Here is a 285,576-nt window from a genome sequence, read left to right as displayed (position 1 = left end):
ATCTAAACAAATACAGAAAAATACTCAGTCTAATCTTCATAGAGCCTTCAGCAAGCACCTTTATCACATAGACATAATTTCAGCTGTCACATTCCACCCCTTGCTTGCTGAAGCACTATGATGGCTACAATTGAGATGCTAAAGCCACATGCGCTACATCAGGAAACGGGGAGGGATCTATAAATTTAACTTGCATAGCATGAACAGATTTACAACAACAACGATTAAAACACCATTTAGCTGTTGCCACTAGGGCAATGCAGAATACTGTGCAGGCTGGGAGCGTCCGAGGCCCTCGGGGGCGCACGGCGGGCTGTGGCCAGCAGCCCGGACACACCGGGTCAGGGAATGCAGGCGGCGCGCTAGAATTAGGCACGGAAGCTTAGCGGTTGATTAAAGTTATTTTACTTACACCAAAGATGGTCGCGGTGCAGGCAGGAAAACTTGCTTGAGTTGCGGTTACAGACAGAAAAGAAGAGAGGCGGACTAGAGTTCCTTCCATGCGAACCTTCTAGCCCAATCCGGTTGAAGGCTCTAAACCACAAGCCGTCATGTCAACTGAAGAAAATAACTCGAAGCAGAGAGCTCTGAATACACTCACATGAAGTCTGCTAGGCTCCGTGGAACTTGCGCGCAGGGAAGGGGTTCGTTGAGGATCGTTCGGTGACGGGGAGAGGCTAGAGGCTGATCAGACCCCATAGCCTTCTTAAGGTACACGCACTGGGTCCGATAGGCTCCGCAGCGCTTAGAGTGCTTCACAAGACGTGAAGCCCTCCTCTTTCTCTTTTTCTCTCTCCAGATGGTTGTGGAGTCCTCCAACTTGGGCGGAAACCACTCAAGCCTCTTATACGCTAGCAAGCCAATCGCTAGCCGCCACATAGGAATAATTTAGAACTGGCCAATAGTGGGACACAAATTTGCATGCGGGTGGTGGGAACTCCTTTGCACCGTGCATTTCCCTCTTTGCAGATCAGAAATGCACCCTGCAAAGAAAGCTCCGAGTGGCGGGAAATAATTTAGCAGTGCTGAAGCACACACAAACTAAAATCACAACCCTTGGGTTGTGACATCCCCCCTTGCTGAAGGCATAGCTAAATTAGACCACGTGCTCGTCACTCGTGTTATTAAGAGCTCTCACCACGGGTTGCTGAACTAAACAAGTAAACACAAAATTCGCTAACATAAGAAGTTCGTCCACTAGGGATTGAATCAAATAATAACCTGTACAAATACATATACACATAATCAGATTCATAACAAAAAACTGCACGATCAGGACTTCAGTGGGCGTCATGGCGAAGTCGCGCGTCAAGCCCTCACTCCCTCGATGATGTTATCCTTCTTGGGGCTTCTCTTTGCCACGCACTCTGAGTTCCGGATCTGTAAACAAAACTCTCAAAAAATAAGTTAACCTAATTCAAAGTATTTACAAAGTTCCATGGAACTATACTATTATTTCTAAAGCATATAATACAAATGTTTGCTACTTCAAACTACCCTCTCTTGCACATTCAACTAGATGAAATCGTCGAGGAGCCATTGTCTAGTTCTTCTAGGTAATGGAAACCTAACTCATAGGCCAGTTGCCATTGGCCTGCGTCCCCTAAAATCCGAAGTTGCCGCTTATTGAGTTCCGAACGCTGTAGGAGAAATCCAAACATGTATCGCTCCTCTGGTGTTCTCTGTGGCAATGATGGAAGATCGATTCATGATGTTTTGCGCCTTGAATTTCGGTCGGTGTCGACGTTCCAATCACTAGACAATTTTGGCTCCATCAGGATATGCAGTCGTGACAACTGATGAAGGAGGTTACTCACGGGTTGGTTCACCATTGAGTTGAGCAGAATCCGGAGGACGACGATGTTCTTTCGCTCATAAACCTCAAGACAATTATCTATGCTGTGAACAGTTACTGGAACGGTTCCAGGATCTCGTAGATGACGATGAGGCCATGGTCTTATTTGCTGGAGTGATGTCAGTCCCAGCGCACATGTTCTGGGGTTCCAGGCACAATACGAGACTCCGATGATCGCTAGCATGAGTTGCTCTGCGCCGGTATGTTCTGGCCGTCCGTCATGCCATGCGTGGGCTTTTTGACCGATCAGTCCTGCAACAAGCGCTGGAAGTGGAATAGGCCAGTGAACGTTGAATGCCACCATGTCGATGTCAGTGACATGTCCTCTACTCCACGAAGCTTGTCTGACCAAGAAGCTTGCTTCTTCCTGGTTCAGCAGGTCGGATCCAAGTTCCACAACCAAACGTCCCAACCACACAGCTAGAGTCTCTTCAGTTTGGATTCTTGATTCTCTGCACAAATCCTGTAGTTCAGTTCTGCTGCGAGCAAAGTAGGCAGTAGCAACTCGGTTAGTTGTTGTTACAGGCTGGACTACTGCTGCGGGAGTCACTGCTGCTGTTATTACTTCAGGCAGGAGGGGCGGATGCACTCCTCCGCTCGATTCTCCCTTCCATCGGCAAGAAGGCGTGGTCGCTGAAAGCGACGCTAAATTGGTGGGCGTGGTCGCCGGAAGTGACGCTGCATCGGTGGACAGAGTCGCTGACCGAACTCTCGCGGGTTCCTCCGAAGCTCCACCCTTCTCTTCCGGTTCTTCCACGCAGTCTCCCTCTTGCTCGGCGCCATCTTGTCATGGCGTTTCAGGATTCTTTTTCGCAGCCACTTCTTTGACCGCTTGAACGCCACACGCAGCTGGGCTTTCAAACTTAAATTCTTTTGCATTAAATCAGTTATCGTACGGAAAGTTGCAGTCAGTACTCCCCCCCTTGTCGTATTGTGGGGCCACCCTCTCATCCGCAGCACGTTCCTCCGTCTCCAGATCTTCGTGGAGCTCGGATGGAAGCTCGCAACCCTTAATCTAGACACCAGCATGAAGGGGGAGAACCGGTCAATTGGGACCGGTTCTTCACTCTCCCGAGCATATCTTAGGCAACGGGCACACTCCTTGGTGAGGTCGGGTTCACTGCGCCCGCCGGGTTGACTCTGGCGAAGGACACAGTGTCGAGGGGCCTGAACAGGACCGGCTCATCACTCATTATACACCCGAATGCTGCGGGGTGCAAATACACTTCCCTCTCTTTCTGGGCTCCGTCTTCGGAAGCTCCCTCTTCTCCCTTCAGTGAAAGACGTCCGCTGATAAATCTCTCACCCGTTCCGCCCGCCTGGTGGTAAGCGATATGTGCCTCCAGCTCCATAAAGCTTTCTACTTGGCGTTTTCCACTGTGCCAAGGGCAGTTCTTAACTAATTCTAGCTGCAGCGTGCCTTCTCCTGATCCCATCCTCATCGCCATGTGCGGGCCAGGAGCGGTCCGAGGCCCTCGGGGTGCACGGCGGACTGTGGCCAGCAGCCCAGACATGCCGGGTCGGGGAATGCAGGCAGCGCGCTAGAATTAGGCACGGAAGCTTAGCGATTGATTAAAGATCATTTTACTTACACCAAAGATGGTCGCGTGCAGGCAGGAAAACTTGCTTGAGTTGCGGTTACAGACAGAAAAGAAGAGAGGCGGACTAGAGTTCCTTCCATGCGAACCTTCTAGCCCAATCCAGTTGAAGGCTCTAAACCGCGAGCCTGTCGTGTCAACCGAAGAAAATAACTCGAAGCAGAGAGCTCTGAATACACTCACACAAAGTTTGCTAGGCTCCGTGGAACTTGCGCGCAGGGAAGGGGTTCGTCAAGGGATCGTTCGGCAACGGGGAGAGGCTAGAGGCTGATCAGACCCCCATAGCCTTCTTAAGGTACACACACTGGGTCCGATAGGCTCCGCAGCGCTTAGAGTGCTTCACAAAACGTGAAGCCCTCCTCTTTCTCTTTTTCTCCCTCCAGATGGTTGTGGAGTCCTCCAACTTGGGCGGAAACCACTCAAGCCTCTTACACGGCTAGCAAGCCAATCGCTAGCTGCCATGTGGGAACAATTTAGAACTGGCCAATAGTGGACACAAATTTGCATGCGGGTGGCGGGAACTCCTTTGCACCGTACATTTCCCTCTTTGCAGATCAGAAATGCACCCTGCAAAGAAAGCTCCGAGTGCTGGGAAACAATTTAGCAGTGCCGAAGCACACCCAAACAAAAATCACACCCCTTGGGTTGTGACAAATACTATGTTGCTTAAGACGGTTAGCCAAGTAGTTGAGGTGGCACCAGGTGACACACAAATACTACAAATTACATCAAACCATTTATAAGGCTCAGGCACATTGATAGTCAGACTGATGATTGCCCACCCTCTCAAGCGTGGAAAGCCAACTGAGTGCCTTGCCGAGCCTTTGCCTCAAGGCTTTTTAGCTTATTTTTTACTTTATTTCAGTTTTTTAACCATGGCATGTCTACATCAGTGTCAAAGTCCTTTCTTAAGTCCAGAAAGACTACATCCACTGCAACACCCTGTATCCAAGGCTTTTGTGACCCTGGTCGTAGAAGGCCACCAGGTTGGTCTGACAGGACCTGCCTCTAATGAACCCATGTTGGTTGCCCCTAAGCATAATGTCCCCTGCTGGTCCCTCACAGATGTGCTCCTGGATAATTTTGTCAGAGAGCTTCCCCAGGACCAAGGTAAGACTAATAGACTTAGAGTTTCCTGGGTCCTCCTTCCTCCTTTTTCCTTTTCCTTCCTTCACCCCAGCAAGATAAGCATCCAAGTGCTAGGTCCTTATATCAGGACACTTACTATGGCAGCAGAGCACCTTGCAAATGCAAATTTAAAAAGGAGATTTCCGCTCAAATTTCACTGATTTCCACTAACCCCATCCTTTACCTGCACCGTGCCCCAGCAAGTAGGAGAGTCTGGTTGCTCACATGTGAGTGATAGACACAAATTAGGTGAAATGACTTGACAAGGGACACTAGGAAGTGTGGCAGAGCTGGGAACTGACCCTGGGTCCCCTCTTTCCCTCACCAGCACTTAATCCCCAAGGGTAATCAAATGCTCCATGTGTACGAGACACAGGCATGTTGACATTGCAGGATGAAGGTGTGACTGTGATGTATAACATCCCTGTGTGAGCCTGGATAGATCACTGGAGCAGTGAAGATGCAGCCAGGAGGCTTTATCAGGTGCTAGCTACCAGAGTACCTACACAGGAGCGCTTTGACTTGGTATCGTGGTTATAAAGTCCATGCCACTGTGTCTCCACAGCTATTGATGCCCCGTGCTTGCTGGGTTCACCCCGCTGGGGCATGCCAGCAATGCAACCGACCCACCATCCTTGTGCATAGATCTGCCCCTTTGTCCACTGCCCTTCAGTGCAGAACTGGGCAGAAGCAGCATTTGGAGGTCATTGTCATCAGCAATCCCTCAATTTGAGGTTGATTTCTACCATGGCTGACTGATGGGTCTGGAGGTGACTGAAGAGTCCAGTCCTTGAGCCACAGATCTGTCCACAGAAGTTGCAGGTCTTTCTAGAGGGAAGAGTAGGTTTCAGGATGGGGAGCCTTTCCTTTTCCTTCCTCTACTCTCTTTTCTCTGCTTTGAGGGCAAGACACATTATCTCAAAATGGGCTGTTGCTTGGTTGAGGTTGTGGCACCATTGGAGTTGGTTGACAGCAAGCTCTTCCCAACTCTTGATGTCGGCATCCCTTTTCTCGAGAGGTGTCTTCAGTGTGTCCTTGTAGCATTTCCTCTGGCCTCCGTGAGACCTTTTGCTCTTACTAAATTGGGAGTAGAGCTCTTGTTTTGGGAGGCAAGAGACAGGCAAACAATATCTGGTCCAGCAAAGTTGGTGCTTGAAGATCACCAACTCAATGCTGGTAACATTGGCTTCAACAATGACACTTGCATTTGTGCAGAGATCTCCCCACTGGAAGTGGAGGATTTTTGGGCGGCATCATTGATGATACCTCTCCAGACTCTTTAGATGACAATGGTTGATCACCCACGTTTCACATCCGTAGTGGAGAGTGGAGATGATGACTGTGTTGTAGATGTGGATCTTGGTCTTTCCAGAGACTGCAGTAGATAAAGACATGCTGAAGCAATTTCTCAAAGAAGGTGCTTGCTTCCTGGTGTTCAGAGGAAGTGTTTCCTGGGACACAAGAGCTTGAGCACCCTGTGCCGTATCTTCTTGGTCCTGGCACCATACACTATGGGGTTGAGCATGGGCGGCACAAGGAGGTAGAAGTTGGCTAGCAGGATGTGAATGTGAGGAGACACATGCCGCCCAAAGCGGTGCGTCATGGATGATGCCACAATGGGTGTGTAGAAAGCCAAGATGGCACAGAGGTGGGAGACGCAGGTGCTGAAAGTCTTGAGGCGGGCATCAATGGAGGCAAGCCGGAGGACGGCTCGCAGGATCATGAAGTAGGACAGGAGGATGACAAGCGAGTCCATGACCAGCACTAAGAAGCCAATGGCCAAGCCATAGAGGTTGCTGATGGTGATGTCTTCACACACCAGCATCACCACAGCCATGTGTTCGCAGTAGGAGTGGGCAATGACATTGGTCCGGTAGCACGCGTACCGTGTGGTGAGCAGGGGCAGAGGGAAGATGTACAGTACTCCGCGGGTCACGGCTGCAAGCCCAATAGCCATGATGATCGCATTGGTTAGGATGGTTTTGTGTCTCAAGGGCTTGCAGATGGCCACATACCGGTCGAAGGCCATGGCCACGAAGATCCCAGACTCTATGGTGGAAAAGGAGTGAATGACGAACATCTGGAGGAGGCAGGCACTGAAGCTGATTTCCCAGGTGTTAAACCAGAAGATGCTCAGCAGCTTGGGGATGGTGGAGGTGGAGAGGACCAGGTCAATGATGGCCAACATGGAGAGGAAAACGTACATGGGCTCATGCAGGCTCTGTTCTGTCTTGATGATGAAGAGGATGGTGCAGTTCCCCAGGAGGGCAATGACATACATGGAGCAGAAGGGGACCGAGATCCACATGTGCAAGGATTCAAGCCCGGGGATGCCAACAAGGAGGAATGTTGCAGGGTTGAAGCAGGAACCATTGAAGGGTGACATCATGTATGCTCATCATTGGAAGGTGTTTCAGGAGGTGTTTCCTGCCCTGCAATGAGAGGCAATGTCTGCTGGTTATCAGTGACTGCATTGCTCTCCGAAGAGCCTCAATGTCGGGTAGAAACTTCAATTGGTGAGGTTTTATTCACCAAGGCGCCCCCGGGGGTTACAAGAAATAATGGGCACAAGCTAGCAGAGAGCAGATTTAGACTGGACATTAGGAAGAACTTCTTCCCAGTTCGAGTGGCCAAGGTCTGGAACGGGCTCCCAAGGGAGGTGGTGCTCTCCCCCTACCCTGGGGGTCTTCAAGAGGAGGTTAGATGAGTATCTAGCTGGGGTCATCTAGACCCAGCACTCTTTCCTGCTTATGCAGGGGGTCGGACTCGATGATCTATTGAGGTCCCTTCCGACCCTAACATCTATGAATCTATGAACTTATCGGAGTCCCCTCTGATGCCTGATACACAGCAAGCTTCTCTTTCCACAAAGTTCAGCGAAGTCAGGCATCCCTGAACAGCACTGTCCAAAGGGTACCAGGAAGGACCCTGGAATACAGTACTTGGGCTCCTCGAGGTCCACAGGCCCACTGATCTAGGCAACAGCTAACTAATCCTTTTCACAGAGCTGTATCTTCCTTCTGAATGGTTTCCAGATATTCCAGCCAATTTAAAGCTTCTGAACGGTTCTGATAACGTACAACTACTCACATTCCTTTTACTTCAACTGTCCTCAGACTGACCAATTGGAGTACAAGCTTTGCATTCCTTTGATTAGGTACTTCTAACTAGGCCACAAGGCCTTACTACTTCAAGGCTTTGCTAAATTTACTAGGCCTTACTTTATACAAGGCCTCACTACATCTTAAACTTGAATTAGACTTTTAGCGACAACATATAGCTTAATATCTAAACAAATACAGAAAAATACTCAGTCTAATCTTCATAGAGCCTTCAGCAAGCACCTTTATCACATAGACATAATTTCAGCTGTCACATTCCACCCCTTGCTTGCTGAAGCACTATGATGGCTACAATTGAGATGCTAAAGCCACATGCGCTACATCAGGAAACGGGGAGGGATCTATAAATTTAACTTGCATAGCATGAACAGATTTACAACAACAACGATTAAAACACCATTTAGCTGTTGCCACTAGGGCAATGCAGAATACTGTGCAGGCTGGGAGCGGTCCGAGGCCCTCGGGGGCGCACGGCGGGCTGTGGCCAGCAGCCCGGACACACCGGGTCAGGGAATGCAGGCGGCGCGCTAGAATTAGGCACGGAAGCTTAGCGGTTGATTAAAGATTATTTTACTTACACCAAAGATGGTCGCGGTGCAGGCAGGAAAACTTGCTTGAGTTGCGGTTACAGACAGAAAAGAAGAGAGGCGGACTAGAGTTCCTTCCATGCGAACCTTCTAGCCCAATCCGGTTGAAGGCTCTAAACCACAAGCCCGTCATGTCAACTGAAGAAAATAACTCGAAGCAGAGAGCTCTGAATACACTCACATGAAGTCTGCTAGGCTCCGTGGAACTTGCGCGCAGGGAAGGGGTTCGTTGAGGGATCGTTCGGTGACGGGGAGAGGCTAGAGGCTGATCAGACCCCCATAGCCTTCTTAAGGTACACGCACTGGGTCCGATAGGCTCCGCAGCGCTTAGAGTGCTTCACAAGACGTGAAGCCCTCCTCTTTCTCTTTTTCTCTCTCCAGATGGTTGTGGAGTCCTCCAACTTGGGCGGAAACCACTCAAGCCTCTTATACGGCTAGCAAGCCAATCGCTAGCCGCCACATAGGAATAATTTAGAACTGGCCAATAGTGGGACACAAATTTGCATGCGGGTGGTGGGAACTCCTTTGCACCGTGCATTTCCCTCTTTGCAGATCAGAAATGCACCCTGCAAAGAAAGCTCCGAGTGGCGGGAAATAATTTAGCAGTGCTGAAGCACACACAAACTAAAATCACACCCTTGGGTTGTGACATCCCCCCTTGCTGAAGGCATAGCTAAATTAGACCACGTGCTCGTCACTCGTGTTATTAAGAGCTCTCACCACGGGTTGCTGAACTAAACAAGTAAACACAAAATTCGCTAACATAAGAAGTTCGTCCACTAGGGATTGAATCAAATAATAACCTGTACAAATACATATACACATAATCAGATTCATAACAAAAAACTGCACGATCAGGACTTCAGTGGGCGTCATGGCGAAGTCGCGCGTCAAGCCCTCACTCCTCGATGATGTTATCCTTCTTGGGGCTTCTCTTTGCCACGCACTCTGAGTTCCGGATCTGTAAACAAAACTCTCAAAAAATAAGTTAACCTAATTCAAAGTATTTACAAAGTTCCATGGAACTATACTATTATTTCTAAAGCATATAATACAAATGTTTGCTACTTCAAACTACCCTCTCTTGCACATTCAACTAGATGAAATCGTCGAGGAGCCATTGTCTAGTTCTTCTAGGTAATGGAAACCTAACTCATAGGCCAGTTGCCATTGGCCTGCGTCCCCTAAAATCCGAAGTTGCCGCTTATTGAGTTCCGAACGCTGTAGGAGAAATCCAAACATGTATCGCTCCTCTGGTGTTCTCTGTGGCAATGATGGAAGATCGGATTCATGATGTTTTGCGCCTTGAATTTCGGTCGGGTGTCGACGTTCCCAATCACTAGACAATTTTGGCTCCATCAGGATATGCAGTCGTGACAACTGATGAAGGAGGTTACTCACGGGTTGGTTCACCATTGAGTTGAGCAGAATCCGGAGGACGACGATGTTCTTTCGCTCATAAACCTCAAGACAATTATCTATGCTGTGAACAGTTACTGGAACGGTTCCAGGATCTCGTAGATGACGATGAGGCCATGGTCTTATTTGCTGGAGTGATGTCAGTCCCAGCGCACATGTTCTGGGGTTCCAGGCACAATACGAGACTCCGATGATCGCTAGCATGAGTTGCTCTGCGCCGGTATGTTCTGGCCGTCCGTCATGCCATGCGTGGGCTTTTTGACCGATCAGTCCTGCAACAAGCGCTGGAAGTGGAATAGGCCAGTGAACGTTGAATGCCACCATGTCGATGTCAGTGACATGTCCTCTACTCCACGAAGCTTGTCTGACCAAGAAGCTTGCTTCTTCCTGGTTCAGCAGGTCGGATCCAAGTTCCACAACCAAACGTCCCAACCACACAGCTAGAGTCTCTTCAGGTTGGATTCTTGATTCTCTGCACAAATCCTGTAGTTCAGTTCTGCTGCGAGCATAGTAGGCAGTAGCAACTCGGTTAGTTGTTGTTACAGGCTGGACTACTGCTGCGGGAGTCACTGCTGCTGTTATTACTTCAGGCAGGAGGGGCGGATGCACTCCTCCGCTCGATTCTCCCTTCCATCGGCAAGAAGGCGTGGTCGCTGAAAGCGACGCTAAATTGGTGGGCGTGGTCGCCGGAAGTGACGCTGCATCGGTGGACAGAGTCGCTGACCGAACTCTCGCGGGTTCCTCCGAAGCTCCACCCTTCTCTTCCGGTTCTTCCACGCAGTCTCCCTCTTGCTCGGCGCCATCTTGTCATGGCGTTTCAGGATTCTTTTTCGCAGCCACTTCTTTGACCGCTTGAACGGCCACACGCAGCTGGGCTTTCAAACTTAAATTCTTTTGCATTAAATCAGTTATCGTACGGAAAGTTGCAGTCAGTACTCCCCCCTTGTCGTATTGTGGGGCCACCCTCTCATCCGCAGCACGTTCCTCCGTCTCCAGATCTTCGTGGAGCTCGGATGGAAGCTCGCAACCCCTTAATCTAGACACCAGCATGAAGGGGGAGAACCGGTCAATTGGGACCGGTTCTTCACTCTCCCGAGCATATCTTAGGCAACGGGCACACTCCTTGGTGAGGGTCGGGTTCACTGCGCCCGCCGGGTTGACTCTGGCGAAGGACACAGTGTCGAGGGGCCTGAACAGGACCGGCTCATCACTCATTATACACCCGAATGCTGCGGGGTGCAAATACACTTCCCTCTCTTTCTGGGCTCCGTCTTCGGAAGCTCCCTCTTCTCCCTTCAGTGAAAGACGTCCGCTGATAAATCTCTCACCCGTTCCGCCCGCCTGGTGGTAAGCGATATGTGCCTCCAGCTCCATAAAGCTTTCTACTTGGCGTTTTCCACTGTGCCAAGGGCAGTTCTTAACTAATTCTAGCTGCAGCGTGCCTTCTCCTGATCCCATCCTCATCGCCATGTGCGGGCCAGGAGCGGTCCGAGGCCCTCGGGGGTGCACGGCGGACTGTGGCCAGCAGCCCAGACATGCCGGGTCGGGGAATGCAGGCAGCGCGCTAGAATTAGGCACGGAAGCTTAGCGATTGATTAAAGATCATTTTACTTACACCAAAGATGGTCGCGGTGCAGGCAGGAAAACTTGCTTGAGTTGCGGTTACAGACAGAAAAGAAGAGAGGCGGACTAGAGTTCCTTCCATGCGAACCTTCTAGCCCAATCCAGTTGAAGGCTCTAAACCGCGAGCCTGTCGTGTCAACCGAAGAAAATAACTCGAAGCAGAGAGCTCTGAATACACTCACACAAAGTTTGCTAGGCTCCGTGGAACTTGCGCGCAGGGAAGGGGTTCGTCAAGGGATCGTTCGGCAACGGGGAGAGGCTAGAGGCTGATCAGACCCCCATAGCCTTCTTAAGGTACACACACTGGGTCCGATAGGCTCCGCAGCGCTTAGAGTGCTTCACAAAACGTGAAGCCCTCCTCTTTCTCTTTTTCTCCCTCCAGATGGTTGTGGAGTCCTCCAACTTGGGCGGAAACCACTCAAGCCTCTTACACGGCTAGCAAGCCAATCGCTAGCTGCCATGTGGGAACAATTTAGAACTGGCCAATAGTGGGACACAAATTTGCATGCGGGTGGCGGGAACTCCTTTGCACCGTACATTTCCCTCTTTGCAGATCAGAAATGCACCCTGCAAAGAAAGCTCCGAGTGCTGGGAAACAATTTAGCAGTGCCGAAGCACACCCAAACAAAAATCACACCCTTGGGTTGTGACAAATACTATGTTGCTTAAGACGGTTAGCCAAGTAGTTGAGGTGGCACCAGGTGACACACAAATACTACAAATTACATCAAACCATTTATAAGGCTCAGGCACATTGATAGTCAGACTGATGATTTGCCCACCCTCTCAAGCGTGGAAAGCCAACTGAGTGCCTTGCCGAGCCTTTGCCTCAAGGCTTTTTAGCTTATTTTTTACTTTATTTCAGTTTTTTAACCATGGCATGTCTACATCAGTGTCAAAGTCCTTTCTTAAGTCCAGAAAGACTACATCCACTGCAACACCTGTATCCAAGGCTTTTGTGACCTGGTCGTAGAAGGCCACCAGGTTGGTCTGACAGGACCTGCCTCTAATGAACCCATGTTGGTTGCCCCTAAGCATAATGTCCCCTGCTGGTCCCTCACAGATGTGCTCCTGGATAATTTTGTCAGAGAGCTTCCCCAGGACCAAGGTAAGACTAATAGACTTAGAGTTTCCTGGGTCCTCCTTCCTCCTTTTTCCTTTTCCTTCCTTCACCCCAGCAAGATAAGCATCCAAGTGCTAGGTCCTTATATCAGGACACTTACTATGGCAGCAGAGCACCTTGCAAATGCAAATTTAAAAAGGAGATTTCCGCTCAAATTTCACTGATTTCCACTAACCCCATCCTTTACCTGCACCGTGCCCCAGCAAGTAGGAGAGTCTGGTTGCTCACATGTGAGTGATAGACACAAATTAGGTGAAATGACTTGACCAAGGGACACTAGGGAAGTGTGGCAGAGCTGGGAACTGACCCTGGGTCCCCTCTTTCCCTCACCAGCACTTAATCCCCAAGGGTAATCAAATGCTCCATGTGTACGAGACACAGGCATGTTGACATTGCAGGATGAAGGTGTGACTGTGATGTATAACATCCCTGTGTGAGCCTGGATAGATCACTGGAGCAGTGAAGATGCAGCCAGGAAGGCTTTATCAGGTGCTAGCTACCAGAGTACCTACACAGGAGCGCTTTGGACTTGGTATCGTGGTTATAAAGTCCATGCCACTGTGTCTCCACAGCTATTGTGCCCCGTGCTTGCTGGGTTCACCCCGCTGGGGCATGCCAGCAATGCAACCGACCCACCATCCTTGTGCATAGATCTGCCCCTTTGTCCACTGCCCTTCAGTGCAGAACTGGGCAGAAGCAGCATTTGGAGGTCATTGTCATCAGCAATCCCTCAATTTGAGGTTGATTTCTACCATGGCTGACTGATGGGTCTGGAGGTGACTGAAGAGTCCAGTCCTTGAGCCACAGATCTGTCCACAGAAGTTGCAGGTCTTTCTAGAGGGAAGAGTAGGTTTCAGGATGGGGAGCCTTTCCTTTTCCTTCCTCTACTCTCTTTTCTCTGCTTTGAGGGCAAGACACATTATCTCAAAATGGGCTGTTGCTTGGTTGAGGTTGTGGCACCATTGGAGTTGGTTGACAGCAAGCTCTTCCCAACTCTTGATGTCGGCATCCCTTTTCTCGAGAGGTGTCTTCAGTGTGTCCTTGTAGCATTTCCTCTGGCCTCCGTGAGACCTTTTGCTCTTACTAAATTGGGAGTAGAGCTCTTGTTTTGGGAGGCAAGAGACAGGCAAACAATATCTGGTCCAGCAAAGTTGGTGCTTGAAGATCACCAACTCAATGCTGGTAACATTGGCTTCAACAATGACACTTGCATTTGTGCAGAGATCTCCCCACTGGAAGTGGAGGATTTTTGGGCGGCATCATTGATGATACCTCTCCAGACTCTTTAGATGACAATGGTTGATCACCCACGTTTCACATCCGTAGTGGAGAGTGGAGATGATGACTGTGTTGTAGATGTGGATCTTGGTCTTTCCAGAGACTGCAGTAGATAAAGACATGCTGAAGCAATTTCTCAAAGAAGGTGCTTGCTTCCTGGTGTTCAGAGGAAGTGTTTCCTGGGACACAAGAGCTTGAGCACCCTGTGCCGTATCTTCTTGGTCCTGGCACCATACACTATGGGGTTGAGCATGGGCGGCACAAGGAGGTAGAAGTTGGCTAGCAGGATGTGAATGTGAGGAGACACATGCCGCCCAAAGCGGTGCGTCATGGATGATGCCACAATGGGTGTGTAGAAAGCCAAGATGGCACAGAGGTGGGAGACGCAGGTGCTGAAAGTCTTGAGGCGGGCATCAATGGAGGCAAGCCGGAGGACGGCTCGCAGGATCATGAAGTAGGACAGGAGGATGACAAGCGAGTCCATGACCAGCACTAAGAAGCCAATGGCCAAGCCATAGAGGTTGCTGATGGTGATGTCTTCACACACCAGCATCACCACAGCCATGTGTTCGCAGTAGGAGTGGGCAATGACATTGGTCCAGTAGCACGCGTACCGTGTGGTGAGCAGGGGCAGAGGGAAGATGTACAGTACTCCGCGGGTCACGGCTGCAAGCCCAATAGCCATGATGATCGCATTGGTTAGGATAGTTTTGTGTCTCAAGGGCTTGCAGATGGCCACATACCGGTCGAAGGCCATGGCCACGAAGATCCCAGACTCTATGGTGGAAAAGGAGTGAATGACGAACATCTGGAGGAGGCAGGCACTGAAGCTGATTTCCCAGGTGTTAAACCAGAAGATGCTCAGCAGCTTGGGGATGGTGGAGGTGGAGAGGACCAGGTCAATGATGGCCAACATGGAGAGGAAAACGTACATGGGCTCATGCAGGCTCTGTTCTGTCTTGATGATGAAGAGGATGGTGCAGTTCCCCAGGAGGGCAATGACATACATGGAGCAGAAGGGGACCGAGATCCACATGTGCAAGGATTCAAGCCCGGGGATGCCAACAAGGAGGAATGTTGCAGGGTTGAAGCAGGAACCATTGAAGGGTGACATCATGTATGCTCATCATTGGAAGGTGTTTCAGGAGGTGTTTCCTGCCCTGCAATGAGAGGCAATGGCTGCTGGTTATCAGTGACTGCATTGCTCTCCGAAGAGCCTCAATGTCGGGTAGAAACTTCAATTGGTGAGGTTTTATTCACCAAGGCGCCCCCGGGGGTTACAAGAAATAATGGGCACAAGCTAGCAGAGAGCAGATTTAGACTGGACATTAGGAAGAACTTCTTCCCAGTTCGAGTGGCCAAGGTCTGGAACGGGCTCCCAAGGGAGGTGGTGCTCTCCCCCTACCCTGGGGGTCTTCAAGAGGAGGTTAGATGAGTATCTAGCTGGGGTCATCTAGACCCAGCACTCTTTCCTGCTTATGCAGGGGGTCGGACTCGATGATCTATTGAGGTCCCTTCCGACCCTAACATCTATGAATCTATGAACTTATCGGAGTCCCCTCTGATGCCTGATACACAGCAAGCTTCTCTTTCCACAAAGTTCAGCGAAGTCAGGCATCCCTGAACAGCACTGTCCAAAGGGTACCAGGAAGGACCCTGGAATACAGTACTTGGGCTCCTCGAGGTCCACAGGCCCACTGATCTAGGCAACAGCTAACTAATCCTTTTCACAGAGCTGTATCTTCCTTCTGAATGGTTTCCAGATATTCCAGCCAATTTAAAGCTTCTGAACGGTTCTGATAACGTACAACTACTCACATTCCTTTTACTTCAACTGTCCTCAGACTGACCAATTGGAGTACAAGCTTTGCATTCCTTTGATTAGGTACTTCTAACTAGGCCACAAGGCCTTACTACTTCAAGGCTTTGCTAAATTTACTAGGCCTTACTTTATACAAGGCCTCACTACATCTTAAACTTGAATTAGACTTTTAGCGACAACATATAGCTTAATATCTAAACAAATACAGAAAAATACTCAGTCTAATCTTCATAGAGCCTTCAGCAAGCACCTTTATCACATAGACATAATTTCAGCTGTCACATTCCACCCCTTGCTTGCTGAAGCACTATGATGGCTACAATTGAGATGCTAAAGCCACATGCGCTACATCAGGAAACGGGGAGGGATCTATAAATTTAACTTGCATAGCATGAACAGATTTACAACAACAACGATTAAAACACCATTTAGCTGTTGCCACTAGGGCAATGCAGAATACTGTGCAGGCTGGGAGCGGTCCGAGGCCCTCGGGGGCGCACGGCGGGCTGTGGCCAGCAGCCCGGACACACCGGGTCAGGGAATGCAGGCGGCGCGCTAGAATTAGGCACGGAAGCTTAGCGGTTGATTAAAGATTATTTTACTTACACCAAAGATGGTCGCGGTGCAGGCAGGAAAACTTGCTTGAGTTGCGGTTACAGACAGAAAAGAAGAGAGGCGGACTAGAGTTCCTTCCATGCGAACCTTCTAGCCCAATCCGGTTGAAGGCTCTAAACCACAAGCCCGTCATGTCAACTGAAGAAAATAACTCGAAGCAGAGAGCTCTGAATACACTCACATGAAGTCTGCTAGGCTCCGTGGAACTTGCGCGCAGGGAAGGGGTTCGTTGAGGGATCGTTCGGTGACGGGGAGAGGCTAGAGGCTGATCAGACCCCCATAGCCTTCTTAAGGTACACGCACTGGGTCCGATAGGCTCCGCAGCGCTTAGAGTGCTTCACAAGACGTGAAGCCCTCCTCTTTCTCTTTTTCTCTCTCCAGATGGTTGTGGAGTCCTCCAACTTGGGCGGAAACCACTCAAGCCTCTTATACGGCTAGCAAGCCAATCGCTAGCCGCCACATAGGAATAATTTAGAACTGGCCAATAGTGGGACACAAATTTGCATGCGGGTGGTGGGAACTCCTTTGCACCGTGCATTTCCCTCTTTGCAGATCAGAAATGCACCCTGCAAAGAAAGCTCCGAGTGGCGGGAAATAATTTAGCAGTGCTGAAGCACACACAAACTAAAATCACACCCTTGGGTTGTGACATCCCCCCTTGCTGAAGGCATAGCTAAATTAGACCACGTGCTCGTCACTCGTGTTATTAAGAGCTCTCACCACGGGTTGCTGAACTAAACAAGTAAACACAAAATTCGCTAACATAAGAAGTTCGTCCACTAGGGATTGAATCAAATAATAACCTGTACAAATACATATACACATAATCAGATTCATAACAAAAAACTGCACGATCAGGACTTCAGTGGGCGTCATGGCGAAGTCGCGCGTCAAGCCCTCACTCCTCGATGATGTTATCCTTCTTGGGGCTTCTCTTTGCCACGCACTCTGAGTTCCGGATCTGTAAACAAAACTCTCAAAAAATAAGTTAACCTAATTCAAAGTATTTACAAAGTTCCATGGAACTATACTATTATTTCTAAAGCATATAATACAAATGTTTGCTACTTCAAACTACCCTCTCTTGCACATTCAACTAGATGAAATCGTCGAGGAGCCATTGTCTAGTTCTTCTAGGTAATGGAAACCTAACTCATAGGCCAGTTGCCATTGGCCTGCGTCCCCTAAAATCCGAAGTTGCCGCTTATTGAGTTCCGAACGCTGTAGGAGAAATCCAAACATGTATCGCTCCTCTGGTGTTCTCTGTGGCAATGATGGAAGATCGGATTCATGATGTTTTGCGCCTTGAATTTCGGTCGGGTGTCGACGTTCCCAATCACTAGACAATTTTGGCTCCATCAGGATATGCAGTCGTGACAACTGATGAAGGAGGTTACTCACGGGTTGGTTCACCATTGAGTTGAGCAGAATCCGGAGGACGACGATGTTCTTTCGCTCATAAACCTCAAGACAATTATCTATGCTGTGAACAGTTACTGGAACGGTTCCAGGATCTCGTAGATGACGATGAGGCCATGGTCTTATTTGCTGGAGTGATGTCAGTCCCAGCGCACATGTTCTGGGGTTCCAGGCACAATACGAGACTCCGATGATCGCTAGCATGAGTTGCTCTGCGCCGGTATGTTCTGGCCGTCCGTCATGCCATGCGTGGGCTTTTTGACCGATCAGTCCTGCAACAAGCGCTGGAAGTGGAATAGGCCAGTGAACGTTGAATGCCACCATGTCGATGTCAGTGACATGTCCTCTACTCCACGAAGCTTGTCTGACCAAGAAGCTTGCTTCTTCCTGGTTCAGCAGGTCGGATCCAAGTTCCACAACCAAACGTCCCAACCACACAGCTAGAGTCTCTTCAGGTTGGATTCTTGATTCTCTGCACAAATCCTGTAGTTCAGTTCTGCTGCGAGCATAGTAGGCAGTAGCAACTCGGTTAGTTGTTGTTACAGGCTGGACTACTGCTGCGGGAGTCACTGCTGCTGTTATTACTTCAGGCAGGAGGGGCGGATGCACTCCTCCGCTCGATTCTCCCTTCCATCGGCAAGAAGGCGTGGTCGCTGAAAGCGACGCTAAATTGGTGGGCGTGGTCGCCGGAAGTGACGCTGCATCGGTGGACAGAGTCGCTGACCGAACTCTCGCGGGTTCCTCCGAAGCTCCACCCTTCTCTTCCGGTTCTTCCACGCAGTCTCCCTCTTGCTCGGCGCCATCTTGTCATGGCGTTTCAGGATTCTTTTTCGCAGCCACTTCTTTGACCGCTTGAACGGCCACACGCAGCTGGGCTTTCAAACTTAAATTCTTTTGCATTAAATCAGTTATCGTACGGAAAGTTGCAGTCAGTACTCCCCCCTTGTCGTATTGTGGGGCCACCCTCTCATCCGCAGCACGTTCCTCCGTCTCCAGATCTTCGTGGAGCTCGGATGGAAGCTCGCAACCCCTTAATCTAGACACCAGCATGAAGGGGGAGAACCGGTCAATTGGGACCGGTTCTTCACTCTCCCGAGCATATCTTAGGCAACGGGCACACTCCTTGGTGAGGGTCGGGTTCACTGCGCCCGCCGGGTTGACTCTGGCGAAGGACACAGTGTCGAGGGGCCTGAACAGGACCGGCTCATCACTCATTATACACCCGAATGCTGCGGGGTGCAAATACACTTCCCTCTCTTTCTGGGCTCCGTCTTCGGAAGCTCCCTCTTCTCCCTTCAGTGAAAGACGTCCGCTGATAAATCTCTCACCCGTTCCGCCCGCCTGGTGGTAAGCGATATGTGCCTCCAGCTCCATAAAGCTTTCTACTTGGCGTTTTCCACTGTGCCAAGGGCAGTTCTTAACTAATTCTAGCTGCAGCGTGCCTTCTCCTGATCCCATCCTCATCGCCATGTGCGGGCCAGGAGCGGTCCGAGGCCCTCGGGGGTGCACGGCGGACTGTGGCCAGCAGCCCAGACATGCCGGGTCGGGGAATGCAGGCAGCGCGCTAGAATTAGGCACGGAAGCTTAGCGATTGATTAAAGATCATTTTACTTACACCAAAGATGGTCGCGGTGCAGGCAGGAAAACTTGCTTGAGTTGCGGTTACAGACAGAAAAGAAGAGAGGCGGACTAGAGTTCCTTCCATGCGAACCTTCTAGCCCAATCCAGTTGAAGGCTCTAAACCGCGAGCCTGTCGTGTCAACCGAAGAAAATAACTCGAAGCAGAGAGCTCTGAATACACTCACACAAAGTTTGCTAGGCTCCGTGGAACTTGCGCGCAGGGAAGGGGTTCGTCAAGGGATCGTTCGGCAACGGGGAGAGGCTAGAGGCTGATCAGACCCCCATAGCCTTCTTAAGGTACACACACTGGGTCCGATAGGCTCCGCAGCGCTTAGAGTTCTTCACAAAACGTGAAGCCCTCCTCTTTCTCTTTTTCTCCCTCCAGATGGTTGTGGAGTCCTCCAACTTGGGCGGAAACCACTCAAGCCTCTTACACGGCTAGCAAGCCAATCGCTAGCTGCCATGTGGGAACAATTTAGAACTGGCCAATAGTGGGACACAAATTTGCATGCGGGTGGCGGGAACTCCTTTGCACCGTACATTTCCCTCTTTGCAGATCAGAAATGCACCCTGCAAAGAAAGCTCCGAGTGCTGGGAAACAATTTAGCAGTGCCGAAGCACACCCAAACAAAAATCACACCCTTGGGTTGTGACAAATACTATGTTGCTTAAGACGGTTAGCCAAGTAGTTGAGGTGGCACCAGGTGACACACAAATACTACAAATTACATCAAACCATTTATAAGGCTCAGGCACATTGATAGTCAGACTGATGATTTGCCCACCCTCTCAAGCGTGGAAAGCCAACTGAGTGCCTTGCCGAGCCTTTGCCTCAAGGCTTTTTAGCTTATTTTTTACTTTATTTCAGTTTTTTAACCATGGCATGTCTACATCAGTGTCAAAGTCCTTTCTTAAGTCCAGAAAGACTACATCCACTGCAACACCTGTATCCAAGGCTTTTGTGACCTGGTCGTAGAAGGCCACCAGGTTGGTCTGACAGGACCTGCCTCTAATGAACCCATGTTGGTTGCCCCTAAGCATAATGTCCCCTGCTGGTCCCTCACAGATGTGCTCCTGGATAATTTTGTCAGAGAGCTTCCCCAGGACCAAGGTAAGACTAATAGACTTAGAGTTTCCTGGGTCCTCCTTCCTCCTTTTTCCTTTTCCTTCCTTCACCCCAGCAAGATAAGCATCCAAGTGCTAGGTCCTTATATCAGGACACTTACTATGGCAGCAGAGCACCTTGCAAATGCAAATTTAAAAAGGAGATTTCCGCTCAAATTTCACTGATTTCCACTAACCCCATCCTTTACCTGCACCGTGCCCCAGCAAGTAGGAGAGTCTGGTTGCTCACATGTGAGTGATAGACACAAATTAGGTGAAATGACTTGACCAAGGGACACTAGGGAAGTGTGGCAGAGCTGGGAACTGACCCTGGGTCCCCTCTTTCCCTCACCAGCACTTAATCCCCAAGGGTAATCAAATGCTCCATGTGTACGAGACACAGGCATGTTGACATTGCAGGATGAAGGTGTGACTGTGATGTATAACATCCCTGTGTGAGCCTGGATAGATCACTGGAGCAGTGAAGATGCAGCCAGGAAGGCTTTATCAGGTGCTAGCTACCAGAGTACCTACACAGGAGCGCTTTGGACTTGGTATCGTGGTTATAAAGTCCATGCCACTGTGTCTCCACAGCTATTGTGCCCCGTGCTTGCTGGGTTCACCCCGCTGGGGCATGCCAGCAATGCAACCGACCCACCATCCTTGTGCATAGATCTGCCCCTTTGTCCACTGCCCTTCAGTGCAGAACTGGGCAGAAGCAGCATTTGGAGGTCATTGTCATCAGCAATCCCTCAATTTGAGGTTGATTTCTACCATGGCTGACTGATGGGTCTGGAGGTGACTGAAGAGTCCAGTCCTTGAGCCACAGATCTGTCCACAGAAGTTGCAGGTCTTTCTAGAGGGAAGAGTAGGTTTCAGGATGGGGAGCCTTTCCTTTTCCTTCCTCTACTCTCTTTTCTCTGCTTTGAGGGCAAGACACATTATCTCAAAATGGGCTGTTGCTTGGTTGAGGTTGTGGCACCATTGGAGTTGGTTGACAGCAAGCTCTTCCCAACTCTTGATGTCGGCATCCCTTTTCTCGAGAGGTGTCTTCAGTGTGTCCTTGTAGCATTTCCTCTGGCCTCCGTGAGACCTTTTGCTCTTACTAAATTGGGAGTAGAGCTCTTGTTTTGGGAGGCAAGAGACAGGCAAACAATATCTGGTCCAGCAAAGTTGGTGCTTGAAGATCACCAACTCAATGCTGGTAACATTGGCTTCAACAATGACACTTGCATTTGTGCAGAGATCTCCCCACTGGAAGTGGAGGATTTTTGGGCGGCATCATTGATGATACCTCTCCAGACTCTTTAGATGACAATGGTTGATCACCCACGTTTCACATCCGTAGTGGAGAGTGGAGATGATGACTGTGTTGTAGATGTGGATCTTGGTCTTTCCAGAGACTGCAGTAGATAAAGACATGCTGAAGCAATTTCTCAAAGAAGGTGCTTGCTTCCTGGTGTTCAGAGGAAGTGTTTCCTGGGACACAAGAGCTTGAGCACCCTGTGCCGTATCTTCTTGGTCCTGGCACCATACACTATGGGGTTGAGCATGGGCGGCACAAGGAGGTAGAAGTTGGCTAGCAGGATGTGAATGTGAGGAGACACATGCCGCCCAAAGCGGTGCGTCATGGATGATGCCACAATGGGTGTGTAGAAAGCCAAGATGGCACAGAGGTGGGAGACGCAGGTGCTGAAAGTCTTGAGGCGGGCATCAATGGAGGCAAGCCGGAGGACGGCTCGCAGGATCATGAAGTAGGACAGGAGGATGACAAGCGAGTCCATGACCAGCACTAAGAAGCCAATGGCCAAGCCATAGAGGTTGCTGATGGTGATGTCTTCACACACCAGCATCACCACAGCCATGTGTTCGCAGTAGGAGTGGGCAATGACATTGGTCCAGTAGCACGCGTACCGTGTGGTGAGCAGGGGCAGAGGGAAGATGTACAGTACTCCGCGGGTCACGGCTGCAAGCCCAATAGCCATGATGATCGCATTGGTTAGGATAGTTTTGTGTCTCAAGGGCTTGCAGATGGCCACATACCGGTCGAAGGCCATGGCCACGAAGATCCCAGACTCTATGGTGGAAAAGGAGTGAATGACGAACATCTGGAGGAGGCAGGCACTGAAGCTGATTTCCCAGGTGTTAAACCAGAAGATGCTCAGCAGCTTGGGGATGGTGGAGGTGGAGAGGACCAGGTCAATGATGGCCAACATGGAGAGGAAAACGTACATGGGCTCATGCAGGCTCTGTTCTGTCTTGATGATGAAGAGGATGGTGCAGTTCCCCAGGAGGGCAATGACATACATGGAGCAGAAGGGGACCGAGATCCACATGTGCAAGGATTCAAGCCCGGGGATGCCAACAAGGAGGAATGTTGCAGGGTTGAAGCAGGAACCATTGAAGGGTGACATCATGTATGCTCATCATTGGAAGGTGTTTCAGGAGGTGTTTCCTGCCCTGCAATGAGAGGCAATGGCTGCTGGTTATCAGTGACTGCATTGCTCTCCGAAGAGCCTCAATGTCGGGTAGAAACTTCAATTGGTGAGGTTTTATTCACCAAGGCGCCCCCGGGGGTTACAAGAAATAATGGGCACAAGCTAGCAGAGAGCAGATTTAGACTGGACATTAGGAAGAACTTCTTCCCAGTTCGAGTGGCCAAGGTCTGGAACGGGCTCCCAAGGGAGGTGGTGCTCTCCCCCTACCCTGGGGGTCTTCAAGAGGAGGTTAGATGAGTATCTAGCTGGGGTCATCTAGACCCAGCACTCTTTCCTGCTTATGCAGGGGGTCGGACTCGATGATCTATTGAGGTCCCTTCCGACCCTAACATCTATGAATCTATGAACTTATCGGAGTCCCCTCTGATGCCTGATACACAGCAAGCTTCTCTTTCCACAAAGTTCAGCGAAGTCAGGCATCCCTGAACAGCACTGTCCAAAGGGTACCAGGAAGGACCCTGGAATACAGTACTTGGGCTCCTCGAGGTCCACAGGCCCACTGATCTAGGCAACAGCTAACTAATCCTTTTCACAGAGCTGTATCTTCCTTCTGAATGGTTTCCAGATATTCCAGCCAATTTAAAGCTTCTGAACGGTTCTGATAACGTACAACTACTCACATTCCTTTTACTTCAACTGTCCTCAGACTGACCAATTGGAGTACAAGCTTTGCATTCCTTTGATTAGGTACTTCTAACTAGGCCACAAGGCCTTACTACTTCAAGGCTTTGCTAAATTTACTAGGCCTTACTTTATACAAGGCCTCACTACATCTTAAACTTGAATTAGACTTTTAGCGACAACATATAGCTTAATATCTAAACAAATACAGAAAAATACTCAGTCTAATCTTCATAGAGCCTTCAGCAAGCACCTTTATCACATAGACATAATTTCAGCTGTCACATTCCACCCCTTGCTTGCTGAAGCACTATGATGGCTACAATTGAGATGCTAAAGCCACATGCGCTACATCAGGAAACGGGGAGGGATCTATAAATTTAACTTGCATAGCATGAACAGATTTACAACAACAACGATTAAAACACCATTTAGCTGTTGCCACTAGGGCAATGCAGAATACTGTGCAGGCTGGGAGCGGTCCGAGGCCCTCGGGGGCGCACGGCGGGCTGTGGCCAGCAGCCCGGACACACCGGGTCAGGGAATGCAGGCGGCGCGCTAGAATTAGGCACGGAAGCTTAGCGGTTGATTAAAGATTATTTTACTTACACCAAAGATGGTCGCGGTGCAGGCAGGAAAACTTGCTTGAGTTGCGGTTACAGACAGAAAAGAAGAGAGGCGGACTAGAGTTCCTTCCATGCGAACCTTCTAGCCCAATCCGGTTGAAGGCTCTAAACCACAAGCCCGTCATGTCAACTGAAGAAAATAACTCGAAGCAGAGAGCTCTGAATACACTCACATGAAGTCTGCTAGGCTCCGTGGAACTTGCGCGCAGGGAAGGGGTTCGTTGAGGGATCGTTCGGTGACGGGGAGAGGCTAGAGGCTGATCAGACCCCCATAGCCTTCTTAAGGTACACGCACTGGGTCCGATAGGCTCCGCAGCGCTTAGAGTGCTTCACAAGACGTGAAGCCCTCCTCTTTCTCTTTTTCTCTCTCCAGATGGTTGTGGAGTCCTCCAACTTGGGCGGAAACCACTCAAGCCTCTTATACGGCTAGCAAGCCAATCGCTAGCCGCCACATAGGAATAATTTAGAACTGGCCAATAGTGGGACACAAATTTGCATGCGGGTGGTGGGAACTCCTTTGCACCGTGCATTTCCCTCTTTGCAGATCAGAAATGCACCCTGCAAAGAAAGCTCCGAGTGGCGGGAAATAATTTAGCAGTGCTGAAGCACACACAAACTAAAATCACACCCTTGGGTTGTGACATCCCCCCTTGCTGAAGGCATAGCTAAATTAGACCACGTGCTCGTCACTCGTGTTTTTAAGAGCTCTCACCACGGGTTGCTGAACTAAACAAGTAAACACAAAATTCGCTAACATAAGAAGTTCGTCCACTAGGGATTGAATCAAATAATAACCTGTACAAATACATATACACATAATCAGATTCATAACAAAAAACTGCACGATCAGGACTTCAGTGGGCGTCATGGCGAAGTCGCGCGTCAAGCCCTCACTCCTCGATGATGTTATCCTTCTTGGGGCTTCTCTTTGCCACGCACTCTGAGTTCCGGATCTGTAAACAAAACTCTCAAAAAATAAGTTAACCTAATTCAAAGTATTTACAAAGTTCCATGGAACTATACTATTATTTCTAAAGCATATAATACAAATGTTTGCTACTTCAAACTACCCTCTCTTGCACATTCAACTAGATGAAATCGTCGAGGAGCCATTGTCTAGTTCTTCTAGGTAATGGAAACCTAACTCATAGGCCAGTTGCCATTGGCCTGCGTCCCCTAAAATCCGAAGTTGCCGCTTATTGAGTTCCGAACGCTGTAGGAGAAATCCAAACATGTATCGCTCCTCTGGTGTTCTCTGTGGCAATGATGGAAGATCGGATTCATGATGTTTTGCGCCTTGAATTTCGGTCGGGTGTCGACGTTCCCAATCACTAGACAATTTTGGCTCCATCAGGATATGCAGTCGTGACAACTGATGAAGGAGGTTACTCACGGGTTGGTTCACCATTGAGTTGAGCAGAATCCGGAGGACGACGATGTTCTTTCGCTCATAAACCTCAAGACAATTATCTATGCTGTGAACAGTTACTGGAACGGTTCCAGGATCTCGTAGATGACGATGAGGCCATGGTCTTATTTGCTGGAGTGATGTCAGTCCCAGCGCACATGTTCTGGGGTTCCAGGCACAATACGAGACTCCGATGATCGCTAGCATGAGTTGCTCTGCGCCGGTATGTTCTGGCCGTCCGTCATGCCATGCGTGGGCTTTTTGACCGATCAGTCCTGCAACAAGCGCTGGAAGTGGAATAGGCCAGTGAACGTTGAATGCCACCATGTCGATGTCAGTGACATGTCCTCTACTCCACGAAGCTTGTCTGACCAAGAAGCTTGCTTCTTCCTGGTTCAGCAGGTCGGATCCAAGTTCCACAACCAAAACGTCCCAACCACACAGCTAGGGTTTCTTCAGGTTGGATTCTTGATTCTCTGCGCAAATCCTGTAGTTCAGTTCTGGTGCGAGCATAGTAGGCAGTAGCAACTCGGTTAATTGTTGTTACAGGCTGGACTACTGCTGCGGGAGTCACTGCTGCTGTTATTACTTCAGGCAGGAGGGGCGGATGCACTCCTCCGCTCGATTCTCCCTTCCATCGGCAAGAAGGCGTGGTCGCTGAAAGCGACGCTAAATTGGTGGGCGTGGTCGCCGGAAGTGACGCTGCATCGGTGGACAGAGTCGCTGACCGAACTCTCGCGGGTTCCTCCGAAGCTCCACCCTTCTCTTCCGGTTCTTCCACGCAGTCTCCCTCTTGCTCGGCGCCATCTTGTCATGGCGTTTCAGGATTCTTTTTCGCAGCCACTTCTTTGACCGCTTGAACGGCCACACGCAGCTGGGCTTTCAAACTTAAATTCTTTTGCATTAAATCAGTTATCGTACGGAAAGTTGCAGTCAGTACTCCCCCCTTGTCGTATTGTGGGGCCACCCTCTCATCCGCAGCACGTTCCTCCGTCTCCAGATCTTCGTGGAGCTCGGATGGAAGCTCGCAACCATTAATCTAGACACCAGCATGAAGGGGGAGAACCGGTCAATTGGGACCGGTTCTTCACTCTCCCGAGCATATCTTAGGCAACGGGCACACTCCTTGGTGAGGGTCGGGTTCACTGCGCCCGCCGGGTTGACTCTGGCGAAGGAAACAGTGTCGAGGGGCCTGAACAGGACCGGCTCATCACTCATTATACACCCGAATGCTGCGGGGTGCAAATACACTTCCCTCTCTTTCTGGGCTCCGTCTTCGGAAGCTCCCTCTTCTCCCTTCAGTGAAAGACGTCCGCTGATAAATCTCTCACCCGTTCCGCCCGCCTGGTGGTAAGCGATATGTGCCTCCAGCTCCATAAAGCTTTCTACTTGGCGTTTTCCACTGTGCCAAGGGCAGTTCTTAACTAATTCTAGCTGCAGCGTGCCTTCTCCTGATCCCATCCTCATCGCCATGTGCGGGCCAGGAGCGGTCCGAGGCCCTCGGGGGTGCACGGCGGACTGTGGCCAGCAGCCCAGACATGCCGGGTCGGGGAATGCAGGCAGCGCGCTAGAATTAGGCACGGAAGCTTAGCGATTGATTAAAGATCATTTTACTTACACCAAAGATGGTCGCGGTGCAGGCAGGAAAACTTGCTTGAGTTGCGGTTACAGACAGAAAAGAAGAGAGGCGGACTAGAGTTCCTTCCATGCGAACCTTCTAGCCCAATCCAGTTGAAGGCTCTAAACCGCGAGCCTGTCGTGTCAACCGAAGAAAATAACTCGAAGCAGAGAGCTCTGAATACACTCACACAAAGTTTGCTAGGCTCCGTGGAACTTGCGCGCAGGGAAGGGGTTCGTCAAGGGATCGTTCGGCAACGGGGAGAGGCTAGAGGCTGATCAGACCCCCATAGCCTTCTTAAGGTACACACACTGGGTCCGATAGGCTCCGCAGCGCTTAGAGTGCTTCACAAAACGTGAAGCCCTCCTCTTTCTCTTTTTCTCCCTCCAGATGGTTGTGGAGTCCTCCAACTTGGGCGGAAACCACTCAAGCCTCTTACACGGCTAGCAAGCCAATCGCTAGCTGCCATGTGGGAACAATTTAGAACTGGCCAATAGTGGGACACAAATTTGCATGCGGGTGGCGGGAACTCCTTTGCACCGTACATTTCCCTCTTTGCAGATCAGAAATGCACCCTGCAAAGAAAGCTCCGAGTGCTGGGAAACAATTTAGCAGTGCCGAAGCACACCCAAACAAAAATCACACCCTTGGGTTGTGACAAATACTATGTTGCTTAAGACGGTTAGCCAAGTAGTTGAGGTGGCACCAGGTGACACACAAATACTACAAATTACATCAAACCATTTATAAGGCTCAGGCACATTGATAGTCAGACTGATGATTTGCCCACCCTCTCAAGCGTGGAAAGCCAACTGAGTGCCTTGCCGAGCCTTTGCCTCAAGGCTTTTTAGCTTATTTTTTACTTTATTTCAGTTTTTTAACCATGGCATGTCTACATCAGTGTCAAAGTCCTTTCTTAAGTCCAGAAAGACTACATCCACTGCAACACCTGTATCCAAGGCTTTTGTGACCTGGTCGTAGAAGGCCACCAGGTTGGTCTGACAGGACCTGCCTCTAATGAACCCATGTTGGTTGCCCCTAAGCATAATGTCCCCTGCTGGTCCCTCACAGATGTGCTCCTGGATAATTTTGTCAGAGAGCTTCCCCAGGACCAAGGTAAGACTAATAGACTTAGAGTTTCCTGGGTCCTCCTTCCTCCTTTTTCCTTTTCCTTCCTTCACCCCAGCAAGATAAGCATCCAAGTGCTAGGTCCTTATATCAGGACACTTACTATGGCAGCAGAGCACCTTGCAAATGCAAATTTAAAAAGGAGATTTCCGCTCAAATTTCACTGATTTCCACTAACCCCATCCTTTACCTGCACCGTGCCCCAGCAAGTAGGAGAGTCTGGTTGCTCACATGTGAGTGATAGACACAAATTAGGTGAAATGACTTGACCAAGGGACACTAGGGAAGTGTGGCAGAGCTGGGAACTGACCCTGGGTCCCCTCTTTCCCTCACCAGCACTTAATCCCCAAGGGTAATCAAATGCTCCATGTGTACGAGACACAGGCATGTTGACATTGCAGGATGAAGGTGTGACTGTGATGTATAACATCCCTGTGTGAGCCTGGATAGATCACTGGAGCAGTGAAGATGCAGCCAGGAAGGCTTTATCAGGTGCTAGCTACCAGAGTACCTACACAGGAGCGCTTTGGACTTGGTATCGTGGTTATAAAGTCCATGCCACTGTGTCTCCACAGCTATTGTGCCCCGTGCTTGCTGGGTTCACCCCGCTGGGGCATGCCAGCAATGCAACCGACCCACCATCCTTGTGCATAGATCTGCCCCTTTGTCCACTGCCCTTCAGTGCAGAACTGGGCAGAAGCAGCATTTGGAGGTCATTGTCATCAGCAATCCCTCAATTTGAGGTTGATTTCTACCATGGCTGACTGATGGGTCTGGAGGTGACTGAAGAGTCCAGTCCTTGAGCCACAGATCTGTCCACAGAAGTTGCAGGTCTTTCTAGAGGGAAGAGTAGGTTTCAGGATGGGGAGCCTTTCCTTTTCCTTCCTCTACTCTCTTTTCTCTGCTTTGAGGGCAAGACACATTATCTCAAAATGGGCTGTTGCTTGGTTGAGGTTGTGGCACCATTGGAGTTGGTTGACAGCAAGCTCTTCCCAACTCTTGATGTCGGCATCCCTTTTCTCGAGAGGTGTCTTCAGTGTGTCCTTGTAGCATTTCCTCTGGCCTCCGTGAGACCTTTTGCTCTTACTAAATTGGGAGTAGAGCTCTTGTTTTGGGAGGCAAGAGACAGGCAAACAATATCTGGTCCAGCAAAGTTGGTGCTTGAAGATCACCAACTCAATGCTGGTAACATTGGCTTCAACAATGACACTTGCATTTGTGCAGAGATCTCCCCACTGGAAGTGGAGGATTTTTGGGCGGCATCATTGATGATACCTCTCCAGACTCTTTAGATGACAATGGTTGATCACCCACGTTTCACATCCGTAGTGGAGAGTGGAGATGATGACTGTGTTGTAGATGTGGATCTTGGTCTTTCCAGAGACTGCAGTAGATAAAGACATGCTGAAGCAATTTCTCAAAGAAGGTGCTTGCTTCCTGGTGTTCAGAGGAAGTGTTTCCTGGGACACAAGAGCTTGAGCACCCTGTGCCGTATCTTCTTGGTCCTGGCACCATACACTATGGGGTTGAGCATGGGCGGCACAAGGAGGTAGAAGTTGGCTAGCAGGATGTGAATGTGAGGAGACACATGCCGCCCAAAGCGGTGCGTCATGGATGATGCCACAATGGGTGTGTAGAAAGCCAAGATGGCACAGAGGTGGGAGACGCAGGTGCTGAAAGTCTTGAGGCGGGCATCAATGGAGGCAAGCCGGAGGACGGCTCGCAGGATCATGAAGTAGGACAGGAGGATGACAAGCGAGTCCATGACCAGCACTAAGAAGCCAATGGCCAAGCCATAGAGGTTGCTGATGGTGATGTCTTCACACACCAGCATCACCACAGCCATGTGTTCGCAGTAGGAGTGGGCAATGACATTGGTCCAGTAGCACGCGTACCGTGTGGTGAGCAGGGGCAGAGGGAAGATGTACAGTACTCCGCGGGTCACGGCTGCAAGCCCAATAGCCATGATGATCGCATTGGTTAGGATAGTTTTGTGTCTCAAGGGCTTGCAGATGGCCACATACCGGTCGAAGGCCATGGCCACGAAGATCCCAGACTCTATGGTGGAAAAGGAGTGAATGACGAACATCTGGAGGAGGCAGGCACTGAAGCTGATTTCCCAGGTGTTAAACCAGAAGATGCTCAGCAGCTTGGGGATGGTGGAGGTGGAGAGGACCAGGTCAATGATGGCCAACATGGAGAGGAAAACGTACATGGGCTCATGCAGGCTCTGTTCTGTCTTGATGATGAAGAGGATGGTGCAGTTCCCCAGGAGGGCAATGACATACATGGAGCAGAAGGGGACCGAGATCCACATGTGCAAGGATTCAAGCCCGGGGATGCCAACAAGGAGGAATGTTGCAGGGTTGAAGCAGGAACCATTGAAGGGTGACATCATGTATGCTCATCATTGGAAGGTGTTTCAGGAGGTGTTTCCTGCCCTGCAATGAGAGGCAATGTCTGCTGGTTATCAGTGACTGCATTGCTCTCCGAAGAGCCTCAATGTCGGGTAGAAACTTCAATTGGTGAGGTTTTATTCACCAAGGCGCCCCCGGGGGTTACAAGAAATAATGGGCACAAGCTAGCAGAGAGCAGATTTAGACTGGACATTAGGAAGAACTTCTTCCCAGTTCGAGTGGCCAAGGTCTGGAACGGGCTCCCAAGGGAGGTGGTGCTCTCCCCCTACCCTGGGGGTCTTCAAGAGGAGGTTAGATGAGTATCTAGCTGGGGTCATCTAGACCCAGCACTCTTTCCTGCTTATGCAGGGGGTCGGACTCGATGATCTATTGAGGTCCCTTCCGACCCTAACATCTATGAATCTATGAACTTATCGGAGTCCCCTCTGATGCCTGATACACAGCAAGCTTCTCTTTCCACAAAGTTCAGCGAAGTCAGGCATCCCTGAACAGCACTGTCCAAAGGGTACCAGGAAGGACCCTGGAATACAGTACTTGGGCTCCTCGAGGTCCACAGGCCCACTGATCTAGGCAACAGCTAACTAATCCTTTTCACAGAGCTGTATCTTCCTTCTGAATGGTTTCCAGATATTCCAGCCAATTTAAAGCTTCTGAACGGTTCTGATAACGTACAACTACTCACATTCCTTTTACTTCAACTGTCCTCAGACTGACCAATTGGAGTACAAGCTTTGCATTCCTTTGATTAGGTACTTCTAACTAGGCCACAAGGCCTTACTACTTCAAGGCTTTGCTAAATTTACTAGGCCTTACTTTATACAAGGCCTCACTACATCTTAAACTTGAATTAGACTTTTAGCGACAACATATAGCTTAATATCTAAACAAATACAGAAAAATACTCAGTCTAATCTTCATAGAGCCTTCAGCAAGCACCTTTATCACATAGACATAATTTCAGCTGTCACATTCCACCCCTTGCTTGCTGAAGCACTATGATGGCTACAATTGAGATGCTAAAGCCACATGCGCTACATCAGGAAACGGGGAGGGATCTATAAATTTAACTTGCATAGCATGAACAGATTTACAACAACAACGATTAAAACACCATTTAGCTGTTGCCACTAGGGCAATGCAGAATACTGTGCAGGCTGGGAGCGGTCCGAGGCCCTCGGGGGCGCACGGCGGGCTGTGGCCAGCAGCCCGGACACACCGGGTCAGGGAATGCAGGCGGCGCGCTAGAATTAGGCACGGAAGCTTAGCGGTTGATTAAAGATTATTTTACTTACACCAAAGATGGTCGCGGTGCAGGCAGGAAAACTTGCTTGAGTTGCGGTTACAGACAGAAAAGAAGAGAGGCGGACTAGAGTTCCTTCCATGCGAACCTTCTAGCCCAATCCGGTTGAAGGCTCTAAACCACAAGCCCGTCATGTCAACTGAAGAAAATAACTCGAAGCAGAGAGCTCTGAATACACTCACATGAAGTCTGCTAGGCTCCGTGGAACTTGCGCGCAGGGAAGGGGTTCGTTGAGGGATCGTTCGGTGACGGGGAGAGGCTAGAGGCTGATCAGACCCCCATAGCCTTCTTAAGGTACACGCACTGGGTCCGATAGGCTCCGCAGCGCTTAGAGTGCTTCACAAGACGTGAAGCCCTCCTCTTTCTCTTTTTCTCTCTCCAGATGGTTGTGGAGTCCTCCAACTTGGGCGGAAACCACTCAAGCCTCTTATACGGCTAGCAAGCCAATCGCTAGCCGCCACATAGGAATAATTTAGAACTGGCCAATAGTGGGACACAAATTTGCATGCGGGTGGTGGGAACTCCTTTGCACCGTGCATTTCCCTCTTTGCAGATCAGAAATGCACCCTGCAAAGAAAGCTCCGAGTGGCGGGAAATAATTTAGCAGTGCTGAAGCACACACAAACTAAAATCACACCCTTGGGTTGTGACATCCCCCCTTGCTGAAGGCATAGCTAAATTAGACCACGTGCTCGTCACTCGTGTTATTAAGAGCTCTCACCACGGGTTGCTGAACTAAACAAGTAAACACAAAATTCGCTAACATAAGAAGTTCGTCCACTAGGGATTGAATCAAATAATAACCTGTACAAATACATATACACATAATCAGATTCATAACAAAAAACTGCACGATCAGGACTTCAGTGGGCGTCATGGCGAAGTCGCGCGTCAAGCCCTCACTCCTCGATGATGTTATCCTTCTTGGGGCTTCTCTTTGCCACGCACTCTGAGTTCCGGATCTGTAAACAAAACTCTCAAAAAATAAGTTAACCTAATTCAAAGTATTTACAAAGTTCCATGGAACTATACTATTATTTCTAAAGCATATAATACAAATGTTTGCTACTTCAAACTACCCTCTCTTGCACATTCAACTAGATGAAATCGTCGAGGAGCCATTGTCTAGTTCTTCTAGGTAATGGAAACCTAACTCATAGGCCAGTTGCCATTGGCCTGCGTCCCCTAAAATCCGAAGTTGCCGCTTATTGAGTTCCGAACGCTGTAGGAGAAATCCAAACATGTATCGCTCCTCTGGTGTTCTCTGTGGCAATGATGGAAGATCGGATTCATGATGTTTTGCGCCTTGAATTTCGGTCGGGTGTCGACGTTCCCAATCACTAGACAATTTTGGCTCCATCAGGATATGCAGTCGTGACAACTGATGAAGGAGGTTACTCACGGGTTGGTTCACCATTGAGTTGAGCAGAATCCGGAGGACGACGATGTTCTTTCGCTCATAAACCTCAAGACAATTATCTATGCTGTGAACAGTTACTGGAACGGTTCCAGGATCTCGTAGATGACGATGAGGCCATGGTCTTATTTGCTGGAGTGATGTCAGTCCCAGCGCACATGTTCTGGGGTTCCAGGCACAATACGAGACTCCGATGATCGCTAGCATGAGTTGCTCTGCGCCGGTATGTTCTGGCCGTCCGTCATGCCATGCGTGGGCTTTTTGACCGATCAGTCCTGCAACAAGCGCTGGAAGTGGAATAGGCCAGTGAACGTTGAATGCCACCATGTCGATGTCAGTGACATGTCCTCTACTCCACGAAGCTTGTCTGACCAAGAAGCTTGCTTCTTCCTGGTTCAGCAGGTCGGATCCAAGTTCCACAACCAAACGTCCCAACCACACAGCTAGGGTTTCTTCAGGTTGGATTCTTGATTCTCTGCGCAAATCCTGTAGTTCAGTTCTGGTGCGAGCATAGTAGGCAGTAGCAACTCGGTTAATTGTTGTTACAGGCTGGACTACTGCTGCGGGAGTCACTGCTGCTGTTATTACTTCAGGCAGGAGGGGCGGATGCACTCCTCCGCTCGATTCTCCCTTCCATCGGCAAGAAGGCGTGGTCGCTGAAAGCGACGCTAAATTGGTGGGCGTGGTCGCCGGAAGTGACGCTGCATCGGTGGACAGAGTCGCTGACCGAACTCTCGCGGGTTCCTCCGAAGCTCCACCCTTCTCTTCCGGTTCTTCCACGCAGTCTCCCTCTTGCTCGGCGCCATCTTGTCATGGCGTTTCAGGATTCTTTTTCGCAGCCACTTCTTTGACCGCTTGAACGGCCACACGCAGCTGGGCTTTCAAACTTAAATTCTTTTGCATTAAATCAGTTATCGTACGGAAAGTTGCAGTCAGTACTCCCCCCTTGTCGTATTGTGGGGCCACCCTCTCATCCGCAGCACGTTCCTCCGTCTCCAGATCTTCGTGGAGCTCGGATGGAAGCTCGCAACCCCTTAATCTAGACACCAGCATGAAGGGGGAGAACCGGTCAATTGGGACCGGTTCTTCACTCTCCCGAGCATATCTTAGGCAACGGGCACACTCCTTGGTGAGGGTCGGGTTCACTGCGCCCGCCGGGTTGACTCTGGCGAAGGACACAGTGTCGAGGGGCCCGAACAGGACCGGCTCATCACTCATTATACACCCGAATGCTGCGGGGTGCAAATACACTTCCCTCTCTTTCTGGGCTCCGTCTTCGGAAGCTCCCTCTTCTCCCTTCAGTGAAAGACGTCCGCTGATAAATCTCTCACCCGTTCCGCCCGCCTGGTGGTAAGCGATATGTGCCTCCAGCTCCATAAAGCTTTCTACTTGGCGTTTTCCACTGTGCCAAGGGCAGTTCTTAACTAATTCTAGCTGCAGCGTGCCTTCTCCTGATCCCATCCTCATCGCCATGTGCGGGCCAGGAGCGGTCCGAGGCCCTCGGGGGTGCACGGCGGACTGTGGCCAGCAGCCCAGACATGCCGGGTCGGGGAATGCAGGCAGCGCGCTAGAATTAGGCACGGAAGCTTAGCGATTGATTAAAGATCATTTTACTTACACCAAAGATGGTCGCGGTGCAGGCAGGAAAACTTGCTTGAGTTGCGGTTACAGACAGAAAAGAAGAGAGGCGGACTAGAGTTCCTTCCATGCGAACCTTCTAGCCCAATCCAGTTGAAGGCTCTAAACCGCGAGCCCGTCGTGTCAACCGAAGAAAATAACTCGAAGCAGAGAGCTCTGAATACACTCACACAAAGTTTGCTAGGCTCCGTGGAACTTGCGCGCAGGGAAGGGGTTCGTCAAGGGATCGTTCGGCAACGGGGAGAGGCTAGAGGCTGATCAGACCCCCATAGCCTTCTTAAGGTACACACACTGGGTCCGATAGGCTCCGCAGCGCTTAGAGTGCTTCACAAAACGTGAAGCCCTCCTCTTTCTCTTTTTCTCCCTCCAGATGGTTGTGGAGTCCTCCAACTTGGGCGGAAACCACTCAAGCCTCTTACACGGCTAGCAAGCCAATCGCTAGCTGCCATGTGGGAACAATTTAGAACTGGCCAATAGTGGGACACAAATTTGCATGCGGGTGGCGGGAACTCCTTTGCACCGTACATTTCCCTCTTTGCAGATCAGAAATGCACCCTGCAAAGAAAGCTCCGAGTGCTGGGAAACAATTTAGCAGTGCCGAAGCACACCCAAACAAAAATCACACCCTTGGGTTGTGACAAATACTATGTTGCTTAAGACGGTTAGCCAAGTAGTTGAGGTGGCACCAGGTGACACACAAATACTACAAATTACATCAAACCATTTATAAGGCTCAGGCACATTGATAGCCAGACTGATGATTTGCCCACCCTCTCAAGCGTGGAAAGCCAACTGAGTGCCTTGCCGAGCCTTTGCCTCAAGGCTTTTTAGCTTATTTTTTACTTTATTTCAGTTTTTTAACCATGGCATGTCTACATCAGTGTCAAAGGCCTTTCTTAAGTCCAGAAAGACTACATCCACTGCAACACCTGTGTCCAAGGCTTTTGTGACCTGGTCGTAGAAGGCCACCAGGTTGGTCTGACAGGACCTGCCTCTAATGAACCCATGTTGGTTGCCCCTAAGCATAATGTCCCCTGCTGGTCCCTCGCAGATGTGCTCCTGGATAATTTTGTCAGAGAGCTTCCCCAGGACCAAGGTAAGACTAATAGACTTAGAGTTTCCTGGGTCCTCCTTCCTCCTTTTTTTGAAAATGGGAACCACATTGGCCCTTTTCCAGTCCTCCGGCACCTCACCAGAGCACCATGAGTGCTCATAAAGCTGTGCCAGGGGTCCAGCAATGGCCTCTGCCAATTCGCTCAGCACTCTGGGGTGGAGATCATCTGGACCTGCTGATTTGAAGATGTCCATTCCCACCAGAAGTTCCCTGACCAGGTCCTCTCTGATCCTGGGCCCAGCTGTGCCTCTCCTGATTTCGTCCGGGATCCTGGTGGGGGAGGTGTCCTGGTCCCTCCGAAATAGGAAGGCAAAGAATCTGTTAAGAGGTCAGCTTTATCATTGGTGCAACCACCATATTGCCATGCATGTCCTGCAGGGGCTCCACATTACCCGGTGCCTTCTTTTTACTCCTCATGTATTTAAAAAAGGACTTCTTGTTGTCTGTGATCTGGGTCGTTAGTCCCAGTTCTGTGTCTACCTTGGCCTTCCTAACAGCACCCCTACAGTCTTGAGCAATGGAGGTATAATCCTCCTTGGTGATGGCTCCTCCCTTCCATTAGGTGTACAACTCCTTTTTAGCTTTCAGACAATCCTGAATGCCTTTGGTGATTCCTTTTTCCCCCGGCCCCCTTGTATTCTGACCCAGAGCACTTCAGTCTGCCCCTCCTGACCCTGTGCTGTTTCTTGAGGACATGTATTGCTCTTTGACATAGTGTCAGACCCCGACCTTTCCTCCCCGTTCTATCTTTTCCTAATATCCAACCTTAACTTCACTTGCTGCAACTTGAGCCCATTGCTCCTTATCCTGCCATCTGCCCCCACTAAAAGCAGCCCAGTTTCATCCTCTTTGCAACCCCCCTGCAGGGAGGTGAAGGCTGCTATCAAATCCCCTCTCACTCTTCTCTCCTGCAGACTACATCAACCCAGCTCCCTCAGCCTGTCCTCACCAGTCCTGTCCCCCAGCCCTCCAACCATTTTTTATGCCCTCCCCTGAACAGCAGCTATTTCAGGTATAAAAGTATTCAGCAGGAATGACATTGCATGAGCTCGCCCAATGTCCTTCTCCGCCCTGCATTTCTCTGATGCCAGGGGCTAATGTGCATTTGTGGACAGAGAACAGTGCAGCATAAAGGAAAGCCTACAGAGTTAATTTTCAATGTGGGATTTTCAACATTTTGAAGTCTCTCCTGGTGGGGAAAGGGAAAAGTGAAGTTTCTCCCAGTTGACTGAAGCTTCCCAGGAGACCAGGCATTACAACAGCTATAAATATAGCAGTGCCCTGGCTTTTGTGGGACGACAGAGTCCATGAAGCGACTGCTGAATCATGCTATCGATATGATTGAGTGCTATGGGTAGCTCCAGCCTCTGTACCCACATGGATACTAAAGTCATATCTGAAGGGTGAGTAGGATTTAAAGGAACAGCAATGGGTTTCCCATGGATTGGGGATGTTTGGTGTGACCTGGCTCAGCTGAGCTGGGCGGAGAAAGAGCATTATGTGTCTGTCTGCAGCTGACAGCTGTATCTGACTGCCTCCTCATCTTTAACCTTCCTCTTGTGAGGGACAGCTGTGTTATTCACCCCATTCTATGGATGGGAAACTGAGGCACAGAGAGACGGAGTTGCCCCTGATCACACAGTAAGCCTTATGAGTCTCAGATGAGTGTCCTAAACTCTGCATCACCCTCTTTGATCCTTACTGCATATCTTAAAAAGCGGGGAGGTGCGCAGCCAGCGCCAAAGTCACACATTATACCATCAGCCCAGTGCAAACAGCCAGGCATCCGGTGCCTTGATTTCACTGACCAGGAAGCAGGGAGAGCTGGGGGTGTATGGGGCTACCTCAAAGCAAGAAGAGCAGGAGCTGCCTCTGCTCTTGGCAGTCACCGGGCCGTGCTGCCCTCACAGCCACTTACTTCAGCCCCTGGCAGAAAGGTTGGGGAGGGCTGAAACAGAGCAAATGTTATGCTCCATCCCAGATGCTGGACCAAAAGGAGCATTCTTTCTATTCGTTGTCATTTGTTTACTTAATTGGACATAAAGTATGGTACTTTGATCATCCCCAGAGCATGTATGTGTGTCTAATGTCTGGTAGCCAGCAAGACATTGTCCCCTATGGTCAATTGGCCAGGGTTTTGCCTTCCCTTAGCATGGGACACGGTCCTTTTCCAGCTTCTTCTGAGCAGGTACTCTATTACTTGTGCTGTGGTATTAGCAGTGTATTAGCAGGTGGTATTAGCAGATATGCTAATTAACAGGTGTGCAGTGGTATTAGCAGTGGTATTAGCTGTGGTATTATCAGGGCATTAGCAGTGTCCCCTCCCTTTATCTATGGTATATTATAAACATTATTTTTATTGTGAGACTGTTGATAGTCACCTGGGAGAGAAATGACAGGGCATTCATTAAAATAAATATTAAATGTTGAAACCAATTTATACAGTAGTCCAGTGGGTTTTTAAAATGTTATAGTATGTGCATTTTCCTTCCTGATATAAAGTCTATGCCCCGTAATCTGTAATTGATATACACAAGCACACAGACACGTTAATGTCATTATGTCATGTGATGAAATAGATAAAATAGATAAAATGTCATTACATCATGTCATGTCATATGTTATGTCACATGCCATTATCTCATGGCGTGCCATATGTCATTATGTCATATGATGAAATAGATAGATCGAAGTGCATGGGCACGTTAATGTCATTATGTCATGTGATGAAACTTCCCGGAATAGATTCAAATAGAGTTGGCAACCCTACTTGACAAAGCCTTGGCTGGGATGATGTACTTGGAGCTAGTCTTGCCTTGAGCAGGGGGTTGGGTTGGACTAGCTGCCATCTCCCAAGGTCCCTTCAGCCTTCAGTTTCTATGCATCTTCGAATATTTTGCAAAAGGTTCCTTCCAGTCCCACTTTCCTGTATCTGTATAGAGCATATACTGCCTCTATATATTAGACAAATAAAAGGATCCATATGAGAATAGATAGATCAGTGATTCTCAACCTGGGTGCCATGGCAATGTTAACAGTGCTAAATGTGCAAACAACTCACAAAATAAACCCAGAGATGTCAAATAGGAAGCCACGGTGTTTAAACCCATTCTGACATGATGTGAGCTCTCTGAGTTCTTTGCCAAAAAAAAGTTACTCCATTGTTTTCTGTAATAAAACATAAAGTGAAAGCTAACAACTGGCCTTTTATGATGGGTGTCTTGGGTCTAATGAGGACTGTCTTGAGCCTAAAAAGACTGGGAACCACTGAGATAGATAGATAGATAGATAGATAGATAGATAGATAGATAGATAGATAGATAGATAGATAGATAGATAGATAGATAGATAGATAGATAGATAGATAGATAGATAGATAGATAGATAGATAGATAGATAGCACACTTGGTTCGGTAATTTTACTGTCTTACTAAATACAGATGTTTATGTTTGCTTTCTTAGAAAATCTCGCAACATTTTCCCCACGGTTTCTTTCACATTAGTTGATGAATTTCTGGGTTTGGGGTATGCAATCTCACCACATTTCTCAGAGGCATTTGTGAAAGCATTGTCTCAATACAGACTAAAATTTAAGAGACTTGATGTTTTCTTTGCTTGATACTGAGACACTGGAAAGCAGTTATAAGCATTGGGATGGGAGGGTAAATTTAGACCAAGAGATACAGCAATTAAATGAAAGGCTCCTCTATTAATGCCACACAAGCCATGATTTTTCCACCTGTAGACAATTCAATCCATTCAAACCTTGGGTACTCCCAAAGATCATAACTCAGCCATCCTCAGCGTGTAATATGCAGATTGCACCCTATATCATTTTTACTTAATCTCACATTCCTGCATGGGGTCATCCTATTCATAAAAATATCCAAAAGGAAAATACTATCCAAGCACTATAGTCCCAATCCAGATCCACTGCTATAAATGCACCGACCTCTTAAATCCCAGGAGGTGTTAGTGCAGGGCTTAATTAAACCATAGTCTCAAAGACTTTAGGGCCAAAAGGAACCAGTGTGACTGTCTCCTTTGACTTCCATCCAGAGAAACTCACTAATTAGAAAACGATCTGTTAAGCATACACAGTGTGGTCAGATTGGTAGGGAAGTTTCTACCCCACATTGAGGCTCTTCGGAGAGCAATGCAGTCACTGATAACCAGCAGACATTGCCTCTCATTGCAGGGCAGGAAACACCTCCTGAAACACCTTCCAATGATGAGCATACATGATGTCACCCTTCAATGGTTCCTGCTTCAACCCTGCAACATTCCTCCTCGTTGGCATCCCCGGGCTTGAATCCTTGCACATGTGGATCTCGGTCCCCTTCTGCTCCATGTATGTCATTGCCCTCCTGGGGAACTGCACCATCCTCTTCATCATCAAGACAGAACAGAGCCTGCATGAGCCCATGTACGTTTTCCTCTCCATGTTGGCCATCATTGACCTGGTCCTCTCCACCTCCACCATCCCCAAGCTGCTGAGCATCTTCTGGTTTAACACCTGGGAAATCAGCTTCAGTGCCTGCCTCCTCCAGATGTTCGTCATTCACTCCTTTTCCACCATAGAGTCTGGGATCTTCGTGGCCATGGCCTTCGACCGGTATGTGGCCATCTGCAAGCCCTTGAGACACAAAACCATCCTAACCAATGCGATCATCATGGCTATTGGGCTTGCAGCCGTGACCCGCGGAGTACTGTACATCTTCCCTCTGCCCCTGCTCACCACACGGTACGCGTGCTACCGGACCAATGTCATTGCCCACTCCTACTGCGAACACATGGCTGTGGTGATGCTGGTGTGTGAAGACATCACCATCAGCAACCTCTATGGCTTGGCCATTGGCTTCTTAGTGCTGGTCATGGACTCGCTTGTCATCCTCCTGTCCTACGTCATGATCCTGCGAGCCGTCCTCCGGCTTGCCTCCATTGATGCCCGCCTCAAGACTTTCAGCACCTGCATCTCCCACCTCTGTGCCATCTTGGCTTTCTACACACCCATTGTGGCATCATCCATGACGCACCGCTTTGGGCGGCATGTGTCTCCTCACATTCACATCCTGCTAGCCAACTTCTACCTCCTTGTGCCGCCCATGCTCAACCCCATAGTGTATGGTGCCAGGACCAAGAAGATACGGCACAGGGTGCTCAAGCTCTTGTGTCCCAGGAAACACTTCCTCTGAACACCAGGAAGCAAGCACCTTCTTTGAGAAATTGCTTCAGCATGTCTTTATCTACTGCAGTCTCTGGAAAGACCAAGATCCACATCTACAACACAGTCATCATCTCCACTCTCCACTACGGATGTGAAACGTGGGTGATCAACCATTGTCATCTAAAGAGTCTGGAGAGGTATCATCAATGATGCCGCCCAAAAATCCTCCACTTCCAGTGGGGAGATCTCTGCACAAATGCAAGTGTCATTGTTGAAGCCAATGTTACCAGCATTGAGTTGGTGATCTTCAAGCACCAACTTTGCTGGACCAGATATTGTTTGCCTGTCTCTTGCCTCCCAAAACAAGAGCTCTACTCCCAATTTAGTAAGAGCAAAAGGTCTCACGGAGGCCAGAGGAAATGCTACAAGGACACACTGAAGACACCTCTCGAGAAAAGGGATGCCGACATCAAGAGTTGGGAAGAGCTTGCTGTCAACCAACTCCAATGGTGCCACAACCTCAACCAAGCAACAGCCCATTTTGAGATAATGTGTCTTGCCCTCAAAGCAGAGAAAAGAGAGTAGAGGAAGGAAAAGGAAAGGCTCCCCATCCTGAAACCTACTCTTCCCTCTAGAAAGACCTGCAACTTCTGTGGACAGATCTGTGGCTCAAGGACTGGACTCTTCAGTCACCTCCAGACCCATCAGTCAGCCATGGTAGAAATCAACCTCAAATTGAGGGATTGCTGATGACAATGACCTCCAAATGCTGCTTCTGCCCAGTTCTGCACTGAAGGGCAGTGGACAAAGGGGCAGGTCTATGCACAAGGATGGTGGTTCGGTTGCATTGCTGGCATGCCCCAGCGGGGTGAACCCAGCAAGCACGGGGCACAATAGCTGTGGAGACACAGTGGCATGGACTTTATAACCACGATACCAAGTCCAAAGCGCTCCTGTGTAGGTACTCTGGTAGCTAGCACCTGATAAAGCCTTCCTGGCTGCATCTTCACTGCTCCAGTGATCTATCCAGGCTCACACAGGGATGTTATACATCACAGTCACACCTTCATCCTGCAATGTCAACATGCCTGTGTCTCGTACACATGGAGCATTTGATTACCCTTGGGGATTAAGTGCTGGTGAGGGAAAGAGGGGACCCAGGGTCAGTTCCCAGCTCTGCCACACTTCCCTAGTGTCCCTTGGTCAAGTCATTTCACCTAATTTGTGTCTATCACTCACATGTGAGCAACCAGACTCTCCTACTTGCTGGGGCACGGTGCAGGTAAAGGATGGGGTTAGTGGAAATCAGTGAAATTTGAGCGGAAATCTCCTTTTTAAATTTGCATTTGCAAGGTGCTCTGCTGCCATAGTAAGTGTCCTGATATAAGGACCTAGCACTTGGATGCTTATCTTGCTGGGGTGATCTGACCCCAGCTGACATCCTGCCCCTTGTGCAGTGCGCTTGGCCCAATGATCTCGCAAGGTCTCTTCCAGCCCTAATGTCTCTGAAACTATGAAAGCATGCAGCAAGACAGGAGTGAGTAGGTTAAGTTTAGGTGAAGATGGGTGTGAAGAAATACTTGGTATATCCTGTACTTGCTTAGTGGCAGCAGCCTCCACAGGGAACCTGCACCCACGGCAGTCCCTCCGAGCAAGTCTATTTTTGTAATTAAGCACCCTGTGATGAGAAAATATCTGTGGGACTGCCAGGAACTGGTGCTGTCTCTCAAGCCTCCTCATGTGGTTTTGTTTTGAGCAGAGATGAGTGAAATCCTATTTTCTCTAATAAAGTCTCTGTTTGTCTTCACAACATGCCTCTGTGATGATCTGATATTGCCCCCCCTCCCCCCCGCACCAAAGGCAATGGGAGCATCCTGGGGGAGAAGAAGAAAGAAGCAGAGGAGGGTGCTATGAGGTGGTGCAACGTGGTGGCTTTAGGTCTAAAAATCAGGGGAGCGAGGCTGATGTCAGGTGAGGGCATGAGGCATGTGCAATGGAGGGGAAAGAAGCAATGCACCGAATAGAGAAGCTGGCCTGCACACAGGTACAGCTATCCCAGGGGCTGGGGTATCCCCAGGGCCCAGGCTGATGCATGAAGCTGAAATACTCTAGCTATGGCCTATTCCTTGAGTCCTAAAGTCATCCCTTTCTGCCCACAGTTTGGGACACAGACGTGAGGCCTTGTAAAGAATTGATGCCCACGACCCATGACCACCATCCCTCAATGTAGGTGCTTCAGCTACCAAAAGGAGCCCCCATCAGCCTTGACCCATCCTCTCCTTTCCCCATCCATGAACTTTCCTAACCAAAACTACCGCATCTGCCTTCTCACTCTCCGTCCCTCAACCCTCCAGAAACTGGTCTTCCAGCCCTCCAGCCTCTACACATCCAGCCCCTTTCCCCTCCTGTCATAACCACTGGGCCTGCCCTGCCTGGGACACAGACGGGGATGGGTTGGAGGCATTCAGACTGAGTGACTGTTGCCATGAAATTTAGCCCCAGATCAAGCTAAGAAGAGCCGGGCATACACAGGGAGCTTTGTTTGAAGGAGTCCTTCTGATTTACCTTAAGACAGACAGTGGTTTGGGATCTTCACAGGATCATAGGAAAGTCAAGCTGGAAGAGACCTTAACAAGGTCACATCCAGTCCATCCCCCTGCTCAAGGCAGGGGTAGCCCTGACTAAACCATCCCTGAAAAGTGTCTGTCCATCCAGGACTTGAAAATTTCCAGGGTATTTGAAGACTGTTATATAACCCCCATTAAGTCTTCTTTTCCCCAAACTAAACAACCCTCAATTCAATTCAATTTAATATTAAGGATTCTGGCCAGCTGCCATGCTCCCAAAGACACCATAACATATATACACCCATACTCAACAACCCTAGTTCATTCAGTCTTTTTTACTACAGCTTGCCTTCCAAGTCACTAATCATTTCAACTCTCTGTTGGACTCTTTCCAATCTCTCCACATCTTTTTTAAAACAAAGGACCCAAAACTAGACAAGGAACTCCAGGGGAGACCTCTCCAGGACTGAAGAGAGCTGCTAGTGGTGTCGAATCCACCTCATTTTGGGTGGATATGACCACTGGAAAGCACTGGCAGATGTGCCACAATGCTCTAGGGAATGTTTTCTATGGCCAAAAGAAGTCTAAAACCCTGCCCTGTAAGGAAGGATTGGTGGGGGGAAGCAACGTGTTGGCTTTTTGTTGGTGGTGTTATTTTGTTTGCGCTGCCTTCTTTGCTTTGCATTCATTTCCACCCCCAGCTTTGGGCCTAAGGGATGAACATCAGACCAGGGGGATACTTGGGTTAAGAGGGAGCTGTGGATAGCTCTAGGCTGAGTCTTCACCCAACATTGGTTCTTCTGCAGGAAACTCCATGCGGCGGCTACATCTTAGCTCCCATCCAGCCATCCAACCTGATTTGGACAGGACAGACTACCAAGGAAAGAGACCCTTGCACAGGTGGGAAGCCAACTCGTCTTTCCCATTGCCCTGTGAAAGGGATCCTGTATAGGGATAGAGGCCTGTATTGACTTTTCCTCTTCCTGATCTGTGCCTGTCTTGGAGAGGCTTTGGCAACACTTATATCAAGGTGAGGAGACAGAGGAGGGTGTGTTGACACCCCCATTAGCTTTTCCAGGGTTTAAAGAAAAGCTGTTCTCAGTGAGAGCAGATGACAGAACAAGGAGCAATGGGCTCAAGGCGCAGCAAGGGAAGTTGAGGTTGGATGTTAGGAAACACTTTCTCACTAGGAAGATGGTGAATCACTGGAACAGGTTACCCGGGTATGTGGTGGACTCTCCATCCTTAGAGGTGTTGAAGACCCAAGTAGACAAAGCCTTGGCTGGGATGATGTAGTTGCGGCTGGTCCTGCTTGGAGCAGGGGGTTGGACTAGATGTGGCCTCCTAGGGTCCCTTCCAGCCCTCATTTTCTATATAAACCTAAAGAAAGGGGACAGAAAGATGCAACTGCTTTTCTAACTCAACATTGTTCCTCCACTGTTGTAAATCACTGTAGCTCTGTTGGCTTCACCACACCACAACTGATTTACCTCAGGTGCACAACTGGCCTCAGAGCTATTGACAATACAGAAGAGCTCCTAGGTATTACACAGAGCACAGACACCTAATTAACCCATGAACCAGGGCACTTCTTCCTTCCCCCATTCTAGCTATTTCCATTCACTTCATTCCCATCCTATCCATCTCCCACCATCTCCACTTCACTGCAGTGGCTCTCACTAAGGTCTCTGGTGACCACAGCCAGGGCTTGGGACAGAATTCAATCCTCTGTGTAGTAAAAGCAGACAACCCACCCAAGGAAGCATTCCTATAGGGTTTCTTGAGCTGGCCCAAGGCATGTTGGTGACAGCAGTGGTCATAGCATTGTATCATCATAGAAAATGCGGGTTGTAGGAACCTCAGGAGGTCACATCCAGTCCAATCCCCTGCTTCAAGCAGGACCAGCCCCAACTACATCATCCCAGACAAAGCGTTGTCTATCCTGGTCTTCAAAACCTCCAAGGATGTAGATCCCACCACCTCTCTCGGTAGCCTGTTTCAGTGTTTTACTACCCTCCTCATGAGAAATTTTTTCCTAACATCCAACCTCAACTTCCCTTGCTGCAGCTTGAGCCCATTGCTCCTTGTCCTGTCGTCTGCCCCCACTAAGAACAGCCCAGCTCCATCCTCTTTGCAACCCCCTTGCAGGGAGTCAAAGGCTGCTTTCAAATCCTCCCTCTGTCTTCTCTTCTCCAGACTCAATCAGCCCATTTCCCTCAGTCTCTCCTCACCAGTCATGTCCCCCAGCCCCAAAACATTTTCATTGCCCTCCTCTGGACTCTCTCCAATTTTTTCCACATCCTTTCTGTAGTGGGGGGCCCACAGCTGGACACAGGACTCCAGGTGTGGCCCCCCAGTGCCAAATAGAGGGGAAGAGCTTGGGCTTGTGGGGAAGAGCTTGTTAGTTGCTCAGTAATATGGGCCCAAACCACAAAGTTCAGACCTGGGTTCCCTGAAATTTCAGGGATGTTCTGAGAACCAATGCCAGCCCATTGCTAGTAACTAGTATGAGAATTACCAAGTGGTTCAAAGGCTCACAAGGGACCTTTCCCCCACCCCAAACAGCATTGTGAAATAACCCAGGTGTGTTTTTTTAAGTCCATAAGAAATACCAGACTGGGTCAGACCAATGGTCCATCGAGTTCAGTAGCCTGTCTTGGACAGCGGCCGAAGCGGATGCTATACACAGAGAGCATTGAACTGGATCTCTCTAGAGAGATCTATTCCCAATCCAATACCTGCCCTAGCATCCACCATGTATTGGATTAGAGATGCCAAAGGGAACATAGATTCATAGATTCATAGATGTTAGGGTCAGAAGGGACCTCAATAGATCATTGAGTCCGACCCCCTGCATAGGCAGGAAAGAGTGCTGGGTCTAGATGACCCCAGCTAGATACTCATCTAACCTCCTCTTGAAGACCCCCAGGGTAGGGGAGAGCACCACCTCCCTTGGGAGCCCGTTCCAGACCTTGGCCACTCGAACTGGGAAGAAGTTCTTCCTAATGTCCAATCTAAATCTGCTCTCTGCTAGCTTGTGGCCATTGTTTCTTGTAACCCCCGGGGGTGCCTTGGTGAATAAAACCTCACCAATTCCCTTCTGTGCCCCCGTGATGAACTTATAGGCAGCCACAAGGTCGCCTCTCAACCTTCTCCTGCGGAGGCTGAAAAGGTCCAGTTTCTCTAGTCTCTCCTCGTAGGGCTTGGTCTGCAGGCCCTTGACCATATGAGTTGCCCTTCTCTGGACCCTCTCCAGGTTATCTGCATCCCTCTTGAAGTGTGGCGCCCAGAATTGCACGCAGCACTCCAACTGCGGTCTGACCAGCGCCCGATAGAGGGGAAGTATCACCTCCCTGGACCTATTCGTCATGCATCTGCTGATGCACGATAAAGTGACATTGGCTTTTTTGATGGCTTCGTCACACTGCCGGCTCATGTTCATCTTGGAGTCCACTAGGACTCCAAGATCCATTTCCACCTCTGTGCCACCCAGCAGGTCATTCCCTAGGCTGTAGGTGTGCTGGACATTTTTCCTCCCTAGGTGCAGCACTTTGCATTTCTCCTTGTTGAACTGCATCCTGTTGTTTTCTGCCCACTTGTCCAACCTGTCCAGGTCTGCTTGCAGCTGTTCCCTGCCCTCCGGCGTGTCCACTTCTCCCCATAGCTTTGTGTCATCTGCAAACTTGGACAGAGTACACTTCACTCCCTTGTCCAAGTCACTAATGAAGACAATAAAGAGTATCGGTCCAAAGACTGAGCCCTGCGGGACCCCACTGCCCACACCCTTAGAGGTTGAAAACCGACCCATCCACCACGGCTCTCTGGGTGCGGCCCTCCAGCCAATTCGCCACCCACCGGACTGTGTAGTCATCCCAGTCACAGCCTTTTAACTTGTTCACCAGTATGGGGTGGGATACCGAATCGAAGGCCTTCCTGAAGTCTAAGTATACGACATCCACCCCTCCTCCTGTGTCCAGGCGTTTCGTAACCTGGTCATAAAAAGAGACTAGATTGGTCAGGCATGATCTGCCTGCCATGAACCCGTGCTGGTTTCCCCTCAGCATAATTTGTCCTGCCGGGCTCTCACAAATGTGAGCCTTTGGCCCTTTTCCAGTCCTCCGGGACTTGGCCTGTGCGCCACGAGCTTTCAAATATTCCCGCCAGTGGCTCTGCAATGATGTCGGCCAGTGCCTTTAGCACCCTCGGATGGAGCTCATCCGGGCCTGCCAACTTAAAAGCATCCAGTTCCTCCAAGTGACTCTGCAACATCTCAGGGTCTACGCATGGTAGTCTGGTGCCTGGCTGCTGCCTCTCTACAACCCCAGTGAGAGACTTGTCGTGCCCCTCGCTTAGGAACACTGAGGCAAAGAACTCATTGAGTCATCTCCAGCTATCCAGGTGTCACTGTGGATGTAGTCTTTCTAGACTTCAGCAAGGCCTTTGACACTGTCTCCCACCCCATCCTCATTAAAAAAAAACTAGGCAACTGTGGCATTGATGCCTACACAGTCAGATGGATTGCAAATTGGCTGAAGGGTCGTACTCAGGGGGTGGTCATATTCGACCTGGGGGGAAGTGGGCAGCGGAGTCCCCCAGGGCTCGGTCCTAGGGCCCGCACTGTTCAATTTCTTTATCAACGATTTGGACAACGTGGTGAAAAACAACCTGTTCAAATTTGCTGATGATACCAATATTTGGGGTGAGGTGGGCATGCTAGCAGGGAGGGAAAGACTGCAGAAAGACCTGGATAGGTTGCAGGGGTGGGCTAACAAAAACAGGATGCGTTTCAATACTGACAAATGCAAGGTGCTGCACTTGGGCAGTAGTAACCAGCAGCACACTTATAAGATGGGAAACTCCCTTCTTGAGAGCACGGAGGTAGAAAGGGATCTTGGAGTCATCATTGACTCCAAGATGAACATGGGCCGACAATGCGAGGTCACGGTCGGCAGGGCTAACCGGACCCTATCGTGTATCCACAGCTGCATCTCAAGTAGGGCCAAGGAGGTGATCCTCCCCCTCTACGCGACACTGGTCAGGCCACAGCTGGAGTACTGTGTCCAGTTCTGGGCACCCCACTTCAAGAGGGATGTGGACAACATTGAGAGCATCCAGAGGGCCACCCGCATGATCCGGGGACAGCAGGGCAGACCCTACAAGGAGAGGCTACGGGACCTGAACCTGTTCAGCCTTCACAAGAGAAGGCTGAGGGGGGACCTGGTGACTGTCTATAAACTCACTAGGGGGGACCAGAAGGGTTTGGGGGAGACCTTGTTTCCCCTAGCGCCCCCCGGGATAACAAGGAATAACGGCCACAAGTTGTTGGACAGCAGGTTTAGATTAGTCATCTGTAGGAACTACTTCACAGTTAGGGTGACTAGGATCTGGAACCAACTTCCAAGGGAAGTGGTGCTGGCTCCTACCCTGGGGGTCTTTAAGAAGCAGCTCGATGCCTACCTGGCTGGGGTCATTTGAGCCTAGTTTTCTTCCTGCCCAGGCAGGGGGTCAGACTTGAAGATCTACAAGGTCCCTTCCGACCCGACTTCTATGATTCTATGATTCTTCACAATTGTCATGAACAGATCTATCATCCAGGAATTGATCCAGACCCTTTTTGAACCTGGTTCTGCTCTCTGCCTCCACCACTGCCTGCAGCAATGAGTCCCATGAGTGATGAATGCCTTCCTTCGAACCATCTTGCATTGGTCACTGTTGGGAGAAGGACCCATAGGGAGCAAGGGTGGGGGGTTGGTTCTCACGACACATTTACAACATCTCCTGACTTCTGTGGAGGGAAAGACTGTGCAGATTTCTGTGCAGCTGTGTGCAGGGAATTGCCCACACTCGCCAGGGTTGCTGTGAGAATGGAGAAAGATACTCATCTAGCAGCCAGTGAAGAGCAATCCAAGCAGAGACGTGAATCTTGCACGCATGGGTGCACGCAAGCTTGCACCACCAGGAACCAGGAGGTAGGGCAAAGTGAAGCCCAGGCCTCTGTGCACAGGACTTTGGGAACATCAACCTGCTCGCCTGGTGCAGGGGAGTCGTGGACACCCCTCACTTCACCCCTTTTTGCCATGCTGCATGTTTCATGACAAGCCTCCTCCGGGATCCTCCAATCCCAGAAGCAGCTCAGTCTGAATCACAACGATGAGCAGATGAGAGAAGTGGAGGGTGAGGGATGTTTTCAAGGGAGTTGAGATGCACAGGCCAGCGATCAGATCACACCCATGCTAATAAGAACAATGGTCACAGGTCATGACTCAGTTTCCCTGCTCCCTACTCCTTATCTCAGAGAAATTGGCAGGGATACAGAAATTTGAACCTGAACTGTATCAAACTCCTCCACACAAAGGCTGGGAGTCTGGCACTTTGTGCAACCCCTGAGGACAGATACTGAAGGTAGTATGTCTGTATATCCTCCACTGTATGGAGCTGCTCTTGGTCATGTTGCCTGATTGATGATATCCCAATAAACAGGGATATAGTTTGGAGGAACTTTCTTTGGCTTCTTTTGTACTTCTCCAGATAAAATAATAGCACCCAGAGTCATCATGGGTATAAGGCTGGCTCATCATCACATCCAGTCCCCTACTATACCACAAACAGCCATGCCATACAGTGCCTTTCATAAACTGATCAGGATCCACCTTAAAACAAGCCAGGATTTCGGCCCCAAGTGCTCTGAGAAGCTGTTTCAGAGGCTTATTCCTTTAACAGATCATTGAATCATAGAAAATGAGGGTTGAAGGGGCCGCAGGAGCCACATCTAGTCCAACCCCCTGCTCCAAGCAGGACCAGCCCCAACTGCATCATCCCAGCCAAAGCTTTGTCTACCTCGGTCTTCAAAACCTTCAAGGATGGAGACTCCACCACCTCTCTGGTTCTCTCTTCTTCTGATTTCTATCCTAAATGTATTCATGGCCAGTTTAGACCCATTGGTTCTTGTGATAACCACCCCTGCTATATACTGATGGAAATTTTATCCCCTTTTAGCCTTCTCTGTCCTCTCTTCCCCTGCTCAGCCCTTCTTGATAGCTGGCCCAAGCTAAATTCCTCTTTCCTGTGCATGATTGACCCACCCTGCTCACAGCATTGCAAATGAGAGCTTTGGACCAGGACCTTAGCACTTCCTCTACCCACTGGATGAACCTCTTCTGATGCATCTGAGATCACATGAGCCTTTCTTCACGACCACATCACCCTGGGATCAAGGGATATGCCCAAGTCTTGCTGTTTCCAGACAAGGATCTCCCAGCTTACAGCAGAAGCTCTTCTTGGGGGGTCTTACATTCATGACCCTGCACTTACTGCATCTCCCCCTATCACTGTCACTGCCATCCACAAAGCCACCCCGTTCTTCTCCTAATCCATATCTTCTGCATCCTAACCCAGGCTCTCCCATATGGCACCCCAACAAACGTTTAACTGAAGTCCAGGTAGCTGAGATCTAGCAATTTCCCTATGTCTAGACAGTCAGATCTCTTATTGAAGAAAGCTACCTGATTCATCTGACACGATCCACCTAGGGTTAACCTAAATTGCATTGAAACCTGCTTTCCCTTTGTATCCACATCATAGATTCATAGATTCATAGATGTTAGGGTCAGAAGGGACCTCAAAAGATCATCGAGTGCTGGGTCTAGATGACCCCAGCTAGATGCCTATCCAACCTCCTCTTGAAGACCCCCAGGGTAAGTTAAGAGGTTAAGACATCCTTAACTATTCTTTCCTCTCCCCCATAAAAAAAGCTCTGTACATTTTCTTCCCTTTCTTAAATAAAGGTCCTACATTTGCTGTTCTTCCTACCTTGTTCTTCTCCCCCACCCTTGCCTTGACTATACATTTCAGATCTCAGTTTTAATCTCTTTGATTTTAAAAATCCCAGACCTCCTCTCCAGTCAAGTCCCTTTGCCCCTGACCCCGCTCAGTCTAGTTGACTTCACTAATGAGTTTCTTTCATTTATGAACAGCTGCCCTTTTGATACCAAAAGCCCTTTAGCTCAGACCTCTTGTTGACTCTGAAATCTAATTTAAGCTGATTCTGAGCTTAATGATCACTTGAGCCAAGGTTGATTTCTGTGACCAGCTCTTCAGAGATGCCCTCGTTGCTTAACAAAAGCACAAAAAAGCAGTACAGACTAAGAGAGGGGATGTTTTAGCAAGGGGTTTTCCCTTCCTTCTTGCTCCTGTTACACCCCCAGGATGGCACCAGGGGCTCCTGTGCTAATGTTTTGTTTCTAGAGACTTGAGACTCCTTGAACTATTGAACAAGCTCTGCTGTCCTAGAGGCTCTGCAGTGAAAGAGGCCATTGCCCCAGGGCTGTCTACCTCAATATCCACAGCACTCATCTCTTACACTGGCATTTTCACCCTTAAAAATCAAAACACTTTACAATGCAGAAGGATATATGATTGCCGTTAGAGTCAGTCCTCTGCTATTGCAGGAAGCATGCCATTGTTTCCATTTTACAGGTGGGGAAACTGAGGCAGCAGGGTGCCTGGGGTCACACAGCAGGGCGGTGGCAGTGCTGGGAAGGAACCCAGGTCTCCTGTGCAGTGGTCTCCCCACTAGACCACGCTGCCTCCAGGGAAATCAAAGGGAATAGACTAGCAAAGGGGCAGAAAGGAGGATCTCAGCCAAGCCAGCTTCAAAACATATCTGGCATCTGGCATTCACACTGGCTCCTCCTGACATCCCATGACTCAAACCAAAACTGGGCTGGATCCTAAATAGGGAATATTTTATATCCCTGGTATAGCAATGATTACAATGGCCTGAAGCACAGCACATGATCGTTATTCAACTGTTGGGGTTGTTGAATCATTGCGTCCCTGTGACTGGGAGATGAAGTTTATAAGGGTCTTTCCAAGAAGAATAAAAGGCACAGTAATAATAATAATAATATTAATATTAATAATAATAATAGTGATCATGGAAGTGGCGTTAGCAATGCCCTAAAATTGGGTTGGGTTAGTGTTAGTAGTATTTTTATTATTATTATCATTACTACTACTACTACTATTTTAGGGCATTGCTAACACCGCTACCAATAATAATAGTAATGATAATAATGATGATGATGATGATAATGTTTGTTGTTTTTGTTGTTATTTTAGGGCATTGCTAACACCACTACCCCTACCAATAATAATAAGAATGATGATGATGATGATGATGATGATTGCTACTACTACTATTTTAGGGCATTGCTAACACCACTACCACTACCAATAATAATAATAATGATAATAATGATGATGATGATGTTTGTTGTTGTTGTTATTTTAGGGCATTGCTAACACCACTACCCCTACCAATAATAATAAGAAGAATGATGATGATGATGATGATGATGATTGCTACTACTATTACTACTATTTTAGGGCATTGCTAACACCACTACCACTACCAATAATAATAATAATGATAATAATGATGATGATGATGTTTGTTGTTGTTGTTATTTTAGGGCATTGCTAACACCACTACCCCTACCAATAATAATAATAATGATAATAATGATGATGATGATGTTTGTTGTTGTTGTTATTTTAGGGCATTGCTAACACCACTACCCCTACCAATAATAATAAGAAGAAGAATGATGATGATGATGATGATGATGATTGCTACTACTACTACTACTATTTTAGGGCATTGCTAACACCACTACCCCTACCAATAATAATAAGAATGATGATGATGATGATGATGATGATGATGATGATTACTACTACTACTATTTTAGGGCATTGCTGACACCACTACCAATAATAAGAATAATGATAATTATTCAGATAATGTTTGTTGTTGTTTTTATTTTAGGGCATTGTTAAACCACTACCCCTACCAATTATAACTATTATTATTATTATTATTATTATTACTACTACTACTATTTTAGGGCATTGCTAACACCACCACCACTTGTACTACTAATAATAATTATATTGGTTTTGATGGTGTTAATAATGCTTTGAAATGATGACAATGCCTTGCATTTCATGCCTTTTCTCCCCAAATGATGGCCTGCACCATGTGGTTGGGTTCACATCAGGCCATGGGACAGCTCAGTGTCTGGTACTGCCTGCCCAAAAGAAGGGGTCAAAGCATGGGCTGGTGGCGGCTGGTGCTGGGAAAGGCTCCTGGGCTTCTCCTGCCCATCCCTTCCTGGGCTTACAGCTCGGCCTGGGGAGAAGCCAGCAGCAAAGCCCTGCGCTAGCTGCTGGAGCCTCTTGTGCTGACCAAAGGGTCCATCGTGTGGCCTGAGCCTCGCATTGCAGGAGACCATGAACACAGCTTGAGTTAGAAAACAGGGACGAGAAAAGCTGGAAGCGTCTCCACTGACCCCATGCAATGATTCTGCATTTACAGTGGTGTAATGAGACCCACTGGTCCAAATACCCACAGGAACCCTCCCCCCACTCCCATCTTTGACAGACTCAATCCAATACATCCCATTCCACAGTGCCAAGAGCTAGGGTCACAAATGAGGTGGGGGTCGGTTCAGGGGGACATAGGATAGGGCACATTTCTGCACAGGCACATTTAATAGGCAGTATTGATTTATTTCTGAGTGATGGGTTATTTCTCAGGCTCCTATTCCAAGCCAGGGCTGCAGGCCCTTTCAGTTCCTTATTTGCTTGTTTTTGCATCTGTCATTCCTGTGCACCTGCACATTTCTGGCACCGTTGTTGAGGCCAAGGTCATGAGGGACCCCAGAGTTTGGCCATCATTTAGTAAGTGGACCCGACGGAAAAAACACAGCTCTCCCTTGTTGACGCGGAGCCCTGAATAACACTGGGCCTCGTTAGCGCTAGACAGCCGGTCACTGAGGAATGCGCTGCAGCCAGATAATGAACTCCCCGATGCCTCTTCTCATTAGCCAGCCTCTTGCTTTCTAATTTCTAATCTAGCCCTTGGGTCAAGCGTCCAAAGGCAAACAAGAGCTTAACCCTGCGGCCGCCGGACAAACTCATGGTGATGTTTTTGTTCATGTGCATTGACATAAGACATCAGTTACATTTGACAGACGCTTACAGGTCTGGATCATAGGAAAGCCTTCAGGAGGTGTCGCGCAGCAAGGGCAGGCTCTGGCCGCGGTCCTGCCTTACCCCTGCCCTGTTTCTCTTTTGGCCTAATGGGACAATGCTGATACCCCTCACATCTGAGCAGTGTTGTCCCCATCACCACTACCTAATCTGAGAGACACCTATGAGCTGGTGTGTACCTCTCCATGGAAGGGATACCTGTTCATGTGAACTTAGGCCTGGAGCATCCCTTAGCCGAGGAGCACAGGTACTGCAGATACTAGGGACAGAGAGATGGAGCAAAGGTTTTAGGATACACATAAGCTAGCTATGAGGCTGAGCTCACCCAAAAGTCATCTCACTTGTAGCCTAGTCCATACCAGAAGGCAAGAGAAAGGCCGCCGTGTGCTAGCCACCTCCCCACTATGCAACAGCCCATCCTTATGCCAGCTGAGATAAAGTTTCTAGCCTAACAAAGAGCAAAGCAGAAAACTTCCCAGGGATCCTTGAGGGAAGCCACCTCCACATTTGGACACAGAGTCAAGCTTTGAAGGGACCTTCTGGCCCAGCCAATTAGGACTGATAATGTTATCGAAACAGGTCTCCCCCTGGTACCTCCAGGCTCTAGCCCCAGAGCTGCACAGGCCTCTGGGAAGCAAAAGCCAGGCCAGATTTTATGAACTTCATTAAAGTTTAGATATGTTTTTTCCTTTTGCCAGATGGGCCACACAGCTGGCCCTGGGGAGAGAGCGCTATCCTGCAACGCTCGGAGCAGTGGGAACATCGGGGTGATGCAGAGTGCAGAGTAAGTGATGCCATCCTTGCACAGCAGCTGGCCGTATCCTGCTCTCCACCAGACTGGCGTGAATCAGGAGTAATGCCTCTGACCTCTGCAGGATTGGGGCCCAGGTGAGGGTGGCACGAAGGCGTCACAAGTTGAAGCAGGGTTATGATCTGCGATGGTCCCTGGAGGCTACAGTGAGCAGCCCCCCTCCGTGCACCAGGCCAGCTCCATGAGAAACATCTGCCCGGCAGCTGCGTGGAGTGTCAGGATCCCACAGTTCACAGCACACGCCACGGCACAAGCATCTCATGACACCAACAACATGTCAGCCAGGCGGCAGGCTGCCCACAGCTCGTCAGACCCCGGCACGGATGGGAGCTCTGCTCTGCGCAGGAGTTCACCGTTTCAAAACTTGGCTTTTGTTTCAAGTCAGAAAGACAGGCAAAAATATGGAAATTCCCCAAACAAGCTCAAAAATCTCCTTGGCCTGACAGAATCATCTAATTTTGACAAGGGCTATGTTTGTTTTTCATTTAAATTCTGCCTTGTACCCTAATACAGCTTTTTTAAGCCACAAGCAAAATGTTGCATTTCAGATGTTGCATTGCATTATAATGCAACAAAAGTATAACTGTATATAAAAGCATATAATGTTTGCAACATTATAGCTGCAACAGTAACTTCAGAAGGAAAACATTATAATGCAACATACATAATACACATTGTAATAAATCTAGGGTCATACATTACACAATGTACGGCAAGTTTTATATACATCAGTGCTTTTCAACCTTTTTTCATTTGCGAACCCCTACAAAATGCCAAATGGAGGTGCATACTTCTTTGAATTGTAAGTGTGGGGATTCACATGCTTTTGATTGATCGTAGCTATCTTTCGTGGACCCTTTAGGTATAGTCTGCAGACCCCAGGTTGAAAACCACTGGTCCAGATCACAGATCTAACGTGTTATAAGATGCACTGAAAAGAAAAGTGACTTCAGAAGGAAAAGTTGCCATACTGGGTTGTGAAAATGTCAAAGGAGGGTGTTTCTGCTTTGTCAGGACTAATTCTGGGTGGAATTAACTCTTGTGACTTAGTTTCTCTTACCGTTTCAGCATGGACCGGACCATGCGCTCCAACAAATCACACTTCTGCTGCTATTCCTCAGCAGACAGACACGTCCCCCCTCCTAAACCAGCAGGGCACAGCTGTGACCCTGCAACCTCCCCAGCCCTGGCCACATGACACGGGGACAAACCAGCCTCGTGCCACAACGTGTGATGCAGGAAGATGCCAAGAGCATGAATGTGGGGCTGTGGCAGGGTCATGCTGCAGCTCACAACCCTGGCACAATGGTGTGGGCTGCAAATGGCACTGGGGACTCAGCGGCCTTGAATGAGTGGGATGCTGGGATACAGGCCACGGTGCAGGCAGATCTAGTGTGGGTGGTTTGGTATGACTGGCAATAGCCGCATAGGATGCATATGAAGTGCCAGACTGGGTCAGAGCTGTGGTCCATCTAGCCCAGCAGTGGCAGAAGTGGATGCTACACAGGGAGAGCATCGAACTGGACAGTTTGAGAGCGGTCCATCCCCTCCCAGGCACCTGCTGTTTGTTGCATTAGAGATGCCAGAGGAAACATCTCCAGCCACTCTGCTCAATAGGCAGTAACAGATCTATCATCCGGGAATTTATCCACTCCCTTGTTGAACTTGGCTCTGCTCTTGGCCTCCACCACCTCCTGCAGCAGTGAGTTCCACAAATTAACAATGAGTTGCATTTAAAAAAAATCCTTAAACCTGTTACCTCCTCATTTCAGTGGGTGCCCCCTTGTTCTAGCCATCTGGGACTTGGGCAGCAACACTTCCCTGTTCGTTTGGTCCGCACTCTTCATCGTTATATAAACCTCTATCCTCTCCCCCCTCAGCTTTCTCCTTCCTGAACTGAAAAGTCCCTGCCTTTTTAGTCTCTCCTGGTCTGGCAACTACTCCAGGCCCCTGATCACATTGGTGTCCAATCTCTGGACCTTTTCTACTCCTACTGCATCCTTTTGGAGAGGCGGAGACCAGAACTGAACATAGTATTCGGGCTATGGGTGCCCCATGGATTTGTCTAGTGGCAGGATGATGTTGCTATTGCAATTCCCTTCTTGACGTGGCTGCAGGTCAGGGATGGATGATGGATGTTTTGGGGCTGCTGCAGTCAAGGCAAGGGCTTCTGGGGCATGCCTGCATATACCAGTAGAAACAGAGATGCAAGGGACTGGCTGATTTTGGAGTCGGGGGGAACAGTTAACACAGACGGCGTGGCCAAGCCTGTTCAGACCAAGGTCCCAGCACAAGTTGTCAGCATCTGCTAGGCTTTTGGAGAGCCCCAAGCCTGTCCTGACCCCATAACAAACCTCTTAGCATCGGCCTCCGCTCCGTGCTCACAGGCCTAGTCCTGCATTGCCGAACAAAGCTACGTCAGCGGCATCTGCCCCCCGGGAGCTCCCGGCTCTGAACTTGTTGTTGGTTTCTCCAAGTGGAAACTGATGCAACTGCCCCCCACGGGGCTGACCACTGTTACAACCAGCCGCTAATTGGGCCACCTGCGTCCAGCCAGGGGGACTGCCCTTGCCAGAGCTAATCAATCCTACTGTGGCCTGGTGCCATGATTACCGTCCAGCTCGTTAGGGCTAATTAGACGCATATCCAGAGCAGCACCCCAGGGAAGGGAGCTGGCTGGGAGGAGGAGAAAAAATAAAACAATAGCCTTCGGTTGCTTTTAACTTTCTCTTGTTTATAGATCCGGGCAAGCGGCCTGTGGTTGGGGCCCCCAGGCCTTTCAGGGGAGGGGGGCAATAGCCAAATCTGACCAGCCAGGGAGGGTGGGTCTGGGCCCCCAGCGAAATCTGCACACGCCCCGAGACAGATCCGGGGTGCAGCTCCCATGCTCCAAATTCATCCCTGACCTCAGCCCAGAGGCTGAACGGTCCCTGGGCCCATTGTTAGCTGCCACCACCAAGGCCTGAATAGTGACTGGCCGCACGGCCTGGACAGGGTCAGAGCCCACTGCTTGCTAAATTTCCCATGTCTGAGCACCGGACAACCTCAGACATCTGTCGTGGACACGATTTTTGTGCCCAGGTATCTGCTGTGGGCCCAGTCTTCCTCAGGGTTGAAATCAGGATGGTTTCCAGCAGCAGAAAAGTGAGCTTGCTGGCTTCAATGGACGTGGCCTTGATCTAGACCGGTGCTACCAGGATCAGAATCAGTGCCCACACATCAGGTCCTTCACGGGAGCCCGCGTTTACCCCAAAACAGGCCGTGAGGCCTGCAATGCACACAACACGCAGGTCAAATCTCTGCAGGTATCAGATCAGGATTTGAGGAGCAGATGCAAGGCTGCAGGACTAACAACCTTGGCTGGGCTTTGCTGGATGGGCAACTTCCCACCTGCTGCAAGCGTGACCCAGCCTGGGCACGGCCTCTGCAACCCCTGGAGCCTGCTCCAGCCATGAATTCAATTGCAGGGGGCCCCTGCACCGTCCTGCCATCTCCTGACTTGGGGAAAGGATCAAGGACAGCCCCTCAGACAACACGTCCGGGCCCACACAAATGTTCCTATCAGAGTTGGCGACCGAGCAAAAGTGGCAATGACAGACTATAATTCAAAGCTCAGACTCGTTGCCACCGATTGTGGTGGAAGCTGAGAGTTTAGCCAGACTCAGCGAGGGAGTGGACACATCCTCGGAGGAAAGGGGCATCAGGAGCTATTCATACAAATCCTGGAGAAGTGGGGCTGGAAGGGAGCCTCAGAGGTCACCTCGAGTCCAAGCCCGGCCTGAGGCAGGATCAGCCCTGTCCAAACCAGCCCAGACACAGCCATCATCTAAATGCTTTGCAAAGCTGCTGTCATCCCTGACACAGCACCAGACATCACACCCAGGCCTGCCACAGCTAAAGCAGGGGGACCGCAGCAGCCAATGTCCTGCTGCTATAAAAGGTTGTTAATATACAGTCAAGAGGCCATGCACCCCTGGTACAGAGAAAGACAACCCCCCCCCCCCCCCAACAAAGTCCATATCAATCTGACAATGGGGAAAAATTCCTTCCTGACCCCAAATCTGGTGTTGGTTTGAGCAGGTCCTCTAGCCAGGACCCTCCAGGTTTGGTCGCAGTAGGAGCATCACACCTGAGCCTGTCACAGGGAGACCACGCCACGGCATCCCAGGTCCTGCTCTGTAAAAGGTTGATAATATATGCTCAAGAGGTCACAGAATCAGAGAGAAGCGGGGCTGGAAGGGAGGTCACATCTAGTCCAACCCGGGCCTCAGGCAGGATCAGCTCAGTCCAAACCATCCCAGACACATCCAGACACATCCTGCCTAAAGTGGGGGGGCTGGACCCGATGATCAGCGAGGTCCCTTCCAGCCCCTAAGAATCAATGAATGAATCTATGAATCATCTACACTCATCATAAAACTACTATCAACCCTAACACAGCACCAGGCATTGCCCCTGAACCTGCCACTGCTACAGCCAGGGGACCACGGCGGCCATAAAAAGTTGTTAATAGATGCTCACGAGATCCCAGGTAGAGGTCGTGCCCCCATTACAGGGGACACTAACCCCCCCAGTCTGTACCAGTGTGACCAGGGGGAAAATCCCTTCCTGACCCCATGCAACATCTGTCTGACCCAGAGCAAGATCCTCTACCCAAGACCCTCCTGAGTTTGGTCCCAACAGGAGCAATGGCAGTCCCCATCTTGCACCCATGCCCCATACACCTCTGAGGGAGGTTTAAAACCACGCTGACACATGTAGATCTTACTACCCCACTCCTCAACCCAAAGGCACATAGCTCTAAACAAGTGATGCACACTCTTGCACGTCTGTCTTTAACAGTTTTTTTATCAGAAAGCTTTTAAAAAGTCACGTGTGTCTTTTGACCTAGTAGCCTAGTGGTTAAAGCACTTGCCTAGAGAGTGGGGAAACCAGATACCAGGTCCCTGGGCTTTGAACCTGCATCTCAGGCAAGCCACATGATTTGCCTGGGACTGCAAAGCATTGCAGTGCCAAAGAAAAGCCCCACTGCTGTTCTTCCTCCAGTTACTATGATTCATTGCTGGTTATTCCTGACGTTATGAGTGATGGCTCATTAAGTTCAGGGAGGAAAAGAAACACGTTTGGGTTTCTCTGTTTGATTTCATGCAAAAGCCACTGAAATGCAAAGAATCCTGAGGGGTGGGGGGAAAAGCAAAGTGAAGACATCGCGTATTGCTCATGTGGCCTAACGGTGCTGAGCTGAGCTGAGCTGCACGCACAGGGTTCAGCGGGGGGGGATGTCTTAGGGTGACATCTGTTATTGCACAGCTGGGATAGCGTGAGACCGGCTGTCAAATGCAAGGCTTTCTTTGCTAGGAAAAGCCATCTGTGCTGCAATTGCTAGTCCCGGCGTAGAGCGCTGGGGTCATCTAGTGGGCACGGAGCAGAATTTCATCTTTATCCTAATATCCAGGCTTTTCCTGCAGTCTCTGCCTGGCAGCTTTCAGATTTTGGGGCCTAAAACTGGGGAAATCTCTGGTCTCCCCCACCCCAGGCTGGTGCCACGACCCTGTGCAGAGAGGCACTGGTTATGAACGGCCTCGTTCCCAGCTCCTGGGGCGGCTTGTTGCATTTTGCATTGACTAAAACTCGAGGAAAGCGTTTGGTTGAGAGGCCAGGGCCCAGCCCCACTGAGCCGCAGAGTCCCCCACAGCCAAGGAATCTGCTCGGTCCCTGGGAAAGCAGGTGGAGGCTGCCATATTGACTCACAGGGATGGGGAAGGGGACTTGCACTTCGCTTGTTCACTTCAGACAACATGCAAAGGACACCATAAAGAAATGGAGATGCAACACTGACTGCTGCTGCCCAGGGCAGGGAAGAGGCAGTGGGTTTGGGCTGCAGCAAAGCCAACTGAGATCAAATCTCAGGGAAAAAACTTCCCGTTGGTGCAGGAGAAGTGGTCGACTCTCCCTCCCAGGCAGGTCCAAAAAGAGGCTGGGATGCAAGACAGCATGTCCAGGTCTCCACAAAGGCCTAGACTAGATGGCCCTTGAGGTCCCTGGGAGGCTGAGGTCCTATTTAGTGATGGGTCTGATGTGTCAGACCTTGGCCCTGTCTGGAAGAAGGAGAGTCCGGGTGTGGGACCACTTTCTGCTCTCACTGGCACCGAAGTAAATATGGAGCAAGTCTGCTAGCTCCACTGAAGCTACTCTTCTTTGGATCTAGGATCAAAATTTAGTCTTGGCTACTCATTTGCAGGGCAATTCTGCACACTGGGGAGGTCCCTATAGACCCCAGCACCCTGCTCCTTGAGCCCCTCTCCCAACGCACCTCTGGGTGAGGGTAGGGCTAGGATCCCATTAGAAAGGGGAAGAGTGAAACACAGAGGGACCACGGTCCGGGTCAGGATGCTGAGCACTGCAGTGCCTGTCTTTTCAGGTGCCTGGGCCCGGTAGGGGAATCCTCTGCTGTGTGTTGGGTGTCTGGGGTTTTTACATGGTAGCAAGGAGCCCTAAATCCACCCCCAAAATGGGATTTATAGAATCGCATGGGGCTGCAAGGGACCTGCTGAGGTCACATCTAGTCCAACCCTGTGCCCTGTCCAAACCACCCCACTAGTCAACACCGAGAGCACCTGCAGCCCTCCCGGAGGGGATGCTGTAGACATGGGTGTGCCCAAAATTGCACCCTGATTTAGACCCTTAGCTCCAGGCTGCAGCTACACAGCTACCAGAGCCCTCCTCTGTGTGGAGATGCTGCTATCACCCCCTCCAGAACAGGCAGCTGGGGTCACATCCCTTTTAGGGGTCACGTCCCTTTGAGGGACAAGCTCAGAGGGACCAAAGCATCTCCCACCAGACACCAGGACATGAAAATAGTCCCCCAACCTGCTCAAAGGATAAGTAAAGGGATATACAGTGAACGTGGCCTTTGCTCCCCTAGTTTCAGTAGCAGATGCTCAAGCTTTGCAGGGAGCTCAAGATGTCCCGGGGCAGGGAGGAGCAGGAGAGAGCAGGGCACAATGGTTAAACACTTGCTTGAAACAGGGTGGGGGAAGTCCACCTTCTGGTCCCAGATAGGGCTCCTATACCTTGCCCATTCAGCATCTGCAGAAACAGCCCTGAAAGCTGTCCTAGCTTTTGTCTGGTGATTGCCCAAGTCCTGTTTCTGTTCAATACTGCTGGCTGCTGCTGCTGCTGCCTTGGACTCTGGTTAATCTTGTCCCTGTATCCCAGCCTCGATCACCTGCTTTGCTCTGAGTGTGAGTTTGTCTTGATCTCAGCTTAGGATCTGGAAACCTGGACCGGGACCTGGTTTTGGCCCGGGATACTTGCACGCAGGTCGGCCCCTGGCTCTGGTCACAGTGTGAACCACTAGGTCTGACTGCCGATGCCTCTGTCAACCCTAACCCTGCAAGTCTGTCCTACATAGGGGCACAGCTTGTTCAGTAGGTGGTGGGGAACGCTTCCTGCTCCAGGACAGCCTGCGGTCTGGGGCTAGGGCATTCTCCATGGAGGCAGGTGACATGAGTTTGAACCCCTGCCATGTGAGGAGGGGTTTGGACCTGGGTCTCCCCTTCCTGGGTGAGTGAGTGGCCTGCTAGGCTATTCTGTGAAAGGAATGGGTACAGGTCTGACCTTCGGAAAAGGGATCCAGGCGATGAATCCCATGCATGAGCCCCTGACCCCAGACCCTGCTGCTGCACTCATGCTTCCAGCCCACCCTGCCTATCTGAGCCATGCACACAACATTTTGCTTTGCAACCCATGCTGGTGAAAGCAAAGTGAGTCCTGAGGAACCTAATCAGTCCCGATAATAACCCAGGAATCACTGTCTGCCCTATAGCAGGAGGTCAAACAGTCTGAGATATAACTTCCCTGCTGCAGCTGCTGACCTCAGTATTTATTGCGGGGGGGCAAGGGGTGCATTTTGGTTTAACTGCTAGCCTTGTGTCTCCTCATTTACTCTGGAAGCTGCCCTAGACAAGCCTAGTCTACACCCTCGAGGTTGGCCCTCTTCTAGGAAGTGGAATCTGAGGGTTAAAACCCCCTTAGGCTGAGCAGGTGCAAGACCCTAGATGACCCACTTTGTGGATGAGTGCACTGGCCACGAGGCTGTAGGGAGAACGATGGACACTGCCTCTACTGCACCATTGCGGCCCTGAAATCTGAATGGCTCTTCAAAGAAACCTCTGTCCTCTGGTGGGATGGGGAGCCTGGGTGTCTAACCCAGCCGGACAAAACCCCCACCCAGGGCAGGGAGCGTAAGGGAGAAGTCAAAAGATATACAGAAAATGTGGTCCTTGCTCCCCGAGTTCAGAGCAGATGCTCATGCTTTTAGCTCTGACAAATCTATGTTCAAACCAAACTGATTTGCCCCAGGTGGGATCATTTCCACTCCACCTCCTGCCTCTGAACTTGAATTTCAAGTGCCGTAAGATCCCAGGGGGCAGGGCCTGTGGGTTCCTTCATGTCTTTAGCACAGTGCAGGGCCCAAATTGTCTGGGGTTTCTGGGGATGGCTGCAATGGAAAAGCCACGTGCTTTCACTGGGGATTTCTCCCTGTCGATGACCATGAAGCCCCAGTGCATTTTTTGATCCACCCTCCATACAAAATGCATGCAGAGGCTGCCCAGCATACAGAGTGTGATTTCACTCGGCAAGTGTTTTGGCACAGCGCTATGCCGCCATACAGCAGAGCGACATACAGGGAGTAAATGGCACGTGCGCAGCTTCCAACCAAATGCAGAGACCTCCCGGACTGAGACGCCTCTCCCAGAAAGTGGAACTGCATGTGTTAGCAATGCCAGGGGTTTGGACCACACCAGCAGTGCATCCCTCTGCAGACAAGTTCAAGTGTGCCCTGCCATGGCTTTGAGTGGGTTTGGACCATGCCAGCAGTGCATCCCTGTACAGGCATATTCAAGCGTACCCTGCCATGGCTTTGAGTGGGTTTGGACCATGCCAGCAGTGCATCCCTGTACAGGCATATTCAAGCGTACCCTGCCCATGTGCTCCACTCACACACGCCCATCCCAGGAACATGCCAGCCAGGTGGCTCCATGGACATCCTCCGCAGTTGTTCTCAAGCTCACCAGAGACCCATGTCTTGAGGGCAGCTGAAGAAGGACACTCAGAGCAGCCTTTATGGCATATTTCCAGATCAGAAGGATGCAACTGGGAGTGGGCAGGAGGGATATTTTCAGATCCATCCATGCAGACTGCCACAGGGCAGTCATAACCTTTGTGGGCTTCTCCCACTGGGGAGACCCTGGTGACACAATGACCATCCTCGTTCTTAGCATTTATGGAGCTTTTCTCATCACCCTCCTGCCTTTTTGATAACCATTGAGTGAGACCATAAGCTGCGATAACCAACAGACCTTTTTGATGTGAGTAGAGCAACACAACTCAATAAGGTCAATGCTGGCTGGCATGAGCTTCCAAACTGAGAGCTGGAGTGGGGATTGCTGCCTGGGAGAGTACCAGGAAACCTTGGTGGCTTGGAGAGCCAGTTTATGGGCACCAGGGGGTGGAAGGCCACTCTGGGTGGATAGGTTCAATTTGTTTGCCAGGGGGTTTGTTTGCCATTTTACAGAATTTTCTACAGAAAGGATGTGCACAAATTGGAGGGAGTCCAATGGAAGGCAATGAAAATGGTTCGGGATAACTTGTGTGGCGGCAGCCATGAAATGATAGGGGTCATGGAAGGAAGAAAAGACAGTAGTAGAATAAAAAAAACCGGATTTCAGTAAAGAAGATGTCAACGAACTGAGGGAACTGGTGGGTAGGACCCCGTGGGAGGCACATCTACAGGGAAAAGGAGACCAGGAGAGCTGGCTGTACCTTAAGGAGGCCTTACGAAAGGCACAGAAGCAAGCTATCCCGATGTGAAGAAGGACTAGGATAGCGCAGCAGGAGGCAGGACTGGCTAAACGGTGAACTCTTCAGTGCACTGAAACTCGGAAAGGCATACAATGAAAAGCAGAAACTTGACTTTGTACTAGGGGACTGTATAAGAGTATTGCATGAGCATGCAGACAGAAAAACAGGAAGGCCAAGGCGTGATCTGTAGTAAGGGATGTAAAAGGCAATCTAAAAGGATTCTCCAAGTGCATCAGAAGAGGGAGACTCAAGAAAATATCGGTTCCTTCCCAAATGCGGGAGACAACCTAGTTACGAATGGTATGGAGAAGGCTGACATGGTTTAATGCCTTTTTTACTTCAATCTTGGCAAGTAACATTGGCTACCAGCTGCAAATGTAATTAGCAATGAGGACAGGGGAAGAGATAAGCAGCCTACAGTAATGGAAGAGCAGATTTGGGATTAAATGAATATGCTGGATGTTTTCAAGTCATCAGGGCCCAGCAGGATGCACCTTCAAGTACTAAAAGAACTGCTGGAAGTAATTGCAAAGCCATTGGATCTTATCTTTGAGAAATTATAGAGGATGGCTGAGGTCCCAGGTGGCTAGAAAAAGCCAAATATAGTGCCCATCTTTTAAAAAAAAGGAAAGGAGGAGGATCTGGGGGATTACAGGCCAGCCTATTGGACCTCAGTACCAGGAAAGATCATGGATCCGGTCATCAAGAAATCTGTTTCTAAGTACCTGGAAGACAAGAGGGTGATCAAAAACAGCCAGCTTGGATCCACCAAGAGCAAGTCATGCCTCTCCAACTTAATTTCCTTCTATGACAAGGTCACAGGCTCTGTGAATGCAGGAACAGCCAAGGGTGTGATATACCTTGACTTTACTGAAACTTTGGACAGTGTTTCTCATAGCATTATCATTCATAAAGTAAGGAATTACAGATTAGATGAAACTACTGTAGGAGTGGATGCACAATGGATGGGAACGCCATTCTCAATGAAGAATCATCAATGGCTCAATGTCCAGTTTGGAAGAGGTATCAAATGGAGTTTGCCCAGGGGTCTGTTTTGGGTCTGGTATTGTTTAATATCTTCATGGAAGATTTGGAGGACAGGGTTGAGTGTGCATGTGGAGGATGGGCTTAGGATGCTTCCTTTTACCCTTCTATAGCCACTAACGAACCGTCGATAGTTTGACGTTCCCGCTTGCTACATTTTGGATGTTATTATTCTATATTCGAATTTTTTGATGTCACTACTTGGGAGGGTTGATCTGCCAAAAAATATTTATTTTTTGTTTTGTTCGTTTTTATTAGGTCTCCATTAGAGGTTCCCGGGCACTATGGGTAAGTTATCTCGCTCGCTTCTCTGTATGTTTGCACACACTCAATGGTATAGATAATCACAGTCTGGTTTAAATTAAAACTTGTCTTTATTTTTAACTTTTATTACTCTGTACAACCTTCCTTTACTTTTAGGCAGAAACCGTCTCTCTTTTAATTTTTTTTCAATTTTTTAATTTTTTATTTTTTTACAATATCAACTTGGTTATGTTATAGCTATTACCTTGTCTGAGCAGAACTTAGTGTTAATAAACTAAGTCTCTTCCTTTTTTGTCTGTGTTTTTTTTCCTGTTATGGGCTTTTATCTTTGAACCCCACTATATTCACTCTCTTTACCTTGTTGGCCTATGAGTCTATATTTCATCCTGCGTGAGACTGATGCCTCGGATCCTCTTGAGGTGATAATACTGTCTCTTATTTACTCTCTTCTTTTTTTGTTGTTGTTTTCTTTCTAGGTTGGTCGTGTAGGACACGTCCCGTGGCATTAGGGACCTGCCCCTCGCTCTCAGAGCTGTTTTTCCCCAGTGCTGCAAGAAGTCTTCAGGTAAGTTTCTGCTCCCCCCGGAGATCCTATTTCTTCCCCTTTTTCTCCTCTTTTTCTGCTTTTTCCCCCACTAGAGCTCCCGTCTCGCCACCTCGCTCCGATCTCAGAGCTTCTATCTTAATATGGGTAGCGTCTCCGGAAGCGGCATTCTCCAGGTCTCCACGCGGCAGCCACGCTCACTCCCACGGCCATGCTCACTCACAGTGCAAATCAATGGACATGACTCTTGCTATAGTCAGCACCTGCGAGGCCTTACCTGAAGTATTGTGTCCAGGTTTGGGACCTGTCCTTCAAGAAAGAAGTTAGGAAGAGTCCACTGGAGAATAATAACAATAATTAGGGGCCTGTGAGGGAAGGCTGAAAGAACTGGGATTATTACATCTAGAGAAAGGTGGGAGGGGAACAGCCATCAAATCCCAGAAGGACGGTTAAAGGGAAGATGGAGCTAAGTTGCTGACTTTTGGTCTAGGACCCACAGGATGGATCTGGCCCATGGGCATGGGGGCTTCAGTGTTCGACAGCAGGGTGTTTCAGCTGTAGACATTCTCCTGACGCCATTGCTTAGAGAAGACCCTAGCACCTGTTTGCAAACCCACCTGCCTACCTGCCTTTAACTCAAGGTGGGTCATTTTGGCCCATGGCCAGAAAAAGATTACCTACTCCTGAGATAGACTATTCTCTGCAGCTGCAAGGTACAGGGCAAGGAAATGGTCTGAAGTTGTAGCAAGGAAAAGTTAGATTGGAAATTTAGAACAACTCTCTCAGCATGAAGAGGATTAAGCACTGGAGACAACATCCTTGCGTAGTTTCAAGAGCAAGTTGGATAGACGCTTGGTCAGGGACAACTTTATCTGAGCAGGATGTTGGACTTGATTTGACGTCGTGAGGACACTTCCAATCCTCTTGTTCAGTTATGGAGATTTGCCCCTGACTATAACTCACAAAGTACAGGGTTGTTTCCTGGAAAGGTGCAAGACCCTGGAACAAACCATGTCATCTTTGTACTTGAGGACAATGGCTACAAGCAGGAACAGTGCCTCATGTATTTATAGAAGGCTCCACCTTAGGACATTCCCCCCAAATCAGGGTTTGATGAGACTAACGCAAAAGCATCTGCATTAAGGTATGGAGCGGTGGCATGAAGGTCAAAGTGGTTCTAACCTATGCCCTTTCTCTCCACTTCCTCTGTCCCCTTCCCTTTAGTATGCAAAGGGCTTATTACCAACATTAGAACTGGATTCAGGTTCACAATCATTTGTGTTGAGATCTGCAAATGAACTCTGTTTGCAGCCAAAATGCTATTGTGTCAGGGACTGATCAAATGCATCTTTTCCTGATATATTTGTAACCTAACAAGAAGGAGAACGAGGACAAAGAGGGGTGAGGTGACTTTCTGTGGGCACAGATGAGGTCAGATCTCCCACGTTGTGCCCTTACCCCCCTAGTCCACAACTTACCTGTGCCCCTCAAGCATGCGCCAAAGGGATCTGCTCTGCTCTGGGTGATCCTGTGTGGTAGCCAGGCCACTCTCTGCAAGTCCCTGAAATGTTAGCCAAGGAACAAACACTGGGGAATACTTGGAGGCACTGGATGATACTGGGAGGCACTGGAGTGGTGTAATGTGGTAATGGAGAATCCTAGGAGTGTGCTGGGAGGCACTGGGGGATACTGGGATAATGGCGGATCCTGGGAGGGTGCTGGGAGGTCTGGGTACTCTGGGCGGCTGGTGGGTGCAAGAAGGGAGCTGGCAGCCTGGACACCTGGGTTCTCTGGGCATTGGGGTGTCCAGGTGCCCAGTTCCCCTGTGACAGCCCTTCTCCCCAGGATGCAGCTGTCCCACCAGGTGCTGCTGGCCATGGTGCTGACTGCCCCAGTGCCCCCAGCCCCTTGGCCCTGATGATGGACCCCACAGTAGTGGCAATGCTGGGGCACAAGCTGGGCCTGCGGCTGTCTCAGAGCCAGGAGAGCCGTGACCCCAGAAACATGGTCCTGGTCCCCAATACCACTGCCCTGCCCTGAGCCCTGCAGCTGGCGGCACAGGGGCACAGCCCTATCCCAGTCCTGGGTTTGGCCCCTGCGGGAGGTGCCACCAGGACCCAGGATCATGAGTGGAGGCAGCGCAGGGCAGGGCACAGCCCAGATCAGTGGGAGGGACATGTGTAGCCAGGAGTCGGCACAGCCCAGACCTGCTCCTGCCTGGCCCTGCCTTGGGGGTGCGAAGGCAGCGCCTAGGTGGGGGGTAATGGGGGAATCAGGGCAGGGCTGTGCCTTCCAGTAACCCCAGTGCCTCCCAGTATCATCCCCAACTACATAATCGCAGACAAGGCTTTGTCCATCCAGGACTTCAAAACCTCCAAGGATAGAGACTCGGTCTTTTCTTCTCCAGACTAAATCAACCCAGTTCATGAACAACACATGCCCCCGGAGGCTGGTGGGGCACAGCAAATGCCCGCAGTTGGCAGCATTGATGGCAGTGGGGGTGTGGCGGCAGCAAGTGGGGAGTGCTTCTTTCAGGGGGTGCACTGCCAATCTCAGGCGGTGCACGTGCATCTGTGTGTACCCTCTATGCATTGCCAGTGGTCCAGTTCCCTCGGCCTCTCCTCACCAGTCCTGTCCCCCAGCCCCTCAACCATTTTCTTTGCCCTCCTCTGGACTCTCTCCAATGTGTCCACATCCTTTCTGTACTGGGGGACGCACAGCTGGATACAGGACTGCAGATGTGGTCTCCCCAGTGCTGAATAGAGGGGAAGAATCACTGCCCTACATCTGCCGGCAACGCTCCTACCAACGCAGCCCAGGATGCCATTAGCTTTTTTGGCAACAAGGGCACACTTCTCCCTCCTGTTCAGCTTCTTGTCCATGTCTCCCCAGGTCCTTTTTCTGCAGGGCTACTGCCCAGCCAGTCACCCCCAGCCTGCACTGGTGCAGGGGATTGTCCCATCCTCAGTGCAGGACTTTGCACTTGTCCTTGTTGAACCTCATGAGATTTCTTTTGGCCCAATCCTCCAATGTCTCTCTGAATCCTAACCCTACCCTCCAGTGTATCCACTACTTCCCCAGCTTGGTGTCATCTGCAAACTTCCTGACAGTGTGCTAGGAGATAGAAGGAGGGCACTAGGACATACTGGGAGATCCAAAGGGGCACTGGGAGATAGTGGGAGGGCTCTAAAAGATACTGGGGGCACTGGGAGATATTCATAGATTCACAGATTCATAGATGTAGGGTCAAAAGGGACCTTGTAGATCTTCTAGTCCGACCCCCTGCCCTGGGCAGGAGAGAAAACTGGCCTCAAATGACCCTAGCTAGGTAAACATCAAGCCTCCTCTTAAAGACCCCCAAGGCAGGAGCCAGCACCACTTGGAAGTTGGTTCCAGATCCTAGCCACCCTGATGGTGAAGTAGTGCCTTCTAATTAATGTCTAGTCTAAACCTACTCTCTAATAACTTATGGCCATTATTCCTTATTACTCCGGGAGGCACTTGGGGGAACAAGTCTCTCACAGTCTCCGCTGGTCCCCTCTAGTAAGTTTATAGATGACCACCAGGTCCCCCCTCAGCCTTCTCTTGTGGAGGCTGAACAGGTTCAGGTCCCGTAGCCTCTCCTCGTAGGACCTGCCCTGCTGTCCCCTGATCATGCAGGTGGCCTCCTCTGGACCCTCTCCATGCTGTCCACATCCCTCCTGAAGTGCAGCGCCCAGAACTGGACGCAGTACTCCACCTGCGGCCTGACCAGTGTCACACAGAAGGGGAGGATCACCTCCTTGGCCCTGCTTGAGATGCATCTGTGGATGCACGACAAGGTATGGTTAGCCTGTAGTAAAACCCCCAGTTTTTCTTTTTTTTTTTTAATTTATTTTAAAATGCATTCCCTCCCCTTCCCCAACCATTTCTGATTTTTTCTCTCCCTCTCTTTTCCCTATAGATGAGTATAAGTGTGTTCAGACTTAGGATAAGCTTTAAACATTTTTATTTTGGTAGCAAGTTTTTGGTTTTGGATATCCACCATTTTATATTGCATAATTATTAGGTTTGTATTGATTCTTACTTTTGTATATTGTATTATTATCATTTTTGTATTGATGTTTATTGTTTCATATGGATATTGTATGGTTTAGGCCTGTGTTTGTAAGTGAACCAAAGTCATGTCAAGTTTCCATTTTATATGTCAAGCCTTCAGCTTCTGTACTCTGTCTGGGCATCCCCTGTGTCACAACTGTATGAGTCACGTATCCCTCCCATGTAAATTGGTTCCCAGATGAATGAGTGTGATTGGGAATGATTGAAATCCAATGGTAGCAGGCCTCTACTGAATGGCCTGTAATGACTGGGCCATCACTTCACATAAATTCACCCAGGAACCACGGACCTCACCCAGGAACAGAGACAAGACCAGCTTTTGAAAGACAAAAGACCCTGCAGAACCAACAACTATCACCATTACAGACACCCAAAACTGCACATCCCTGCATGGAGCACACATGCTCAGTATGCCAGAGGCTGACCCTTGCCTGGGCATGCCTCCTGTCACTAGGGTCACACAAGGTCTGCCCCTATAAAAAGGAGCAGTGAAGACAGACCCAGTGGGATACCCTCTCCATCTGGACCAGCACCATGCCACACCACCTATGCACCCAGAGGCCCTGCCAGCAACCCCCCTCTGGACAACACCTACAGGACAAGGACCCCTTTCCAGCCTGGACAGGTAAATATTACCTGCACACCTCCTCCTACAATTTGGACTCTCTCTCTCTCTGTCTCTCTCTCTCCCCCTGGACTTCAGTGGACTTCAGCCCGTGCACCAAGCCTCTGTAACCCCTGCTGCCATTGTGTGTGCATGTGTGTGTATATGTGTGGGTGGGTGGGTGCAAGGTAACCAATTTGACATTGTGTCACCATCTCCCCTGTTCAATACAACTACTGCCATTTGCAACCCTGACTTGGGTCATGTTTTACTAAATCCCAGTCCCTTCCCTATCTTAAATTCCAGCCTCATTCTCTCTCTCAGCTCCAGCCCCGCCCCCCTCTAGTCTCCCAATCTCCTCCCAATTCCATCTCCCCTTTTCTGCCACCTCTCCTTGCTTTCCTGCTGTCCCTGCTGCCTCTCAGACTCCTCTGCTCCTACTGCCTTTTCCCTGTGACTCCTTTTCCCTTTCTCTGCTTTCCTGCTGCCCTGCCACCTGCTGCTTTTCCTGTGATTTTCTGCTGTCCATCTCTCTGTTTTCAGGCTTCCCCCGCATCTTCTGTAATACTTCCCCCTTCCCCCCGCAGCTTCTCAGCTCCTTTTAGCTGTCCTTCAGTTTTCTCCAGCAGCCGGAGCCTTTCTCCAGCTTCCAGCACCTACTGCCACTCCCTGCAACTTCTCTAGCTTCCCCGGAGCCATCCTCTGGCTCCCCACACCCAGACCCCCTCTTTAACACCCACACTTTCCCTTATTCCCATTTTTCCCTCTCCCCACCTACCTTTTCAGCTCCCCCATAGCTCTGGCTCCAGTCCCAGTCTCTGTGCTGGCATGCTTCCCTGTTCTGCAGGCTTTGGACATTGCCTTTTAATCAGTTAAGATCAATTAACCTAAAGTTACCCCCAGCCTCAGTTCTTCAGCCCAGGCCCCTGTAGTCTACTGGTTCTAATCCCAGTCCCGGTGACTTTCATTTCCAGCAACTTTCACTCCCTATACTTCTACTTTCTTACCTTAACCTTTCCCCAGATATCCCAAGTACACCAAGCACATACATACATACATATCACAATACCCAACTTAGGAACTCACTTGTGTGTATATGTAGGTGGGTGGTATGTGTGTAAATTAGTGAATACACATACATATATATATATATATCACTGTGTGTATGTGGTATATGAATTAGTAATCTATGTATGTGTATTGGATGTGCAGGTGTTGGTAACTGGTAACTCGTTCTGTCTAAATTTGGTGTGTGTAGTGTGTATGGGCTTAAATTGGTGACAGGTGGGCATTAACCTAAATTAGTTATTTTGAACATGTGTGTATCTGAGTTGCTAATGTGAGGGTGTGTGTGTGTGTGTGTGTGTGTGTGTGTGTATATGGCATTGTGTACATGATATACAAATTAGTGATCTGTGTCTAACTTTTGGGGTATATAGTGTATGTGCTTGAACTGGCACGTGCCTAGGCTGGTTTGAATGTGTATGTGCCTGAGCTGGTAGTGCTTGTGTGTATGCACCTAACTGACTTGTGTGTTTGTATATGTGCAACTGTGTTACACCCTCCTGTCTAACAGCACAATATTGAGATCCTGAGAATTGGCCTGACCCCACAGGGGAACAAGCCCTATTGACCATGTCCTCGCATTGTCAGCCCATGTCCATCTTGGAGTCAATAATGCCTCCAAGATCTCTTTCTGCCACTGTGCTTTTGAGAAGGGAGTTCCCCAGCCTGTAGGTCTGCTGCTGGTTCCTACTGCCCAAGTGCAGCACCCTGCACTTGTCAGTATTGAATCTCATCCTATTTTCATTTGCCCACCCCTGCAACCTGTCCAGATTACCGCTGTAATCTGTCCTTCCCTTCTAGCGTGCCCACCTTACCCCAAATCTTGGTGTTGTCTGCGAATTTAAACAGGATTCTTTTCACCCCATCATCCACTGATAAAAATGTTGAAGAATGCAGACTGGAGGACTGAGCTCTGGGGGACTCCGCTGCGCACTTCCCTCCAGGTCAAATATAACCTGCCCACCATCATTCTCTGAGTACAATGCCTCAGTCAATTTGCAATTGATCTGACTGTATAGACATCAATGCCATAATCGCCTAGCTTTTTAATGAGGATGGGGTGGGAGACAGTGTCAAAGGCCTTCCTGAAGTCCAGAAAGACTATATCCACTGTGACACCTGCATCCAATGATTTTGTGACCTGATCAGAGAAGGCAATCAGGTTGGTCTGACAGGACCTGGCTCTAATGAACCCATGCTGGTTGCCCTTGAACATCATCCCCGCTGCTGGCCCATCACAGATGTGCTCCTTGATGATCTTCTCAAAGAGCTTCCCCAGGATTAAAGTAAGACTAACGGGCCTATAGTTGCCCAGGTCCTCCCTCTTCCCTTTTTTAAAGATGGAGACCACATTGGCCTTCTTACAGTCATCCGGCACCTGGCCTGAGCACCACAAGTGCTCATAAAGCCGAGCCAGGGCCCCATGATAACCCCTGCCAATTCCCTCAGCACCCTGGGGTGGAGATCATCTGGATCTGCTGATTTGAACACATCTAGTCCCTCCAGAAGTTCCCTAACTTGGTCCTCCCTAACCCTAGGCCTGGTGGCATTTCTCCCTAGCCCATCTAGAATCTTGGTTGGAGAGTCCAGTCCCTGCACAAGAAAATAGAGGCAAATAAATTGTTAAAGAGGTCTGCTTTCTCCTCTGGTGCAACCACCAGATTGCCAAGCATATCCTGCTGGGGCCCCACATTACCTGGTGCCTTCTTCATTCTCCCTATGTATTTAAAAAAGGACTTTTTGTTTTCCTTGGTCCTTGATGCTAGCCCTAGTTCCATATCTGCCTTAACTTCCTAACTGCCTCCCTACAGACCCGAGCGGTGGAGGTATACTCCTCTTTGGTGATAGCCCCTCCCTTCCACTGGGTGTACACCTCCTTTTTGGCAATCAGGCATTCCTGAATGCCCTTGGTGAGCCGGGGGGGGGCTTTGGGGCACTCTTGCCCAATATTGGGAGGGTATTGAGAGATAGTGAGAGATACTGGGAGCAGCATGCAACTCATGATCAGTAGTTTTAAATATATAAAACAAATGTTTCCTCTGCATTATAAACAATTTGTTTTGCAAGCTAAGAAGCAGGAGGGTGGCAGGCCCTGCCTGACACTGATAAAACACACGGGGAGGGGAAGGCGGGCCAGCCCCAGCAGACCCCACCCTTTGCCTTAGTTCATGCTGGAGACAGGACCAGAGCTGCATGTGGTGAGTGCCTCCAGGTCGTGCTGGGCCTCCGCTCTCCCCCCTTGACCCCCTCTTCTCCCAGAAAGCCCAGGTGTCCAGGCCCCCTGGCCCCCCTGGTCTCCCCCCCACCCCCGCCCCGCAGCCCTCTCCCCTGCAGAGAACCAGAAGTCCAGTCTTCAAGCCCCATCCTCCCACAGCCCCTAAATGTGTGGGTCTGACAGGCCAGGTACCGGCCAGCAGGATCGCATGCAAATGGAGCTGGGGGTCATGCAGGGACCTGTCGGATGTCTTCAAGGGCACTGTGGGGTGGGGTGCATTTTGGGATGATTCCGTTTTGCCCCACAATCCCAGCCTAAAGGCAGTTTCTTATTGCTAACAATGTTAATAGCACATGGGGGGAGTCAGTTGGCACTGGCATGGCCAAACCGTGCTTTAGGCCAGGCAAGACCATGGTCAGGGATGTCCAGGAGAGTCCCCAGGTGGTACAGAGGCATGGTGTGGGGTAGCCCAAGAAGGATTTCCAGCCGTAATCCCAGCCCAAAAGCCAGTTCCTTATTCAAACCCTTATATTTTGTGCAGTGGGCAGGGGCTGTCAGTTGGGCACCTGGCATGGCCAAACTGTGCTTTGGGCCAGGCAATACCCTGGTCAGGGATGTCCAGGAGTGTCCTCCAGTGGCACAGAGGCAAGTGTGGTGTGGCCCAAGAAGGACTTTCCTCCATAATCCCATCCTAATCTGATCTTCATTTACAGCCCTGTACTTGATGCAGGGTATTATTTTACATAGTAAACATGCATAGCTGAGGAAATTCTCTCTCTACAACAGGGGCGGGCAATTATTTTGGGCAGAGGGCCACTTACTGAGTTTTGGCAAGCCATCAAGGGCCACATGACAGGCAGCTGGGGACAGATAAATATTACTTTTCTTAATTTTTTAGGGACCCCCACAGGCTGGATAGAACGGCCTGGCGGGCCACATCCAGCCCGCAGGCCTCATTTTGCCCACCCCTGCTCTACAAGGTGTGATTTATGAATAACAAGCTTTTCTTGGATGCAGATTGAGGAGTAAGGAACCAACTTCAGCCTCGTGCCCTGCAGCCAATGGCCGGGGCCACATCGCAGTGGGAATCCCAGGGCCTGAGCCCAGCTCACACAGCCCCATCTCCCCCCGCACTGCACAGTGACCCTACAGCACCCTGCGGGCTGAGCCGCAGCCCATTGCACCTGTCACTGCGTGGGAGCACCCGCAATGTCTGTGCGCAGCAACCACAAGCGACGCACAAAGCTGCCACAAAGGTGGCACCAGGCTCCTGGCTGTGGGTCCTGCTGCTGCTCATGGGTGCTGCGGCCATGCCAGGAACCAGCGCCGGTGAGTGGCAGCACCTGTAGCTAGGCCAGGGTAGGACACAGCCGGGTCCTGCTGCAGGGAGTGTGGGTGCGGCCAGGCGAGGGGTGCCTCGCTGCCGAGCAGCAGCGACATAACCATTATCCAATGGGGAGCTGTCTTCCAAAAAACCATGTCTACAGCTCCACGTACTACCAGATGCCCCGGCTTTTTCTTTGACTATGGAGTCATGTTGATGGCTCCTAATTTCCTTGGCCTGAAACACTCAGGCGCAACCACGGCACTCATGGGCGGATCGGTCCAAACCCTGTGCACAGAGCAGGCCCCAGCACAGCGCTGCCCATCCCCTGACCACATGGACAGGCACCCAGCACCTCCCCTCTCCCAGCTGCTGGTGGCCACGAAAAGAGGACCAGCACCTCTCCACCCCAAGCTGTTGGTGGCCATGAAAAGAGGACCTGCTGCCTGTGACAGGGAAGGTGGGTGGGTGCAAGGCAAGGAGAAGCTGTTTGTGAAGCTTGACCCTCATCTGCTCTGCAGGGTCCCTCCAGCCCCAGGCCCCAACTGTGCAGCAGGACCAAGGCCAAGAGGGGTTGATCCTAGGCCCTTGTTGCAGGGCCCCGGCCCTGATTTGGGTGCACAAGGGCTCCCCAGGAGCAGGGTAGGCCAGGTGCTGGGGCTTTTCAGGGCTGTACCTGGGATGGAGGGTGCAGGAAAGCATGACTGATCTGTGGGACATGGTGTGTGGCTCCTCCCAGCCAGGCCTGTGCCCTGCTGGGTCGGTCCCCTTCCTCCTGTCCAGTCCCTGCCCCACACTCAGCTGGCTTTGCCCTGTCCTGTTGGTCCCACCGCTCCCTTGCTCTGCGCCCCTGCTCTGGCCTGGTGGAGCCCCATGTCCATCCTCTGCGGCCCCCCCTGGGAGGTGGCAGTGAGCAATGGGGGCCCTGGCATCTGCCCGCTAGTGCTGACCATCACTCCCGCAGGCTCCCACCGCTACCAGCATTTCTACATGGGGGTGTCAGACCCCAGCCCAGGCATGCCCGACTTCACTGCCAGGGGCTATGTGGACGACCAGCAAATTCTCCACTATGACAGCAAGACACGGAGACAGGAGCCGCGCGGAGACTGGGTGCAGAGAGCCGTCAGACCAGACTTCTGGGACAGGGAAACCAGAAGCTTGCAGGGCTGGCAGGGGGTATTTCAATCAAACCTGGTCACCCTGCGGTATCGCTACAACCAGACCGGTGGTGAGTGTTAGCAGGCAGGTGTGAGCAGGAGGCTGTGGGGGCCCCTGGGATTGAGGGGGACTGAGGAGGGTGTGGAGGGGCACCTGCCCATCAGCAGCTCGGAGTGGGGAGCCGGGAGGACATTGCATTGTCTTGTGTCTGGTCCATGTGTCCCTGCAGCCAGCTCCTCCCTGCTATTGCCTGGGGCAGGGGAAGGGGCAGGGGCATGCACACCTGCTCAGTCTTCAACCTGGGGGTCAGGCAGCTGTGGATGGAGCCTTCTCCCTCTCCCATGCGTCCAGTGTAAGTGGGATCTCCTGGTCTGTGCCCAGCACCTGTTACACGGATCCCCCCCAGGCTGTCTGCTCCCGGCAGCAGGGGCTCAGCCCTTGTCCCCTGAGTTGGAGCCCCTGGGCGGATGTGTGCAGGGAATCCCTGTGTGCCCAATAGTGGTGGGAATGGCTGTTCTCTGTCCTGCCATGGGTCAGCACACAGCTGCACAGCCCTGGGGCTGTGACCCCGACCAGGGCCTGGATCTGTGTGTTTCAGGGTCTCACACACTCCAGCTCATGTATGGCTCCACTTCCAGGTCTTGCTGCCCTGTGGGGAAGCTGCCCAGCACTGCACTGCTCCCGCACGGAGATGCATCTCTCCGCTTTCCAGCCTGGACTCATCCTGACTGATTTCACCTGCCGCTTCCTCCCCTTCCAGGGGCTGTTCCCACCCTCCTCCCCAGCTCTGGGTTCCTGCTTTCCCAGGGTGCACGGGGGCTGCAGTTGTGTCCCTTCAGCCTTGTTCTCCAGGACCAGAGCCCCTGAGATGTCCCGTGCTGCCCCCGCTTCCCTGGGGTCGACTCTGCCCCTGCTCAGCCTGGAAGCCCTCAAGCACCTGCTCCCTGTGGCTGTGACCCTGACCAGGCCCCTGATCTGTGTGTTTCAGGGTCTCACACTCTCCAGTTCATGTACGGCTGTGAGCTCCATGAACACAACAGCACTGGAGGCCACATGCTGTTTGGCTATGATGGGGAAGACTTCATCAGCTATGACCTGAGAACACGCACCTGGGTGGCAGCCCCGACACAGGCTGAGAGCACCCAGAGCAGGTGGAATAAGGATAAGGCCCTTCTTCAGGATGCAAGATCCTACCTGGAGGAGACCTGCATTGAGTGGCTGCGGAAGTACCTGCAGCACGGGGAGGCAGCACTGCAGAGCAGTGAGTCCCAGTGTCACCGCCCAGGGCAGCACTGACTGGGGCACCCCCCACTACCCAGTCAATTCCCGCCCCATCCCCGTGTCTGCAGTGCCCAGTGCTAGTGTGGGACCTGGTGCCCCTGTCCCTGCCCTGCTCAGGCCTCCCAGCTGGGCAGAGCCCACGTGGTGTCCCTGCCCTGGCCGCGTGTCTGAGAACCAGAGATCAGCTGTGTCGAACCCTGTTCCTGCAGCCCTGAGCCCAGTGCAGCCGTGTCTACCGTCCCTGTGCTCCCACCCCAACGCCGTCTGCTCCTGCCTCAAATGGGCGCTGGAGCCAGGCTGTGTGGCCCAGTGCAGAGCCCAGCCCAGCCTCCTGGCAGGGGTGCTGAGGGTCCCACAGGGGCGGTCACTCTAACGGGTGTCTCCTCTCTCCCAGAGCATCCCATGGCACAGGTGAGCGACAGGCCATCCCAGGACGGACGCACCACCCTGTCCTGCCGTGTGCATGACTTCTACCCCAGAGACGTGGCTGTCGTGTGGCTGAAGAACGGGGAGGTGCAGCCCGAGACAAACCGCGCGGGGGTCCTTCCCAGCGGAGACGGGACCTACCAGACCTGGGCCACCATCGAGATTGACCCAAGCAGCAACCACAACTACACCTGCAGCGTGGAGCACGAGAGCCTGGGTGCAGCCCTGAGAGTGTCCTGGGACAAGGGCCGGACGGGTGAGTGACGCCCGCACGGGGAGGGAGAAGAAATGTGGTGCTCGGGGAGGGAGGGGCTGACTGCCCCCGCTAAACAGCGAAGAGATTAGGGGTCGCAGGATAGAGGGGGCACCAATGGGGAGGGGGCACTGGGCCCACGCAGCATTGGGGGCAGGCCAGGGGGTTCCTCTCGCTCACAGGTCTCTTCCCTCTTCCAGAGTCCAACTGGGTGCTGATTATGGGAATCACTTTTGGTGTCCTGCTGGTCATTGCCACGATGAGCGCAGTTGCTAACTTCTTCTGTAAGTGTCAGGCGAAGCCCTTGGGGCCAGGCCATGCCCAGGCCTTGGGGCAGGGGAGCAGGGAAGGCTCATCACCACCGTGCCTGGGACCTGGGAGGACGGGGGATTCTCCAGCTGCTCTGGGCTCCCAGGTCCACGTGCCCTTGGGGCAGCAGCAGCCAGACCCCAGCGCTGCGAGGCTGCCTTGCTGGGGGCCCCGAGGGCTGCTCTTGGCTCCGCATGGACAGCCCCATCCCCTCCCCGGTGAGGGTGTCCTGGTCTGAGCCCATGGCCCACCAAATGACTTGGAAGCATCTGAAGCTCCAGGTGGGGGTGGAAGAGGTTTGTTGGTAGCAGGGTCACCTATGGTTGTTGAATGACTCGCAGATTTGGAATTCATTTGGTTGGTTTGGCTTGAACGCAAAGACATTTCTTTACAAAAAACAAACAAAAAAAAATCTGTAGTCCTTGCTGGCAGGTGCTGGTGTGGCGCATGGGGGGCATTGGGTCGGGGGTACCGGTCCCTGCACTCAGGGATCTCAACCCTCATCTTCCTTCTCTCTTGGCCCCGCAAGCCTTGGAGACCAAAGCCCTGGAGAGAGAAGTGTCGTAGAGCCTGGGCTCTTAACCTTGCGTGTGCGGGGAAGGGGCTGCAACCGGGCACGGCTGGGAGCAGAGCTGGTGCAGTGCAGGGACCCGGCAGTGGGAGGTGTGTTGGGAAGGGGCATCTCCTGCAGTCCTTCCGGCTGCTACATCTCCCACATCTCCATCCCACAGGTTTAAGGGAGCCTGCACCATCTCCAGAGGGGCCCATGGAGAAGGAGAGGAAATAGCACAAATCCATGCACTATAGCCCATTCGCACCTTCCAAACATCTTCATTTCAGGGGCATGGGTAGAGGAGGCCAAATGCTCTGATCTTTGGCCCTGGATGCTGTCTTGGACAATGCAATCCTTTTTCCCTTTTTTTTTTCCTTTTTTTGGGGGCAGGGAGTGGGGCAGGTGAAGAGACCTTTTGAGTATAAGAGCTTCTGCTGTGTATTTAAAATGGTGTGTCTGTGTGCTCACTTATAACTCGAGAACGGCTGGTCCTGTCTCCTCCAAATGTCCAAAATCAGAGAATACCTCCTGAGGTGGGTTATTTCTCATTTGACCCTTCTTGGGGCTGCCAGTGACTGGGATTGCTTCACTTCTGTGACAGCAAACTGGTACTGCTGCATTTTGGATGCAGTGAATTCAGTTCGATTCTCATTATATTGAGGCTTGCCTTTGTCTCTAGTGGGTTATGGAATAGAGAAGATCCCACACAACTTACTGATTTGTTTGATGCACTGGCTAGGGAAATTTTTAGCTACTTGCACAATTTCACAATGATTACACACTTAATTCATACAACACAATTTTATTTTAACATTCTTTGCTACGCATATAACACTGCTCAGCTTTAAGAAATACCACAAACATTAAGAACACAATAATTACATATATCAGAAACAATGCTCCGAATGCACTTCCTTCCCAAACAATGCTATAAGAATTAGTATTACAAAAACAACTACTGTCCCCTGGCAGCATCCCCATCCCACTGCACCCCCCTGGCGAGGCCTGGTCTGAGCCTGCTGCTGGCGGTGGCCCAGCCGCGTCCTGTGTCCGGACGGGAACCCCCACCGGGGCAGGTGGTGCCAAACGGTGCCTGTCTGCAAGCAGCGGGTCTGTGTGAGGACAGGACCCGCCTGCTGCTGCGGGGCCCCTGCCTGCCACCCCCAGCCCTGAGCAGCCCCTGCGCTGGGGCCGGGGAGACTGGGCAGGTGCAGAGAACAGCTCGTGCCCGTGTGAGTGCGGTGCTGCACAAACCCCCTGGCACAGCCCAGCCCCGGATCCCAGAGCCCCTCTGCCCCGGCAGCCCCTGATCTGCAGGTAACTGCAGGACTCCCAGTAGTGGGGCAAAGCCCCCCCCAACATGCTCCCTGGTCCTGGCTGCCTTCTCCTCCAGCACCTTCCCCCCCCCCCCAAACAGATGCCCGCTCCCTGCCAGGCTCCAGCTCCACAAGGATGTAGGGGCTCCTTCCCCAGGAAGGGGTCTCTCCTGAGCTGTCCAAGGGGTCGTCGGGCTCTGGCACCACAAGCTCGGTGTCAGCCCCTGCTCACCCCACACCACTTGCATCCCTGCCAGGCAGTCGGCCCACACCGTGGCCATGTGGGGGGCGGCACCAGCACCCCCAGCTGCTTTCCAGGGAACCCAGACATCTGGGCCCAGCTGCACCACGCTCTGCCCACTGGGCCTCCCTCTCCCAATGCTGGGCTGGATTGGCAGTGCCCATTTGAACTAGTACGTGGAGCCTGAGCCCCAACACACCCAGGTGTCCTGACCTGGCCGAGCTCCTGCTCCCCCTCCCCATCCATAGATTCATAGATGTTAGGGTCGGAGGGGACCTCAATAGATCATCGAGTCCGACCCCCTGCATAGGCAGGAAAGAGTTCTGGGTCTAGATGACCCCAGCTAGATGCCTATCCAACCTCCCCTTGAAGACCCCCAGGGTAGGGGAGAGCACCACCTCCCTTGGGAGCCCGTTCCAGACCTTGGCCACTCGAACTGTGAAGAAGTTCTTCCTTATGTCCCGTCTAAATCTGCTCTCTGCTAGCTTGTGGCCATTGTTTATTGTAACCCCCGGGGGCGCCTTGGTGAATAAATCCTCACCAATTCCCTTCTGCGCCCCCGTGATGAACTTATAGGCAGCCACAAGGTCGCCTCTCAACCTTCTCTTGCGGAGGCTGAAAAGGTCCAGTTTCTCTAGTAACTGAGTAACATCCCTACAGGGATGGGGACTCGCTGCCCCGACCCCGACATGTGCATGAGCAGCCCCTGCCCCCCACAGTGCCACCGTGCCCCTCACTCCCAACCCGCAGCTCCTGCCCACCCTGCGCTGCCAGTGCCCCTCACTCCCTACCCACAGCCCCTAACTCAGAGGAGAAGAAAGTAGAGACATTGGGGGTTAGGGTACATGGAAGTCGAGGGGAAAGGGACTTGGTGGTGGGGGTCCGCTACAGACCACCGCACCAAGAGGAAAGGCTTGACTTGGAGTTCTTGAGGCAGCTCTCAGAGGCTGTACGGTCTAGGGACGTGGTTGTTATGGGGGACCTCAACTACCCAGACATCTGCTGGGAGGAGCGGTCAGCCAAATCCACCCGTTCACATAGGTCCTTAACCTGCATGCAGGACCGTCACCTACCGCAGGAGGGATATGGTCCCGCCAGGGGGATGCCTTACTGGACTTGGTGTTGGCGACAGGGGAGCTGCAGATTTGTGGTCCTCTGCCTCTCCAGCCCGTCCCCTGAACTGAGCTGCTGCTTTGGGTCCTCTTCCACTGGATTGCTAGCCCTGTGGCTAGAGGGTTTTGCTCATTGTTCCCTCTAAAACCTAGCTGAAAGCCATCCCTACTATGATAGCCAGATGCTGTCAGAAGTGGCTGTCCCGGATGTGGGCACCTGGGCTCAAGGTCTTCCTCACCTGGGGGGATTCGCACACACCTCCCACGCTGCCCAGGGGAGGCCTCATGGACTAGGGAGGAAGCTATTTCCCCTTGGGGAGATGCCAGGACTATTTGGGCCTTTCACACTGGACTTTCCTTGGTTACAAAAGAGGAATGCCATAGGAGCAGGCAATAGGGACTCGTGTCCACCATGGTCCTAAACCCCAAGTTCACCATGGGGCAAAATGCACCCAAGCCCTCAACAGACCCAAGGCAAATCCTTTAGCAGGCAGCTGTAGTAGGCCTCTTACCCTCCTCTATGGCAGCTCCATGCATTGGGGTCACACATGTATTTCAGGCATGGGCCAAAAGCTGATAAATCCCCACACCCACATACCACTCAGACGCTTGCTAGGGGACTGCACCCAGGTACCGTCCACACCGGCTGGTTGTGTTGTCAGCTTTCCAGCATCTTTCACGGTCTTTAAAGAAGGGCGTTAATGACAAAGAAGAGGGGAAAAGACATCACTGAACCTGACCAGGAGCAGAAACACAGAAGGACAGGCAAAGAGAAGCCAAAAAGGGGAAAGCGCCTGAATAAAAGAGTGCAAGAGGACTTTGGCCTGTTGACCTAGTACAATGAGGTCCACCACGAGGGAGGACATCACATATAAAGACAGGGGAGATGCAGGAGGTAAACACCAAGGGTAAGAAGAGATGATCAAGATAAAGGACAGGGAAAAATAGGTAGAAATGGGCCATGAACAAGTTCAGGCAGGGAAGGGCAATGTTTCTAACCATGCAAGCAGGGAGGCTTTGAAACAGCGGTGAGGGCAAAAAGCCTGATGGGCCAAGATGGAGCTTCAGTAATGGAGGAAGGGGCTGGTTCGTGGCAGTGGGGCCTGGGCTCACTGTCGCAGGAGGTCCCTTCCACCCCATAGTTCCCAACCGTGCCCTACAGTATCCCTTTTTCCCTCTCTGCTGGGTCTCTGTTCCCAGGGCCTGCAGCATGCAGCTGGCCTGTGCTGAAGGTAGGCCAGCCCCAGGGTCCGCACAGCTGGGCACAGCTGCTTTTGTATAGGGCTACAGCGCCAAAGTCCATACAGGCTCCCAGTCACCAGCACCAGGTGAACCAGAAGGTGCAAGCGTCTGGCACTGGGCAGAGGAAGGGTAACAAGCCTGGCCAGTGAGAGGCAACTCATAACCCCTCATAAGTGGGCTAAACCCTGGTGCACAAGAGTTGGTCTTTTTCCAGACATGGATTCCACATCGTTCACAACTGTATCAGGACCCTCACCCAGACTTTAGACCTCAGTCCCTCCAAGGAGGCACTTTGCTCTGTGCAAGTTGCAGGGTGGAGTGGAGTGGACCCTCCCAGCCCTCAGCTCAGGGATCAGGACACAGGCTCAGCAAACGGGACCCCCTCACCCAGAAGCAACCCCTGCTCTAGCTGCTTCCTGACACATCGTGGCCTCTCTTCAGGTCACAGGCTCCTGGGGTGAGGGTCTACTGCACCTGGGTAAAGGGCTGGATAAAGGGCCATGGGCTTGGTGGTATTAGAAGCACTCTGTACACTGACCACAGTCATCCTGCTCAAAAGGCAAAAACAGTGCTGTTAACGAGCATGAATGCACTCTCTGAAGGGTTGTGTTTCAGTTTGCAGGTGGTTTTATACTGTGTGCATCTACACATGCAATTAATGCTATTTGGCTTTACTGCACAGTAAATCTACTACCTGCATATGCACACTACCTGCATGTGCAGGTAATAAATTGACTGTGCAGCAGACTAATCTACTGTGCAGAAAGCACCTGCACGTGAGGTAGTGATGCTTTGCTGCACAGTAGATTAGTCTACTGCACAGTAAAGTGTCTCGTGTAGACACAGCCCCTGCGTTGGAAATCAAGGAGACACCATTTGCTTTCCATAGCTCACTGCTCTTACAGCAACTGCAGCAATGTGCCAAAGACGTGATATAGTTAAATCACTGTGTGCAATTTGTCTCCTATGCTCACTCCTGTGCAAAAATGCTTTGTTGATTAAAAAGAAAAACTAATAGCTGCTCCTTAGACTCAATGACATGGAGAAAATTACTGCTTATCTGAATGTTTTTTCACTGCAATGCCCAGAGGGCCTAGATAAAGTCAGAGAACCCTAGATTTCCCCCTGCCCCCCCATGAGATTGGTATGGACTGCGGGGTTTGCCTTCCTCTATAGTGGGGGACGCAGCCACTGCCTGGGATGTCTTGAGAGTAAATTAACACCCTTTGCAACAGGACATTGGCCACCGCGGTCCCCCTGCTTTCCCTCCTGTGGCAGGGTGGGGTGTGATGTCAGGGTGAACTGTGTAGTTTGCTAAGAGGTTAACCTATGGATGTGTCTGGGCTGGTTTGGACAGGCCTGATCCTGCCTCCGACAGGGATTGGACTAGGATTTCCACGGCTCTAGGATTTCCATATAGGGTGAAGACACATTGCACCCCTTTCATTCCAGGCCGAATTACCGCGATTCAGGCATCACTCGCTGTAGGGTAGACGCATGAATGCTGGCAGTTAGCACGGACCAGGGGATACTCAGGAAAACCAGCGGTTTGGGGAAAGCTGCTCCTTTTAACGTACTGGAAGTTGTCATTTTGTCTACACCCTACAGCACTCAAGTGTCAGGTGTCTGGGCCTGCCGATCGGACCGTGTTTAAGGTCACCAGCCACACTCTCCCCTCCTGCCCTGTGACGGGGGCCAAACTTTCTCTCCACCCCACTGCCTTATGGGCTGGACATGATCCACAGCATCATCCCACATGCAAACACACGTGGCTCTTCCTCCTTCTGGCTCTTGCTCACAGACTGGCACCTTCCCTTGAGTTTCTGTCTGTTGTCCCTAATGCAATATCTCGTTATTGCTTATCCACCTCCCAACTGCCTGGATTCAGGTCATTGCCTTGTTGATCTCTAGAGACCGAAGTCTCTAGTTCTAAAAAAAAAACCTCAGCTGCATCTGGGACTCCAGGGTCAGCCTGAAACCTTGGGGTGAAACATCAGCAGACAGAATAAATATCCCCTGTTTGGAGATCCCAGCACCAGTTCACACGTGCCGGCGTCCTGGTGCCAGTCTTAAAGGGTCTCAGCTGACCATGGTGAGTACGGCCACGTGCTTCGAGTCAAGGCTTGCCATTAGGGGACATGTAGCTGAACTGAGAACCGGTGCTGCAAGGATATCCTTTATATCCCAGTTCAGAGCTGCCACGAGGTGACCCATCAGGACCTCTCCACCCAGGGTCTGAACAGGGGCTTCCAGACTCCAAGACCCTAATGCCCTTCCCTGATTTTCCCTCTTGTGTCCTAGGGAGGAAAGGTCTTGGCCTGGACAGGGACAGGGTGGGTGCTGGAGACACAGGGAGCAAGCAGGGATTTAGCATTTGGAGTGAGGGACCAGATGAGTGGGCAACACAGGGGAAGCACCAATGAACTCAGACTGATGGGATGATGTAGTTGGGGCTGGTCCTGGGTTGCACTAGATGTGACCTTCCGAGGTCCCCTCCAACCCTCATTTTCAAAGCATCTCTGACTCAGTTTGGTCCCTACCAGGTCCAGGGCTGGCTTTGGGGCTAACAGTGGTTAGTTACTATTTGAAGAGGTTCAGAAGGGCCTTGGACACTTCCAGCCCAAGCAGGAGCATGCACCTTGGACCTGATTACCTTGCTAAGGCAGGGTCTGATTCTGCACACAGCTGTCCATTGGATTCACCCCAGGCAGGCTCGAGTTTTCTGTGAGCTTCCTTGCAAAATCCCTTGGGCTTCCTCCTGCTGTGGGGGGAAATACCCTGGAAATATGAATTGGAATTGGTATTAATATAATCCAGAGGGTCCTGGTCATGGACCAAGACCCCCCTCTGCACCAGGCGCTGTATGACCATAGAAGCAAAAAGCCAGTCCCCACCCCCGAGTCCCAAATTGAGACAGTAGCAGGACACAGACCGAGGGGAGCATGGGGGCAGTGAGGTAGGACCGAGACTGGGGCAGCAGCTGCCTAACCCCTGTCCAGCTGTTGCAGCCACCAGGGCCAAGGAGGGGTCTAACGGGGTAGTGACAAGATACCGTGCGAGTGTGAGGAGCCAGGTGGGAGAAACCCCAGAGGAGACTGTTTCAGAGCCGATCATGGACTGAACGGAGGGGGGATCTGGCAGTGCTCCAGAGGGGCTGGATCTAGAGGATCTCAGGCAGTGAGGACCAGAGGCTGATATTGGAGGCCGTGTAGAGGGGGAAGCCAGGGAAGGAGGCTGGGAAAAGGCTGTGATGAACTGGTCTATCCTTCCTCCTCTGCTGCACCATGGACCCTGTGCCCAGAGTTGGACAAACAGACACGACCGTGCTACTGGATGCCACATGCACAAAGCTCCTGGCCCCACTCTATGCTAGTCGCAGGAGGCCATTTAGGGCCCCCAGACATGATCAAAACCCCCAGCACAGCAGACCCTTAGTCTCTTCAACCAATGCTCCCAAAAGAGGCTGGATGAGCTCAGATACCAAGAGGCCTTGTGCAAACCTCACCTCTCTGCCCCAGTTGCCCCAATCCTGAGCAGTGTCTATTCAGCCCAAGCTCCTGGGAGCAAGAGAGGCCGGGGCAGAACCAGTGCAGCAATGTCCTGATTGCAGTGGGCACATCCATGGCATATGGCAATGAACCTGAAGCCCTGTGAGCGCTAGTGCAGTCACATTGACATGTACATTATGGTTGCAAACATCAACCCAAGCAGCTACTGCACAAGTGGACTGGCAGGAAATCGGTGGGCTAGTCAGTCTACAAATGCACATGGGAAGCAGCTGCTGCTTCTACTCCAGGCCTGACCTGAGCCAAGTTTCTGCCTTGTGAGCCAGGGCCAGTTATCCCTGCAGCCCACCAGTCATATTGTTTGGCATGTAGCCCCACCTTTAGGCACGGGGACCCCAAAAAAGGATAGGTTTCATCCAGTGGGCCAGCCCAGCGTGGCAAAGAGATCACTCATGGCCGGGGAAGGTGCTGGCATGAACGGAGAGATGACCCCCATGTGTCTTTTTCACCTCCAGACCAGTCCAGTGGTTAGAGGAGAGGCTGCCGGGCCCCAGGATGCCAGCAGGGACCCACAATGACTCTGCCAATGTCTCCTATCAAGAGTTTCACCTCCTTGGCTTCCCCGGGCTCCAGGAATCCCGGTTCCTGCTCTTCATCCCCTTCTTCTGCCTCTACGTGATGATCGTTGCAGCCAACTCCCTCCTCATCTACACGGTGAAGGTCGAGAGGAGCCTCCACTCCCCCATGTACCTGTTCATTGCTTTGCTCCTTGCCACCAACCTCTGTTGCACGACTACCATCGTGCCTAGGATGCTCCTGAGCTTCCTGTTCGATGTCAGCCGCATCTCCCTGCCGGGCTGCCTGGTGCAGATGTTCTTCCTCTACTTCTTCCTCCTGCTAGACTGCACCATCCTGCTCATGATGGCTCTGGACCGGTACGTGGCTGTGTGCAACCCCCTGCGCTATGCAGATATCATGACCAACAAGCTGCTGATCCAGCTGACTGCCGCTGCCCTGGTGAGGAGCGTCTCGTTCGTTAGCCCCGTGGTGATCCTGGCCTCCCGGGTGCGGTACTGCCGCTCCAACATCATCCAGCACTTTGCGTGCGAGCACATGGCCCTGATGAGCTTGTCGTGCGGGGACGTCTCCAGGAACAAGATTGTGGGGTTGACAATGAGGTCCATCACCATCATCTTTGACCTGGGTTTCCTCTTGATGTCCTACAGCCGCATAACCCACGCGGCTCTGAAGATGGCCTCTGGGAATATTCGGCACAAAGCCTTCCACACCTGCGGCACCCACCTCATAGTCATCCTCTTCTCCTATTTCTCCTCCTCAGTCGTGTATCGAGTGGGGAAGTCTGTCTCCCAAGACATGCACAACCTGATAAGCGCGATCTACCTGCTGGTGCCGTGCACTGTGAACCCCATCATCTATGGCCTGAGGACCAAGGAGGTCAGGCAACACCTCCTGAAGCTGTTCAAGAGAAGAGGGTCTGTCTTCATCCCCTTCAGAAAAGCAGCTCTGAACACGAAGGAGTAACTCCGTGTTATTCTTGATCCATTCTCCATGCCCGTCCCCAGCATGCCTGGGCTCCTCATTTCTGCTTCTCGCTAGGCAAAAAGAAAAAAGCCAGGTCAACGAGAAAATGCAATGAGGCTGAACTGCAAGGACAGGCCAGCTGCAAACAAAGAAAAGGAGCAAGGAGAGGACGTGGGAGTTAACTGCTCCTTGCTGCGATCGTGATAACACCTTGTATCCTGTCCCTGAATTCAGTTCACTCCAGCCTCGGGATGTCTCTTGTTTAAAGGTGGAAAAGAGCAGGACTGATCTTGCCCGGGGGGAGAAGGCCCCTCTAAGTCAAGCATTGAGGTCAGTTTGAGCAGGGAGAGAGTTTTGCTGGGTCTGCCGGAAACCTGGGAGTCGATTCAAATCCCAGCCGAGCTCCATAGGCAGGAGTGGGAAAGTCCCACCGGCCACAGGGAAGTATGAACAACTTCTTCCAAAAAGAGCTACCAGAGAGGACATAATGTCAGCCTCCCTTTAGGTCACCGCGGGGCTCCCTTTCTGTCCGGGGATCTCCGCTGCTGCAAACGCCTGGCTGCCTCTCTCTAGCTGGGGGCTCTGCACCGCGACCGGCTCCACTTTGTCTAATTGCTCCGTCTTTCGTAACCCGCTGCAAGCAGGGGCATGGAAACACAAGCCACCAATGCTGGATATGGGAAGCTGAGCCATGAGCTGAGGTCTGGGCAGGTCTTCTTCTACAAAGCTAGGATCGTAGTTACCTCTGGTGAAGGGCAGACATGCGCAAGAGCCTGCACGGCTAAGCAAGGTAGTATAGTGAAGGCACATGGGTTTCTGGCACGACCAGGCTCCCTGGCCATAACAATCCATTGCAAAGAAAAGATGGAAGAACTGGGATTACTCAGTCTGGAGAAGAGACGACAAAGATTTCAAAAACATTAGGGCTGGAAATCTATGAAATCTTAGCTGTCTTTTCTCAAGGGATTTGATAGAGGCAAGGGTCTTCCAGGGCTATCTTTTATTGCATTGACTGGGAGAGACGTTCAAGCACAGGGGGGTTGATACACCCTTCAAATACCTGAAGAATGGCTATAGAGGGGAACATGGCTCACTATGCATAGGATCATAGAAAATGAGGCCTGAAGGGACTTCAGGAGGTCACAACTAGTCCAACCCCCTGCTCCAAGCAGGACCAGCCCCAATTTCACCATCCCAGCCAAGGCTTTGTTGAACCGGGGCTTAAACACCTCCAAGGATGGAGACTCCACCACCTCTCTGGGTAACCTGCTCCAGTGCTTCACCACCCTCCTGGTGAGAAAGTTTTTTCCTAATATCCAACCTCAACTTCCCTTGCTGCAGCTTGAGCCCATTGCTCCTTGTCCTGTCATCTGCTCCACTGAGACCAGTCCAGCTCCATCCTCTTTGCAACCCCCTTACAGAGTTGAAGGCTGCTATGCAATCCCCCTCGGTCTTCTCTTCTGCAGACTAAATAAGACCAATTCCCTCAGCTGCTTCTCACCAGTCCTGTCCCCCAGCCCCCCAACCATTTTCATTGCCCTCCACTGGACTCTCTCCAATGCATCCACATCCTTTCTGTAGTGGGGGGCGCACAGCTGGATACAGGACTCCAGATGTGGCCTCCCCAGTGCTGAATAGAGGGGAAGGATCACTGCCCTCCATCTGCTGGCAACGCTCCTACCCATGCAGCCCAGGATGCTGGTGGCCTTCTTGGCAATTCTGTTCTCCGTGGCTGCAGGGGAGAGGACAAGTAGTAATGGTCTTAAATCAAAGCAAGGCAAATTTCAGCTGGAAATTAGGAAGAATTTTGCAATGCTGAATCAGAACGTCCTTGACCTTAAATGCTGGAGACTGCAAGTGGGAGAGGAACAGGGAGGGGAAAAACCTGGTCAGCCCCAATCTACTCCCTTCCAGCCATGGTGACACAAGGGACTGGGCATGACACGGGGCTAGGGTCTGACCCGGTCCATAACATATCAACTCCAGAGGCTGTAGCATCGCCATCACTAGAAGTGTTTGTGGCTGGGATAGTTTAGGCAGGATTGAACTTGCCAGGAGCCAGATGTGATCTCCTCAGGGCCCTGCTAGCCCTGCTTCGCTGTGACTTGGAGCTGGGATGCCCATGGGGCACCCCCCAGCTCGCACCACTGGATCTGTCGTGAGACGTCTTCGCTGCTCTGCCCTTTTCCCTAGAGCAACATGCACCCAAATCCCAAAGTCATGTTGCAGAATAGCCATCACAGCAAATAACAGGAGCAGTCAACACTCAAAGCCCAGGTTTAAGTCCATGAATATGAAGACCTAAATCCCAGTTCAATGTGATGTCTAAATATTTTGGCCTCTCGGCAGGTACAGATCCATGTAGCCCCACTGCCATCAGTGCAGTTCACCGCAGCCCGTCAAAGGATGCTACTGCTACACCTGCCCTGCCAAATGCATTTCCACCCTCTCTTTGAAACCCTCCAAAGCAGATCCCACAGCTCCCCTGGGCAGTCTGCTCCACTGCCCTATGGTCCTAAGAGCCAGAAAGTTTGTCCTGAGGTCTAAACTAAATCTACCTTCCTGCCATTTAAAGCCATGGGCTTTCTGTCCAGTCCTCTGCAGCAAGGGAGAGCCGTTGCTGTCCCTCTTCTTTACAGCCGCCTTCCAGCTATTTGAAGTTCGCTATCAAATCCCCACTTAATCACCTCTCCCCTAAACTAAACATACCCAGTGCTCTCAACGTTTCCTCCTACATCTCGCCTTTCTCACATTGCTGAAGATGAGACGTGTTACATCAATGCTAAGTATCACGACAATTAAACTAATGCAGAACCGCGTGGTCAGCAATGGGTCCAGGAAACATGGTATTGCTAACGAGCACGATTGCACTCTCTGGAGGGCTGTGTTTCAGGTTGCAGGTGGGTTTACATGGGGTGTGTCTGCACGTGCAATTAATGCTATTTGGCTTTACTGCACAGTAAATCTGCATATGCAGGTAGTAAATTTACTGTGCAGCAGATTAATATACTGTGCAGTAAGCACCTACACGTGAGGTGGGGACACTTTGCTGCACAGTAGATTAGTCTACTACACAGTAAAGCGTCTCGTGTAGACACAGCCCCTGCGTTGGAAATCAAGGAGGCACCATTTGCTTTCTATAGCTCGCTGCTCTGTACAGCAACTGCAGCAATGTGCCAAAGACGTGATATAATTATATCACGCTGTGCAATTTGCCTCCTATGCTCCCTCCTGTGCAAAAATGCTTTGTTGATTAAAAAAAACCCTAGGATCTGCTCCTTAGACTCAATGTCATGAAGAAAATTACTGCTTATCTGAATGTTTTTTCACTGCAATGCTCAGAGGGCACAGAAAAGTCAGCAAAACCTAGAGCAATGGGGCTGGTACAGAAACCCCAATGCAGTGTTGGTCTGACCCTGAGCAGAGGGGCAAGACCCTCTATCCAGGACCCTGCAGGTTTGAGTCCCAGCTTAAAACCTGCCTGATGCACAGAGCAGAAATCCCTTCCTCTCCTGCCCAAACCAACTCTAAAAAATAACACATTAAAAATAGCAGCTCCACTTAGTTGTGTATCCCCAGCTACCAGCACCTGCCAAAAACACGTAAGGAGATCACAGAGCTGCGGAGCAACGACAGGTGTTTCTGAACAGACACACCAAGGCGTTTTCGGGATACCTGAGGAACGGCGACCTGACTGGGTGACATGAGACAGAGAGCTTGGCTCATTTGACCTTGCACGGCAATGACTGCTATCCCCAGGCTGGGAGGGAGGAGAGCCCTGCGAGCTGACAGCCAACTCTGGCAGGACGAATGGGGATAAATATAGGATCATTTCAGGAAAGCTTCCTTCCCAGGTTTGGGCCAGGGATCAATTTAGGCTGGGAATTAGGAGCAGGGGTCCAGCTGTCAGCGCAGCAGGGTCCAAACCCACCTTGTTAAGCTGGAGCTGCGTCCAACTGTGGCAGGGGGGATGCAGGGCTGTCTGGGGGAGAAGGGGCCGCAGATCTAATCACAGCCCCCCTGGACGGCCGGGGTCATCCAATCCAGCTGCCAGCATGACGCCAGATGTGCTGCTCCCGACCTTCCCCAAGCAGATGCCCATCTGGCCATTCCTGTCAGAGCAATGCTCATCGGCCGGCTGCTCCGAGCTGGGAAGCTTTCCTCAAAATCGGCCGTGCTGCCTTTTCAACGCATCCTGCCCCTTGCAGCAAAGCAGAGCGGTTGCTCCCCCTCTTCATGGCAATATTTCAAGTCTTCAAATGCCCCCTTCATCTCCCAACTAAACAGGTCACATTCCTGCCACCTGCCCTCCTATGGCCGAGCACCTGTCACCCGCCTCGGGACCCTCTCCAGTTCCTCTGCATGTTCTTGCAATGCAGAGCGCACACGTGCACGCCGGGCTCCTGCTGAGACTTAGGCGGTGCCGAGTGGTGGCACTGTGTCCCCTCCTGTGTCTTAGGTACTAGACTCCTGTTAATGCCACCCACATTCAACATTGCATTCGCTTTCTTTTTTGGCATCGTGTTGATTCAGTGATCCACCGCGTTACCTGGACTATGGGTCACCTTGCAAGTTGGAGACCGATAAGAGGCAGAAACAGGCCCGCTGGCCGAGCTTTTAGCTGCTTCCTTTTAAAACACGAAAGCAAACACTTATCCCAAAGTCTATCTGGCTTCCCAGCACATCGCTTCTCCTCTACCCCGGCTGGGAGACTCAAGATGAGGGAGGACTGGCAGCAAGTCTTCTTCAAACTGCTGAGCTCTCCAAATGGCTATCTTTTCCTTATTGTTCTACTTATTGTATTAATAATATATGGTTATAATAATACTACTATTATATTAATAATATATGGTTATAATACTATTAGATTAATAATATAGGGTTTTATATATCATTATATTAATAATGTATGGTTATACTATTATTATATTAACAGTACATGGTTATGTCATTATTATTATTGTTATTATTATAATAATGTATTCAAATATTCTAATAAATCCCCTCTGGTTGGCTTTATTTAAATCCCTTTGTCTCGCTGAAACTTTTGGAACCAGTTTGAACCAGTTTTCCTGAGGCTGGGATCTATGGGTGCATCTACACGTGCACTTTAATGTGCATTAGCCCATTTTAATGCACATTATAGCATCACTAAAAACCTGTGCTATTTAGTTAATGCACATTAAAATAGGCTGATGGACAATTAAGTGTCACTTAAAAACTGACAAGGTTCTTTGGGTGAATCCGATATCTTTTATTAGACCAGCTTAAATAGTTGGGAAAATTCCTCTTAGGAAGCTTTCGGGTACAAATACCCTTCGACAGGCTGAGGAAGCATCTGCAGTTGGTGTGCGCTCTTCCTGGTGCTTTTTAGTTAATGCCCATGAAGACAGGATAACGTGCATTTTCTTAGTCCCTCACAATGGAGGTACTAGATTTAATGAGCACTAACACACATGTAGACGCGCTCTATGTTTCTGTGGAAGTTACATTTTTAGAAGGAAGAAATGTTCATCTCCTCCCTTCCCCATGAGGGGATACTTCTTGCCCCACTCCAGTTTTCCTCTTCCCCAAAAATGCACGGCTTTCCGCAAACAAGGCTGCTTTATTTTTCCCACTTATCTAGGAATTTTAACAAAAAAATACCTACTGTAGCAAAACAGCCTCTAATCCATTTGATTGCATCAATTACCATAAACTAAAACTACGATATAGTATCCTTGGATTAGTGAATGTATGGTCTGCCTTTATAGGGTCTCTTTTTAGACCTCGTGCTCTGCTTAATTGGATCCCAGCACTGGTTTAGCTGGACATGTTGATGGCTTTCCTTTGCTGACCAAGCTGGTTGTCACACCTGCAAAAACTTGCTCTGGTCTTCCAGAAACAGATTTTGGGGCCTCCTGCTTAGCCACAGACCTAGTTTGGCCAAGGCCCCTTGCAAATGGCCAGGGCTGACAACAGCCAGAGGCCCCAGATCCTTCTCAGCGAGCTACAGCCTAAGTTTTCCTCCACTCCGAGCCCTGATCCACAATGGGGTCTAGTTCTACGGATTGCCCCTATCGCCAGCGCCACAGGATAGGGCTCAGGGGGCAGAGACCTTCACTCCATGTTTGCTGCCTGAGCTTGCTGTAGAGGGAAGGAGGGAGCAAAAGCTGGGCACTTGGAAACAGGATTCAGAGCAGCTCGCTAACCACAGACAAGGCACGAGGATGAAATCCACCCCACGACTCCTGGAGTTCGGGGCTGAGGTGCAACAGGGCTCCTGGAGGCAGCTGCACGAGGCATCCCTTTGGAGCTGGAGGACTGGCACCCTTCCCTGGGAGGAAGGTGGTCTATGCCCCTCCTGGTTATGGGACTCGCCCGGGAAGCAGGAGGCCCAAATATAACTTTGGGAATCCACATCCTGGGAAGGCCCTCAGCATGGCCCAGCGCTGGGAGGATGGCATGCTCCATCCCTCCCGTCAGGTCTGCGATGCAGGAGGGAAAAGTGGAAGAGACCTGAGATATTCACTTGCTAACCAGGGATTAAGGTGCCCCTCTGCGGTGGGCTGGGGACGCAGGAAAAGCGAGGGTTGGGGCTGGCTGCTCCGAACTTCTCTTCTATAGTGTGATACACCAGCATCCTCCTCATCCCACAGCATCCAGTGACCTCCCCCCAGCAAAGATGTTTCCACCTCCTTCCTCTCCCAAACACATGGTGCGTGTGAAAGCAAGCAGGGTGTGTTCAGCCCCCGCACAACCACTCCTGTGGTTTGGGCAGAGGCACCAGATAAACGGGACCTTTGGTGCGGAGCAGAGCCCGCACCCAGCTGCCTTCCACTCCACCGAGAACAAAGGAGTCCAGGCAGAGGGACAGGCAGGGATGGACTGCCTTGGAAGAGGGCCAGGCCACGGAGGAGGCTTATCTGCCCCCAGGACTACTGCAGCCCGAGAGCTGACCCAGGCTAAGTTTGAAGGAGATAAGGCTGGACTGCAGCCAAGGCCGAGCTGAGCAGAGGGCAGCCATGACCTGCAGCCACAAACCTCCGCACTGTTCGCACCTGCTAGTCTCCATCATGCCTGCAGTTGCTCCTCTGCTCTTTGCCTCCAGCCCACATCCTCCCCCGCAGCCCAGCCCTGGCTCCCAGACCCCCCTTCCCTTTGCAAACACCATGCTTTCCTGTTGCACCAAAGGCTCCAGCTAAGTACTGTGCCCATCTGGAGTCCTGTGTCCAGTTCTGGGCTCCCCACTACAGAAAGGATGTGGACACACTGGAGTCCAGTGGGGGGAGAGGAAAATGGTCTGGGGTCCTGGGGGATAGGACTTGTGAGGAGAAATTAAGGGAACTGGGCTGATTTAGTCTGGAGAAGACCGAGGGGGGATTTGATAGCAGCCTTCAACTTCCTTGTGGGGGGTTGCAAAGAGGACAGAGCTGGGCTGTTCTCAGTGGGGGCAGATGACAGGACAAGGAGCAATGGGCTCAAACTGCAGCGAGGGAAGTTGAGGTTGGAGATTAGGAAAAACTCCTTCATTGGGAGGCTGGTGAAGCGCTGGAACAGGCTCCCCAGAGAGGTGGTGGCATTTCCATCCTTGGAGGTTTTGAAGACCCAGGTAGCCAGTCTTGGCTGGGATGATGCGGTTGGGGCTGGTCCTGCTTCGAGCAGGAGGTTGGACCAGATGTGACATCTCTTCCCACCCACATTTTCTGTAATCCTGCGTGAGCTGGCACACTCTCTGCAGGGCAGGGAAGGAGGTCCTTGGCCAAGTGCCGGACAGCACTTTGAAAATCCAGGTTCAACTCCTACTTCACACGTACATGTGACCGCCGACTGTTCCCAGCTAGTGACACACACCCACATCCCCACGTGAGCTTAGGCTGTTCCCATCACACTTGAATTTCCTATCCACCTCCTCCTCCTCACCCCCAGCTTCTCTCTCCTACTCAAGCCCACTCTTCAAAATGATGTCAAAATACAACCCCCTTCTGAACTCAGCTGGGCTCCCTGCCTGCAAGCATCGGGGATTCGCCACTGAGCTCTGCTGCCGGACATGGCTGTACAAGGCATCCCCTTCAGGGCTGCAGAACTGGCTCTTTGAGACCAAATCCCTGTCCTGTGCTGCGTGTGCATCTCTCCCAGGCACCATGGGAAATCCCGAGCCACATCCTGCCATGCTACCACCATGTGAAGAGGGACCGGACAGACCATTCTTTTGCCTTCCCTACAGTGTATTTTATCCATCAGATGTTGCAGACATAGGGCACCATCCATTTACACTCTAGACTTTATTGTCATCAGCTGGTTGAAAGGGTTAATTATGTGTGTGGTACATGGAGTCAATAAATAGTTGAGAACTGGGAGTCCAGCTATATCAGCGAGAGGAGTTCAGGATACGAGAAGGTAAAAACAGTTCAGAAAAGATAGAGCCGCTGTCCTAGGCAGACAGGCTCAGCTCTCGAAGCAGATGGAGGGCGTGAGCCAGAAAGGTTTGTGAGTCCAGAACGTATAAGCTAGTTTCAAGGAAACAGCCCAGTAAAGCCGGGTCTGGATACAGACCTAGACACGAAGTCACAGCCTTGCTGTTTCCTGGTGGGGTGGGGGGGTGACCTCTGCAAGTGCAGAGCTCTGTCAGGCTGGAAGGGGCTGGTGAAGTCTGCAGGCAGCTCATCCACCTCGCCCGTCTGCACCCTGTCTCGCTCCTCCATCCTTCCACAGCCTGACAGAATAACCCTTTCACCAAGGCAGAGAGAGCACCAAGCAGGGAATATACCCAAGCTAGGCTATTTCCCTCGCTGTCGCTTTACTGCAGCAAAGGAAGTTCACCCGTCAGGATCTGCTCCCCTACCAAAAGCACAGTAACAAGAACTCCAGGAAAACCAGAACAACTATCTGAAGTCCACAGCACTGACCTGGAAGGGAGCAGGCAGTGACACGTTTTCTGTCTGCTGAGGACAATCCTAGCTAGAGCGGAAAAGGCGAGACCGTGTAAGAGCACTAGGTTCCTGGGATACCCAGCTGCAAAAGCGATAGACAAACTTCATGTGCACCCTGCAGGCAGGGGCAAGCAACAGCACACTCCTCCCTGACCACCTCCAGCCACAGCTCCAGCAAGATGCTCCACCTCAGAGTAAAGCTAGACCTATCTATCCTAGGAGAAAGTAAGCCAAAGGGAGCAACTTGCTGGCCCCACATGGCTGGCCTTTTAGGAGCCGCACATCATGCACTCGTCTCGGTTCTCCAGCGAGCACACCATGGCAGCTTTGTTCCTCTCCTTCTCCTCCTCTTCTCTGGAGGTCTTCTCTTTCTCTTTGAGCTTCTCCTTGTTGAGGGTGAACTGGATGGGGTTGGCAGCCGGCTTCGTCCTTAAGTAGTACATGCCGGTCTTCAGGCCCTGCAAAGCAAATGCGTGAGTCGGACCTTTAAAACCTGCTGTGGCTCAAGACATCAGGATGAGGGGTGCACCGATAAAAATGTTTTTGGCTGATACCGATGGACGATTATTATCCAACCGAAATCGATCCGATATGCAGCCTGGTAGCTTGGAGAGCAGCATCTGGCTGATAAGCCCTTGGGGGGGAAGAAGCGTGGGGGCAGCTTGAGGCCCCCGCAGTGAGGGAGGGAGTGAGGCAGGGTAGGCACTGCCCAGCCAAGGCGGTGAATGCAACCCCAGGATGGGGCGCAGGGCAGAGCCATGGGCAGCTCATCCAGGGGACATGGGGGGGCTGTGAAGGGGGGACAGCTCCCCACCACTGCACACACCCCCAGGGGAGGCAAGGGAGCATGCGTCTCCCAGATGTGTGTGCAGGGCGAGGGTGGGCTATGCACTGCAAGCTCAGGGCCGGGGGCTGTGCTGACCTCTTTCTGGCAGGGTGGGGCTGGGTCGGGGCTGGGCAGGCAGTGGTGGTGCTGGGAGAGGTGGCTACGGAGTGAGCTACAGCCACCCCAAAATTTGCCGTAGCCACCACTCCCAGCACCGCAGCCACCCACCCCACTCCCGCCTGCCCCAAGCACAGCCCTGGCCCAGCAGCCCCCTGCCTCTCTATGCAGTCAGGAAGAGGCCAGCGCAGCCCCCTGCCCTTGCCCCGCGCACAAATCCAGCGAGGCACATGCTGTCCATGCTTCCTTCAGGGTTGTGCATAGCTCCCTCCTCACCCCATCAGACAAGCTACCCACAGCTCCACCCCATGCCCCACCCGGAGGTCACATTCACCACCCTGGCTGGGCAGCACCTGCCCCTGCCCAAATCCCACCCCATCATGGGGGCCTCAACCTGCACCCCCCACCTTCCCCCCAATAGACTTACCAGCTGGACACTGCTTTCCAAGCTGCCAGGCTGCATTCCTGACCACATGCATGCTGCGGCTGTGCGCATGCACATGGCATTTAATCGGTGACATTAATGGCTACACCAAAAAACGCTGATTGCCAATAATAATAATTTTCCTTCTATCGGTGCCGGTCCGATATGCGACTAATATATCGGTGCACCTCTAAACAGGATGGGGCCAAATTCTGGCTGCAGAGCACTTCCCCTACACATCCCTGCACTCTGCGCCCACCCCTCAGCACTGGAGAGGATCCACAGAAGGGAACAATGCTAGAAACACACCCAGCTTCTCCCTTCAGAAGCAGAGAGAATCTGCAAAGAAGCAGAAAGGGGTCTGTCTAAATCCAAAAAAACAAGGCGAGCCCTGCACTGACCTAGCAAAACCCATGGGTTGGCGGCTGGCAGCGTGCTCCACGTACCTGCTTCCAGCCATAAAAGTGCATGCTGGTGAGCTTGCCGTAGTTGGGCTCCGCAATGTGGATGTTGAGGGACTGGCTCTGGTCGATGAACGCTCCACGGTCGGCTGCCATCTTAAGGATGGTTTTCTGGGAGATTTCCCACACAGTTTTATAGAGCTGCTTCAAGTCCACGGGGATCTCTGGGATATTCTGAAAGGGATAGAAATGGTTAGCAGGCTACAGCCCCTGTAACACTAAGGCACCCTCACTAGAACTAGTCACACCCAACACTACCCTAGGTAACCCTTAACAACAGGCTCCCTTACCAGCTGAAACCAGACTGTTTCCTTTCTAAGGGACTTTTGAGAGAAGGCACTATTTAGCCAGGTCTCAAAGGCAAGAACCCCTGACCCAATGAGAATAAGGAGGCTGGGCTAGGCAGGACCAGCCAAGCTCGGGGCAAAATGGGAAGATTTCCATCAACCGGACTCTATAAAAGCAGGTTATGTACAGAGAAAGAGACATTTCCAACAATACTTGGGCCCTGCAGTTCCCTTCACCAGAGGAGTAGGCTCTTGCTTTATAGCCGCTCGGGGCACTGGTTTCCCCCTGCATACTCTGAGATGAGCAGAGCCCCAAGCATGCTCTGGCACTGCACAGAAGAGGAAAGTCATCTTCTACCCCTCTTATTTGGAAGTGGTGGAAACGTGTGTGTGGTGGAAGTCTCCATTGCACACTTTCACAAAAGACCCCAGCATCACCAGCCGGCGGAGGCCAGAATCCTCTCGTGTTCCTCAAGGAGAGGCTCCAAATTATCACCAAGTGACACTGCAGCTCTTCCTTCTGCAGAAAAGCTGAGAAATGCACCCCAGGGCCAAGGCTGGTCATGCTGTCCTCCCCCAATTTATGCACAGGCTGCTGGGAGATGCCTGCCTTGCTGCTCACATAACGCAAGTCCTCTGGCCTACCTGAATGGAGCCGTTGTGAGCGATGATTTGGTTTTTCATCTCCTCGTTCCAGAGGCCCCTCTCTGTCAGGTCTTTTAGCAAGTGTGGATTCACAATCTGCAAGAGAGTCCAGGTCAAAAGACTTACATGGAAGGGCAGGACTAGACCTTCAATTTGCCTGCTCTCCCAGACAGCAGGCACCACCCCCCATGCAAGAGACAGACCCACCCACGCAGTCCCTGGCTCCAGATAGTGATGGAGCCTTGACATGCTATGGAACTGGCCTGTCCTGCTCCTTGCTTGGTCATTGTCCCACCTCCTCACCATGACACATGTATGCTGATCTCATCACCCGTTGGTATGATTTGATCAACCCTGCACAGAAGTGAACCTCTCTCATGGCACTTCCACTCTTCATGCCAGCCCTGCAGCCACTAAACTGCCCCCCAAACTGGGGTGCTCTTCCTTCGTACTCCATTTAACAACCAACCCCACAGTGGTACTGATTAGTCTTCTCCCACAGAACTGGCACTCTTTGTACTTGTAATTACTACAAATTTAGCCTAGTCCAGGACAGGCACAAGTTCCCGGCTACAGCTCTGTACATACACTTCCTGGCTATGCATCTTCCGTTTTGCAGGGGAAAAGGAGATATAATACCTTCAATACCATAATGCAACACCACCAGTCTTTTTGACCAAACACCAAATCATTTACCACCCCGATCCCAGCCTTCTCACCTGAAACTCTCCTGAGAGGACTCGGCGTGTGTAGATGTTACTGGTATAGGGCTCGATGGATTCATTATTGCCCAAAATCTGAGCCGTGGAAGCAGTTGGCATTGGAGAAAGGAGGAGGCTGTTCCTAACACCATACCTGACAAAGACAGGGAAGGACAGTCAGGGGTTAGAGCCCCAGCCATACCAGAGAGAGTCACCAGGATCAGAGAGAGATTCCCCTTGGAAAGGGGCACTGAGGGCTCAAAATCAGGAGCTGAAGGAAGTCTTTTAAACCGCCACTGAGTCACCCTGAAGTCTCACCTCCCTGAGTCCTCAACTGCCTGACTCGAAACATCTCACACTGCCTAGACACAGAAACAGCTCAGCACAGACACAAGTGCTCTCTCCAGAGATGGCATAACATCAGAGAGAAATTCATCCACTTCCATTTATGCCTGTGTCCCACTTTGGAGGATGCTTCTCAGCATGGCGAAAGCTAACAATGTATTTAGAGTCAAGCACTGCGTGAAAAGATGACTTCATAGATTTCATAGACATTCGGGCTGGAAGGGACCCTGGGTGATCATCGAGTCCAGCCCCCTGCCCCAGGGGCAGGAAGTCAGCAGGGATCATAGGATCCCAACAAGATAAGCATCCAAATGTGTCTTGAAGGGGTTCAAAGTGGGTGCTTGAACCGCCTCTGGCAGCAGTCTATTCCAAACCTTGGGGGCTTGGACAGTAAAGAAGTTCTTCCTTATGTTCAGCATGAATCGGTCGTGGCCGATTTGAGTTTGTGACCATTTGACCTTGTCATCCCTTGGGGCGCTCTGGTGAACAGACATTCCCCCAGATCCTGATGTGCACCCCTGATAAACTTATAGGTGGCTACCAGATCACCCCCAAGCCTGCGCTTTTCTAGGCTAAAGAGTCCCATGGCTCTCGGCCTCTCATCATAATGTCTGTTTTCCTGACCTCTGATCATGCGCGTGGCTCTCCTCTGCAGTCTCTCAAGCTTCTCCACATCCTTTTATAATGCAGAGCCCAAAACTGGATGCAGTACTCCAGCTGCAGCCTCACCAAGGCCGAGTACAAGGGGAGAATGACGTCCCGGGATTTGCTTGAGAAGCATCTATGGATGCAAGCCAGCGTTTTGCTCGCTTTACTAGCTGCAGCATCTCATTGCAGGCTCATGTTCATCTCGTGGTCAATCATGACCCCCAAGTCCCTTTCTTCCATAGTGCTAGCCAGCATAGCACTGCCGAGCCTATAAGGATACTGCAGGTTTTTCCTCCCAAGGTGGAGAACCTTGCATTTTTCAGTGTTGAACACCATCAGATTCTCATCCTCCTGTTTCATGAGCCTGTCAAGATCTGCCTAGATCACCCTCCTGTCCTCAGGTGTGGACGCTTTACCCCCAAGTTTGGTGTCGTCGGCAAACTTGGCCAGCCCGCTTCTGACACCAATGTCCACATCACTGATGAAGATGTTAAACAGTAAGGGCCCTTGGACAGAGCCTTGAGGGACCCCACTGGTGACTGCACACCATGACCATTGACTTCCATCAACCACCACCCTCTGGGTCCTACCACAGAGCCAACTCCCCAACCAGAGGATCGTGGTGAGGTCAAGGCCGCAGTCAGCCAGTTTTGCCAAGAGGTGATCATGGGATACCAGGTCAAAGGCTTTTTTGAAGTCAAGATATATGACATCAATCTCTTCCCCCTTGTCCAGGTGATAGGTCACCTGGTCGTAAAAGGAAATAAGATTGGTCAAGCAAGACCTACCCGCAACAAACCCATGCTGGGTATCCTTCAGGATATTGCTGTCAGCTAGCCTGTTAAGGATGGCCTCTTTGATAATCTTTTCCAAGACCTTCCCCAAGATAGAGGTCAGGCTGATGGACTTGTAGTTTGCTGGATCTACTTTCCTCCCTTTCTTGAAGATAGGCATGACATTGGCCCTCTTCCAATCTTCAGGCACTTCACCAGAGCACCAGGAGCTCTCAAAGATCCATGCCAGAGGCTGAGCTATGATGCTTGCCAGCTCCTTGAGTACCCTTGGGTGTAAACCGTCAGGGCCGGCTGACTTGAAGGTGCCCAGCCTGTCAAGGTGTTCCTTCACGCGGTCAGCTTCGATGGAGGGCAAGGATTCTCCTGCACCCTTCCTCGTCATCAGTGCACATGGAAAATGATTTCCATTGTTCACTGGCTGACTAGGACTGACTGACAGACACCCTCCAAAAATGTGTAGCCTTCTGACAACCAATAAGTGCCTAGTGCAATGAGGTACTAAGTGGAAAGATTCACTGGGGACAAACCTAGATATTAAACCCCTTCCAATGGCATTTAAAAAACCAGAAAGCTTCACACTGCTTCTCTATGACATTGCTACTCACAATGCTCACAGCTTAGCTGTTAAAATCGCAGAGAATGAGGGTTGGAAGGGAGCTCAGGAGGTCGCATCATGTTCAACCCTCTGCTCAAAGCAGGACCAGCCCTGACTACATTATCCCAGCTAGGACTTTGTTTACCCAGGTCTTAAACACCTCCAAGGATGGAGATGCCACCACCCCTCTGGGGAACCTTTTCCAGTGCTTCATCACCCTCCTTGTGAGAAAGTTTTTCCTAATATCCAACCTAAACCTCCCCTGCTATAACTGGAGCCCATTGCTCCGTCTGTCATCTGCCACCACGGAGAACAGTCCAGCTCCATCCTCTCTGGAAAAACTCTGCAGGGAGTTGATGGCTGCTGTTCTTGCTGAATAATCAGTCCAGTGAACCCTGTCTCCACTCCTGCACTCAGCCTAAGCAACTTCCACTGGGTGTGTTACCACATATCCAGAAACGTAAGTAACTGAAACTTGAACAATTCAGCTGGTGACCCAGCATCAGCATCCAGGTCACTTTGCTGCTTCTGGCTCTGCATGGCAAGCAAGAGTAAAAGACAGCAAAAATGAGTCATTAAAGCACACATCTGTGGAGTTGGCTACATTTTTACACAGCCATTTTCCTAAAGGAGGGCACACTTCTTAGCGTTTGTCTCTGGCACTATCAGATGTAGAATCAGAGAAGTGGGGCTGGAAGGGACCTCCGGAGGCCATCCAGTCCCTCCCCCTGCCTGAAGCAGGATCAGCCCTATCCAAACCATTCCAGACAAACCATAAACTAACCTTTTTATAAAATTACTGTCAGCCTAGATACAGCACCTGAACCTGCCACAGGTGGAGCTGAGGAATGACAGCAGCCAATGTCCTGCTTCTATAAAATGTTAATATTTGCTCAAGATCCCAGGTATGGGGCCACGGACCCCACAACAGAGGAAGGCAAGCCACCCCCTCAGTCCATACCAATCTGACCATGGGGTAAAATTCCTTCCTGGCCCCAAATCTGGTGGTCGGTCTGACCTCGAGTGGAGCATCAACCAACAGAGCAATGTCCCCTAGGGTTAGGGGCACTTGACTCACTTGGCAATCTTCTCCTTCAGGGAATTCCAGTCCCACAGGTCAGTAGGGATGACGTTCCACATGTCGTACTGTAGGATCTGAAGAACAGAGACACGACCCCATTCAGACTAAGGCTTATTTAGGGAAAAATCATCCTTTCCTTTGTCCTTCGGAGGCCTCATTGCAAACAAGTGAACACAAAGTGATGCTTTTGCTTCACCACTGGTCACCCGCAGGCAGCTCAGTGTTTCATCAGTTCTGTGAAGGCCAGCACACCCACTCCCAAATGAGGGACACTGGGCATGGACTTCTGACATACAGGCTCAGAGGGCCCAGTACAGCTTACATAAAAGCACCTTAACTTTAAGATCTTGCACACTTTGCCTCCCAGTCCAAACACCCAGCCCCAGAGTTATCAAGCAAGCAGATAAAAATATCTGACCACTGCCAGGAAGTGACCCCTGCCCAGCCAGAAGTAATGACAGGCAACCTTGAACTCATGCTGTCTGCCCTTGAACTCAGTCCTGTTTATGTTTGGCAACAGCAGAGCTGTAAAAAGAGCCAGATTGCTGGAAGAAACGAGCAAACTTTGTGAAGCTAGCAGCGTTAGCTTGTCTTCGCTGCTCCCAGACCAGAGGCAGTCACTGTCAGGGCCCTGACACCCGTGCTGCTCTGGAGGGCAGATACCTGGCCCTGGTACTCACTCCTTTGCTGACGGGACAGCCCTCGTACGTCTCATATGGCCCTTGCTCTTTGGCGAGCTCACAGCTGGCCTCCAAAGCGCCGTAGTAAATGGTCTCAAAGATCTGCTGGTTCAGGAGCTGGGCCTCAGGACTCTCAAAGGGGTATCTCATCAGGATGAAGGCGTCTGCCAGGCCTTGCACACCGATGCCGATGGGGCGGTGGTGCATATTGGAGCGCTCAGCCTGCGTGGCATTTGGATGGGAAGGAAAGGGAATCAGTCACTGGAGCAAAGAGGACCCTAAGAACACCGGCACCCCAGCCTCATGACATGCAGCCCCCCAACCTTCACCTTCCTCACTGGTCCAACCAGGCAGAGCAGCTCCTCTTTCATCCTCCACCCCTTTGCTTCCTGTCACCTGCTCTTACAGAGGGCCTGGAAGGCAAGCTCAAGGGCCAAGGTTTTCAAAAGCAGCAGGTGATTTTGCAAAAACGCTTTGCATTCATCTCACAGGTGCAGGTTTTGAGAAGGCAGGTGCTCAGCACTTCCTCTAAGTCAGGCCCTTCTGAAGAAGTCTGAAGACAGGCACTCAAAATCATCATTCACCTTTGAAAGCTTTGGCCTTTTGCCTTCAAAACTCTGCCCCTTGGACACAACCTCCTTCAACCTCACCCTCAAGGAGGGAGGCCCACAGGCTCTCCACTAGCTCCCCGCCATCCTCCTTCCTCTCTAAGCTACACCCATCTCTACCTCCCACTTTCCTGAACTTTTCTATGATGCTGAAAGAAAGAGCTTCAGCAAAAAAGCAAATCACAACACCAAAGGCCTAATTTCTAAGTCCAATTCCTTCAGGCCTTTCCAACACAGTCCTGCCTTGCTCTCTGCCCTGCTGAATGTCGCATGCACAGAACGGGACTCTACAGCAGCCGCCACTGAAACCTGCTTCAAAAATCCCTTCAGAGCTCAGACTGGCAATGGTCCGGGACATTATGCAAGTCTGCTACTGAGTTAGGCCACAGGCCTCCTGGAGGATGGTACATACAGGGGTTTTGCTGATGATTGTGTCTGCAGAAACCAACAGCCAGATTCAAACCTCTACCTAGTTTTATAGCACTCGTGGTTGGAGGAATTCTGCTTCAGCCTTACCCTAGACAACTTAACTCAGCAGCTCCTTTGCTCCCAGACTCCCAACACACCCCGGCAGCTCCCCTGGCCTCCCAGTACTCCCCGCATACCTCTGGCACAGGGTAGTAGTTAATGTCGATGATTTTGTTCAAGTTCCGGACGATGACTTTAGTGACCTCGGCCAGCTTCTTGAAGTCATAGGTGTGCTCTGGGGTGACGTACATGTTCAGGGCTATGGAGGCCAAGTTACAAACTGCAACCTGCAACAGCAAGGATAGAGATAGCCAGTGTTGGCAAGAGCAAAATATGCAGCCAGTTCAGCTCCCAGAGCACGTTCACTGCCCTAAGGAGACGGGACAGAGAGGTAAAACGTGCAGGACTGTGCGGGCCACAAGGATGAGAGCATGTTCATCTCATCCAAGCTAACCTAAGTTGTCAGGAGAAGACAAAGGTATCCAGGGATGGAGAATGCCACGATGAAGCACAGCCCTGATTCTTCTAGTCTCCAACAGGGATCAGAAGCAGGTGTCTGACTCTGACCGAGACTGACTTCGGCAGGACACAAGGAAAACCTGACCCCAGTACTGCTGGGACACAGTTATATGGTCTGCCTTTCCTGCTTCATTTGTTTGCATCATCCCCTTTTCTAGCCCACGCTTGTCTTCCCTAGGGGCTGCAGTACACACATACAGACTTATGAATCAGCTACCAGAGGCATCCTCCATGGCTTGGACAGCAGAGGCTCATGCTTTTTAGAGCTAGATACTACCAAACAGGATCCCCTGCGACTAATTACACACCCAGGGGAATCACGTTGCACTATCAATAGCCAAAACCGGCTCATTACTTCACTCCTCCCCTCCCCTTTGTGGGACCCTGTTCCAGCAGGGTACAAAGCAGGACGCCTATAGCACAGAAAGCACTTTTGGCTATAACACAGCCTACTTCAGCCCCATGCTTTTTTCTCCAGGACTCGGGTGTTGATATCTGCTGCCTGTTGACTTTAAAGCAAACAGGATGCATAGAAATGACTGAAGTGTTGATGTGAGCCCTACCCTTCCTTACAGGGACCCCTCACAGGTAGGTGCAAACAAAGCAGGGCACTTCCCCACTGAGCTGGCAGGGGTTTGCTAGAGATGTTGTTGTTTGCACCAGACTCTTGAATGGAGAAGATAAGCAAAGCTTCCCAAAGTCAATGAGCTGTGAAAGTACCTTAGCCACCTGCCCTGAAGTCCCCTGTCTAAGACTGCCAAAGAAAGCCAACAAGCAGAACCCATGATGCCCAGCCTCACCTGGCTCAGAGGAAGATTTATGTTCTGAACATCCATGCCAGGCACAAGCACAGGTTCCTATACACATCTCCAGTGAGCCCCAGGCCCCACCCACCTCATCTTTGCTGGTGTACTCCACTATTTCCGTGCACAGGTTGCTGCACTTGATGGTGCCCAGGTTTTGCTGGTTGCTCTTCCGGTTACAAGAGTCCTTATACAGCATGTAAGGGGTACCGGTCTCAGTCTGGGACTCAATGATGGCGTACCAGAGCTGCTGGGCTTTCACCACCCTGCGCATGCGGTTCTCCTTCTCATACCTGCAATACAAAGTAAGCGCACCTTGCTAAGTGCTCGCGTTCCCTGGCTTAGCTTCTTTCTCTAACCTAGTCAAATGTTTGCATGATGGTCAGATCTCTCTTGCTTACAATGCAAGCCAAATTTGAAGAGGAGAGTCAGGCTCTTCAGTGTTAGGATACTGGGCCCACCCCCGCCCTGCTGGACCCAGGAAGCTGTTCAGTACATCCTTAGTGGTCCACAGACAAGTATGAAACCACTGAGACATCCATCTGCTTGTGTATAGTAGGCTGAGATCAGCACTCGTACAGAATTTCACAAGCTGGGGCAAACCACGAGCAGACATCACCTCTCTCTATCTGCACTAAATGCCTGGAAAGTGATCAGACTCTAAGTGACATGACATGGGACTGGGTTTCTGAGGTTTGGCCCCCAGGTACCAGACAGCAATGGTAACTTGATAAAGGGGAGGTGTAAGGACCACCAGTGCCCACAGATCTGCCCACCCTGCATACCTCTCATACAGTTTCTCAAACTCCTCTCCCCAGACCTCGTCCAAGCCAGGGCACTCGTTGGGACACATCAGAGACCAATCCTGTGGAGAGAAGGAAAAACACACACATCCCCTGAGGCTTGCCATCTCCACCAAGAGAAATAAGTCAGCCAATGTGGGGTATCTCCCCTGGGTGCTCCCTGCCCCACCAGGGGATACAGAAGGGTGAACAGACTGTTTTTCTCATCCTGGAAATTATGGCGCTATCAGATGAAAGGAGAAAAGAGTTATTGCAAATAAGAAAGATTTAATAAGAAATTAGTCATGTGAGTTTAGACATCAGCTTACATTAATATAAAAGCTGAATATTCAGTCCTGAATGACTGCTGACGCCTCCAAATGCAACTTGCATTGGAGCATGTGCATGCCATACCGAGGGGAAGTGTCTACTGGAAAAGTCCAACAGGTTCAATCCATTTAGCCTGGAATATTGTTATCATTTCATTAACAGACCATGCTGCACCAACCCAGCCCTTACCTGGTTGGTCTCGACCCGTTTCATGAAGAGATCAGGAATCCAGAGGGCAAAGAAGAGGTCCCTAGCTCGCTGCTCCTCCTTCCCGGTGTTCTTCTTCAAATCGAGAAACTCAAAGATGTCCAAGTGCCACGGCTCCAGGTAAATGGCAAAGGCCCCCGGTCTCTGCCAGACACAACACAGCCAAGGTCAGAACAGAATGGGCATGCAAGCCCAGGGGAATGCCATCAATGGCTGCACTGCTTGTGTAACACAAGTACCAACTGTGCACTATTAGACCAGGCACCACTTGAGAGACAGTGATGTGAAGTAGCATCTCTCCTCGTAACCCCAAACTGGTACAGCATGGAGGGTCATGTCTGTTTTCCATTTGAGGGACCAAGCTGTCTGGAGCCAACAACTTGGCTTTGAAATCGATATAACAGATTCAAGGGGCTACCAAAAAACCAGAGGGAGAGGCTGCTATAAAATAAGTATCCCTGTAAGACCAAAAGATTTGCATCCTTTTGAAAGGCAGTAAAACCATATTTATTTTGTTCCTGAAGTTTCTAAGAACAGGTTAGACAAAAGCTTGTCTGGGGTAGTTTAGACAGGGATGATTCTGTCTTGAGCAGGAGGCTGGACCTAATGCGACTTCCTCAGGATCCTGCCAGCCCTTTTTTCTAAGATTAGCACCATGGAGTTTGTGATGAAAGGAGGAAAGAAAAATACTCATGAGAGGGGAACAAGATACTGGTTTTTAGCACACATCGCCTACAATCATCCTTCCAGTTCATCCATGCTAATAGTCCATCTTTAACCAACCACAGCTGGTTTATTCAGATCTAAGTTCTGGTTTCCCTCCTCAGCTTGCTCCCTTATGGGAAAGCAACGTACCTTGTTACCTCCTTGATCCACATAGCGGGCAGTGTTGTTGTAGACTCTCAGCATTGGGACCAGCCCATTGGAATTCCCATTGGTCTGCAAAGACATGGGACAGTCATCAGCTCTGGAAGCCAGCAAAAGAGGCTGCTCTGAGGTGCTGCCAAGAAGGCACAGTGCAAACATTTCAGTTTCATAGCTGATAGGGCCGGAAGGGACCTGAGCAGATCATCAAGTCCGACCCCCTGCCATGGCAGGAAAGAGTACTGGGGTCAAACGACCCTGGTGAGGTGTTCATCCAGGCTCCTCTTAAAAACCCCCAGGGTAGGAGCCAGCACCACTTCGCTTGGAAGTTGGTTCCAGCTCCTAGCCGCCCTGACAGTGAAGTAGTGCTTCCTGATATCTAACCTAAATCTACCCTCTGCCAGCTTGTAACCGTTATTTCTTGTCATTCCTGGTAGTGCTTGGGGGAACAGGGACTCCCTCATTGCCTGTTGGTCCCCCTCTGACTAGTTTGTAAATGGCCACTAGATCCCCTCTCAGCCTTCTCTTGTGGAGGCTGAACAGGTTCAGGTCCCGTAACCTCTCCTCGTAGGGCCTGCCCTGCTGCCCCCTGATCATGCAGGTGGCCTCCTCTGGACCCTCTCCATGCTGTCCACATCCCTCCTGAAGTGCGGTGCCCAGAACTGGACGCAGTACTCCAACCGTGGCCTGACCAGTGCCGTATAGAGGGGGAGGATCACCTCCTTGGACCTGCTTGTGATGCATCTGTGGATGCACGACAAGGTGTGGTTGGCCTTCCTGACCGCATCCCCACACTGTCAGCCCATGTTCATTTTGGCATCAATAATGATGCCAAGATCCTTTTCTGCCTCTGCACTGGTGAGAAGGGAGTTTCCAGCCTGTAGGTCTGATGCTGGTTCTTCCTCCCCAGGTGCAGCACCTTGCACTTGTCAGTGTTGAAACCCATCCTGTTCTCATTCACCCACCCCTGTAACCTGTCTAGGTCCAATTGCAGCCTATTCCTCCCTTCTAGCGTGCCCACTTCCCCCCACATCTTAGTGCTGTCTGCGAATTTGAACAGGGTGCTTTTTACACCCCTATCCAAGTTGCTGATGAAGATGTTGAACAGCGCGGGCCCCAGGACCGAGCCCTGCGGAACCCCACTGCCCACATCCCTCCTGGCCGAAAATGGCGTTTAACTCAATGACATCACCTGCTTACCACAGACAGCTTTCCTTTGGCCAGTTTTTCATGTTTTATGTACAGTATGCAATTGCCAATGGCTGTCAGCTAACAAGGGCTCTAGTTAGCATTCTGCTTATTATAATCCACATTTTGCTTGTGCTGCACTAGAGGTTTGGCCTTCAAAGCACTTTGCAGAATTATCAAGTCTCTTTCAGGAGATCCTATTGCACAGGTTCAAATGGGTAAGAACATGTTTCCTAATAAAATGAAACTAGGAAACACAGCATAAGAAAGGGCAGCATAACACGGGGAAGTCTCCGTTTCTGAGTCCTGAAGCATCTACTCTGAGCTGTTAATTTGGGAAGGAAGACACCAGAATTATCAGATCACATACTAGAGAATGCTCTAGCCTTTCTTTTTGAAAGTATATCTATTTGGAACGAAAACCATAGGAAAGGTGACCATCTGGTTTCGTAACATAAAGAGGAGGTGAGTGGCTGGGTTAGACCCTTTAATTCTTGTGCTACTTTGCCCTGGAAGCGCCAGTCTCGATTTGGCGATTTAGTTTAAGTGGAGAAATTTCCCAGGATAGGAAGGCTGACTTTGGCAGGACATGCCAGCTGCAACACTTACCCCCGCAATGTAGCTGCCAGTGGCGCGGATGCAGCTCACCGCCAGGCCAATTCCCCCTGCAGACTTGGAAATCAGCGCACAGTGCTTCAAGGTGTCATAGATTCCCTCAATACTGTCGTCCTTCATGCACAGCAGAAAACAGCTGAATGGAGACACCAGAAGATTAAAACACAGACTGAATAAGGCCCTATGCAGCAGACAGACACTTTGCAATCTTTAATATTTCAATGACTGGGTAAGTGACGCAAAGAACACTATGCAACTTGCACAGTAAAACAAAGCCCACATTTCAGGGAAGTTACACACTTCCAATAGGGTAACTATTTTTTTCCTTAAAGTAAAGCTGATTTTTTTTTTACCTGCACTCCTCATCACTTGGATTATTAAAGCAAGACATTTTTTAAAATCACACCTATTTCTCATCACGTATGTTTGTGACTTTAGTGTCATAGCTTGGACAATGGATAGCTAATAGCCAGAATGAATTTCATTTTTGGTTCAGGTCAGTTTCACTTTCAGGCTCTCATACACTGCAAAAATATGAGCGTGTAAACCACGGTTCCTCTGGAATTAAGGGAATGAATTGCAAAAACATGTCTATTAGTCTTAGGCTTTGACAGCAGCTGGCTTTTTTAAAAGGCTACATTTGGAACCCAATTAGACTAGACAGCATGCTTTGAAAAATTCTTTACTGCACAAGTTACATATTAATTACGCACTGACGAAATGCAGCTGCCCATATTAAAAGCGATGACAGAATACCTCACTTGAGTAGAACACGCTTCCCTGCACACCTATTTCTCACTCTTCAGAATACTTTATAAGACAGGGATGTCAAAGAGAGAGCCCATGAGCTGGATATGGCCTGCGGAGCCCTATCATTTGGCCCACACAGCTCCAAAAGGGGCCGGAAATTTGGACACAAGGCCTGCTGCTCAGTTCTGGTATACAAAGCACCACTGGGGTCACACGTTGGCAGAAGGGTGAGCAATAGCTGTGTTAACCTTTGCGACTCCTTGATGTTGCTCGCTTTGCTGCTGTCGCTACTTGCCCAGCAACCAGGTCAGTCCAGATCCAGCTCAAAGGGCTAATGGTATTTGACATCCCTAGTATAAAGCAAGCTGGACACCCTGAGGTACCTGGAGAGCTGAGGCCGGTTGGTGCCCGCGTTGAATAAAGTGGGAGAGGCGTGGGTAAACCACTTTTCAGACAAGAGATTGTAGGTTTCAATTGAGGCATCAATGTCGTTTTTGTGGATGCCCACAGAGACCCTCATTAGCATGTGCTGGGGACGCTCTGCAACTAGAAAGTAGAAGGGGAGAAGAAAAAAAAAAGAGATAGAACAGTGTGTCATTTAAAGCCACCTGGACAGGCATGGGTTATGCCAAAGAAGTAAGTGACTTACACTACCAAGGCAAGGTTCTTTGAGTAGATGCAATATCTTTTATTAGACCAACTGAGTAGTTGGAAAAAGTTCTTGGCAAGCTGAATCACTAGCTGTAGGTTTACAAGTTTTTTGTAATCTATATTAAATTTGTCAGACTCCAAGGCTAGGCACTTTCTAGATTCTACATATAATAATAAACTTCTCACCACCTTGATGCCAATGGAATTTGCAGCATAAGATGGTGCGGTAGCCATGTCAATTTAAAAATTCCCACACATCAAGTGGCGAGTCGCTATCAGCCTGCTAGAACAGTGCCTTGTGTGCCCTAAGATCTCAAGTATGGCATGGCAACGGGGCCCAAATGCTGCATCAGTGAAGTGTCCCTCGCTGAAACCCCACGGACATTATTTAAAACAAAACAAACCAAACTCAAGTGGTTTTAGCAGCTGGTAACAGTGCTGCATTCTTAGTGCAGTTGCAAGTATCCTTACAGCTATGAAAAAAGCGATTCTAACTGATTTTACCAACAGGTGCTCAGGAAGGATATGTGCATGCGCAAAGCAAGGAGGGAAAGGCAAAGCTTTATAATGCTGACAAGGTAACTATAAGGGTGCTGTGTGGGTGCTGCCTTTGAAGGCCAACGTACAGCTGAGTATTCAGCAAGCAGCAAGGACATGGCCTGACCCCATTTCACCACCTGCTCTGATCCCACTCTCCACAGAGGGGAGATTGGAACCACAGCCAGTTCTTACCTTTTGAATTGATTTTCAGCAGATAGGAGCGCTCGAGAGTCTTTATAAAAAAGAAACGAAAAAGAAAAATCCTTCAGTAACCAATAGTTTAGGTCCCCATTTAAAAACCTGACTGATTAAAACTCATGTTCTGGGACCAACCAAACACCTGCAGCTCAGCCTTCCTGCCCCCAGACTTCAACACCTGCTAACGCCTACTCTGCTCTTCCGTCTTTTACCCGATTCAAACCCAAGCATAGGAGGTACTTTAAGTGCAAGTCAGCAAGATGCCTGCCTAGAGGAGTCTCTCCAGCTGAATGCATGTAAAGGAATGACTGAACGGTGAGCTTTATTGCCTAATTTCAGCCCAGTTTTGCTAGGGGGAAAGAGTGCTTGGTTCTCCGCTCCACCCCTCCAGGTGGTTTTTCCAATCCCGTCATTACATTTGTCACAGGAGTGCTAGCAGTTGGCCAATGTTGGGCACTGTCTGAACATGTACAATGCAATGGTGGCACAAATCATGTTCATTCTATAATGAGGAGTGGGGGAAAAGGCAAGTTCATCAGCTGGAAATAATATAAAATTGGGCCACTCTTAGAAGTGTTTTAGAGAGGTACTTGTCAAAACAGCTGAAGACAAGGCAGAGCTGGGGTGGGATCCTCTCAGCAGCAGCATGGAAAAAGGCACCAGTGAGTGATAAGGCAGGCAGAGGAGGCTGTGCTGAGCAATGGAGAATGCTAAGAACTGATCTATTTGGGTTTTGGTTATTTTTTTTAGCATTAACATGGCAGCAGATGGCTGTGGACAGCTTTGCACAAGATCCTACTGACCATGTCTTACTACACATGGCAGCCAGGAGCCAAAGGGGCTGCAGCCCTAAACTGGGATCAACTACAGTCACCCCAGCCAAGAGAACTGAATTTCGTCATCAAGAACAACCGCATTTTTCCTGTTATAGGAGAGAAGCCATTTGGCAAGTAGGCTCTGGAGTCATCACAAATAGATGCTCAGGCGTGCAACTGTCGTCAGCCTGCTGCTCGGTTACATGCTCCCCACTAAAACCCCTTCCCCCACATTCCCTCACAGTAGCTTCAGGTTATGCTGGGCCTGTCTCCTGTTGCCAGGTAATTCAAAAAGAAGTGGCTGATTCACATGCAAGTGCAGCGCTGCGGAACAGAAGCAGGACAGAGGGCAGCACGCACAAAGAAATGCTGCAAAGCTGAGTTACTGCCCAGAGCTCCATTTGACAGCTGCCCACAGCACAGGATAGCAACCATACTCTTGGGTGTACTATGGCAGAAGGCTTGCTCCCTCCTGAAATGGTTCTGCTGTCAATCCCTTCTGTCCCCATGCTAACCAATCATATACTCGAAGGACTGAGGGGGGGCACCATATTGACTGCATTGAGACTGTAATGCACAACCAGGAAAAGGGCACAACTCATTCACTTTGGCTACTGCCTTATACAGGACGTTGTCTCTACCACAGTCCCACTGTCTCATCTATCCCAGGGCTGAGTTTCTGAAGTGATGGTTCTGCGGGGTCTTACTCTTCGGTGGTTACATGGCTTGAAAATAAACAACGGCGTAGATTCACTCTTGTAAGAAACCTGCTCTTTACCTTAAAGCCAAAGTAGTTGTAGGAGAAATCTCTGTCGTAGATGATAGCAGAGTTCAGGCGCTGAGGAAGAGAGAGTATGGAGACAGATTAATCATTTAATCAGGAGATCATCTGTACCGCTCATCATGCCTGCAGTCTCACATTACTGATACCACAGTGCTCTCATTGTTCAGTGCCCCTGATTTTTCTGCTTCTGGCCTCATAACTGAACAGATATAGGCACCAGGCAGAAAAAAAATTTAGAGAAGTCATTCTTAGCATAAAATCTCAATTTCTTTTGCCAGGCATTAATAACATTTCTCTAAAGACAAACTACTACCTTCTGGCCCATCTCATCCATACACCTACATTCCAGTTAGAGCTCAAGCTGGATACTAGGAAATGCAGGGGGTGGGAGAACTGCACCCTAATTCTGGTTTCATGGAGTTGGTTAGAGCTGTGCCAGAAGATAGAGACCAAACACCATCTCTTTCCTTGAAAGTTTGTTGTATGAAAAGATGGAATCTTATTTTATTAAGTTAAAAAGCCATTTTCTGTCCAACTAATTGTAGATCCCACATGCCCCAATCCCAGAGTGATGAGAGCCATACCAAAACCACAACAGATATCCTGCTTATAGCAACACTGGAAGCATCCTTCAAGGGCAGCTCTGAAGTGGCCTCCCCTACAAACCCTTCAAAATACAGCAGTCATCATCTATGTTAATTTCCATCAGCATAAAGGGATTTTTGTTCCAGAAATCAACCCAGTTTATTTTGTTTTAAGCCTTTTAAACTAGTTTACTGATTCTTCAGATCTTTAAATTCAATGAAGTGCAACATACATCTTTGTTGGCCAAGACTATGTCTAGCGTTTCCTTGGAGATCATTGGGGAGTGCTTGCCATTGTGAGGGTTTATATAGTTGTATAGATCGTCCATCACATCTGCAATGGAAATACAAACAGACGGTCAAAATAAAGCCAAAAATATGTACAGTCTAAAACTAATTACAGGTATTTAATATACAAGAAGCAATGGTCTCAAGTTACAGCAAGGGAAGTTTAGGTTAGATATTAGGAAAAAATCTTCTCACTGGGAGAGTGGTGAAGCACTGGTTACCCAGAGAGGTGGTGGAGCCTCCATCCTTGGAGGTTTTGAAGACCCGGGTAGACAAAGCCTTGTCTGGGATGATGTTGTTGGGGCTGATCCTGCTTTGAGCAGGAGGGCTGCACTAGATGTGACCTCCTGAGGTCCCTTCCAATCCTCATGGATTTTCTATGATTCTATTTAGCAATCCCCCACCCCCTCCATAAATGCATGCACACCATCTAACAGACATCAACCTGGTTATTGTCCTCTCTGTCTAGTGGCAAGAATATCCAGTACTCAGAAGCTGCTGGTCCCAAAATAATTTACTTTTAAAAAAGAACCTCTAGACAAACAAAGTATCCAGTAGTAGTTAGATAGCTCCCCGCTTATCTCAGCCATTATCAGAAAGCACCAGACTACAAGTAATATAAATGATTTAAATGTATTTTCTTCTCACCCTTATTTATTTTTGAAAGTGAGGGAAAAAGCCAAGGAAAGTGAAGGCATTCTGATTTTAACACAGAAATGCTTGAATATAATCTTTTCAAAGCAACCCTGCTAACAAGCCAAGTGCTCTTGACTCCAAGGCATGCGCATCTCAGAAGCTGTGTCCTGCAGCTCCATGGTGCGTCAGGATCTTGGTTTTATGGCTAGAAGAGGAGGAGGTCTGGCCATCCCAGGCCCAAATCACTTTAAGGAATGGTTTGCCATATTTACACTCCCAACCCGTTTCTGACTCCCTCCTCATGAACAGAGCACAGGCTGTTTCGAAGCACTCTCAAACATGCACTCACCACTAAACACTTTCTTGGTTTCTTTGTGCAAGTTGGAGACTGCGATCCTTGCTGCCAGGATGGCATAGTCGGGGTGTTTGGTAGTCAGGGTCGCAGCCGTCTCCGCAGCCAGTGTATCCAGCTCTACTGTGGTAACACCGCTGTAAAGACCTTGGATCACTTTCATGGTGATCTGAGCCTGGGGAAATCAGAAATGTGGAGGTTAACAACAGAAATAAAAACATCTTTAGAGTTTAGACACACAAACATCTTTAGAGTGTTTTCTTCCAAGGCAGCTGGTGGTGGATACTATCCAAGACCAGCATCCTAGATAGAGGGTATTAAGTACAATATTTAAAGCTGCAACCCTTTCTCTGAATGCTGGAATCTGTAGGGGGAAAGAGGCAGGGGACAGATCAGTCTGGAAAGAATCAGCCTAAATACCCTTTCCCTTAGCGTCCACTCTTAGTCACGGTGAGACACAGGATAGTGAGCTAGGTGGACCCTGTGGTCTGACCCAGTATGGCACTATGTATGTTCTTATGAGACAGGATTCAGAATCAGGTCGAATACGAGTGTGATCTAGTGCAAGAATTGTCCTCTGCAGGTTTGAAATGCTCACTTGCCCTGGGTAGGACAGGCTGGCATTTTCAAACCCTGAATTAGACTGCAAGTTCTTTGAGGCACAGGTATTCTTCTGCTGTAGTTTGTCCCAAACCCAACCTAACAGGACCATGGTTCAGGACAAAGAACTTCAGAGCTACCTCAGAATAAAAAAGTCACGGAAAATTAATTTCAGTATTATTAATAGTCATATGGACACCAGGCCAGAAGTCCGGAGACTTCGACTCCCAATTCCCAGCTTTGCCAACAAGTTGCTGCACGACTGCAATCAAGTCAGCTCACCTCTGCACACAGCTGTTTCCTGGGCTGTATGTACAAAGGAGTCAATGAGGCTCTGTCCTCTTTGCAAAGCTTTGTTCAATAAAGCTGAAGAACATTATCCCCTCACTGCTACTACAGCACCGCTACTATGATGGTGCTTTACAGATGCACATAAAGACAAGACCTTTATGGCCCAAAAAGACTCTGATCTGGGGCCTCTAATTCTGCAATTTGCTCCACGTGGGAGGGCTCGCACGGTCCCACAGATCTCACAGGTACAGGGCAGAGCACTTTGCCGAATCAGGTCAGTGTCTTTTCAGTGTCAAACTGCTCAGAACAGAGCACATATCTTAATAAGAGGGTGGTTCAGTTCGGGGGGAAAAAAAGGGTATACCTTTTACTTTAATAACAGAATTCAAGGGCTTCTCTTCCACATATTCACGGAGGCAAATGCGGCAGGAGTTTAAAAACACATTTTTAAAGGTTAAAGCACTCGTTACACCATTTTAACAAACGGAAATAAGACATTTGAAATGGAGTAGCAGGGAACTTGTTTTTCTGCTTTTTAGCACCAGAAACTTCAAGCCGCATCTGAGGGACCCACGAGAAGGAATTTATAGCAGGGAAACATAGATGTATCCTCTCAGACTTTGTACCTATGGAGGAGAACAAGCCAAAACGCAAACATGTGGAAGGATTGGGCTACGAAAGGAAAGAAAGGACAAGGTGGTTGCCTTAACCAGGTGACATCTGTCACTGGTACCCTCGGGGTGGCATTTTCTGGACCCCTATTTCCATTAGAATAGTTGGTCCTAAATGTTTTCAGACCCCTCAGAAAAGGGCAGCTCTTCATTTTCCTTTGTCGTTTTTGACTACAGACAAAAAACAAGGGCGATTCTCCTGTTGCAAAGAGCTCAGCAAGCCCACAACAGGGCGGGATGTTTTTCACGCTACGGATTCCTGTTTGAAATCTCCCGGGTGATTTTGGGAGTCGTGTCTGCCGTGCTAACCCAGCGTGTCACGGCCCAGCGTCCTGGTTGAGGATCAGCGCTCTAGAGACGAACAGTTAGATGTGGCGGACAGGCACGAGGCACCGCGACAAGATCCCCCAAATCTGGCACAGCACCGCGGTCGCTTATAAGGTGCTTTCCACCCATTTCCATGCAGGCTAACCGAGGCAAAGCCAGGGGGCAAATTTCTAACAGCAAATTATTGTCTATAACAACCGCGGGAGGGAGGGATGGAGGGAGGGGTACGACCAGCAGACTCACAGGATCGACGAAGTCGGCGTTGAGCCCGTAGCAGAGCTTCTGGATGCGGGACGTGATCTTGTCGAACATGACGCGCTCGTGGCGTCCATCTGCGCGGCGCCGGGGAAGAGACAGACACGCGCCCAGACGGGCGCTAGCACACGCTGCTCCGAATGCAGCACGGCGTGACACCCCCCCACCCCAGTGCCCCCCACCCCATCAACTACCTGGAACCAGTCCAATGCCCTGGCACCCCACAACTCCCCCCCCCACCCCAGACACTGCCCCCCACCCCCATCAACCCCCCAAGACACCCCCAGACCCCATCAGGACAGCACCCCAACCCCCATCAGCCCCCCAAGACACCCCCAGACCCCATCAGGACAGCCCCCCACCCCCATCAGCCCCCCAAGACACCCCCAGACCCCATCAGGACAACCCCCCACCCCCATCAGCCCCCCAAGACACCCCCAGACCCCATCAGGACAGCCCCCCACCCCCATCAGCCCCCCAAGACACCCCCAGACCCCATCAGGACAGCCCCCCACCCCCATCAGCCCCCCAAGACACCCCCAGACCCCATCAGGACAGCACCCCCACCCCCATCAGCCCCCCAAGACACCCCCAACCCCCTGTTAAGCCCCCAGGACAACCCCCGTTAACCCCCTGGGATACCCCTCCCCCCAGACCCCATCAGGACACCCACCCCAACCCCCATGAACCCCCCACAACCCCCGTTAACCCCCTGGGATACCCCCCACCCCATTCACCCCCAGCCCCCCAGGGACCCGGGCTGCCCCACTCGCCCCCCCCCCCCCCCAGGGTCTAGCGGGGGGGGGAGGGGGCGCACCTCGCTTGATGACGTGCATGGCGGCGTCTCAGGCCGGGCCGGGTGCGCGGGTCTGAGCGGTTCCCGCTCCCGCCAAGCCGCGCTGACCCCGCCCCGCCGCCGTAGCGCGCCTCGCCCCGCCCCTTCCCTGACGCGGCCGCCGCCATCTTGGAAGCGGGCAGCGCCCCCCCCTCCCCGTCCCCATTGCCCTATCAATACTCTCTCGCACGGCCCCGCCCCGGGGGCAGCCCGGCAGGCCGCGTGCCCGTTTCCAAGATGGCGGCCGCGAGCCCGCCTCTGAGGGGAGAGCGGGCCGCGCCGGGGGGAGGGGCCAAGAGGCGGGGCGGGGCCACAGCCGCTGAAGGGTGATGGGGGGACAATTTCTGAGGGGAGGTATGTGGGGGAGGGGGATTCCCGGAAGGGGGGGGGGGTCTCTATGGTGGGGGGAGGGGCAGTGACCTTGAGGGGGAAGGGTGAATGGGGGGGTTATTTCTGAGGGGGGGAGGGGAGGTATGTGGGGGGGGGCTTACCTGGGGTTGGGGGGAGGGGCAGAGACCTTGAGGGGGGAGTGGGGGGGCAATTTCCAGGGGGGATGGGGGTGGGGGGGTGCCCCAGTGGAGGAGGGGAAGTATGTGGGGGGGCAGGGGTTCATGGTGGGGGAGGGAGACACCCCCCCCCCTGTGGTGAGCACATGTGACGCAGGACACTGTCCACCGTGGTGGCCGGGACGCGGTCACCTTTCTTTTGCGAAGCGCCATAAGCACGCGCAGCCCCCCCCCCCCCCCCCCCCCCCCCGCACACCGGCAGGACGTCATAAAGAAGTTTCTTTCCTTGCCGGGTGCGACCGAATCCATCGCTCGCCTGACGTTTTCTTTCCGTTTCTCCAGCAGATGGCACCCGAGGACTCGACAGCGTCCGTCCCGCAATTTCCCTCCCAAAAAAAAAGTAGCGCCGTTATTACGTAACAGCGGCCGGCGGCACCCAGAGACCGCGGAGACGCGAAGGGGCTGCGCGCGGGAAGCGCCGCTCTCCTCCCGGACGAGACGTGGTCTTTCTTCTAAAGCGCTTGCTATCGCGACAAGAAGCCGGGGCGGATGCGGCGAACGGAGGCGCGTGCAACCGAGGAGGTCGCGAACATCACGCGGTTGCTCCCAAACGTCTCGTAGGCAATGAGGGCAATAGACATCGAGTGCAACACCCTGTTCAGAGCAGGACCAGCCCCAATTACATCATCCCAAACAACGTGTCAGGGTGTTTTTAAACCTTCCTCAGAGGCATCTCCAGTCCAACCCCTTGCTCAAGAGTAGGACCGCCGCTAAATACATCTTCCCAGCCAAGGCTTTGTCTACCCAGGTCTTAAAAACCTCGACGGATGGATATCGACCCTGTTCCAGTACTTCACCACCCTCCTATTGAGGAAGTTTAGATATGAAGATATTAGAAAAACTTCTTCATATCTAAGCGAATCTTCCCTCGCTTAGGTAGCTTGGGAAAACAGTGCCAAGTGACTTGCTGGCACATTTGACAAATGCAGAGTCAGGGCTGAGGTGGATGACGAAGGGGAGACAAGGATCGGTGCCTCAATAGCGCTGTTAGATGGGAGGATTAAGTCGGAGATGGGTCGTGAAAGGCCTTAAAATGGTGGACAAGCGGCTGGGACTGATCTCGGGGAGAAAAGGGAGCTAGTGGTAGACACGGAAGGAGCATGCTTTTTACAGCAGTGACTCTGTCGCCATTTAAACCTCACAGCAAGCACGCTGTCTTTGGGGTGCAAAGTGCTATATACGTCAAAATGCATCCTTTCGGCCATCAGAAAGAGCCTGGTGACCAAAAGCCCTTGGTGTGCCTTCAGGTTTGGCAATCAGGAAGGACCGATGTGGACGCAGCAAACTGCACGGTGGAAGCCAGCTTGGAAATAACTGTGGGAACGTGCTTGCGCAGCCTGCCCTCCACCTCCGAGATGCGAGGTAACGCTGCAGCTCTGCAGAGGAAGTTCTCGTCTTTGTTGCTTCGTTTCTTTCCAAAATCATCGAGGTCTTTTTGATCTTGATCGTTCTGTTCCGAGCATGGTCGCACCTCAGGAGAGAGGCTGGGTTTCCTCTGCCACGGTTTAACCCGTAAGCTGTAAAATAAAACATCCTCATGTGTTACTGTAAAGACCTTCAAAGAAGACCCAGTCAAACACAGTGCAAAGGAGCTGGAAGGGGAAGATCTACGAACACAGTGTGGGCTTCAGCTGACTGAATACTGTGTCCTTTCCTCCGCAAGCTTAGTGCTCACAGCATTGCAACTATCAGAGCCTGAAACCCATTCTGGTTCCAAAAAATCCCCATGTCACATCGTTAATATGAGTGTGCTGTGAGGCCTACAGTCTCACACCAGGCTTCCTGTTAGTTCTTGCACACTGAACAGGAGTGAGTTGGGGATCTTCAAAGATGCTTGTGGTGCTAGTGAGCCAGGGCTTGGCGGTTTTCAATTGAATCAGAAACCAACCAGCGCCCTAACCGGCTGCTAGGGGACATGCTGCTGCTAGTACTTTTCCTTTCCGAAGAAGATAGGAACAAAGGACCCAACCACTTGTGCATGCTAAGCAGTGTACACCCCAGTATCCCAGCCAATGTATGCCTAGATCTACTGGATCTAGTGTAGGGGCCTGGACTGGATACTCTCTTGAGGACCTTTCTAGCTCTGCATTTTTGTTGTCATGTTCTGCCTCGTTGATGTCCCTGTGTGCTTTATGCTACCCTCCTCTGCTTCCTATCTCATCCTGTTGTATATACTGCTTTTCCTGATCAGGCTGAGCTGCTTTGCAAAAAAGAAATTCCAGATTTCTTGGGCCAGAGAAAAGCAAGGTGGAGATGACTTAAGCCCTAGGACAGGGGAGACCTGGGTTCCCATGCAAACAGTCCTCGAAGGGGACTCGACCACATAGCGATCCCTGGTAACATCCGTGACGGCCAAGAGCTCCTGAATGGACGAAAACGCCAAAGCACACAAAGATGAAGATACGGACCCCATTTTTGTCATACAAAAGTTGAAGTCCTTGGAGCAGGGACTGTCCCAGGCCTTTCCCTCTCCCATGTGAGGGATGAAGAATGGAAGTTATAAGTAGCCAGCACTTTGTAAGATCTGAGCAAGAAAGAAATAGAGACGTAGGGTCCGGTATTTTGCCACCTGGTTATTGAGGCCTCGATTCAAGGAAGCGTAGGTTCACCTCCCTCCCTGCTCAGCGCAGCGCTTCAGCAGCACAGCGGATCTGTTCAGAATGACCCGATTCCACTGTGGAAATCAGAGCACTTTATCTCTGTGGAAAGTGCATGTAAGGCATTATACTCGTCTTTGCATCGCTTTGCCCAGGCATAAATGACTTCTCAAGGTGTGGGCTGGTACAGGACAATCAGACCCAGACTACTTTTAGGGGTCAGATCCTGCTTGCCTTGATTTTGATCTTGCCTCAGTCACTTCAGCAGACCCATGAACCTCAGTGGCACCTACCAGGATTTGGGCCTTGTGTGACTGCAGAAATATCACCGTGCGACAGAAGATGCCATAAAATGGAAGTTACCACAGACAGTAAAGGGGAAGGTCTCTTTCTACTTCCTTTTTCTCCCACAGAACAGGTTTGTGGGGCCAACTTCCACTTTTCCCCTGGAGTAGGCAGCCTAGATAGCAGCCCCAGCCTAGTGGAGGAGGTTTATTTCTGCAAGAATGCTGGGGGACACGCAAGTAATTCAGATATAGATGGAGCTGTCTGCTTAGTAGGAGACTTTGCTATGGGGGGAATATGATCTCAGTCTCAAGCACGACTTTTCAGAGAAGTCTGCTGCATTAGTTTGTGTGTTGATCTGTTCTGTTTTCTATATCTTTCACCTTCCTAAGCAAAGCTGCTGAAACTAGACCTTGATAAGATGGGTACTTTCTGCTTGTTGGGACTTAGATGGGTTGTATGAGGATCTAGATACAAACTCCCACAAAATACTTGCAGAGCTCCTGACATGCCAGAGAAATACACATGTGCAAGGCAGAGCGGTTGCATCAGCTAATTAAATGCATGAATTGCTCTGGATTTAGCTCTAAATGGGCAAGTGGTGGTGTATGGCAGGGAGTCTGGAGCTAAAGAAAGTTCAGATACGGATATTCCCTGTGAGGTTTGCTGGGGAAGCAGAATAAAGCCAGGACAACGGAGATCTGGCCTCAGCAAGGATTGGGAAGGAGCATGGAGCTCACCAACTTGAATGATTAAATCCCTGTTCAAAGCCCAACTTGGTTCCAGCAACAGTGGCTCTCTGATGGTTGCGCGGGGCCTTGTGGAAGATGGTAGCAGTCTCAATTAAGTCCTGTCCCTGCCGGATCTGCTTTGCCCGGTCTTTGCCCCGGGAAGTGGAGATGCTTCTGGAACTGCTGTTTGCTGCTGCTTGCTTCCCTTCACCGGGGCACTTTGCAGCTTGGAGTGGGCAGTGGGATAAATCATGGTTATTTTCCCCCCCAAACTTCTTTATGTTCTTCATTATCACAGTTTCCTGCCCCTTCCTCTCCCCCACCCCCTTTTTTCCCCTTTGGGGCATTGCCGCAAATGTCCCGTCTCACAATGTGTTAGCGCAGGCCCCATACCCCGTACTGGGGAAGGGTGATTTGCAACGGCTGTTTTTTTAGGTAACTACACCAAATGCCCAGCCCGAGATACTTCTAGGATAAGAGAAGCAGCTGCAGAGTGGGGTCTAAAGACCAAGCGTGCAATGCTGGGAGGGATCACAGGTTGAGATCCTGGCACAGGGTCTCAGCCCTCCAATCAAAACGTGCTGCAGGGAGTTTGCTGTGCAAGGCCACAGTAACTAAGGTCCCATCCTGCTCTGGGTGGAGCGGGCTTGTCTCTCACAGACACTGGGCGCGTCTACATGTTCATTACTGCTCGTGTAGTTCAGTACATGCTTAATGAGGTACTAACTAAATACGCAGTAACTATAGTTACTGCACAGTAATGTCGGTGCAGTTTTTTCATGACGCTTATTGCACAGTAGCCTGATAACACTGTCCAGTAGCTTCTTAGCATGGTTTTTGACCGGCACACTATTGCCTGGTGTTCTTAGGTTACTGCGCAGTAAGCATCTCATGTAGATGCACCTACCGAGCACCCGCAAACCTCATGGATATCAGCGGGCTCAGCGCTTCTGAGGCTGCAGCCCTCTGCAATGTCACCTGGAGATAATGTTCTTGTCATGGACCAGAGTGGGCAGGAGATGTCGCTGTTCCAAAATAAAAGCAACCAGAAGGTTCATTTTGTGGTGCCTGATGAGAGCACAAAATTACACCTCAACCAAGCGAACACAAGTCATTTCTGAAAGCTGACGGGATTGAATCCCCTGCCTCCTCCAAGCTGCAAAGTCCCCCAGTCCACCCTGCAGCCCAGCTTGATGGCTTGGCTGAGGAAGCCCTGTCTGCCCCAGGGTAGTTTGTTCCAGCAGTTAATCCCCCGCACTGTTCAGAGCACATTCCTTATTTCTGATGTGTGCACGACAGACACTTGAGGCTGCCGCATCCGCCCAGAGGGACCAGGAGCTCCCTGGCCCTGATTCGGAGAAGTATTATGCTGAATTGTCTTTCCATGTTATTGCAGCAGGAGAGAGGAGAGGCTCTGCGTGGGTGTGATCTGACCTATTCTGCAGCGGCCTCTTTTCTTTTCCCATCCGCCTCCTATATCAGAACAGCCCTGCCGCTACACAGCAAGTCCAGCGTATGGATTGCAGGCAGACTGGGTAAGTGTGTACCCCACCATTCACACTTTAGACACGGTGGGCACAATCCAGTGCTCTGCAGCTAGTAGTGTCCCGACTCATTTCGTGGGGCATTTTAATATGCATGTTATTTTGACTAACAGAATCAGACAAGCAGCTAAACAGAAACATGTTTGGGTTAAAGCAAACTATTAACTAAGGTGCAAATGCAAATCTATGAGACTGGTCTGCTGTTATCCCTGCTTTATTGTTCAGAAACAAGGACCACATACACTACACATATTTGAGACCAAATGCTAGGCCCATCAAGATACATGTGAGATAGATGTTAGGCACATCAAGAGACTGAACAGCTTCTATATGAGATGTCTGCGTAACATCCTGAAAATAAAGTTGGGAAGACAGAATACCAAACACAGAGGTACTGGAGCACGCAGGACTGACACGCTTAGAAGCTGCTATCAAGAAGAGGGGGTTGTGATGGATCAGCCATATCAGGAGAATGGGAAGAAACGGTATCCCCAAGACTATTTTGTGCAGTGAGATTCAAGAGAAAGTGGAGTTGCCCTTTGCGGCTGTACCACGACATGTGCAAAAATGATATGAAGTCGTTCAACATCAACATAGAAAGCTGGATCCTGATTGTGCAGGATCCCGTTTGGTATGGGGGGAACTTGGGGCATGGGGGCAGCTCAACAAGAAGCGGCTTTGATCCAGAGGAGGGAAGCAAAGCGAGGAAGAAGAAAGCAGCAAGCTGTAAACTTGAACTCCAACTCAGACAACACCTGGATCCATTAAACTTACGACAAGCTGTTGCTCTCAAATTGGCCTTGCGAAACATCCACAAACGGATTCAGCAGGCCATGCACATGTCACCATGATCCACTGCTTTCCGAGTGTGGAGCCCTGCCTCATTCAGGCCACGCCGCATCTCATCCCATGGAGCACTTTCTGTCTCACCTCCTGGCCACCTGGATGGCTTGTTCCACTTTCAGTGTATTAGTAATGCTTCTAGTTTCTTTATAACTGAAGAAAAATGGGTGTTTTTACATGTGACGATGCCCCTCACCTTCTGCACTCCCTTTCTTAAAATCCTAGATCCGCCCATGTATACAGAGGCTGTGTCAGGATTGTCTGAGCATCCACTGGGGCAGACTGGAGGGTCTCCCTCCTCCGGACCTCGCAAGGGTGGCGGTGCAGGATTTTTCTCCTTTTCTTAGCCACGCACAGGGACACATGCACCACCCTAGACTGTTCCTCTGTTTAACGAGATTTCACAGACGAGCACTCAGAGGCGAGGAAATCCCAAAAGCCTGACCGACTCTGCCACCTACACACTAGGACACAAATTTCAATCCCATGCATATGTGGTGTTTCCCAGCATACAGTACATCCTGTTTTCTATAGCCTCGTGCAGTGCAGTGGATAGATCAATGTCTGTTTCCAACCACAGCCTCGTGTGGGCTGCGAACAGATGCCTTTGGTGGACTTGTACAGGAAATACCCATAAGAGATTCTCCAATGCAATCACAACGTCCTGCCTCGTGGCACTTTCTCAAGGAAATTTCTATTCATGTTAAATACCGATGTGAAGGAGGAGTATGCTATGCAGTGGGCAAACTACAGCTCTGTGTCACAGCCTCACTATATCACTCTGGGTGAGTCACTTGTCTTCTCCCTGCCTTTGTTTTCCCATCTGTAAAGTGGAATCTGTAATGGGCTTCAATAGTCAATATCATAGAATCATAGAAAATGAGGGTGGACGGGACCTCAGGAGGTCACATCCAGTCCAAACCCCTGCTCCAAGCAGGACAGCCCCAACTACATCATCCCAGCCAAGGCTTGGTCTAGCCAGGGCTTAAAAATTTCCAAGGATGGAGAGTCCACCACCTCTCTGGGTAACTGTTCCAGTGCTTCACCACCCTCCTCGTGAGAAAATTTTTCTTAATATCCAACCTCAACTTCCCTTGCTGCATCTTGAGCCCATTGCTCCTTCTGGTAACATGTCTCTTCTGTTTCACAGACCTGCAGGCCATCTTCATAGATTCATAGATGTTAGGGTCGGAAGGGACCTCAATAGATCATCGAGTCCGACCCCCTGCCCTGGGCAGGAAAGAGTGCTGGGTCTAGATGACCCCAGCTAGATACTCATATCTAACCTCCTCTTGAAGACCCCCAGGGTAGGGGAGAGCACCACCTCCCTTGGGAGCCCGTTCCAGACCTTGGCCACTCGAACTGTGAAGAAGTTCTTCCTAATGTCCAGTCTAAATCTGCTCTCTGCTAGCTTGTGGCCATTATTTCTTGTAACCCCCGGGGGCGCCTTGGTGAATAAAACCTCACCAACTCCCTTCTGTGCCCCTGTGATGAACTTATAGGCAGCCACAAGGTCGCCTCTCAACCTTCTCCTGCGGAGGCTGAAAAGGTCCAGGTTCTCTAGTCTCTCCTCATAGGGCTTGGTCTGCAGGCCCTTAACCATACGAGTTGCCCTTCTCTGGACCCTCTCCAGGTTATCCACATCCCTCTTGAAGTGCGGCACCCAGAATTGCACGCAGTACTCCAACTGCGGTCTGACCAGCGCCCGATAGAGGGGAAGTATCATCTCCTTGGATCTGTTCGCCATGCATCTGCTGATGCACGATAAAGTGCCATTGGCTTTTCTGATGGCTTCGTCACACTGCCGGCTCATGTTCATCTTGGAGTCCACTAGGACTCCAAGATCCCTTTCCACCTCTGTGCCACCCAGCAGGTCATTCCCTAGGCTGTAGGTGTGCTGGACATTTTTCCTCCCTAGGTGCAGCACTTTGCATTTCTCCTTGTTGAACTGCATCCTGTTGTTTTCTGCCCACTTGTCCAACCTGTCCAGGTCTGCCTGCAGCTGTTCCCTGCCCTCCGGCGTGTCCACTTCTCCCCATAGCTTTGTGTCATCTGCAAACTTGGACAGAGTACATTTGACTCCCTCGTCCAAGTCGCTGATGAAGACATTAAAGAGTATCGGTCCAAGGACCGAGCCCTGCGGGACTCCACTGCCCACACCCTTCCAGGTCGAGACCGACCCATCCACCACGACTCTCTGGGTGCGACCCTCTAGCCAATTCGCCACCCACCGGACTGTGCAGTCATCCACATCACAGCCTCTTAACTTGTTCACCAGTATGGGGTGGGATACCGTATCGAAGACCTTCCTGAAGTCTAAGTATACGACATCCACCCCTCCTCCTGTGTCCAGGCGTTTCGTAACCTGGTCATAGAAAGAGACTAGGTTGGTCAGGCACGATCTGCCCGCCACAAACCCGTGCTGGTTTCCCCTCAGCATAATTTGTCCTGCCGGGCTGTCGCAAATGTGAGCCTTGATAATTTTTTCAAAGACTTTACCAAGGATGGAGGTGAGACTGACCGGCCTACAGTTGCCCGGGTCCTCCTTCCTCCCCTTTTTGAAAATGGGGACCACGTTAGCCCTTTTCCAGTCCTCCGGGACTTGGCCCGTGCGCCACGAGCGTTCGAATATTCCCGCCAGTGGCTCTGCAATGATGTCGGCCAGTGCCTTCAGCACCCTCGGATGGAGCTCATCTGGGCCTGCCGACTTAAAGGCATCCAGTTCTTCCAAGTGACTCTGCACCACCTCAGTGTCTGCGCATAGACGTCTGGCGCCTTGCTGCTGCCTCTCTACAACCCCAGTGAGAGACTTGTCGTGCCCCTCGCTTAGGAACACTGAGGCAAAGACCTCGTTGAGGAGTTCAGCTGTGTCTCCCTGTCTGTCACCAATTGTTTCTGCCCATTTAGCATTCAGCTCTACCTAAAACCTTCACTCAGATGTGGTCGTATTAACTCAGGTGTAAATATGACTGGCAGTGAAGTATTAGAGGCACTATCCAGATGCTCAAGAAGGCTAGATTTTTTTTTATGAATCTAAATAAGAGACGTGCATTTACTATAATGGCTACAGGAGACAATATCTTTTGACTATTTTGACCATTTTTTGCCTAGTTTGTTATGGTTTTTAAAACTTGATAGATCTAATCTGGCAAAGCAGTGCACATTCCAATAATCAAATTTGTTTTCATTCTGATTAAACTGGGGGTCTTTACAAGGAGGCTAGACATGCACCTTGCTGGGGTGGTGTGACCCCAGCGCTCTTTCCTGCCCAGGGCAGCGGGTCGGACTCAATGATCTGCTATGGTCCTTTCCGACCCAAACATCGATGAATCTATTAATAATATGGCGCTAACCCTCTAACATTTTAGTAAAGCTTCTAGTTCCTCTTTCACTGGAGAAGAATACATGCTGTGCTATATGCGGCGATGATGCACCACACCACCTGGACCCCTCTTTCTAAAATCCTAGATCCACCCATGGCCAGACATATCTAGCAGTGGGGAGAGCTTGAAGCTGTATGAAGGCTTAAGGTTAAGGGATCTCCTAGTAGCTGAAATAACTCCATTATCATAGCACCAGAGCGACACACGCTGCCCTTTATGTCTTTATCAGCACAGCCCCTGTCAGGGCAGGGACTTGCCAATATCCTCGCTGTAAACTCCCCCCTCTCTACCACACTTCAGCCCTGATCTCCTACCCTGAGCCAGGCACCTGTGAGAGACAGGGGCACTGCTGCCCCAAACTGGAGAATCCCAAAGGATTTAGACATCAAAATATTTGGTTTGCTAAGTGGGTTGGGGGGTTGCCCTGAGCTGCACAGCAGCTGTACAGCCCCAAGCATGTGTTCACTCGGGTGCTCGAGTGGGTTTTACTGCTGACTTGGATTTCGAACCTGATGTATAACGAGGGCACCTTGTTCCCCCCCGCAGGGACTTGACCAAGGCAGCACAAGAAGTCTGTGGTGGAGAAGTGCCTGGTGGACCATCCATCCTTTTCCGTAGGATTTGAACCTGCCCCCAGCTGCAAAGTGCAGTACTCATCACTGCCCCATCAATGAGGGGATGAAGCAGGAGAGAAGGAAGGGGCCAGTACGGGGTCAGAGACCCTCTATGGGCTCTGAATTTCTTCCCCATGTTGATCCTCTTTGCAACCCGCCAACTCATGGGATATGAACGGAGGGTAATTAACACCCTGAGAGCATCCTGCACTTGCCAAACTGTGGAAATACTCATCAATTAATGAATCCCACAGCTAATTAACCAGCTGGGCTCCTAGCACCTGCTGGAGATTGGAGCTCTTGACAGATCGGCATGTTTCTCGGAGCATGGACCCTGCCTGCAGCCCCCCAGCCTGTTTCAGGGGTTTGCAGATGCGAACAACCAGGGTAACAGCCTGAAGCTGAAGCTCCCTCGCTGCTGCATGCTCAGAAACGGTCAGTGTCTCCTTTACGCATTGGAAGCTGTGCCAGGGTGGATTGCAAGCGAGTCCCAGGTGACCAGCTGGGCTGGATCGGGGCCTCACCTGGCGTCCAGGTGAGCAAAGGCTGTACTCCAGCCCTCTCCTGCCAGCCTCGTGCTCTTCCCTGGCTTTGGGTGTTGGAAATTCCTCCCAGGCAACTCCTTTCACTGTCTCCACAGGGCATGATGCCCCTGCATGATCCCTGGGCAGTGGAGGGGGCACTGAGGTCTGGCTTGGTTCTCCAGTGCCCTAAGCGGGTAGGACCAGGCCAATGCTCTCTGGGAGCCTGGGCAAGGACTGTCCGCCTCAGCCTCTACTGCCAGGTGGGCAGAAAGGAGCCATTCATGCTCTCTTCCTCCTGAGACCTTTCCAGCTGGTGTAAGCTGGGATGAGAGGAGGGTTTCCCCCTCCAGAGCCAGGCAGCTCAGAGCTGCAAGGCCAGGGGCACTTGAATCCTCTCGCTGTCACATCCCGTGGCACCAGGAGTGACTGCAGCAGTCCTGCAATGTCGAATTCGCTGGCTGGCTGGTGACAGGTGGCCCAGCAACCGAGTGCAAGGGTCAGAGTGAGAGATGTCTCCACAAGCAGCTGCGATCAGAGACCAAGCTCCGTGCTGGGTTTGGGGAGGTCCCTGGAGGGCCTCTGTTCGCCTGCGTCTCATCTTAACGCTCTGAGCCCACGCACCAAATTCAGGATGCAGGGGTTCAACCGGATAGCTGCTAACCGGGGGCGTGCAGTGCTTAGTGGTGGTGTTTTCTCCACTTCCCTTGCATGCTCCTCGTTCTGCGGTAATCAGTGCAGAACTGATCATGGTAATTTCCTGCCCTTTGACTAGGGCTGAGTAATAGCTCCGTGTTGTAAAGTGCAGTGATGCCTGTGTGCTACTATGAGGATTTCCCAGGCTTCTGGGCTCTGCTGGTTGCTGCCCTCCCTCCTCTTGCTGTGACATGTCAGAGGGTTTTTAAGCCTCCCTGCCAAGGTGCTGGGTGCTGGCTACAGCCCAGGCTGGGGCTGGGGACTGGGCTGTGCTGATGCTCCTGCTGGGACCAAGCCCCGGAGGGTCCTGCCCCTCCATTCAGGGTCAGACCAATGCCACATTTGGGGTCAGGAAGGGGTTTTCCCCCCTGGTCGGATTCAGATGGATTGAGGGGGTTCACCTTCCTCTGTAGCTGGGGCAAGGTCCCTGACTGGGATCTCTCCAGTGTCTGTTAACTATCTTTTGGCAGCAGGACGTTGGTGGCCTCAGTCCCTTTGCTTTCCCTGTGGCAGGGTGGGGTGTGATGCCTGGTGCTGTGTCTGGGCAGGGGTGACTGTCATGTGGCCCAGAGGTTGGACAGCGGGTTTGTCCGGGGTGGTTTGGACAGGGCTGATCCTGCCTCAGGCAGGGGTTGGACTAGATGTGACCTCTGCAGCTCCCTTCCAGCCCCGCTGCTCTGTGATTTCTATGAAGGGGGAAACACCCCAGCAGCACCCAGCTGGCAGGGGCAGGAGGGAACACAGCAAACAAGCTGGGCCACTGTAGCTTCATGGCTTGCGCCACAGCGGCATCCCACTGCTGTCAGCAGCATCTGTCCCTGTCACTAGAGGTGGCTGCAGGCTGCCCAGAGACAGCCTCCATCAGCAGCTGCTGGCACGCGGCTCTGCCACGGCAGCATCTGCCCAGACAGCACCACAGCCCTGGGATCCTTTGCGCTCCGGCCCTGGGGGCTGCAGGGACTGTGCGACTCACTTCAATCTGGCTGGATCCAGAGCGAAGCTGCGTCCCGATGGTGTGTGATAGCCCACCAGCAGGTATTGTGGCCTCTGAAGCATAAGCCGGGGGCGGGTGTCTTCTCTGAGATCCTAAGCCTGCTTGCAATGCAAACAGCCACCCCCCAGGATCCCCTCTGATGTCGCCCCACTGCTCCCAGCCCCCCACAATGGAGCACCCACGTGTCCTAAATGCTGCCATCGCCAAGACAGGGCACACCATGCTCAACTAGCCCCCGGCAGGCTCTGGCTAATGCCCCCAGCCCTACCAGAGCAGTCTGCACTTTGCCCCAGCCAGGGATTTCTAGAGGGCACCCCATGAGTTGGGCTCTGCCCCTGTGGCCCAGCCCCGGGGGCGGTGCAGGGCGTGTGCTGGAGGGGGGCAGTCCTAGCACTGGGGCCCAAGTGGTGGGCAGGGCAGGAGCCTGTGCTATGGGTTGGGATCACCTGTCCCTGGATCTCCTGTGGCACAACCCAACCAGCACAGAGCTAGGCCAGGGCCTGGGAGATGCTGTAGGCAGTGCCCCGAGCTGACAGCACCTCTGAAGAGCACGGCACTGGGCCAGGGGCAGCCAGTGGGGGCTGTTTGCCTCCCAAACGGGCCGTAGTCTCAGGGGTCCCGGCCACTGCAATCAAGGTGCTTGGTACTCACTGGCCTCTGCTCCTTCCTATCTCCACCAAGCTGCAGCATCCTGGCATACAGGCCTGGACCCTGGACACAGCTGGCCTTGGTCTCTCCCACTGCTGGGGGGCGTGGGGTCAAAAGGGCCACGTGCTTTCCCTGCCCAGCACCTGTTGCCCCCGGGGTGTCCTGTGGGCATAATTAATGTCCCAGCCCAGCACCTGCTCCCCCGGGTCATCTCTGCTGTGGAGCCTGGCGCAGCAGCAAGGCCCAAAGAATAAGCTGCAAAGCCCGATGCGGTGCTGGATGGTCCCCAGGATCGCTGCATTAGCCAGATCTCAGCAGTACCGCGGGCTCCGGCCTGGGACCTCAGGGCCACTCCTTGCCCTGCCGGGCGGTGGAAGCTGCCAGTGCATCATGGCAGCCACAAGCAGTGCCCCCAATTCGGGGTCGGAGGCAGGAGGGAGCCACGTGCCAGCTGAGCCCAGCAGGAAGGAGCAAGGGCTAAGACAGCAGGTAAAATCCCCGACATGCTTTATTGGTTTAAAAGTCTCACGGCATGACAAACACCGCCGATGGGGAGGGGGCTGCCGCGGGCGCGCGGAGCTGGCTCGGGGCGAGTCCGCAGGCACGAGGCCGGCGTCGGTCTCTGCATCACGAGGCTCCCCCAGGCCAGCAGGCCCCGGGGCCCCCAGCTCCCCTGTTGATCATGCCCATCCTGCGCCCTGGCGTCTCCCTCCCTCCTGCAGGTGCGGGCAGTGCAGGCACTTGGTCGAGGCCCCGGTTGCTGATGCGCACAAAGCAGCGGCTGATGCCTCTTACTCCGTCCTGCACCCTGGCCCACGTGCCCCTTTGCAAGGTGTCTCACGCCCTCGCTGTGCGTGGCTGGGGGCAGGATGCAGCCCGGTGTGCGGGGAGGCTGCTGGAAGGCTTGGGACAAGGGAGCTAGTGGCGCCCCAGGAATAGCAGCAGGTGCCTGAGCCCTACAGCAAGGACGGGTTGTCCCCCTGCCTCAGTGTTTCCTTCCCATCTTTCTAGCAGGGCTGTGCAGCTCTGCTGCCCGGGTACAAGAGGCTTTGGGCCTCAGACAAGGGCAGAGGCTCGGGCGGGAGGGAAAGCCGGCATCTCGCCCCCACGGCCAGCACCGCCAAGGCCCCTTTCTCCACCAGGCAAGCACGGGAGCAGCTGGGAACCAGGTGGGCTGGTGTGGGCTGACGCTCTCCCTGCGCCAGCAGGCTCCTGCTCCTTTCCCAAGCCACGCAAGTGGGGGCGCTCCGCAAGGCATCAAGCATCAGAAGCAGCCGCTGCGAGGGGCCAGAGAGCCCTGTACCCAGGATGCTCCCGCCTCGCCCCACAGGCCGTCTAGCCTCCAAAGGGGGTCAGGGGCTGGCACGAGCGGCACGGGCCCCCGAGGGCCCCCTCCGTGCCCACCCAGGGTCTCATGCTGATGCAGAGTCCAGAAAAAGGCAGCTAGGAAGAAAAAAAAAAAAAGAGAACCAAAAATATACCACCCCCACCCCCCGCCGAGCTGAAGCCCCCGCGCCACGAGGCCGCGCGAGGACAGAGCAGCCAGAAGCCATGCACAGAGAAGCGAGGGGCTAGGCCCGCGGAGGGGCTGGCTGGCTTCCCGGCGCCCGGGAAATAAATAGGGTGAAGCCGGTCCTCCCCGCGGGGGGGCAGAGGGCGCAGGTGGCAGCGAGCGGAAGGGCTGTCCCTTGGCGTGGCGCCGGGCCAGGCCGTGGCAGGGGCGGGGTCCACCTCCTCCTCTTCCTCAGCTTCCTACTTCTTGGGCTTCTTGAAGATCTTTAGGGGGAACTTCTTCTTGCTCTGGCTGGAGTCAGTCTCCTCGCCTGTGGAGCCGCTGTCATCCTCCCCGGGGCTCTTCTTGGCGGCCAGCTGCGGGATGCGGGTGATCTTGGCGTTGCCCGGCCGGGAGTCAGAGGTGGGGGACGGGGTGTCGGGCTCGGTGGAGCTGGGGCTGTGGGAGCGGGAGGAATCCGAGTGGCTGTGCTTGCTGCCTGCCGCCTGGCCCATCTCGCCCAGGCTGCAGGACTTCGCCAAGCTGTGGTTCACCACCATCGCCTTGTTCCTCACCCGGGGGCTCTCGGCCAGCCGCTCCGGGGCAAAGGCCTCGGTGTGCCGGCTGCCGCCGTTGGAGGTGGGGCCACACAGGGCGGCAGCCGCCTCCTCCGTGCTCCGGCCCAGCAGGTTGGGCCTGGCCACCAGCAGCTTGGAGGCAGGGCTGCAGACGCGCTGGTGGTCGCTCATGTGCGGGATAGAGGAGTCGGACTCGGAGCGAGTGAGGTCTCTGCAGCGGACGGGGGGGAGAAGAAGACAGCGCGTTAGAACCGGGGCCTGGCACCCCCACATGCACGCGTGCTCCCATGCACACGGATGCAGCAGCAAGGCCCGGGCGGGCAACGCAGTGGAAAGTCCCCGGGGCCGGGGAGTCCGGCACCGTCCCGCTCTGCCGTGGGGGTCCCGATGGGCAACCCCCCCGGGGCAGACGGCCTGGCCCCACTGGAGGTGTGAGCTGCAACCAGGCCAGCTCCTGCTGCAGGGACGAGAGCAAGGGGTGACCGGCAGCGCGGCCCCCACCGAGGCCTGGAGCTGTGAGGTTCTCCGGGAGCTCTCGTTGAGGTTGCACCCTCCCAGTGACGATTTGCCCCCCCAGCGTGGTGCTCCCGGTGGCTGCAGGGGATTCAGAGCTGGGGGAGCAGGGCCGGGGTCCCGGACTCGGAGCAGAATTCCACTGCGTTTCCCCGCCTTGCCTCTGCACGCCCGCCCCCCTCCGCCCACAACAGGCGCGTGTCGGATCCCCGCTCAGAGACGGACAGCGTTAGCCTGGCTGCTGCCCCCGGCCCCGCTCGAGGGGCTGGGGGGGGACGACTCCCACCTCTATTCCCCCAGCGTCGCAGTTAGAGGGGAGGCCTCCCCACACAAAGCCATGCCCGAAGGGGTGCTCGACACACGGCTGCCCTGGGAGCTGCTTGCAAGCCATCCGCCGCTGCACAGGGGTTTGCGCCCTCCCCCAATCCACCCGCCTGTCGCCTGGTCTTGGCTGAGGGAGGAGGGAAGCGTGGAGCAGCCCGGTCCTGCCGCTATCCTAGGTCCTTGCAGGAGCAGGAGGCCTGGAGAGCCGGATACGGCCTCGCAGCCTCAGCCGCCGCCAGCCTTCGGGGTGGGGTAGGTCTGGTTAAGATGGGTGCAGCCGCCAGGCCCAGCACCCATCCCGCCGCACTAGAAGTAGGGTAAACGAGTCCTGCTAGACGGCTACGAGGACCCAAGCTGGCCACTTTAAGGCTAGCTTCAGCCCCTCCGTACTATTACTGCTACTGTGGAGCTTGCTGCTACGTGCCCATCTTATTGGTACTTTGTGGTAGCTGGAGCCAACAGTCCAGGAGGAAACGAGAGACATGGGGGAAGGAAGGGGAGGAGTGGAAGGATGAGGATGCAGGGGAAGCCGGGGAACTGGCAGCACCCGGAGCCCTTTGAGACGTGCTCTCCTCCTCAGGGATGCACCGTGCCGTGCAGGTTGTACGTGAGCTCTGCGTGCCCACGGTCTGCCCGATAATAACGCTGCTAAGATGAGGAGTGTTAGGAAGGCTGTAGCAGAGCTGGATGGCACCCCAAGATGCACTTTGAGTGCCAACTCCCTTCTCTATGTGAAGGAGAAAAATATCCCAGGGTGTTTCCTGAATAGTTTAATTTTGGGCAAGTCAAAAGGCCAAGGCCCTTCTCAATCATAAGGGTCAAGGCCTCAAAAAGATTCGCGGGACTCTTGGAAGTACCGGGAGGGATGAAAAGCCAAGCTGAGTCAGGAAGTCATCCCTCAATAAGCCTGCAATTCAGGGTGTTCCCGAAAGAAAACCCATTGCGTTTCTCCTTCACATTGGTTGGGAACAAGCTCCCCGATGGGTGACGCGTGCACTTAGATGCCCTGGGACGCAGCAGGTAAAGCACGACTGCGCTGGAGATCAAGGACTGCATTTCGGTTGGGGGGTCGTGGCGGGCGGGATCTGGGATCTCTTAGCTTTCACGTTTGCCAGTTCCCAAATCCCTTTGGTAAGTCAGGAGTGACCTGGGTCTGACCAGGGTCTTTTCCACATTCCTCTCTTCCCTTGCAGCCTCCAGCACTGCAGGTGCAAGGTGACCTCGGAGAACCCTCCGCGCTGGTGAAAGACTGAAAGGGAGCACTTCGCGGCCGGCAATCACACAGGCTCGTTGGGGACCTGCAGGTGCACGTTGGCAGCAAAAGGAGGCATCCTTCGTGCGGAAAGAGCTGCAAACCAACTCTCCCGATCTCGTGACGGGATCAAGGAATTGGCTGTTCTCTAACCCGATACCGCAGGTGAAAGCGTTTCACTTTCCGTGGTCCACAATGGGTCTTTATCCACCTGCCTTCGTGGGGCCCAGCAAGGACGAGGAATACAAACCGTTCCTTTTAGTCTGGGAAGGCACAAGTTTGATCCACCCCAGCTGGAAGACAGCATCGCTTCCTTCTCACGTAAGCTGCTGCGAGGTGGGGGGCGGCTCTGCAGGGAGGATGGGTCGCAGAACTGGATTGCGAAGCCTGGTGAAATCGGGGCATCTCTGTCCCTCATCCTGTTTTCGATGAAGCTATGAACTGGCAGGCGCTCTCGATACGGAGTAGAGGGATAGGGAGGGTGGGCGGATATAGCAATAAATGATGAACTGACCTTAAAGGTCCTGTCAAAGCGTGTGCTTAGCTGATGCTGGAGGCACCACGGAGCAGGCCCTTCCCACCTGTCGACATTTTTGTGGTTATTCACCAAAAGATTAGTGCCAAAATCACCGGGGAGTATATCTGCATTTAGGGTAAGTTCGTAGTGGGCTGGCTTTGGTTATAGATGCACATTCCCCAGGGATAAAGTGTGGTGTGCACCTTTTAACGTATGGGGAGATTCCTTTGCCTTCTTGCTAGATAACGTGTTGCCATAAAATGGAAGGTCTTCCACCATCACCCGTGCCTCCTCTGCAGTGGCCAAATTCCTAAAACACCATTAACATCACTCTCTGCAGCCTCCAAGGTCATCGCTCGAGCAGCCCTTGCTGCGGACTTGCCTTCACTAACACAGGCCACGAAGCGGTCCACATGCTGCTGGAAGTTTGTTAGCAAACTGCGCTCGTTTGTTATCGTTAATGAAATCGAAGCATCGCCGTTACTGGCTGATGGCTCGCTAATCAAAAAACAGTCATGCAGAGATACGCTCTCTTCTCAAGTCGCTGACGCATGTTGGCTGCATCCGTCTGCTTCTCTCATCAACTGCTGTGACTGCAAGCGAAGTCGGTGCAGAAGGAGCACTGTCTCCCTGATGAGAAATGTTTTCTCTCTGCTTTTACCCATCCGCAGAATAACAGCAGGAGCCTGCCATACGGTCTTGGCTGCCTGTAATGGAGACCTCTGGATGGGGAGACGGCTCCAGGTGGCTTTGTGGTGGGAGGAACGTCTGAGGTTTTTTTACGAACGGTCTCTCAAGGAATCTGAAGAGCTTCTGTACTTTATAGAAAGTCTTGGACGTGCCAAAGGTGCTTCCGCTTGATCCATTTGTAAATGGGCACTTGGTATCAAAGACAGCCAGACGTGATGGCAGTTGGCCATAGACTGATGTAGGCACGTGCAGATTGGTGCATGGGGACGGTCACAGCAGACAGGTCAATCGCTGCTGAAATCCATTGTCTCTAGGGTCCGGAGCACATTGTTCCCTTCTGTGCTGGCTACAGGAAATGGTAGGTCTTAAGCACACTAGCCCCATGGAAAGAGCTATGACTTGATGTGATGGTTTTAAAGCACCAAAGGAGCCAACGGCAACTCTAGCATCACCGTGTCACATGGTGATGAAGTAGAAATGCGCGCTCTGGTTGGTGCCGAAGACAAAGGGACGTGTGGTGCCATGCTGGTGCAAACTGCAGGCCTCACGGACTCAAGGGTGAGCTCACAGGGGCCTAGGGGATCCCTCTCTCCTCGGCTGTTGAAATATTGGGCCTGGTATGGCCCCCTTGCCTCCTCCCAGACACTCGTCCTTTCCCTTCTGAACCTTCCTACGAGACAAAGCCTTGCAGGAAGGATCTCTGAGAGCTCCTGAAGCTGTCACTGAGGGGTTTCTGGGCCCAGGTTGGCTTCACACCTCCCTAGACTTCTTGAGTTTGCAGAAGGGCATGAAAACACTGCCCCCAAGGGAGCCCATGTCTTCAAAATGAAGACTGAAGGAGTGGTAGGGAAGGAATTGGGAGAGGAAACTGAAGACAGATGTCTCCCTGGATGCCCTGAAGACACTTAATTATCCTAAATCAGGCTGGAGGAGATGCCAGACAAGCTCTCACCCCTCTGAGCTATGCAATTGGTCCAATTAAAGGGATCCACAAACGAATCTTGCAACTCGCATGTTCTGCAGACCATCAGGGCTACACCACGACAGCGCTGCTAAATCACACGAGCACCATTAATGAACCCTGCTCACTCCAGCAGAGCCGAAGCAAGCTATGCTAGCTGCCGACGCTGGTGCTGCCCCTTAGATCGCGAGTGGTGGAGAAGGGACTGGAGCAGAGGCTGGCTCAGCACTGATTTATAGCCTGCAGTTGGGGCAGATTGACAAACTGCTCCTTACGAAGCCCCCCGTCTGGGGTTTGCTGAGCACGTGCACACCCAGAGCTGAATGCACAGCTGGAAGAGGACTCGACACTGGGCACTGCTGCGTTGTTCTACTGCAGCTCCCTGACCAGCCAATTCGTGATGAAGTTATCCCAATCAAAGTCAATAGACCAATGCATTCAGAAATAGGCACCGGCTGACTCTTTGTTTTGGCAACTGGGCCGGTGGCCCGATTTCAGAAAGGCCGAGCAGGCTCCCTACTGAGTGACACACATAGGGCTGGGAGGGACCTAGAGAGGATGTGTAGCTCAATCCCCCTTCACACCAAGGCAGGGTGAAGACAGCTAGGCTATTCTCAGCTAGCCAGGCTTGCTTTGGCATGGCAATCCTGAATTTCAAAGGCCTGGCACAATGGAGAAGCCCATGGGATGTGCACTCAAGTCCCCCAGGGCTTCCAGAAAATCCCCACTGCCAAGTCACAGGGAGCTACCAGACGTTCAGCCCTTTTGAAGAGCAGGAGACTATCCCGAGTGCCAGAGCAAGGACTCAGGACACTTAGCTTCAGGCACCTCCTCCCTGGTATAGTGTCTGCTGGGTTTTCTTCAGGTGGCCAAATGCGTTCCCAGCCCGTGAAGGTAAGATATCGATAGAGGGGGACAAGCGGCAGCTTTGTAGATCGCCATGCAATCCTACCCAACCCTGCTCTTCCTATGTCACAGCTGCGGGCATCCGGGATGATCAAGGGGAATGGAAAAGGGGTGTAGGAATGGGTTGGCATGAATGGAGAGAAGCAAATGCCCAAAGAGAAAAGAATGGATAAGACAACAGCATGAGGAAGGCAGAAGAATGACAAGGGGAGAAAAGAGGGAGTGGGTCCTCATCTGCCCCTGTCTCATCTCCCGCATCAGAAAGGACCTGAGCTTAATCACTCCAGAGCTCTCTGGGTTGGTGGAAGGAGCCGATGTGAGGCCACTTCCCTGCCCTTGAAGCTAGGGGCTGTAACCATAAGACTACACCCCCAGCCCACGGTACCAGTGAGATACAGGCTCCCCGACAGCGGAGGTATCCTGGCTGTGCTGCTCAGCCATGCTGCTCTCCTCTGCACAGCATAACGGGGTCCTGAAGAGAGGTAACCCCATCGTTAATCCCCCAACCCACAAAAACAGCTGTGTGTAGCTCCCTGCTCTATGGGCTCCTTCTCTGCTTCCCCTTCTCCACCTGGCTGAAACCACTGGTGCTATCTGAAAGCAGGCGCTGGGAAGCAGAAACCTCTGTGCACAGAGCATCCGCCCCTGCCCCCCTCCCGCCCGGCAGGCTGTCCAGCCCCGTCATCCACGACTGACACTGAACGACACACACCAGCCTTCGAAATCAGAACAGCTCTGACCTTATTTGTGCCGGATCCTCTGAAGCCAATTGCAAAAGAGAAGCAAACAGTGAGGTGTTTAGGCAAGTCTGATCCGCTGGCCATGCTTGGGCCCGGTCTTTCGAGAAGATGCCTGTCAACTGTTCATTGCAAATAGGTTTTAACCCCGTGAATGTATTTGGGCAGCTGCGTGCAGCACACGGAAGGTGGGGGGTGGAAAAAACGCATCTCTAAGTACTTGCCAGTTCTCCAAAAATGACAAACTTTCCCCCCGCCGGGGAAAAGGACGAGCCTATACGAGACAATCTCCCTGACCAAGCCTTGCCCTCATCCATATCTGCTGGATGCAGCTGGAGCAAACGGGATCCATAAATACATCAGTCTGGAGCACCAGGGAGGGAGTCGGGACATCTGGGTTCCTAGGTGGCTTCTCTGTACTCATTTCCCCTCCGTATACATCTACTTTGGTTAGTCTATAAGGTACAAGCCTGCCCTGCCTTCAACTAGTTTCCCCTCTGCTGTGCTCGCCTCTAGCAAGGGTGCTGCCAAGCTGGAGTGAGGTTCAGAAAAGGCTGAGATGTCTATACAACAGAATCCACTGGCTTGCAAGGCTGGGGCCATTAAAGATGCAGCTGGACACAAATGCCAGCAGAGCAGCAGCGGGGAATGAGCCTGGGTGCGCTTTGGACGACAACCATTCATGCTCAACGGATGCAAGCTCCCAAACAACGAGTGGGGAGAGGATGCGCACCGCTTGCACCCAGAGCAGAAACAAACCGATTCCTCTCTTCCTTCAACTAGAAATAACGTGCAGGTAACAACAGAAGGGTTCATCCCAGGTCGGCCTGTCCCAGCGACAAGCAGATTATTGCAGTCCCTCTGTGCGATGGGAGCATCAAGCTTGCACCCTTCTGTCTGTGGCTGGAAGAGCTGAAGGACCAGGCCTTGTGTCCGGTCGGCAGTCAGACAGACCCAGCCCTAAAGACCAAGCTGCTCCCCTGAGTAACTGGTCATGTTTAGAGAGTGGCTTGCCTAATGGCGAACGGCACGTCAGGCTGACGGTCAGCTTCTCCCTGGGGTTTTCTTTGTATTGTATCAATGACCTGGGGCTTGGCTGTTGTCACAGAAAGTATTTTCAAGCCTTTTTGTATTAAACTCAGACTCAGATGGGGTTGATTTAACTGCAGTTGGCAAGCAGTTAACTTTGGGCTTGTCTGGTTTTGGTTAGGCTTAAATAAGCATTGGTGATTGAACCAAGATGCTGCAGCTTAAGACTCTACTGGGGTGCCATTTTCACCTGTGGACATTCACGTGGTTTCTTTACCCCAGAATCAAGGAATCCTAGAGCCGTGGGGCTGCCAGAGACCAGCTAGTCCGACCCCTGCCTGAGGCAGGATCAGCCCTGTCCTAGCCAGCCCAGACAAAGCCATTATCTGACCTCTTAGCAAAACTGCACAATTCACCCTGACACAACACAGACATCAGGCCCAAACCTGCCACGGGGAAAGCAGGGGGACCACAGTGGCCAATGTCCCGATTCTATAAAAGTTGTTAATAGATGCTCAGGAGTTCCCAGGAAGAGGCCAGGTCCCCCGGTACAAAGGAAAGCAAAGCCCCCCAGTCCGTATCAGTCTGAGCAGGGGGAAAAATTTCTTCTTGACCCTATTGATGGCGACTGATTTAACCCTGAGCAGAGAGGGACAAGACCCTCTAGCCAGGACCCAGCAAGGCCAGCGACCACCCCAGCCTGGGCAGCAACCAACATCCAGTGCCTCTGGGAAGGCTTAAAAACCACCCTGACACGTGTAGGAGAAAGGGGGGGACGCAAGCAGCAAAGCCAAAAAGCCTAGGAAATCCCCACAGCAGCACACAGGCATTGGTACGCCTAGATCATCCCCGACCAGTACCTGTCTAGCCTCTCCTTCAACCCCTCCAGCGGAGAGTCCACAACTCCCCTGGGCATCTATTCCACTGCCTCCCTGCTCTAACTGTGAAGGTTTTCCCCGAAATCCAGTGCACACAGCCACCACGCAGGATTTGCTCCTGCTCATATACTTTGCAAGCGCTGCTGCTCATAAGCCTGGTGGTTGCTCTGGTCCATCAGCAATTTCTTTACCCAGCGGTACCTGCCTCAGGGACGTGGTCAGTCAGGGAGTGAGCCTGCGTAGGGCCACTGCACTGAACATCTTGTGGGAGTATCTACAAGCAGGGGGACTAATACCGGCCATGCTGTGATACAGATGTAGTGGTTAGGGGGGTAGGTAAACGCAACACGGGGGCTCTGCACTTCCTGGAAGGGCTCATTCCCACAAGGACCTGACCACACGCTCCAGCTTGAGGTGAAAGATCTCCAATGCGACAAGGGAGGAATCAGAGGATCGGAGAACTGAGGGGCTTGCCCGAGGTCACCCAGTCTGTAGGAGGAAGAGAACCCACAGGCCCAGACTCCCGGTCCCAGGCTCTAGCACTGGACCATGGCTACATGCCTCAGCGGCAGTCACTCTGCCGTACCCCGCTGTGAACTCCGGTCCCCATCTAGCACCTGCTGCTACTAAACCCAATTTGTAGGCTTTACACCCAACACCTTTAATCCTATCGTTTCACTGCCAAATATTGTGACTACCAACTGCCTCAGTGTAACCTGTAGGGCCTATAACAATACAAGTGTAGCAAAACCACAATAAACTTTCATCTTGTTTCAGGTAGAATTAAAGTTGCAACAGTTTTGCTCTCCTTGTATCATCAAAAGGAACATGCAGAGGTAACAGTTGCACCACAGCAGCTGGTACGTGCTATCCAGGGCAGCTCACCCTCCCCTTTGGAAGCGGGTAAAAGTTATGTCTGCCCGTCTTCCAGGTGTAAACTGAACGTTAGAGGGCAGCGCGAGGCTTAGTTTCAGCTGCACAGTTACAAGCGTGAGCCATGGAGCGCAGGCTTCCCTGCCCTGCCAGGGGCTTCTGCCGCCTCACAGAAAAGGGAGTCCAGTTTCCAGGGGCCATTCAGCGCTCGCCACCCCTGCTGACTGCCCACAGCCATACCAATCAGGTGCGGGATGGTGGGTCTGTCATTTCAGACAGGCCTTCGAGTACCCACCGCAGGCCCTCAAGGAGCAGAGGGAGGCTTGTTGACTTAGCACCGAGAGGCTAACTGCTGTTGCTCAGACCCGTTTCCTCCTTCCCTTCCAACGGGGCTGTGCAAGGAGAATCCCTCTTCGCTCTACACTTCCAGACGCTGCTGGGTGCGCAGTACCCGAGGGCCGCAGGACGCTGCGATGTCACTATGACCATTAACGTGGTCCAGCGACTCTACCCGGTAATTAACTGCTTCCATTCCTTAGATTTCCTTTGCAATTTTCTTGCGAAGACCCACAGGTAAGACAAGGCTTCAAATAAGGTCAGTGTTTGTTCGATTAGTTATGTTACCTTTGATCATGTAGGCACATCGCCCCAATAAGACTAGTTTACATAGAGACAGATGTGCGGAGGCATTCCCATCTACAGCTAAGACCACAACGCCTCCTCGGTTTGTTGCCCTTGGGCTGGTAGATGCGACACCTGGGCCACACTGAACCAGCGGCAATCCTAAGAGGGTCCACGTACATGGAAGAGAGGTTAAAGAAGCAAAAGCCTGAACAAACCACAACATGATTAAAGCCCAAAGGAACAAGGGATATAGGAGGAAGATCAGAGCAAGAATTGATCCTGAGCCACAGCAGGCAGGCGTGAGCTAGAAAAGAAAGAGCGATATACCCAAAGCTCTCAGTGCGACAGCGGATCCCAGAGGTGACGTCAGGAGGGGGCAGGTCGGGGATGGAGTCCATCTGGAGGAAATAAGAGGAGGTGGTGTGATGGTAATAGACAGGGTGAGCATGGCAAGCAGGAGCAGATGCAGTGGTGGTGGAGGCAGAAGAGCAAGAGGAGGAAGAGGTGGTGGTGGCTGACGATGGGCTGGTTCCGTGCAGGTCGGAACTGAGAGACTGTCCACCGCTGAGGCTGTGCATTCGACGGAGAGACGCTCGGCCTGCCAGGTAATGAACAGGCTGGCCCAACTCATTCTGGCCTTGCATGTAACTCTCTACCAACCTCTGAGATCCAAGGGCGTGCTGGGGGTCCACGAGGCGCTGGCGGATGCCGCTCGGCAAAACAGGGGCTGTAAGGAGAGAGAGGAGAAGGCTGAATGCAGTGGGGGAAGCCCCTGCACACCAAATCAGCCAGGTGGCACGGGCCAGTAACACCGGTCGTGGCTATTAAGCCATCTCGACAGGGCACAGCTCTGGCCCTTTTGGCCGCTGCATCAGCTGTGCTGTGTTAGACACTGTGAAAGCATAAGTCTTGGCTCCGGTTTGATGTGCTAGATTAATGACCTCGCCCATGGGGAGTGAGGCTTGATGTTCTTGCCAGAGGTCATCCGCTTCGGATCCTGCCCTGACTTAACACATACTCCTACCAGAGATGAGACTGGAGTGGGAACCCAGAATCAGACCTCACTCGCATGACTTTTACCCCTACCCTGTTGGCTCCACGGGACCACACCAGGCGTATCCCACGACAGCCCGGAGCGCCTCGATGGTGAAGTACTTTCCCCTAGGACTCGAGCATGGGGAAAGCTTCAATTAAGATGCAGGCATCTGGTGATTTTGTTTGCCACGTACCTTTGTCTGCAGGACTGGAGGGTTGGGAAGACCACTGCAGATGCATAAGTTGGTTCAGCCAAGGTTAGTAGCGATGGTTACCAGTTTTCACCATCTTATGCATCTCCAATGTTCTGAAAAATGAACACATTTGCTGGTTTTCCAATAAACTGCATGATCCAGAAGTGCTCAGCTTGCGGTGGCTAATTGCAAATTAATCCTGGGATCTGAGGGCCAAGCTCAGTTCTCTCCCTCTGGAGCACTGTCACTGGTGGGTTCACAGATCGGGCGAGAGAACCGCAATGGGTCTTGCTGGCTCAGCCAGCAACCTCTGCATCAAGCCTTAAACTTCTGCTTGACCCGAGCACATTCTTCAGAGGAGCCAGACGTATTCTGCAGAGCCTAAAAGCATCTGCAAAGCCGCTCAGACCACATTCATCAGGATGTGCTGGGACCTATGGGTTTCACCGCCTGGGTCCCCACACTGCAGACAAGGGTGACTGTGGCTACACTGAGGGCCCAATCCAGTTTGGTCTCAGAGGCATCCCCTTGCCTATAGTCTAAGCACCTAGAGGGAGTCCATTTGCCTGGGTCCTAGTGTCCAAGATCCCTATGCAGTAGGCAGGGAGAGAGCGAGAGGGAGCATGCCTCTGCAGCCTCATGTTCCCACCTGGGGGCTGGATCAGGTGGCCCTGAGGTCCCTCCTCTGTGAAGGAGGCCTGGGTTTGAGTCTATGCAAGGTGCATGATATAGTCACTGGCTGGAAAACAGAAATAACCCAGAGAACAGGACCAGGAACCCAGGAGACCTCCCAGGGCAGTGCTGACACTGCAGGGCCGTACTCCCTTGCACCCAGGGGTAAGAGCCAGGGGAACTCTTTAGCACAAGTGGAGGTGGCTGCATGGATGTTGGTGGTTTGTGAAGCAGGGTCGTCCTTTGGAACGGAGGCTCCTCAGTGCCACCCAGCTCCATTCAGACACCTCCGAGACCAAGCTGGGTTGGGGCCCTCCATCCCAGAGCCCCATTTTGGATGCGAGACACCAATTCAGGACCACCCCCACCCCCCCAGCAGTGGGTGCAGCTGCGGATACATAAAAGTCATGTAACACGGTTAAAGAAGAGCAGAGAAAAAAAGCTCAGAAATGAATTCCAGGGAGAGCTCTTTTGGGAAGTGAAGAACCAGAGCAGTATTGCTGTGAAAAACCCCTGCCTGGGGGACAGGGCCTCACACAGCTAAGGGATGCATCACACGCCAGGGAAAACGCAGGGCAGGAATAAAACAAGCAAGCTGCTGCCTTCGCAGTGCCAGGGTCAACTATGCAGCATCCTCCAGGGGCTTCCCCTTGCTCCTCTCCCGCTGATCTCTGTCAGCAGCAGCCCTTCTACGGGACCGCTTTATAGCATAAAGAAGTTCTTGCCCGCTGAACCCTGAGTGGAAAGAAAAGCAACGCGATGAAGTTGTGTGGAGCTGACGTGCAGATAAATCTGCAACTCTCGGCAGGCCAGCGAGGCTGCCAAAAGCTCTCCTGGACAGGGGCTGGAGAAGGGAGTCTGAATGCCACAACAAGGGGCCATTCAAGCCATCGGCCCCAAGCTTCTCCAAGGGGGCTGTGCTGACATTCAGCAATGGCCCCAAAGGTGCTCTGCCCACAACCCAAGGGGCAGTGGGAGCAGAGGGCTGCGTTTGTGGGGCAAGAGGGATGCCAGAGATCTCCAAAGGACCTGGGGGGGACTATGGACCTTTCTCCGCGGAGGCACTTCCCAGCCTCCATGGGGCGACCACCCCCTTCATACACCAGCTCAGTACCCGTGCAATGCAATGCCCCAGGGACTGTTTACCAGTCTCTTATTGTTAACACCCCAGAAGTCAAGCCTCCCTGTCTTGTTGCTACGTGGCCTTGGAGGACTTGTAGCTCTGGTGCGACCTCACTGCCTTGGCAAAAGCGTTTTTGTAAATCCCAGCTGAACATCCCTGCCGCAGGCCTTGATGTGAAGCACCAACTCCTGCTGCATGAATCCCCCTGACTGCTGCATTAACCCCTTTTCACCCCCGTAGTCCAGCACTGAAGCCACAGGGGTGACCACTTGCTGTAACGGGCAGAGAAATGCAGTAGTCAGTGAGACCAGAGGCAGCAAAGCCATACAGGAGATCAATCCATGCCGACCACTGCTGGCCTGGCCCCTGGGAGGAACTGCCCTGAAAGAGGGGGTACTGCTGCTGCTGATACCCGTCCTCAGTTTTCCTCCACAGTCAAGGAGACGGGGAGGATTATTTCAGAGGTAGAGGTCCACAGGAGCCAGGGGATGGTGGGAAGGATGGGGACAGGCTAGCGAGGTGACCTGTGCACTAGGAATTGAATGTGGAAGGAATTTCTCTTTGCAAAAGAGCCTGATCTCTGCCACAGGGATCCACAGAAGCTCTCGGCTGGGTGGAACAAGGGACTCGGACCTTAGCCTCGACCAAAGGCACTTCCCAAAACTTGGCATAAACCTCAGCGTGAGGTGTCCGAGGCCAACGGGTGATTCTTCTCTGTCCCAGCAGACTCTGCCCAGAGGTTAGTACGGATGATGCCGACTCAGAGGCGAGGAGCATGTAAATTAGTTGTGTGCGCTGGAAAGTTGGAAAATGTGGGCGTGTGATTTTAGTTCGAAGGGTGGGACGAGGAGAGGAAGAAAACCAAGAGAACCAAACCAGGGTATTTCCAGAGGGACTGGTCCTCCGAGGAGAGAGACGAGCGGTCGCTGAACCTGCGCCCCAAGAGCCAGGCTGCGTCTGGGGTTAGCCAATCAGGGTCCAGAGGGAGAGAGAAAAGGTTGATTGACAAGGGGAATCATCACTGGCGCCTGACAGCATTTTCATCACGAGCTGGAGGGGAAGTGATCTGCCAGTGCATGGAGCAGGATCATGGCCACGGACAATGGAAACCAGCTAAGGGGCCGTGGTAGGGATAAGCCAGGGGTGGGCAAAGTCTGGTTCGTGGCAGACTCCATTTCCCAGCAGCCCCTTCATGGCAGCTCCTCCTGGCTGCCACTGCCAGACTGCCCACACACTCTATAGCCATGGCCCCCCCACTCCCGGGATCTCCAAGGACACAGGCAGGGGCTGCTGGGAAATGGGAGTCCAGCCGCTGACCAGATCTGCCATTCTGCTCACCCCTGGGCTACAGGGATGCTGACTGAGGAGTCCAACAGGAGTTTATAGTTCACAGATGCTAGGGCTAGCTGGGCAAAGGGGCTGGGTACCTCTCTTGGCAACGTAAACCATCCAACCCAGGGACAAGTGAGCTGAGCTACTCAGACCTACCCCAGCTTCCCCACGAGGTGCTCAGCACCCAGAAAAGCCCCAGCCTGAGAGTCTCAAGCTGGGACCACAAATGACAGGATGCTTGGAAACTCAGGCTGAGGCCTGTAACACCCATGGATCAAAGCCTGATTTGACTTGGGGGGTGGGTGTTCATTTGGATTCACTCTTGCTCTTTGTCAAGTTGCCTTCTGACCACAAGGTCCTCAGCCTACGGTGACGTATTAGCTGTAGTATGAGTAACGCTGTCTGGGTTGGCTCGACAACCAATTGAGCTAGACCGTTCCCGTCCAGCTGCCCCTGCCTGTCTCCCTACCACATCCCAGAGTGCCCAAGGCAGCAGTACACCAAAGGGTTTCCCAGTGACCATCGCCCGGTGAGGCATACATACACTGCATGGACATGGGAGAGACGATCTCTTCATCCAAATCGTCCACGTCATCGGTCATGATGAAGTGGGCCTGGCTAGGCCGGGGCATGCTCATCCAGCTGGGGTCGATGTTCAGGGCTGCGCTCAGCGTGTGGATGCCAGGGTTGCTGACGATCTGGAAGCCGCAGAGCACCTCGATCTGCTGCCAGCGATGCAGGCGCTCCCGCAGGGCGGCCGTCACCTCGCTCAAGGCCTGCCTGAAAGCAAGATTCAAAGAGGGGATAAAATGGAAAAAAAAAAAATACAAGGGCCAGTGGAATTACAAGAGACAAGGGATGCCCCGGCTCTGAAACGGAGTCAGGAGGTTCGACCCACGCTTTTCCCTGGGCTGCTGTACTTCAGAGCTCTCCCGGGCTTTCAGACCACTTGCAGGGATATGGCTGATGGTAACCAGCTGCAGCCGTCTACAACTGATGCCTCACTGAATGCTTCAGCGGCCTCTCGAGAGCTTGAACAGCTCCAAGTGGCTGGGACAGAAGCTCTGCACCGTGAGGACATAAGAGCTCACCAGCTAGCTTTTGTACTTCACACGTCCCCCCAGTCTGTCAAAGGGGAAGTATACAGAACTGTCTCAAATAAACCAACACATTGCACTGAGGCCAGGAAAAGCCAACGAACTCAGAGAGCAAGGGCAGTTAGAGTGGAACATGTGCTACCTAATGATTTCTTTTGGGGTCCGGGCTCTGTACAGCTAGGCTCCCTCTCTTCCTCGCCTCCAAGAGCTGAGCAAAATGAAACTCATGCTGGATACACGCATGTACTGCACCTTCCCGCACGTGGGGGAAAGGAAAGGAGGAGCTGGCAGGAAGAGACGCAGCAGACACTCACTTCGCAGTTAAGATTTTGTGATCCACGTCATCGAGGGACGAGCTGTGAGCCACGTGGAACGTGCCGAACAAAGTGTTCCGCTTCTTTTTGATTTTTTCAGCCTGGAAACGTGAACAGAGAAAAGAGCGTTGAAAGTATCAGCCCGGGTGTTTCCTGCAGGGCAGCCGTATTCTGGACGGGGCAAGACAGAAATAGCCCTGCAGCTGTTGGCACACGCGCAGGGCTGGAACGGTCGCTTTCTTTCTGCATGTTATGGCCGTGGTGCCAGCCAGCAGAACCTGGAGTGCCTCCTGGGTCCCGCAGCCCTCCTTGGCCCCTTCATTGGGTCGCCAGAGTTCAAGAGTCTGTGGCGCAAAGCACCAGCCGTGCCAGCAGGGATAATGACTCCCGTCTCAGATATAAAGCCTTACTGGTACGAGTTTAATCGAGGAGAAGGGGGCTGGGGGCCTACTGGAAACTAGTCTCTCCCTTGAAAAGGGGGCTGGGACCTTATTGGAAACTAGTTTCTCCATGCAAATCTTCCATCTGCCCGGTCTAGTGCATTTGCCCGAGAGGTCCGTAATGCAAGCCAGAGCAGTGAACACGGCAGCTGACGCAGCACGGGGGAAAAATGCTGGAAGGCTGAAGTGCTCCTGACAAGAGCTGTGGTAAGACAGACAAATTCCTACTTGTCCTGTCATCTAGCGGCTGTACCGCACCCTCTGAGCCAAGCACATTCGCCGCGCTCGCTCCCTGCAGCTGCCTGCTCTCGCTTGGCTCGGGAGATTTCAAACAGCTGGAAACAGAGCAGTGACTCATGGCAGCGGAAGACACAAGCCCTCCCCTGCCAAATGCTGTGCCCCTTAGGCCCGTGACACCTGGAGCAGGAATGGCTCCCAAAACCAGAAAGGGCTTCTATCCCCAGCAGATCCACCCTGTAGCACGTGACAGCCCAAGTCTGGGTGCCAGCACGTCTGGCCCTGTCCGGTACAGAGCAAATGTGGCCTAGTCATGCAAGCACGGGGCTCGGAGCCAGAAACCCTGGAGTGTTAATCCCAGCTCTGGCCCAGGTTTGGAAAAGTCCCGTCACCTCCTCGTGACTCGCTGCCCCCATTTGCACAGAGCAAAAAACAACAGATCTGCTCTTCCTCAGTGCTGAAAACCTCAACTGGGGGTAGCGCTTCAACAGAGGGCTGTCGTCACAGGCTTCCATCAAGGTGCGATGCGAGGTCTTGCCCAAACACAGCTCCGCATCTCTAACATTACACTACGGCCCACCAAGTGGAAGGCAGCAGGAAGAGGACGCTGCAGAGATGGCGAGGAGAGAACGGCAAAGAAAGACCGGTTCCCAATCCACGGAGCCATCAAGACCTGCGGATGTCCTCACCTGGCTCCTTCCCCACCTCTACAGAAAGAAGACCAGGGCTCACCCCTTCCTTGGCCACCAGCAGCTGCTTCTCTGCGTTCTGCTTCTTGATGTTGTAGTACTGGAGCTCCACCTCGTGTGTCAGCTGCAACCACTTCTGCAAGGCGTCGGGGGCGGACCACCTGCTGTGCGACTCGAGCTCCTTCTCCGCGTTCCTCAGCGCCATCCGAACCTGGGAGGGGAGCAGTCACAGCGGCAGCATTACAGGAGGCAGCAGGAAGGGACCTCTCATTCCCACAATGGCTCTTTCAGGGGCCAGCCGATTACGGCCCCAGCATGGGTAAGGCACCAGAAAGGGAACCCTACGTGTCCAGCAAACCTAGCCTTAGTGTCACAGAAAATGAGGGTGGAAGGGAGCTCAGGAGGTCACATCTAGTCCAACCCCCTACCCCAAGCAGGACCAGCCCCAACTGCATCATCCCAGCCAAGGCTTTGTCTACCCAGGGCTTAAACACCTCCAAGGATGGAGACTCCACCACCTCTCTGGGTAACCTGTTCCAGTGCTTCACCACCCTCCTCATGAGAAAGTTTTTCCTAATATCCAACCTCAACTTCCCTTGCTGCAGCTTGAGCCCATAGCTCCTTGTCCTGTCATCTGCCCGCACTAAGAACAGTCCAGCTCCATCCTCTTTGCAGCCGCCCTGCAGGGAGTTACAGGCTGCAATTCAATCCCCACTCAGCCTTCTCCCTGACAATGTCTTGTGGGCAGTCTGGGAGGCAGCCCCCTGATACCCGGAGCCAAGGGGAACAACAGGGCTAGCCAGGGGAGCAGGGCAGCACCATTTTCTTTTTCTTGCTAGATGATCCTGCCTAGGAAGAGCTGCTGCGCAAGCAGTGAGAGCGGCCAGACGGACCTCCCCCTCCTTCCAGAGGCTGTGGCCCTTTTGGTTTCCTTTCCCCATCAGAAATCGGGCGGCTTTTGCCCCTTATTGCTTCAGCTGCCACCCAATCAAGCAGAGTGTTTAAACAGAGCAGATCTGGGCCATCTCGCCCAGTTTTGCTAAGAACACAAGACTTGCCATTGACTCGGTCAGACCATAGGTCCACCTTGCCCGGTCTACCGTGTGACAAAGCCTCAGAGAGCAGATGCTGGAAGGGAGTGGACTGGGTCTGACCAGGGTTTCTCCCCCCTCCTTGTTCCCCTCTCACTTGCAGCCTCCAGCATTTAAGCATCCGTAGCATCACAGCAGACATCTCAGGGACACTGTCTCCAGCCCAGCCCACAGCCTCATCTTGTGAGGATCCTGGCAGGTCATTTTGGAATGAAAAAGGAGGGGAGGTTGAACCCGCTGAGGGCATCAAACCTTCATGATTTGCAAGAAGTGACTGAGGACTTGCACTCACATTCAGAGACTTTTCTCAGTGCTTTAACAAATGTTACGATCGCTCCAAGGCATTAGCCTTGCTTTACAAACAGCGAACCTGAGGCCGAGCGTGAAGCAACCGATTCAAAACAGCAGCGCCTCAGGAACATGACACCGGAGACCTCACCCCAGCACGGCTCTGTCCCCCAGTGATGGCCCTGCACATCACATGGGAAACGCGCGTGGTTTTACCCTGTGTAAGAACCAGTTTGAGGTCTAAAAGGTATGCTTCTTTTTAAACATCAGCCTCAGACACAGAAACCATTGAGAAGTCCGGCTGCAAGGGACCTCCAGAGGTCACATCTAGTTCAACCCCCCTGCCCGAGGCAGGATCAGCCCTGTCCAAACCAGCCCAGACATCCACTGTCCGACCTCTTAGCAAAATGACAGGCACCCCAATACAGCATGAGACATCACACCCCACCCTGCCACGGGGAAAGCTGGGGGGCCGCAGTGGCCAATGTCCCGCTTCTGTAAAAGATTGTTAATATACACTGGAGAGACTTCAGGTACAGGCTGTGCCCCCGCTACAGAGGAAGACAAACCCCCCAGGGCGTACCAAACTTATCAGGGGGAAAATTTCTTTCTGACCTCAAATGCCAGGCTCACCCTGAGCGGAGGGGCAGGACCCTCTAGCCAGGACCCGGCAGAAGCACTGGCACAGCCCAGTCCCCATCCCCACCCTGAGCTGCAGTCAGCACCTCCGAGGGAGGCTTACAACCACCCTGATACGAGCCAGAGAAAGGGGCAACCAGCCAAGCCCGGGCTCCTTAGACCTCAACCCCCAGCCTCACCTGTGCTCCAGCTATGCTATGAATGTCAGCGAGAGAGAGGATCCCATTCCCGCATGCTGCCCCATTTGCACTATAACCACTCAAGTTCGCAGTATGAGCAGAACCTGCAGTTGGGATGACACCTCCAATGTTAGCGCACACGAGGCCTTCTGTTTTTTTCGGGTCACTGTGACCTTGATGCAAAGCTGCAAGAGGTCAATGGGAATCCTTCCAGTGACTTGCCTAGGTTTTGAATAAGCCCATGCTAACAAGGTGTATACCTGCTTCCTGCCAGCCCAGCGCTAATAAGAAAGAAGCCTTTGTCCAGGATAGACAGCTGCACACAGGCCCAAGAATGTAAATGTTTAAAGGATCTCTCCACACGCCCAGATCCTTTTCCTTTTCCGTGTGAAATCACTCCATCGCATTTTAATTGCTTTTGGCTTGGGCTTTATTTCTCCTTCAAGTCATCATCAAGTTACACTCTCAGGCCCTGGAAACTTCACTATTCCACCCCCGAGCTCATTTGCCTAACCTATCCAGGGAGCCGTCACCAGCCATGTGCTGGTTGCACCTTCCCACCATGCTGGGACTATCTGCACCTTGAATCATATTATGTGTCATAATTGGTCTAAACTGTTCTCGTAAAACAAGACCAGAACTATAATTCTTGTGAGGGACTAAATGCTCCTCAGAGACTTCAGCTCTATTGAACTGATCTCTTGTGATGCACTGGGCGCTGTCTCCTCTCATCCCTCTGGGCTCTCCTATCACACCCACCATGGTGGTGTCCATGCTGTGGAGCTGCGCGGCTGGAAAAGGGTCGAGGTGTTCTCCGAGCGCTCATGAAATCAGAACTAGCTTATCTGGGAAATGCAAGGGGAGGGCTGAAGTGTAAAACAACAGCCAGGGGACTGGGACACACAGGAGAAGTGTGCTCTGGGAAGACCGAAGTGTGTGCTGGGTGGGATTTCTCAGACGAGTGGGTCAGCGGGAGAATGCGGGGACAAAAGCCCCATCTCACCAAGGCAGGGCTGCCTCTGATGCCTAGCACTTCAGTACGCGTTTAAACCCCACCTATGCAAACCAGCAAGCAAGAACTGGTGCAAAAGGGAGCTCCCATTTCAGGATGTGCCGAGACACAAATGCATCTCAGGAATCTGGGTTGCGCACTTAGTGGGAGTGGCTGGTTAATCATACCGGTGGTCTCTAGCTCATCGGACGGTGGTTGTGTTACAGCACACAGTGAGGCTAGTGGATAAAACCATTACTCACGCTTTCAATGAATCCCCCACGGAGGCCCCTATAACAGAGTGGGTAAGTCATCACCAGCTTCTTGGATTCCAGTGACAATGCAAAGGAGAGGGGAAAGGGGGAAAATAGGAGCAACTCCACCTTTCCCTGGAAGTCAGCTGTAGGATTAGGTCAAGGGGCACAAGAGGAGGAGAGAAAGGTTGCATATACTTCCGAGACCAGCCATAAGGCCGGTAAGGCAGCTGGCACTCATACGCCCAGAAATGTCTGTGCGACTGTTTATGCTGCCTGGAGGTATATTTTCACGTTGGCCTAAATGAAAAACTAGCATTTTGGAAATGCTGTGCGAGAGCCAGACTCGGGCTGAGGGACTGGAGATGGACAGTGGCTGGGTGGCACCAAATGACCCATAATGCAGGAGAAGATCACTGCATCTTTCCTGAAACGTGGGTACATAAAATGCAGTGCACATGAGAAGAAAGGGGCAAGCCCTGCAGCGCAGTCCCAGTGCAAAATGCTTTCACAGAGAGCATCAGAGTCGTGGATCTAGTTTAGCGTCTGCCCTGTCGGGACAGCAGGGGCTGGCAGAATCGTGAGGGAAGCACATCCAGCCCTTCTGACCACCATACAGAGCAGCATGGAGGGACCCCGGGAAAGGGAACCGATATGAAAAAGCATAACCCAGAGGATAGGGAGACACTGGATCTGCTCCGTCTCCAAGGCAGACTGGGAAAGGAAAGGTGTAGAAGTGTAGCCGGGCTTTGCCAGGAGAGGAAAGCAGTGACCACACAGCATAAGGCCATCCAAACCCCACCTCAGCCCCTTCTGCTTTTATATATGGGGCCAGATGCTACTTGGGCGCCTGAGCGTGATCCTATCCACCCTCCTCGAGTCCTTGAAAGCCAGTTACCTCCAAAGGCATAAGGCACAAAGGCCCCTTTGTGCAACTCTGTCTTAAGGCCAGCAGAAGGTTCACTGCAAGAGTAGGTACATTAATGGCTTGCCAGGGGCTCGAGCAGGATAACGCTGGATCTGCGGGGTAGGATGAAGCCGCAGCATGAAGAAGTGGCATGCCTGGCCAAGGCCCCTACCTGCTCCAGCTCCTGCTCCGCGTACTTCTGTCTGCTCAGCTCATTCTCGGTGCCCTCGCGCAGCTCCCGGAGCCGGTGGGCCTCCTGCTTGGCGATGCTGATCTCGTCTTGCAGTTTCTGCTCCAGAGTCACTTTCTCCACCTCCACCGTGCGGTGTTCCTCCTGAGCCTTGTGCAGCCTAGGGCAAGGAAGAGACACAGGGAGTGAGGAGGGCTGACAGAGCTGGCGCGTGCTTGGCTGAAGGAGATGTCCCGTCCAGAGCAAAATCGCTGCATTCCAGCATGCCTAGGTACATGCGCGAGCACGTACAATGCGCGGTCAAAGCCAGCTCTGCTTCTGTTTACGCTGAAAGCAAAGGAGTTACGCTGCCATAAATTCAGAGGGAGAGAAAATCCAACTACAGACCGTGGCGCTGAAACTCCCTCATTAGGAAAAACTCTGGGGAAGTTTCACTGTGCATGGGAAGAAACTAAATAATCCACTTCTGTTTCTTGGCCATGTTTACTTCCTGACATCCTAGAAGGGCGAAAGCCACGGGCTCATTAAATAAGATGCAAATGTCTTTCATTCTTCTACTGATTCACAGAAATCTAGAACAGCCTGTCATTAATCAGTGCTAATCCCCTTCAAGGAGATAACACCTTTGGCTTAACCAGCCTTGGAATATGCACGTGTGTATATGCAAGCAAGACATGCCTTCTTACTCCATTTCTCACTTTCTAACAACCGACTCGCTGTTAGGAAAGCCGTGATTTTGGAAAACACGTTCAGTTGTAGCCTCTGTCCCAGGGGTACATGTCATCGTGAAGACTGTGAAAAATCACAGAGCCAAAATACTGCCAGGAGGAGACCATACCACATGGAAAAGGCCTCTCGAATCAAGCAGAGATGAGCAGAAAAAGAACGAAAGGCTGCACACTGAAATGAGACTATTAGAAATGTTTCTTGCCTCTGCAGCAACAGGATTTACCGCTGGCGCTGTTACAAGGGCAATGGTGGACTCTGTCTCAGGAGGCCTTGAGCTCCAGATGAAATGCTTTCCTAGAAGCCAGGCTTTAGCAAAAGGGGCAGCTCTCAGGCCTGGGTCCTGCCAGAAATGGACTAAATGACCCAGTGGTCCTTCTGGACCCTAAATCTACGAGTTCCTTTCCAAAGCTGGAGGATCAAGAGCTGCTGGCCCCAAGAGCAGTGTTTAAACAGCTAAGTGAGGCACCTCTGGGCAGTCCTGTGCCTTGATGGTGTAGGGCAGGTTCTGCTCCCAGCTTAAACAGATCAACCCTTTCTATTCATCTGCTGTATTCTGGCCAGGTAGTTTCCTCGTTCGATTTGGCAGGAGCGTTACGATAACTCCAGGCATTACATTAACAGCTTTGCAAGGTCAGGTGTGCTAAGCTCAGCTGTTCAAATCCTTACTGGGCTGAAGCACAGAGATTCAGGGTAAGCCACCCTGCACCCCCAGTGCGTCAAGGGAGGGGTGCTCTCGACACACCCCATCCACCTGCCAATACTGCGGTGAAGCCTCTTTGGGGGTGTTGGTCTCGAGACCCGTCTCTGGTGTGACAGAGTGACTACAAGGGACACCCCTATATGTGGCTTCACCACTCCGTTTCCAAGTCTGGCACGTGGGTGCAGGCATTGACGGGAGAGGCGTGCTGTGGGGTGACCACCTCTGGACATGTTGGGGACACATTTTTGGCAGGAGCTGGGTGGGAAAATGCCACAGAAATGGACCGCAGCAGAATTATTAAAAAATCCAACCCCAATCAATCACCCCAAAAGGAAACAGAAACATTTCCAGGAACTGTCTCTGCTCATTCAGGGGAGCCAAGGCCAGAACCCAGGTCCTGGCTCATGGCTATTTAACAGCGATTCCAAGGGGAGACAAGTGATGGGGAGGTATGTGCAGCATCACATCTTTGAGATGGCCTGGACTAAACTGAAATCAGAAGCAAGGATATGTGCCCAGCTCCTAGCCACCTTGGCTGGAAGGGGGTTCCAGTAAGTAATGGACTTCCAAGGGTTGGAGGAAGCAAAGCAGATGCTTATCACAGTATTCAGCACACGCACCTAAATATCCATCTCCACAGCTCTGCCCAAGGGTAAAGCATTGTTTGCCTTGTGCCTGCTCCAGAGAGGAGATCTCACAAAAAGCCCACGTGAGGAACTGGGCCTAGAAACTATTAAAATCATTCTGAAATATTACTATGAACGAACCAACCCATCCTTCAGAGACAGGTGTCGGAGAGCGGCAGTGCAATCAAGAGACGCCACTACGACAAGGCGGGTCCCCGAGGGTTCAGCCATGGCCCTGCCAAATGGATCTGGATGGGCCGGACTGTCTTCAGCCCTTTTGCGGCTGCGCGGCTGGACAAGAGTCAATTTGCAATTTACAGTTCTGCCGAGACGCAGAAATGTTTTCATTCCTAATTAGGAAAGGATCCTGCCGAGACATTCCAAGTGTGGAGACAAACCCACGCTCTCTGCCCTCCGGGGCTCATCACTCCATGTCTTCTGTGCTGGGTTATCAATACCGTATGTGCATCCCAACGCCCCGCTTGAAGTGCTCGTGTCACTGGGGAAAGCGGGTGGGGGGGCAAGCCTTAGGATCTCTCTGAACCAGGAGATCAGGGATCAAGCCTTAATGTCTCTCTGAGCCAGGAGTCCTACAGCTTCTCCCCCACCCCACCCTTTCATTACTCCTGGGTCTTTAAAACACAAGCATCATTGCCTCTGATGTCTATGGGGGTGCAAACAAACTCCCCCACATATTCTCAATCAGCATCAGCTAATTCAATGCCGTTTCACTCCAGGGTGTTTCCACCGAGTTCAGCAAAGTTACTCTGGATCTGTCTTAGCACAAGTGCAGGGAACCCAAGCCCACTATCTGCAAAGGTACCTTCATGTGCACTGGTAGGAGGCTGCACTGCGATGTGCGCCTTTGTAAGTAAACATGTTCCCCTTTTTTTGCCCCTGTTAAGGGGGATGGACAACTGACTGGAAACAGTCCCTGTGAAAGGATCTCCCTTCAAAGGCCCTACAGGAGAACAGAGCTTGGCTTGCTTGCTTGCGTGGTTTTAAAGGCCTTTACAGGGTTTTAAATTGCGTAAGTGTGGAATGAGGAAGGAGTCTTAAACATGAAAACAGGCACATGGAGAACACGAGTCAGCCATGCTCTGGAGGGGAGACATGGGGGGGCTGCTCCCACCAGCCGGTGAGAGAAAGCATTAACCCCTTTGGAAACTGGATCTACTCTGTGGGAACGTGACGTGCCAAAAACAATACACGCAAGACTTTGGCCCAGCCAGGAGCTGAACCTTCGTCTGCCAACTCCTAGGTTCAGCTCCTGGCTCATACAGTTCAGTCCCAGGAGCTGTGCCTTCATGTGCTTCCCCACCACACAGTCCTTCCTGCCCAAGCGTTGCAGACATGTCACCGGCAGCTCTCTCAAGATCTTAGCTATGCCTCGCACGTATGACTTCCAGTTTCTTCCTGCCTGGCTTCAGGTAACAGAAGCGAGCGGGCCCAGGCACATTGCTAATTTACATCATCCTGTTCGCAGGGACAGATCCCAAGGCCACCTCAGAGACGGCGTGAATGGGATGATCTTCATCTTACAGGATGGCTTACTTCTGAATGCTGCCTGGCAAGTCATCAGTGCCCTCAAGTTCTGGATTCAGAGGGATTTTCTAGAGCAGGGCTGTCACCCTCACTGAACCTTGATAAGTGGCATGGGACCAGATCGGGTCCGCAGACCAGCTCCACGCGCCAGATCTAGCACGTGGCCTGGGATGCCACATACAGCACGCGCTCCAGATCGACTGCAAACATCGGTCCAGGGCATGCAGTGTGCGGGTCCGGTCCAAGATGCAAGCAGCACCGCAGGCCAGATGGCAGCTCCGCAAGCCAGCTGCATCTCCGGCACCCCTGCCCTCGAGCGACTGTTTCAGTAGGCAGCCAAGCTTTTACACAGGAATCCCCATTGCCTTCTGGCTGCAGAGAAATCTCTTTCTGTTGGGAAATCGCCAACCTAGCGGTGGTAAAGTTATACAGGACTTTTGAGAGGTGTTTTGCTGAGCTGAACTGGCGGCCTTTCAGATGCACAGGAAACGTAGTTTTTCCTATCTCTGTTTCAGGAACAAAGCTTTATGTCTGCATCACCCATAAGGGAACGTGAAGAGTTTGGCACCATCATCCCAATACCCTGTCAGCTCTTTCCTTCCCAGTGAGATCACTGTACTAAAAAACTGCTTGACAAGAGAAGGCTCTCAACACGACACCATGAACAGGGTTATTCTTGGACGCCTGTCATGAGAAGATAGGCAAGAGAGCAGGGTCCAGGACTAAACGTGTTTATGGCACTCTTTCTAAGGGCTGAAGTGGTTTGCAAAAATCTTTGCTGCAGGTTTACATTCCTGAGATGCTGGGACAAGTGCCGGCACCTCTCTACCCCACTCCTCAGCAGCTAGTGCAGGCAACGGGGGCCTGACTCTGCCCACAATGAAGTGGTTGGGAATGTAGCCATCTGCTTCTGTGGCAGCTGGATTGGCTCTTTAGCTTTGGAAATCATATTCCAGATACAAGTGAAAACGATGAAAACTGCAGCCTGCAAGACTCTTTAAGGAAAGGACAAAACGCCGTGTCAAAAAGTAAATGAGGAGATTGTCACTGGTAACACTCTGGATGACCTTCCTCCCCCAAAAAAGCTGTGCCCATACAGACCCCGATCTGGCAAGCTTTTCTCACGTAACACCACTGGAATCAACGCCTTTGCATTTTGCCAAAAAGAACAAATGAAACATTTCTGCGATGAACGAGAGACCGAGTTCAACTATTCCTGTTCAACGGTCCAGCACTGGGAGGGCTTCATATTTTTAACTCTTCCCAGGAAACCCGATCTGGGATCCGGTTATCGTTGTGCTGTCAGGGAAGGGGTAGCTACTGAGGAAGAGAGATGTCCAAATCTCATTTCTACCAGATTGATGCACTTCCTCCCACCAGCCAAGAGAGCTATGATACAATCCGAGTCCGTCCTTCCAACAGAGCCCGATTACGTTTTATTCTTTTCCAAGCCTCTTCCTTTTTGCAGGAGCAGAGCTATTCAGTCATTTTAAAGCAAAAAGAGACGAACCTGCTTTCTCTCCTTTGTGCTGACAGAGGGAAGCCGGAGCTGATCAGCACCTTCACTGTTGAAGCACAGGAAAACGTGGTGCAACAGCAGCAAAATTCCCACTTAACAACGGAGCTGCTCAAGCGCAGAGGTGATAAACCGGTATCACCTGCAACAGGGAGCCCTCCATCATTCTGGCTATGATCTGGAGTGCTAGCTGTTGTTTTAATTCCCAAATCACCAAAGCTCCAATTTAAAATATTTTTAGAACTTATTTTTTATTGTTAGACACCCTGAAGCTTTTTGGGGGAGCAACTAACCAACCAACCTACATAAATTAAGTCTGGGAGTAACCAGAGGGCTTGGGAAGAGAAACAGGCTTTTTACAATTAAAAAGCTGAAAGGCATGGTAAGCCAACTGAAACGTCCCCAAAATTAAATTCTTGGAGATGCGTGGGAAATTACACTGCAGCAGGAGTTTAGAAAGCAACACAGACCTCAACACGATTAGTGGAAGATAAGGTGAGAGAGGCATCATCATTCAGGCTTAGCTACCCATAAGCGTAACTCCACTCTGTTATAATACATCAGACACTTGCGCCCAGTGTTTCCAGTTCAGCAGAGTGCCTTCATGTGACTCCATAATGGGAATGAGGCTGGTTCCAGCCTTCCAGCAGCCCATTTGGCACAGCCCACGTATAAGTGACTAGCGCACTTCCTGCAGGGGCTGGGAAAGCTGGGATAAACCCAGAGCTGAACTGATGAACGTGGTGACTAGGCTCACTCAGCGACTATGCAAGCATGCCAGCCACCTGGACTGGCTAGCAAGTTTATCACGGTGACCCAAGAAGGCCCTGGCTGATATCCAGCAGGGATCAAGTGATATATGTGAAGCACAAGAGCTGGAGAGTGCGCGCACGCTTTGTTGAGGAAATATGGCTACAAACCCGACCTTCCAGAGGAGACCCACAGTTGGTGGCTGAGCGGACAGGGAAGACTCACCTCTCTTGCAGGTCATGGAGACTTTGCTCTGCGCTCTGAAGTCCCTCTAGGTCTTTCATCATCTTCTTCATGTGCTCCTTTGAGTAGCGATTCTGGATGAAGGCAAACCAGCATCCACCCACTCCAATGACGATGGAAATCACCAGCAAGAAATCCTTTAGGTGGTTATGACGAGTTACTGGTGGAGAGGGGAGAGAAAAAAAAAAGTAACAGGATATTGTTTAATTCCAAGAGGGAAAGATGGAGATCTTCTTTTCAATCGTTTCTTTGCACAACGGGAGAAGGGAGAGGTAATTAAAAACAGCGTAAGAAAGAACCATGGCTCTAGAAACTTGGAAATCAGGGAGGACTGAGATCAGTCCACACGTATGAGCCTCTTGAAACTAGCAGACAACTGCTACCTACCCTAAACAGAGGAGTCCAAAGCAATGCCAGATATGAAGGTGAAATCCCACCAGTCTCTCTGACTACATGTCCAGTGATCATGATGATGGCAGGATGCAAAACTCTTTAATTTAATGGAGGATAACCCAGCAACATGAAAGACTCTACATACATATCCATATGCAAAAGTCAACAAAACAGCTGTTCTCCTCTGAGGAAAAACAGATTATAAATCATGAGAAAGGCGGGGAGAAAATATTTTCTGCTAAGATCTGGATATGAAACAAACTTCCGCAGGGTTTTAGAAAATCCGGTTTCTGCCTTGAAACGCTCAAAGCACTCAGATACTATAGTGACAAGGAGCTGTATGCAATTTTAAGATAGATAAAGAGGTCTTCATTAGATCGGACACTGATTCACCAGGTCTTAGCTGGATCTCACAGCTTCAACCTTTGCTAAGTGAGCACAGATCATCAGCACAGTGCAGCATCCAACCACACACAGGGTCAGGGGCTGCTTTCATACACATTTTAAAAAGATCCTAGAGAGATTCTGGTGAGGGTTTCCAGAGACAGGGATTTTAGACTTTGATCAAATGGGGTGAGGCGACCACCCAGCATTATTTCAGCTTCCTGTTGTGCCCGTGCGTTCACTACTTTTTGGAACTTCAGAGCAATCTGTACCGAGACATCCGAAAGGAAAGGGAAAGATTTGGGGAAGTTCGCTGCTGATAACCATTGCTTTTCTTTCCTTACCACAACAACAGATCAGTCCTGTCCATACTGATCCAGTTTTGCTGTCTGGATGACCGAGTAGCACGAGTCAGACATCACATCACAGGGGAACCGGGGATCAGGGCTACCTGAACAAGACTCTCCTTTCCCCTCTGTTGGCTCTGTTACTGTGCGTATGAGGGATGTGCAGTCAAATCCTACTATAAGGGCACTGAGGGTTTTCTAGCCGCAAAACAAACCAAAGAGCCTGGGACCAGGACTTCTGCAAGAGACCAAGCAAGGACTCTAGTGCCCCAAACAGTGCAGGGGAGCAGCAGAAGTCCCTCATTTGAGAGATGCAGGCACTGTTCCCTTTGTGTCCCTGGGCTATAAGATACCTCGAACGAAGCCAAGAAAAGGCAGGAGGACCATGCCCCCGTCTCCTCAAAACAGCAACGAGCTACGTTCAGTGGTCACGGTCGGCCGAGTTGTACGAGCAGAAGGTTACAAATCTCTTCTTAAAAGCTTGGTTAGGAAAGAAGACGTGGATAAAAGAAGAGAGGAGTCATCTGTACTAACACCAGCACTCCCTGTTGTAGATTTATGGATAATTCAGAACTGCAGGATCTTGAATGACTATGGACAAACGTACTAACAAAGTGGAGGGGGAGAGGTGTCAAAGACCACTGAACGCAACCGAAGTAGTAATCCATCCTGTCCCCAAAAGCTTGTCTAATACAGAGAAGACATTTTCTTCTGTTGTGGCGGCCCTGACTTTAAGAGACGTATACAGTTTCTCAAAGGCCATAAACATGTACAAGTCCCACGCACCCATTAGTAGCTAACGACGCCAAACCCCCTAAAAATTAGAGAAGGAAAATTATCCAACCCAAAGGGACCACACCCAAGACAAGCCAATCCTATTCTGGACCGATCATGATGAATAAAGGTCAATTAATCACTACACAGAAAGCTGATAGTTGCTTAGAAACTAATGACCGTGGGTGATGACTTTTCATATAGGCAAATAAAGGATGGTCTGAGCCAACAGTATATATAAACACTTGGTGTTTCTAAAAGATTAATTTCCTCGAACTGAGAAAAACCATATGCAAAACCTGACCATGGAAAAAAAATAAAGACAGACAAACGTGACTTACACCTGGGAGTTCTTTGCAAAGATGTGGCCAAAACCAACCACTCCCCAATCCAGCAAAACGACAAGTTTGGTTACAACCCGTCCTGGTTCAACAGCAAACTGAAGGCAGGAATCCTACTTTTAAAAAAAAGCAACATGCAACAAACACAAAAAAGGAAACTAAACAGCAATTTCCTGGAGCTCCTAACTTCTAAGTTATACCATTTTCTAAGAAAAGCTAAAGATATCATGGGAAAAGTATCTGGGGTTGGCAGAGCTAAGGACAACCAAGAATTTGGGGGTTTTAGTCATTCACTTATTTGATGCATATTTGGGACAAAAAAGAAAATCCTGGCAGTAGTGCAGGCCCATTACGAGACAGGGTTTGTAATTATGTATGATCATAATAATTGTATAGGAAAGGGAAAAGTATTCAGTAAATATGTCTGTTCCTTTTTTTTTTTCTTCCAGATGCAGATCGTAGGGTTGTATCACATGAGGATAAGATACATGTTCCAACCCATTATTAAGCAAGGAGAACCTCTTCTTCTCATGCTAGGCCTCCCCAGTTAATAGACTTTCTGCATCAGACACAGCGTGGCTTGGGCCATAGTCCTGGAGAGGACTTCTGGGGTGCCCTGTTCCTCCAGGAGCTGGCGGACCCACAAACGTGGGGGGCTAGTTGGGGCTGGTCCTGCTTAGAGCAGGGGGTTGGACAAGATGCGACCTCCTGAGGTCCCTTCAACCCTCATTCTCTATGACATCTTCACATCTCTCTGTGTGAAGCCTATTGACGGCACCAAGCAGAAAGCAAAAGAAACATCCCGGAAAGCAGGAATTCAGGAGCGTCTCGCTTCACATAAAGCAGTGAGATTCCTCTGAGAAATCTCTGCAACTTCACCACCCTGGACAGCATAATTACCACAGTTGGATTGGTCGAAAATTGGCTGATGGCACCCAGAGAGTGGTGGTGGACGGGTCCTACTTGACCTGGAGAGATGTGGGCAGTGGGGTCCCCCAGGGCTCAGTTTGGGGGCCTACACTGTTCAACATCTTCATCAGCGACTTGGAAGAGGTGGTGGAAAACACGTTGTCCAAGTTTGCCGACGACACCAAGATGTGGTGAGAGGTAGGTACACTCGAAGGGAGAGAGAGGCTGCAATTAGACTTAGACTACGGAAGTGGGCAGATGGTAATAGGATGGGGTTCAACGTAGACAAATGCAGGGTGCTGCACCCAGGGAGAAGGAATCCACAGCACACATACAGGCTGGGGAGCTCCCCTCTTGTGAGCACAGAGGCAGAAAGGGATCTTGGAGTCATTATTGACTCCAAGATGAACATGAGCCGCCAATGCTAGACTGCAGCCAACAAAGCCAACCACACCTTGTCGTGCATCCACAGATGCATCTCAAGCCGGTCCAGAGAGGTGATACTCCCCTCTACACGACATTGGTCCGGCCTCAACTGGAGTACTGCGTCCCGTTCTGGGCACCGCACTTTAAGAAGGATGTGGCCAGCATGGAGAGGGTTCAGAGGAGCCACCCGCTTGGTTGGAGGGCAACAGGGAAGGCCCTATGAGGAGAGGCTGAGGGACCTGAACCTGTTCAGCCTCAGCAAGCGGAGGCCAAAGGGGTATTTGGTGGCTGCCTACAAACTTGTTAGGGGAGATCAGCAGCAAATAGGAAGAGCCCTTTTCTCCCTAGCAGCACCTGGGGCTGACGAGGAACAATGGCCAGAAGCTGCTGGAGAATAGGTTCAGGTTAGAGACTAGGAGGCAATATTTCACTGTCAGGGTGGCTAGGATCTGGAACCAACTTCCTAGGAAAGTGGTCCTTGCTACTACCTTGGGTAAATTCAAAAGGAGGTTGGATTAACACCTGTCTGGGGTCGTGTGATCCCTGCATGTGCTCCAACCAGTGGTGGGGGGTCAGACTAGATGATCTATTCAGGTCCCTTCTGACCCCTAACTACTATGAAACCTCTGAGAAGGCAGTTTCCAAAGTACCTGGAGCAATCATACCAGTTCTGGATTCAGAGATTTACGGTGGCAGGGATCCAAAGAGCCATAAATGGCTGCACACAAGGAAAGGTCTGTTCTTAGAGGGATTAGCAATCAGGTGCTGCAATGCGTTCACACCATTACCTGACACAGAACTAGACAAAGCAGGGGTCACTTCTTCTGGCTTAGATGATGCCCTCTGCTCTTCCTCCCCATTGAAAGAAATCCTCACCTCAAATGTAAGAAAAGCGGAGACACCCAAAGCAGTGCTTGCTTTCCTAGTACATATGTTGGACTATATACCCATTGGTCACTCAGGTAGGCTGGGAACAGGAGGAGGTGCAATCTCGCTTGCTGTGGTCCAATACAGCTAAATATTTATTGGAAATAGCTGCTTAAACACGCGGTAGAGGCCTTTTCAAGTAAGCATGCAACTCCTTGCAAGCACGGTATGTGGGAAAGAGTTTGATGAGGTGAAGCCGGTATTTATGAGATGGGAGTTTAAACGTTACGGATCTGATTGCCAGGCCTATACATTAAAGGTGCCTAGAAAAAAAAAGAAGAAACTCTCTAGTCTGGAGAAGAGAAGACTAAGGAGGGATGCGATAACAGTCTTCGAAGACACGAAGGATGATTATGTCACAACCCAAGGGTGTGATTTTTGTTTGTGTGCACGCTTTGGCACCACTGAATTATTTTCCTGCTGTTTTGAAGCTTTCTTTGCAGGGTGCATTTCTTCTTTGCAGCACAGAAATGCACGGTGCAAAGAGTTCCTGCCATTTGTATTAGAATTCGAGCCCCATTATTGGCTAGTGTTAAAATATTCCCACGTGGCCGCTAGCGATTGGCTTGCTAGCCGTATAAGAGGCTTGAGCGGTTTCCGCCCAAGTTGGAGAACGTGGAGAACTCCGAGGAGACCCCCACAAGGGAGGACTCCATGAACACCAGGAAGAGGAGACTTCATGTCTTGTGAAGATCTCTAAGCGCTGTGGAGCCTATTGGACCCAGCGTATTTCAAGGCGGCAACAGGGGTCTGATCAACCTCTCGCCTCTCCCTGTCACCGAGCGCAATCCTCGACGTATCCCTCTTCCCTGCGCGCAAAAAAGGATCCACAGAGCCTCGACAACTCCGTGGGAGCGAGCCGAGTTTTTGTCCGAGTCCCTAAACTGGGGATTTAAGCGGAGCTTTGCCTGGGAAACTGTCCAGCCTACACCGTGACCATCTTCGGTGTAAGTAAACAATCTTGAATCAACCATTACGCGTCCGTGCCTAATTCTAGCCTGTTGCCTGCTTTCTCCGACCCAGCGTGTCCGGGCTGCTGGCCACAGCCCGCGGCGCGAAAAAGGGCCCGGATCGCTCCCGGCCCTCACAGATTACAGAGAGGATGAAGATGGGCTCTTCTCTGTGGCTGCAGGGGACAGGACTAGGAGCAAAAGCTTTAGACTGCAACAGAGGAAATTTAGACTGGAGACGAGGAAGAACGCTGAGGGCAGTCAAGCATTGAAACAGGCTGCCTGGAGAGGCTGGGGAATCGCTATCCCTGGACACATTTCAAGAGTAAGTTGGGCAGACACGTGGCTGAGATGGTTTAGTTGGGGACTACTCTGTCCTGAACACGGGGCTGGACTAGATGACCTCTGGAGGTCCCTTCCGACCCTATGATCCAGCTAATGTAAATCATTTCTCAGAAACAACATCCAGCAGCTAAGGTACTTCAAACCAAGTTTAGAGACATCTATTAAGCCTCATAAACCCTCTCCTCCAGGAGGCAGGTCAATATTTGAGACCTTCTACAGACAGGTAAACTACGAGCTTCATTCGATCATGTTTGATTTGATCTTCCAAGTTGCGTGCATGTGCGATTTGAGCATCGCCATGCTGACCAAGCTTTTGGATGGTCCTGCTAGGGTTCCAGGTCCATTTCAGAGCCCTTGATTGCATGCAAGCTCTTTCCATAACTTCAGCTGTGACCCGTCAGCTGCCACGTCCAACGGAGCAACACTGATCACAAAACTTTTGCATTTTAAGCCATTTAGTTACTTCTGTGTGACCACAGAGTAGATGTCCGAGGTCTTCCATCTGCTGTGATCTTTCTTTTTGGCTTGCTACCTTTTTTCTGGTGTCAGGTGGTGCCATGCCAGCTAGTAAGTACAGGCTATCTCCTTTGGTGTTGACTTCACGTCCTGTTATTTCACAACCGCTGTCATTTAGAATTGGGTCCATTTTCTTAGCACGAACTGATCATTCCCATACTGGACGTACATACTTTGCAGCAGAGTAACACAAGGCAATAGCAGTGGTTCATAATGTAGCTGGGTAAGCTCCCCACTTTGAGGTAACCAACTTTCAAAAAGCATAAGCTGAAAGCTGGCATTTTCTGAGGGGTGCCTTGAGTGTATGGGGCTTAAACCCCATATGGGGCTTAAACCTCCAAGGATGGAAAGTCCACCACCACTCTGGGTAACCTGTTTTAGTGCTTTACTGCCCTCCTCGTGAGAAAGTTTTTCCCCCCAAAATACAACCTCAACTTCCCTTGCAGCAACCTAAGCCCATCACTCCTTGTTCCGTCATCTGCCCCCACTGAGAACAGTCCAGCTCCATCCTCTTTGCAACCCCCTGCAGGGAGGTGAAGGCTGCTATTCAATCCTCCTCAGTCTTCTCTTCTCCAGACTAAATCAGCCCAGTTTCTTCAGCCTCTCCTCACCAGTCACCCCCAACTGGTCTCTCTCCAGTTTGCCCACATCCTTTCTGTAGTGGGGGGCGCAAAACTGGACACAGGACTCCAGATGTGGCCTCACCAGTGCCAAATAGAGGGGAAGAATTACTCCCCTACTCTCCCCTGAGTAAGGAGGGGAGAGAGCGTGGCTGGACCAGCACACCTCTCTCTCAACTTCCTTTCTAAAGCTCCCTGTCGCAATAAGTCCCAATGGGGTCCCCATGAACATGACATCCAAGTTCAGCTTGGCCCCAAGTTGGAAGCACGTGAGACTGAAATGACCCTCGATCTTCTGAGATCCAGACCAGAGCTGTAATCCACACCGCCAGCCTTGCTACCCTATTATAATAAGATCAATGCCAGTATCATCTGAGATAAAGGATCCAACAGCATGAAGGGGACCTGTTGAATTGCAATCCGAGTTACAGCTTTGATTTCTTTTCAGTGCAACTGAAGAGATAGGAAACACAGCTTAAGATTTTTTGCCAAGAAGCTACAGGATACAATATTTTCTCAGTCCTTAGGTTCTAGCATCAGGCTTTAACGGTGCCAAGTCAAAAACACAAGTGGTATAAATCCAAGCTGCCTTTTTCAATTGTTCACAATTTTTTCCATCAGACATTTGGTATCAGCTTATCACCTTAACATTCAAGGCTGTAAAAAAAATGTGCTACGAGGTACAGTATAATCTGGCAGGATATACAGGCAACAGAGGCAGAAAGAGTGGGGTACCCAACACGATGAACCCTCCAAATGAGAGGACCAACCATTGGACAAGTGGGTCTAACAGGAGACTAGCACATTGCATTAGCGACCAAAACATGCCTCCCATATCCCCTCTGGAGACAGCACCCGTGCCCTTGGTGGGTTTTTACATCTCTAGGTGCATCATGAACACAAACGTTATACGGCAGAAACACTATCCTCCTTTCCTCATGAAACCCTCCGACCAGGGCAAGCCTGGGAGATTTTACACAGGTGACAAATGTCGTCTTCAAGCCTCAGGGTGGTTTTTGTGCTATTAAATCAATCAACAGCAAGACAAAAAGGACGCGCTTGACCAAGCCCCTAAGAAAAAGAACCAGCGGTTGCTCTAATCAGCATTTGCACGAAATCAGGAGAGCAATATCTGTACAACATAATGCCTGGCTTTGAAAGGGGTGAGGCAGAAACAATATTTGCTATGTTTAACATGCCTTTGTAGTCTTACTGAAACCCAATACCACCAATGGACTTTCACTTCCATTCATTTCGCAGGCACTCCCAACGAGGCTGCGATTTCCGGGCCCACATTATACGGCGGATGGAACCGAAAGTTCTGCAAAGCCAGGGGCAGACTAGATGTTGAGCCAAAACCTGAGCTGCTGCGGAAAGAAAGCGGAGGAAGCGCACATCGATGAGAGCTAACGCACAGAAAGACGTTCCTGGTGCATTTCTGCCATCTCAACGTATTCCCAAGTGCATAGTTTTCTACAAAGTCCCAGCTCAGCTCCTAAGGATTCAGCAACGATTAAAAGCACCAGTAATCTCTGCGCTGGGTGCTGACTTCCCCTCAGTTGCACAAGAAAGAGAGACATCAATGGTTTAAATTACAAAACTACAGCACTTCAGAGAGACCAAGGCTTCGCTGCAAGGACAGACAGCGTTGTACTAGGGGACCACAGACCACACCGAGCTCCAGTGCCAGCTGCTACAGAAATCCCGGCTGCACCTCACCCTGGGCCATCCGAGCCTGCGAAGCACAGAGTGCCCTGCAGCGAAGGCGCGACGGGGCTTGAGTGGCAGTCCCAGCTGGGGGACTCGGGTGATGTCCAACATAGTGAAAGCTCGCAAAAGGCTGTGAATCAAGGGAAAAAGCTTCCCTGTGGGGCAACTGCTATATCCTGGCAGAAATGGAGAAAGTAAAGCGAAGGCGACTGGGGCATGGTGAGGCTCAGCAGACAAGGTGGGCGAAGCGCTAGGTACAGCTGAATCTCTGCCAGCTGTAGAGCAAAGAATGGACAGCGGAGCAAAAAGGACCCATAAGGGAGAGGCATGGCCTTGCTATCTGAAGCGTGAAGGAGAAGCATGGGACCGTGCCATGTGAGATCTGTGAGGTGGATAGGCAGAACAAGATGCATAGGGACAAGAAACAGTATTCAACCTTTGAGCTATAAAAGGTACCCGTGTCCCCAGACAAGCACTGAGACTTCCAGCTCACTTTCCTTTCTTGTTGAGCTGAAGAATTGCTGGTGTTCAGCCTAATGGGACAATGGGGGAAGAAGGGGATATAAAACAGTGCCCTGGCCACCTGCTGTAGAGTTCTGCACACGATTTGCACTCTGGCTCAAAAATCGCTCAGTCTTTTATATAGGATCACAGGATCTCAGGACAGTAGGGCTGGAAGCAACTTCCAAGGTCATCTAGTCTAGCTTCCTGCTCAAGGCAGGATCGGCCCCGACTAAACCATCCCAGAGTGTCTGTCCGAGCTTCTCTTCAAAGCTCACATGGATGGAGATGCCCCAGCTTCTCTAGGCAGCCTGACCGCCCTCAGAGTCAGAAAGTTCCTCCTCGTCGCCAGCCTCAATTTCCCCTGCTGAAGCTTGAGACCATTGCTTCAGCAGCGAGATTTAGTTTGGAGACATACTGTAACATGTATGAGCTTTGGCTCCCAGTGGCTGTGACCAGATTCTTCTAAGGTGAAGGTGTTAGCAGCACGCCCCCTTTTTGGAAGCAAAGCTGCATTAACCTGTCAGGACTGTTCTTATTAGCAAGAGTGAGGACTTCTGGAGTGACTCAAACGAGCTGCTGAAGTTCATGTTCAGTGGGAGTTCAGTTTCCAGTTCTTTCACTGGAAAGAAATCAAAGGGGAAAACATATGCAAAATGGGACAAGAGGTAGGTGTAGAGAAAATGTCCTAGGTTTATACTTAGCAGCATGGGACAGAGCCACCCCCCTGAGGTTACCTAGTGCTGGCTTGGTAGGGAACTATCAAGATCCCAGCAACTGAAGATCTTAGTATTATAGAAAATTCAGGTGGGAAGGGACTCCAGGAGATCACATCTAGTCCAACCCCCTGCTCCAAGCAGGATCAGCCCCAACTACATCATCCCAGCCAAGGCTTTGTCTACCCAGGCCTCCAAGAATGGAGGCTCCACCACCTCGCTGTGCAGCTTGCTTCAGTGCTTCACCACCCTCCTTGGGAGAATGTTTTTCCTAATATCCAACCTCAACTTCCCTTGCTCCAACTTGAGCCCATTGCTCCTTGTCCTGTCATCTACCACTGAGAACAGTCCGGCTCCATCCTCTTTGCAACCCCCTGCAGGAAGCTGAAGGCTGCTATCAAATCCCCCATCAGTCTTCTCTTCTCCAGACTAAATCAGCCCAGCCCTTCAGCTCCTGAACCATTTTCGTTACCCTCCATTGGACTCTCTCCAGTGTGTCCACATCCTTTCTATAGTGTGTGTGTGGGGGGGGGGAATAAAACTCTGAAGTAAAACTATAAACAAATCCAGCAGAGCCCATGGACGTGCAGGAAGGATAAGCACCTCTCCCTTCTGCAAGCGAGAGGAAGGCTGGACCATCAAGGATGGGTGGCCAGCTGTTTTCCATGAGATCTTTCCACACCCTTGGTACAGCAAACCTTGAAGAAGGGTCCTGCGGTTCTGTTTCTAGCACGGGGGAAGCTGGCGGGGAGACGACAGACATCCCAGGCGTTTATCACAAAGAAACAAAGTGGTGAATCAGGATATAAATAGACTCCTTCCATTATAAATGACTGATGGCTCCGGGTGAACCCGAGCTCAGAATGACACGGCTGGCCCGTCTTCCGCGTGCGAAATGGAGATTGCAGCTGCGGGGAGAGATGCCGCTACGCAGTTACGAGCAAAACAACCGGACCCACCGTGTGACAGTTGTGGAGGTTTAGGTGTTCTACGTCAGCCCTTCGCAAATGTTTCTGATCAGAGTCTCTCGCTAAGGCAGTCTGGCTTATGGCATGCTCTACGGGGATGCTGCACAGTGCCTATACCGCCCTGGCTTTACTGTGCGGTGTTTCCCGACTCTGTTTGGCTCTGCTCCAGCTCTTTTCACTCCTCTTTCCCTGTGCTAACTCTGGGGGAAGCATGCTGTTCAGAGAGAGGATGGCTATGCATGCACTTAGGACTGGGCTGCGTGCCATGGGAGCAAAGAGAGGCTTGTGCTGCAAGTCACTGGCTGAGCCTGCAGCCGTGAACACATGAGCTGTCCCTGCTGCTGGCTGTGCCAAAGGGCACTGCAGGAGGTGGGAGTGAAGACAGGCTACTTCCAGAAATATGCTGGACATTTTAACCACAGGAACAGAAGTATGTTTAGCCATGGAGGGCCAGACAGGCACTCTCCAACCAATCCAGTGTCCTTGACATAGAGAAAGAATCGCTTATTGCTTTTCAGACTAGAATAAGATAACTGCAGCCTTCGCAGAGAGCGAATAAGGGGGAAAAGAGTAACCCAAAACACCATGGAAACAAATCCAGACAGGGATACTAAAGCCAATGATTCACCTAGCAAAATGTCACCTAGCAAATTAAACAAAACCAGTTGTTTTATGCCAGAGCCATTTCACCGCTGCAATTTAAAACAATTAATGCTATTTGTTAATTAATGCTAATGGACAATAACCAACTCCATCTGCCATGTGCTAAGCTTTTAAGGAATCCGTAGAACAGTAAATCCTAGCTATTGCTACTTTCAGCCCACCGGCTCTTCATTAAATGCATCTGATAAGCTGTAAACAGGCCGTGCAAACCTGTTATCTAAATTCAGGGAGGAGGACAGGGTCTTCTGCAGAACGATCTGTATGTGATACGGATGGTTTGGGGCACTGCCGAAGCACGAATACTGCAGATATCAGTGCAAGGAGGATATTTCACACCTATGGCTTGAAGAAGACAAAGATTCAGGCCATAAACATTCAAATGCCTTTCAAGTGCTGGTCAGTGCTAACGGGGAAAAATCAAGGGCCCTCCAGCCAGGCTAAAGCAGATGGAAACATTTCTGTACGGGATGGCAGTGACCTGTGACCACAGCACGGGTCCTTCATCTCCGAGGCAAGCATCTCACTGTATCAAGAGTCAGCCCAAAAGAAGGGTCCTCATTACACACCACCCCTCACCAGCTTCTCGCTGGAGGATGGACGCCCTGCGCAGCTGCAAACTAATTCTGACTGCAAGCCTCTTTCCGATTTCAGGCTCCTCAAGACAAGACCAGGGTGAAGCAAGCCCATAAACTCAGTTCAATCTAGTGCATCCTCATCACTCATCTCATGGCTATTTCTATTCTAGCCATTTCACAGTTTCCATCGTTGCAGACGAAAGATTCCCCAGCAATACCTAACTGCAGACTGATCCCTGCGAGGGGCTACGACGGATCAAGAGAACCAGCCACTTCCATCCTTTTCCAATAAAATATATTACAAAAGTGTACTATAATTCTCCGTGGAGGAGTGTAAGTCGACCTCAAAAAGTTTATTCCTCCACTTTACAAATTCAACTCCAAAGATGGACACTGGAGGCAGGAAAACAACCCAGATGAACTAACACCCCTCCAGGTCCTTACAACATCCTCTTCCCAAGAAGTACAATGTACTAGACTCGGGCAAATGTTGTGACTAGTTTCTAATCCTTTTTGTTCAGCGTTCTTGAGAACTGCAAGCAGAATTGTATCACCCGTCACACCCAGCTATTCAGCCCTTCCTCTCGCCTCTGCAGTCCCCCTTCTCCACGCCTACGAGCCTAGCAATTTTCCAGCATGGTTCAGACTCTCCTTAGCTTGAGGCCTTACACCTAACAAAGTTTCTAGCTCACCCACTCCACCCTGATGTAAAAGATATCCTACCTCTACCTGCCAAGAGCCCCGAACTAAACTATCCAGTGCCTACCTAGGACCACAGCACAGGTCCTGCTTTCTTAGTTGTACCACTGCCAAAAGAAGCCACAAAGAAAATTCACAGGTAGCAAAAGTTTTTTTAATTTGGGGTTTCTTTAATCTCTTCTCCGTGCCTATAGTTGAGAGGCTGCCAATCCGATCTCCCCGCCTATTTCCCAGGAAGTGTGGATATGAGTCACTGCTTTCCACGATAGGATCTCAAAGGAGCACAGATAACAGACTGTACCCAGTCGAAACCCATCAATTAATTTACCTGCCTGCCCGTGCCTGTGCTCACACACAAAGCAGCGTCTGTGTTCATGTTTGTGCTCGTGTCCATGCCCATGGGGAACCCCAGAAATACTGAGGTTAAGTCTGAACTCTGTGTGCAAGCGAGCCTGGGTGTAAGAGCAGCATGCTAGACTCCCCAGATGGAAAACTGCAGCTGTCAAATACCAACATAACAAATGTTCCTCAGTATTTAATCTGATTCTTCTGTAATTTTCCCCAAATGCTAAATCTCAGAATTACTGACCTATTCACATGCATGCAGATCCTAATCGTATGCGTCTGCCGTTAAATTTAATTAAATGCTCTTGAAAGCCATTTTAACATCCTCGTTCTTTTAGTGATGCACAGCTTCACTCCCATCCCATCCTAGGAAAAATGTCCTTCAATCAGAAATGAAGAGTGCCTGAATTTTTCAGCTGTATTATCATTCAGATTCAGAACCACACATCTGGTCACAACCCGTGCGGTATTTTAGTGGCTATTGCACAGCTGTATCAAACTGTGGCTTGATGCAGCGTGGAAGAAACACTGCAAGAGCAGCAGTCAGGGTGCATCTGCCTTCCTTGCATCTGTCATGATGAATCCAGGTTCAGAGCTGGGTGCAATGGGCCTCCTTTCATTGAATCACAGAAAGCGAGGGCTGGAAGGGACCTCAGGAGGTCACATCTAGTCCAACCCTCTGCTCAAAACAGGACCAGTCACAACTACACCATCCCAGCCATTTCTATACTTAATCCGACCTCTATAGCAATCTCCAAACAAATTGCATGTGTTAATGAATTAAAAATCACTGTTATTATAGCGATAGCCATGTAATGGATTGTGAAAGTGAGATGCACAAAATAAGTAATATGACTATAGTCACGCGCACACAAGTCTGTGGGCAGAGTCAGGATTACAACTGCAATGAACAGAAGCTCCGGGCTACCACACCCTTATGTTATCAGAAGCCTATCTGTGCAGTGGCAGCATGCATGTGCAATAGGAGATGGGTGTGCGGGCGCTTCTCCAGACATGAGAATTAGTTCTCCGTTCATGGGAACTCCATCAGCCCAGAGTCACATGCAGCACTTCCGAATGCCAAGATAGGCAATACGCCCCCAAAATATTTGTAATAAACAAATGAAGACAAAGCACGCATATACTAATATGCCGCTTCAGGTGTAAACAGTGTCACATTTCTCCCTGGGGTGTTGGTCGTAGCCATGTTGGTCTAAGAATATAATCAGATGAGGTTCTTGGGGAAGACCAACCAAATAGTTGCAAAAATTGTTCTTTGCAAGCTTCCGGACACAAACACCCTTCCTTCATGCAAACACCCACTGCTTTGTGTTCTCCTGGATGGAATAGAAGCCAGTATGCAAAATGCAGGTCTGTGAAAGTGCCGACGTGTGGCAGTGAGTTTGTCCCTGGCCTTTTGTCCTGGGATCCTACAGATAAGTCCACGGTCCTACTTTAAGGACCTGCAAAAGACACGAAGCAAAAATGCACTAGCACTTCTTCCTGGACAATGCCACATCTGTAAATGAATCGCGGGGCATTCAAGTTAACTGCCATTCACTCCAGGGACAAGCCTGTTAGGGGCAGCAATGCAACTGGTGGAAAGGGCTGTCCCCTATTGTTCCAGGGTTCGACTCAGGCCCACTTCAAATGAGGTGTCTGTTTACAGCTTTAGAGTGAATCTGACAAGAATAAGCTCCCTCATAGTAGCTGTTCCGGGAGAAAAAGTCACACTGTTCCAGAATAATTACTTGCCTTGCAAATGCACTAATTACTCTGGAATAAAGTGACTCAAATCTGGAGCAAAGCACCTATATACAAGCTAGCAAAGAACAGATTATACTACAATGACTTTTCTGGTCCCTTTAGACCAGACAAGCCCTAAGAAACATAGCATGGGTGTGGGTACTAATAACCCCCCATAAAGCAAAGCAGCTGCCAGTGTCCCCTGTACTACCTGAAACAGTTAATGCAGCAGGCTGGGGAAGAGCTGCCCCATCATGTCTGCAACTCCCTGCCAGTCTCAGTCTGGGCTGAGACATGATCAGATCACTCTCTCTCATGAGAGCTGGCAGCTATCCACCGACTGCTAGCCAAGGCTTGTATTTACTCTCACACACTCCAACAAGCAGTGCTATGAAGGTGATTCTTTGGTGCGTTGTATGGCAGTACAGGGGGATAATCTTCCTAGTCTCGGTTTCCACACTTCTCCAGCTCCATGCACCACAGCTCGAGCTAATCTGCACCTGGCAAAGCAGGCAGACTCAGAAAGCTCCCTCTGCAGATTGTGCCTCTGGAGCTCAGCACTTTGCTCTTTTCGTCCCAGTTCACTGCGACTCGGCTCAGATTGGGTTTTGCCTTCCTTTCCAAGGCAAAGACCAACGCAGTACGCCTTGTTCTGTGCTGCCATGGCACGTCTATTCTTCCTCTCCGCTTCTCTGCCCTCTAGGTCAGCAGAGCTCCTGTTAAACCCCTCCCAAACCGATTCCAAAAGGAAGCAACTTCTGTTCGGTGAAACTAAACACATGGCCTAAGTGTGAAGGGTGTCAAGATGTGGTGATGTCCAGCTACGAGGAATTGTGAAGTTCCTCCCGCCTCTGCTTTCTTCTGACAGTTCTGCTAAGGCGTTGCACAGCTGATCAGAGAGACGTCTAGCTTTAGCGTTAATCGGTCAGCTCAGGAACTCTCTTCCAAGTTTAAGGAAACAAACTAATGATTCCTTATTTCATACCTCATGGTGATGCCCTCTACACCCGCGCAAAAACATCTGCTACTGGAGTAAAATCTGATGTGATCTGCTGTGAAAAGAGACATCGACACTGGGGTCAGTTTGGCTACTAGCAGAAGATTAACAGGGAACCGCACGACCCATATGTGGCTTTCAAAATGCTGTTCCAAAACACCACAATGGCTTCAGGTCCCAAACCCTGAACGTGAGAACCAGAGGACCAAGAGGCAGATCCTCAATGGCACTAATTGGAGCTCTTGCCAGAGGCTGCAGCCAACAAGATCTCTGGAGCTCTTCAGGACCTTTAGTAAAGACTTACTTAAAAAATCACGGTTTTGCGATCTTCACGGAAACTGAAAACAGGCGATCTCTGCGAAAAATGGTATTGGCTGCGATTTCCCATGGAGTCAATCCCCCCAAAAACGCTTACCAGAGTACAAAGATATAGATTCAATACTTAGATTTATAATAATAGGGTAATTTATATGGTATTTCCACAGAATTTGCTATTTAATGATGTGGTTTTTGCCTCTAGTCAATCAGCAGCGAGGGATGGGGCTGCTGGGACCCCACCCCCAATCAGCAGCAAGGGGCAGAACCATCATTAAATGCCTGCAAACTTGGCTCAACAAAACCTTTGGTCTTGCCCTGATTTTCATAGATTTGTAGATGTAGGGTCAGAAAGGACTTAAGTAGATCATCAAGTTCGACCCCCGATTTAAGTAGGTCCCCTCCTCATTAGGCACCAACCACAATTCAGAGCAACCACAAGACTGCTCTAATTCATGCTCACTTATGACCAGTTGCTTAGGTGCTGTGATCCAGGTGAAGGATTAGTGGATGGAGAGAGAATAGTACAGAGATGCTTAAGCTTCTTGCTGGCCCAGGGAATTCCTTATGCCAGGTGAACCTTCAAAATGCTCAATGGGGGAAGCTTTTTGGACACGTGGCTCCTAATGTTAGTCACCCACTTGATGTGCTCCTGCTAAACTGCAGCCACCTTTGGAATTAGGGTTTGAAGCAGGATGAGATGCTGAATTGAAATGCAAAACAACCTGTGTTTTGCAGCAGGGAAATAAGGAGTTATTCAGCTCCCTATTCTGGATTTCTAATCCAACTTCTGCTTTTTTTTTGTTTTTGGTTAAAGCAGTAGGAATGCCTAGTACAAATGAAATCAAGTGTCTGACATAATCGGAGGGTTCCAGCGATACAATGGACAAGTGCTGGCTCTGTTTAGAAACTGCATCAAATTGCAGACTATGCAGATGCAATCCAAGGCTTCACAAAACAAATCACCTTTGAAGAACGGAAATGGGACTGGGATATTACACTCCTAAAAATCGGCAGAACCTAATATAGGCAGCGATAACACCACGAAGGTAAGAACAGCATGTGCTAAATGTCATAGCAACTGCTGAATGCAAAAGTGGAGTAATTTAGAAGCAGAACACAGCTCATGAGGAAAGAAATGGGATGAGATATAATGCACTTTCCCGAGAGCAGCGCTGGACATGTGCCGATAACCAAGCCACAGAGAGATCTGACTGGTACATGGCCAGCACTGGACTACGGCGGCCCCATGACATCTGTTCTGTCCTGCTTGGCAGCAGGGACTTCTGGTGTGGTCTGGGGACAGTGGAAGCACGCCCAGATCATACAGTTCTGAAATAGTCTATTCTCTTGGGGCCTGTCAGAGGCCCAGAGACACGAGGATTCATAACCCTTTGTTTAAAAAAAACAAAAAAAACAAAACCAAACCAAAAAACTCCAACTTAACTATTTTTGGATGTAGGTGTAAACATTCTCACCATCTTAGCAAATTCCCAGGCTTCTTGGGCATACACATCGGCTCTTGATGACAGCTTCTGGCAGTTGCTGTATAAAGACACTTCCTTCATTCGTGTCAGCGTTGCTTGCTTTTGATTGTAATAAACATCCCCTTGTTCTTGTGTTACGTAAGCTGGGGTCAAGGTATTGTTGGCCAGGGAGATCTGGCTAAAGACCAAATCTTCCAGAGGAGACCAGGCACATTCATGCTGTGTCCATCTGCACTCCTTTTCAACGTGGCCTTTCTACCACAAGCAAGATGCTGAAAATGTCGACACGTTCCAGTCTAGCCAGAAAAAAAGTCCCAAGCAACCAACCCTTCCTCCAACAAAAACAGCCCCAAACAAAATCTGAAACAAATCAAGTAAAAAAAAAAAAAATGAAGAGGAAGAAAGGAACCTGCAATAAAAAGCAAATTATTTTATTTTATAACATCCTACATCAAAAATAGATGTTATTCCAAAAAGGAGCAATGTCAAAGACCCTTAAAGTCCACAAAGGTCTTTGCTACTGCAATCGATTTGATGTAGAAGACTATCAGTTACTACAGCGAGGGGCAGTGATACGTGCCTCTAAGAGAGGCACAACGGCCGGGTCCAGACGAATGCAGCAGTGCGGTATGTGGCACCGCAGACATGTCTGCAGCGCCACACGCTGCACGTTCAGCCGTTCTCCCTGCTGCAAGCAGGCAGCGTGGGGAGGTAGGCTGACCCCTGGATATCCATGGGTCACAAAATCTTACAGAAAGAAAAAAAAAAGCAGAGTGGCGCATGTAGGGTCAGCGTGTGCCTCTCAAAACAGGAGCCTGGCCAGCTAGAGCCATGCTCCACTGCCGGCCAGGCTCCATGCAGCAGGATCGCTGCTGCTGCAGCCCCGGGAGACCCCCAGGTAAGGCTGCTGCGGCCTCCCCTACCCCACCCAGGGTAACTTGCCACGCGCCAGAGCACGTGGCATGGGCATTCCCCAGGGACAGCAGCGGCACAAGATGCACCGCCACACTCCTTGTCCCCGGGGAACCAAACATCCATGCATGTGTGGATGCGGCCTATGAAGTTAGGTGAACAGGGGTACCGGATGCACCTTCTCTGCGCCATTCGTTATTTCATACCTCCAGAACACCTCACCTTTTCTCCTGAAGGCCACAAACACACCATACTGATCCCTTTCTGCAAGAGGAGGGCATTGTAGTACTGATCACAATGTTCTCCTACTCCCTTCATTACCCTCCGTTTGTAGTTGCTTCTCCTTGGAAATCATTTCATATGACAGGTTATTTTAGCGCAGTTGCTGTCATGGACGATGACAAAACTATACTATAAAGCTAATGGATCTGTAAGCAGCAAAGTCATTTATGAGACTCTCCACTGGGCCTCAGCTCAAAGCTGCTGTTCAGTGTGGGTGCGGGTAATCTAAACACAACTCACTTGACTCTAAATATTTAAAGTGGATGGTAAATCTCAGAACGATAATGAATTTGATATTTAGTCACTAGGTTCTATTGCTTTAAGCAAACAGTGCTCCAGCAGGCATCAGACAACTTGTCAAATGAGCTTTTAATTATTACAGGAGAAAAACAGCCACACTGGAATTCATACCAAAGGAAATCTGGGATCATCCATCTTGGCGGCATGACACTAACGGAATAAACATTTAATGAAAAGGAAGAAAATCCTGCCACTCTAACATGCTCAGGTGTCATATCCTATTTAGAAACCTTGTCCTTTTATGGGTAAACCGGACTTCTGATTAGCTTAGGCAAGCAGCCTTCGCATTTCTGTCGATGTAAGCCTCAGGCTTTTTGTGCTTTTGTTTTGTTTATCGGACCAACTGCATAGTTGGGGGAGATGTTAGACAAGTTCTCAGGCACAGAGAAGGGCATTTGAGGCCTGGAAGCTTGTCTTATGTCTCTTCTAGCTGTCCAGTTAATTTAATAAAAAATCCTCAAAAAACCCCAAACCCTTGCATATTTCTTGCTTATTTGCAAGGCACTCTTGCAAAATCCTTGCATATTTCCACGACCATCACAGCTATAACAGCACTCCAGCCCTCCCAACAGACTCATACAGCTGCCCGACTAAAGCAAAAGATACTGTCCACCTTCAATTCCCAGCGAGCATAATCAGAGCTGAGAGCAGCACTGGAACAAGACGCCTGTCATAACGCCGCTCCACCCAGATCTGCTTTGGCTCCCGAAGCTAGAGCGGGAACCAGAGCATTTTGAGAAGCACTCGCTCTTCGTGAGACAACTCCCCCAAGTCAGCGTGCGCATCCATGTGGTAGTGAAGAGGCCTGTGGGGCTTAGCTGACAGCCCAGCATAGCTTATGTATTTTTGCAGTTGCTTGAACCGAGTGATACGGGGCGCCCATCTGCCCTGGCAAAGGGAATCAGAGAGGCACCTATACCAATTAAATCTCCAAAAATCCCAGAAGCTATAGGAGTCCGGCCTTGCTGACACTGGATAAAACACCCTAAGACTGGCGAGTTGGGAGGCAGTCTCTCTCTGAGGTCATTGCTAGTCAACAGCACCCTGTGCTTCGAAGGCATCAAGGGAAGAGACAAATCCAATTTTTTAATTGCTGCTGCTGATTAAAACTCCTACAGCCCCTGTCACAAGAGCTGGGCTGCTGCCATTAGTGACAAAGATAGCATTCTCACTTGGCTAATTACACACTGCTGCCCTAAATTCCCAGGCTGCATCACTTGAACATAGCATTTTTTATGCCCTATCAATCCTTGGGGCAAGCGTGATTTTCAGCCCCGATGATGATACACAGGTCAACAAATTAAATGAAATAGTTGGCACCTGTTGTATTCCACTACAGAGGCGGCTGGAGTGGCCCCCAAGTGTTTTGCAGCCCCTTGGGATGGAAGGTGGGATGTAGGAAATGGAAGCTCAGGTGCTGGGTCTTCCTCCCACGTGTCCAAAACCACTGCATCTTTCTTCTTCTTATGCTTTCAAGAAGTCTTCTGAAGCACCACATTTCAAAGGTCTCAATTTGCTTTTCCAGTGCCCGAGTGAGTGTCCAGGTCTCGCAGCCACAAGAGTTGTTGAAATGACAACAGCATATAGTACATGGAGTTTTGTTTTCAATGTGATACTGCCGTTTTGGCTAGAGCGTGGCGCTAACAACGCCAAGGTTGCAGGTTTGATCGCTGTAAGGGACACTGAGGGAACTGGGCTGATTTAGTCTGGAGAAGAGGAGACTGAATAGCAGCCTTCAACTCCCTGCAGGGAGGCTGCAAAGAGGACGGAGCTGGACTCTTCTCAGTGGTGGTGAATGACAGAACAAGGAGCAATGGGCTCAAGCTGCAGCAAGGGAAGTTTAAGTTGAATATTAGGGAAAACTCTCTCACTAGGAGGATAGTAAAGCACTGGTACAGGCTCCCCAGAGAGGTGGTGGAGTCTCTATCCTTGGAGGCTTTAAGACCCGGCTAGATGAAGTCTTGTCTGGGATGATGTAGCTGGAGCTGGTCCTACTTGGAGCAGGGAGTTGGACTAGATATGACCTCCTGAGGTCCCTTCAACCCTCATTTTCTATGATTCTAGGACACAAGACCTAGGACTTGATCTTGAGGTCCCTTCCAGCCCTACCTCTCTGCGATTTTTTATGTTTAAGAGTTTCCCTCTTCTCCCTTGTTTCTCAACCTAAAGTACAAGGCCTTTCTTTGCAACAGCAGGAGGGCAACTTAGTTTTGAAAAACTGAGTCCTGTACTCAGGAGGGGTTGTTTCATGGTTTGATGCACAGCTTGTGCGCGTCTTTAACAACGGAGTAGGCAAGCACTTGTCTAGGATGGCTTTCTATGATTCTCTGAAGAACTTCAGTCCCCACAAAATCCTAAAAGCTCTACCCAACATCTGGCATGTTAGGCAAGAGATGTAGGTGACTGCACGCCTACTGGAGCTATGCATCAGATCTCAGAGTTTCACTAGTGAACAAACGTCTGGCCTCACATCCAGCCAGTCTTGTGAGCAAGCAGAGTATTCCCCCTGCACGTATGCTGTGATCTCTACTTGCAGGATCAGGATTTTACCTACCATTTCTGATGGCTTTGCCATGGATGACTGGACAGCGCGCCTTTTACAGTCCATCTGTTTTGAAACCATCCATATCACCAGCTATACTGGGCCTCAGTGAGTAAAAGCAAGTCTTGCACCTCTGGGTTGCAGTCTATCAGCCAACAGTTTAACACACCCAGTGGGATATACCTATCAAGAGAGGATGCTTTCACTTGATCAGAATTCATTTCAACTCTCTCTATCCAGAGGTAAGCAGCTTAAAAGGAGACCAAGGACCTCCTGAAGTGAGGCTAAGAACTGCCAGCTGTTCAAGGCACCCTGCAGTTTTGTAGTCCATTCCTTCCAGATCTAATTCTACATGAAGAGCTCTCTGACCATTGCAGAGTTAACTGAAGACAACCCCCTGAATCAGAAAATCGAGGAGCAAGTATTAGACTGAAGAACAGGGTTAGTCCTTTACAGCAATTATTAATAATTCATTGGGTGTTTACCCAGTGGCCACCCACCATCACAAGTTCTGTACCGCAGGCTTTCTGACCTTATCCCATTCAGTTCCTAGTCTTGGCCGCCTTTCCACTTGTGCTGTCAGCACGGAAAGAGCTCAAATTTAAAAGCTTTGTTAGGAAAATGCCGCTACGGTCATTATAACAGGATGGAGTATCGGCACTGATGTAGACAGACTTTAATGCTTACAGGAAGAGCAGCTTTTCCTTTGCACTTAAGGTTGTCTGATGAAAGCTGTGTTTTCTCCACTGGATGACAGAACCCTTTGGCACCTAGTACTTTTCCCAGAGATAGTAACACACCCTGTACTCAACTCACCTCTACAGCTTCTATTCAATAAACAAAACGGACTGAGCTCTTCAAGCCTTTCACTGTGAGGCATATTTTCAGCCTTTGATCAAGAGCCCCAGAATTATTCAGAGCTCCCCATCTCTTACAGTGGGGATGCCTGAACGATCAAATGGATGCAGCTAAGCACCATCCCTCCCCCAGTACCGTAATACAGAGGTCAAACCGCCTCCATGCCCTTTCCACACAGGCATCCAAGAATCACGAGTCCCTCTTGCTACAGCATTGCACAGGGGGATGATGTGTTGCTTGGTGGCATCCACCAAAGCCTTTTTTGGAGTCCCTTGTTTCGGGGACACAGTCCCTTATTTTGTAGATGTGACCCCGAGCAAGATGCACCCAGCGATGTGCTGGTAGGGAGTAGAGCAAAGATAAAAGAAGAACTGTCCATTATCCTATGTTAGTGCACTGCCCAGGGCAAGCAGCTGGCTAGGTGCTACCAGATACATGAAAGAAAAGAAATACAAAAAAAGGAAAACAACATGGAAGGGAGAGACGAGAGGGAAAATGTGACATCTACCACACAGCCCCACCAGATTTACCTTCCTTCATTCAAAACACAGCTCCCAGAGCCCCACCAGCAGCGCTGAGGCAGTAGGACAAGGCAGGGTCCCCCACCCAGACCCCATTAGTCAGTGCTCTGCGAGGAGGACTCAGTTCCTGGTTTCCATGCAGTCTAACAGGTCTTCTCAACCAGCCTGCCCTGCCCTGTTCCTCATAGAAGATCAGTCTAATTTGCACCTGTCCCGTGGACGAGAGAGCTGGGTCAACTAGAGAACATCTCTCCTGCCCGGTCACAGGGCAGCTCCGATCCACAATGGAGACAATAACCAATTTGCTTTGAGGCTAGAGGCTGACCTCAGTGTTGTGCCCTGTGGACTGCGCTGTCGTTCCAGCTAGTAGAAAGGTGGGACTACACACCTGGCCATGCCTTCGGGAGCTGCACCTACATATTTAACAGGATGGCTTCTCTTAATGCCTGCCTGTTTTGTGCAAATTACCTCAGTGACCTTTGGTAGGGTCAGGTATGGGTTCACCTATGCACTGAGTGCATTTCCTTGTAGGGCAGGGGATCTTCAGCATTACTCACAGAGAGGAGGCCCAAACAGCACCGTGTCCAGGGCTTTCAGCTGCAGCTTCTGCCTGTGGCTCCGGTCAGTCATCTTCAATACTGTTCCCATCATGGTGGCGTTGTTGATCGCTAGCCTGCAGGGAAGAAAAGGCAAGCAGTTACATAATGGTCTGGAAAAGGTAACTGTAGAGCGAGAGCTCTGCAGGGAGAAAACAACCCGAGCCAGGGCACTTTCCCCTCAGGTGTCGGTGACCGGAAGGCCGCTACAGGACTCGCTGCCTCTGAGGCAGAACAGGTATTAAAAAACAGCTTCCCAGGCATCCAGGAGGACATTGATTTAAGCAGCAGACAAATACAAATTAAGTTTTCATTCTGTTTAATCTGGAAACCAAAGGTCGCCTCTCCCGATGCACCCATCTCCCCATGGAGCTGCACAGTCCATCGGTTGCTTTCTCGGACCCACGTGACTGTTCGCTGGCCCCCGTCCTGTGCACTGCCCAGAAAGAGCACATCACCCAGGGGTGGAAACCATCATCAGGCCAGGGCACGCAGGCCTGGAGAGCAGTGGTTCCAGGTAAAACTTATCTTGCCACAAAAGCCTCATTTAATTGCTGGTTATGCCCCCTCCTCCTCCTCCACGCCCCGTGTCAGAGAAAATAACCTCGGGCCAAAGGGCAGCACTGAGCTCCTGCCAAGCAGCTAGGGCCTCCCCAAATTAAAGACTAAGCCGTCCTGTTATGCAAGGAGATTCAGCCACTCTTGCTTGTTATTAGGGTTATCACAAAAATCATAGAGCAGTGGGACTGGAAGGGACTTGCAGAGGTCATCTCTAGTCCAACCCCTGCCGGAAGCAGGATCAGCCCTGTCCAAACCAGCCCAGACGCAGCTATAGTTTAACCTCTTAGCAAAACTACACAGTTCACCCTGACACCGCACCAGACATCACATCCGAACCTGCTGCAGGGAAAGCAGGGGGACCACAGCAGACGATATCCTGCTTCCGTAAAGGGTTGGCAATATGTGCTCAAAAGATCCCGGGTAGACGGTTATATAGAAAACCGAACCAAACCAGGATCAGGGTATACTTCTGCAGAACACTGAAGATGCACATGATGGCAGATCCTCCTTGCTTAGAAGAGCTCACACTTTAAAAGCAGTGGCACTTAATCATTTTAGACTTAAGGTCCACCCCCCCCCAGAAAATGTGAACTCTTAGTTTTCACTTGGTTTTTTTTGACTGCCAAAAAAATAGCGGAGCAATTCTTCTGCTGCAAAGATCTCCAAAAGACCACAACAGGGCAGAATGTTTTTCACACTATGAATTTCTATTTGAAATCTCTGAATTTAATCTTGTGAATCATGCTTGCAAACCGAACAGAGCTAATGCTGCGTGACATGGAACAGCACCCTTGAAAGGATCTCAAGGCACCCCAGGGTGCTGTGGTACCGTGCGTGAGAATCACTGCTCTAAAGGGACTGGCCCAGAGAAGAGTTGGGGGAAGCTGAGGGGAGGATTACACACACATGACAGCTGGGGAGCCAACACAGACTCAGGGACTAGCCCACAATCAAGGAGGTGGCTGGTCAGGAACTGGACCCAAACCAGCTTGGTCCTAACCCAGGGCTGTATCCACAAGACTGCACTTTCTGCATGCACAGAGCTGCATCCCCCAAGCCCATGTAACAGGGTTCAAATGGTAGCTAAGCAAGGCAAAGCTTGTGTTGGCCCTCTGCACGGAGGCAAACAACCAACCCCACCACGAAATCCTGTAACATCCATTGCTCTCGCGCACATACAGCCAACAGGGAAGTAAGAAAATGGAGCTGGCACTGACCTGGGCATCGCGTGTCCACTAAGCTGCAGCTTCCTGAAGGTATCTTCGTACTGCGGTAGCTCTACATACGTAATGAGCCATTGCACCACCTCGTCGACCGTCCAGTTATACACTGTAGGGAGGTCAAAGACAAGCTGCTTAACGCTTTTAGTGTACAACAGGCCTCCAATCTGCTGGAAGCCCTGGCGCATCAGCTGGCATCACCACGCCAGATGCACCCCTGCCTTCTGCCCCTAGTGAAGATAAAGTCTTTGAAGGGTTAAAACCCCCCAGTGCTGAATGGCTGCACACATCAGAACAGCACATTTCCCAGAAATGGCCAAAAGCTGCACTAGGACATGCTGGGATGCGCCAGGCCAGTGATTCTTAACCTTGTTGACTCAAGGCCCCTCTGGGAAAGTGCCAGCTCTGAGCTTTCACTCTTTTTTCCACTATGGAAAAATATTAGAGCAATTCTTCTGTTGCAAAGCCCACAGCTGGGCTGAATGGTTCCCTGTGAATTCCTTCTGGAAATCTGTGGGTGAATCACATGTAGGCATTTGTGCTAATATTGTGCATTCTGTATCACCCTTAAAAGGATCTTGCAACACCCTGGCTATGCACGGTCTGTCCTGCATACATCACTAAACACGAACAGGCAAGTATCACTTTTCCCAAAAATAGCCTCAGGCAAGACCTCTCTGAGACGGATGACTTTGCATGGCAATAGCGCCATGCAGGAAGACTACAATGCTGACATCGTAGAAGCTCGCAGAAAAAGCCTTGTAAGAATTTGCTCCCTGCGTTTCCAAAACCACATCCCTACAATCCCTCACTTTCCAACAAGGCACAACCGCTCTTGCTACGTGCCTGAAACAGACGGGTGCCACTCCATGATACTCATGGACTCCTCCAGGGCAGAAGAGCCCCAGAGACAGCGGCAATCCCTGTATACCCTGCTGCCACCTCGGCCCAGCAATTCACCTACGCAGACTGGTGCACGCGCACAGTGCAGCACAGGGAAAGAAACCGTTTTCTTCAGAAATGGCAAGAAAGTGACCCGTGAACAGATGTTCTGGAATGAAAGAGTGCTTTTCTCCATGCTGCCTTGAGATACCCTGCATGGCTTCGGGGCCCACATTTAAGAACAGCTCCTACTTTCAGGCACCTAAAGAATAAATGAGGTTTCTGTCTTGCCCCTGATTTTTGCTTGACCACAGCAATGCGACTAAAATACCTAAAAAAATTCCTTAAGCAATAAGGCCATTCATGTAAATGGGGGTTTTCTGTCATGCTCTGATGGCTACAAACAGGTACTGCAATTGCCCATCCATGTCCACTGTCCCAGGATGAATCCTAAAAGGTTCACAGAATAAGAAGGGCTAGCAGCTTATCCCAGGACATAGCAAAGTGCGTCTGCACAGGCGTCCCAGGACCAGCAGTGTATCCAGCTGCTCACTAACCCTCAATTAGAAGGGAGATGTGTGTACACATGAATCCCGGATCATTTTTGTTCTGGGACAAACAGGCACAATATGAACCATGGACAAATGCAACATCTGTTCCTAGCCAACATACCTGCTGTCACCTGTGCCAGATGTGTGGGGCATAACTCTACCTCTCCAAGCGGCATTCATGAAAACCAGAGCACAGTCTGTTGAAGTGCACAGCCTCGGGATGAAAAAGGGGCTTAACAAGAATATGCCCTTGTCCAAACTCAGTGCAAGTGATGCCAATTAACTACAGGAACAGCCTCTGCTGAGCTCATGGCTCATTAAGGCCAGTTTCTTTGTTTCTCAGACTAACTTATTTCTCTAATTGCAGTTTACAAATTGGGAGGAGCCATTTTAGATCAAGACTGCTTTAAAACCCCTGATACTGGCAGCTCCTAATCCGGTTCGCCAATTATACAGTGAAATAGGAGGCAATTAGGTTACTATACAAAATGGACAGTGGGGCCTAAACTTCCTAGTACTGCAGTGGTTTAAGCCTCTTGTCTAACCAACACACAGATAACCAGATAACAGATAACCAGAGTCTGTTATGAGCAACAGGCAAAAATTAGGAGCAGTGGCATGTTATGCAGGTGGACAAATTATTTGATGTGCAGCCATTTGTTTGCTTGGTTGCACCTACTGCACAATCCAGGACACCTCTCAGATGCACACACTATGCTTTTAAATTTCTCTGGATGTCAAAATCAGTCATCACTGCTTTAAAAGAGGGAATTCGATAGATTTGACCTTGCTAACATCAGCTATCAACTGCACCCCAGCTCCTTGACTTCGCATAGATGCATGAGAATGTGAGAGCATCGTCCACGCTATCCAGATGAACTCCCCTGCGTGGGCAGAAGTCGTGATGTGGTAGGAGCTGGTTGTCTGACAGAAGTTAGCAGAAGAGTGCTGGGTATAAGCAGAGCGTAATCTCCTAGGCCAGAAAAAACACACTGGTCAGAGATAACCTTTTCTGGCATTAAACTGGATGAAACTCCACATGACAGAAGCCAGACAGTGGCCATAAAGCCTCCCCTTCACATCTGGCAAGCGTCAAATGAGTACACACCCATGAGCATTGGACATTACACTCGGCTCTTCCAAACCTAGGTGTTAAACACCAGAACGGCTTCTCACGCCTGCCAGCAAACAGTTCAAGGGCTGGGTGGAGGTGATGAAGCCCACTGAAAGTTTCTTTGTAAAACACCTCGAGGTAAAACTGAAGTGAGCTGTGTTGTCAAGGAGTTACAAGCAAAATCCATTCCCATTTCCAGCTTTTATTTGTGCACCACTTCAATGCGTGAGCCCGTCAGCAACGAGCATCTCTTGTCATCCAAGGAAAGGAAGTGTGGCCCGGGGGACTTAAGGCCCTCTGTAAGCAAGGCTGGCTTTACAACAGGTGCCCCCACTAACTCCTGGGTCTGTGCCCAGCTGAAAAGCCCTTGCTCTGAATCTGGAGATATCCAGGGAGTGTGGCAACTGCTCAAGGACAAGGGCCAAGGACATGTAATGTGCCCCGCAGACAGTGGCCATCGATTTATCTAGCTGAGGAGGGCTTTCCTCTGCCTTCACGTCCCAGGCTACTAACACCTGCCTGCCTGGTGCATGTTTGCATGCAGGTTTCCTCAGAAGCCGCCTGCCTTCGTCTTACCTTGTAGCATTAAGGACTGGGAAGTTTCTTTGAGAAATAGCCTGGCAGCCTCCAGAAATGCTGGAGTGTGACAGGAAACTCATGCTGCCCAGCTGCCCGGTACATGCACGCTGCTTGGGGAGGAAGTGGGGCAAGGGTTGGCACAGCAAGCCCAGGTCAGGTTTTCCTACTGGAGAGGTGGCGGCATAAAACTGCAGCTTTTACTCCAAAAGCCCGTTCTGTGCTTCTTATTTTATTGACAGAAATATAGTCTTTCCTCTGACTAGTTCTGCAGAGGTATAGATAGCCACAGTTGCCCGAAGTCAAGTAGAAGGCAGAGCAGATTTGCACTTTATGGACTAACCAAGTAGTATATACAGCTGAAGCATCTGATGAAGGGAGCTTCAGCTGACAAAAGCTTGTTTTACACACACACACACACACACACACACACACACACACACATCTATTTTGGTTAGTCTGTAAGGTGCAAATCTATCTTGGCTTCTAGTCCAAAACAGCCAACACCATTGTAGGATACTGAACAAGAGCCTGCCCATTAAACCAAGAATAAACATCCCAGTGACAAAGCCTTAATTTTCGGTGACAATCTGAGGGACAGAAAACACAGTAATTTCGACCTCTGAGGCAGTAACTATGGGGATGGCAAACAGAAAAAAAAGTATTTCACTCACAAACTGAGCAGCCTGTCACTGACTGATGCCTAAAGCAGGCTCCCACAGGGCCATTTCAAGTCACTTTTCAGGTGACAACTGCAGCAGGAAAACACGGCCTCCTCTCCACCCCTAATTCTGCTAAGTCTTCCATGAATGCACCACTGAATTCAGCTGGAGTTCATGCTCGGAGAGATTAGACTCGGTTTGCACGCTAATCATATAACATGTTATTAAGTAAGGCATTTGGAATGGAGAGGCAGAAAAAACAAAGCGCTTGCTAAGCGATGTGGAAACAACACAGCAAGTGGAAAAATCTTGTAGCAGAAGCACGTGAAGAAATGTTCCTCAGATGCGCTCCAGGAACAGCAAGCAAGCAAAGCAACCAAGCAATTAACGGACCTCTGAATGTCTCAGGATGCCCGTAATGGCTCTAGGGCTTATCGAATGGACATTATGATGGACTTTAGGCAACGCCATTTGTAAACATCGGTACAACAGAATAAATATTTCTAACATCGGGCTTTCCTCAAATGCACACAAGACAAAACAGGACCCATCAATGCCCTTCCAACTTTAAAGTGGTTTGGAAAAGTTTAAGCCACGCAATTTATGTGGTTGCAAGTCTAATCCTGGAAAAAAGGGATTTTAGAATCTGGCACAATATCACTTCATTTTCAAATAGACACACGTATCCTGCTGCTGTCTTATTTAGTCCTGCTTTTTCTGTTTATTGGCACTGATCAGAAACTAGAATTTTCATTGATTTTTGAAAAAAATTTTAAATGGCCTAAAACTTCCCACACAAGCAGGGATTCCTACTTTTTGGGTAGAAGAACAACAAGCAAGGTGGCATTTAGCTTTGACCCCTTCTAAATGTCTGCAGCTCCCCAAGCTGCCTGGAGGGAGTCTGGAAACCACGGGCAGAGGAGCCAGGGAAACATCAGGAACCAACCCAGTTTCTGCTGAAAGTTCAATTGAATGCTTTGGGATCTGCTGATGGAGGCACCCTCCACTGGAAAATTCCTCAGTACTACTAGTATTTTTGACACACATCGCTGCCTCATAGCACTTCTCAGGGAAAGCAGGAGTGCAGGGAATAGGTAAGGATTCTGGCCCCATCGAAGACAATTTTAGACCGTGGGAGGCAATAATGAACGGTGACAAATCTCAGAGCTACGTCGGAACAGGAGTCAGAGGAACTTGCTGAGGGCAGTAGAGGCAGCACTTGGACGTTTTCCAGCTGACGCTATCAGGATTGTTTGCAAGCTGGAAGTGTTTTCAGAATCTCCGAGTTGCAGGAATACCAGCCATTAGTGGCAAGCAAAAATGCCTTCTGCATTTATGGTAAGTCTGAAGACGGTGGCCAACCTTCTGCTGTGAACCTCACCACAGACATCTATCCGTGCCTTTGGGACCACTCAGCTGGACAGCTATCAGGAGCACCACTCAGAAGTTTCATCTCCTGCAAAAGGAGCTGTCTGCTTACTTAATGCCATCATCCTGGGGAATGTATAATGCATGCACATAGTCCAGAAGCAGTACTGACTTCCTACTGGTGTATATGAAAACACATTCTACAAGGAGATATTATTTATGCAGTTCAACGTGAAGTGTTTCAGCAATGGGGCGTTAACACTCCCTTTGAGAGCCTACTCTACCACCTAATAGTATTCATATTTAGATGACTTCTTTAGGGTTCCTCTCAAAGCTATAACTGTCATGTTATTTGTCCTCTGGGACAGTTACTACAGTACTGAATGCAACTATGCTACTATTCTGTTTATCAACTCCATTTTCAACTTGACCATTTAATTAGCAAATGCTTTAAAGTAGAATAATTTAAACTGGAATATAAATTTTCCAAGTCAACTATTCCAGACATTTTATGAATGGGTGGAACACAGTCCTCCTCCTGTTACCCTTCTGGTAAAGAGCAAGTCCAAGTCCATGCAAAAAGTGGAACCGATGCTCATCTTTTCTGCTGAAATGGCAAAACAAGACAGAGACTCGTGTGTTTAGGTAAGGAAATATTTACCTTCAGATATCTTCCAGGACTTCCAGAGATCTTCCACGCTAATGAGTTTGTCCTCTCCATGGAAGGTGCTGTGCTTAACTGTTGGGTCGTGATAATTTAAGTCTTCCCTCAGGAACTACAAGAAGAACAGAAAGAGAGAGTTATTCACAGATCCACAGATATTAAGCAGAGAGAAGCAGATATTAAGCTAAGTATGGATCACTTTAATCCTCTGGTCCAATCTCTTGCTTAACACGGGCCATAGATCAGCATCTGGGGCAACCCCATAACTTCTAGTGTTGATTGAAAAAGACTTCAAGTGATGGAGACTCTACCACATCCTTACGCACATTGTTCCAAAAATTAATACCCTTCAGTGTTAAAACACATTTTATTTTTTTATTTCCAGTTTGAATCTGTCTAGCTTCAGGCTTACAATCACAGCATCACTTTTAGCTTTTCCTGAGACTTCTACCATTAAATAATCTCTTCCTTATGCATGTACCTGTAGCCAGCGATGGAGTCCTCTCACGATCCTATGTCTCTCACTAGACATGCTTTTCAGACTTCAAATTATTCTTGTAAGCTCTTTTCTGAATCCTCTCCCATTTGCAAGCCTTCCTTTTAAAAGGGTGGACATCAGAACTGGAACCAGCATCTAGCAAGTCTCCCTAATACTGAACAGAGTTAATACCTCCTCTTTGATCCTACTCTATTTCCCTGCTTGTATACAGCCAAGGAATGCATGAAGTCTCTAATTATAGCACGGCACAAGGAATTCACAATCAACAAGGTATCCCAATTATTATCAGCAAATCATAGGAAATGAGGGTGGAAAGGGATCTCAGGAAGTCGCATCTAGTCCAAACCCCTGCTCCAAGCAGGACGAGCCCCAACTACATTGTCCCAGACAAGGCTTTCTCTAGCTGGGTCTTAAAAACCTCTAAGGATGGAGGTTCAGTTTTTCTACATTTTCAAAATAAACTCCCTCCTTTTCTAAATGTGCCCAACCTTGTTTGTGGGACCTTGCAGTTGGCTTTACTAAAATGTGTGTTACTCAAAAAAAAAAGAGCCCACCTCATCCAGATTAGTCCGATTCCCCTTGCTGTTACCAGCAAGTGCTTTGTAACATGTAAATAATGAGCAACTGATTGCTCTACTCATGAACATATAAAAATAGCCTGGTCAACAGAAGCAGTGAAGGAAGAAGATTTGATACCCGTCTTTCCCTTGACATATTCTTTTCTGGTGACCAAGGGAAACCTCATCCAGGGAGCAACAATTTGAGAATGAATGCAACCGAACCAAAAGGAGAACAGTGATCTCTGATCAAAGGATGCCAGGGTGGCGCGTTTTGAAGATACCGCTACAGGACAGTCCTGCATCCAGGCCCACAACAAAATTAGACTACAGAGGCTAAATATGAATATCCTTTGTAATGCGTCTGGGGACTTCTCTTCCTGCAAATCAGGAAGCATCTAATAAGACACAGAAGAAAGGATTAAAAAAAACCAAACAACAACCTAACTAGGACTCTTCAAAATGCAGCCTTTTCTTTCCTTTGGGTCATCTTCCCCTAGGGATTCTACTACATATCACGGCAGAAGACAAACTACTTCAATGCAACAGGACAAAAATATACAGCAATTGTGACCAGCTTTGACTAAAGTTCTGTGTCCCTTGATCCACGTCCCCTCAGATGCTGCAAAATGCCACTCTGGGATGCCAAGTGCTTCACTACTAAAGCTTGAGGGCCAAGTTGCAAGCAGAATTTGCAGCTTTCCTCCAGAATGGCTGGTCCCTGGAGCCTCTTCCTAGCTGCATTTAAGAGTTCACATGGAACAGCTGGAAAACGTCGTCAAAAATGTCTTTGACTGCATGGGTAAAACTGGAAACCGAGGGTCCAAGTGGGCACAGGCACAAGCGTGTGCCCGCGGATGCCGTCAGCAGGCAGTGCTTGACTGCATATGCTGTTGCGCCCCCAACTGACAGCAGAAAAGTAAGTGGTGGGACCAATGGCAACCCATCCATCAAACACACACAAGAAATATTCATATATGTTATCAAGTACTTGCAGCTGGGCAATGTGACTGCTTAAAGCACAAGCTAGAGCGTGTTTAAAAGGAGTCAGTAATTTTGTTCCTGATCTTCAGGAGTTTGATGTATAGAAAAACTCGCTTATTCTGAATTTAAATTCTGACCTTTTAAATTTAAATTCTGCATTTTAATTAAAGGAAACACTGGCACAATAAAAACCTGACAAAAACGCAACGAAAATAAGTTAACAAGCAACAATACATAGCTGTCACATAGCATGAACACAAATATAAAGCAAGGATATATACATCAGACAGCAGTGATTCAGATACAATTTGGCCCAACTCATAATGCAGGCAAGGTAGATTTGCATGGCACAGACTAACTAAATCAGAGATATATAGAAAGCACAAGCTTTTGCAAGCTGGAGCTCGCTTCATCGGATGCTGTGAAAAGACACGTGCAGAGCAGTGTATAAAATGGTGCGGCTTGAATACAAACGGTAGGAAGGGAAGAGAAGTACGGGAAGGGGGCTGTGCTGGGAGCAGCATATAAAGACCTAAAGGAACAAAGGAGTCACAAAAGCCAACCTAGATAAAAAACAAAACAAAACAAAACAAAACAAAAAAACAAGCTGAACATAACTAGCTTCATATTGTGCTTTGGTCCAGGTTTCAAATGCTGCACCTGTGTAGATAAGGCCTTTACAAGTCATCCCCAAATCTTTCTCCCCTCTGTCATCCAAAGGGGCTAGATACCCTCTTCATCACCAAAAACATAAGAACAAGAAGGACAAGAACAAGAAGCAATCTCCTAAGCCTTCAAGTCTGGTCCCTCCTACCATAATATCCACTCCCACTCAGGAACTAATTCAGATCCACCTTGAAAGCAGTCCTGTGCCCACCCGCTGGTCAGCTGTTCAGGAGTCCTAGTGCTCCAGCCTTCGTTCACTCGTGGCCACGTCATCCCCTTTTTCTGCTTTAGCTTAAATAAGTTGTCTTCCACCCTGGATGAAGCACTTATACAGTGATCAAATGGGCAAAAGAGCTGATAGGAACGCAGAGTGCTGTGCCTTCTCATCAGCGCTGTCAGAGGCAACCAGATGCAAAGTATGAGGAGGGCTGGAAGGTGGCTAAGAGCCACAGAGAGAGAGAGAGAGGGGAAACCCCGCAGAAATAGAAGGAACCAAAGGTCAGCAAAGAAAACCCTTACAAAATGGAAAGACTGCCTGAGGGAGAGAGACAGAGAAGACTGGGGCGCTTGTCTAGACCAGCAGGGGAGATGCGAGAGGTGTTCAGAAATAACCAGTCCTACAGAAGAGGCAGACGGGGCTCTCCTACTGACTGCCTCGCAACACAGAAGGGTAAATGTCAAGTCCCTGCTTATCATTTACATTTACTGAGGGCACAGTTCACAATCACGAGACCATTTTAAAGCTGAGAGCTCAGCAGGGACCACAGAAGCAGCAGACATTTATACAGATAAGAAAATACTGTGTTTGTATAAGGATTTAAAAAAAAAATCCCTGAAGAGATGTAAATCCTATTCATCACTCCCCAGCAACAAGACAAACACTAATTGCTGGCTTAGGAAGAGGATCCTGGGGGGGCAGGTTTGATGCAGGCATTCAGGCATCTCTGTCCTAAATGTCTGGGCCTGTTGCTGTTGGCAACAAAACACTGGACCAGAGAAGCCAGGGGTTTGATCCAGTATGGTAATTCCAGCAGTTATTCCCTACGCACCTAAGCCTTCGCCCCAAGCCTATAGAGTCAGTGTGGCGAACAGCCTCATCCTGACACTAGGAGGCAACACATGCTGGCCTCAATGGACAGGTCAATACTTTAAGGACACCTCAATGTAGGACGCTCCTCAGCGGACCTGCAACAACTGAGACACGCAGAAATAAGAGGGGACAATTGATCTTTCTGAACAATTTTGCGACAAAGGAGCCAACCCAACCCAAACGTGTCCAACAGCATGGTCTTCCTTTACCCCTGCTCCACCACACGCGACTCATCCTCAAATCCGCACTCAGGATTCCTTTGCTCTTCTTATGAAATTCAGGCCCCTCTTTTCACCTTCCAAGCAGGCAACATCCACTGGCATTTTTGTCGCGGCCTATTCCAAAACGCCGTTTCTCCCTCTGACGCTCCAGAGGCTGGCTTTCCAGCCACTCCATCTCCTCTGCCTGTGCACATCTTTGAGCGGGTTTTCAGGTAGCTCCATGCTGCCAGCACACTCTTCCCACTCCAATAGACCAGGATTCCTCTTTTCCTCATAAAGAATCACAGTAAGAAAATAGCGGTTCCAAGCAATGACATGGATGGGATGGGAAAAGGCACAGGAGAGGAAGGATGGAAAGGCCTGTGGCTGTCCTTGTTCGTTATTTTAATGACTCTTGCTTCTTCTAGCAGTGTTAGGGTCTCTCAAAGGGGTTGTGCTTAAGCCCAATTTTGTAAAGAAAAAAATGAAACGGGTCCAGTTCGGGGGCTTAAAAGGGCACCGGGGCTCAGAAGAGGCTTGTTAATGAACACAGGAGCATTATTCAAGGTGTCACAGCAGGCAGCTTGCATTTTGCACATACACCCAGCATTTAAGTGTGCCCTTGGTCACACATTTTAGAAAGCAAAATCCCTTATCGCAAGTTTCTCAAAGTGATTTAAGTCTCCCTATTTTTAAACACATCAAGTGCTGATGCTGCAGCTGTAAAAGCAAGCCTGCATCTCCTCTACGACTGCTTAGCGGTACTGCAGGTCATGGCTCTGAAGCACCTCTCCAGCAGCTGCTCAGGATAGACCAGACAGAGTTCAATTAAGCAAAAGCCGGAAAGTAATAAAAACTGAACACGACCACATGACATCAGCCCCTTGCTCCCATTCTTTCCAGCAGTGCTCTTATGATTATCAATCTCACAGCACCCCAAGCTGCTGCTCCGTCCACGGAGAAATATATTGAAGTGAATAAATGGAAAATTGTTCCAAAGAAGGGAGCAAAGCAAATTAAAAAAAAACAAAAAACAAAACCAAAAACACACACAAGAGAAAAAACAGGCAAGCTTTGCTACTTCCCTCATCTTTGGCTTGTGACCTACATGGGGTATGGAGCAATGTCAGCTGGAGCTACCACAGTGCGCTGCTAAGAGTGGCTGTAAACTCCCAGGGGACGCAGGGGATCAGCTGTTGCGTTGTATATTTAGCTCGGGGAGTATGGAAAGGAAAAGTGATCTTTCAGCTTTCCTTAAACAGAGCGCTATCACAACAAACTTCCACCGTCCTCTCAGGAGAGGACAGTGTTGTGTGGGATAGGAACTTCTCCAAAGGAAGCAGAAAGCTGGATGCTTGGTGAGACGATGAGCTCCTCGGAAGAGCTCTCAGTCACCTACTTGCACCCCCCCCCCCCCCCCCCCCGTGAAAGGAAGGGGCAACATTCAGGACCGCTTGCAAACAAACCTGCTGTTTGGAGGAGCTGAAGGGAGGTTACACAAAAAAGGAAAGTCACGGTGAAGTTTGTCTTTCTGCAGAAAAAGCCACAGAGTGCAGAAGGCACGCTGCACGCACCGTGTTACAGCCTGCAACAGATTTCAGCTGTTCAATAAACGTTCGTATGCCAAGAGCTCATACTTGATGACACCATACGCCATTAAAAAAAGAGCACAATTCCTGCAGCAATAAGCCCCACATCAGCATAGATGCATGCTCTCCTGAACTAATAGAGTCCATTCCTATCTGTACCAGGATACAGCATCATGCAGGAAACAGCATCTTTATTACCCATCACAGAAAATGAGTGGAAAGGGACCACAGGAGGTCACATCTAGTCCAATTCCCTGCCCACTGCCCATTCATCCAACCCATACTTCCTCAGCTTGCTTGCAAGAATGCTTTGGGACATGGTATCAAAAGCCTTGCTATCGGCATTACATTATTCCTATACGTACCAAGTTACACCACTGTTGTGGTTCACTGGAAGAATCTGGTCTGCCACGCAAGAGACCTGGGTTCGATTCCTGGACGCTGACACAACTACAGCCATCGAGACACCCAACATTTGGGCTCCGTCTGGCCTTTGGTCTCTGTCTCAATGGCCTCAAGGGGGGATGGAAGGTCTGGGCAGCCTCCCCTCCTCCATACTCCTGCCCAGGCAAATGCGTCGAAGGTCTGGGTGACCTCTCACACATACACCATGATCTGGAAGGGATTGACGGTTGCCTGCTACCAGGATACAGCATCTTTACTACAGCACCATCTGCTTACTGCTCAAAAGCACACGTTTAATAGTAGCCCCTAACATAGGAAACAGACTCTAAACGTTATGACAGCTTTACACTTCTCTTCTTCCTTCGTATGACGTTAGGATTACACCAGTCACAGATTAATATCTAAATTTGAAAACCATTCGACTGCTTCAGGGGTAGCTGCATGGATCGATTTTAGATCACCGTTAAATGATCTAATTAGGCAATGGCTCCCAATGGTTGCACCGTCTGGGGAAAAAAAAAAAATATCACACCGCAATCTCAACCCAGACTCTCTCTGATTCTCCATCTATTGAGTAGGTGTCCACAATTTCCATGAAGTGTCCGGATGCGATTCAGGGAGAACCAAATCATTAATCGGTAGATCAAATCCTGGCTGGGGACTTGTGCTTTACATTAGCCATCAAAGCTTCAAAAAATAATCTTGCAGCCCAAAGTAAAAACTGAAATAGATTGAAAGCAAGATTTCCACTATACGAAACGACCAAGACAAGCAGAAGAGCATCTTGCTAGAAGGCTGTTAACTGTGTCTCTTAAAGATGGCTGGTGTCCAAACCTGGCTTGAACAAGGACTGTAAGAGAGAGTTGTAGCAGACCATTCAAAATGCCAAACTCGCAACAGGACTTCTCCGTGTACAAGGCATGTAGATCCCAGGGCCGGGAAGCAGCACGTCTCCTTTTGGAAGCAAACAGGTCTCAAAACAAGCAACTGGAGGATTTAGGCAATTTTAGGGAAATACCCACATCTCTGGAAAACTGGGAGCTCTCTGAACAGCATGAGATTTCTGTAAAGGTTATAACACAGTGGTCAATCTTATCCAAAAGCATCAAAAACACCCTAAGTAGTTAAATGGAGGCAAGCAACACATTTTCCCTGAACTACGGCCCCACAGACATCGCTGCAACACTGACAGAAAAGTTCCCTTTGCAACTGAGAGTTTCAGAGACATTTTTTTAAAAGAGAGGCCTTCAGATTTTGAAGCACACACAACTACATGAGGCTCTGTGAAATATGCACAATTATGAAGCTATTTATAAAACTGCATAACCTCATTAAACACAGGGCCCTACATTTTAAACAGGCGGACTGCCAAATCCTGTGACAAGCCCGTCGACCTCTCCATGAGGTCCTCAGCTATCCTGATAATCATAGAAATCATAGAGAATGAGGGCTGGCAGGGACCTCAGGAGTTCACATCTAGTCCAACCCCTTGCTCAAAACAGGATCAGCCCCATCTACATCATCCCAGCCAAGGCTTTGTCTACCCAGGTCTTCAAAACCTGCAAGGATGCAGATCCCACCACCCCTCTGGGTAACCTGTTTCAGTGCTTCACCACCCACCTAGTGAGAAAGTTTTTCCTAATATCCAACCATTGCTCCTTTTCCTGTCATCTGCCCCCACTGAGACCAGTCTAGCTCCATCCTCTTTGCAACCCCACTGTAGGGGTTTGAAGGCTGCTATCAAATCCCACCTTGGTCTTCTCTTTTGCAGGCTAAATCAGCCCAGTTCCCTCAGCCTCTCCTCACAAGTCACGTCCTCCAGCCCCCAAATCATTCTTGCTGCCCTCGGCTGGACTCTCTCCCATGTGCCCACATCCAGATGTGGCCTCCCCAGTGCAGAATAGAAGGGAAGAATTACTTAAAGGACGAGGAATCTCAGTTGGAGGTATTCTTTGGTGAAGAGAGACCTGCAGCTGTTTCAGTGCATCGAGCTTGAACAGGAAATGCATCTCACAGGTTGAAATGTGTTCGGTTTAGTCACAAGACAAAGATGGCCTTAAAGCTGGAATCACCTTTTGACTGAACATGAAGATCAGAAATAGGCTGGTAATTAGAGGGATTTTTCCCCCATGGGAAACAGGGTTCTCTCCTTGTAACTGGGGTCACAGATACCATCTTTTAACTTGATAAAAACTCACCTCCACACAAGAAAAGAGCAACAGCACTCTTAAAAAAAAAAAATTAAAAAAATGGTTTAAGGCTGTCAATAAATGGTCACCCCTCTTAAGTAGGATTTAATGGGGTTTTTTGTTTTTAAGAATCAGCCCCTTTAATCCAGAACAAAGTGCCCATTACATCTCACAAAAAGCTGCAATCTAAATAAACTCCCAAGGACTAATTCTCAGCCAAGTGAGAGGGATGGGTTTCACTGGCGCTCCCGAGAAAGCACATGCAGCTGCCTGCTCTTCGCTTGTACATCATTTCAACTCCAGCCTGCTCAGAAACAAAGGAAGCCGAAGAATGATTACACCTGCTGAGCAAAACACCCAGATGGACAAACTTGAGGCCTTCTGCTCTTGCAGTGCCTCTGCTGACAGTATAAATGCTCCCTGAAAAAAACAGATACCTGGCTGAGCTCAGCTTTCCTAATTGTCCTGACCTCGACTTCCGTTGTCCAAGAAAGTAAGGCAGAAAGGCAACTGACTCCCAACAGGGCCTTTCCAGCACCAGGGAAAGCCTGACAGCTGACCAGGAAGTCTCACCATGGCTGGGTAAGGAGTGTCCAAAAGTACTGACCCAGTCTACTTCTCCAGTAACAAGCAGCCACAGCCCACACATCTAATGGACTCATTCAGATTCACTTTCTAGCCAGCCTGAACAAAACGCAGAGTACGTGAACATGACCGAGACAGAGGTCGCAAATAAGAGCTATTCCCATCATGCTCCTGCACTATCTTCAGCTTGTTCCCTCCAAACCCTACTGAGAGTTTCTGCATCCATCACTTGCGTCAGACGCATCGTTTCTTGGGTATGGGGAAGAATCTGCAGAACAGGGTCATGAGCTTGTGCGGCTGCTTTCCTTCACCCGTGCGACCACAAACATTGCGTTCTCTTCCTGCCGCACAGCACAGGACGGCACGTCCCCAGGGAGCGTAGCAGACAACTGGACAGCAATTCCAGGCCCTGTTCTTAAGACGAAGTGCATCTGGCTGCAGAACAAGGCCGCTTCCTTTAAGCCTCTCTTTAGTACACCCTGCCTTGGGGCAGCCACTCACTTCCCCTGGCCTCCACTATTACATTCACTGTAGCACATGAGCTCCTGCTCCTGTTGCAGACGTCGGATGCTGTTTATGTAGATCGCTGTGTTACCCCGGTTCCTTGAGATGAGCTGCTGACAGTTTTCCAGTTGCCTTTCTGCCAAACGTCAACACACAGGACTGGACTGGATGACCCAAGTTGTCCCTTCCAGTCCCCTGCATTCACAAACAACTATCTATTAGATATTTTACTGGTCTCAAGTTGCAGCAAGGGAAGTTGAGTCACTTTGTCACCAGGAGGGTAGTGAAACACTGGAACAAGTTACCTAACGAGGTGGTGGAATCACCATCCTTGGAGGTTTTTAAGGCTCAGCTCGACTTGGGGATGATCTAGCTGGGGCTGGTCCTGGTCCTGTTTTGAGCAGAAGGTTGGACTCGATGCAACCTCCTGAAGTCCCTTCCAACCCTCATCTTCTACGATGGTATGATTCCATGATTAGTGCTCAAATAATCAATAATACCACCCACACCGGCCCTTCCTACACACACACACAAAGTGAGCCCCAGCATCCTATAACAAACCAGGACATGGAGTACAAAGTCCAATGGCCTCTGTAGGCCTCACTGGAGTACTGATTAATATTAGCATTCATTAATGCATATACAGCTCACATGAGGGCTTTGCTAGAGCACTGACTAAAGCAGGCCTCTCCAAAGGCTGACCTCACACCACCAGGACACCTGTGAGACTTGACTTGACAAGACAGCAGGGTGTTTAAGGCAGATTGATAAGGGTGGTGCTAAAGAATTGAGAACACACCTGCTAGTAGCAGGAGGTCTGAGGCTTAGGGTAGTTTGGAAGAGGTGCTAAATAAACCCGCAGACTTGTTTGATCCATGTGTAAAGGATTGAAATCTTTGGGATTTGTGTTAGGCTTATGGGACACAAGCAATTGTGAGTCGCACCTGTGCTTTACCACAAGCATTGGGGCTAACACCTTATAACCCTCTGGCCAAGTGCATGAGCTGGTGCTTTGTAGGTAATAAACCTGGCCAAGCTTTTGCCAGTGAACCAACCCGTGCCGCCATTGCGTGTGTAACATCTGAGGACTCTGAAACAAACACACACTGGCTACAGCACCAGCAACACCTTGACAGAGAACTATGCTGACCAGGGGAGGACACAGAGGAACAGCCTCAAAACCTACCACGTGCCACAGAGAACAGGAGAAACCAAGGGTATCTGTACCCTTGGAACAGATATCTGGATCCTACTTAGGATCGAACCACAGCCTTTACTTCTGCTGACACGATACAATGGTGGAGAGACACAGTTAGCTATGTTAGTTTGAAGTCAAGTAGAAAGCAGCATAGATTTGTATTTTACAGGACTAACCACAGTAGATATATCTGTATCTACGCGTGCTGTAGACATCTCACAAGCTTTTAAGATAAAGCATTGGATGAAGTGAGCTTCGGCTCATGAAAGCTTGTGCTATATCTCTACTTTGGTTAACCTACGATAAGGTGCATTGACATTGCTCTACTGGACTGTACCCACAATAATTTTCTATCACTTACAGAAACAAGGCATGCTTTGCCATTATGCTCATATTCTTAGAATAACCTCAAAGGCTGGAAGAACAACTGCTCTGTTACTGAGGCTTGAATTTGTAAATTCTTACGACCATTTAACAAACATCTTCAGCTAGCAGCGATGAAAACATTACCTTTCATCAACTGTATACGTATAAAAAACTCAGAATGATCATGTAGGCCTGAAAGACGCAGGACAAGTCAACAGGCAAGTCTAGCTTTAAGCAGATTAGTAGCGATCACAGGACTTGCAAGTTCTTCACAAAGAGCTACTGACAATGACATTCCCTTGCAGTCTTCTCTGATGACAGTGACTTACGTCACCTACTTAGTTACGTAAGGCCTGGCATACACTGCACCACTTACCTCTATCACTCAGTAAACAGAGACAGCAGTGCTTTGGCAGAGGCACAGCCATTGTTTTCAGAGACAAGTATTTGCACAGAATAATACTTGCGCACACATGCAAATAATGCAAGCTATTCTAAAAGGGCCCCCCAACAAGTTAAACAGACCCAAAACACTGGCTGCCAGAGCAGTTACAAATTAATAGCCTTGATCACAACATGGGCCCCTGATCAGGTGCTCTGAAAGAGAGAAAGCAATGAACATCTTACTCTGCTTTTATCAGTTTCTGAACCAAAAGACGTCAAGACCTAATCACCGACATGTCCGTTCTGAAAAGGAGTAGACCATCTGAGAGGAACAACCAGAACTAAATTGAGGGACCGACTTAAAAGGAAAGATTAAAAGGAGTTAAATGTACATAGCTTCAGTATGCAATGGACAGGAGTTCAAAACTCACCGTCACTGCCTGGCTCCCAGCTGCTTCTAACAATGCCGAAAGCGCCTCTTTCTGATCAGATGTAGAAGGCCACCCATTACTCAATATCTGTCAGTCACAGATTAGATTCATTCTGCATAGGAAGACCTGCCCGAGAACTCAGCTGTTGCAAGATGCAGCTGTCTCACAACATACTGGCGATTGACGCAGGAAGCGTCATATTTTTCTCAAATCTTCTTCACATTGCACAGACTCCCACTTTGTCTCCGGGTGCAATTTAAAAGGATTGTTTATATGCAATGAGCCTGATAGAGTTAAGCCGTGGATATGAGAGGCACTGCTCTCCATGCTTTACTTCAGCTAAGGTCAGCTAGGAAGCCAGAGGTGAGATTTGTGGGTCTGGAAGAGGACCTTCTCAGTGAAGTGTGCTAGGGACTCTTTCCCTAGCCTTGGTTATGCTGACAAAACCTGCATGTGTACTTTAAGGCTCATCTTTTTCTCACGGGCCCCATCAGATGAGAAAGAAAGATCTGCATTTGAGTGTGTGCTCTCCCACCTTTTAAAAATAAATTGCCAAGTGCTTCCTACAAATGAATCTGGGAAGAGCAGAGTTAGTTACTTTCCTGCTGGGAAAAAAATAAATAAATAAATCAGCCTTCAGACATGATAACCAACTCATTGCCAGGGTTTCAGGGTTTCTGGAGTTCATTAGCAATGCTTCATCAGAAGTCACCCCAAGGAGTAAACTAAAGAGACTGCCTTATAAAACATCACATCCGAAATGCGTGCATCAGAGAGGAATGCCTGGGAAATACAATCCTTGTGTGGCTTCAGTGAGGAGCGAAGGACCTTTAAACACTATACAATGGCATGGCTCTGCATTGCAAAGACTGACTTTCCACTCAGAACAGCTGCTGAGCAGTCGCCTTCCTGACATACAAAAAGCTAGGAGTCCCTGGCCACTGTCTCCCAGGCAATAGGCAGGGACACAGGACTGAAGGAGCCAGACAAACTAAACCAGCATCACTAGCAGTCCTTGGCCCACAGAGTGTGAGGGAAGGATTTAGGCTCATATCCAACAGTTGTTGCAGCAGACAGGAATGTGTAATTGGGCCTCAAATTGAGAGCTCACTCAGTGTCTTCACTGACTCCTGATATCCTCCCCTTTCATCCAGCCAGAGAAAACATGTGATGGCAAAGACAGATTACTTATGGCAGAAGCTGCTGTGATTACCCAGGAGCTAGACAGTGGAAGAGAGGGAGATCTGGAAGAAGAGAAGCCCAATGGACTAGATAATGCTGTAGCTCGTCTTCATCTTTTAGCTGAGTTTTAACTCCCAGACAAATTATGGATGGGCACGCAGTGACAAGTAGCTCCTAACTAACTGAAGCCCAAAGCATTTACTGCTCTTAAGTGAAAAAATCAATGTTAGGTCAATAAGTAACAAAACCTACTTGTTTATGACTACCTACTTGTAATAACGTAGATAGACTTTCCTTAATAAGCTAGCAAGCACTGTTTTTTCAGTGCGATCCTTTTCTAATAACCACAGATGTTCATTTCAAGAAGGCTGTCACAAGACTCTAATACAATTTAAGGGAAAATACTGCTCAAGATGCGATTCCTGCCCTGAGGAGCTTACAAGTTAATATTAGACGGAACAAAGGTAACTGTATGGTAGCTAGCTCAAGGAGGTACCGGGATCGGCTAGTTTCTTGTAGGCATAGCCAAAGCAGGTTTTAAGGCAGGACTTCGGAGGAAGATGGCCTTGCAAACACACTCTGTGAGGTCACTCTATACATAAGGCAGGACAAGGCCCATTGTGGCACTAAAAGACAAAGCCTCGAGACTGGTGACACTGGAAGAGGAATGCAAAGCAACAAGGTCAGTTAAGCAGGAAGATTCACAGAAAGCCTGAGAAGGTGAGAAGCAGCTTGGATTTGCTGCAGGGAAGAAGCAGGAGGCAGTAGAATAACATGGAGGAAAAGTGCAAGGGGGGCGGATTAACAAGAAAAGCAGTTTGGTCTTTGCAGCTGCATCTGGATGGACTAAAAGGGTTGCAAGCAAGGGCCTACAGAGCAGAGAAGAAAGTTTCACTGATCCAGACAGGAGATGACTGGGGCTGGCTGAGATATTTAGGCACCCACATGGAGAGAAAAGGCTGGATATTTGGAGCGTTTTCAAGCTAGATGAAAGCAGTTGTGGTAACTTCAGTATCCAGCAGCTGGGAAGTCCTCTGGGAATGCAGTATTAGTTCTATCATGGTACTACCTAAAATAGGGGCAGGCAATTATTTCGGCTGGAGGGCCGCTCAACGAGTTTTGGTGAAGCATCCAGGCCCATGCAGAGCATAGCAGGGGCAGCCACCGGTGAGGCTGGATACAATTAATTGGCGGGTGCTTGCTTGCAGGCAAGATCCGGCCCGCGGGATGTATTTCGTCCATCCCTGACCTAGAAGCTGGAGTAAAGTGATGACACCAATGCAGAAGACAAAAGATCAGCAGGTTACTGTCAGGGAGCATCTGGCCCATGCTGGACTGCAGGTTCAGTGCTGCACACAATCACTCGTTGATGCACAACTGTGCTAGAAAACGTCATTAGCAAGCCCTGCCTTGTAGTACTGTCCAAAACAGAGTAGCCCACCCCTAGAAGAGCATAAGGGAGAGGGAAAGGAAAAGAGTGGACACTAACCTCATCGCTCTCCTCTACATCCACGTTGCCGTTGGCGTCATCGTCCATCTGCTTGTGGATGCTGCGGACGGCTTCAAAGCTGAGCTGCTCGTCTTCATTGTGACACAGGGGCTTATCGATTCGACAGAACTCTGTTAGGAGAGAAAACATGGGCATTAGGCCGCCTCACTTGCGCTCACATTAAACATTTATTTGAACTGGCAGGTGGCTATGATTACAGTAAACCTTACAAAGTCCAGGGCCTTCATCTTGCAGACCGATGCCTGGATGCCTGTACCCCCTTCCAACACAGCAGCTGAGCTCAGAGCAGATGGAAATGCTCATCAGCTGGTGGGATGGGAGGCTGGGCTTTTTGCTTCAAGAAACACAACTTTGCTCTCCCTAGTAATGTACTTGTCAGTATACTCTGGCAAGGATGGGACCTTTGGGGTTGTTTCTGCTTACATATGTTGAATTTACTCCCCATGTGGGTTTCCTGTTTGGCATGGAGATCCTATTATTTGTACTTCAGTAGCGTCCAAGAATAGGATATTTGGGGGTGGGGATTCAACTCATTTTGATTTATACAAACAATTCAACAGAGAACTGTGCTTTAGTCCATGCAGAACTGGTCACATAAAACTTGATACTTCTGGCTCAAAACCAGCACCTGAAACTGCGCGGCACATTTACCAGGCAAACAGGGCTGATGCAAAAGCCCAGGTACCATGCTTATAGGAGGCTTTACAAGTTTTTAGAAACGAGCATCTGGGTAGCATAAAGATCATTTCACCTAACAAGTACCTGAACCAAAGTTACTCTAGACTGTTAAGGTTGTGAAAGGTTTTATCATCCGATTGCTGTTCTGGGGCTTCTATGAAATGAGTCTGATAGGGCTTAGCTCCGTTGCCAATGGACAAGCGTGAACATCATAAAAAAAAACACCATCACAATTAGCCTTCCTGCTAAAAGTCTCAGCAGGAAAGCCAAGCTCCCCTCTGTCTCGAAGGCAGTTCTTCCAAAGGGAGACACGGGTACTGACAGGACAGCAAGGGGTCTTCCCTGCAGCCACCCATGCTGTGAAGTTTTGTGGATTCAAGGGCACAGATAAATAATGCCATCACCCCCCTGGTATCCAGAGACCCTGATGAAATGAAGCTATTCACCCCCTTAAAAAGTGAAATATGTGCTGAATTAAGCAATTAGCTGGATCAGGGCCCAAGTGTGAACAGAAGGAGGACACGCGTCAGAGTTGTCTACCTAACAGCACTATATTCAACCCAATGCTTCCAACTATTTTGTTAATCCCAAACCCTGCTAGTAAGGTAGAGAAACCCTTGGAGAGGGACAGATCCATAGTCCATAGGGAGAGGTTGTCAGCATATGTTTTACCTGGCCTGGGCAGGTTTCACAAACAAACTGGTTGAGGCGATCTCCAAATTAGATTCACTTTAGTGGCCCAGCCCAGTACTAGCGCGCACACCCAGGCACACACGAGAGCACAGCAGCTGCTATCATACTTCAAGGTACACTGTTTTCCAGCAAGTTTTTTGCCTGTGCCTAGTCTCCCTCTCCAGATGTCTGGGAAGCCCCCCTGCCTCATTCACCCCAGACTCTTGAAAACATAAGGAAGAGAAAAATTGCAAGGAATTTTCTGAAACTGACTCCCCCGCTCAGAGAGCGCAGTGCCCAAACGACAGCTACTGCAGGTAAGTGCTTTAGTCCATCAGCTGCCAAGTGTCGCAGGCAAGAGGCAGAAATACAAGCAGTAAAGGAGCACATGTGATAAAAACTGGATGAATAAGACAAGCGCGACTGATGGTCACTTGCACTTGTCTCCGAACACAGGTGCCTGCGTCAGATAGAAATGGCTCCATGAGTCATGATAAAGCACTGCACAATCACTAAGGGTTTACTGGAAACCTCTCTGCCGAAGACAGAAACAGATGAATGGGTCAGACTGCATCGCCTCTTGTCATTTACAGTAATCTCAGCTGCCAACCTTTCTGAATGTAAAGCGGCTCCAGCCACAAGCCTCGCCCATCCCAAAATATCAGCGAAAGCTCAGGGAGAAACTCCAATGCAACAGCAGGGGAGCAGCGGTTCTCCTTGCAGATGTCCCTTCAACCTGAGATCTCTCTCAGTTTTAGTTTGTGTCTGCACACACCTGAAATAACAACATAAGGCTCGTTCGATTCCTAAAGAAGATGCCATATCCTTGAAGCTTAATCAACCCAGAGGTGAAGAGCCACAAACATTTCAGAATTCATTACTGGAACGAGTTTCATTTTTATTTATTCTAGTCAAGCAAATATTAAAGTTATGCTCTCCAACTTCAGAGTTCACATTAGACAGTTGCCCACTCGTGATCCCGTACAAAGAGCATCCACCTACCAATTCAGTCTGTAGCTCGTGCTCATCTTTTCTAAAGTGAACTTGACTTGTCTTATTTGTTTTGTTTTTTTTAAATAAGGAACTCAAACAAGCGGTGCATTCAAACTCCTGGCAACTACCAGCCCCGAGGCAGGTCTTTTCAAACTGACATGGGACTTAAATTACAATCGGCTAGTGTCTAATATAAACGCAGATTAGAAGATGGGACGCACCAGTTCCCCTCAATGCTTCAAAGGAAGTCAGTTGTGTGTGCTATGTCCGGCAGATATTAAGAGATTATTCCTACCCAATGCTCCAGAAAAAGGCGAAAATCCCCAAGGCACCTGCTGGAACACCACTAGCAAATTTCTTCCCAAAATAGGCAAGCAGCTCAGCTCTTCATACAGGAGCTGAAATCACCACAATTAGTATCCAGCCCTATTTGTGCTCTGAAATAACAGTGGAGCCCAAGACATAGGTAATAGCCACTTTCTCTTGAATTCCCATATACACCGCCCCTTCTGGGGAATGGATTCTCATCCTCAAAGAATAGCAAAAGCATCTGGGAATTAAAAATATATAGATATATCCAGACATATCCTGAAATCCTGGCCTATGCTGAAGAAGCAGACCCCTCACTAAACTATCTACCCTGCTACAACCCTGTAATGTCAATATGGGTGTGCAGAGTTAAACTGGCAAAATCCTCCTAGTACAGACAAGGCCTTTGTTAGCCGAACGTTTGCCCTGGTCAGACTTGCTGAGAGATGAGAATAGAAAGAAGTTGAAGAAGTTTGTATTCTTCGAGGAAGAAGGTCAGCAGATTTGTTACTATGGGTACTTCAGCCTGTTTGCAGCTTAGGAGTGGATCCAGACCTGTCAGTCCTTGGCAGAAAGAGAATACCCCTGTCCTGAGATGGCCTCCAGTTAAGGCTACTGCCAGGACATGTCCAGACGGGCACACATGTACAGTTTGCAGCACTGCAGACCCGTCTGCAATGCTACAGACCACACACACCGCACATGCGTGCGTTTGCTGTGCTGCTAGTTTGCAGCATGGTGGGTGTCAAAATAACCCTCAGAAGAAAAAAGCAAGCAGTTCATGTGGCGGCAGCATGAGTCACCCAAAACTGGAGCCTGGCAGGCCGAAGCCATGCCCCAGCTGTCAGCCAAGTGCTGCGTGCCTGGATCACCACTGTGCCTTGGGAGGCCCCTAGGACTCCAGGTATAGCATGTTGCACACCAGAGCGTGTGTGCACGGGTGTTCCTCGAGGACCAGCAGCAGCACCACAAATATGTGCTGCTGCTCCCCAGGGAAACACATGTTGCATGCTCATCTGGATGCACCCCCAGAGTCTCTCTGAAATTACATGTTGTGGGCACCACACATTAAAAGCAAAGCCATAAGTATTGCTACTCTATAACATCAAGAGAAAAATTCCCAGAACAAAATTGTCCTAAATTTTTAAAACGAATTTAGGATAAAACAAAGCTGAATAAAAATAAGCTGAATATGCACTAAGAATATCCCCTTGTTGCAAAAAAGGGCCAGTGGTATACTGCATTATATTAACAGGAGTGTCCCTTGCAAATCAAGGGAAGCTATTCTTCCACTCTATTTGACACTGATGAGGCCTCATCATATCCAGTTTTGGGCCCCACGCTTCAAGAAGGATGTGGACAGGTTGGAAATGAGTCCAGCAGAGTGACACAAACGATTATAGACCTAGGAAGCAAGACTGATGAGGAAAGGCTGCAAGAACTAAGGTCATTTAGTTCGGAGAAGAGAAGATTTAAGAATAACCTTCAAAATACTTGAAGCAGGATTACAGAGAGGCTGGAGATGGGCTTTGCTCCATGACTTTAGGGGACAGGACTACAAACAATGGCCTCCAGCCACAACAGCAGAAAATTAGGTTGGAGATTAGAAGGATCTTGCTGACTTGGAGGGTGGTCAAGCATTGGAACAGGAACCCAAGAGAAGGTGGGGAATCTCCATCCCTGGAAACATTTGAAGAGCAGACTAGACAGACACTTGGGATGGTTTCATTAAAGATGACCCTGCCTTGAGCGGCTGCAGGGGACAACCTCTTACTGTCCCACCAATAATACTGCCTTGAGTATTTCACACGAGTGGGGGGATGAATGCTACCACACCTGAGGACTACGTCGCTGAAAAGAAGTGCAAGACTAATCTGCAGCAGAGAAAGATCAAGAGGTTGTCAACACCCCCCCGCGTGAACAGGAAACAGTGATGCTCAGAAATTCGGTGTTAGTAAATACAAAGTACAATGACAGCAGCCATAAGAGTTATATTAGGATAGTGCTGTTCGGGAATGAAGAAGGAGGCTCCAGTATAGCCTCCTGGGGATGTAGTTGGCCTAAGGGGTCAGTTTAAAAATCAGGGTTTCCACAAAAACTTCCTTTTTCTTGAAAATGCCAGGAATATCCAAGTACAAAAACTTGATCTTTTGGCTCGGGCGTTCGTAAACCCATGCTGGTGCCCTCCGGAAGGAACACAGGTATACGGTTTCACTTGTTTAATGTGATAATTGGATCTTGGGCTTTGCGTTAACCAGCACGAGATGTTCTGCTTGCTGACTTCTTACTAGGCCCCATGAGCAGCAACTGCTTCATCCAACTAGCCATTTTGCAACTCCGAAGTTAGATGGGGGGTTGTGTTCATAGCAGGCCTCCTCGGCAAGCAAGATACGAGGCCTGTGAAGCATTAGCTTCTCCTGCTAGCATTATCAGCACGCTCTCCTTCCTGCCTTTTCTATGGTCCTGAGGAGCAGTGGAAATAATGGGACGGCATACAGCAGAGATCTTGCTCGGCTTTGTGAGGGATCACCTCTTGCCTGGCATCTAGCATCCCAACCCCTGCAGACTACAGGGGGGGTGTACTGCCATTTGCAGACATGAAAGACACAAATCACAAGCCCAAAATGAGCCAGGAATACTTCCAGGTGCAAATTCCACTGTGCTCAATCCCTCTTCTGCCATCTCACCCTGGTGTTCGTCTCTCCCTTGAAGGGAAACACAGAAAGAAACACAGAACCCTGCTCTGCTCAGGACTGCAGTCTTCTATGTCAGTTTTCCTACTTTAAAAAAAAAAAATCAGACATGCAGACTGTTAGATCCAGAACACGCTCGTTACCTGTGCAAGGAAAAATGCTCCAAGGCTTCAATAAATCAGTGTGTTCCAACCAGCGGCTGCTCTGTTCTCACATGCATTGAAACGGGACCCAGAGAAGCCCTTTCTACTATCTTCAGCCAACATCTGCCTGCTCCGCTGATCTAAAAAGTGCCTAAAAATCTGGTTGTCTGCGTTTTACCAACTGGAAGAGCAAAGAATAGGTATTGGAGCCTGGACCTCCACATCTATATAGGACGGCACACAGAAGGGATAAGGACAGGTGGATGCAGCTTCAGTGAACTGGATCTGGCTCATAGGAAGCATGCCATAGCGAGTCATGTTCTTGAGACCATCACACTCATTAGACATCGCTAGGAACTGGATATTTATTCTGTAACACCCGTGCTACTTTCCTGGGCCAGATGCGTGTGGAGGAACAGAGCAAACTTCCAAAATGGAGGACCAGAAGGTGAGTGTGAGGTGCCTCCCTCCCTTTCTCCGACATCTCTCCAAAGCCGGCTTCTCCAGGCAGGCGTGGTGACGGCAGCCTCTGGGAACAATCTGGAGGGCATGACGACCTGCAGCAGCAGCTGGTGACGACAATCCGGCAGTCAGGGTGTGGAGACCTACAGCAGCAAGCCGGGACAACAGGCCAATATTTCCCCAGCCTTTTACGTACGGCAGGACACCCCTGTTCCTTCCTTACACCTTCTCAGGGAGCGGACAGAAGCAACAATAGGGAGGGTTTGCTCAGCATGGGCACAGGCCTTATCCTCAGCTCTGTACAAGAGAGGCATACCTCAGTGGGTATTTTTACTTCCCTTCTAGCTTGCTCAGTTGTTGCTTGCTTTTAATACGCATTCAGCCCTCTAGCACCGATTTGGGCAGCCGGTGTCCCTCTCCCAGGGAGCAAGAACTCCCTTTCTCCCTATTGCACACGCACGCAGCCATCAGCAGAGATCTCTGGCTTGGCCTCCTCTGAGTTATATCTGCCGTGCTGGGCTCGGCGAAGCTCCACAGGAGAACAGGGTGTGCTTTTATTTATATCTCCTTTTGGAGCTTGTCCCTTGCAATTCCACTCCAGAAGGCAGTGAGATTTGGCTCCAGTGTTGCTCCCAAGTATTTCCAGTGCCCTTCCTGCGTTCTCAAGACGGGCCGGGGTTACTGCCCTCTCTGCAAACCAGGCACCTCCAAGTCTTTCCAGAAAAAGTAAGGGGGTTTGAGAAGAGACTCCAAAAAGGCTCCACTACTTTCGAGCACCTGGGACAGCACAGGCCAGATGGGTTTGTATCTCTCAAGCCTCACCTGGGAGGTGTAGGAACCCCTACAAGGCTCATTATCTGGGAGAACAAACTGGGCCTGCAGGTCCCTTACAGGAAAGGGCCATCTTGGCACTCTGTCTGATATCTCTGGGGTGTAGATGGAGGCAAGGCAAGACAGGAACAGAGGACCAAGTTTCACAGGCAGGCGGACGACTGCTGGTGCAAACTCTTCAGGACTCGGGTGAGATCTTCCATCTGCCTTCCCGTCCAAGGGTGGGGAAGGGAATCTACTTGCTAAGAAGCCAGTTCTTCTCCAATGCTACCAGCATGCTTCCCTGCCCGGGGTGGGAGAGGGAACTGAAGCCTGCCCACAGAACAAAACTAAGCTCCTCAATTGGCATGTCTACATGAGATGCTTACTGCGCATTAACCTAATAACACTGAGCAGCAGCACGCCATGGCAAAAGCCGTGCTCATTGCTGACCGCACAGTGTTGTTAGGCTGACATGCGGTAAGCATCACTAAATAACTGGCACTACTGCGCAGTAACTCTAGGTACTGTGCATTTAGTTAGTACTTTATTAAGGAAGTACTAAACTAACTGTGCAGTATCTAAGGTGCATTAATGAAAGCAATGGCTCAATGAGCCACTGAATGGGTACAAGGTGATGAAAGAAGAAGACTCTCCTCCCTTGCTTCCTTCTGCCACTGGCTCTCAGTCGAGCCTGCTTCCTGAAGCATGCAGAGAACCAGCTCCCAAATGCCTTAAAGGAAAGAGAAACAGAGCTAAGAGAATAACCCCTGCAAAGGATGTGGCTGGGAGTCAGAGACGTTACTGTACCCACAGATTATCTGCAGATCTGAAGGGAAGCTTGAAACTTGTAGCCAACAGGCCAAGGCAAGCACCAGTCAGGAGAGGCAGAAAACTTGGGGCAGGCTTCTTCTGACCGGGACAGGTCTGGGTCTGCCCCCCGGGTGGGGGAAGAAGGACCCACTGCAACAGGCCTGAGGACCTCACCGTGAGAAAGAAACCAGCTTAAGAAGGGGTTTGGGCTGTGAGCTGCAACTTGAAGGAAGCTGCAATTACTAGATTTTTTCTGGTTGCTTTACAATTGAGTGAACACACGTGGCGGTTGTCTCCAGTGCAGACAACACGCACCCCAGACAAGGTGGCGAATACCTTTACAGGCCCAGAAAGGGCTCAGGAGACACCACAGAGCAGGAAACAACACTTAGACATGGACCCAGACTTGGGGAATGGGTGGAAGGCACTCAAGGCCTGGGGCCATGTGGCAGCACAGAATGACTGCAATCATGACTGACTTTACCTGTGTCCACCGCCTTTGAGAGCAAGGAGGCACTGGGCCCACTGAGTAGCTGGGGGACAAGGCAACAAGGAGATTAAGTGATTTGACCAAGGTCATATGGGGAGTTTGTATAGCAGTGCCAGAGGTTGAAACCAGGTGTCCCGAATCTATATGGTCTTTTAGCACAAAGCCACCCTGGTCGGAGAGTTCAGCAGTACCCAAGCACCAGTGCCCAGGTGTGGGAGGGTAAGGGGGTCACTGGTCACAGGCACTGAACTTCCAGCCTGCTACACAAAGGGGGTGTGCCGACTATTAGCAGCATCAAAATATTGCAGTCCAAATCTGACATTGCTTATCCCTTGGGGGAAAGGAGCGTCCAAGGGGGATTCTTGCCAGTGACTGTTCAACTGCAGGTTCTCACCAAATTTTCTTCTGTGAGTTCCCATCATCTCTAATGATGTTTGAAAAGCTCCCTTAATACCAGTAGAGTCAGTCATCCCCAGCCACATTTAATATTAGAATAAAAGCCACCATTGGGATAGGATTAGATGGCAGCTTAGTTTACTTTTAGGAGTTGTGATTTATACAAAAAGCTTATTAAAACTGGAGCCACAGCCAGGAAAGAAACCGATCTTTGGGGAAAAAAGAGAAAGGACTTTCAGAAGCTGACTGGACCCAGCAAAAAGGCACGCCTCTTGGGTGGTCCCCCACCAACGTAGCTGCTTTTGAGCAGAGGATCTCCAAGCCATTCACACACAAGCAAAGCCTCCTACCAGCCCTGGAAGGGCAGGAAGAGGGCATCATTATTCTTGCTAGAAGGATAGAGCGAGGCAGAGTGTTATCAGTTAGCAAAGCAATGACAGAGGGAGCAAGAAGCACCCCAGTTTTAGCTATCGAACAATACACCCTTGAAAGGTGGTGAGGGTACAATACTGCTCTCAGAGTTATTCTGACCTCTATGAAATACTATTCAAGTTACAGCCTTGCATGCCGCAGCTGGGCACAGCTTGTTAAAGAGGACGTAACTAGCCTTTAAAGGTAACACCCCTGTAAGAGGTGTCATAAAAGGGACTTGAAAACATATGATGCTATAGATCTAAGGGGTGAAGTCCCCGAATGGACAAGGGAGAGGGCATTTGAGCACATGGCTTATGCAAACACAGAGAAGGGTGCATCTGAAGGGAAATTAAAGCAAGACCCACTCACAGAATGCAATGGTGCATCCACCACAGCCCAGCCCTGGGGCAAACAGGCCTCCTTTTGCCTCTACAAAAGAGGTCCCTTTTCCCTATATTTGTTGAGGGGGGGGAAAGGGAAGTTTGCCATACTCTTATTTGATTGATCTTAATGGTGATGTTCCTTGCATTAGGCATGGTGAAGGGGCCTGGGGTCCCACCAATTCTGTTGGGAGCGCAGACAGACCACATTTCCATTCAGCATGAGTGATATGGGTGGCAGAAGTGGGTAGGTCTAGAAGAAAGACCATAAAATTAGCTCATAACACACAAAAACTAAGAGCAGCACAGCAAGGCTCCAAAATAAGCTATGACTATCTGAGCCTGAAATATGTATCTGCGTATAAACCCAACTCCATTCACTTCCACCACTTGAAATGTTGGTGACAGAGTAACCTTATCTCCAAGATAACATGAATGACAACAGGGGACCACTTCAGAAAAAACAAACTCAGACTTTTAAAACTTTTATTCCCCAGCAGAAACTTGCTCTGGGTCGAATGGCCTCTGGCAGAAAGCAACTTCCCCAAAACCTCCAGCCAAGAGTGCTCTTAGAAAGAAAACTACCCCTGGTTTGGCCTCTGGTGTCCCAAACCCCTCTATTGTTCTGTCTTTTTCTACTTGTATATAATTTCAAGGGAAAGATGTTTTAAAGCACAGTTGATGAGCAGGGCACCTAAAAGAAAGCAGAATGATGCACCCTGCAAGCCGCTAAGTATCTTCGGGGCACGCAGACTACCAGACCTAACGATCCTAAAGACCTTGCAAAAGTAGGTTCTTCTTAGGGGTAACTGTTGATATGCATTTCCTACAAACCTCAAGAAAAAACCCTTTCCTGACTCATTTTTCACTAGCGTTTCTCCCTGCATTCATCTGTCTCTCATTCTCCAGGACATGGAAAAAGAATTAAGATTGCTTTCTCCAAGTGCTGAAGATGACCAGGCTTAGGGTTGCTGCCAGGCAGACAAGAGAAATGCTCCTCCAGCCCCTGGCTCCTTGAGAAGTTGGTAACCGGAGTCCGACCTCGCACGGCAGGACTCGGGCTCGGGCAGCGTCACGCATAAGAACATTCTATAAAGCATTAGATCACAGCAGCTGGCAACGTGCTAAGACCGCTGCTCCATCAAGATGCATTTCAGGCGGACAGACGATGCCTTTTTTCTTCCTTCAAGAGACTCTCAGACTGTGGAAAAACACCGGATGAATTAGCTCCCAGTCTGAGACTAATTTGCTCAACAAAGAGCCAAGGAGTGAGGCAAGGAAGGCAGTTTTCTCCCACACAGCCCTGCCAGTGGACCATGAGGATCTACTGGATCCCACTCCAAGGCTACTCCATCTCCACACCCTGCATAGGCCTGGCCTCTCTTGAAGACAGCAGCACTCAACCTTTTAGTCCTGAGAGCCAAATACGTGACATGGGGTTGGGTCCACAAGTCGGATCCAGTGTGGGGTTGGTGCTTGAGGTCGGTCCGCAGGTGCAATCCGGTGCACCAGTACGATGCCACGTGCCAGATACGGCCTCAGAGCGACCCTGCGGCCCGAGGGAGCAACCCTATATACCGGCCCAATCCAGGGCTTCAATTAACACTGCCACAACAACGGGCACCTCTGCTCTGGGACTCAGCTCCCTGATCATTCTGCATGTACCACTGAAAGCTAATCTAATCTAGGTCACTAGTGACCAGTGATCTAGAAATGAAAGGCTTGGCATTTCCCAAGCAATTACGGCCCCGTGACTGATCTGTTTTTAAGTTCCTGCCGTGCCTTTAATCCTGCAAGTTCCTTCCTTTAAAGGTACTGTCACAGCCCTTGGTGGGGTGCAGCTATTCTGGCTCAGGAAGGTTCGTTTCGAAAGCAAGGGAGCAATGATTCAATTTTGGTCTGAGACGTTACACAGCCAAAACAGAGCTCACTGCGACAGTGAAACCATGGAAGTCATTTCCCCCCGTTTCTTTATACTTCTACGAACTCACATTGCTCAGTTTTCAGTGAAGTGTTACTGAGTGATTTGTAGTGGCAAAGGATGCCAAAAGAGGCAAAAAATGCAGAAGCGAGGGAAAAGCCCCTGAAGTATAGCAACCCAAAATAAAATACTGACAACTGCCAAATAAATACCAGCATTCAGGATCAGCTGACAACACAGGGCATCAACCCCCATTAAAAAGGGACTCCAGCACAAATATTGCCTGAACAATTAGGTGAGCACATTCTTGATCCACTGCACTGATTGCCTCTGCTGCAGCTTGGACTGCAGCAGATCTTATAAATGGGAATTCACTGCAGTTGTTCTGTTCCCATATCTGCTGGCGACACCGCAAATCATTTTAGAGGTATGGACCGTATATGCTCCTCACCTGAACAACCACTGCTACGCCAGATTAAAACCTACAGGAGACGGTTCCCTTTCTGTCGGAAACAGCCATCCACATACGCAGGAGATATTGGTCCTGTTCTCTCTCTTTCAACCTTCCTGGAGCACATTCATCGGCAAGGGAGAAACAGCAGGAGTTCAAGGACCATTTTATGAAAGAGGTATTTAAATATCAGCACTGCACGTATATCAAGAATTTTATTTCTACGCAGATGCCCCAAGACATCTGGGTATGATCAACAGCCACCTGCTTGTGCTTCAGACTCATTTGGCCACCTGCATTTTTGTTCTTAGCTTTTCTACTCCCTGGCACACTTACTACTCAGGACAATTCTTCACCCATGACAAATCATAGAAAATAAGGGTTGGGAGGGACCTCAGGACATCACATCTAGTCCAACCCCCTGCTCGAAGCAGGACCAGCCCCAACTATATCATCCCAGCCACGGCTTTGTCTACTTGGGTCTTAACCTTTCTAGGTAACCCGTTCCAGTGCTTTATTACCCTCTTGTGATTGAGTTTTTCCTAATATTCAACCTTGACTTTCCTTGCTGCAACTTGAGCCCATTGCTCCTTGTTCCGTCATCTGCTACCACCAAGAATAGACTGTGATGGAGCCTCAGCCCTAGAAATGCTCCAGAAGAGCATTATGGAAACAACCACACTGGCCTGCCAGCTTCCTCCTCAGGTTCAGCACAGGGGGATCGATGCTGATCTCACCCTTGGCGGTCTGAGCCAAGAGCAGATTTAAGTCAGCGCAATGACAGCAACATCAGAAATCAAGCTACTGATCTGCAAGGACGCAGCAATGCCCATGGGTGCTGCTGCAAGGGAGCTCTAGCTGGCGACCCTGATAAAGCGCTCTCAACATCATCTGGAGAAAATAAAGGATGGAAAATTTACAGGTCCTGACTCGGCATCTCCTACTCAGGTTGAGCAGCAGTCGCTTATCAGCAGCCTCACTGCTGACAGTGGGACCTCACAAACGAAGGAGTAAGAGCTCAAAGTGAGTAAGCGCCGTAGCACAGGGCCCTGAAAAAGTTGCATGGCTGGGCCTCTAACCACTTCCTCCCAACAGACAGGAAGCCTCAATTTGAAAGAAGCCGTGGAAAGGAATGACACAAACGCTCGTGGTGCTGTGCAGCATGACATCCGCTCTCCCTCCACTTCCGTCCTCCCCATATCTCATCCAAACACGCCCTTCATCACTGATGTAGCCAACAGTGAGGTTTCCCCATTTGCCCTCCTATCTGGTTCCTCTTCCCAATTCCCCTATCAGTACAAACACAGTCTCTGCCTATCCTCAAAAAGAAAAAGCCTGCCTAACATCCCCACTGCAACCTCTCCCTCTTTATACCAAACCTCCCCTCCTACTCCAACACCCAACCCATTGACACAGCACTGTTTAGCCCCACTATCTTGAGCTCCTTCCCTTCAGCTGCAAAACTGGAGCCCCCAGCCTGGTTTCTGCTCAGTGCACAGAGCAGGTAACTATCAGGTTTAGGGGCAGCCTTCTCCAGTCCCTGTCACCAAGCCAGTCTGGGTGCCATAGTATTTGTATTTCATCACAATTAAGAAAAGTCTCCTGCAACAAAATACAGCATTCAGCCAAAAGGATGTCATTTGTTTTCAAGATCTGAATGTTTTTCTTCTCTGAGAGGAGGGAATTCGCAGTTGCGACCGCAAAACCAGAACAGTGATGGATGGAGAAGAGGCTGGACGGAGAAGGATCATATTAGCAGCTACGATGTCAGGAACAGACAGCTGCACACAGCTGGGCACTAGGACAAGGCTCCAAGAAACTGTGTCCCCTCACCCCAGCGGGGCAGGGACCCACGGAGACTTGCCACAGGAAGGGACCCAGGAAGGCCAGTAAATATTTTGGAAGGGGTGGGAGACTTATCTGGTTTTTACTGGCTCTAGAAAGACCTCAAGGAACAAAGCAGTGGCCCAATAAAACCCATTGTTGGGGTTCAAGCTTCAGTTGACTAAAAACAGATCAGGCACTGCCTTGTAATACTTATTCCATCAAAATTAACGTGCAACGCACTACTGCTTGATGCCTCCGGCTCCAAGCTGATTAGACTCAGTGTCCCCAGGGATGCCTCATCATTATGGACAGCTTAAACCCTAGCAAGCAATCTTCCAACACACAATGCAGTGTTTGGGGACTGAAAAGAACAGCATTTTCACAAAGGAAAAGGTCAAATGCATCTAAAGATAACCCAGTTTATATGGATATTTGTTTGCAAAAGACCATAGGTTCAAGGGGCAATCGCGCTGGCAGGAAGCCGCAGTAGAAGAATAAATCAAGTAAGACCTACATAGTCCCCACCCTGTGAAGCGCTAGACTCTTGTTATTTTCTTTTTTCTTATATTCTTATGTTGACTAGGGTCTTTCTAGGAAAAGAAGGGGCTAAGGAGAAGGGGAGAGCTGTGCGAGTTTTTTTACAAAACTCCAAGGAGGCAGATTGCCCAGATGACTCAACTTACAACATATTTTGATAATGAGGCCCTGACTTTTTGTATGACACTGCAGACTTCATTTGGACCATGGGGCTTGCTTGGCTTCTCTGCTCTTGTACTTACTTCCACATTGGCATAAAACCCAAAGGAGTTAACAGGGGAAATTCCTCCACCTAGCATAAAGCTAACAAACGGAAGAGCTAACATACTTTTATGTTAATTTGTTCAAACAGGGCATCCTTGGTAGAAGTAGGGTCACGATTTAATGTGTGAACCTCAGCGAGGAAGCAACTAAACAATGACTTAATGAGTGGAAAAGCGGAAAATTCTGATAAGGACTTGATAGAGAAAGGGACATCACCTGACAAAGGGGAATGGAGGCCATCCTAGAATACATCCCTTGCCAGTTTTGGGGTTTTTTTGTTTGTTTTTTTTTTTGTTTTGTTTTGTTTTTTTAATAGAGAGAGAAGGGAAAAGGCAAAACCAGACTCCTTGTTCCAGCCAAGAAGCCACATGCAGCAGGGCTTGGAGCAGAGGAAAAATTAACAAACCACTGCCCCAAATCTCAGCCAGTTTCCCCTCCCTTAGCCACCTCATGCTCTGGAAATGCTAGAGGCGTTCTGTTTGCCTTGATCTATATAATTTCTATTCTGCTGCTCGTCTAGACCTGCACCATTTCTTGGTACAGAGCAGCAGATTGAGGAGCCTGGGCACTACATCCTATGGTTAACACTTCTGAAGGGGTATGTTGCAAGGCAGGATGCCCACGAGTCCCAGAAAGGAGCTCTCAGAAAAGGTTTGCTTCCATTTCTGGCAATGGCCCTAGAACCACATGGTATCAACTTCCCAAAGGAGGTGGAGAGATGGGATCTCCACCACGAGGACATGATCAGAGACCCAAAGCCTGTGGCAGTGGTTGGACTCTCCACTGCCTCAGACAGCTTCAAAGCAAACGGGTCTAATGCATAGCAGACCTGCGACCCGAGACCAATCTAGGAACTGTAGCACTCGGAGCTGCAGGGACCACAGCCAATATCCAGAAGCCCTGCGCAGAATTCCTCTGTTGCTTATTCCAGTTTTATACTGGTCAGAGTCTGCTGGTTTTAGGGGTATATTCCTGATTTAAACCAGCATGAGGGAGAAATGGGTTGCTTCTCTTAAGGCACCATGAAATCTGGAGCTGTTGGGGTGCGAACAGCCCTTTTGCATTAACAAAACCCAAAGCTGGTCTTCCCTTCATCAAAGGGCACCCACGAGCTGTTTGGCCAGGTGTCCTGCATAAGTGGTGAAGCTTCTGCCACACATGGGAATAATGAAAGCACTGTTATTCAGAAGCAACAAGCAGTAGTGTAGCTTGGGGAGGGTTGGCAGGACACAAGCCCTGGCCACCAAAAGGACAGCTGCCCATTGCTGCTGGAGGAGGTGTTGGGGTGGCCAACAACCCCAGGGATAACAGGGCAGCTGCCTCTTCCTATTGCAGCCATGGAGGTTTTTCAACACCAAATTTACTTTTTCCAAAAGCAGCTCGTGACATCAGTCAACCGGGCGGCTGCAGTAGGGGCATGCTAACCCCCGAGCTGCTGGCAGTACTGAGACCTCTTCCAGCAGCAGAGGCATCTACCCCGGCTGCCTCAAACCTCACCATCCCTCACCCGGAGCCCTGCCCAGGATGGGTTCGAGGCCAACTCCTGTAATATCTCCTCCCACAGGAGGGTAGAAACCTGACCACTTACACCTGTGGCAACTGGCCACAGAGGCACTAACTTTTCCCACATGAAAAGAGAAAATAATAAACAACGGCTATGATCAGGTCAAGTGTTTTCAGAGGGAGCGAGCGAGCCATCAGTAAGCAACGCTTTGTTCGAACTCCCATAGAGCAAGCCGACAAGGAACTTGGAGACTACCAGAGGGAAGGGTGCTCACGGACATGACAAAGCAGGATAATTGCTTTTAGATTAGCAACTTGTTTCCTATCTGGGTTTTCACACTCCCTATCTTACTATTCATAGCACAGGGCTGGCAGGAGGAAGGCATGCCAGGCTCCTCCACCAGCTGAGTTTGCAAAGTCTATGCACAGTAGTTTATATAATGAGGAGGGGCGTTTGTTTATAGTAAACACGGTGCTCGTTTAACGAAGGGCAACCGTCTCGTTTATATTCAGAGCCCGGACACGCACATGCGCACGACACAGCAACCATGTCACCGTGTGTCACACTTAGAGATAGTGTCTCTTTTCCCTCCCTGCCCAATCCCCTGTTGCTCCACTCTGCAGCTCTTCCACTTCAGGGACTACCAGGAATGGTTTCAGCCAGGGATGGCCAACCTGAGGCACACAGCCGATCCAGGAGGGAAGCAAGGGACATGGCAGCAGGCAGACAGCAGAAAGCAGAGCAGCAGAGAGAGCTGGGAGGGTTCTTGAACACATGCCAAAAAAGGTGTCCATCCCTCCCACGGGTTTAGGCCACCAGAGGCAGAGATCACAGCTTCGAGTTACTACAAGAAAAACAGGCTTGGGACAAGGAAAGAATTCCTTTCCCCCCAAAAAAAACAAACTAACCATACAAAAATGAAGCAAAGCGATGGTAGAAATAATACAGCAAACTTGAAAAGAAGGCTGCTGCTCTTCACCACAAAGCAAGATCTGCCGCCCTGTTTCAGACTATCAGTTGCACCTTTTGTAGATAATTTCTCATATCTTGCACCTTTTACTTGATTTCCTTAGTGACCTCTGTTGCTCTGAGCTCACTTGACCGTACATGCAAGAAGAAACAGCCTGGTCATTACATGGGAGGACAACCAACACCCCTGGTCATTAGATGTGGCATTTCCCTCCAGGACTCTATTTCCCTAGGCCAAGCAATCAAACCGCATTCCCGACAGGTTATACTTGCAGTTCAAGAGGAGGTGTAAAGCCTCAGCGCTCCCCACCCAGGATTCTTTTAGTAACAACAATATTTTCATTCATACTCTCATACACACGGTTCCTTAAACACGCAAGGGAAAAAACAAGAAATCAGGACAGCACCCTGGGAAAAAACATAAGCCATGAATCTGCTTCAGCAACCCTAACAAGGTACAAACGGTCTGGCCTTCAAGGCAAACAGCTCTTGCTGTACTTGTTCTGCACATAATCGTGCTTGCATTAAATGACAGTATTCCAACTCAACCTGCACGCTCTAAAACGGGGGGCTAATTTGCTTCACTGAAACACTAGTGATTCTCAGTCACTGAGATGCTTTTAAGGGTGCTGTGGTATGCTACACGAATGTCCGCACTGTCAGATTTACAAACGTGATTCACAAGATAAGCCCAGAGATTTCCAATAGAAATCCATAACTGTGGTCTTTCTGAGTTCTTTGCAACAGAAAGACCATTTTATTATTTTTTCTCTACGCCAAAAAAGTGTGAAAACTAAGAGCCAGCATTTCCCAGGGATGCCTCAACTCTATCCAGGGGTGCAAGTCTAAAAAGGTTGAGAATGGCTGCACTAGACAGTACAACGTACATAGACATTTTTTTCTGCAATGGCTGTAGTAACTGGCAGCTAAAGTTATGAACTGCTTCATAGTGACCTTGTGTGTTTAAAATGCATTTCCCCCAAGTCCTTGTCTTTCACTTCACAAGTGCACATGGATTGGTGTTTACACCGATTTGTTTCGGGTCTACATACAGCTGATGTTTACGTCAGCATTTCAAGAACAATTCTCTTTCCAGGGTTCAGAGCAATAAAGCTCTGCTCTATCCCTTAACAAATCCCCAATGGCTTTTAAGAGATAAGAGACATGTCTCACCATCTTCTCAGGCCAAGGAATCATCCCTCTTCCAAAGGGGTCTGCAGTGAGCATGACCAGCCTTAAAAAAAAAAAATAATAATTGAGGGACTGGCCTAAGATCCAAGCGCCAGAATTAAGTGAAGAAGCCACTAAGCATGTTGCCCAGCTGATAGACATGGTCCCTGCTCATGACAAAGGACTACAGGAATGTAAGCACGTCTTCTCTGTAGTGTGGACAATTTTTAAGACCCGGGTCATCTGGAGGTAGTAACTGCCCTAGAAGCAGCAAAGCTGCCATACAGCATTCAACAGGGAGCAAGACTCACCCTAACATCCGGCTGGCAGCTGCAGGTTTGGGCTTGAATTTCTGCTTGTTTGGAAAAGGAGGAGTTAGTGCTTCAAGCTCTGCAGCTGCGAGGTGCCATGTGCTACATGAGTCTTGGCTTTGTATCAGCATCCCGACCCTCCAGGGCTTGTGTGGACAGGATACTTTTCAGAAAGGAGTTAGGTAAAAGCAATGAAGGGTATGAATGTATTGCCCCAGAACACCCCTATCTCAATAGGATACTGGAGACTGGTTTAGATCTTGGAGTCTCCGAAATGAAGGAATTCGTAACCCAGCTGGGAGGAGGAAGGGGGGCTTGTATAAGGGAAAGGGAGTTTCATGCTCTTCCCCTTTGTTCCACCACCCCTCCCCTCTGAAAGAAACACCATGTCCTTCCATCAGCAAGGTCTCACATACACACAGGAGCTGCTATGCACACTCACTCCTCGCACACAGCTTCTAATCGCACCCGCTCGCACCATTTGTTCTTGTCAACTGGCCTCCCTTAAGTCCATCTAAGAGTTCTCATGCCCTTTCCCCATCCCAGCCCCTTTTCACAGACTCACACCCATCTCCTTCCCTTCCAGCCCAATCTCAGCCTTCAATTGACTCTCCCCTCTTCTCCCGAAAAGAGAGCAGCCACACCTGGGCTCGCTCCTCATCACGGAGCGAAGCACATACACAGGGTAGGGCACAGCAATCAGTTGGCCTTTCCAGTACCCGTAGTACAAAGTCTGCTTCATGCGGGGGGGGGGGTGGCATTACTGGCAGCAGATTCACTGCAGGCACTCGATTACTCCATATACGATAGTGGAATGAGACAGCACTCAGGATCCAAATCAAAAGAACAGCTAACAACATATATTCCCTATCTCAGAGCCAAAGTCAATAAACTGCTCAGAGCCTCCCTGCTCCCAGCCTGCACACCTCGACCCGAGGAGAGTCAGCTTTTCAGAAACACCAAGCACCTGCAGCTTGCACCGATTTCAGGTGGGTCTGCAGGGCTCTCAGCACTCGGGGATCTCTATTCTCGAGTCCCAAGTTTTCAGACCCTCTGCAGGTGCAAATCGTTGCAGCTCCATTGTCTTCAGTGGGGCTACATCAATTCACATGAGCTTAAGATCCAGCCCTAAAAATACGACCGTGAACAACTTTCACTCACAAAGCAGGTACCCTGCACTCAGACAGTGTCTTTCTTTATGAGCAATACGGGGGAATCGGACACACCTACCACAGAAACACAGCCAACTCATCGAGAATGCATCCGCTGGGAGGATGCAACTGGTTTGGGACAGGAAGGGATGACAAACACCACATCTAGGGGGAATTGAAGAAGACAAATGCAATATATTGTCATTGGATCATGGCCCAGACACCAGGGTCAACTCCCCTGTTCTGAGAACTACCCAGAGATCCTTAACGACCGAAAGTGGTTTTACAGCTGCTTGAGAAGATGCATAAAACAGAAGTCAGTGGAGGAGGAAACACCAGGGCAGGCTCCAAACGTTAACAGACATGAGTCAACTGCTTCCATCAGCCGCAGCCCACGATATGCTGTTTTAAATGCCAAGCTGCTGTATGTTAACCAGGCAAAACTAATAATTATTTAAAAAAGGTAAAAGAAAAAAAACTGCTAAGAGTCAGGAAACCACATAATGGAGGTCGGTGAGTCATTCTTACCTGCAGCACTTACAAAGGCCCCAAGAAACCTGTAAAGAAAAAAACCTGCTAAGTGAGTGGGTTTCTGCCTCCTGCTCTTTGCCAAAAGAAGCAGATCATCCCTGTAACAGTGTTTGACCAACAGTGAGTTTTCAGACCTCAGCCACAGGATATCTGGGGAGAAGGCAGATTGTAAGAAGCTGCTATGAGGAACAAGGACTCAGAGAAGCATAAATCCTGTCCAAACTACGTCAACGGCAAATTTCCATGTGACAAAGGTATTGCACACTGAAGCAACAATTGATAGAATTTGTCATGCTGGGGAAAAAAAGAGGACCGAAGCTATACTTTTCTTTCTTTTAGAATAGCTAGAATCGTACTTAGTCCAAATAAAAAAGATAGCTCGTATTGCAATACATATCCTATAGCAGGGAAATGAAATCATACTGGCCAAGATCAGAGCACAGTCACGTGCATAAAAACTGCAGAGCATTACAAAAAGTGTCCAAAAAAAGATTAGCCAACCAAAACAAATAACACAAACAATATTCAAAAAAAGCTACCCTCCGGCTTAGAAAAGAAAGTCTCTTCAAAAGACAGCCTGGCATCACAGGCAATCAAACTGCACCTTAGTCACAGAAGCAAGTTTCCCTCTTGAGCAATAACACTATTTCTGCTGCCCCAGGTGAGTGTCGCTAGTGTGATAAACTGAGAAAACATCTGGGTTATCTTTTCTGATTAGGCATAGCTCTGTTTCCCCGTTTGGTTTTGTACTGCCGACTGCCTGAATGCCTAGAACAGGAGTCAAAGGCAGCTATAACCGGGCTGTTAAAAAATATAGCAAGAAAAGGGAAAACAATGACAGATAAGGCAGAAAGTAGGGCAGAGTGGCACCTTATAAATTAACTTGTTCAGAAAGGCATGACCTTTCTTAGCCCACTTGATCAGATGCTAATCAAATGCCAAGTAGCACCTGAAGAAGTAGACTTAAACCTATGGAAGCTCACCTCTCTGAGCAATTTAGTCCATGAGGTGCTACACTGCCCTGTTTATTTGCCTAGTTTCTGCCTAATACAGCTAACCACATCTCTCCACTCACTGACTAGGGGAGGACAAGGAGCAATGGCCATAAACTGTTGGAGCCTGGCTGGGTTGCCAATACAGATGTGTAAGCTGTGGTAAGGAGCTTGGCTGCAGTACTCTTCAAATTTGTGCCCCACAAAGGTTGCACATGTGAGGCAAAAAAAACAATGGTGCTTTATGCCAAAGAGGTAGCTTGAGTCATTTGAACTGAGGCCAGTCTCAGGCTCCCAAAGGGCTGCCCCCCTCCCACTCTGAGAAGTCCATGACCGGTTAGTCCTGCTGAAACAATCAGGGGCAGGGTCATTTTTAAGCTAACCCATTAAAAACTGCATTTTTTACACCATGCACAGAGGGACACTCGTGGCAAGTGAGCTAGCTGCACTGCTGTACCTTCCCGAGGTTTCCCCAGAGTGCACCCCGTGGATGTTGGGCTTTGGGCCTTTACCTCTCCTGGGTGTAATTCTGTCATTCGCCCAGTCTGGTGCCAGCCTACTGGACTGCATTCAGTATTAAAGGCATAATTAGGATAGAGAGGAGGCCTGTAACAGCCCTGTAGCATGGAGCTATTTAGTCCCATCCCCTGGTTCTCTTGATCTGGCCTCTGGGTCATAGATTCATAGATGTTAGGGTCGGAAGGGACCTCAATAGATCATCGAGTCCAACCCCCTGCATAGGCAGGAAAGAGTGCTGGGTCTAGATGACCCCAGCTAGATACTCATCTAACCTCCTCTTGAAGACCCCCAGGGTAGGGGAGAGCACCACCTCCCTTGGGAGCCCGTTCCAGACCTTGGCCACTCGAACTGGGAAGTTCTTCCTAATGTGCAATCTAAATCTGCTCTCTGCTAGCTTGTGGCTACTGTTTCTTGTAACCCCCGGGGGCGCCTTGGTGAGTAAAGCCTCACCAATTCCCTTCTGTGCCCCCGTGATGAACTTAAAGGCAGCCACAAGGTCGCCTCTCAACCTTCTCTTGCGGAGGCTGAAAAGGTCCAGTTTCTCTAGTCTCTCCTCGTAGGGCTTGGTCTGCAGGCTCTTGACCTGTGTGGCCCTTCTCTGGACCCTCTCCAGGTTATCCACATTCCTCTCGAAGTGCAGCACCCAGAATTGCACGCAGCACTCCAACTGCGGTCTGACCAGCGCCCGATAGAGGGGAAGCATCACCTCCTTGGATCTATTCGTCATGCATCTGCTGATTCACGATAAAGTGCCATTGGTCAATTGTTTTAATTCAGATTGCATCCCTCTAATGAGAGAAGTGGTGTTGGCGATACAGCAATTATGCAGCATGCTCAAGTTTGTCTTCAGGCCCCGTATCTTTTCCTCAGGGGCTTCCTTCAAGCATTCCTGCTCCTCAAACTAGCTTCAGCAACGTCCCGGCTCCAGCATCTGCATAATAACCTAGGTGAAGCAACAGAAGTCGGCTCTTTGCCCAGCTCCCTCCTCTGCAAGGACCTGCAGCACTACAACTGGATCATTTCACTTACTGTTCTGTCAAGGGTCCCATAAAGGGCTAACCTAAAAACACAGCAGGAACTAGTGAGAGACTGCTTATTTGTGGACTCCCTAACACCCTTGTTTCTTGATACCACACCAGGAGCCACTGGGAGATGGCTAGCTTGAGAATAACAGGTGGCCACTGCTCTGTTTGCTATGCCATATCTGAGTTCCTCCTAAAAAGCCAGCTTTGCTGGGACCCTTGCCATGGGGAGTTTGCATATGCTGAAATACTTCAATGACAACAGCAGAGGATCCGTTACAGATCTCGCCCTCCAATGTTTTCAAAGCAATGCATGAGCCACTTAGCTGGAAGAGGGTTTGCTCACCTGTGGAGTAACAAGTGCATCGCGCTAGTGAACTGCTGTTTATAGCCAGTCATGGGGGAAGCAGGGTTTTGTTCCCATAGTTTAGAACATTCTGTCTTGATTTATCAAACAGAAAAAAATTACATTGAATAAAGACAATGCCTTCCCTTCAAGACTTTATTAGAGGGTGGGGAACTGAGTTTACAAGCTACGTTTGCACTCTTACAATTTCCATTTTGCTTTGTCTGTGCTTCCCGGTTCTCAGGCTCCAGCACAAAGGAGCGGTCTGAGAGCAACAGGCTCACGGTGCAGCAGGAAAGCTGTTACACCTCCCCGAAAGAGTGCCATCTCCTCCCTTTTCATTATCAGAGTGTGGAGAGAGACCAGCAATACCATTGAATGTGCAGGCAATGCTGACAGGTAGTTATGCTTTTTCTCCCCTTCTCTGGTTGAAACGCCCAAGTAGACTGGCATCAGCACCCTTCCTTACAAAGTTGGTAGCATGAGTAGGCATCAAAGTCTAGTTGACCACAGAGTTCAAAGCCACACAGCTTTGCTGCCCATGCTGCCAGAAGAGAAGCAGAAACAACGATAAAAGAAAGTTAATGACCAGTTTGTTAGTGGAGGGAGCTTGAGCGGGGATTTCAAAACCCAGTTTGAGTCTCGTCTACCTAATCCCCGCTCATTGGGGTGCCTATGCCTCCACGCTACGCTCACCTACTCTCGCAGTGCGTTAATCGGTTACAGAATACGGTGCCCCGATATGGGCTCATTTATCGCACTACAAACTAGTGGACACCCAACAGCACACTACAATCCATCTTGTGTCAGGCGCGTTGCACCCCACTCCACTTCCGTGGCTACCAGTCCTCATAACATTGGTCCCTCACATCTCCACCGCACAAATGTCGAAGTAAACGTACTAGCCAGACTCTGGGATAATCCTACGGTGCAAATGCACTGGGACATATTCTAGCCACCTCAAGATGCCCAATACAGCGCACCAAAACCCTCGACTCCTTACTTACTTTTCTTTACTTACTCAATGGCACGAAGAACTGTCAGCAGAAACACCAATCAAATCACCCCATCATTTCTGACCCTACAGTCAGTCAACCAGGAGTTAACTGACCACGCCATCATTGGGCACTTCTGAACCATTTTCGAACTGGACAGGGTCCCTGTGCCTCAAAACTTACAGCAACAGGGCCTTTGCAATGATGATAAATGCTCTTGCAGACAAGTTCAAACCATGACCCACATTGTTTCATAGATTTCACAGACTTCATAGATTGACCACAAGATGAGTGCGAGCCACCAATGTGATGCTACAGCTAGCAAAGCGAGCAAAACTCTGGCTTGCATCCATAGATGCTTCTTGAGCAAATCCCAGGATGTCATTCTCCCACAGTTTTTCTCCACAGTTGGCCAGTTTTGTTGACTTGCGTCCTCTTTCCAAGGGGAAAGATTTTGGTCCATGACAGTCTCTTGACTGTCCTTGACATTGTTCCCCACATGACAACTCAGAAAGGAGCTTCCTCCGGGGAACTTCCACTCCCCCTGCACTTGAAGGGGCTGGCGTCTCTTAACAGACAAGCCAACTTAATGACCACCAGGCAAAGGTGATGACCTGTAATTTCATACCTTGGCTAAGAACCTGCAAGTCTAATAAAGACTAAAAATAAGACCTAACCTTTCACCTAAGTTTCCATATCACCGCCAAAGCGCAAGCTGATTGGACAACTTGGCCCCACGCTACCCTTCGAGAGCTGGTATGTAGCTCAATATTTACATTCCCTGCAAATTGAATCAGGGAATCGGCCACTGCTTACAAATAAAACTAAAAACGGGGAAGACTGTTCGCATCTGGGATGTGGTAGGGCGGGAGTGTAGTTGTAGCTGTGATGGTCCAGGAAACGTACTAGAGGCAAAGGGGTTCTTTTTTTTTTTTTTAGGTGATCTGATGACTCATTTGGTGGGCAACCACATCCTACATTTTAGCTGCCCTGGAGGGATCACCTCAAAAGATGCTCTCAGCTTGCATTTACTTTAATCACACCAAGAAAAGAAAAAGTCCTTAACAGGAAAAGGGCTGGGGTTGGGGGGCGGGGGAACAGTGCACCACCCTTAAAACGAACAGAGCCCTGATGGCGGAGGCCACAGATCCTACCCTGTGTAACAGGGCTCACAGCCAGAAGCCAGCAGGAAACTCCACACTGCACAGTTAATAATGCTGTATTTATTGAGAGATTAATAGATTTCTATGAATAGTAAATGGAGGGGGAGGTCCCCTCCCACTAGAACAGAGGCAAGAAGTCTGTTATTTGCATGCCTGTCACGTGGGACAGCCCAGGACGCTAGCAAACCCTTGCTGGGGAATGGCTAAATCTGCCCCAGGGTGATCAGAACCTCACAGCCAAATTTGGGCTCAGACATTTATTACAAGAAGTCATTAGAGCACCAGACCAGGGTTACTGTGGACAGTCACTTTTATTTATTGCATCACAGTAATACTCTAGGGCCCAGGACAAGAGCTAGGCCCCCAACGTGTTAGCACTATAAGAATCTTCTCCCAGACAGCTCATCACTCAAGCTCCTGCCAAGACTCACAACAGATGGCAGGGGGAAAATTAAGAGCAAAACTGACCTGTTTTGCATAATAAGCTATAGCTATAACCTGCCACCTGCCTGGACATAACTGAGTCACGGTGCACAAAACACTGCAATACTGTAAGAGATGCAATACATGGAAAGAGGAAATTCTCTCTGCTCAATATAACCAAGACTTGTTCAGATTTTGTAATTAGCAAACCATAGTAACTTTGCTCAGAGCTGAAGCAACCTGAAATACCGCCCGTTTAAGTAACTTCTCCATCAAACTCTAGCAACATCCTAACATGATGGAAGTGAGAGGGGACCCACTGCCCAACCAAACCCCCTGCTCTGAACTAATACCCTGACAGAATAGTACTGGGTAGCTTCCAGTGACTAGGAAGAGAGCAATAGGACAGGAGATGAGCTTGGATTTCAGGGCAGAGATTTAAATATTCCAGATTGTATTTCATCCCATTAAAAACAGGCCACCCTGCCCAGGGAAACAGGACCCCAACCAAAGCTGAAATTATGTTATCTTTGCAAATCACACTCTCATTCCAGAGTCAACTGCCTTCATAGTTGCACAGGATTTCCAAAGGTGTCAGATCGAAAGAACGGTGTTTCTACCCGAAAGCTTGCAAAGAAGATTTTTTCCAACTATTTAGTTGGTCTAATAAAAGATACTGGATTTACCCAAAACTTCTCATTTGCAAAAGTAGGCTTTCCTTCTCCTTAATGCCTACAGCTTGCTAAACAGCCTTGAACAAATCACCAACTCTGGACTTTAACATCACCTTCTGCATAACGGAAACCTCCCTCCTAGGAGACATTATGAGCATTCATGTCTACACGATGCTGAAGACAAACACGTAGGTATTAGATTTGTGAAAGGATCACCAAAAGCAAGACAGAGGATTTTGCAGGAAGAAGCAGCTGACTTCACCTATTTGACAAGAACACCCAAAACTGGCAGATTCCTTACATCAGGGGAATGCTGGTATTACCGACGAGGGGAAAAGTAATGCCCAATGCAATGATGTGCAAGCCCATGGTTATCTACGCTACCACACCACACTTGGACTTTAGAAAATCAAGGGAGTTTGCGAAAGGTCATGTCTCCTATTGCTGACCAAAAGCCCAAGTCTGCAAAGGGTATGGCTGTGAGCAGTCGCTCTTCTGCAAGGTCCTGTCAATAGCCTTCTCCCAGAGGTCACTGCTTGCAGTACTGGGACCTAATTGGTACGCACAGGAAGAGGCAGAAACACAAGAAGTTGTCCTAAATGCAAAATCAGGGCAATTTCCTACAATTCTCTTATCTACTCATGACTGTCCATAACAGGCAAGAAAGAAATGATGGTTGGCCTGACCAAAAAATCCTCTTTTTCCTCTCAGGTAGGTCTCAGGCACTTACACAACCTATGCCTGAGCACTTCAGGCTTTTTGTTTGGGTTTTTTTTTAAATGCATTTATCCTTGTACCATCCATGAAAGGGTTCTTAGCTCTACTTATAAGGGTAGAGGAAATGAGGGACAGAAAAGTCAAGTGATTTGCCCAAGGCTACAACACGACCTCTGATCTCATGTCCTAACACACTATCCACCCTTCCTCCCCATCAGGAAGGAGCCTGCTGTCTGCCCATTAGTGGTGATGTGATCACACCATCTAAAATCACTTGGGAGGGGGGAAGGTATGGAAATGAAAGCAAGAAAAGCCACTGTCACACACTGTAGCAAGCACAGAAAGAAATACAGAAAAGGCAAACTCCAACCTACAGGCCCCTTTGATACCAAACATCCTTCTGGAATGCACCAAATTTGCTGATTAGCAATCAGAGCCTATCAGCTGATCTCAAAGCACTTTCAAGCACATTCCTGAAACTGTAGGCTCTCCGTATTCAGGCATAATCACAAGCATTAGCTAATTCACCCTCCCCAGGGCCTTGTAATGGAAGGATAGGCTATCCCGCTTTACAGAACAAACCAAGACATTAAGACTTTGATTCTGTCTCAAAGTTAAAAGGTAGCTTTCGTCAGCTGCTGCTTGGCTCAAGGTCTTGTTCAGGCCTGTGGCATATCTAGGATTTGAGTAATTGTAAAGACTGATGCCTTTGCCCTATACGTACAACTAGACCCTTTGCCTATCCCCTCGCCTTTCCCGTGAAGGTTGCACAACCGCTCTCTGAAAGCAGAGAGAGGTTAAGTAAACTTCACTAAACAACTAGCAAAGGTATGAAGAGACACCACAAACCAAGTTAGCTACCCTGTACTCTCTAATCCCTTGTCCACACGCTTCCCCGCTCCCCTTCCCTTTTTATTTCCCCTCTTCACTGACAATATTTGCATTTAATGAAAAAAAATCTGCCAGGTACCTAATGCACCGACAGAACCAGGCAGACACAAACCCTACCAGCCACATGCCAAGCTTGCGCTCTATTTGCTTCACTTTATTCATGCTGTTTCCTTGCTATGCGTCTTCACAAAACCCATTTGGATTGCATACTCCTGGGGCGGGTTTGCCTTTTTCATCTCCTGGCAACAGCGGCACTGTGGGATGGTGAATCCTGATGCTCAAAGAAAGCCGTACTCAGCACCATTGCTGCATAATCATTTCCACCTTTCCCATTTTTCTCCCCTGCTGCCTAGGTTTGCTATATGGTTGTGAGATCCAAGTTCTTTGGAGCAGGGTCTTATCTTTTTCTGTCACACAGATGCAGCACCTAATACAGGAGGTCCTCACTCCCCATTTGAGTCAAATGAGCATGTCAGATGCTACCACAACACAAATGAAGACCATCATAAATGATTATACTCTGAAAAGAAAAAAAAAAATCACTGTTGGGATTTCTGTATGTTGCCATGACACATTTATAGGGATTTATTTCCAAGGAAAAGGTGGAAAACAACTTAGAGAGCTGGGTCTCACACGGGTCCTTCCATCAGCAGGTCCAGTACAGAGGTTAAAGGCTTTGTTCAAATGTACTGTGCATACTTTTAATGCACAGAATCCGATGCTCAGTTACAACTTCTTGATGTGCTTTCAAAAGGGCTATCAGCTACTACACGTACTGTGCAGCAATGCTGAGCAAGCAGTATGTATTCCCCAGCGTGCAGCTCAAGAGAGGCAGGAGAAAAATCCCAGCCTGTTTTCACAGTGCACTGCAGGGTGAGGCACCTTCTGGCAATGTCCCAACACTTCCAAGGAATCAGCAATTAGTCTCGCTTGCAAAGAGTTTGATGCTTGCCTTCCAAAACCCAGGGCTCAGGGTCACAAAAAGAAGGGCTAAACACTTCAAAACAAAAAGGGAAAAGGAAAGGGATCTCCTCAGCCAACCCTGAGGCCATTTCTAAGCCCAGAAACCTGCCTATACTCCCCCTCCCCTTGGCAAAGGGGGCATAGGAGCAAAAAGGAGGGGTCTGCCCCAGCCAAGGATCTCAAATGTGGGTGCACTTAAAAGCTTTGCTAGCAAAATTGTGTGGACCAAACTGAAAAGATGCAGGTCTCTCCTCTTCCTCCACATCTGCAACTGAACTAAATCACATTGGACTCCCAAGCAGGGGGAGGAGCTGGGAGATTCCTCTGCACAAGCTCTTTATTCAGGGTTCACTCCAAGCTTCGACTGTATTAGGAAGCATTTCTTTTTGCTTGTGAACGTTCAGAGACAGGACTTCTTCTGCATGCCCAGAAGGAAACAACTACAATTGGGGCCCTAATGATGCCCAATCTTTCGTTGCATGCAGGTATTACATAACAACAGTGTTGCCTTGCTGGTTAAAACAGCGAGCCACAGCTTTACAGAACTGCTTTTGTTAGGAGGAGAAAGGGATAGCAAGAGGCGAGCTTCTTCTATGGCGCAATCCTATTTGCTTAAAAAGGCTTTCCTGAGCAGAGGAGAAACGAAGAGCAGTCCTTCGCCTTGCTTGCAATTGCTAAGACTGTCTCCAAAAGAGCACCCTGTACCCCACAAAAAGCTGCACCTCTGCCTCTCTCAGGGCCACGCTCTTGGCTACTGACCCCCCTCTATGTTTTTGCTCCAACTACACGGCTTGCCAAGCAATCCTTCACTATCGAGAATCCCTCAACCTACACAATTTAGCTGTAAACAGACACCAGCAGCCAAGACAGTGCCTGAGCTGAGAAGCTAATTCACAACACGTGCTTAATTGTTCTTCCCATTTAGCCTGAACAAGCTCATCTGCTGGCTTTAACTGGGGCAGGCACTGTCTGCAGATTGCTCTAAATGAGTGCCAATAACTCTTCCTAGCAGAATAAGAATGATTTGGGAAATGCTCAAGCACCATCTCCTTTTCAATTGCTTTAAGCCCTTTTCAGGGTTACTTGCTGTGAGTGTAAAGTTACTCTAAAAAGGCAAACTGACAGAGCTCACTTGGCACTGAGCTTTTCATTTTCTGTGTGCATGGAACAGTGTCATTGTGCTGTAATTTACTTAAACGCTCAGTAACTTGCAGCAAAACACACTGAATAGAAGAGAGTGTGCCAACTTGAACCCTGCTCCAGAGCCATTATCGGAGTGATGACTGTTCCAGCAGTTTTAGTCAAGTGACAAGCAGCATTCATTTGGCTCAGGAGTCCTGGGGCTATCACATTTGTTTATGCCCTTCCTCTTTGGCCCTTTATCTCATTTCCTGGCTCTGAAAACCATTGAAAATGAGGCCGGTTCTTGTATGTCATAGAAGCATAGGGAAGTCAGGCTGGAAGCCACTTTGAGGCCATCTAGCCCAACCCACTGCTCAAGGCTCCATCCAAACCATCCTGTATAAAACCCTTCTCTAATCTTTGCCCGAAACAACACAATCAGCTTTGTGAACCAACTACAAGGTCCCTTGCCCAAAGACAATAAATGCATCCGGACCAGCATCAGGAAAAGCAGGGGAGCAAGGGCTCAGTGTCCCGTCACAGCAAGGGGTGTCAAAATGCACTGGAGAGATGCAAGGCAGAGGGCCACAATCCTGGCTAGAGGAAGACAACCCACCCCTAGAGTCCACACCGATCTGACCATGGGAAAAAATTCCTTCCTGACCCCAAATTTGGTGCTGCTTTGACCCTAAGCAGCGTGACAAGGTCCTCTAGCCAGGAACCTCTGGGGTTGAGTGCAAGAGCATTGGCACAGCCCAGTCCCCATCCCCAGCCTGGGCCGCAGCACCCAGTGCCTCCGAGGAAGGTGAAAACCCCCCCCTGACACCTAGAGCAACAAGGGGAAAAATTCCTTCCCTGCCCCACATGGCAACCAAATCCCAGCAGCCTGGGAAACGCCAAACACCATGGCATCTGCTCTGCAACTGGGAAACAGCAAGCAGGACTTCACACACCGTACCCTCTGACCAGCAGCCAGAGCTCCCTTCTCCGTATCCCCTCCAGAAACCTCAACCCAGCTCCTTTTGTAACTAAGCCAAGATACCTGAAGGCTGCTATCAGGTCCCCTGCTAAACATCTTTTCCACAACCTGAACGTGGTTATTTCTTTCAGCTTTTCCTTGCATGACCTGCCCTCCAAACCCTTTGTCATTTCTGTCACCCGCCTCTGGACTCACTAACGTTTCCATGTCCTTTTTAAAATGCGAAGTCCAAAAACTGCACACAACTCTAGAGGAAGCCTAACTGGTGTCGCCTAAAAAAAAGCACCATCACAAACAAGCCAACTTTCCCGTGCACTTTCAGTCTGTCAGGTTATATGTTGCAGCTTCTTGACATGAACAGCGTACAACATTCACATGAATTCTTTTTTTTCCCTTTATTATATGTATTTGATGCTTAATTTTGCAAACTGGCTCATCAGAACGGTAACGAATAAAACCTCAACCAGCTGCCACGCCAGGACTGATGTAGTTAGAGTCTGCTCTCCGTGGCTGAACACTAAGAGAATGGCTCAAGTTCATTCATGGCCAAACTCCAACACCAGAGCCAATTTTGGCCCAATTTGTTATTCCAGCTGAACAAACATAGCAGATTCCTCCTAGGTGCATATATTTTTATAACGTGCCGGCACCACATGGTTTCAATGAGAAGCACAAATCTTGAAAGGCTGGAGAAGTGTACCTGCACTGAGAAACAAACGAGAGGTTAGTGCCTTAAAGTCACCAATCCAGGTAACTGGATGTGCTCCACAGCACAAGTACTGTGGAAAATGAAGCAGGAACAATGTCGCTCTATTCCCCATAAATCCTCCCCGAACAAGGGTTTACAATTCAGGTATGATTAGTATGCAGGGCCCTAAATCAGAAATCCCTGCACTTCCAGAGACTGGTTAACTAGTCCATGGCCTGAAACAATTCCCAGAAGGGCTTTTATATTTGGCTTGGGATAATGGAAATTACTTCCCCTGCTCTGCCCAATGCCTCCCCACATATGCGTGGGAGAGTATGGCAGAGTTTGCAACTGGAACTGCACTGAATCAGATTATAGAAACGGAAAAGACCCATTAGATCATCTTGTCCAACTCGCTGCCAGTGCAAGGATTTTCCCTGCAGCTGCTTCTCTGGAGAACTGATGTTTTCTTCTTCTTGCAACTCTGCCACAGACAGCAGTCACTCCAAGGCACTGCGGCCAATCAAGAGCTCAGTTATTACTATTTGGAAGTGTTTCTACAACCACAATAGCATCTGGAGCTGTAGAACCTAATTCCTAAAAATGGTACGTTATAAATTAACAAAACTCGATGACATCTGAAAACAGGCCGTTACAGATCCCACAGCCAGCTGTTATCAACTTTAGTGACCCTCATTCCCCTCTACTACAGAGGATGCGCACGATTCGTGTCTCGGATCATAACAGACAGAGCTTCAGCAACAGAAGCCACTACCTGTGTGGTGGTTACAGAAAGCAGCAACCTGTCCTCCTTTAGCAGGCCCAACAATCCGGAAAGCACATGGAAAAGTGCTTAAACAGCCCTTTAAAGATTTTTTTTTTTTTAAAGGATTATTTTTGTGAGGCATCGTTAAAAGCAACAATATTAAGCAATTGGTGAAAACAAGGCATTGATGCATGGGATTTTAAAAACATCTTCCAAACTCTAGCTGTTTTCAGTTAGTCCTGACATTAATTTTAGATGGCTTGAAGAACTTTGCTTCAGGGCAGTAGCTCTCAATCTTTTCGGCCGCCTGGCACCCCTCCACCAGTTTTCTGAATGTGGCAGTATCCCCAGTTGAGAACCACTGTTTTGCTCTACTTACGCCAATGGCTCTCAATCAGGAACTGCTGCTTCCAGGTAAAACTGTGGCCTGTGCACACGATCCTCTTGCATTAGGGCACTCCAATAACCCCAAAGCAGACAGGAGAGGCAGCTTGTTCTGCAGCCCTTCCCGGTCTGAGCCTGCAAGGCATCTCCTGGAAACAGAGGTACATGGGACAGGTTAAACTGTCCCACGGACCCGTTTCCAGCAAGGCTGTATACATCATCATCTGCTTCTCCTGCCTGCTTTAGGGTTACCAGAGAGCCCTAATGCAGGAGAAGCATACATGTTCCAGCTCTGTGCATGGGGCAGTTGTATCCAGGTGCCATCGCCGCAGCACCTGCATCACGACACTCTGGAGAGGGTCCCATGGGACCCCAGGGTGCAATGGCACCCTGGGTGAGAACCATTGCTCTGGGGCCTTAAAGCTAAATCCTAATTCAAACCCATCACCTGCTGTCTTTCTGAGAGACACAGAAAGAGTGAAGTGGCCACAACAAAGTTATAAGCAGAAGCAGAGAGAGAACGAGAGAATTGTGCTTTGGCATGGAGGGAAGATTTTGTAAGTGCTCTGGGCACACACACCTGGACCGTTTACTGGAAAGATTTATCCACTCCATTCAAGAAGCTGCACAAGAGCAATGCACACAGGATGTGTGGGAAAAGGGGGTCCTGGCCCTGTTACGATAAGGCATTCATTCCAGCCTTGTCAGCCACAAATTTCCCCTGCAGAGCATCAAAAATGCATGAAATCCGAAGGCTGACTTGGGTCCAGGCAGCCTGCAGAGGGCTGGTGCTTCAGCAAGCGGCTCTGCTCAGCCTCCCCACGATTTCAGAACAGCCTACTAGGAGGATTGCCTCAGCTTTGCCGCAGTGCAAACGCTGCCTGCCTGCTCTGTGCATTCCCAATCGATACCAGACTGTCATGCCATCCAGGCAGTACCTACAGGTCTGCAAACAGTGGGGAGAAGGGCTGTGCAGGCAGGGAAACTCATCTGGCAAAAAAAACAAACAAACCTTGCCGCTGTTCCAAAGTGCTTAGCAAAGGGCTATTGATTGATGCTAAGGTGGCCCTCCAAGCAAAACCCATTTACTGATGGTTGAAGGGAAATTTCTGCTAATCATCTGATGTTTCTGTTTGAACGAGAACTGTGCCCCTGGCAGCCACTCTCTCTGCTTGCTCCTGAAATGAAGTCACAACCATTTGCATTGGTGCAGATTCACATGTGCACAAGATGATGGAGCTGGTATCATCTGTACTGGGGGGGGGGAAGGGGGGGGAGTGGAGGGACTTTCATTTCTCAGGTTTTTGACTCTTATTCCAGTCAGCCACCTTCATCTGATTAGGAGGAAAAGCAAACCCACAGCAGTGAGCTGCTGCATTAAGGAGATTTACCTATCTTACCCTTTCCTCAGCAGCTATCTGCGTATTTCTCCTCTTCTCTCTCCTTGGGGCTTGCTTTTTCTCTCTCTCGCAAATCCCAATTTTTCCCTTGCTTTCTTCTCAGCCTCCCAATCAAAAGTTTAGGGGGGGAAGAAAGGAGAGAATGAGATGGAGACGCCCTTCATAATCCTCCTTCAGATCAACTAAATCACTAGACATCTAAGTGGCATTCACTCTTGAAGAGCTGAACATCCAGTTTCTGCAGCATTTCTACCCCCTGCCAGGCCGGAGAGCCAGTGTCCAAGTTGAGCTGTTCCTAGGCTACCAATAAATCTCCCTTGAAACTCCCCTTCCAGGACTGTGCCTGGAAGGCTGCAGATAAGCAGCAGCATACGCGGAGTGGAGCTATTACAGTCCCGGTGCATTTTATTCTGTCGGTCCTGCATTAAGAGGTAGCAGTAAGCAGCAAAAGTTACAGGTGTTACTTCAGAGGCAGCACCCCAGAGACAGCATCCATCTTCAATAGGTTACAGAAGGCCTCCAGCGTACACTGAGCGGTCATTTTGCTGAGACTTTAGGATATGAAAGAATTTCTTTACTCTTGTCACAACGCGTTTCTACATAGCTCCTTCCAGTCCAAAACGGTCTTTAAACCGGATAAAACTGAAGGATGGACACTTTGCTCACAGAAAACAGCTCTAACCCCAGCCTTTATTACTCTGGAAGGAGCTTTATGCATTAAAAAAAAACCATAGAGGTGCACTGATCTATCGGTTGCCTATCGGATCAGCACTGATAAAAGGGAAATTTACCCCTAGCATGACTCAAACTGCAGTTAATATCAGTTATCAAATTGGTATCGGCTGATGTGGCTGGTTAATAATCGGCTATTGGTGACAGCCAACAAAATCTTTATTGGTGCACCCCTATTAAAAAGGGTATGTTCTTCTGCAGAAGCCGAAGTCCATAACCAATTGGTGCCAGTTCTGATACAGATCATTTTCTAATCCTTTTGACCATTCACATAAATGCAGAAGGGCTCCCCCTCTACCTCCCTTTCAACAACAGAGATGAAAGAGAAGGTTTTCCTAACAACTTGCCTCCAAAGTACTTGAGCAGGGCCCTTAGCTAACCTGAAAACAAGATTTCAATGTCTAAGGCAAAAAAGAAAGATAAGATGTCCAGCTACTGCATATCAGACCCGTCATCTAGTGGCAAATTAACATGAGACCAGGTGCAAGTGAAACAAAATACAAAGTTATGCTCTGGCTCCTATCTGCCCCCATCAGAAGCTTTATTTTAGAAGAAAGATTATTCACCAGCTTATCTGCAGATACTAAAAAGCAGTTGCAAGATCACAGCTATGCTGGGGAAGCCACAAGGGCCATGACAGGACTCGCTTTCATGTTAAAAGTGACCTAAGAAAAATGCATTGGACTGTAAATGCAGTCTAAAGAGCTCCCCCCTTTTTCTTAAAAAAAAAAAAAAAAAAAAAAGAAAAAGAAAATTCAAATAGGGAAAGAAGAGTTAAATGTGATCTCTTCTGCCTGGAGGCTGTAACCACCAAAGAACCAGTTCACAGATCTCAGAGTCAAGAGATGATTCATGAGCAAGTGAAATGGAAATGGGTCTTCAGTCAGAGACTTTAAAAATCTGGGGCGTATTTGTTTTGTTGAACAGAAATTAAGCACCATTTAACCTAAAGAGTTCATTAAAGCTTTGGATAAGGGATGGGGGGGGAGGTTGAGCCAGGCTTCCAAATAAAATCCTCCAACAAAACCCTAGTCTAAAAAATGCAGAAGGCACCAAACAAATGAAGAAAAGCCTGGTAGCTTTTCTTCTTGGTTAGGGCTTCCTGGTTTATGTTTTTCCAGCCTCCTCTTACCCATGCTCGCAATGTGGGCAAGAAATAGTGCTCCTGCCTGGATTTGGACGCTGCCCAACACAACAAGGCTCCTGGGGGCTCCTGCTCCAGGCACCAAATCATTTTACTTTGGTTGGTTTCTCATAAACCAAAAAGGAGCTGCTGGAAGAGGAAGGAGCTGTGAGTAACAGACTCAGACAGGACCTGGGGCTGCAGAAAAGAAGATTTTTCCCGAGATGGCGATGAACTCAATGAGTCACAAGACCTTGAGATCCTTCCCTTCAGATCCATTTTTTCTGTCTTCTGCTGATGCAAAGAAGGTGAAAGACTCTGCCCTGATTCTCCAGTGACATCAGTTCTGTGCTGGTGCGACTCCACTGAAAACACACAGCTCTGCACAACACAGACAGTTCAATTCTGCCCGAAACGTGCAAATCCTCACTGAATGCTTCCTGCCATTCATAGCAGAGCGTACTCCAGACATTACCTGGAGGTGCACTACATGCAGCTCATCGAGGGGCCTGCCATTATTAAAGCCACCGTACTAAACAAAAAAGGACCCGAAAAACAGAGCAGCAAGTCCCACGTCCTCACTGCATGGCAATTCACCTTGCAAGGGGGTGCTCAGTGAAGCGGAAGTCATGGACCCCTTCTTCGCCCACCTAGGAAAGACTTCAGCTCTGTGACAACCTACAAATGGGGCAGCGGCAGCAGGAGCTTCCAGCCAACTCTGTCTGCCTGGCACAAGCAACGGCAAATGGCTTGAGACATCTTGCAGACTAAAATGAATTGGTGGAATTTGAGAAGGGAAGGGATGAGCAGCCCTTTGATTAAAATTCCTCGGATACTGTTTCAGGTCCTTACTGGGATTAATAATAGAACTGGCTAACCGTCCAGCTAATTCCAGGGAGCCAGCCTAACGAAGAGCACTCGGACGAACTCCTTGGAATCCACTCTCCGTTCTGGTTGTAGCCCAAATTGAGAAGGAAACATTTTTCGATAATAGCAACCAGTAAGCAATGAATTAAAAAGGTGAGCCAGCCTGATTGACCAAATTAATCAGAAGAGAGGACTTTTGGAAGCCTTGCTTGCAATTCAAATACACAGAAAACTTCTGGACTAACTACAGGAGAAAAGGCTAGGTAGGTTCATCAGACTGCAGGGAGCTGGATTCCCCTTGCTATTGTATACAAACAGCAGAAACACATGCCTTAGTAGGATGCCACATAGTGTGCATTGAAGGTCACTGTTAGATCAGATTTCTATCCGGAGAAAGTGTGCAGGAAAGGGTTTTACCTTCAAAACAAAAAAAACAAGGCTGCTAGCTTTGCACAGCTCCGGGATGCTGTACCGCAGACTCTGATCAAGCTCACTTTTAAGATCCTTCTCCCCATCTTTGACTTGCAGAAGTGAGGGGATGTGTCTGCTTCCCCTGATCTACCATAAGAGTCACCACACTGGAGAGTAAAAGTTCCTCCCCCAAATAAGAGTTTTTGTGGAAGCCAAGATGAGACAAAAGGAGCTGCTCACAGATCCCTGGTTAATTGGAAGCTGTTCTGCAAGCAACCGTGACCTTCTCCATGGCTAAAGGACAATATGTGCTTCAAACCAAAGCTTCCCTCTCTCAGTTAACAAAGGGATTTGCTGGACTCTATTGTACTCCAGCTGCCTCTTGCTGGCTATCAAGTTTCGGCTGCTGCTTTCGGTTTAAAAAAATTTTTTTTTTTTTAAAAGGTAGCATTGCTTGTTACCTCAGGCCAGGTGGCAGGGCTGGGACTCCCAACCTGTTAGCAAATGAATCCAGGGAAACATACAGCAAAATTGCTCCCTGTCCTCTCCTGCCCCAGGTATTGCCAGCTGGCTCTATTAAGTGTTGTCCCCCCGGAAAGAGCTGCCTGTTCAGAAAGCTACGCTGCCTTCACAGCAGCAATGGAGGAGGGAAGACCTTGTAAAAATCAGCTGTCCCGTCCTGGCTGGTGGAGGGGCTGAGTTTACATCACAGAAGAGGGGCAGCTTCCTATGGAAAGAAGAGCTTTGAAAGAAAAGGTTAAGGCAGAAACCACAGCCATGACAGACCTGTGCTCAAGTCCCTGCTTGGCCACAGGCTTCCAGGCCAAGCTTTGTGCCCCCAAATTCCCCGGTGATACGAAGAGATGCTAGTGCTTCTCTCTTTGCAGGGGTGTTGGGGTAAACAAGTGAAAGACCACTATCCCACCCAGAGGAGCACACAAACACCTCCCCATGCCAAAAGAGAGGTGTTTACATCCAAAAGCATGTAAAGAACATTTTTCAGGCCATTTAGTTGTTAAAGAACAATTTTTCAAACTAACTATTAATAAAAGATATCCAATTTACCCAAAGAACTTTGTCCAACTATGTCCTTAGACCAGGGATTCTCAGCCTTTTTGCCATTAATGAGCACCACGATGACTTAGCCCTTTTCTAGGAGCATTAAAAGAAAATCAAACAGATATCATCATCATCAATTATGCTTTTCAGTGCAATTCTTGACGTGACTGCAAGTGCTTTTGAGCACTGTTTTTGGACTTGTTGGAAACTACTTTATACAATCGCGAGAGTACTGTGGTGCTCACAAGCACCAGGTGGAGAAAACCGTGTTGGTCTAAGGCAGGCAATAACCCACGCCCCCTTAAAGACCACAGAGCACCCAGCTACCATGGCAAATGGGAGACCATAAGTACTTCAGATAAAAGACAGTCTGCACTAAGGGGCTGGCACCCTGACAGCATCCCCAGAGTGAAGGCAAGCCTTCTGTGTAGTCAAGACCTGGGAACGCTTACACCAAGGAGAGCTACTCCTTTTGCCTACAGCCAGAAGATCAAAGAGAGAAGATTTGGGAGGGAGGGAAGAATGCGTGGAAAAGGCTCTTTGCTGCACGAGTTGGGGGCTGCAGGGATTTTCCTGGCATTTAGCAACCTGCAAAGCTGAGTTACAAACACAAGTTGTCAATCCGAGTCGGAAGACAAGGAGGCTTCGGTTCACTCCCCATATTTAGGGCTGCCATTTTCTAAAGCCCCATCAAAGAGGCAGATACCTTCCGTTGCAAAATAAAGAGAAAACTCATGTGCATCCAAGTAACGTTGAAGCTGTATTGCTGCTGGGGCTCCTTGGAGATCCAGTAAGATCCAGCGAACTGCTATTAACTTAATTCCAACTGAAGAGCTGGGCCATTTCCCAGGAGCTGCGCCCCCCCCCCCCCCCCCCAAAACCCAACCACAGCAGGGCGTTTTAATCAAGTACTTTCAGACCAACTCAATTTAACAGAGCCTGCACAGACACTAAAAGGATAATTGGAGAAACAGCTTTGTACAGAGCACTGAATAGGTAGCCAGAGGCTAGTAAGCAGTGCAAAAGGCTGAGGTAAAGTTTCCCACTGCAGGGCATGCATGACCCAGAGCAGTGCTTCCTTACAGCACAGTCACAGGGAACAGAAAAGCATCTCAGACATTTCACCTTGTTAGGCCGGGTGGCTGAAAATAGCCACAAGATGAAAAACAAACCAGTTGGACAACTTATCCCGGCTGTCCTGCAAAAGCAAACACTGAACAGAGAGCTAGAGGCAGGCTGCCTGACCAGGGCTGAACTATCTGCCGACTTGAGCTCTCTGGATGGGGAGCTGCAGGGGGGTTTAGCACCAAATGCCACCTGTTGTCACGTCCTGACAAAGGCACACAAAGTCACGGCTCTTGCGTTTCTGCTGCTCTCTCAAGAGAAGGGGAAGCCGAGCAAGGTGGGAGATGGGAAGAGGGCAGGGGAGAAAGGGACAAATGGAGCACTACTGGTCACAGCTCAAAACTCTTCCAGATCCCATCGCTCGCAGACAGTCAATTCTGGAACAAACCCCAACCTGCTAAAAGACAACAGAGGTGAAGAGACTGCCCCTAAAGATCTCCTTCCAGATCCCCTGTATCCCATGCACTTTTCCAAAAGAGCGGATTAAAGAACAAAATGCAAACACACTAAAAATATCCCATGTACAAGAGACAGCAAGAGGCCTCAGGAACTCCTCCGCCCTGTCATACCCGTGGTGCTCCGTGGATCACCTGCCGGAGGCAGTCCACACTAGTGCCCAACACCTGTGGTGCTGCAGCTACGACCACCTCTTACCTCTCCTGGAATCGAGAGGAGGAACCAGCTAAGCAGCAGCTCTGCAGAAAAGGACCTGGGGGTGACAGAGGACAAGAAGCTGAACAGGAGCCAGCAATGTGCCCTTGGTGCCAAGAAGGCTACCGGCATCCTGGGCTGCATTGGTAGGTGTGTTGCCACCAGCTGAAAGGCAGTGATTCTTCCCCTCTATTCGGCACTGGGAAGGCCGCATCTTGAGTCCTGTGTCCAGTTTTGGGCCCCCCACTACAGAAAGGATGTGGACACATTGGAGAGAGTCCAGTGGAGGGCAACAAAAATGGTTGGGGGGCTAAGGGACAGGACCGGTGAGGACAGGCTGAGGAAACTGGGATGATTTAATCTGCAGAAGAGAAAACCGAGGGGAAGGATTTGATAAAAACTTTCACCTCCCTGCAGGGGGGCTGCAAAGAGGACGGAGCTGGGCTCTTCTCAGTGGGAGCAGATGACAGGACAAGGAGCAACTGGCTCAAGTTGCAGCAAGGGAAGTTTAGGTTAGATATTAGGAAAAAAAAAAAAAAACTCTCACGAGGAGGGTGTTGAAGCACCGGAACAGGTTACCCAGGGAGTCTCCATCCTTGGAGGTTTTTAAGCCCTGGCTAGACAAAGCCTTGGCTGGGTGATGTAGTCGGGGATGGTCCTGCTTTACGCAGGGGACTAGACTAGACGTGAGCTCCTGAGCTCCCTTCAACCTTCATTCTCTAGGATTCTAACCATTCAACTTGCATTTGTTTCTTTATTTGATTTATATGAATTTTTATATCAATGAATTAGTTTATATAAATTAGATTTAGAACTGGAACCCGGAAACTTTTCCTTGTCAGCAAAGCTGTGGAAAGTGGTGTGGCCCAGCCGATACTTTCCAAAGCTCTGGCTAGAGATAATGAACTACTGCACTCCCATATTGAAAGAACCACCTGAACATGGTACCACCATGCACGCGAGACACCCTTGAGGTACAACACCCATGTTCTTCTCCATGTGCATCATTGCTAAGCCCTCTGAATCCCTTACCAAGCTCAGAAGGACTAATGACACTGTTCTGGTGTCTCACACAGTCAACAGAAAGAGATACCACTGACTGTCACGTCAGGTGACAGGGTGACCCACTTACCTGGGTTTCCCCCAGTCAGCAGGTCAACTCACTGGGCTTTCAGTCAAGAGACCCCATTAATGCTCCTTTCCCAGTTTCCTTTCAACTTTGCCATCAGCTAATACATTCCTTGATCTGTGGGCTTCTCTACCCTGCTACCATTTCATTTTGTTGCTATCAAAGTACATCTGTCCACTGCACTAGTTGTATCCAGTGAAGGACTGGGCTCAGATATCATGCAGCTCTAGATCCCCCCTTTCTGCAAGAAGCACAGCTGTGAATGCTTTCCCAACCTTACCTTACTTCTCTTAAGGATGTAGGAGACCTTCCCAAATAAAACACAGCATTTCCTGGAGGACGCCAGACTACTCCTTCTGCAGCGAATACATCACATCACATACACAAATACTCCTACAAGGCTGCTGGAGAACACACTGAAGAAACTATGTCAGCAGTTGAAAGGATTCAGATCTGGAAAAGTCTTTTGACTAATTGCCCCACGCTGACAGGACGGCACAGCCCATAACTCCCAGAACCGAATGCAGAAGAGGTCACCGAAGCAATTGTTTTTCACAGGAACCACCGTGTGTCAGGGCCTTACAGAAGCAGCCACACGTGGGAGTGCCAAACCAGAGGGTGCACATGCCCTTATGGAATATATACATGTATATGTGAGTGGACGGAGTATTTCTGAACACAGGAAGGAGCCTCAATAGAACTGACTGAATGTAGAGACGAAGCTAATCATGCACGAGGGGATGCTTTAGTCCCATCATTTAAAGGGCTGCAGTCATAGTATTTGTACCGGGGCTGTCAAACTTGCAAAGGAAGACAGCACTAGGTCAGTACTAGACCAGGAGACCTTTAAGGAACAGGAAGACTATGATGTTAGGATGCTGACTGTACTGCTAAAGGTGTCAAATAGTACCTGGCAAACAAAAGGCCTGTCAAACTCTGCGCATATGACACTTTTCGGTAACAATAAGGATCTGAACCCAGGTTGTCTAGGCAAATTCTATTTCAATTATATTCTGCGCCATCAGGTCTGCCTCCTCTTTCTACTGGCTGAAATGTCTTTTGCCAGCTCTCCTAAGTTGTCATGCATCATTTAAAGCTGTTGCCTCCGTCCCAGAGGGCAGCATTTTTGAGTGCTTATACACGAGCACCAAGGCTGCTCCAACACACTAATTACAGGGTGATTAATCGAGTCAGCTGGAGCATGGCAATTGCCATGCTCCAGCAGACTCCAGCCTCTTGTGTATCAGTGTCCCTGCGCTGAAAAGAAAAAAGGTGCTTGCTCAATGAGCTTTGGTTAAAGCGTCCCCACCACCATTTTTCAGCACGAGGATGCCAATACAAGATGCTCTGGGCACTTTAATTAAAGCGGCTCCTGGAGCCACTGTAATTAAGGCACCCCCCGCTCCCTGAGCACATGTATAAATGCCCTTAGTGATAAGTGAAGCAATACATACATAGTCTGATACAGAAAGAGAAGAATTGGTTTGTGCCCAGAAAGCACTTTAAAACCCTACGAGTAAAGACAAGGTGGAAAAATTAAGCCTGCTCCTCAGATCCCTCCAGAATAAAAGCAAAATAGAAGTGTCCACAACTTATTTCCCAGTGAAACAACAGTTTAAATAACAAGCAATACATCATTGCCAACTTCAAATCAGGAGGGCAAGGAGTAAATGTGAAATGGTGTCACACAAATCCCAAATTCCCTACACCATTTACAGCCTCTTACAGGTTTACTTCTAAAGGTATGGTCTCAGTCACAAATTCATGATGAGCATAAGGTAACAGTTCACATGCTGACGAGCTGTAAGGAATTGCTGCATGCTCAAAAGCACGGGAACCCTTAGGAGGTGGCGACAGATCCAGCAATTTCCTGTGATGCACAGGGGCCAAAAGATCATGCTCGCACACTTAGCTGAGTGGAACTATTTTAAAAGGCAAAGGAGAGCAGGATCTGACCCCATGATAAAAAAAAGACAGCAAAAAAGCTGAGCGAGTGCAAGGAAGATGATGATCAGCACTAGTGCCTCCTGCACCCGCATGGGTTTTGAACAGGCTCGCAGCTGAACAGCAGGTTCAGAAAACTACTCCAGGAGTCTGGATGAAAGAGAGAAAGCCCTGACACACTCACTAATACAGTCAGAAGTCTAGTTAACCTAAGGGGGGGCAGACAGCTTGAATCCAGGCGCTAGCTGGAGTTTAGGTCACTTCTGTGTTTGCAGTGAAGCCTTCGCTCAATGTACGTTTCCCATAAATGTACAGGGACAAACAAGTGCACATCTGGCAGAAACAGTATTGCTGATGCACTTTCACCTGAAAGGCTTTGCCAAATCCTTCCCATAAAGCCCTAGCTCTCATGCTGTGGTCCATGGAGCGCTTGCCAGTCACGTGGGGCTGCCTCCTCCTTGTTTACATTTTTCAAAGCACTAAAGCATGCCAGCTATTTTTCTAATATTACTTTTCTCTGTAAGCAATTGCTGGTGGCGCCTCAGGGCTGTTTCCTCATTGTGAATGGAAGAGAGGTGCCCTCCCCACGGCTACTAATGAGAAGGAAAGGATCCACAAGATGATTTCTCTTACGGCATGGCTCGCAGTAGGAAAGTGCAGGAAAACCTTAACATTAGCTCCTGCACTGAAAGCCCTGCACATTTATCCCCATTTGGATTGAGAGACATATATATTTCTAAGGTTTACCAGTATGTCACAGTCCTATAATACTTCCAGTAAGGACCTGCACAGTTGAGCAGACTCCATGTCGCCTCTACACTTCTGTATTTAGAAAGCTTTCAGATACTTGTTTCCTAAGCTTCAAAAAGGTGACTGGGTTGGGAGAGAAAGTAACGGTATTATTTCCACTTCCCCCTGCAACTTGCAGATACCACTCAGTTGTCTGTGCAGCGTGAGACTAATGTGACTGCCTTCCTTGCATACTTCTGGCACCAGTGAAATAGTTAAGAAGAATAGATTATCACAGAATTATAGAAGATGAGGGTTAGAAGGGACCTCAGAAGGTTACACCTAGTCCAACTGGGCCCCTGCTCAAAGCAGGACCAGCCCCAACTACATCATCCCAGCCAAGGCTTTGTCAAACCAGGTCTTAAACACCTCCAAGGATGGTGATTGCACCAACTCTCTGGATAACCTGTTCCAGTGCTTCACCACCCCCCCAGTGAGAAAGTTGTTCCTAATATGCAACCTAAACTTCCCTTGCTGCAACTTGAGACCGCTGCTCTTTGTTCCGTCTCCTTATCCTGCGATCTTAGTAATAAAATCCCATTTAGATGAATAGGGTCAGCTCATTCCGGGACCAAGAACAAACTGCATCTGGTTCAGATTTCAAAAGTTATCTTCACAGCTGCGAGGGCTACAGGCAGGTCACGTTTCTGAAAACCAAAAATGCCCCCCTCCAGGAGAAAAGCAAGCCTCAGCTCCCAACCTATCACGAGAAGACCCGATGGGCTTGTACCCCAAAGTGTAAAGTTATTAAGAGAAGCAGTGTTTGGAAAGGAAATAATGCTGGCTGTTAACTGGGCAACAATATTTTGGGGAACCCTTCATTAGTGCCAACACTCTTCTGCATCTACCCACCGTTGGAGGAAGGCAGCCCAGGTCCTTCTGCTGAGTCACAGATTAGTTCTGCATTGGCACTGCTACAAACACACTCATTGCCTAGCAGCTATAATCCTGAATTATTTCTCCTTCTCCTGCAATACAAAGCTTCACTTGACAAGAAAACCAGCAGGCTGTTCAAACAAGCAGGCAGCTCATTTTTAATTCAAGCGCTGAACATTCTTCAAGTTCTTGCATTTCTTATGCCCCTATCTATGGAGAGTTTCACAATTTCAGGCCCTGGAGTTAGAAAACAGAAATAACGAATTCAGCTGATCTTCTCAGAAACATCCCCTTCAGGAAGTGGTGGGAGGGACTTACATGTCTCTTTTAATTTAACATACAGGGTGTAGATCTGCACTTGCTAGCAAGCACCATGGTTCCCTATCAGGTTGCCACGATAGTGCTTGCAAACACGGCAAACTGGCTGGAATCAATACGATCTGCTGCAAATTTCAAACCTGAGCCACAGTGACAGGAAGCAGATCTAGGCGCAGAGATTTATCCCCTCAGGGAAGCAGTTAGAAAAGGGCACTATGTCTGCAGTAGTTCAGGCAGGCAGCTTTCAGTAGCCAAGCTCAAATACATAAACATTTGGTAAATTTAAAAAGAAGGCTGTAGAGCACTGAGAAAGGAGCTTTAAGACACCCCGGCAGTTCATGAAGTGAACCAGAACGCAATGCAGATGTCACCATGACAAACCAATCTATTTGCCATGGTGGAAAGGTGGGCTCCCCAAAGACCAGACCCCAAATACAAGCAGAGAGATCACCTTTTGCCCTTTGTCATAAGTGTAGAAATACCCAGTTGCAGATGACTGATGTGCAGAGACACAACACAGTCTTCTCAACAATGGGCTCCACCTTCTCTGCAGATTTTCCTGCCTTGTCCTCTGCAGGTTTTTCCCTCTGCAGAGGGAAAAAGTGCTTTAAGGCTCTGGCCACCTTGTCCCCGCTGTTCCAAAACCATTCAGCACCTGGATCTGTTCAGCTACAGGTGCATCCTTGCCCTGACACCCCAACATACTGTACAGACACAGCATTGCTTGCAATTCATGGCAGATCTCTTATATTTGAGACTCAAAAAGCAGCAGAGTGAGTTAGAGAAACCCTCTGGCATCCCATTCCTACTCAAGCAACCAAGGTTAAGCCCCTAAAGAAAGCTTAAACAGTATCAGGTGTGCTTTGCTTGCCATAAAGGCCCCAGGCTTCACACACTACACAGGCAAGTGAGCTAGACAGGATTGGGGTGGGGGGAAGGGGGGAGAAAGAAGACCAAGTGTGAGAAGACTCCCTAGGTGCCCCAGAGCTCATCCAGGAGTGCTTCAGTAAACAGCTCTGTGCAACATCCCCAATTCCAAGCTTAGTCTGCACAAGGATTTATTTCTCCAGCATCTAGCTTTATTTTTATAGTAAAGCTGAGTAATGAAGCAATTCATGGGGTTATTCAGTAGAGATAAAATACGAGCTGCAATTTTAGAAGCTCCACTCAAAAAAAGATAAGCTTTGCCGAGGCTGCAATTGAGCAGCTACCAGAAGCAAAAGGGTAACTAACCTCCGCGCTAGACCTGGGTCTAGACCTGAAGTGCTGTACAGGGGATAAGTGCTAGGGTTGTGCAAAGCTTCAGTTGCCGATTCGATTCAGAGGAGATTCGACAGCTAAATCTCCAAATCTGAATCGAATCAGGGGATCCATTAATCTCTCCGAACTGAATCAGAAGCCTCCGATTCAATTTGGAGAGATTCAACAATTCGGCCATAGACACAGCTTTATACGTTTTTTCTATGTACCTACCCTCAAGGTACGTAGAAAAAAAAAATATATATAAAGCTGCATCTATGGCCGAATCAGAATCAAATCTTCAGATCGAGATTCGGCTAAATCGAAATTGGGACAGTGATCCGAATCAGAGAATCGAACTGCTGTTCCCCGAAACTGGGCCGAATCCGAATCGAATACTGCCTGCTTCGCACAGCCCCAGTAAGTGCCATTGCCAACAACATTTTAATTAGCGCAGCCTCCAAAGTTTAATAAGCAGGAAAGGAATTACGGGAGGCACAAAAATGGCTTTAAAGTAGAGCTACTGCCCTTCAGACAGCCGTCCCTGCTCAAATGGCCTTATTTCAGCACAGAAATCCAGAAGGACTGATACCATGACGTTGTACCCTTTCCATTTTTTGCAGAAAATTTGTTTGCATCAGGAAGATCTTGAAGCTAAACAGTTCAAACCACCTGCCAGCAGAGACTGTAGTTACTACTGTTCCTGTAATCTTTGCCTAGGTATCCACCAGCTCAGAAACAGATTGCTCACCTACTCAGACTAAGAAGTGGCTATGCTCAGGAAGGAATAAAGCACATTATAATACCAATTCTTTTTATGTACTTTGCAATCAACACTCAATGCAAACGGGCAAGAGTAGGGCATAAAACAAAGGTGCGGTAGTACAGACAGGACCTTGCACCTCTCCCACACATCACGTCAGCAGCAGTCCATGCCATGTTGCCTATTTTATTCTGGTTAAGTGGCTGGTCCGAGAGGAATTTAAAAACTAGCAAATTATTCAGTCATAACCAATGATCTGGAGTTGATGTTGTGTGCGAGTGGGAGATGACAGCTCTTGCGTATAGTGTCAGATATCAGTTTGCAAATCTATGAGCCACCTCCCCCACCCCGGTATTATTGCTCAATGTGCTTATCCCATCTACCCCACCTGAACATTTACAGAGACTGCAGCTTTTGATTAGGAGCTGTGCTGCTAGCTGGAAACCGTATTCACACGGGGGCTGTCCAAGACAGTCATCTTGTGAATTGTTGTTTTGAAGTGGCTGTGTCCAGTTCTCAGTCTGTTCAGCTTGAGCTATGCTTGTCTGTCAGGGCTGTGCCCAAAGAGGAATTTGTTTGGTGTTGGTGTAAGATACTGTAGGAATAGGACTGACCTTTCCCAGCAGTGGGCCCACTCTGTTGCAGAACATAGGTTTGGTTCGGCATCCCCAATTTCTTCCAGGAGTTGGTAGCTTCATGTGCAAATGTTTTATGACTCTTAAGCCTCTATCTGTTTGGGTCTTCAGTTAACAGTTTCATCATCGCTTGCCTTTAGTGCCAGTAATGATGTTAGGGTCTGTCTCCTTGTATCACTTGGTCTAATGGCTGAGAGCACAGGGAGTACATGCGTGTGCAGGTTGTGCAGACTGTTGCGAGTCTCACACTGTTTATGTAGTGTGACAACTTCTGTACCACACAGGAACACAGTATTCTGCTGGGGTGTACACCACTGCAAGTGTGCTGGTTTTGGACATGGCAATAAAACCATAGGGACAAATTCTCCCATAGGCAAGTTGCCTGGAGCTGACTGCAGGAGCCTGTATCATGCTCATCACAGCCGTATGTGAGCACCTTCCAGGAAGGTGTTAACATCGGCCACATTTGTTCTCTCATCCTCTCCCCAAGGGGAAAGTGGGTGCAGTGGAGGGTTCTGCTTCAGCTTCTATTATGAGACACACACAGATGTGCCTTTGCTGTATCTTTCCATCTGCTCAGGCAAGGCCAGAGAAGAGTGCCTTGTACCTCGACTGGAAGGTGGAGAGATCTGCGATGGTCGTTAGTTTCCATGGGAGTTCCTTCCATGGTCTGGGACAGGGGTTGGCACCATGGAACCATTTTATCCAGCCCAGAGAGCCCAGGTGCTCCTGCAGCCTTTGGGCAGCCAAGCACAGAGAAAAGGTGAGGCAGTGACACTACAGGCAAGACTGGTGACAGGCTGGGGTCACGGCAGCACAGGACAGGTTGAAAGCAGTCCATGCTCAAAGTGATACTCCATCAAAGCATTGCCCTCCAGCAAGATGTCCCAGACCAGAGGTCGGCAACATTTAGGGGAGTTTGGTTTGCTCCTTTATCTTCATGGCATGCAGCACCCTGGTGCTTCCCAGTCCTAGCCTAGTCTGAAAACTGAAGAGGTGCTCCAAGGAACAGTCCTGCCCTAGCCAAGAGCCAGACTCGATGATGTGAGAGTCCATCATGGAGCAATAGCTCTCAACCAGCAGGCCATGGCAGGGGAAGGAATCAATCATCTCCATGCTCAAAATGCTCGGCTGAGACACCAGGCTACTCACTCACTGAGCAACAGGTGGGCTAATCAGCTCTGCAGAGCAGCAGAATTAATTAAGCCAGATATTCCTGAAAGCAGCTATGCTGCACCCATTTCAGAACCAGCTAGGGTGTCCTTGCACCATCGGGAAGCCAAGCCATAAGGGAAGGAGGTGGTAGGATCATGGAGGACGAGAACCTCTGGCCTACAGAAAAGATGATTTGGGGTTTAAGGCACCACCAAAGGACTCAAGGCAGCAGGAAAGAGACACACCTCACACTCAATGCACAGCCCCCTGGCCCTACCATTACCCCTCATTCCTGACCTGCAGACACCCAGCCCCGCCAATACCCCTCACTCCCAACCCGCAGCCCCTGCCCCCCAGCTGTCCCCAGTGTGACCAAGCCAAAGTGTGGCAACTCCAATTTATGCAAACAGCGGCAGAGCAAATCTGGCCCTGGCACCCCCCACAGGGCTCCAGCGCCACACCAGGCAGCGTCTCCTGAGACCACTCAGCCCACGCAAGTACAACACGGAGCTCCCCGCTGCCCTCAAAAGATCCCCCTTCCTCCACTGGAAAAGCAGGTACCTCCTGCTGCAGCACTGGACCCAGAGAACTTCTCCCAGTGTTGCCCCGCCTTCAAACGCCCTCCTTCCACTTCCATCAGTGCAGCAGAACAAAATCCCAGTTTGAGAAAAATAAAACTGCCTGGATGGAGATGAGGGGATTCAAGAAGAGGACATGTCCAGGAAAACCCAGATGTATGGTAACCCTAGTAATAACCCCCAACAGACTGGCCCTGCTGATACAGCAGCGGCAGGAGTTACCATCACCACTGCTCATCCCACCCCAGGAAGTCCAGCCCCACAGGCCACAACTCAGCCACTCACGGGCCACCAATTGGACAGCCCTCTACAACAGGAATGGGAACAAGAAGCACTTAAGAGAAGCAAATAACTCCTCCTTACCTGGCAGGGTTTAGGGAGGGAAAGTCCAAAAATAAATTGGGAAGGCCTCAGACACCATGGGTCCAGGGACCATACAGGTACCTAAGTGGACTTTAGCTCCAAGTCTCTACAGTAGTGGTTTCCAACCCATGGTCAATGGACCCCTGGGGGTCCGCAGACTATGACTAAGGGGTCTGTGAAAGATGACTATGATCAGCCAAAAGTATGTGAATGCCCACACTTACAATTCAAAGAGGTCCACACTTCCACATGAAATTTTTTAGGGGTCTGCAAACGAAAAAAGGTTGAAAACAGTACAGTACTCACAATGTCACTGGCAACAAGGTAAATCCTTTCATTTTTGAATAAGCCAAACATCACTGTGCATTCAAGCTCCCAGTAAACACAAAGAGAAGGCTGGAAGGTAAATGGAGTAACAGTCACCAGAAATTGGCTTAGAAGACACTGCTAGAACTGTAGTGCCAGCTTCAGTTGTACATGAAGTGAAGAGCATGTTAGATGTCAGAACAAGAGTGTATTCTAGCCAGCTGGGTCACTTGAGTTAACTTCGCAGTCAGGGCTCTAGGCATTTCCTAATACTGTCAGCACTACAACCTTGGTAGATAGCTGAAGGGTCAAACAAATCAGAGAAACTCCCCCCCAGAACTTCCCTCCACCTTTCACAGAGGCTCCTACCAGCATGTACAGCTAACGCCCTGATGCAGCTGCCAGTCTAGCAAATGATTTAACACGGCTGGAGCCGAGTGTAGCTGTAAGTGTCAAAAACCTTCTGGGTGCAGAAGAACAACTGAACAGCAGCTTGGTAGAGTTAAATAAAATAAAAGAGAGAAGTCATCATAGAATGGGTGTTCCCCCAGGCCTGTGGCAAAGAAGAGGCTGCAAAAAAAAATTGCTATCCAGAGCTGCAATGAGGATGGGTCCAGGGAACAAGGGCAGGCCAAGAGCCTGAGAGCTCTGCAGGAACCTGATTGGGATCCCCAGGTCCTGTGGCACTCTGCTTGCTATACCCGTCAAATTCTGCAGCCACCTCTACATTTAAATCACTGTTGGAGAGGTTAACGCATATGAAAAAAAAAATCATCAAAATACCACCACAGCATTTCGGGGTCTAGTTTTCACATTCACTCAACTAAATTTTCTACCGGGCCCATGTTCTTCATATGTATCGGCACCATGGCACGTTTACATGCTAGGAGGGAGAAAACTGGATATTTCAGCAGCTGGGAAGAGAGGAGGGGGCTTCTGGCATTGAGAGAAATGGAGGGATGCTTCAGGATTGCAGAACAGTACAAAAAACCCTGGTCAGACCCAGATCGCTCTCCCTTTCGGCATCCACAGTCTGCCCCGGTAAGACTAGGCAAGATGGACCTACGGTCTGACCCAGTGAGTGATAGGTCTTATGCAGAACATGTGCGTTAGTCAGAAGTATCAATTAAACAGCTAGCACTGTTAATATTTAGGTGTCAAGACTAAACAACCCACTCAGATCCTCTCCCCTCCCAAGGCTGTTTCATCTCAGGCTTTCTGCAGACACAGTTGCACTGATTTGCATTCTCAGCACATTTTTTAAAAATGTCCTTTGTCCTTATGTCCTAAAAACATTTCCACTTCTCCTCCTCTCTCCCAAGTCAAGTTTCTGGAATATAATTCTGGGGCAAGAGACAAATTCACCAGAAGACTCAGCATCATAAAATACACTATCCTCTGTCTATGGTGCTTTTCATATAACATATGGAAGTGCATTTTATCCTTCTGGTCATAAAGTGTCTTCACTGAAAGCTTACATTCATACCTCTCGGGTCACCAGGCACACAGGGAAATCAGTCATCTTGTTAGACAGATGCTTCTTTTAATTTCATACAGCACTTTAGTTGCAAATGAGTTAGAAAAATTTAGCAGTCTCAAGAGCATATTTAAGTGTCCTTTGGGTGTCCTCTTCCTCTTTACTATCTGGATTTTGAAAGTATCTGGGAGCCCCGTATTGACGATCATGGCTAGTCCCTGGAAAATTAAAAAACACTCTCCAGTGTGCGACTGCGGTCACCCAGAACAGACCAGAGAACGAATTACAACTCAATGCCCAGTCCACAAATATGAAGGAGGTATCACAGCGATACGCTCTGCTGCTCCTGATGCAACTGTCTGGTTCAGTCACCTAAATGTAAAACTATAGTTGCTGTCCTGTATATAAATCTGCCATATGAAAGAAGACTGCGCTCGATATTCCAGAAAAAGCAACCAGATAACAGTTCCCACCTAGAGCTCCCAGTCTGGGTGCCAGCGGGCAAAAGCAAATTACATAATAAGGAGAGACAGGTAAAAAAGGGAGGTAACAAGATAAGAGTTTATCCAGAAAAACAGGACTCTCAGCTCACAGCCAGCTTACTGATGGACAGATTTTTACTCCAGCTCGTGGAAGAGAGTTAGACTGGAAGCACATGAAAAAGAGGACTTAGGATCTGAAGGAGGATCCTGATAAAGTATATATTATGCTGGGGGGTGCCTCCTACAAGAACCACTCTTGGGGCTCTGTTGAAGCTGCAGAAGTAAAAGAGAACTTCTCTTATCAAGTGGTCAGTGAAAAAAAAGACAACAGATCATGACTCAAGGGAATGAAACATCATAACTGCTATTGTGTGGAAGAAACCCCGCGGCAACATTCACCACCTACCACAAAAAGCCTGACTCTGTGGTCCAACCCTGTGCTCTCCCCCTTCGGCGCACACCTCGTGGAGGAAGAGTACTTCTGAGCTGGTGTCAAATGATTTCCTAATACTTTTCAGGAAGATTAAAGTGAAAAGGAGGGAGCATAAACTGCAAGTCAGCAGCTACTCGGAGAGCGATAGCCTCAGCAGCAGGTAGGAACGCTCTGAACACCGTCTGGTCGGCTTTAAGGTCAGAAAGGATTGTGATATCATCTGGCCTGACCTTCTGTCTGTCACAGGCCGCTACATTTCACCTGTACAGCATACATAATCCCACAGACTTTTGCTAAACTAAAACATTTCGATTCTCAGGGATGTAAATCATTGTGCACCACAGCCAGAGAACAGGAGAAACCAAAAGGTGCCCCCAGTGCCCAAGGCCTTGGCAATGGCAGGGAATTTAATGACAGATGGCAGAGTCTCCGTCCATGGAGGTTTTGAAGACCCAGCTAGATAATCACCCCGGCCTTGGCTGGGGTGATCTAGTTGGGGCTGGTCCTGCTTTGAGTAGGGGTTGGACCAGTTGTCTCGGGTTGGACCAGAAGTCTGTCCTGAGGTCTCTTCCAAACCTCATTTTCTGATTAATGGATGAGATATGTCCATATCATCCAGCCAGCAAACAACATGCCGAGCTATAAACCCCTATGGGTCCTTGCTGATTTGACTGGGAGTGACATTTCTCCCCAGCCCCAGATATGAGAATGTGTGTAACACTAAGCATGTGAGTAGTGTTCCGCATTCAGCTTTTACTGAATTTCACTAATAAATTAGCTTTTTTTTTTTTTTTTAATTGAAATTATTCAGTTTTTACTGGTTTACACCCATTTTTCAGTGTAAATCAGTAAAAAATGATTGTGGGGGGAGGGGTGGGAGTAGCAGCTGCACATAGAGTGGGGGGTGAGGGTGGCCACAAGGAGCCCGGGGGAGGGTGGCTGGAGCTGCTACCTGGGGGCAAGGGGCTCCCAGCTCTGACCCTGGGCAGAGCGGGAGGGGCTGTGGAAATCGCTCCCAGGGTGGGCAGGTCCCAGCTGCACCCAGTGGCTCTGGCTGCAGCCCTGCCCCAGGTGCTGGGAGCTGCTGCCCCGCCAGGGGGGCAGGCAGGAAAGCCTAGCCCCACTCCCTGAGGTGGGCACTGCACCCGACGGCTCTGCATGGGCCCACAGGACTGGAGCCGCTGCCTGGGTCAAACCCTCTGCATCCAGCCACACACCACTCTCCCCTTCCCCCAGTGCCAGGGCAGCCCGGCAGCAGGCTGCTGCAACTGGGGGGATGGGTGCAGTGCAGTCCATCGGCTGCACCCAAGGCTGCAGCAGGGAGCAAAGCAGGGGAAGCCATCAGTGGGTGTGAGGTGCAGAGGGTGCAGCTTTTGCTGCTATGCGCCCCCCGCGAGGGCTGTGGGGCTGCACCAGGCTCTTCCCAAGGGACAAATACCCCCAGATCTGCGTGCGGGATGAGAGCAGGCTGTTGCTGCTGGCTGGGGCCGATGGTGGCACAACCGGGCTCTTCCTAGTGCTTGGAGCAGGCAGTAGCCTGCTCTTGTCCCACGTACAGATCCAGCCTGCAGCCCTCCTGGGGGACACGTAGCAGCAAGAGCCATGCCCCCCCGCCCACCTCACACCCACCGACAGCTCCCCCCACTTTGCTCCCTGCTTCAGCCCCAGGAGTGGCCGATGGGCTGCACCACGCCCCTTCATTAGTCCCAGCCTTACTCCAGTCCCTCCCTCACTGCCACGGGAACGTATTATTTTCCCTGATTTAAACCGATGTTTTTTCTTTTCTTCCTTTTATCCCAATTTCAACCTAGTTTTTATGTTCGGAAGATAAACCCTGAAAAATTCCCAAAACACTACACATGAGCAAGACATACCAGCTAGGCATTGAAGAGGATCTTGCCTGCTACTTCACAAAGCAGATCCTCCCCATCTGTGGCCAATCATACATGGGGGGTGAAGGTGCAGGGGAAATCCTTCCTGCCCCCTGCAATGACTGGTTGAAGCCCTGAAGCATGAGATTCGATTACAGACACAGCCTTAATGCAGGTGCTCTGAATATATTGAGGGCGATGCAGGTAATCCAGGTCCCCAGGGGTCAAGAAGAAAGAGAATGAACTGACTCAGATTTAAGGATCCCAATGCTAAAAAGGACCACCACTGTCCTCTAATCCAATCCCCCTGCTCATAGTGGCTGCCAAATTTCTCCCAGGGGTTGACTGCACTTTCTCAAGCAGTCTAGGCTTTATGACAACTGTTAACAAGGGGTATCCCAGAAGTAATAAGAGCAGTACAGACAGGAGGAAGGATTGCTACTTCATTTGGACCATGCCACAACAAGGAGCAAAACCAATTCTATTCCTACAAGACATCCCACCAAAATCTGAGATCTCTTTGAGCAGGAGCAGGGCATCAGAAGCATTTCCTCATGCACTGTATGGATACAAGTCAACATAAAGGACAGGGATGTAATCTTATGAGGAGAGAAGCCAGGGATGGGTGGCCAGGCCACTTATTTTTTCCTTTTACATCCTAGAGTGCAGTTGAAAGATGTTGCAACTGCAGGACAGGAGAACAGGGCCAGCTTCTCAACCTTTCCCCCAGCAATAGGCATCAAGGCCTCCTCTCTACAGCACCCACATACATTCAGCACTGCACTAGGAACCAAATACAAGTGCAGAAAGACTGACAAGATGCAGTCAGTGGAGAATTAGGGGAAAGCAGAATAAGTAATACCAAACAACAAGGTTCTGTGGAAAACACATCTTGTCAGACAAACTCGATACGGCTTTTGACAGTATCACAAGCATAGTTAACGACAGTAATTGTACTGACATAATAGACTTGAGACTCTGGCAAGGGTGCTGTTGTCTCAGCTCTGCACAACAGTCAGAGAGGATAATAGCACTATACAGCAATCAAATGTAGCCCAGACTAAATGGATTAAAAACTGGGTTAACTGACACACTACAAAAAGCAACACATCATCTAGTGGGAAAGTTTCCAGGGGTGTCCTGTAAAGACCTGATCTGGACCCAGTTCAGTTCAATATCTTTACTGATGACTGAAACAAAGGCAGTAATTGATAATCACATTTGCAGATGATTGAAAAACTAGAGGAACGGTGCATGATTCATAGATTCATAGATGTTAGGGTCGGAAGGGACCTCAATAGATCATCAAGTCCGACCCCCTGCATAAGCAGGAAAGAGTGCTGGGTCTAGATGACCCCAGCTAGATACTCGTCTAACCTCCTCTTGAAGACCCCCAGGGTAGGGGAGAGCACCACCTCCCTTGGGAGCCCGTTCCAGACCTTGGCCACTCGAACTGTGAAGAAGTTCTTCCTAAGGTCCAGTCTAAATCTGCTCTCTGCTAGCTTGTGGCCATTGTTTCTTGTAACCCCCGGGGGCGCCTTGGTGAATAAATCCTCACCAATTCCCTTCTGTGCCCCCGTGATGAACTTATAGGCAGCTACAAGGTCGCCTTTCAACCTGCTCTTGCGGAGGCTGAAAAGGTCCAGTTTCTCTAGTCTCTCCTCGTAGGGCTTGGTCTGCAGGCCCTTGACCATATGAGTTGCCCTTCGCTGTACCCTCTCCAGGTTATCCGCATCCTTCTTGAAGTGTGGCGCCCAGAATTGCACGCAGTACTCCAACTGCGGTCTGACCAGCGCCCGATAGAGGGGAAGTATCACCTCCCTGGACCTATTTGTCATGCATCTGCTGATGCACGATAAAGTGCCATTGGCTTTTCTGATGGCTTTGTCACACTGCTGGCTCATGTTCAACTTGGAGTCCACTAGGACTCCAAGATCCCTTTCCACCTCCGTGCCACCCAGCAGGTCATTCCCTAGGCTGTAGGTGTGCTGGACATTTTTCCTCCCTAGGTGCAGCACTTTGCATTTCTCCTTGTTAGGTCATTGAGTCCAACCCCCTGCCCTGGGCAGGAAAGAGTGCTGGGCTCAGATGACCCCAGCCAGGTATTTGTCCAATCTCCTCTTAAATACCTCCAAGGAAGGGGATAGCACCACCTCCCTTGGATACATATTCCATATTTTGGCAACCCTCACTAAAGAATTTTTTTTCCTGATGTCCAATCTAAATTTGCTCTCCTTCAGTTTGTGGCCGTTGTTTCTAGTGACCCCAACGGGCGCCCTGGTAAATATCATATCCTCTATTTCCTGCTGTCCCCCCGCCCCCCCCGATGAGTATGTAGTCAGCCACAAGATCACCTCTCAGCCTTCTCTTGCGGAGGCTGAAGAGATTCAGGTCCCTCAATCTGTCCTCATAGGGTTTTTCCTGTAGACCTTTAACCAGATGGGTGGCCCTCCTCTGAACGCCTTTCCAGGTTATCTACATCCTTCTTGAAGTGTGGTGCCCAAAACTGGATGCAGTACTCCAGCTGCGCACAGCCTTAGCCCTTAGCATCCAGTACTGCAGCAGGAGCTTATTTAACTGGTTTGCTACCCCAAAATCCTTTTCAGTGTCTGTTTCAGGATACAGTCCCACACCTTATCAGTGCCCTTGTTCTCAGATGTCAGTCCTCCTTTTAGTTGTATTTGGTGCATGTTGTTCAATTGAGCACAGTTTTGCCAAGCAATCCAGATGAGTTGGTATGATCAGAATGAGTCAGTCTATCAACAAGGAGAAATGCAAAGTGCTGCACCTAGGGAGGAAAAATGTCCAGCACACCTACAGCCTAGGGAATGACCTGCTGGGTGGCACAGAGGTGGAAAGGGATCTTGGAGTCCTAGTGGACTCCAAGATGAACATGAGCCGGCAGTGTGACGAAGCCATCAGAAAAGCCAATGGCACTTTATCGTGCATCAGCAGATGCATGACAAATAGGTCCAGGGAGGTGATACTTCCCCTCTATCGGGCGCTGGTCAGACCGCAGTTGGAGTACTGTGTGCAATTCTGGGCGCCGCACTTCAAGAAGGATGCGGATAACCTGGAGAGGATACAGCGAAGGGCAACTCGTATGGTCAAGGGCCTGCAGACCAAGCCCTACGAGGAGAGACTAGAGAAACTGGACCTTTTCAGCCTCCGCAAGAGAAGGTTGAGAGGCGACCTTGTGGCTGCCTATAAGTTCATCACGGGGGCACAGAAGGGAATTGGTGAGGATTTATTCACCAAGGCGCCCCCGGGGGTTACAAGAAACAATGGCCACAAGCTAGCAGAGAGCAGATTTAGACTGGACCTTAGGAAGAACTTCTTCACAGTTCGAGTGGCCAAGGTCTGGAACGGGCTCCCAAGGGAGGTGGTGCTCTCCCCTACCCTGGGGGTCTTCAAGAGGAGGTTAGACGAGTATCTAGCTGGGGTCATTTAGACCCAGCACTCTTTCCTGCTTATGCAGGGGGTCGGACTTGATGATCTATTGAGGTCCCTTCCGACCCTAACATCTATGAATCTATGAATCTAACAAGCCCCTTCCGACCCTAAAATCTATGAAATCTATAAATACGAAGTAGGGGTAGGGACATGAACCAACTCCACATATAGCAGTAGCAGGACCATTACAGGGACACAGTGAACACTTCTGATGGCCACACTACAAAAAGGGTGTTCAGAAATTGGGGGGTAGGGGTACTTAAAAGAGCAGTAGGAGAATGATTTGAAGTTAAGAATACATGTCATAAAGCTCAATCCTGTAGCTCAATCTATTTAATTTATCCAATGAAAGAAGTCACCCAGGATGACCCACACAAGAAAAAGCTTCAGATAGCAGACCACTCTTAGATCTAGCAGAAAAAAGCCTAATGAGACCCAGTGGCTGCAAGCTGAAGCTAGAAACATTCAGACTAAAAATAAGGTGAAAAATTATGTATTAAAACAATTTATCAAGGGACACAGTAGATTCTCTGTTGTCTCAAATATTTAAGTCAGAGACTGGATGCATATCTAGAAGATCTGCTCTAGCTTATGCAAGAGCCTTGACATGGAAATTATTGGGTGGGGTTCTTCGGCCTGTGTTAAGCAAGAACTTAGAGTAGAAGCTCGTTTCCTTTTGGCTTTAAGTAAAACCTATGGGGGTGCCAACTCATTTCACATATGTGATCAGACTAATTTTTCCGCCACTACTATGATTTGCTAAACTTCAGACAGACACCTAGGCGTGAACACACAATTCGAAACGACAGATGGTCATGAAGATGACCAATGAAAAGCTGCATGCAGCGTAAAGCAGGGCTCTCCCCAGAGCCTACTGACCAAATACAATTCTCTCCCATGCAGATACAAAACTACTAGTTATAAGCTTGGCATGACCAGCTTAGAAGCCATGAAATCACATTGATATTCCGTATGAATCATCATTTTTCCTGAGCATACATAGGCATCTGGAGCTCCAGGGGCCAAATGACTCCATTGGGAAAAATGTGTTCAAACTCGCACATCTCTGCTTTCTGAATCAACACATGTTGATGCATAATAGATTGATTCACCCAGAAGGTCAATAATTTATGGCACTTAAGTACTCTGTGTAGGTTTCTTTGCTAGATAATTGTTGAAGGTTTTGTTGTGCACTACCCCATGTAAATGAAAAGGGTAATGCAATTCTTGCAATGCACCACTGCCATCCATCCCTTCTGACACTAAAATTAGACCAAATCTAAGAAAAATCATCTGTGCTTCATTTTAAAATCTAGAATCTTACACTGATTTGTGTCTATTTAATGATCACAGAAATGAACATTCGAGCATCCAGCTAACAGGATCCCATACTCTGTTCCCATGAAGCCAAAGGTATATGCACTGTATACAAGCCATTTTCTGAACTTCAAGACTAGGCAGCTAAAGAGCAAATGCCAAATCAAAAAAAAAAAATCAAATCAAATCTTAGAAACCCTGTTTGCCGTTGGCCACATGAACAGTGTGGCATGCACAACAAAACCTTCCAAAAATTATCCAACAAGGAAACCTATACAGAGTACTTAAGTGCCATAAATTATTGGCCTCCTGGGTGAATAAATCTATTATGCATCAACATGTGTCAATGCAGCACAGTCAGACCTCATATATAGTTCAGAATCACAGACATGCAACAAACTGTTGTTCTACCCTTTCTGGATGCCACGTGTGGAGGCTTTTTTAAACTCCATGCACAGCAGGGATCTGCCTGTTGAGACAGGGGAACCCAAAGGGAAAAGGAAACTTTCAGATGTGGACGCCCTACAAAGCCTAAGCATCTCAGGCTGTTCGCCTCTGCTGGTCTAGATTACATCCCATTTCAAGGTAAGAGTGGAAAAACAGCAGAACCACCACTGTCACATTTCTGCAGGGCCTCCCAGACAACTCATTTAAATATCCCCTGAAAGAATGAACCCTAGCTCAAAAGGACTGGCTGCTACCTGGCTTCAGGGGCTAACATCACAAGGAATCTCACATGCAGACTATAAGAATCAGAGCTAGCAACCTGCAGAGGTTTGGACTAGATCAACCAATTACAACATAAACTAATTTATGGCAAGTCCTAAAAAAAATTGTTTAAGAAAAAAAAAAAAAAAAAGAAAGAAAGAAAGAAATCACCACACTGTCAAAAAGGAACAGCATCACAGCTCAAAAAGCAAGCAACAGGTTCCTGATCTCTGTCAAAGCTTAAGATTCAAGAGATGTGTCGTTATTACTCGCTGGTGAGGACAGAGTGAAATGACTGTTTACTAATGCAAATGAGAGCTACCACATGGGTGTAAAAGCTAATATGCAAATTTGTCGATGCTAAGGAGTGAACTGTTTGCTAATTATATTCCAGGGGCCCTTGCTATTGCACATCAAGGGCGGTACAAGCTCTTCTAAAGACACTGCAGGCAGGTATAGGAAGGCTGTGTCTAACACAGGGCTGTCTTTATAGCCGTTAGGGTGGCTGCCTGCTGTCTTCACCCCACAGCAGATAAAACCTGTATTCAAGAAGGTCTGCCTGTTCAGGTATAAAGAAGCCCTGAGTGCAACCAACCCACCTATTTCCAGGAATGAGATGCAGCAGGACACTGGATGGCTGGAAAGCTCAGGGTTAAATGCCGCCCTTCCCAGACAGCATTTTTGCATAGACTTCCCCCCACCCCAATATGTAAATCAACTGCATTCCTGGTCTCCTGGGCTGCAAGGATACCTTCCAATTTTCCTTGGGCATGTGGTTGTGAAAGGTGCCAGGACTCCCAGTCCTCACAGCTTTTCCTCATCCCAGCCTTTAACAGTACAGGAACCAACAAGAACGATGCCTCCAACCAACCGTGACAAAAAGACTTTTAACAAGGCACAGAGGGAGATCTGTGCCTGCGGCAGCCCATTCAACCCTTGTCCTCCTCACCGAGTGCCAATGTAACGTCAATGTTTGCCTTTTGGGAGGCAGGTTTGGGGGTTTCGGATGGTGAACTCGAGCACAAGACATCCAGCTTTCTGCAGCCCCCGCTCCCTCCCCAGTCCCTGCCAACACACAATCAAGCACTCCCTTCTCAAAGTACAATCATTACAGAAACTATGGTGCAAATTAAACCCATGGAACAGGACAATTCTGCCTTTGAAAAAGTATCTGGGTTTGTTTTAAAAGCAAAAACGTGAAATTTTCCAAACAAGTTTGCATCCAAAATTAAAAACGAACCGGGGGGGGGGGGGGGAATTAAATCTCCAGACGACGATAACCCGGCAACCGCTTGGACACGCACACATTTTGGGGGCTATTTAAACCTTGCGCTATAAGCTATAGGATCCCGCAACGTGTCCCATGCTGATTCCCCACGATATTTTTTACCAGCCCCACCTCGCCGTGCAAAAATGCAAATTTGAAGCTTTCCAAAGAAGCTCGTATCCAAAATTAAAACAAACTCATGAAAAAAAACAAATAATAATAATAATAATAAACCTCCAGGCAGCAATAACCTGCCAGCCCCTTCGAAACGCACAGGTTTTGGGGGGCTATTTCAACCTCGCTCTATAACAGGATGATCCTGCAACGTGTCCCCGAAGACTTTTACCAGACTAAAGCGCAACAAATAAAAACGAAGTTTAAAATTTCCGACAGACGGGGACTTCGGACGCCCTTTCAAACTTTCCCCGAGCCCGAAAGCGTGCGGGAAAAGAAAAGGATCCTCTCGTTGCCGTGTCTCCGTCGTTCCCGAGAAGAAGCTGTGGATTTCCAAAAAGCATTTTTTTTTTTTGTTTTTAAACGCTGTGCTATTTACCATTGACCATTCATTTTTTGGGGGGGGCTGTTTAAGACCGTGGATGCCTTCATGCCTGCCAGGTAGGGGAGAGAGGCGGTTGCTTACCTGCGATGGCGGTCTCGTCCAGGTGGGAGCCGGGGGGCCTGTCGGCCCGGCCGTGGTGCAGCAGGACGCAGCACAGCACCCAGACGGCGGCTCCGGACGGCGGCTCCATGGCTGGAGGCGCTCGCAGGCGTCCTGTCAGCTCCTCCTCGGCATCCGCGCCCCGATGTCCGAGCGCCGTCTACCCCGGGCACGGCCACACGCGCAGCACGGACGGACGGACAGAGGCGCTCCCCCCCCTATGAGGGCTGCGGTGCAGCTGAGGGTGGCGCTGGATGGAGCCGGCGGGCGGGCGCCGCAGGAGACAGGAAGGGAAAAGCGGGCAGGGAGTCAACTGTCAGGTGGGCTGAGGGGAAAGTGAGGCTCCAAACGGGGCAGGTGTGGCGTGGCGCGGCGCTGCCCGGCCCGACCCGCCTCGACCGCGGCCGCGGCCAGACTGCCAGCGCCGCCGCACCGCTTACCTCAGCGCAACGGAGCAGCGAGGCGGCGGCGGGTGGGAGGTAGAGCGCCGCACTTCCGGCCCCAGCGCTCCTCCCATTGGCGGCGTGGGCACGCCGCTCTGTGCTGCCAGGCGCTCGCCCTCGCGTGCCCGGCACTTCCTGCGCGGGTTTAATAGGAGGTGGGGGAGGTTCTGTTTTTTAATATCTCTCTCCTCCCCTCCCCTAGCACTTTAATTTTTTTTTTTTACGTTTTTTGTTGGGGAGAGGGGGGTGATTTTTTAAATTATTTATTCCCTGGGGTTTTGAGGGTTTTTTTTTTTCCATTTTCACAATTGTTTTTTGTTAACGGGGTTGATTTTTTTTCCGTTTTTTTTTTTTTTGAGGATTTTCCATTTTTGTTAATTTTTTTTTGTTAGGGGTGTGATTTTTGTTTAATTATTTCCTGGGTTTATTGAGGTGTTTCCGTTTTCTTAAATTTTTTGTTGGGGGGGTTGATTCCCGCCCCCCCCCCCCCACCGTTATTTCTTGTTTTTTTGTTTTGTTTTTGAGGATTTTCCATTTTTTTAAATGTTTTTAAAAAATCACCCCTGCAGCAAAAATTCCTGGGGGGGGGGGGTGAGGTTTTTCCTTTTTTTGTTTTTTCCTTTTTTTTTTTTTTAGGGGGGGTTGATTTTTTTTTTCTTTTTATTTCCTGGGTTTTTTAGTATTTTCCTTTTATTTTTTAATGGTTTTTCATTAGGGGGTTTGCTTTTTTCTTCTTCTTTATTTCTTCATTTGTTTTTTAGAACTTCCCATTTTTAAAATGTTTTTTTCTTTGCTTTTTTTTTTTTTATAAAAAAACCTGGGACAGGAGGTTGGCTTTTTTTGAGGATTTTCCATTTTTTTTAATGTTTTTTGTTAGGGGGCGTGATTTTTTTTCAATTATTTATTTCCTGGGGGTTTTTTGAGGTTTTTCCATTTTTTTTTTTTTTTTTTTTTTTTTTTTTTTTTTTTTGTTAGGAGGGTTGGGTTTTTTTCTTTATTTTTCCTGTTTTTTTTCAGTATTTTCCTTTTCATTTTTTTTATTAGGGGGGGTTGCTTTTTTCTTCTTTATTTCCTGTTTTTTTTGTTTTTTAGAACTTTCCATTTTTTAAATGTTTTTTTCTTAGAGGCCTTGCTTTTTTTTTCTTCTTTATTTCCTGGGGTAGGGGGTTAGTTTTTTTGAGGATTTTCCATTTTTTTTAATGTTTTTTCTTAGGGGGCGTGATTTTTAAAAATTATTTATTTCCTGGTTTTTGAGGTTTTTTGTGTTTTTTGTTAGAGGGGTTGTTTTTCTTCTTTATTTCCTGTTTTTTTTAGTATTTTCCTTTTTTTTAATGTTTTTTGTTAGGGGGTTGATTTTTTTTCTCTCTTTATTTCCTGTTTGCCCTATAGCACCTATCCGCGACATCTTGGTGCATTCCCTGGGAACTCTGACAGCGGCCTAAGTCCATCGGATGGACCTACAGTGGACGAAGCGGAGGCGCTACAGCAAACATTAAGCCTAATGGTGCAAATACTGCAACAGCAGCAAGCCACCTGCCAAATAGCCCTTGATGAGAAGATTGCCATGTGGTCAGGGATAGTTTTACCAGCTCGGGAGGTTCCCTGTCAGTCAAAAAGACAAGGGGAATAGAAGTTGAGGGCAGGAGCAATCTCAGATAGAAATGATGGGCTGTAGTTTGGGTGAAGCTAGAGGGACCTCAAGTTGGAGAAGCCCACAGTATGGGTGAGAGTGGCAGGGAAACGGGTGATTAGGGGCATGCTCAGACCCTGATTAGGGCTCAAATCCTAATTAGGGTTTTGCTCAGACCCTGATTAAGGCTAATCTTTTTCCATGCGGAAAAGGAGGGAAGACCTCCCTTGTTAGAATGATTTGTATGTATGGCAGGGCCTCTACATATGAATGTGGGAAGGTCACAGTAACTATGTGACGTGAGAGATACCCGTAGGAGTGGCACCAGAGTTGCCATATCCCATGGTGTTGGGGAGGGAATGCCCTGACACATATGATATTCTAAAAACCATGCGTGCCTGAGAAAAATATCAGGCTGGGTTATTAGGAGAAGAAAATACCGAGACAGTCAATGAGGAGGATGAAGCCCTTTTCAACCTGGAGGAATTAACCAGTGGTGCCCAATTTAGGGAGGCACAAAGGCAAGAACCGACTTTCCAAGTAATGTGGGAGACTGAAACTGCAAAAAAGACACAACAGGTAATGAGACCAGAGTTGTGTGGGAGGCTGCCTCGATGTGAGGTGAAGAATGAGCTACTATGCCAGATTAGGAAGGGCCAGAGAGGAGGGGAATAACTGCTTTGAGAGAGAGACTTCAGTCTTATAGGTTACTGGTATGAACTTGCAGAGTGCGCGGCATCTGGAGAAGGAACAATACAATAAGCGGGCTACGGAGCATGAGTTGCAGGTAGGGCGGCGAGTCTTAATGCCGCTGCCCGGTTCCACCAGTACATTCCTTAATTGCTGGCAGGACCCTTTCGTAATTGTGTGGCAAGCGGGCTCTGTAGAGTATAAAGTCCTTAGACCTGGATATGAAGAAGAGAAAAAAATTTACTGTGTCTGTTTGTTAAAGTTATGCATGGAAAGAGAAGATTTATGAATTACCTCGTTATCTGAGAAAGAGGTCTTTGGTCACGACATAGAGAGGGATGTTGGGATTATACTAGTGGAAAACAGGGTAACCTAAGGAAGATGGCTCTTAGAAGGGCAACGTGGACAGCTGAAAGGCCTTATTACAGAGAGTTTTCTGATGTCTTTAGCGAAGCTCCAGGGAGAGCTCGGGGAGTAATACATAAGATCCTGACTCCAGAAGGGAACGTAAGGAAAAATGATATTGGATGCGGTACCATAAGTATCAGCCCATTGAGGAGGAATTGCATAAGATGTTGCAGCAGGGAGTCATTACTACATCTCGCAGTCTATGGCAAAGGCCTCTTGTAGCAGCTCCTAAACCTGGTGAGACAATCCGTTTGTGGACTTTAGGAAGTTAAACCTTATTACACGATTCAATGCTTTCCCTGAGCCCCAGGGGGGTGTCTCCTAGAATGAATAGGAAGGGCCAAGTTTATCTCCATGTTTAATCTGGCCAAAGGTTATTGGCAAATTTCGTTGAGGGCAAAGGATCAAGCAAAGTCAGCCTTTGGAACCCCTTGGCGCTGGTATGAATTTAAAAGGATGCCCTTTGGGCTGAGTGGAGCGGCAGCCACTTTGCAAAAGCTTATGGATTGGGTATTGGCCCCTCACCAGGATTATGCTGCAACATATATTGACAATATCATGGTTTATACAGAGGGATGGGAAGAACACGTACGGTCAATAAGAGCTGTACTGCAGGAGCTACAGCAGTCAGGATTAACAGCTAACCCCAAGAAATGTGCTCTGGGCCAGGCCAAAACAATATTTAGGATTCGTGGTGGGACAGGGCTGGATAAAACCACTTGCAGATAAAGTAGAGGTTATAAGGAACTACCTTCCTCTGCAAAGTAAGCAACAAAATGAGAGCATTCCTGGGACTGGCCAGTTATTACTGTCGGTTTATTCTGTGGCGGGCCAGTAGGGGGCGCTCCTGTGTGAAGCCGCCCACCACCCTGCGCCCGACCACCTTCCAGGCTCCGAGTGCCTCCCTGGGGTGCCTCCCGTCCGGCCGACCCCTTCCCTGGAGCACACCCGCTAGCCTGGGGTCCCGCTGCCACCATCCACGGCTCTGGACTCCCTTCTGGCTCTGCGTGCCTTGGAGAACACAGGCCTGATCGTCCGATGGGTACTAGACCCAATACAGGCACTTGGGGCACTTCCCCAAGTCAGGGGCTTAATAGGAAAGTCTCCCTTAGTCCACAGACCTAAGGGGCCTCCTTGGCATAATTTTGACCCACCCCTCAATAAGTCTCCCACACCAGTCACAAGGAGAACTTTATTGATGACAGGGGGTAGGGCGGAAACAGGGTAAAAGGTAGAGCAGTATCATAGAAATATTACAGGAATATCAAGGAATCCCATAATGCAAACCAGGGTGGCTGAGGTAGCCGTTTAAACACGCATCTGAGTTACTGAAACTAAATATCTAATCGGATCTCGAGTATCTTGCTCACACACATCACCCAGAGGTGGTTGTTGTTTCCTCTGGAGGCAGGGCACTCTTGGAGCATGCGGTGATGAGGAGAGAGCCAGGTTCAGATGGTGAAGCTCCTCTCCCAGGTTCAGATTCACCTGGATGACCGCATGGCTAAATGGCTGCCTTCTTCTTGGCCCGGACCCTTAAATAACCTCTCTGACCTCAGCAGCCCGGTCCAATCGAAGCCGCCAATACTGGCCACAAGCCGACCAATCTCCCAAGCATCCCTGACTACCTGGGCCCGCGCGCAGGGCCGGGCCTTCCCCCCCCCCCCCCCGCCCAGGTGACTAGAGCATCGCCTCCCAGGCACCAGGCTTTTGTCATGCAGACAAGGTGGGAGATCCCCACCCTGAGGGATTCAACACCAGCCTCTCAGGCTGGCTGAGACAGATCTCTGCAGAGGGGCACCGACGGTGGCATTTCTGCCACATATTCCACATCTTGCAGAGATCACAAAATCCCTCATTGATACCATGCAGAGAAGAGGGAATGGCTCCATAACAATGGACACAAAGCATGAAGAAACCTTTGACAGTAAAGGCGGCTTTGTGTTGGGATGTGTTGCAAACATCTAGTTTTTAACAGCCTTTCATTCTACAGGCAGATGCATCAGGAAAGGCTATTGGGGCAGTCCTCTCGCAGGCAATAGATGGGCTCAAAAGACCAGTGGCTTATGTGAGTAGAAAGTTGAATGACCATAAAAAAGGTACACTACCATCGAACACAAATGTTTGGCTGTTAATTCGGGCATCAAATATTTCAGGTATTACCTGCTGCCTAGAGAATTTCAATTAATTATGGATCATGCCCCACTGAAGTGGCTCCAATCAGCTAAAGCAGACAATTTCTGCATTGTGACACGTGCCTCAGACCTGAAGCCATTCCAATTTTCTATTAAATACAATTAGGTTGGTCCAGGACGAGCTGTGCTACGTACTTCGGGCTGGTAAGGTGCAGCCCCGGGGAGAGCCAAATCATGGAAGCAGAGGTGCTGGGGAACTCCCCTCTCCATGCATGTCTGCAGCAACCAGAGCCGGAGAAAAGTGTTGGAGCAAAGGGGGTCGGAGGACCTTTGTCAGTGGAGGTCCTGTGGCAGGAGCCTGAAGCAATGAGGTCCCGAAAGGGGGGAGCCAGCAAGATCAGCCCTCTCCGAGGGCAGGACAGCACTTTGGGAGCTAAGAGAGAGAGTATTTGATTTTATTTTTATTTCCTGGGTTTTTGGTTTTGTTGGGGTTTTCTTGAGGATTTTCCTTTTTTTTACCTCGGCTGACAGCATATGTTTTTGTTTGGGGGTCTGTAACTAAACTTCCCAGCCTAACCTCAATGGGGCTACCTGGAGAACTGGGATCCAGCACCTTGGGTCTGGCAGAGCCCCTGCTGCCCTAGAGCAGCTTCAGGCAGCAAGGCTTGAGCACAGCCTGCAAACTCAGCAGGCTTTAGGTGGGTTGGGGCTTGGATGGGAGACTGGATGGGGAGACCTAAGGACAAGCTGCTAGCTTTGCTGCATGTGGCTGGAGGGGTCTTCACCCCAGCATGGGGTGACCTATCACCTGGACAAGGGAGATGAGATTGATGTCATATATCTTGACTTCAAAAAAGCCTTTGATCTGGTGTCCCATGATCGTCTCTTGGAGAAACTGGCCAATTGTCGCCTTGGGTCCTCCACGATCCGCTGGCTGGAAAATTGGCTCCGGGGTCGGACCCAGAGGGTAGTAATTGATGGAAGTCACTCATCGTGGTGTCCTGTGACCAGTGGGGTCCCCCAGGGCTCTGTCCTTGGACCCATACTGTTCAACATCTTCATTAATGATGTGGACACTGGAGTCAGAAGCAGACTGGCCAAGTTCGCAGATGACACCAAACTTTGGGGCAAAGCATCCACACCAGAAGACAGGCGGGAGATCGAGGCTGACCTGGACAGGCTCAGCAAGTGGGCGGATGAGAATCTGATGGTGTTCAACGCCGAGAAATGCAAGGTTCTCCACCTTGGGAAGAAAAACCCGCAGCATCCTTATAGGCTCGGCAGTGCTATGTTGGCTAGCACTATGGAAGAAAGAGACTTGGGGGTCATCATTGACCACAAGATGAACATGAGCCTGCAATGCGATGCTGCGGCTAGTAAAACGACCAAAACGCTGGCTTGCATCCATAGATGCTTCTCAAGCAAATCCCGGGACGTCATTCTCCCCCTGTACTCGGCCTTAGTGAGGCCGCAGCTGGAGTACTGTGTCCAGTTTTGGGCTCCACAATTCAAAAAGGATGTGGAGAAGCTTGAGAGAGTCCAGAGAAGAGCCACGTGCATGATCAGAGGTCAGGGAAGCAGACCCTACGATGACAGGCTGAGAGCCCTGGGGCTCTTTAGCCTGGAAAAGTGCAGGCTCAGGGGTGATCTGATGGCCACCTACAAGTTTATCAGGGGTGACCACCAGTATCTGGGGGAACGTTTGTTCACCAGAGCGCCCCAAGGGCTGACGAGGTCAAATGGTCACAAACTACTACAAGATCGTTTCAGGCTGGACATAAGGAAGAATTTCTTTACTGTCCGAGCCCCCAAGGTCTGGAACAGCCTGCCGCCGGAGGTGGTTCAAGCGCCTTCATTGAACACCTTCAAAATGAAACTGGATGCTTATCTTGCTGGGATCCTATGACCCCAGCTGACTTCCTGCCCTTTGGGCAGGGGGCTGGACTCGATGATCTTCCGAGGTCCCTTCCAGCCCTAATGTCTATGAAATCTATGAAATGGGGCATGGCTCTGTGGCCATGGGGTCACCAGTGCCAGTTCATACTCAGGCACAAGCAAACCAGGATGGGACAGCCACAACCTAGCCTATGCAGTGGGGAAGGGAGACTCGCCCAAGGCTGTAATGATGTAGTTGGAGCTGGTCCTTCTTTGAGCAGGAGGCTGGACTAGATGTGACCTCCTGTGGTCCCTTCCAGCCCTCATTTTCCAGGGTCCTAAGGCTTATCCAGTGGTAAGCACCAGGTAGCGAAGAGGAAGAGACTTGATTAATTGCTGAAATTCCAGTGAATCAGAGCAGACTTGATCCAGTCTTGATTAAGTCTGCTGGAGCACGGCAATTACCGTGGTCCAGCAGCCCTTCACACCTTGTGTATCAGTGTCCCTGCGCTGAAAAATGGCAGGGCGGCGCTTGAGCTAAAGCTCTTGAAGATACTCTAATTAAAATGCCGCCCCCTGCACCAACCACCAAAGCATGTGTAAAAGTGCCCTGAGGCATGGAGAAGTCCCCAGAGGTACTAGATTAAATGTGCATTAACTAAAGCACCTTAATTAACATGTAGAGGCCCATTATAAACTAACCTGATTCCTGCTAAACTCTTTATTCTGCAGATGTTAATGCCCCTCTCTCCTTTAAAATGGTCTTGTTCTGCTAATCAGACTAGCCTTTCTTCTGCATTTCTGTTTGTTACCTACTCCTGGCAGGCTGGCTTTAACTCTACCTGAAACCATTCACTCAGGTAGGGAAATAACTTTCAGTGCAGCGCTAGATGCTCAGGAAGACTAGATTTGTTTTATGAATCTAAAACAGGGATGTCCATTTAATTCTAATGACTGCAGAACTAATGAAGCAACATCTTTCATTTTTTGCCTTGTTTGTGTGAGGGGGGGGTTATACATAATAGATGATATAGCAACGTCTTTTATTTTTTGCTGGGGGTGGAATTTATACAGAATAGATGATATAGCAAATTATTGTACATTCCAATACATTTATACTTGTGTTTGCTTCTATCTTAAACTAAATGGTATGATCCTAGGCCAATAGCCTATATTAAAGCTTCCAGTTGCTGTTTAGCTGGATAAAAATCGGTGGTGTGTTATATGCAATAATGTACCACACCACCTGCACCCCCCTTTCAAAATCCTAGATCCTCCCACAAACCATGAAGAAAGGCAGGGATAGCCCCCAAACCTCCAAATATGCATCCTGAAGAAGAGATGCCGAGGGAGAATACACACCGTTACCTCGGTAGGGCACAGTTTTAACCAAATATATAGACCATAAGAAGGGTTACGCCCATAAGGATGCTGTCCGGGCTGTGATGAGCAAGTCAGGGCCATGCATGCTGGGTATGGGCCCATAGACGAGACAGACAGAGCTCAACCTGCAAGCCTGGTGGGATGCGAATGGGCAGTGCAAGGTGGAGGCTGAGAACCGGGGCAGGGTGGGGAAGTGGGAGAGGCTCCAGGTAGTTCTCCCGGGGGGAGGAGATATCTGGGGAACCAAAAACCTGGGACCTAGAGCCTGAGCTGCCACTTCATGGACTTCTGGCAGCCCTGGCACCAGGAGAAGTACCCCTTCTTGCTTACAGATGGTGTACATGAGAAGGGAAGGACTGTGGGGATTTCTTCTCCTGGTATTTCTAAAGTGCACTTTTAAAGAGTTTAAACTCAGCATCCGCTCTGCATATCTGTGTACCCCATCTCTTGGCCTGGAGTCCCTCCCTGGGAAAACTCATGGCCCATGCTCCAGTGGCACTGCATGGGGAAAGATGGCTGCATGGGACTAGAAATTAGCCTTGAACACTAAGGCCACATGCTGGGAGCCTGGGGGTTGGATCCCTGCAGGGGTGCTGGGTCCCTGACAGCAACCTGCTGCTCTCCCCTCGCCACATGTGCCCCAGCGATCCCATCTATGGGGTGTTTGGGCCCAAATCCAGCCTTCAAATGCAAGGACAATCCTGTTGCTCCATCAGAGCCATGCAGAAGCCTGACCTATGTGGCGGGGGGGTGTCCTTTGGGTCATGGGAGCTCGAGTCACAGGCTCTGATACAGAGCTTAATACCAGAGGCTGCAAGGACGAAAGGAACAGGGGCAAAGCCTGGTCAGACCCGGTTTACACTCCCCATCTGTCTGCTGTCTACCCCTGTGTGACCCAGATCTTTTAACATGTCAAAGGGAAAAGTGTGCCTAGCCCACCAAGTTAACCAGAAGCCCCTTTGGTCACTAATGAGATCCCTGGTGGCTTGCGAGGAATACAGACTTATCCATGAGGGTCTTTCACCCTTGCCTAGGTTATCTGGCCATGTTGTCAGGGCGGGATGCAAGGACAGGATGGTGAATAGTGCGGAGCACAAGCGTGTAGAGCTGGCGGCGGCAGGTGGTTTGAAACGGGAGACTGGGCAAAATGGTCTGACCCAGTACCTGGCAATTCATATACACTTGTATGCTGGCATAGACACCGGCTGAAACTCCACTGGTGTGTGTAGTGACAAGTACAAATGTCCTGAACACCCCCAACTCCTGGGGGGACGGCATGAGGGGCCAATGCCAGACCTGCCCGGGTGATTTGGGGATGGTACCCCTCCTCCTTGTGCTGGGCCACCTGGAAGAGGCCAGATTTACCCCATGACAGCTCCCTGCACCTCCACTCCAGGCCTGGGCCTCAAGGGACATCCCACAGTGACTTCTGTCCCACTCCATCCCCGTGCCAGGGATGATGACCGTGCAGGTCCCACGCTCCCCTCTTCTCGCCTCCAGGCCAAAGGCTGATGGGTAACGAGGGAGGAAGCCTGCGGTTTAGCCCCGGTGTCTCTGGAGACCCTGGCTTTGCTGCTGCCTGTTGCTGAGAGCTCTCTGGGAATGAGCAGCCATCGTTTTTTAGCCAGCTTTCTCGGGGATCGAGTTGCAGATCAGGGTTTGTGTGTCTACTGCGAGCAGCAAAGAGCAGCTGAGTGTAACGCGGGGAGCCCCGCACAGCTCCGGGGTGCACCAGGGGCAAAAAACACCCCGAAAACGGTGCTGAGCTGGACGGAGTCCAAGCTGCTGAGCCCCGAGAGCCATGGAGGTGAGTTTCCCCCATGCAGCATGTTCAACGCTCTGCATTTACCTGCAGCACGAAGGGCCTGGGAACGGGCACGCATACAGGAAGCCTGCGGCAGAGGCCTCCAGCTGCTAGCAATGCAGGTGTTCCCAGCATCCAGAAGTGCTTCTGCAGCTGGCTCTGGGCCTAGCTCCCCACCGTGGGATGTGAATTTATGAAAGCCCGAGTCCTTTTCGGCAGCAGAGTCTTTCCATTCAGGCTGTTCTTAATTACCACCTTGCAGCTACCTGCTGGCAGCAGCAAGGGGAGCTTCCCCAGCTATGTGCAGGGCACATGGGAACCCTGGCAGGGAATAGGGTACAGCAGAGAAAGCTGCCTGGAGGGGCACTGGGTCTGAGACAGTGTGTCTGCTCCCTTAGGCTGGCCCTCCTCTGCCACAGACTCCCTGCATGGCCTTGGGCAAGTCCTCCATGTCCCGAATACCCAACAGTCTGACACTGGTGCAGCCGGGCTGTACCAGGAGCAGATGCACATGGTGTTGCTCTACATTGGTTTCACTGACTAGACGACGGGGTGGAGTTATCCTCAGAAACACCAGCAGCAGAGCGCCCCGGGTGTCAGAGCTGCAAGGGATGGATGTGCCTCAACCTGGACCCAAACCCAGATCTTTCAGGCTGTCCTGCCACCCCGTGGCAAGACACCGTACTAGCACCTGACAGCTGGCCACCTGTCCTCCCTGGACACAGATTGTTGACACCTGTGTTGGAAACCCATGTGAGTTACACCAGTGCCAATACACCACATCCAGGCTTGCAAACTGTCTGTGCCTCAGTTTCCCATCAATGCATGGGGAATAGCTGCACTGCCCTGCCTCACGGCGGGGCTGTGACTCTCTCAGAGTCTCAAAATGAATCTAAACCGGATTGGCAGCAATAATCCCCAGCTGGCACCCTCCATGCCTGAGAGCAGCTCCAAACTCTGGGGAGAAGGGGGAACCTCAGTCCCCAGCCAGGGGGTCTCCCCCAAAGGCAAATGCCCCTTGGCAGGAGCTGCTCCTCTATCCCCCACCCAGGTCTGTCTGGCACGGGGCAGAGAGGGAAGGGTCAGGAGCTTGCTCCCCCTTGTCCGTGTCCCCCTTCACCCCACTGGCCCCATCAGACTTTAGCCAGGCCCAAGGGGACGGCTGTCCCCCAGAGACGGGCACCGACCAGCTGCAGCAGCAGCTGAGCTCTGCGGGGCCTGGGCAAGACCTGAGAGAGGTGGAAGAAAGAGACCAAGGAGGGGCTCGGGGAAGGAGGACGAGCATGGCCCCTGCACCCTGGAGGGGTAGAAGCTGTAGAAGAAAGACCCCAGACATCTCCGGCCTTGCCTGCACTCACCTCCCTCGGTTCAGAGCATAGGAACATATAGGAACGTAAGAATTGCTGCTCACTGGGTCCCACAATAGGTCCATCTCACCCGGTCTCCTGTGGACCTGCTGGACTATGCCAGGCAGGAGCGGGCAGATCCGCTGTGCTGGCCCAGTGCATGGAGCTGCCCACACTGCATGTGCCCTGCCACCTGCTCCAGGAGGTGAAGACCGCCCTGCATCACCCAGGTCCTATGCAAGGGCAGTTCCCACCTGCAGTTCCAGGCTGCATCCCCTGCACTGCCTTCTCCAGAGCTTCTTGCTGAGGTCCTGGCTGCATTTCTCTCCTCACCTCTTTATTTATGCACTCCCTGTCCATGGCCCCACTAAGACACAGGACCTCCTGCTCAGTGTCCTCCTGGCCCTGGCTAAGCTTGTGATATATCTCACCAGGAAGGAGGCTCTGGCTGAGAGGGTGCCCAGGGGACTGTGGGGCAATCCCGTCTCCAGCCAGACCATCACTGGGCAGTGCCCATGGGCTCCTTGGACACGTTTGAGGGCCACTGTCCAGTGTGCCTTGCTTGGTGTCCCCCCTTGGCACACTAGTTATTAACCTTTGACCTTCACTCTCATTCTGGTGATGTTTTTCATTGCCCCCAGTAATCAGATGCTGCCTTTCCAGTAGCCTCCCTGTTTAAGGGGGGCTAATAGTTTACTTGGTGGGCACTGCCCCACAATTTGTTAAGGCAACCAATAGGGCTGTGTCACACAGCAGCAGAGCATGGGTGCTGGAAGGGAGAGGGAACTGGATCGGACCAGGTTTCTTCTCCCTTGTTCCACTTGCAGCCTCCAGCATTGAAGGGGCAGGAAGCTCAGATGCAAAGGCCTGTGTGCAATAGTGACCAATGCCCCTTTCCTCCATGCCCAATCCCTTGGGGGAAATTGGTACCCCATCATGCTGCATCCAGCTGCACGCTGCTCCCAGCCACATCCCAGCATCGCTGGGCCCTCCACACAGCCCCACACTACAGCCATCCCCAGGGCAGCACTGGCTGCTGGTGGGACCACAACAGGTTGCACAGGCATGTGTGCAGGCATCCCCTTCCAGCGGCCTCACTTGCTCAGCAAAGATGAGAGCTCTTGGTGCAGACACGCTCCAGGCTCAGCCAGCAGTCCTGAAGTCTTGCAAGCAAGGTCTTTGCTGAGCAGAAAGTGCCCGGTCTCCATGCCTTCCCCTCCATGAGCATAAGGGAGAATTACAGATAGTCCTAAAATGAAGGGAGAATAATCCAAGAGGTAGTTGAGAGAGGCTACCTAAACACAAGTAATCAAAGGGCCAACTCTAGGGGTGCCACCGGTAAGCCAGGCATAGCCCACCATGCTCCCTGCCACCAGGCTGGCATCGGACTGACACACATCCTGGCTGCCACTGGAAGCAGCAAGCAGGAGTGAAATACCTGAAGGGCTCATAAAGAAGGGGGAAAGCACCTTTTCTCTCTTGCTGCATAGAGGAGGGCACAGAGCAATGGTGTGAATCTGCAGCAAAGTCAATTTAAATTGGCTCCCCTGAAAAAAAAATCCTCGCTGTCAGAGCAGGGAAGCAGGGGGACAGGTGCCCCGGGGAGCAGTGGGCTCTCCATCGCTGGAGGTGATCAAGAAGAGGCTGGACAACCACTGGTTGGGGATGATTTAGGTGTAGTGATGCCTATTTTCTTCCATGGGGATTTCCCAGGCTTCTGGACTTTGCTGGTTGCTTCCCCGCATCTTTTTTTCTGCTATACATGTCAGAGGGATTTTAAGCCTCCCCAAAGGCATTGGGTGTTGGCTGCAGCTAAGCCTGGGGATTTAAACTGGGGTGTGACTATTCTCCTATTAGGAGCAAAGCCATTACTAGCTAGAGGGTCTTGCCCCTCCACTCAGGGTCAGTCCAATGCTGCATTTGGGGTCAGGAAGAAATTTTACCCCCTGGTCAGATTGGTATGGATTTGGGGGGGAAGAGGGTAGCCTTCATCTGTAGCAGGGGCTATGGCCCTCTACCCGGGACCTCTTGAGCGTATATGGACATTTTCCAGAGGCAAGACATTGGCTGCTATGGGTCCCCTGCTTTGCCTGCAGCAGGTTTGGGTGTGAAGTCTGTGTCGTGTCAGGGTTGAGGGCAGTCTTACGTTGAGTTTAGAGGATGGATGTGTCAGAGCTGGTTTGGACAGGGCTGATCCTGCCTCAGGCAGAGCTTAGACTAGAAGCGACCTCTACGGCTCGCTTCCAACCCCACTTCTCTTGGAGGCAACCGCAGAGGTGATTTTCTCCCGGAGGCTATCAAAGCAGCTGAGGATGGTGCATCGCCCATGCAGAAGGAGGGTGAAGGCTGCCCTCAAATCGGACCTATCAGGGATGAATCAGGCAGGGCAGCATCCAGCCCAAAGGGAAGGGCTGCGGAGGGTCCCAGAGCACAGAGCAGCCTGCAGTGTTGCACAGGGTAGGACTTCAGGGACAAGAGCCTGGAGCCACCACAGATCCACACAAAGGTCCCTTGGATGGAGAAACAGCTGCACAGATTCCCACCCCGCCATGCCAAGGGGATGTTTCATGCCTCGGGGGAATAGCTGGGTCCATGGAGCAGCTCCCCCATGGAGCAGGGTGCTGGGGACTAGGGAGTGGAAGGGCACTGGATTTATCAGTCCTCCTGTGGGTCATGGGGAAGGGGTGGCAGTGACAACCTCCTGGGCCCTATCCTGTGTAGCTCCAAGCCCCTTGCAATGGGCTATAGCACTGTCCACACCTACCCCCAGCTCCCCTCTTTGCCTCCCAACTGACCTGAACTGCCCCAGCAATAGGCACCCAGCGTAGCAAACTACCCCAGGGGCACACTCTTGCTCGGCTTTGCCATGACACCAGCTCACC

At 49.9% G+C, this 285,576-nt stretch overlaps 10 protein-coding genes and 1 long non-coding RNA gene across 14 annotated transcripts; 5 read left to right on the top strand and 6 right to left on the bottom strand.

Moving 5' to 3' along the window:
* Positions 1–6,016: 6,016 nt before the first annotated feature.
* LOC132249567 (olfactory receptor 52M1-like) lies at positions 6,017–6,970 on the bottom strand. The gene has a single exon (XM_059724951.1). It carries the CDS (start codon positions 6,968–6,970, stop codon positions 6,017–6,019), a length of 954 nt encoding a protein of 317 aa, XP_059580934.1.
* Positions 6,971–13,896: 6,926 nt separating this feature from the next.
* On the bottom strand, positions 13,897–14,850 carry LOC132249565 (olfactory receptor 52M1-like). The gene has a single exon (XM_059724943.1). The coding sequence runs from the start codon at positions 14,848–14,850 to the stop codon at positions 13,897–13,899; it is 954 nt and encodes a 317-aa protein (XP_059580926.1).
* Positions 14,851–21,776: 6,926 nt separating this feature from the next.
* On the bottom strand, positions 21,777–22,730 carry LOC132249564 (olfactory receptor 52M1-like). Its single transcript, XM_059724935.1, has one exon. It carries the CDS (start codon positions 22,728–22,730, stop codon positions 21,777–21,779), a length of 954 nt encoding a protein of 317 aa, XP_059580918.1.
* Positions 22,731–29,656: 6,926 nt separating this feature from the next.
* On the bottom strand, positions 29,657–30,610 carry LOC132249562 (olfactory receptor 52M1-like). Its single transcript, XM_059724930.1, has one exon. It carries the CDS (start codon positions 30,608–30,610, stop codon positions 29,657–29,659), a length of 954 nt encoding a protein of 317 aa, XP_059580913.1.
* Positions 30,611–40,339: 9,729 nt separating this feature from the next.
* On the top strand, positions 40,340–41,293 carry LOC132249558 (olfactory receptor 52M1-like). The gene has a single exon (XM_059724924.1). The coding sequence runs from the start codon at positions 40,340–40,342 to the stop codon at positions 41,291–41,293; it is 954 nt and encodes a 317-aa protein (XP_059580907.1).
* Positions 41,294–75,333: 34,040 nt separating this feature from the next.
* On the top strand, positions 75,334–81,178 carry LOC102571229 (major histocompatibility complex class I-related gene protein). The gene is made up of 7 exons (XM_014608447.3): positions 75,334–75,382; positions 76,417–76,728; positions 77,688–77,951; positions 78,870–79,142; positions 79,557–79,844; positions 80,042–80,125; positions 80,882–81,178. Exons 2-7 carry the CDS (start codon positions 76,461–76,463, stop codon positions 80,935–80,937), a joined length of 1,233 nt encoding a protein of 410 aa, XP_014463933.3. The 5' UTR covers positions 75,334–75,382; positions 76,417–76,460; the 3' UTR covers positions 80,938–81,178.
* A 7,469-nt stretch (positions 81,179–88,647) lies between these two features.
* LOC102570990 (olfactory receptor 52K1) lies at positions 88,648–89,662 on the top strand. The gene has a single exon (XM_006259540.2). It carries the CDS (start codon positions 88,676–88,678, stop codon positions 89,660–89,662), a length of 987 nt encoding a protein of 328 aa, XP_006259602.2. The 5' UTR covers positions 88,648–88,675.
* An 8,245-nt stretch (positions 89,663–97,907) lies between these two features.
* On the bottom strand, positions 97,908–121,231 carry RRM1 (ribonucleotide reductase catalytic subunit M1). The gene is made up of 19 exons (XM_059723458.1): positions 121,122–121,231; positions 120,293–120,381; positions 118,158–118,335; positions 117,118–117,218; positions 116,295–116,354; positions 114,696–114,735; positions 113,696–113,858; positions 112,557–112,698; positions 110,751–110,834; positions 109,878–110,039; positions 109,362–109,441; positions 108,668–108,869; positions 107,392–107,541; positions 106,179–106,400; positions 105,496–105,572; positions 102,054–102,189; positions 101,335–101,430; positions 100,388–100,576; positions 97,908–99,032 (listed from the first exon to the last, which is right to left on the bottom strand). Exons 1-19 carry the CDS (start codon positions 121,138–121,140, stop codon positions 98,844–98,846), a joined length of 2,379 nt encoding a protein of 792 aa, XP_059579441.1. The 5' UTR covers positions 121,141–121,231; the 3' UTR covers positions 97,908–98,843.
* Positions 121,232–121,437: 206 nt separating this feature from the next.
* LOC109281319 (uncharacterized) lies at positions 121,438–139,518 on the top strand. Of its 2 annotated transcripts, none has more exons than XR_009460443.1 (5): positions 121,438–121,493; positions 121,988–124,720; positions 126,715–126,853; positions 131,635–132,237; positions 138,662–139,518. It is a non-coding gene; the product is annotated as an uncharacterized LOC109281319 (long non-coding RNA). The 2 variants fall into 2 exon arrangements; XR_009460442.1 differs by having other exon boundaries at positions 121,451–121,493; positions 121,991–124,720.
* STIM1 (stromal interaction molecule 1) lies at positions 135,052–271,428 on the bottom strand. 3 transcript variants are annotated; one of them, XM_014609380.3, is made up of 13 exons: positions 270,963–271,424; positions 209,298–209,428; positions 194,977–195,091; positions 189,160–189,271; positions 187,343–187,458; positions 163,699–163,876; positions 157,590–157,767; positions 153,112–153,279; positions 151,703–151,803; positions 150,836–151,071; positions 149,836–149,916; positions 146,596–146,662; positions 135,052–136,842 (listed from the first exon to the last, which is right to left on the bottom strand). In XM_014609380.3, the coding sequence occupies exons 1-13, from the start codon at positions 271,069–271,071 to the stop codon at positions 136,314–136,316; spliced, it is 2,121 nt and encodes a 706-aa protein (XP_014464866.1). In that variant the 5' UTR covers positions 271,072–271,424; the 3' UTR covers positions 135,052–136,313. The 3 variants fall into 3 exon arrangements, with proteins under 3 accessions (XP_014464866.1, XP_006259596.2, XP_014464911.1); XM_006259534.4 differs by lacking the exon at positions 149,836–149,916 and having other exon boundaries at positions 146,263–146,662; positions 270,963–271,428; XM_014609425.3 differs by lacking the exon at positions 149,836–149,916 and having other exon boundaries at positions 270,963–271,422.
* Positions 136,801–143,694, top strand: LOC132249049 (uncharacterized). Its single transcript, XM_059723457.1, has 2 exons — positions 136,801–139,041; positions 139,578–143,694. Exon 1 carries the CDS (start codon positions 136,801–136,803, stop codon positions 137,722–137,724), a length of 924 nt encoding a protein of 307 aa, XP_059579440.1. The 3' UTR covers positions 137,725–139,041; positions 139,578–143,694.
* Positions 271,429–285,576: the final 14,148 nt, after the last annotated feature.

This window comes from Alligator mississippiensis, chromosome 1, assembly GCF_030867095.1.
Source record: "Alligator mississippiensis isolate rAllMis1 chromosome 1, rAllMis1, whole genome shotgun sequence".
In the NCBI taxonomy this organism is placed as follows: Eukaryota; Metazoa; Chordata; order Crocodylia; family Alligatoridae; genus Alligator; species Alligator mississippiensis.
Note: the sequence above shows the minus strand (reverse complement) of the source record. Positions and strands in the feature narration are given on the sequence as shown.

What these genes read in the sequence shown, in the direction of transcription:
- LOC132249567 (XM_059724951.1), bottom strand. Translation starts at nt 6,970, where the DNA reads ATGATGTCACCCTTCAATGGTTCCTGCTTCAACCCTGCAACATTCCTC.
- LOC132249565 (XM_059724943.1), bottom strand. Translation starts at nt 14,850, where the DNA reads ATGATGTCACCCTTCAATGGTTCCTGCTTCAACCCTGCAACATTCCTC.
- LOC132249564 (XM_059724935.1), bottom strand. Translation starts at nt 22,730, where the DNA reads ATGATGTCACCCTTCAATGGTTCCTGCTTCAACCCTGCAACATTCCTC.
- LOC132249562 (XM_059724930.1), bottom strand. Translation starts at nt 30,610, where the DNA reads ATGATGTCACCCTTCAATGGTTCCTGCTTCAACCCTGCAACATTCCTC.
- LOC132249558 (XM_059724924.1), top strand. Translation starts at nt 40,340, where the DNA reads ATGATGTCACCCTTCAATGGTTCCTGCTTCAACCCTGCAACATTCCTC.
- LOC102571229 (XM_014608447.3), top strand. Translation starts at nt 76,461, where the DNA reads ATGGCCGGGGCCACATCGCAGTGGGAATCCCAGGGCCTGAGCCCAGCT. An exon ending in TCGCTACAACCAGACCGGTG is followed by an intron (nt 77,952 to 78,869) that starts GTGAGTGTTAGC and finishes TGTGTGTTTCAG; the next exon opens with GGTCTCACACTCTCCAGTTC. An exon ending in CTGGGACAAGGGCCGGACGG is followed by an intron (nt 79,845 to 80,041) that starts GTGAGTGACGCC and finishes TCCCTCTTCCAG; the next exon opens with AGTCCAACTGGGTGCTGATT.
- LOC102570990 (XM_006259540.2), top strand. Translation starts at nt 88,676, where the DNA reads ATGCCAGCAGGGACCCACAATGACTCTGCCAATGTCTCCTATCAAGAG.
- RRM1 (XM_059723458.1), bottom strand. An exon ending in ACGCCGACTTCGTCGATCCT is followed by an intron (nt 118,336 to 120,292) that starts GTGAGTCTGCTG and finishes TGATTTCCCCAG; the next exon opens with GCTCAGATCACCATGAAAGT. An exon ending in CTGGCAGCTACATTGCGGGG is followed by an intron (nt 110,835 to 112,556) that starts GTAAGTGTTGCA and finishes ATGTCTTTGCAG; the next exon opens with ACCAATGGGAATTCCAATGG.
- LOC132249049 (XM_059723457.1), top strand. Translation starts at nt 136,801, where the DNA reads ATGTGCGGGATAGAGGAGTCGGACTCGGAGCGAGTGAGGTCTCTGCAG.
- STIM1 (XM_006259534.4), bottom strand. Translation starts at nt 271,071, where the DNA reads ATGGAGCCGCCGTCCGGAGCCGCCGTCTGGGTGCTGTGCTGCGTCCTG. An exon ending in ATGTAGAGGAGAGCGATGAG is followed by an intron (nt 195,092 to 209,297) that starts GTTAGTGTCCAC and finishes TTCTTCTTGTAG; the next exon opens with TTCCTGAGGGAAGACTTAAA. An exon ending in CTCTCCCATGTCCATGCAGT is followed by an intron (nt 146,663 to 150,835) that starts GTATGTATGCCT and finishes CTCTCCTTACAG; the next exon opens with CCCCTGTTTTGCCGAGCGGC.